General features: G+C 40.5%; 3 protein-coding genes, 2 long non-coding RNA genes, 1 other non-coding gene and 1 pseudogene across 12 annotated transcripts; 4 read left to right on the forward strand and 3 right to left on the reverse strand.

Annotated features, from left to right (window-relative positions):
• Nucleotides 1-3,332: 3,332 nt before the first annotated feature.
• On the reverse strand, nucleotides 3,333-41,881 carry ZNF326 (zinc finger protein 326). 3 transcript variants are annotated; one of them, XM_003808403.7, is made up of 12 exons: nucleotides 41,709-41,881; nucleotides 38,826-38,870; nucleotides 31,919-31,954; nucleotides 31,713-31,824; nucleotides 29,211-29,616; nucleotides 26,674-26,872; nucleotides 23,727-23,838; nucleotides 19,503-19,650; nucleotides 18,186-18,285; nucleotides 16,049-16,179; nucleotides 14,634-14,729; nucleotides 3,333-9,594 (listed from the first exon to the last, which is right to left on the reverse strand). In XM_003808403.7, the coding sequence occupies exons 1-12, from the start codon at nucleotides 41,722-41,724 to the stop codon at nucleotides 9,247-9,249; spliced, it is 1,749 nt and encodes a 582-aa protein (XP_003808451.1). In that variant the 5' UTR covers nucleotides 41,725-41,881; the 3' UTR covers nucleotides 3,333-9,246. The 3 variants fall into 3 exon arrangements, with proteins under 3 accessions (XP_003808451.1, XP_063463092.1, XP_063463093.1); XM_063607022.1 differs by lacking the exons at nucleotides 29,211-29,616; nucleotides 31,713-31,824; nucleotides 41,709-41,881 and having other exon boundaries at nucleotides 31,865-31,954; nucleotides 38,826-38,844; XM_063607023.1 differs by lacking the exons at nucleotides 29,211-29,616; nucleotides 31,919-31,954; nucleotides 38,826-38,870; nucleotides 41,709-41,881.
• A 561-nt stretch (nucleotides 41,882-42,442) lies between these two features.
• Nucleotides 42,443-43,527, forward strand: LOC100970941 (gem-associated protein 8-like; annotated as a pseudogene).
• Nucleotides 43,528-101,146: 57,619 nt separating this feature from the next.
• LRRC8D (leucine rich repeat containing 8 VRAC subunit D) lies at nucleotides 101,147-216,317 on the reverse strand. Of its 5 annotated transcripts, XM_057302968.2 has the most exons (4): nucleotides 215,740-215,879; nucleotides 193,718-193,862; nucleotides 107,283-107,353; nucleotides 101,147-104,079 (listed from the first exon to the last, which is right to left on the reverse strand). In XM_057302968.2, exon 4 carries the CDS (start codon nucleotides 104,075-104,077, stop codon nucleotides 101,501-101,503), a length of 2,577 nt encoding a protein of 858 aa, XP_057158951.1. In that variant the 5' UTR covers nucleotides 104,078-104,079; nucleotides 107,283-107,353; nucleotides 193,718-193,862; nucleotides 215,740-215,879; the 3' UTR covers nucleotides 101,147-101,500. The 5 variants fall into 5 exon arrangements, with proteins under 5 accessions (XP_057158951.1, XP_034786625.1, XP_054972257.1 ...); XM_034930734.3 differs by lacking the exons at nucleotides 107,283-107,353; nucleotides 215,740-215,879 and adding an exon at nucleotides 216,181-216,317; XM_055116282.2 differs by lacking the exon at nucleotides 107,283-107,353.
• Nucleotides 207,817-216,421, forward strand: LOC134730658 (transcription initiation factor TFIID subunit 4-like). Its single transcript, XM_063605592.1, has 4 exons — nucleotides 207,817-207,862; nucleotides 211,287-211,434; nucleotides 211,942-212,108; nucleotides 215,496-216,421. The coding sequence occupies exons 1-4, from the start codon at nucleotides 207,817-207,819 to the stop codon at nucleotides 216,419-216,421; spliced, it is 1,287 nt and encodes a 428-aa protein (XP_063461662.1).
• Nucleotides 216,422-266,485: 50,064 nt separating this feature from the next.
• LOC112438699 (small nucleolar RNA U13) lies at nucleotides 266,486-266,592 on the forward strand. Its single transcript, XR_003027076.1, has one exon. It is a non-coding gene; the product is annotated as a small nucleolar RNA U13 (small nucleolar RNA).
• A 4,407-nt stretch (nucleotides 266,593-270,999) lies between these two features.
• Nucleotides 271,000-278,815, forward strand: LOC129398596 (uncharacterized). Its single transcript, XR_008626342.2, has 4 exons — nucleotides 271,000-272,172; nucleotides 272,739-272,874; nucleotides 273,832-274,114; nucleotides 275,330-278,815. It is a non-coding gene; the product is annotated as an uncharacterized LOC129398596 (long non-coding RNA).
• LOC117974636 (uncharacterized) lies at nucleotides 272,164-286,324 on the reverse strand. Its single transcript, XR_004664713.3, has 4 exons — nucleotides 286,178-286,324; nucleotides 277,524-285,078; nucleotides 275,882-275,965; nucleotides 272,164-272,818 (listed from the first exon to the last, which is right to left on the reverse strand). It is a non-coding gene; the product is annotated as an uncharacterized LOC117974636 (long non-coding RNA).
• Nucleotides 286,325-288,358: the final 2,034 nt, after the last annotated feature.

Raw genomic sequence — 288,358 nt, forward strand, 5'->3', positions numbered from 1 at the left:
TTCCTACATTTTGTTTTCGTACTTGGGTAGTTGTGTTTTTTGTTTTTGTTTTTCTTTTTTTAATCATTCATAGGCTCCTTTTCTTTTACCCATGATTTTTTTTTCTTTTTTCCTTTTTTAAGACAGGTTCTCACTCTGTCGCCCAGGCTGGAGTGTAGTGGTGCGATCTCAGCTCACTGCAACCTCCGCCTCCTGAGTTCAAGCGATTCTCCTGCCTCAGCCTCCCAAGTAGCTGGGATTACAGGCTCGCACCACCACCCCCGGCTAATTTTTGTATCTTTAGTAAAGAGGGAGTTTCACCATGTTGGCCAGGCTGGTCTCAAACTCTTGACCTCAAGTGATCTGCCTGCCTTGGCCTCCTAAAGTGCTAGGATTACAGGCGTGAGCCACTGTGCCTGGGCTTTTACCCATGATTTTAACATATAACTATGTATCTACATATTACTTGAGTTTGTTTCTTTAATGTTTCACTGATGTATTTATCTTTGATATACTTATTGTAGTTTTGTTGTATGTTTGTAGTAAGAAATGTAAGTCAAATGTTCCTCATGTAAAACAAATTTCTTGGTTATTTACTTTGCATATGAGTTTCTGAATAAACAAGTGGTATATACTTCTAGTAATACACTAATATATGCTAACATCCATTCTCCCCTTTTTCTCTAATAGAAGCCCTGCTTTTTTGCCTAGGAACATGGCCATATAGAATAAACACAATTCCCATCCTGGAAGCTAGTTGTATTCACGTGGCTGCTTTAAGCAATGAGATTCATGTAGAAAAGTAGGTACAATTTCTGGGAACAGTCCTTTTCTCCCTCTCCATTGGCTGGAATATACACAGGACGACCGAACATAAGGTTGGTTTGTTTGCTTGTTTGTTTTGAGATGGTGTCTCCCTCTATCGCCCAGTCTGGAGTGCAGTGGCATGATCTCGGCTCACTGCAAGCTCTGCCTCCCGGGTTCACACCATTCTACCTCAGCCTCCCGAGTAGCTGGGACTACAGGCGCCCGCCACCACGCCCAGCTAATTTTTTGTATTTTTAGTAGAGACGGGGTTTCACCGTGTTAGCCAGAATGGTCTCGATGTCCTGATCGCATGATCCGCCCGCCTTGGCCTCCCAAAGTGCTGGGATTACAGGCATGAGCCACCACGCCTGGCCAAAGATAAGGTTTTAAAGACAGCAAAGTAACAAGATAGAGGGAGCCTCAGTCTCTGACACCTTGAAGGGTGACACCAGCCCTGCCTTGTCTATCTGAACTTATATATATGAGAAAGACACTTCAATATTTCTGAAGCTGGTATTTTTAACTTTCTCTCGCCACCACTACTAACTCTAAGTAACAACTGGAATGGTAATTTATGAATTATCTGAAGATAACTGGCATATAGACAATATTTTTCAGACAGGAACACAGTGTTTATTCAGGCATTTTATTTCCTCCATTAAAATGTATCATTTTCCTCATAAGGATTTTGCATTTTTCCCATTGTTTATTCTTAGACAGTATACAGTTCCAAGTTTTGCTGCAAATGGGATTTTCAAATTACATTTCCAATTGGCCAATGCTATATTCTATATACAGATTTTCTATATAATACAGATTTTCATGGTGAACTATTAAACAAAACTACCTTTTGTCATTTCTAATAGTTTTTCAACTGTTTCTCTTGGATGTTTGTCTCTACAATCACACTGCTCAAAATAAGGACTATGTTTTCTCTTCCTAATACTTCTATTTCTTAGGGTTAAATGATTGTTGCATAGGCAACAGTCATTATTGTCTTAATCCTGACTTGAATGCAGATGTTTGATGAAGCTTTCTGGAAGACCTTCCTAGTCCTTAGCCAAGTTACAAAGGCTTTATTCTATTCTCAGCCTGAAAAATTTAAATCTGGAACGTGTTCAATCTTAGGAAATGTTTTTCCAGCATCTATCAAGCTTATAGTGGTTTTTTTTTTAAGTTAAAGTAATAAATTTCCTAAAGGATTGAGTTACATAATCGTCATGTTGCAGTTTTCAGATAAACCCTACTCTACCATGACACATTATTTTGGGATATTTAATTGGTCATGTTTTTTCAACATGACCAGTTTCAACAAATTACATTTGTTCATAAGTGAGACTGGTCTATAGTTATCTTTGATGAACAATTTTCTGGAATAAGGATTATGCTAGCCTCAGAGACCAAATTGAGATGTTTCAACATTTTGTATAATCTAGAACTGCTTAAAGATTCTCTTTCATAAGTTTTTATTTCCTTTTAAATGCAAGCATTACACGGACAGTGTTTTCTTTTGTCTGATTTTTAAAAATTGATTTATTGCTATCCACTTGCTAATTTCTAGTTTCATTGCATTGTGATGACAGGATGGACCCTGAATTCCTACCTATCAACAAACAAAAAAATATTGTGGTTTTTGCTTCATGGTCATCTTTTCATGGCATTTGAAAAGAAATATTCTATAGCTATTAAAATTTGTGCACTATATAATTCAAAATGTTTCCTCTATTTTGAACTCTTTATCTGACAATTTCTAAGAGCTGTGTTCAAATATGTAGCTATGATTATAAATTTGACAATTTCTTGTTTACCAAGTTTTTCTTTACATAATTTGATATCATGCCGTGCAGATTGTGTTTTATGAGTTAATTTCTGAAATCCTTGCATGTTCTAAAATTGCTAGAATGTCCTTACTGTGCCCTTACTCTTGACAGTTTCACTCAAGATAGAAGTCTAAATTCAAAACAGTTCTCCCTCAGAACTTCAAAAATAGCAGTATGTTGTAGCACTCCAACGTACAGATGACAAGTCTGAGACCAATGTGATTCTTTTCCCCTTATAGGTACACTGTTTCTCTTTAGACATTTTGAGATTTTTCTAAGCTTGGGATTACACATATTTTGTCAGTATTCATCCTGTATGACTTTTTCATTGTTTTTGCTCAGCACTGGAGACTTCTAATATGAATCTTTCATCAGAAGATTTTTTTTTTCCTATTCTTCACTTCTTTTTTCACTTTCTGGAACTCCTCTATATATTTATACTGTAACATACATACATACATTCAAAAATATTTATTGCATAGTATTTACCTGGCACTGTGATATATACAGGGTACTCAATGGTGAATTCTCTATACATATGGCTCTTAATCTCATGAAGTTTAATTTTTAAACAGATGGTATTCTGGGTTTTCTATGTCTTTAAGAGATACATCTATGTCTTTTACTGTAACTTCCATCTTTTTTATCTTTTCTTGTAAGCTCTGGAAGTATCTTCAGCTCAAAATTCTAGCTCAGTAATTTGATTCTCAGCCATGTTTATTCAACTAATCAGCCTAAAACAGAGTTTATTTTCACAACTGTTTATTTCCAAGATACTTCTTTATACCAACTCGCATTTTTAAAATTAGTACAATAACCTCTAAAATATTTGAGGATTATAATGACATATAATATGATGAGGATTACATATGAAACTATTATAAGTAGTACTAATTATTATTCCATATAATACTAATTATACTTGGTCATTTTTCCCCCGAATTGTTTCCCCAAGAATTCTTTCTGCTTGTTAAGTTTGCTGTGTATTTTTCATGTTGCTCTTTTCCTTAAATATTTGCTGTTTCTCATTTGTCTACTTGCAAATGAGAGCCTAGGAGTCAACAAACTTTTTATATAAAGGGTAGGCTTTGAGGCCCAAACACAGTATCTGTCATATATTGTTTTGGTGTTCTACAACCCTTTAAAAACGTAAAATCTACTAAGAAATAGGTAGTGGGAGGCCTGCAGATAGCAGTTTTCCAACCAATAAATTTCTCAGTATCATTATCTGGAGTTTATTTTCTGGGCTTGAGTGAAAAATTCCCTGAAGATTGCGATTACAGGAAACCTAGCATTTTAATTGTGTGAGGAAGGAGAAAGGAACAGTCAGAAGGAAAATTGGGAAATAGACAGCTGGCAGATTTTTCTTTGTTTGCTTGTTTTCTAAGTATGAGGAATAAAGCTCCTTGTGGTAATCACAATATACCTAGGGCACTGCCACACTTCGATGGCCCCTATTTGTATGCTCTGCATTATATGCTCTGCACATATACTCTGTGAGTCTCACCTTATTTGGCAAACATCAAATTGTGTTACAGCTATAGCTTAGAGGAATTCTGTGGACCAGCAGCTCTGAGTCAGAGACCAGAATAACTATCTAGTCCTTCAAAAATCTGGCTTAGCACACTACAGACACCCCATCTCAGAGCTGTCTCTACAATTGGAGGTAATTCTTTAATTTCTGTATGTGGCTGTCAGTTCCTTGGCTCTCTTGGTTTCACCAAGATCTAATTCCTTGCTTTGTATCTTCTAGAAATATTTCACAGCACCCTTCTTGTCTTCCTAGTGTGATTATAAATCTAACCTTATTGCTGAAATTTGTATTATTGTATCTCCTCTACAATTTTAATAGAACTTTAGAATTTAATGACTTGAATCAAGCATGCCATTTTAATCTAACTCTCTTAAATCTATACTTTATACTGATCTAATAAATAAGCTACCCATAGTACCCTTCCACACTCCATGCTATTTCATACCTCCCTGTCACCAAGGGGGCCATCTGTCACCATCAACATCACCCCACCCTGACCCCTAATATAATATTTTTCAACTTTGTTTTAAAACAAAAACTGGGAAATTTTATCATTGTGGGATTCTCCGTAATATTTTCTGAAAGCATTAGAATTCACAACAGACCTCTGGGAATTAGAGGTCTGGGAAAGAAGAAGGGAAAGTCAAGAAGAGATTAGACTAGTATGGCTGTCTCCAAGGAGGCCTCAAATGGTGGCAGGACCTACTGAATTTACCATTGCCAAGAATCTGCCCTTCAGCCTTGCAGATTCCCTGGATTTGTTCGAATACCAAATAGAGATACAGCACTGAGGGTAGGGACCATAACTACCAAAAAAAGTCAAATTGTTTATTTATAAAATGAACTGTAACTGTCACGCAGACTAGAACATTCCTGCCTGTACGGTTACTCCATTTTCTGTCCATCAACAGGTGTCAAACTGTAATCAAAAGTTTGTATGCCAGGCGCAGTGGCTCATGCCTATAATCCCAGCACTTTGGGAGGCCAAGGCAGGCGGATCACTTGAGGTCAGGAGTTCAAGACCAACCTAACCAATATAATGAAACCCCATCTCTATTAAAAATACAAAAAAATTAGCTGGGCATGGTGGTGTGTGCCTGTAATCCCAGTTACTCGGGAGGGCTGAGGCACAAGAATCACTTGAACCCAGGAAGCAGAGATTGCAGTGAGCTGAGATAGTGCCACTGAACTCCAGCCTGGGTGACAGAGTGAGGCTATGTCTCAAAAAAAAAAAAAAAGTTTGCTTGTAATTAATGCCACTAAATGGTACATTAAAAAATGATTAGAATGCTAATTTTATGCTATGTATACTTTACCACAATAAAAAAGTTTGCTTATATTCAAAGTAAGGACAATTTGGTAAATAAATCAAATGTTAAATAACATCTAAAATAATCTGATAATATCCACTTCTACAATAAGAACAATCTTGCCAACAAAAACAGAGTTCTTAAATACATTTCAACATGCACCAACATTTACCTTTGTAGTTCTTTTCTCTGTTTCTACATGTACAAGAGTGGGCTTATTATATGGGAAAATTACTACACCTACTAACTTACCAATATAGTTGTAAGTATTAAATGAGGGGGGGAAAGTCCCCATTTTCTGACTCCCACAGGTCTGTTATAGATTCCAGTGCTTTCAGAAAGTATTATGAAGAATCCCCCAAACCTATGTTTATATTCAAAAGGGCAGAAACTCCTGCCTTGATAGGGGAAGAGTTACAGGCACCAGAAATTTGTATGAGGGCCCTATGAATGTTCTCAAAGTGCAATCACTGACCACTACCTTCAAAATCATGTGAGATATTTGTTAAAAATATATCACCTCCAGGATAGGCGTGGTGGCTCTTGACTGTAATCCTAGCACTTTGGGAAGCTGAGGTGGGAGGACTGCTTGTGTCCAGGAGTTCAAGACTAGCCTGGGCAACAAAGCAAGACCCCATCTCTACAAAAAAAATATTAGCTGAGTGTGATGGTGCACGTCTGTGGTCCCAGCTACTTGGGAGGCTAAGGCGGGACGACCGCTTGAGCCCAGGAGGTCAAGGCTGCAGTAAGCCATGATCGTGCCACTGAATTCCAGCCTGCATGACAAAGACAGACCCTAAAGAAAAAAAAAAAAGTAGAAAAAAAGAACACCTCCAAAGAATATGCTCTGGTAAAATCTAGGTTGGTACCCCCAAATCCTCGTTTCTACAAACATTTTAGAACTACTCCCCTTTTCTAACATTTAAGGTGACCTGAAGGATGAAGAATCAGCCAAGGAAAGCTGATGGGTATACGCTATAGAATAAGAAAATGCAAAGGTCTTTGTAGGAAAGAACTCATCAAAAAAGTAACAAAAGGCCATTATGGCTGGTAAGAATGGTATATGATATAAAGTTGGAAAGCTAGGCCAGTCTGATCAACATGATAAGGAGTTCTAACTGTATAGGTACAAAAAAAAAAAAAAAGCATGAGATTAACATCATCTGAATTACATTTTTAAAAGCTTATACTTGTGTAGAAAACTGAATCTATCATGGTAAGGGTGGAATCAAGATTAGTTAACAAGAAATTATCATGACTTGAACTGGGTTGGTTGCAGTGGAGGTAGAAGAGTCGGCAGATAAATTTTGGAAGTAGAACAGACAGACTTTTTGATAGACTGCAGGTAGGAAGTGATAAAAAGGGAATAATACAGGATAGTCCCTAGGCATGTAGCTGAAACAACTGTGTAGGTTATAAATAAATTTCTTTGGTTATTTAGAACTATGTATCTCACTTTGTAATAGAGAAAACAAGTGATACTTGGAAAACAGAAGTTGAAAGGTGTTTAAGATCTTATATAAATCCTTATTACAAAAGCAATGCAAATATAAACACTAAGGATCACAAAAACTAACCTGACTATAAAGTAAACTGCCCGTCTACAAATTATCCAATAGGAAATACATGAATTTGAATTTCTGAATTAAGCACAGTAACAAAATACACTTTTATCATTACCTTGCAAATTAGCTAGGCTGTATAAAGGCTCAGGCGTCCCACAAAAAAGTACTACTTAGATGTTCTTTCCTATCTCTCATTCTAAAACATTTACCCAGTTATTACATAGGATCCTTGTTACATAATGGTTTTCTTTCCAAAAGTTTCATATCTCAATCAGACTACCAGAGACATTGTTTTAAAAAAAATCACTCAGCTTAGTATCAGAAGAACCAAATACTAATAACCTAGAGGAATTTATTATTCTTTTACCTTAGCCCTTCCACAAACATTTTTAAATAAAGGAGAAATAAGAGGGTAACAAGTTCTATTATCCTTAAAATTTGAACTCCTAAGCAAAAAGGCTTTCAAAAGCCTGCTAAGTAAATACAGACTCCTAGATAGTATCCAAATTTATCTAGTCTTCAACTACCCTTCTCTCATTTGGCACCAAATCCCTAAAATTAGATGCAAGTATCTATTAGATATTGCCAGCTTAAAGCTAGGCAAACCTAGTTCACCTCAAAAAAAAAAAAAAAAAAAAAAAAACAACTGTATTGGTTCAGAAAGTCTAGTTTTAAAAGCCTTATTTTACACAAAAAGATAAATTATCTGTGGGATTCTACAAATGTCCATACATTCACCCACTTAATACCTTACAATTTGATATATTCATCCATTTATCCATTCGATGCCTCAAAACTTTTCTAATTTCACTGAAATATAGCCCCCTATGCCAGGCATGGTGGCTCACACCTGCAATCCCAGCACTGTGGGAGGCCAAGACAGACAGGTCACTTGACCCCAGGAGTTCGAAACCAGCCTGGACAACATGGTAAAACCCCGTCTCTACAAAAACTACAAAAATTAGCTGGGCATGGTGGCTCACACTTAACAGTCCCAGCTACTTGGGAGGCTAAGTTGGAGGATCGCTTGAGCCCAGGAGGTTGAGGCTACACTGCACTCCAGCCTGGGTGACAGAGTGAAACGCTGTCCCAAAAAAGAAAAAAAAAAAATACGGACCCTACTCTCAAAAGAGGCCACAGTAAAGATTGAAAAAAATAAGAGCACTACTTTTTAGTGACATAGATGGTTGTTTGAAAATAAATTATTTAAGAATAGATCCTCTATCAAGCTCATGTTCTCTTTTTAAATATGTAGGTATATAAGCCATAAAAAGTAATTTTTTAAAAAGGATAGAAATATTTGAAAGAGAAATAATTCTTTTAAAAGAAAAGTCTGCTTCTTGGTTCTTCAGCCAAAAACAGACATGACAAAAGAACTAACACAACTACAGAAAACTTTGTATCAAATGTATTTTCAGCAAGACTTCAAGATTTGACACAGGCAGAGGGAAAAGGAACAAACTTAAAAAGAGTATAAATAAGGTCAGTTCAAACTCACCTCTATTTGAAATATGCTTTAAAAACAATTTTAGTCTTATATTTTAAAAATATGATTGAGAATTTTTTTTTCTTTAATTCAAGTCTTCTCAATCATCTTAAAATACCTGTGAGCTGAACTGATACATTAAGGCAAATTTTTATTTTAAATACTCATTTCATTGATGAACTCTGTTTCATTTAAACTGCTAATCCAGGGAGAAAGTTTTCGTAAAAAACATTTTATTGCTACAAAGGGAAACATGGTCACAAAGAGCCTTTAAGCGTATCTTAACGCAAATTACTATTCAATGTCTAATGCAGTAAAAAAATACACAGTCAGAGCACAAAATACTTGCCCAGTTTATATCTTCTAGGGTAAGTATTCAAAAAATTGATGCACACTTGAATATTCACTCCCAAGAGCAGCATTTAAGATAAAATGATTAGAATAGATATACTAACAATACACATTTGTTATCCTTAACACCAATAAAGTAATAAAAATTAAGCTTAAAAATTATACAAACAATTTATCGGATCTAAGTTTGGTAGCTATAAAAACTAAACTAAAATAGTTTTACCTTCATTTTATTAAACAAATGTTAAACATTTAGAAATTATATAAAACAAATTTTAATATGTGGAATGCATGCAACATGGGTGTTAATTCATATTTTAAGCTATTAAATTTCTTACCCTTTTTTACATTAGAACCGAAATGTAAAGCTCCTTTTAAATCTAATACCTTATATTTAATTTTCTTCAGGTTGCTCAACAGGGAAGTCAGCAGGTTCTTCCTTTGCTGTTTCTTCCTCTACTTCCTCTACTTCCTCTACTTCCCCCACTCCCTCTACTTCTCCCACTACCCCTACGTCCCCTCCTTCCCCTACTCCCTGTATATTTCCCTCGCCCTCTATTCCTCCTTCTCTCACTTCCTCTACTTCTTCCACTTCCTCTACTTCCCCCACTTCCTCTGCTTCTTCTTCCTCATCTTCATCCTCCTCTTCTTCAATAGGTTCATCAATCTTCTCTTCATCCTCCTCATCTCCTTCTATTTGCTGATCCTGAGAATGGTCTTGAATTTCAAAAGGATTCTCACCCTAAAAACATAAGAAATGGCTTTCAAAATCAGCACATTCATTATTACATTATCTGGCAAGTGAAATTTTTACTTGTCATATCATGAGGAAGAAATGCCATTTTGCAACTTTTCATAGTAAATTATAACAAATTCATTAAGTATTTGTTGACTGTCCATTTCATACCAATGTGAGCATATAATTTACTGAAGCCATTACTTTATCCTCCATAACTGAAATGCTTAAAGGTCATATTTTCCCCTTAACTGTATTTCTAAATAATCATACACACACACACACACACACACACACACACACATATACACATGACAAAGGCAAGTGTGGTTTTTGGTAGAAACAAAGGGATGATGCAAAGATTTACATTTTGCTTAATTATATGAGTATTAATGTTACAGAATCTCTTTAAAACTCAAATGAAAATCAGGTACCTCGCTTAATCTACTAGATACCATGCCTTACTTCTACTTTTAAAAAGTAGACAAACCTCTCAGTAAACATTCACAGGTACAACTTTATTTTAATATTTTATTTTAATACTTCAATTATATATCTGGATCAAATCTCATATAGATTTGACCATATCAGAAGGCTATATTAATGTAGTAAGAAATGAAGTAACAGTGAAGGTTATTAAGCAGGAAAATACTAAGACTGGCACTACCCTTTAAGATGAATGACACAGGAATGTGTAGGATGAAGCAGAGAACCAAAAGAAGGAATACTAGTGAGGAGGCTACTCTAATATCCCAGACCAGGGAAATGTAAAAGATGTGGTGACATTATTCACAGAACAGGTAAATTACAATCACTATTCTAATGGAAAGGAAAAGGGGAGGAAGTGTATATATGCTATTAATATATATAATTGTAACTTCAGATATCTAGATGTCTAACAGGCAGCTATAAATTTGCAACTCAAAAGAGAGGAGAGTTCAAAATAAGATATTTACATTTATGAATTGCCTGCTTGCAGAGAGTGCATTGGTGAAGCCAGGGTCTTAAATGGGAAGGCCCTGGGATGGGACTGGTGGATTAAGTAGAAAAAAGGGCTGCAATAAAAACCCTATGAAGATGCCTACACTATACATGGGGGCAGCAGAAGTTAGAAGTGAAGGAACACAGCTGGGTGTGGTGGCTCACACCTGTAAGGCTGAGGCGGGTGGATCACAAGGTCAGGAGATTGAGACCATCCTGGCTAACACGGTGAAACCCTGACTCCACTAAACATACAAAAAATTAGCCGGGCCTGGTAGCAGGCACCTGTAGTCCCAGCTACTCAGGAAACTGAGACAGGAGAATGGCGTGAACCCAGGAGGTGGAGCTTGCAGTGAGCCAAGATCGCGCCACTGCATGGCCTGGGCGACACAGCGAGACTCTGTCTCGAAAAAAAAAAAAAAAAAGTGAAGGAACACTTGGTGCAGGAGGAAACCCAGGACAGTAAAAAGACTACCTGATAAAAGAGAGTTTCAAGAATAAGTGATAGATCAACAGTGTCAAATGATACATATAAAAAAGCAGAAAGCAATTGAAAAAGGTCACTAGAGTTAATCATCAATACAGAATGGGGGTTCTTGAGGATTTATTGTACTATCCCCTTATTTCCATACATTTAATATGTTATAATTTTTTAAAGACCACTAGATTTGATAATGACAACATTAGTAATCTTAGGAAGAGCAGTTTCAAAAGTATGATGTGACAGTTAGACAGCAGCAGTTGTCCAAGAATGTATCTTTAAAATTTCCTATGAAGCTGTCAAAAACCACAGGCCCTGATTCCAGCACCCTGAGATTTTCATTTAGTCTGTACTGGAGCTCTTGCTGAAAACACAAATTCCTGGATCAATCTCAGACTGCCTGAATCAAAATTTCCAGGGGAGATGCTCAGTAACTTGCATATTTAAGAAGCATTTCAGGGCAAAAATTAGCTGGGTGTGGCAGCGTGTGCCCGTAGACCTAGCTACTCAGGAGGCTGAGCCAGGATAATCGTTTGAACCCAGGAGGTCGAGTATGTAGTAAGCCCAGATCACACCACTGCACTCCAGCCTGGGCAACAGAGTGAGACTCTGTCTCAAAATAAGAGAAGCATTTTTGGAGATATTTATCAGTGAAGTTTGGGAAACCCTAATTCAGAAAGCCTAAAAAAGGGCTTAGGCAGCTTTTTGTTTATCTTAGCCTCACGGGTGATTGAACACATTCCTCCGGTTGAGAACTACTAGTTTAAAGAGTGAATAATAGAGAGGAAGCAAAGAGCACACGCAAAGTAAACTACCATTTCAAGTATGCTGGGAAGAGACAAGATGATAAAATAGGGTGGGCCAAAGTCTAGGAAAAGTTAAGTCATTTTTAGTTTAGGGACTCATAAGCATGTCTATTTGAGGAAGATTAGAAAAAAAAAAAACAGGAAAAAAATCAGATGCAAGTAAGGGAAGAAATAATGATGGAATTAGAACAAAGATGAAAGGCAAAGATTTTTCCTCACAGATAATAAAGGTGAAGGAAAGATATATCTAAGGCAGAAATGAGAACACTTACTGAATTTACATCTAATGGTCTCAATCTCCCTAATGCAGGAGAAGAAATAAGCATATGGGAAGTAGCTGAGTGTGGTGGTATGTGCCTGTAATCCCAGCTACTAGAGAGGCCGAGGTGGGAGAATGGCTTTAAACCCAGGAGTTCAAGGCTGCAGTGAGCTATTATCGCACCACTGCACTCTGGCCTGGGCAACACAAAAAGATTCAGTCTTAAAATATATATATATAAGAAAAAGAATATGGGAAGCAAAGAGAGCAAGAATGAAATCTGAGACATGAGGTTATTAAAGGTTGGAAGAGTCACTACAGGAAACACATTACACTGGTAGTTAATAAGTAAAATTATTGTGAATTGAGTGAAAATCTGGGAAACACAGGACTGGCACGCACGATTCCACATTTTTTAGCAAGACAAACATTAAAGCTAACCATAGAGCTAGAACTAATAAGGAATTTGAGAGCGGCACCATTCCCTACTGAAAGGGGTGATTATCAATGCCCAGAGCAGGGAGTGAAGGCAGAACAAGATGATACAGTTGGAGAATTAGGAGAAATTGATGAACTGTTTATCTCAATGAGGACAAAGTTGTTTTGTTTTGTTTTTTTTCTGTCTTCTCTGCTGTGTCTCTAAGGGACAAAGATTTAAAAGGGCATTTTATCAGACTGAGAGCACTTGACGGTGGAGGGACAGTGGAGGAGTTTTAAGCCATGACCAGAGCTGACCATGAGCAGAAGATGTTCTGGGGAATGACAACAGGGAACAGAGCAGACAGGCATGCTGAATAAAGGGCCATCATTGAGTAATGTGACCCCAGTGCTTCTTGAATTTTCACATGCATATAAATCAACAGGAATCTTGTTAAAATGAAGATTCTTATTCAGTAGGCCTGGGTATGACCTGAAATTCTGCATTTCTAATGAGCTCCCAAGTGATGCCAATACTGCTGATCCACAGATCACATTCTGAGTAACAAAGTTCTAGAGGAGTTCTCAGTTCAGGTGTGTTCTCTACAACATGTGCATGAGCAGGATACTCCCACCAGTGACATCTCTCATTTCATGAAGTGACTCGATTGTGTAACTTGAAAACACTATATAGAAATTCTAATTTTGCATTCTTCCCTCATTAAAAATTATCTTCATACATCAATAGAAACCACTGACTTCTCAGAAGTTTGTGACAATGCAAGAATAAAAATCTAATTTTTCCTTCTTTAGCTATGATGCTTCTTTTTGATGCCATACCTCTCATAAAATTGGATTTCAATTGAGGGCTGCATTCATTTCTTTAAAGTAGTGTCAAGAATGTAGTAAATGGTGACAAATATTAACGAATATTAGATTAACAAATTAGAAAATAGGCCCCTAAGGAACGAGCTGCAAGAACTAATATTATTTAGCTTGGAAAGGACTGGTAGAGGGACAATTTAATGGTCATTAAATATGTATCAGGTTTTCTTCACAGAGTAGCTGTTAAGAGTCACAATAGACAAAATAAACAAAACTTCTTTAATCTATACATACTAATGTAAATAACACACTGTTGTAAATCCTCAACACAACAGCTCTCTTCAGTGTAGAATAATGATTTTAAGGTAGGTATTATTTTGTAAAGACTGAAAAATAACTTCTATCAGACCAGTCTGGGTATTATAAGAGAAGTAAAAACACAACAAAACCAAAAGACTAACCTCTAAAATTTATTCCCGAATCACAGTAAGCTCTTATTTGTATATAAGTGTTTATCATAAATTTTATGTAAAGATGGATTCAAGCCATAACATATGGCAAAAACCCTGAGGAGTAAAGAGTATATATCCAATTGTTCACATATGAATTTCCTAATATTAGAAGCAAACCTCTCTTCTCCCACCCCCCAAATTCCATGAGATTCCTTCTTCTGGAGCAACATATCTGACCTTCCTGCTACCCTCCAACTTTTATGCAAGGAAAAGGAATGATTTATGCAATCAGTATGCTTGGAAGAAAAAACTAGGTGGATACAACACAGTCCGTTGTGGGTCCCCTCTTTTGGGTCTTCCTAGTGACAGAAAAGGTATATCCTAGTCTGCTCTATGCCATGTGGTAAACTAGGAGAAGCCTGTTGCTGTCCATCTGGGCTGGTAACAGAAATTGGGAGGATCTAAGTCTACCTAATTCAGAAGTGAAATATTAAAAGTCCACAGCAACTACATAGCTAAGATATATTCTCCAAGTCAATCTTTTCTTAAATCAAGAATAAAGCTGACATTTTGATTTTCTATCTAATTCTTGTGTATTTCTCATTGATTCAGAGCTACAAAGGTGATAAGAGAGGAATCACTGCTCCCATCTTGACCAACCCAACAGTTAGGAAAAAAGATGTTTTACCTATATGCAAGATACTGAGTAAAATTCTTCTTAATATGTTATACTATATTCAAGTATCACAAAAGGTTACTATGTCACCAGTTAATTATTGCAATACTACAATATTATTGAAAAGGTTTTTGCCCTAAAATCTTACCTTAACAAAACGTTCATATCGCGCCTTCACTATTGGATTATTTAAAATGCTTGTAGCAGTCAAGACACTCTCTCTTTTTATTTGTTCCTTATAAGCCTATAAAAAACAGAACACACTGAGGGTTCTTGAAAACCATGCCATGAAAAATATTTCCATAATTAAAACAGCATTTCATGCTCAAACCCTTAGATTTAAATGACTTATCTTCTTACAAACTATAGAGCAATAGCAACTACATAACCACAGTCTAAATCTATGAACTCAAACAATGAAGATTCAAGCCAATCAGCTTCAAAAGAAAACACTCAGTCCCACGAATCTACAAGTCTAGATTCTACTAGATAGCTGCCTTCCCTTCTTTCCACTCCACATCTGCCTCCCCAGCCCCCAACTATTAATTTTCACGCTGTCAAAAAATAAAGAATAATTTTTCATACTACAAGAGTATCTAGTCTTCCTCTAGGCTGTAGTTATTTCAAGACTATTATACAGAGGAAGAAAGTTACCAGTATAGAAAATTGCCAAAATGGTGTCAAGGGAATATCAAGAGAAGAAAAAGACATAGATTAAGAAAAGATTGTATGTGTTCAAAAATGCTTGAAGAAATCTGAATTAAATGAGGTTCACTTCAATACAAAATAAAAGTTTAACACTTGGGTATGTTCTATTTAAAACTTGAGGCTTTAATATCTGAATCTTTAAATATGCTTTTCAAACAAACTGATTTCCCACAATATAAACATTTGTATTGTCTGAAGTAAATCTGACTAAATAAAACCAGCCAAGCCAATAGAGAAGCAGAAATATACTGACCAAAAAGAAGACAGTAAATTTTTCAGGGATATTCTACTAAAAAATGTAACAATAGATGCTAGCTGATAATGCTGTTTTTAAATGTATTTTTCCCAACCATCAGAAAAATGTATCAGTAATAATCAAATCTTTACTTTCTTTTTTATTCTAAAACACAGACACACACAACACACACACTCTCTCACAAAACTGTTTTGTACTGACTTTTTAAAAAGTTAACAGTTCAACAAAAGCTACGATTTCCTGAATGCTTACCATTACCAGGCACTATTTTAATTGCCTTATACGTTTTAATTAATTTAATTCTTAAAAAAATCAGATAAGAGTAGAATGATCATCTACCCTCATTTTACAGATAAGGAAACTTAGACAAAGGTTAACTTGCTTGCTTAACACATGTTATAGATTGAACAACTCAGGGAGTCTTACTTTAGAGCTCAATCTTAACCACTATATACTGCCTCTCTGAGTATACTTACAGTTATTTCCATATGAGATTGATAAATTGATAAAATTGCAGATAGGTGTGAAGCTATGGCCAAAGAACAACAGAAGATTGATGGATAATCTGGCAACTTTATTAAGACAGATGAAAATTTTACCTGCTTCCCTTTGATATGATCAGGAGATTTTAAGTGCTGCTGAACTGAACTATGTAAAGCAGGGATATACACACTGCAAGCGCTGCAATGAACTGTCTCTACCTTCATCATGTGATCATCTACAGTAACACCTACAAAAGACATTCAATTATTAAAGAAATAATTCATATATTATTTCTGACCAATGAAGTTTTTACTACTTAATTTCCATGATTATTTATACCCCTTCTTCCAAAATAAAGATCAGAGTGCATAGGTTTATGTTGAGTATTTCTACCACATCTCATAAATCTACATATGTAGATTTAATATGTTGCTAACTAAAATTATTAAGGTACAATTACATTATAGTTCCTAATCATGTTAAACAACCATGCTCTGAGGCCTGTACATTCATCCTCCCAAAACTATAATATAAAGGAAAACAAATATTGATTTTGTAGTAAAATAAGAATTTCCATGATTAAGAATGTGGATGAGTAAGAAAAGGGGAAAGGATGTCAAAACTGGATTCATAAGGAACAAAGGTATTCTGGATCTTGCAAATGTGACCAGGGTTTATTACAGGTGAACATATAAACATATGCAAGGGAAGGGTGTAAGAGAATGGTACTTTCTGCAAGTTAGTACGACTGGAACAGAGAAGAAGAGACTAAAGATGAAAATAGAAAAAAAGAAGGGCCTAAATAATAAAGAGCTGTATGTACCACGCCTAGGAATTTGAACTTGATCCTGGAGAGGATGAGGAGCCACTGAAAGTTCCTGAAATAATGAGATCATGTAATAAAATCGTAAGATAAGAAAAACTGGAAGTAATGAAACTACTTTGGAAATACTACAATTGTCAAGACAACAGAAAAGGATTTGAACAAATACAGTATTTAAAGGAGAGGTAAAGAAACAGATTTGATAAATGTTTAAAAGAGAATTGATGTTATCAACTGATCAGTACTATAGATACAGTAAGGAAAAAGTACCTAGTATATAACTCTCTACTTCTGGCTTTGGTAGATGGTGCAGGCCCTTCTCAAGATATGTGAAGGAAAAAACTGTGAGGTTTTGTTTTGCTTTCTTTGTAAGGTAGGATATGCTCAAGGAGACGATAAATTTTTTGGATATGTTGATTTTGTGTGACTGCTGTAAAGAGATGTCAGTAGGCAGTTAGATGTGTAAGACTAGAGTTCAGAAGAAAGATCTGTGCTAGAAACATAGATGTATAAGCAATGAACATCTAGATACTAACTTAAGCTCTGTAAGTGAATTTATTAGGAAGGAATATAAAAAGAGATGGTAATGGGGCTAATGACAAGGTACTGAGAAACATCAAATTCTAAAAGAGTGGCAGAGAAACCATAAAGACTTAAAAAATGACAAAAGGATAAAGAAAACATTAGGCCAGTGAAGTGCCACAGAAACAAAGGAAGAAAAATGATTCATGAATAATATAGTTAGTAAAAAATGTTACGGAAGATAATGATTCAAAAGAACCTAGAGAAGTTGGTGTTGGTAACTTCTGTCACAGCAGTTTCAGTAGACTAACAGTAGTAGAAAGTTGTTTAATGTGCTTAATGTAATATATGTGAGATGAAGAAGCAGAGAATAGTGTGGGTTATGCTTAAAGAAGCATGGTTATTTAAAAAGAAAAAGAAGACAGGTTATTTAGGAGAACTAGTGTCTGTTTTTCTTTCCTTTTCTTTTATTCCTTTTGTTGGCTGTTTTTTGTTTGGTTAGTTCTTGTTTTTGTTCTTGTTTTGTTTTGTTTTTTTTAAGTAAAAGCATATTTACAGACTCCAGAGATGGAATCAAAAGAGAAGGAAAGACTAAAAAACAGAAGAGTTCATAACTTGAATTTTGGGAGAAGGAATAACAGAAACAGAGAACAGAGAGAAGTATCTTTCATCTAGAGGAAAAGGTAACTTTTCCTCTCAAACTGAAGTGAAGAAAGTAATGGCAGGTAATGATAAATTTGTAAGCATTAGAACAGGAAGACAAAGAAGTTCATTTCTGGTAACTCACTCAGAGCTACTGTATATATGACTGTACTATATCACTCTAGTGGCTATCATTTACATTTAAACAGGCTATGATATATAAAAATACATGTAGAATTTTAAAATAATTTGTTTTAAATACTTACCTTCCATAACATCTTTTTCAATTATTTTAACTACTTCTGTTTGATTATTTGTCTGTTGCTTACGAATAGATGTTTTCTTGAATTTATTCACCATACACTCCTAGAAAACAAAATAGAAAGAATCTAAATAGCTTTCAATGAGCACTCAAGTATAATGCTTAGCACTATGTTCATTCTATGGAAGATACAGTATCTGCTATATAAGAATTAACATCTTTTCTCGAGGAGTTTATAATTTAATTGAAAAGATAATCATAAAATATTAGGAACCTACAAAAATTATTCATTTTTCAAAGTATATTTTAAGCATATAGAGAAAGGGATCAAAGGGAGCTAGAATATTTAAGAGGTCTTCCAGAGTAGGTGGGTATTTAAGTTATAAAGGACACACAGAAATCCATTAAGGAAATAAATTACAGAAGATTGTTAATTAAGGGTCACAGTTCTATGAGAATTACAGTGGTCTGAAAGGTCACTTTTTTTTTTTTTTGAGATGGAGTCTCGCTCTGTCACCCAGGCTGGAGTCCAGTGGTGCGATCTGTGCTCACCGCAACCTCTGCCTCCCGGGTTTAAGCAATTCTCCTGCCTCAGCCTCCCAAGTAGCTGGGATTACAGGCATGCACCACCACGCCTGGCTAATTTTTATATTTTTAGTAAAGACGGGGTTTCACCATGTTGCTCAGGCTGGTCTTGAACCCCTGACCTCGTGATCCACCCGCTTCAGCCTCCCAAAGTGCTGTGATTACAGGCGTGAGCCACTGCGCCCGGCCTGATCATTGTATTTTTAACTTTCTAATAATTCCATCTCTTCTGTCCAAATTAATTGTATGTACAGTCAACAGTCCAGCTCAAGCCCCTTCTTTAAGCATTCCTTAACATTCCCAACTGTCTTTCCCTTTGCTAAACTCCTACATTATTTCTGAATTCCTGGCATTGCCACTTAACAGTCATTTAACTGCTCTGAGCATAATCTTTCATGATAAAAATGAATTGTTACAGGGCTCAACTGAAATAACGAATGAATGTAACCAGCACAACTCCAGTTAATGGATGATAGCTGACTCCACATCAATAAAGTTGTTAAAGGACACCTCCCGCAGAAACTGTGAAAAATGTAATAATTTCTGAAATAACAAATACAAATTCTATTATAGAGGAATTCACAAGTAATTCTGGGTTAATTTTAAAACAACTCTTTCTTTAAATAGTAAATTAAAATTTTAGAAACATAAATGCGAGAGATGGGGAGAGTGAAAAATGAAATCATAAGAAATTCATATCAATAAAATGCTTCTCACTTCAAAAACATCTACTCACATGCAAAAACTCCATAACTACTTTATCAAATTTAGTTTGTTTCTGTATATGATCTAATGTTTCCTGATGTGAAGAACTTTCCAGATGCAGTTCAATATCTTTTTCTTCAAATGTTCGAAATTTACAAAATGAACATGTAAATGCCATTCTGTAAGAGAAAAAATTTTCCTTTAAATATTACTTTATTCAACTATAAAGAGTTCATAAGAATATAACATTGAAACTAATTTTACCAACATAAATGATTTTCTTTCTTCCTCTTTATGACTGAATTAAACTTAGCTTAAATCCAAAAAAAACAGTATTTAAGTACATATTTGGACAGCACCCATATACCACTTTGCATTTCTAGCCCACCTTGGAGCTTCCAGGTAGGAAAAATTGAATCAGGGGGTCTATAAGTTATCCACTTCAAGCCTGGACCAATTAAAAAGGCAAAGCAAACCTCAAGAAGTATCAAGTTCGAAAGTTCTGCAACTTATTTTACATGTTGTTCCATCCTCAAGCTTCTAAACCAATGGTAGTATCAATAAAGCAAGGTGGCACACCACCAGACAATCATAATTCACTCCTGTGGAATTCTTGGGTGATAAAAGTCTTGCCTTCTAAAGACTACTTCACTTAGGGATAACTAATAGGCCTGGACTGGACAAATGCATACATCTGTAAGCTCAAGAGCCACTCCATAATGAACAGTCCCACCTAATTGTTTCTTTTTTTCTTTTTCTTTTTTTTTTTTTTTTTTGAGATGGAGCCTCGCTCTGTTGCCCAGGCTGGAGTGCAGTGGTGCGATCTCAGCTCACTGCAACCTCCACCTCCCCAGTTCAAGCAATTCTCCCACATCAGCCTCCCAAGTACCTGGGACTACAGGCATGCGCCACCACACCTGGCTAATTTTTGTATTTTTAGTAGAGACAGGGTTTTTGTCACCTTGGCCAGGCTGGTCTTGAACTCCTGACCTCAGGTGATCTGCCTGCCTCGGCCTCCCAAAGTGCTGGGATTACAAGTGTGAGCCACCGTGCCCAGAATAACTGTTTCTATTTTACATTATTTTCTTTTCCTTGAATTATGCCAGCAGTCACATAACTGGTTTCTGTCTCCAGTCTCCATTTTCCAATTAATTCTTTGCAATGTTATTAGATTTATTTTCCTGGTTGAGAGTATGAGCTCTGGAGCCAACTGCTGAGTTCATATCCTAATTCCATTTTGTGATCTTGGGCAAGTTACTTGACTTGGTTTTCTGGGCCTTGGTTTTCTTACATTGAGATGAGAACGCTCACAGACGTGTCTGAGGATTTTTAAAAATTAATGCAGACAAAGCCCTTAGAACATTTCCTAAAACACAATAACTATTCAATTAATTATTGCTACTTCCTATAGGAGGTAAGAGCACATTACTGCTCAAAGGGCTTCATTAGCTCCATAAGCTCCAAAAACGAAGACAAAAATGTTTTCAGCTGCCATCCAGGAAATTTCCTAATCTCTTCTTTTTGGCTTTACTCACCAATACCTTTAACATTATCTGGCACAGCATGTCTTCATTAAATGTTTAAATTAGATTATACCTTTCACCCATTAGAGTCACTTCAATCTACACTGCTTTCAATTTTCTAAATAACAATAACACATTCCTGTTTGCTTTGATGGCAAGCCATGGCCTCTACCTGGGCTGCCTCTCACAACTCCTCCTGTAACCCTACCATTCCCAGATCAATTCAAATACTACTTCCATCATTGCAGCCTCCCCTGATTTCCATGCACCCTTATTTATTTATTTTTTGAGACAGAGTCTTGCTCTGTTGCCCAGGCTATGGAGTGCAGTGGCGCAATCTCAACTCACTGCAACCTCCACCTCCCAAGCTCAAGCTATCCTCCTACCTCAGCCTCCCAAGTGGCTGGGACCACAGGCACGTGCCACCACACCTGGCTAATTTTTGTATTTTTTGTAGAAATGAGGTTTCACCATGTTGCCCAAGCTGGTCTTGAACTCCTAGGCTCAAGCAATCCGCCTGCCTTGGCCTCCCAAGGTACTGGAATTACAGGCATGAGCTACCATGCTTGGTCTCCTATACCCTTATTTAGAAGTTATATCTCATGAGACTACATTGTACTCCTGGTATCCTTCACCATACACTATTATTTATGTACATCTCTCACACATCCATCTCTTTTTCCCCAGGTTCCCTTAAGGGTAGATATAAACCTTTCCATGTGCTTTATTATGTGGAAAGCATTCAAATATCCAAGGGAAGGAACCTATCACAAGAATAGTGATTTACTCAATCTCGAATCCTCATAACTCAAAGTAAAACTGCTCTGATAAATGAAAATAACTTAGACTACTTTAAAGAAATTATATCCTAAAATGATAATTTATGAGTTAACATTCTTTTGGTTATATCATCAGATTTATATTTAGAGTTACAGAGAAAATAGCTAAATGAAAGTTCAATTCTTTCATTTTCTCTATATCACAATTTTATATATTAACATGAACATAATCCATATCTAAAATTTTTCATAAGAAAAGTACTCATAGGGCAATTAAATTTAAAAAATTGCATCTTATAATGTAAAATGATTTTTACACTCCAAGATGCTGATAATTTAAAGTCATTTCTACACCAAAATATTAACTATGCCTGTTACTTCTACCAAAAGAAGGAATCACAAGAGATAATGAATGGGACAGAGAACTCACAAGGACTAAAAATAGCAGTAGTTCTTGAAACTAGAACTACTCTTCTTTTTATGGATTGTTTTGTTTTGTTTAGAGATGAGGTCTTGCCACGTTGCCCAGGCTGGCCTCAAAATTCTGGGCTCAAGGCTTTAAGAAAAATTTAGACATTTTTAAAAAACTGCTAAATTGCTCTCTAATAGTTATAATATACTGTCACCAACAAATTTTAAGCGTCCTTTGACCATTCCTTACTTAGCAAATCAAATTTCTCCTTAGAAATAAAATGGCATACTATTATTTAAATTTTTAGTTTAATGAAATTACTGTTAAGTTTAAACAATTTCCTTAAAATTATTACTAGCTGTTTTTTGTTTCCTCATCATATTAAACATCTTAGTTTTCTTACTTTTTAAAATAATTTGGGTGATGTTTTAATCTAACTTGGACATTAATCATTTCTCATGTTTAAATTTTCCAAGTCTGTTTGCACTCCTTTCAAATTTTAAGTTTTTATTTAGCCAAATCTGCTCATAATTTCCTTTGTAATTTATTCTATAACTTTTAAGCCTGGGAAAAATATCTCCTTGCAGAACATTTTGTTTTTCTGTAATTTCATTTTTTTTTTACTACATTCATTCCAGGTGTCATATGAGGAGGCTCTAAACTGATTTTTGTTGTTATTTCATTGTTCAACCAATTCCCCTCTTTTTTTTTTTTGAGAGAGTCTCGCTCTGTTGCCCAGGCTGGAGTGCAGTGGCTCGATCTCATCTCACTGCAAGCTCCGACTCCTGGGTTCACGCCATCGTCCCACCTCAGCCTCCCGAGTAGCTGGGACTACAGGCACCCACCACCACACCTGGCTAATTTTTTTTTGTATTTTTTTAGTAGAGACGGGGTTTCACCGTGTTAGCCAGGATGGTCTTGATCTCCTGACCTCGTGATCCGCCCGCCTCGGCCTCCCAAAGTGCTGGGATTACAGGCATGAGCCACTGCACCCAGCCCAATTCCCCTCTTATTTCTAATATCCTCTTTATTAAATATTACATTCTTCCTTACAGTCTGTTCACAGGCTAATCTGGTATAATAATTAGCTTTGTGTATTGCCACATATTTTTAACTATTATAGCTTTTTAATGATTGATTATCTATAAAAGCCAGTACCTACTCATTTACTCTTCTTCAGAATTTCCTTTGGGATCTGGATTGGAAAGAACTTACATATTTGTAATATTTAGTTCCTGCCCATGAAAATCACTGTGACTCCATACAGTCAAATCTCAATGACAAGTGTTTCTTTTTAAGAATACTGTTATTTCTGAATATTTGATATCTTTTGGATTGCCAATATGAATAGAATGCCTTTTTTCTTATGTTTTCTAAGTAGTGATTACATATAAATATCAAAAACCAAAAGCATTCCTCTATATCTTTGAACAAGTCTTTCATTTGAATCTTAAGAACTTTTTAATATTACAATTGATGTGTTGGCCTTTTCTAGGAAATCATTTTTTAATGAACCTAATTTTCTGACTCTAAGTACAAACCTGTATCCATCTCCGTATTTCTCACTGTTTTTTTCTCTTCTGCGCCTTTGTTTCTCTCGCCGAGCCTCAATTCGCCGCTTTTCTTCCTCTTCATTTTTAGGATCAGTTTTTGCTAGGATATTACACAAAAAAGTAAAAGCTAAAATTCATTTTTCCATTCTCTCTTTCCAATCATCAGTTCATAAAGTACATACTTATGAGGTATACTTAGTGATTGTAATCTAAAATTGAACTCACCAAAAAAATCGGAGTTTGAGACTATCTAGTATTTCTGAAACTTCACTAAATGAACTTCATTCATTTGAATACCATCATCATGAATTCTGTCATATCTGCTTGTCATCTATGTGATTATTTGCTACATATTTTTCTTTAAATGTGCTCATTTGTCCTATCCTTATTCTAAGCAATAATATCCTTATCACCTAAAATCATCTTGGGCATCACATACTTTGGGAAAAACACTAAAGTAACCTGACCGAGCATGAAAATGGAAGTCCAGTAAACACTGCAGAGCCCTGGATGCAAGAACTCATGTTCATATTGTAGGAGCTCTCAAAAAGTTTCTTAAAATTTGTAACCTCCAAAATAAAAGCAAATTTGTTCTCTTTTTTAAAAAATATTCTCTATTGTGATAAAATACACAAAACATAAGATTTACTAGTTTAACCATTTTAAAATGTGCAATTCAATGGCATTAAGTACATTCACAAAGTTACGCAACCATCTCCACTATCTAGTTACAGAACTGTTCATCATCCCATAAAGCAGTCACTCCCCATTTCAACCCTACCCTAAGGCCCTGGTAACCACTAATCTGCTTTCTGATCTACGGATTTGCCTATTCTAAGTATTTCATATACCTAGAATCATCCTGTCTGTTGCCTTTTTGGTCTGACTTTTATTTAGCATGTTTTCACAGTTCACCCATGTTGTACCATGTATTAGTAAGTACTTCCTTTTTTACGGTTTAATAATATTCCATTGTATGAATACCCCACATTTTTTAAACCATTCTTCTGTTGATGTATATTTCAATTGTTTCTACCTTTTGGCAATTATGAATAATGCTACTATAAACATTCATATATAAATTTTTGTTTGGACCAGGCACAGTGGCTCATGCCTGTATGTAATCTTAGCACTTTGGAAGGCTGAGGCGGATGGATCACTTGAGGCCAGGGGTTCGAGACAGCCTGGCCAACATGGCGAAACCATCTCTACTCAAGATACAACAATTAGCTGGGCGTGGTGGTGTACATCTGTAGTCCCAGCTACTCAGGAGGCTGAGGAACGAGAATCGCTTGAACCCAGGGGCAGAGGTTGCAGTGAGCCAAGACTGCACCACTGCACTCCAGCCTGGGCAACAGAGTAAGATCCTGTCTCAAAAATAAAAATAAATAAATAAATAAATTTTTGTTGGAATACTACTTTAAATTCTTTGGAGTAGAAGAATACCTAGAAGTGGAATTGCTGGATCATATGGACAGTCTATGTTTAATTGTTTCAGGAAGCACCAATCTGCTTCCCACAGTGGCTTCACTGCTTTACATTCCCATCAGTAATGTGTGAGGGTTCCAATTTCTCCATATCCTTGTCAATATTTGTTATTTTCCTTTTTTTATTATGACCATCCAAGTGGATATGGAGTGGTAACTCACTGTGAGCAGGTTCTTTCTTATAATACATTTAACTTTATACTTAAAAAAAAAAAAAAAGTAACTATTTGCCCTTAAATTTTTCCTTTTATGCACTGCTTATCCTTTTGGATGGCCTTTGAAAAATCTACTTATTTATATATTACCTCAAATAAGTAATTTAATCTTCCTTTCATATGCTAAAACTATGACATGTTGTACTTCTAGCCAAGTGACAGAATAGGGTTCCTTTCCTACTAATTTTCTATAAAGTCACATAGTCTATACTATAGCATAGCAAGACCTTGTATTGAGGAAAATTCAGCAATCATCTTTTTAAATGCCCATTTTACACCTGACAGAGAAGGCATAATTTAAAGAATTTTAGTTTCATTCTTAGCTACACAACACTTTTCTCAAGTTTTGTTATATAAAAAGGGGGTATGGGGGAGGGATACATATATATCTGCTTTAAGGGCAAATCAGTTTCTTTATCAAACTTTTGCAATATTTAACCATACGTGCAAAATATATCTTTGAAATAGGTCCCAAGAGAATCAACTGAATTTTCTATTATAGTAATGTCTAATAAAATGTCAAATTTGATACATAACAGTCTATCAATTGACACACTGTTAAAGGTATCCCCACAACACATACTCTGCTTAGTATCAGGTTTCCAGAATTCCAGAAATTCCAGAATATTGTTTCTTATTAAACAATAAGGCCTGATGAGAAAGTAATTTAAGTACACCCTTTAAACCTTTTTCAAATTTTATATTATAGAAAATATATTTTGAGGAAAGAATCTAACATTGCAATTTCAGTTTTTCCAAATATTACATATTAAAATGTCTATAATGTCATAATTAGGGAAAAAGTTATTTTAAAATAAAAGGGAAAAATGAATACAAAGCAAATTTCTGTTACAATCATATGGAGGTTTAAGAACAGGACTTCTAGAGCATGACTTGCTCTGGAATAAATACTGGCATTACCATTCACTGGTTGTTTGACTTAGGCAGCAAATTATTTATCTATTCTGTGCCTGTTTTCTCAGCTGTAGAGGGTTTGATACACAACCACAAGGATTCAGGAAAAAGGAATGGACCAGGGTATGTACATTTTAAAAGTATCTTTGGGTATTCATGACCAATTATTAACTGCAATAGGGGATTTACAGATCTAACTTCTACAATCATAATTGTTATGTAGTTTCTGTATATAAACATGAAAAAATTACCAAAAAGTATGGAATTTTAAAAAATAAAAAGTATCCTGAATCATAGCAATTATGTTTTCTTACTTACTGGGTGATTTGCTGAGGCTTATCTTCTCCATAGGTTTTGCTAGTTTGGGTTTCTTGATAAAGGTTCCACTGGGCTTATTAAATGGCTGCATCATTTTTCTCTTTATTCCTCTTGCAGCAGCAACTGTCACATTGGTGGATTTGTTTTGATAGTCAACAACAATTCCGGGTCTATGAATGCTTCCAAAATCACCCATATGCTGTAAATTTGTGAAATCAATAAATATTAGCATATTGTCCAAGAAAAAATATGAATTCATATAAAATTTTCATGTTAACTATCTACTAATTTTCACCTGAAAATTCCCTGGAATGTAACTAAATTTTACATGTCCATTCTGAAAAAACACATTGAAAAACTCTGTAAATTATTACATAAACTCAAATCCATTGAATTAGTATTTTTATTTCCAGTAGAACAAATAATGAATATTTGCTAACTATGTTTTTACTTTTACATTTCAAAATTACTTGAGATTATAGACAACATATGTGCCTGTCCAAATGTTACCACTTGTACAACTCTCTGACAACTCCTCTTCAGAGTTCCTAATTGATGTTTTCCCATGAAAAGACCCTAAAAGAAATCTTTATTTTACTAAAACTAAGATACACAAAGAAGACCATATTTGTAGTTTGAAGTAAAAAAGATCCAGAAATCATTTAGTATTCTCCCTGTTGAAAAAGGGAATGAGAAGGCGAGATGGAACATTAGTATGAAATAGGAGAGTTAAAGCATAACCATGCATCAACTTCCAAGACACACTTCAGATAAAGAATTGCATCTGACGTTCCATTCACATTCTTACCTAGAGAAACATTTTCTGACCCAGAAGCCCAAGAAACAAAAGTTTACAGATGAAGAGTCATGCAACCAAACGACTCTTTGTGTCCCTTCCTCTTCTCTTGTCATTATCCAAATCTACTACACCAAGAGGCCACATGTCCACAGAAATTTATTCTGCTAATCTTACTTTTAGAAGATAAAGATGGAGGAGTAATCTGAAGAGAAGGACCCAAGGGGAATTGTACAAGTGAAGATTTAAAATGTAGGTCCTATTGGCTCATCTACTTCACTAACAGGAGGAAAGAAAGAAAAGTCCATTCAGACTAGAATGGTAAATACAAAGTACAGGAATACTTGTTTATTATGAAAATGAAATTTACTTTTGAAGCCTCATTAAGAAAACACACTTTGCCTAAAATAATATACAGCATGGAAAATATTAAGTGTTTTCCAAATTTTCAAACTAGAATGGATTTTCAATTCAAAACCCAAAGCCTATCATCCCAACTATTTTCAATTAACCTATGATCGTGAAGTATAGTGGAACTGTAATGTATCAGTTGCTTACATTTGTATACTATGCTCAGGAATGCCTATCTAACCTAGTTGTGTTTCCAGGTAATTTAAAAAGTCACAACAGGAAAATCTTCCTTAATTACGCATTAAAGGTGCAATGCATTTTTACATAAGTAAAGAGTAACTGTTAAAAATGCAAAATTTCTACACAAGTATAACAAGCTACACTGACATATCAAAAGTTAATAACCAGTCGAAAACGTGTACCCTACTACATTTTTTACTAGAAATACTTTCCTCTGCAAAGAAAATATTAAGAGCAGCTGACTTAAAAGGATTCTTACATTATAACAAAAATACAATACTCTTTAAATGATCAAACTATATAATAACCCCACAATCTGCATACACTTACTAGGTAAAATTTCATGTCAATCAAGTGACCTAAGAACATAAAGCATAATGTTTACACTATGTACCCTAAAGTTAAACAATTGTGGACTAGTATATTTACTCATTTAAGCAATAATTTACAAAATATTACTTCCTAAGAAGAAACCATAAACATATCTGTACAGGTGGAAATTACTTCTCAAGAGTAAAACTAGTAACACGAGGGAAAATAAAACAACCAGCAACTGGACATATTGTAAGAGTGAGTTAGCAAAATTACACTGACCACAAATCATTGTACAATCTATTATACACATCAACTTCTTCACCACATAAACATGGCTAAGCTATCCTGATCTATCATCAACTTTTAGTCTCCTGTGTTTAATGTGAAACATGGAGCTTTGAAGAAATTCTACTTGCTAGAGTTTAGCCACAAAGTATAAACATTTTATCATACATTGCACCTTTAACCTACTCAAAAACTCAAAAAGGGTTCAGTGACCTTTCACAATAATCCACAAACTATTCCACCAGCAAAACTGCTAGTGTTTACAAGGAAAATGCAACTCCTTTTAACCCCTTTTAGACCAAACCTAATAGCCTCACCTTTTTAATAAAGGGAGATTTGGCACAACTTTATGATCATCTCAAACTGCCACTTATTTTCTGAGGTGCTAGAAAAACTTTTACAGTCAACCTAAAAATTATGTTTATGACTCAGCTTTTGCTTCAAAATACACCGGGATGAACAGTGTTTATTCTAGTTGAAAACGATGGTCTTGAAAGGGTTTAAAAGAGTGACTAGTGAAAAGAATCTGAAAAGATTCTGTTGTACTTACTCCTCGGCCTCGGCCTCTGCCTGTTGATGGTCCTCCAAAAGCATCATAGTTTCTGCTTCCAAACGTACTTTCAGGATAAGCAGGCGTTCCTCTCCCCCGAGAGCCTACAGGTGCAGGCTTCATATGGGGTGAAGAAAAACTGCTGTAGGAAGAGTAATTCTCTCTTCCTCTGTCCTCCATAAACCCAGGCCTCAATTTTGAACGGGAGTAAGGTGCTTCCCAGCTAGACCCGCCCTGGTTTCTACCTCCGAAAGAGTCAAGGCTATTCCGGTAGGAGCTCTCAAATCGACCACCATAACTACCTCCGAAGCGGCTTTGTTCGGGTTCATTAAAACCATAGCCAGATCTGTACAGATCTCGCCCACCCAGAGAAGACCTGGAGTCGTAAGACTCATAAGGTCCAAACCTGGAAAAGTTGCACAGTGAGGGAAAAAACAAAAGTAAGCTTACTAATGTTAGACAATTCAAAAGACAAATTATCAGATGACATTTATCAACTAAAATTCATTTATACCATACTGGTTTGCACAGTTCTACTTTTGTTCACATTTGATTAGGGCTGGGCAGTTCAACGTGAGACCAGATAGAAAGCTATCTGAGTCAGATTATAAATATGAATTGAGTTTAGTAAAACTTAGCTTTAAAATCTGCTTCTTAGAAGCTTTTCTATTTTATGAAGAAGAAAAGATTTGTCTGTCATTATTTAAGCCCAGCCCTAGTCTTGGAAAAGGTCATTTGCTAAAGTTCACAAACTATTCAAACTTTTTTGAATCTATCCCTAATATTAAAAATTACAAAACATTTACAATATTTTGGCTTTCAATAGGGACACAAATTGAAGTCTACTTAGATGTAGGTTATTTGTGACACAGAGAGATCCTTTTGCACTCCCAATAATCTATATCACAAACTGCTTCATTGTGTCTGTAGGAGTCAAAATTTGGGGAATTATCTCTGGTTATAAAAATTTAACAATCTGCCAAACTTCAGCCAAGGTCAATTAATCAATCCTCAATCACTTTTTACTTGTAGACTAGAAAATCTAACAAATCTAGAAGGATAAACAGATAAAACATAAAAGATCACCAACATATACCCTCTGCATATGAATTTTCAAGGCAGATGAGAAAGAATACATCTTATAATATATTCAATTATTTGCAAAATTATTTCCTTCAGGAAATTATCACATAAAACTACCCTAAAAAAGGGAGCACACAGTCTCCTCGAGGTTTTAAGAGAGTTAACAGAAGAAATAAATCATCTTCCTTCTCACAAACCCAAAGCATGGATTACAAAAGTTGCTTGATATCTTACAACACAATTTTATAAAGGCCCACAATTACACATGAGATAAAACAATAACATCTACGGATATAGCTTATGCACATTACATTCACAATATAAAAGGGCAATAACTGACATATTAAAACATTAAGTGTTACATTACTTCAATTATTTACAGATCACTAAATAGATTTACTTCTGAATCCTAGTAACCATATAAAAATTATTCCTATTTCCAACTACATTTTTCAAAACATCTATCACATAAGCAAAATAGTTGCAACTGTTCACTTTCTTAATTTTTCTTTACTATAAACCATAGTGGTACACTGGAAGCAGAAAGAAGGAAAGTAAGCATCATTCAGTCCATCATTAAGGAATCCGGATCCTTCAATTTATGCAGAAGGATGACTGTTTCACATGTCTACTAACTAGTTTTACTTATATTCAGCAGGAACCTTTGTGCCTCAAAAAGTAGACACCCCTTCTCCTGAAATATGGTCAACCTTAAAGCTTGTAGTTGTTTAAGTAGGTTTAAGCTTTATACAGTAGTAACAGTAAAATATAAATACAATCTCGACTAGTCAAAGGTATAGTATTCATGGCTTTAATACAATGCTTCTAGCCTAGAGCACAAGTGCTTTGGTGTAAGTAGTACCTGTCAATAAATAACCTGAACATAATTTTAAAAATATTTTTATTATTGCAATATGCTCTTCCTTTAAAATTAGAATTAAAGGAATATGTCCTGAATGTTTCTTGGAAAGTAAATGTTAGACTGGTTCAGTAAAATCCATTCTAGTTAGACTGCTTTGCTAATTTACATAGCACCCCACATTAGAAAAGATTTTTTTTAATTATTAAGAAAAAGCTTCATAAATAATATTTTCAATAACATTTTTATATCATTTTTCAGGATACTTTGACAAGAAGTTAAAAGTATAAGAATTTTTTAAAAGTTCACTGCTAAAAAGAGTATCTTACTCTATTATATTGAGATGATATAGTTATCTGGTGTTTTCCTAAAATAACGTCTGCCAGTAATACTGATTTAAATTTTATACCCATTAATTAACACCTTTAAATATTTAAGGTGATGATTCAATAGCAAACAGTGAAGTTCAAGTATCATAACATGCCTAAAGAGTACTTAAAATAATATATCCAAAATCTTATAGTTGTCTAATTATTTGGCCAAATGATTAAGCAATTTACCTGCTACCCCCACCACCACCACTGTGATTGTCCATGCCATATGACTGGTTTAGGTAGGAATCCATGGATCTCTGACCCCCATAGGATCCATGGCCATAGTCACGATCCATCCCTATAAGAGTTTAAAAAGAAAAAAGTTATATGATGCTCACCTTTACTGGCACTCAAAAGAAGAATTTTTAGATAAATATCCTTGAATGTCAGACCTCCATAAGATCCAGGGCCATAATCACGATCCATTCCTAAAAGAGAGTCAATAAGAAATCGTCAGTAAAATACACCATTCTCTTCAGGGATCTTTGCACAAAACACAAGATATTCCTATCTATCACCTGAGATAATTTACCATTAACATTTAAACTAAATTCACACTAAATGCTGAAGGGAAAAACACAAAGATGATGAGAAGCTACTAAATCAAATTTGCTAAAAAAAAAAAAAAAAAAAAAAAAAAAAAAAAGCCCTGATATTTCAAAGAAAAACATATTTTCAACTAAAAAGTTCTATATTAGAATTATTTTTTTTATTTTCTTTTGAGACTGGGTTATGAGACTGGCTAATTTTTGTATTTTTGATAGAGATGGGCTTTCACCGTGTTGCCCAGGCTGGTCTCGAACTCCTGGGCTCAAGCAATCCACCTGCCTTGGCCTCCCAAAGTGCTGGGATTACAGGCATGAGTCACTGCACCTGGCCACAGAATTATTTTCAATTTAACCAATATTTGTTGGACTAGGGGACTACTATAAGGCCTTGTATTAAGTACTATAGCATATATAATTAATGATACATAATTCCTATTCTTAAAAGAAGTCAGCATTTAATAAAGTCAAAGGGGAAATTTTTGTCCTATATGACAGCAGTAGACTATACTTGTTTTCTGCATCTAACTGCTCTTTAAATGTCTGAAAACTCAGAAGCAGCCACATTTCCAATTAGCCTTGTTCACAGTAATTGAAACAGATATTTTTAAAAAGTAAAATCACAGATTGAGACCAATCTATGGCACTGTGCCTATAAATTATGACTCAACAAATGAATGCAAATTCTAGCAATGTGAACACTAAAAAAAAAAAACTAATACAATAAGCATATTAAGTCTATTTTATTACACTGCAATTCTGCCTATATACCAACCTCTGATATGAAAAATAAAACAAAAGAGGTAACAAAATCAATTTAGGATGACTACAAAAATCAGAAAGTAAAACAAACATTTAGAATTTGTTTTCTATAAAGTCCTTTAAAAATCCCTCATTACTCTCCTCCCCAAATGTCATACACAAATAAATACAATAGTATACACAGAGTAAATATCTTAATTTTATATTTTTTAAAACATTAAATTTTATATAATCATTTAAATATCTCTAGTCCCAACAATAATGACAACAATAACAACTTTATAAAAATAGTACTCAAAGTCATCCAACTTTAAACCTGGTAGCAACCTGAATGTTCAAAATCAATCCTCTCATTTTATAGATCTGGTGAACTGAAGTCCAAAGAGATAAAATGATTTTCCCAAAATTCTATACATATCCTCTTGTCTAGTCTCATGCTATTGCTTCTACATGAAACATTTTCCTCTGCTACCCTAAATATCAGCTTATTGAAACTTTCTAATCTTTTAAAGTCCATTTCAAATATGAATGCATTCAAGAAAACTTTTACTGATACTCTCTCAGCTGAGTGTCATCCTTCTTCTGAATATTTACAAAAGCCTGTAACTCTCACGTGGTGCTTGTGATACTCTGCCTTACTCTGCCATTTGTGGCCTCATCTTAAATTTACTAGTCCTGTGGTAAGGGTCCAAATTTTATCTTAGAACAGCAGTTGCTGGGCGCGGTGGCTCACGCCTGTAATCCCAGCACTTTGGGAGGTCGAGGCGGGTAGATCACGAGGTCAGGAGATCAAGACCATCCTGGCTAACACAGTGAAACCCCGTCTCTACTAAAAATACAAAAAAAAAAAATTAGCTGGGTGTGGTGGCAGGTGTCTGTAGTCCCAGCTACTCGGCAGGCTGAGGCAGGAGAATGGCATGAACCCAGGAGGTGGAGCTTGTAGTGAGCCAAGATCATGCCACTGCACTCCAGCCTGGGCGACAGAGTGAGACTCGTCTCAAAGAAAAAAAAAAAAAAAAGAACTAAGTGAAACCATTGTTTTAACGAAAACGACTGACATTATTTGTTGTCAATAATAAAATTCATGCTTTCAAGTGAACATTAGAATTTTTTAAAAGTTGTATCTACCATCTTGAGCTTGACACCTTCCCAATACTTAAAGGCTTTCTGAAAGGTTGGTGGTGGTATCACTGAATATGATTTTTTAAATATTGTGCCATAAAACTGATCAATATTTGGAAAATCTGCATTTTATATAAAAACTAGTATTTTCCAAATAATGCCGATATTACAAAATAATATATGGTAAAAAAGATCCATTCAAAGTGCAAGACATACTAATGGGTTTTAATATAACAGTACAAAAAGTTTATCAATATACAAAACATATGGAGATATTTTACTGCTTTTTTCATGTGAAGACTTCAAATCTGGTGTGTAATTTACACTTACAGAGCACTTCAATTCAAACTATCCATGTTTTAAGTGCTCAACAGTAACATGTAGCTAGTAGCTACCAAACTGGACAACACAGTCCCAGATTAATAAAATAGTTAATTTTTTGTGATACAGTTGGTAAGTATATAGTAAAATTTATGCTCATATCTCTCAGAGGATAATTCTGAGATTAAAATAAAGTTTTCAAAATGAAAAGTTTTCCTCTAAGGCCTCATATTAAAAAATAAGATTATGTTTAGTCAGGTACACAGAGAAAAAAATCTTATGTTTTATTTCTGCTAGTTTCTATTTTGAGTTAGCACTGGCTGCCTTTGAATACTAAAACCTTTAGTTTTTTGTTCTGTTTATTTCACTATAATCATAAAATTATTAACATTTATTGTACACTAACCATGTATGTGTTAGGCACTGTGAAATGTACAAAAATTAATAAAGCTACTTTTATATAGCAATGATTCTGTTTGATTGTTCATAGTAATGTTACTACTCATTTAAACAAGAGGAAAAGTCTTTATATTGTATACAATCAGTGTAGTTACAGGGCTACAGATAATGTAAGATGACAGCTTTTTTATAAATTTTTCTTCCAGGTCACCAAAATGAATTTTAAAATCACTTTTAAAAATAAAACCATGAGAACATAGTAGTATATCTTAAATGATAGTAATTTACCCAGAAAAATAAAACTGACCTAATAATTTAAATCAAATATATTCTATCACTTGGATCACTCTATCATACAAATAATACGCTCAAAAATGCTAAAACTCATTTTTAATTAAAATACAAAGCAGCAGCTGTGACATACTGGGGGAAAAAAAACTGACCTATGGGCTGGGCAAGGTGGCTTACACCTGTAATCCCAATCCTTTGGGAGGCCAAGGCGGGTGGATCACCTGAGGTCAGGAGTTCAAGACCAGCCTGACCAACATGGTAAAACTCCGTCTCTACTAAAAAACACACAAAAAATTAGCCAGGCATGGTGGTGGGTGCCTGTAATCCCAGCTACTCAGGAGGCTGAGGCAAAAGAATTGCTTGAACCCAGGAGGCGGAAGCTGCAGTGAGCGGAGATCACACCATTGCACTCTAGCCTGGGCGACAAGAGAGAAACTCCACCTCAAAAAAAAAATAATTAAAAACTGACCTATGACCAAAATAACTAACTATGTGACATTAAGTCTTGAGTGGGACTACTTTTTAGCAACTCTACACTACCAGCACCCTACTACAAGATACCAACATCTACCACCTAGGTTATTGCAAAAGTCTCCTAACTGGTTTTCCTGCTCCACTTTTGCTCCTTTGCTGTTTTTTCTGAAGACAACAGCCATAATAATTCTGACAAAATGTTAAGTTCAATCATGTTCAATGCTCAGTAACCTCCAATGGGTTCCTCTTATTCCAAGTAAAAGCCAAAGCTTAAAATAACATCTAAGAACCTATACCAGTGGTTCTTAACTAGGGGAGATTTTGCACCCCCTGGGGACATTGGCAATGTCTGAAACATTTTTGGTTGTCACAACTAGTGGGCAGATGCTACTGACATCTGGCATATTATAGAAGCCAAGGAGGCTGCTAAATGTTCCACAATGCACAGGACATCCCCCTACAACACAAAATTACCCAGTCCAAAATGTAAGAAATTTGAGAAACCCTGCCCTACATGATATGCCCCATCACCTCTTAACTTCATTATCAATTACATACACCCCTGTTCACTCCACTACTACAACACCAGGCCCCTTGATGTCTCTAGAACACAAGGTGTATACCCATTTTAGCAGCTGCTGTTCCCTCTGCCTGGAATGCTCATTCCCCTGAACCTGCACTGTTTACTCCCTCAACTTTTTCAGGTCTTCACTTGTATTGCTTCTGATATATAAGCAAATTATCTTTGATTTTCAATGCTTTCTGGCTACACCTCACCACTCTAACCTTGTCTTAAGATTGCTCAGCAAAAAATCATCTGTTCTAGTCAAGCCAGTGTTAAGGTCTTGCTCTGTCACCCATGCTAGACTGCAGTGGCACAATCATAGCTCACTGCAGCCTCCACCTCCTGGGCTCAATCAATCCTCCCATCTCAGCCTCTGGAGTAACTGGAACTATAGGGGGGCACCACCATGCCTCGCTAATGTTTTTAAAATTTTTTTTTGTAGAGACAGGGTCTCACTATGTTGCCCAAGCTAGTTTCAATCACCTGGCCTCAAGCAGTGCTCCTACCTCAGGCTCCCAAAGCACTAGGATTATAGGCATGAGTTACCACACCCTTTTCTCTCCCCTTTTCTATATGCTATTTATGTAAAAGGTATTATGAAGCAAGAAGGAAAACATGGAGACACTGGAAATACATTTTCCTTCCAAGAAATAGTGTGGGGAAAATCTGTATCTTGCCATGTTTTCCAATGCCTTCTACTTCATTTCACTTCCTAGAAAATACAGTGCTAACAATAAAATATATTTTTGGCTTTTTGGTACCTACACACTGTTTATTTCTTAAAGCCCGTAAGTCTTCTTCTAAATGGCTTCATGGCTTGCATACTCACTCATCTTAAATCTATGCTCAAATGTCATCTTTTTGGTGAGTCTTTCCCCAGAGACTCTAAAATTGCAACACATACAAGCACACACACACATTTATCCTCCTTCTCTATGTTACTCTCCCTCGCAATGATCATCATCTAACATACAATAAATATTACTCCCTTTTTCCCCTGTGGACTAAATTATGACATATATATTATTTCTTATCTTGTTTACTATTTCATCCCACTAGACGGAAAGCCTCACAAAGGCAGGAATATTTGTCCATTTTGTTCACTGCTATATTCCCACCTCCTAGAACGATATCTGATGCCCAGCAGGCACTAAATAAATATTTGCTGAACAAAGTCAAATTGAATCCCTGAAATTAAGTTCCTCATTTGTAAAATATAGATAATCTAGACCTAGAAGTACTGTCAAGCATTGGCCTTTAATCAGAGGTGCCTTCCAAAATCATTCAGAGTAGTTTTGCACAACATACACAGCCAAAGACCACTTGCCCTGAAATTAAGATTCAAGAGGTATAGGCTATGTGTGAAAAGAGAGACTTTGAAAAAGCTCCCCAGGAGATTCCAACAATTACCCTCAGATGAGAACCAGTTATAACTAAAATTAAAAGAAAAAATAAAAGTCATAATATTAGATCTTTTTGCAACACTGTATACTAATTAATAAATAAACATCTGGCCCTGCATGAGTCTGCATTTCAAGTCCTATGTTTAGACATTAAATCCAACTATCCAGTAAATCCTAGATGGCCTTTTATCATTACAAACTCTCTCCCTCTCCCCCTCCCTCTTCCCCTCCCCCTCTCCCTTGTAAAAGCACTAGTCATACATTCCAGTTTAAAATCCTGGATTCATTTTTATTCAACCCTCTCAATTTTCTACCCATTACTAGTCAGCCTGCAAGTTCTGCTAATTTGCTCTTTATTTTTAAGATTACTACTATCACCTCCCAAGTTCAAGGCCTTAAAATCTTTATATCAAAACTTATGAAATGGCTTTCTCGTTGATTTTCCAGTTTTCAATATACCTTACATGTGGATGCAAATTAAACTTCCTTTGGTAATTTTCAATTTCCAGCTCACAAATACATTCTTCAGTACTAACTCCCTATATGTTAAGCCTTTTTAGCCCACATGAAATCCAAAGTTTATCTTAATCTTTAAAGATAATGAAATAAAAATTAACTGTTCAGTAATTATTCCCATAAATGGCATAGTCTTTAGTATACATTTGCTTCAGTTTTACTTTGTGAATATATTCTATTCTGTACGAAAGTTGGATTTTACATTTCTCTGGCAATCAGGATATTTAATGCCTCAAGTCCTTCATATGTTTTTTAACCTGCATTAATTGTTCTGTGTTCTTTTTTTGTATTATTATCTTGTGTGGCAGGGCCCTAACTCTAATAACTATCAAAATGACATCCAATTGTATTCTACATACCTCTCATGATTCTATCTAGTTCTATAGTCACAAGTCTAATGTCATGCTCATGTCAATAAACAATCAAGCTTCTTCATGTGCTCCTCTAGACAGCTCTTTATATACTAACACATTTGGACACACTGAAGAAAATGACCTCAAAAACAAGGTCAAAATGCATTACAATACAAGCTATATAGAACCAAGCCAATAATCCACTTAGTCTACATTACTCAATACCAAAGCCTCTAATTCAACCAAAATAACTCAGCCAGTGTCTTGTGATTCATCACTCAGAATGTAGTTAGGCCCTTTGGAACACATTAAAACAATCATAATTCAAACAAAATGGACCAAAAAAAAAAATCAAACTAATGTGAATAACCCCTAACATTTTCTGATAGCACATTCCCCAATTCAAATATTATATATAGTAAGACAATATTAACACATAAATGATATATCAAGAACCAAAACAAGGACTGAAATAGGTAGAACTGGCCTTTTACATTGATACTATATTTTTATGCGCATGAAGAGAAAAGCTGAAAGAGGATACTTACCATTAAAGCCCTGATAAGTATTCCTGCAGGCAGAGTGTGTGTAATCTATGAAGACACATTTAACAAAAAGGAATTAGTGTGATATTAGCAATAATTCAAAATTATATGCCGATCCAGTAAAAAACAAGCACAATTTTTAAAATGACATTAACCCAATTATCTGCAAAACTGAGAATAATTAAAACAAATAATTACCAATACTCCATTCCAGAAAATGTATCTCTTTTTTCTTCACTATCTCCCCAAATGGTAGGTTTATTATCCAAATTATGGTAAACATTAGTTTACAACACCTGATACATAATAACAGCCAAAAGAGGGGATTCAGCACTGATTTGTACCAAGTAACACAAAGGCAGATAGATTAAATTATGTATCAAATAATGCAAAAGCAAAGACATCTGAGAATTGTACGTAACATGAAATTTTTGCTAAGTTAATTTCTTTTACCATTTAATTTGCTCTTTAAAGATTTCAAGATCTTGGCCGGGCACGGTGGCTCACGCCTGTAATCCCAGCACTTTGGGAAGGTGAGGTGGGCGGGTCACGAGGTCAGGAGTTCGAGACCAGCCCGTCCAATATGGTGAAACCCTTTCTCTACTGGAAATATAAAAATTAGCCGGGCCTAGTGGTGCGTGCCTGTAGTCCCAGCTACTAGGGAGGCTGAGGCAGAAGAATCACTTGAATCCAGGAGGCAGAGGCTGCAGTGAGCCAAGATTGCACCACTGCACTCCAGCCTGGGCGACAGAAAGAGACTCTGTCTCAAAAAAAAAAAGATTTCAAGATCTTATCTGAGACATGCATATGCATATACATATATGACTGTGTTCTATATTCATCCAGAATGTGTCATCACTGAAAACCATATTGCCAATTTCCTCATCAAAACTAATTTAACAACTGTTAAATTCTTTAGTTAATTTTACAAATATATACTGAAAGAACAGAATTTAACATAGTGGTCATCTGGATACAACAGAATCCTGCTACACTATACAGGAATAGATTCATATATGGTGTTAGTCAAACTCCATCTTCCAAATACAGCAGTGGTATATTTGGGCAGTGAGACAGGGCGTATTTCATCACTAATATTGTTTAGAATTTCTATCACTGACACTGTTTAGAATTCTGGCATATGTCAATAATAGAAAGCAGACATACTACATTTTATTATTGTTTTTCAATTCTCCATAGAAATGGATTCCCTTATTGCCTTGGGTGGGGAGTAGAAAGAACTGTTTCTACTGCCCCACCTCCACTTTGTTAGCCTCTGCTATACCTTGGGTGTTGGCATTATCATCAAACTACAGCATGAAAATACAATAATATATTTTTTATTTTCACTCCCAACTCTGGCCACTTCAAATATTCATAGTTTTTTGTTTTGTTGTTGGTTTTTTGTTTTTTGGGTTTTTTTTCAGACGAAGTTTGGCTCTTGTTGCCCAGGCTAGAGTGCAATGGCACGATCTCGGCTCACTGCAACCTTCGCCTCCCGGGTTCAAGAGATTCTTCTGCCTCCGCCTCCCAAAGTGCTGAGATTACAGGTGTGAGCCATCGTGCCCAGCACAAATATTCATAGTTTAAAGGTATCTACATCAAAATGAGTTAAAGTCCAACCAAAACAAACAAAACCACGAGAGTGTGCTACTCTTAAGAGCTGAACTATTTCAAAGTAACTGAAAAGTATCTACAAGAGGGCTATTCCAGTCCCCTTTCACAAATCTGTACCTAGATATGAAAGCTTTAATTCTTTGTTGCATGAAATGTTACGAAAAATCAAAAGCTCATCGAGTAAGACATATGCTGAGATCACACCTCATTTAAAGATCATTTTTTTGGTGGGGTTAAAGGTTTACAGCCTACTTAGTGAACTGGTTTTACTTAAGCATGCCTGGTTACTCAGGATTAAATCCAGTTTAATCACGTAAGTCCTTTCCCATGTCTCCCTAATGTTGTCACTACATACCACTTTATCCTGACACCAATTCCAAGCAAGGTTTAAAAACAAAAGTGAAGACCAAATTAATATCACTTTGTGACCCTGTAAAAGTGGTTTAAAGAATTAGTATCTGAGACAACTGAAAAGTATTGCTAAAATACAGTTTATTTAATCCGTAAGTCAAACACTTACAAGGCTGTGTACAGGTCTAAATGTGAAGGACATTTGATGCTTGCTGTGCCAAAATTCTGATTAACTTAAATCCTATCTACACACGATCCAAAGAAAAGTGCTTTGGTTCACATAAATATTTCAAGTTAGGGATTAATAAGCAGGTAATTTTTGGTGATAAACACCCCAGTTTACTAACCAGGAAACATCTTGCTTTCCATTTTGCATAGATATTTATCTATACATATCACTTAAAGACACCCTTTCAACTCATCTTAAACCGGGACAAACAGAAACATCACTGTGAACAAGCCTCTGAAAATTCTATCTGGCAAGAAGTAACCCGAGGCTGAGGATTAACTAAACGGACGGTCTGGGTCGCTGCCCTGTGGGGCGAATGCGAGACTAGGTGGGTGAGGCCGCACTCGCCCGTTTGCCCGAGACCGGGAAGTTGGAGACGTCGGGGTAATTTCCACTACCAGGGGCCAAGGCGAGTCTGGGGCTCCAGCCCGGAGGCTCTCGCGCTCTAGGCGCGTCCTACCGGACACCGAGTTCTCTTGTCTCCGCCGGCAGCGGGCGCCGAGCGGGCCGAATCGGGGCGCGTGGGTCCCCAAAGAGGCCGACTCCGGGCGCTGGGCCCGGGGCGGGCGGGCGGCCTCCGGGCCCGCAGAACAAAGCCCACACGGCCATCTTGAGACGGTAAACAGACCCCCTGCGTAGGCCACCCCGCCTCCTGCCAGCTGCGCCGACCAGCCAGAGGCAGCGCTTACCGTCCTCGAAGTCCATGGCAGAGGCTGGGGGCCGTCGGCCTTGGCGGCGCTAGGCTGAGCTATGGCCGGCGGCGAGCGTCCGCTATCCGCGATTCCACACGATCAGTCCGCGCGACCGAGAGCGGCGCGCTACCAGCCCGGGAGCCGCAGGCCACAGCGAGGCTGGGGAGGCGGGGCCGACCGGCGCTACCAGCCCCATCGGCGCGGCCTGCCATTGGCTGACGTGGGCTGGTGGGCGGGCCCTCGCGTGGGGGGCGGGAAGCAGGTCCGCTGTCACGCTCGGAGGTGCTGACCCTCTGGAGCCGCTGAGGGGGAAGGAAGGTAAAAAAGGAGCGCTAAAGATTGGCGGGGGTTGTGGGAAAGCAAGCCGAGTGTACGGGAAGGGCCGGCTGCGGCCCGCCATGTTTGAACCTGGCAAGAGCGAAAGAAGCCGGTTGGAATGCCTTCTTCCTGCCCAAACTAATAAAACCGCATGCCTACCTTTTGCTTAGTATTGGCTAGGGATGACTAATCATAACATTTGTAAGTACTTACGGGGTTTCCTCCATGGAGACACAGAAGTCTGGGACGTTTCTAGAAGCCTGTGGCAAATTTGAAAAGCAAGATACAAAATTGCGTATGGAGTCTGATTATCGCTATGTCAATAAATTTTCTTAAAAGAAAAAGCACTGAAATAAAATGGAAATAATAATTCTTTTAAAAATGTTTTAAATTATTTTTATAGAGATGGGGGTTTTGCCATGTTGCCCAAGCAGGTCCCCAACTCCTGGACTCAAGCGATCCCCCCACCCCCAGCCCCGTCTCCGCCTCCCAAAGTGTTAGGATCACAGGCGTGAGCCAACGCGACCCGCCTGGAAAGAATTCTAAAACATGGCCTGCTTGGCCACCGCCCAGGATCTGCAAGCTGCGCGCCCACAATTTTCGGCACCCATTTGGACTTTCACAATCGGAGATGGCAGTGGTGAAGGCATCAACATCAAAAGCTACCAGGCCTTGGTATTCTCATCCAGTATATGCAAGATACTGGCAACATTATCATCAAGCAATGGCTTGGATGCAAAGCCACCACAATGCCTACAGGAAGGCGGCAGAATCCTGTTTCAGTCTTCCATGGTTCTTCCTTCCTGCGCTTCTTCCCCAAAGCTCTTACGATAACCAGGTTGTGTATCCTCAGTCCTTCTATGACCATCATGTGGCCTAGCAGGACTCCCCCTGCAGTTCTTCACATTTCAGAGGGTCTGGGCAACATCCACATGGCAGCAGTAGGATCCAGGCATCCACAAGAGAAGACCAAGCTTTATCCAAGGAGGAAGAGATGGAGACCGAGTCAGATGCAGAGGTAGCATGTGACCTGAGCAATATGGCAATCACCGAAGAGCTCCGCCAGTACTTTGCAGAGACAGAGAGGCACAGAGAAGAACTACTGCGGCGGCAACAGCTGGATGCGGAGCGCCTGGACAGCTACGTGAACGCTGACCACGACCTGTACTGCAACACCCGCCGGTCGGTAGAGGCCCCAGCTGAGAGGCCTGTTGAGCGGCGCCAGGCCGAAATGAAGCGTTTGTACTGGGACAGCGCCGCCAAGATCCAGGCCATGGAGGCTACCGTGCAGCTGAGCTTTGACAAGCACTGTGATCCAAAGCAGCCTAATTACTGGCCGGTCATCCCCCTGAAGTTCTGAGCTCAGGGCACAGGGCACCCAGCCTCTTCCTCTTCCTTTTGGATACGCGCTCTTCATCTCTCCTTCTGTACATTTCTCAGGGAAAGGGGACTTTGTACTGAGGTACAGGCATGTTCACCACAGTCCCAATGGGCCTGTCACGGGGTGGATGTACTGTGCCAGCCATTTGGAGGTCGGCAGGACATATTCTGTTGCCAACATGAGAAATTTTATCCTGACATAAAATGATAATTTTGTATATATTATACTGGTTTTTTATGTTGTCGGTAACAGTTCAATTCATTAAAGTTCTTGCCTAGAGAAAAAAAAGAATTCTAAAACATGAACGATGATTCTTTTTGTGATGACTTTTTATATATACACATGATTATGTATTCTTCTATATCTCCAAATTCTTGAGCACTTTCATAATGTAAAATATATATTTGGCCTAAAACAAGATTTATTATTTATTAATGATTAGTGTTTATTAAAAGTTCTCTTTAGCCAAATATTATGTTTCATTTTCTTTGAAGATATACTTAGTGATGCGGAGGTAGGGGGCTCTCTTGGCCATTTAAGTCAGTGGTTCTTGATTGTGACTCTACTCTGGAATCCTCCAGGGCACTTTTAGTAAGTGCCAATACTCAGGTTTCACTTCAGGGGTTCTGATTTGATAATGAACCAAAACTGTCACCAATGTTTATTTTCAAGACATTTAAAAGAGATGTTATGGGACTAATTTCTCTTCTGTTTCAGTAACCTGTACTCCTTGAGAAAATGTCAAGTCTAGAAAAAATAACTTTACAGACAGGCTACGATCCAGTTCTGAATTTTAAGGTGCAAATAAAAGAGCTGTAACAGTTCACAGAGGGGTAAGATTTGTGGCAGAAGAGTCATCCAGAGCTTGAAGGATGACCTATAGAAACACACACACACATACTGGATTGTATTATTGCCACTTTGGAAACAGTGTTTGAGACATGGAGAAAGTTATTCAAACATTCAGGGATCTGGAAAAAGACAAACTGACATTGGAGCAGTTTGAACCACAGATTAAAAAACTTTTTTTTTTTTTCATAGAGCAAACGGTGGCAACAATGAGTTGATCACCAGATAGGAAACCATGAATCAAATTATTTACCTTTTTTCAGGGTCCACCCAGTTGCTGGAACCAAGTTTCAAGGAGGCAACCTCTGGAAATACAACTACAAGAAAAGCTCACAGATACACTATGTGTATTACTGTTGCCCCAGAAATGGGCAGGGCATTTTTTCCTCCTCCATCCTGATTGATTCACCCTGTTCTCCACCCTTTTCTTGTTTCCTCCTTTTTTCCCTTCTATGCAGATACTTCTCCACTTACTTGAGGTTACATCCCAATAAGCCCTTCATAAATTGAAAATATCACAAGTCAAAAATACATTTAATATGCCTAACCTATTGAAGATCATAGCTTCACCTAACCTACCTTAAATGTGCTTAGAACATTTACATTAGCCTACAGTTGGGCAAAGTCATCTGGCAGCACAGTACATTGTAGAATATCAGTTGTTAACCCTTGTGATTATATCGCTGACTGGGAGACGCTGCCCAGCCTTGGAAAAGAGTATCCTACTTCATGTCACTAGCCTGCAAAAAGATCAAAATTCAAAATTGGATTATAGTTTCTACTAAATGCACGTCACTTTCACACAGCTATAAAGTCAAACCATAGTAAGTCAGAGACCATCTATACATGTTTTATATTCACCTAAGCTGAACATTTTGAAAACTGAACTCATAATTTCAAACCTGTTCGTCCTCCTGTATCCTTTCATCTCTGTTAGTGGCATCATGAACAGCCACACACTAATCCCAGCTTACGAGTCATCTAGTCAAAACTCAGCCCTCCCTCATCCTCCCACCTCCAATCCATTCTGAAGTCTTTCATCTGTTTATTAGCGCCTAAAATATCTTAAACCTGCCCCCTCCTCTTCATCCCCACTGCCACAACCTAAGTTTAGACTCTCATTATCTCTCTCCAAAACTATTGCCTCAGCTTCCTAATTAATCTCTCTGTCTTTCAGCCTCCTCAGGGTTGCAGTGATCTAAATGCAAATCCGAACATGTCATCATGCGTCTCTATCAAGGATTAGGTGTAGTCAAATCTCCTTACCCTAGAACACATGCAGCAGGATCTGGCCACTGCCTGAACTGCATCATCTCTCTGCATTTCCCTTGCCTCCTCTCTCCCACACTCTCTCTTTTGATTAGCAATTTTAGGTGACAGGTTCCCAAAACACCCCTGTGCTTTTTCATACCACTGAACTTTTGCTTATGTTGTTTCCTCTGCTTGGAACACCACCTGGTTAACCGTACTCATCTTCAAAACACAGCTCAGGATTTATTTCCTGTAAGAATCAGTCCCAGATCCCAACCCCACCCCCTGGGTCAGTACTTCTCAAATATTAGCATGCAAATGATTCACCTAGGGACTTGTTAAGACAAAATCACATTCAGTCAGTCTTGGGTGGAACTGGACAGTCTGTATTTCTAACAAACTTCCAGGAGATGCTGCCGCTGGTGGAGCCACACCTGGAATAGGAAGGCCTTGGGTTCTGTGACTGCCCTATCTCCCATGCATTAAATACCCTGGCTTTATGTCTTCCCACATTAAAAGCTCTTTGGGATTAGAATCAAGACTTCTTTGCATCTTAAGTGCCAAATATATATGTTTACCAAGAAAACTGAGTTCTCACTGAATGTTTTTAGCTTTTTTTCTTATCATTTTCCCCCAGTTTACCTCTGGCAAAGAAATGATTTTGTAGCCTGAGGTCTTTAGGTGTTGGCATGACTAGAAGGGAATAAATATTGGGTCATTGTATTTGTGTGTCATGTGTGTATGTGTGCGCACACACATACACACACACACACACGCCCCTCTTCCCTAAAAGAGAAGACTGCCAGACAAGGAATTCCTAACTTAGAAACAAACCTGACCTTGGCACAAATGCATGGAAAGCCACAATACACATATATTTTCTCCCTTTCCTTCCTGTTTCCCTCCTCTTTCCCAAATAGGAGGTGCTGTTCCAGAGGCAGATGGCCATACCGCAGAGATATCTCACAATACATGAGACTATCCAGCTGTCTCCTAATTCATTTATTAAACGAATATTGACTGAACACCAACTATGTACCAAGCATCATTTTCTTACTTCACAGTTATCTCTCTCCCACCCCCCACCCCCCACAGTCTAGCTAGGCTGCCTGTCCTGTTCTTACTTTGTTAGGCGCAGATTTTTATCTTAAAGGGCCAATGCTTTGTACAAAGTCTCATGCCATTTCATCTTCCATATATTTTACAACAGGTGGCAGGTAAATAATGCCAGACCAGCAAAGTCCGAAGTAAAATAAAAAAGAATAGGGCTTTTTATGTGAAGATGTAAAAGGATATAGGGCTGAAGTCAAGAGAAGACTTCTGGGAGAAGGAGGAAATGTGAGGTTACACCTAGGACCTGATCCTGAGGGAGTTGTCAGAGAAGCCCCACCCTGGAACCTGAGAAGAACTAAGTGAGTGGACTCCCTGAGGAGCCAGGGACCTTTGTTCCTCATCTCCTAACCACCTGCCTACATTCCTTCTGCTCTAACAACACAGGCCCATCTGCTGTTCCCCGAACAAGCTGTGTATTTTCACATTTCCCGGACTTTGCTCATGTTGAACTCTCTCTGCCTCTATCATGTTTCCTCTCTTCCTTTGCCATTCTTCAGGCTCAATATAAGTGTTGCCTCTTTGTAAACCTCTCCCGAAGTTCTTAATCAGAATCCCCTTCACTCTCTGTAACCTTATAAGTGGTTATCACAGTTGGATTTTTGCTATAATTAGTGAGTGAATTAGTTATATCCTTGCCTTGCTCCTTGTTCACACTCTTTGAGTGTGGAGACCCTTCTTTGCAACCCTTTGTACGGCCTGTACATAGCACATTGTCACTATGTATGTTGAAGGGGAGGAGCATCAACCAAATGATGAAAAAACTTAGACTGAAATGAGGTCTCAGAGCTTCTTCTGCAGAAAATCACTGTTGTACAATTACTTTGGAGAGAAAGTGACAATAGCGTTGCAAAGGAGAGTCTTGATTACACGATGCTTTCCTAATTTGCCGCCAAATAATTCTTCCTCCGTGTTCTTTTTTGTTGTTGTTGTTTTGTTTTGTCTGTTTGTTTGTTTTTCTCTGCAGCCCAAGCTGGAGTGCGTGGCGCGCTCTCCGCTCACTGCAAGCTCAGCCTCCCGGGTTCACGCCAGTCTCCTGCCTCAGCCCCCTCCCCGATTAGCTGGGACTACAGGCGCCCGCCGCCACGCCCGGCTAATTTTTTGTATTATTCGTAGGGACGAGGTTTCACTGTGTTAGCCAGGATGGTCTCGATCTTCTGACCTCATGATCCTCCCGCCTCGGCCTCCCAAAGTGCTGAGATTACAGGCTTGAGCCACCGCGCCCGGCCATCTTCCTCCATGTTCTTTAGGGAATCCATAGAGGCTTAGAGAAGGAAGTCAAGAGCTAACAATTACAATTACTATGGTACAGCCAAGCAGCCAAACTTAAAGTAATTTCTACTGAGGATCTGAGGTCATATCAAAGAAGAGCTAGTTACAGGGCCACAATAGTGGAAAACTGCTGAAAACAGCTGGTATGACAGCATTGAATGAAATGTTATTTTATACACGGGAAGATGTCTCTCCCTGGTTTTAATATAGAACTACAAAAAGATGCAAGTGTCTCTAAAAGCTGAAAGGAATAGCAATATAAATTACAATTAACCTTTATTAAGCCCTATATGTTCATAAATGTTCCGAAGCACTTTACAGGTGTTAACTCATTTTATCTGCTCAACAATGCTATGATTGTAGGTATTATAATCATCCTTAATTTATCAATGAGGAAACTGACCCAGAAAGGTAAAGATTTGTTCAAAGTCACAAAGCTAATGAAGTGTAGCACGAAGATTCAAACCCAGTCAGCCTGGCTCCAGGGCTTAAGCTTGCATCTCTGTCATTTTGACGTACCTACTGTGCTCTACTGAGGAATTCTGATGGATACTTTACAAGCCCATTTCTTTACAATAAGGTAGGTTATACCCTTTCCCAAACAAGGAAAACTGAAGAGAAGTTAAGTAACTCACTCAAGACCATACAACCAGCAATTGCTGGCTTCATATTTATGATAAATATTGTTTAGTCATGCTTAGGTCTATTGGTGTATGGAGCCAACCTTGTAGAGCCAATACCATCATCAGAGTCCTCAAGTTTGAAAAAAAAAGACTTTGCTAATCTATAGAGGATTTTTATATAATTGTGCATAATGCGGTCAAACAGAACTATTAATACATATAAGGTAACTATGTAAGTGATCAAATGCTTTGTCCTATGCTCCAGGTCTTCCTCAGATTAAAAAAAAAAAAAAACTGGTTCATTTTATATGAATTTCTTTTCCCAGAAAGCAAGGTAAAGTTCCAAATACAAAGTGCTTTCAAAATGTAATTGATACCTTCCTTCATTGGTTACATATTATATAAAGTACACTTTTCTGGAAAATGAAGTATATTCCCTTATAGGAACTCAATTACAACTCTGAATTATTGCCATTCATTTTATCTTACTTTTGTGTTACACTCCATCATAAATTTTAATTTACCAAGTATATTGACAGCAAGCTGGCTGTGACATGTCAACCCCACTGATTGCCAGAATTGATTTGCTGGATCTGCCCTGTTAAGATGGTGTCCCACTTCTTCCTGGCTCTGCCACATGTGTTTTTCCAAAATCTGGACACTTTACTGGAGAGGATGATTTCTCTAGATGGAGAAAGACCATGGTCTACAGAGAATCAAGTTCTTCTGCTGGAATACTCAAGGCATGTTGAGTAGGTTCCCCTGCCTGACTGTATCCCAGTAGTTAAGATAATGAGCCACTTGAAGGTGGAGATTTCATCTTTGTGTCTCCAGCCTCCTAGCACCATACCTGGCATGTGGTAGATTTTTAAAAATGTTTCTTGAATGAAAAAAAGGAAACAGACACACAGCCGGCTCCTGTATTCATATAGCTTCAATTCTACATGAAGGCAACACCTATAAATAAAAATACAGACACAGAACATTCAAACATGCATGGACACAATCTAAACCCCCTTCTTTAGAGTCCTTACACAGTTTACAAACGGAAAAGGCACCATCCTAGAACAGCCAGTAGAGGGCATCACACACCAAATGTAGTCAGAATGTGGCTACAGAAATTGAGTTCAAGTTCTAGTTCCTGCTGATCTGAAGGATTCTAAATGGACACCAAAGCAGAGAATATTGTTGGCCTGTGCTCTGCAAGTACCTGTATTTCTATTTTGGTGTAATCACGGATAGAAATGTTCCTGTTTGCCTCATTTCATTTTCAGAGATGACTTTTAAAGCATGAAACAGTGAAAAATGCTTATTATAATGGCAAATTTGAAAAGCAAGATACAAAACTGCTTAGGTCTATTGGTGTATGGAGCCAATATGAAATCTGATAACTGCTATGTCAATAAATTTTCTTAAAAGACAAAGCAAGCCTGGCATGATGGTGTGTGCCCAGCTATCCTACTTGGGAAGCTAAGGCGGGAGGATCGCTTGAGTCTGTGAGCTCGAGGTTGTAGTGAACTGTGAATGCGCAGCTGCACTCCAGCCTGGATAACAGAGTGAGACCCTGTCTCAAAAAAAAAAAAGAAAAGAAAAGAAAAAGAAAAGACAAAGCATTGAAATAAAATGGAAAGAAGAAACATGAACAGTGATTCTCTTTGTGATGACTTTTTAGATATACATGCATTTTTATTTTTCTGTATCCTCCAAATTTCTTGAGCACTTTGATAATGTAAAATACATATTTTGCACAAGATTTAATATTTATTAATGGGTAGGGTTTATGAAAAGTTCTCTATAGCCACATATTGTGTTTCATTCTTTTTGGAGATATAGTTATTGATGGTGGGTGTGGGGAACCTCTATTGGCCATTTAAGTCCGTGGTTCTTGATAGTGGCTCTTTGCTGGAATCACCCAGGGCACATCTCCATCGCCAAACTCAGGCCTCACTTCAGGGATTCTGATTTGATGATGAACCTAAAACTATCAACAATGTTTATTTTCAAGACACTTAGGAGAGGTGCTATTAGAATAAGTGCTCTTCTGTTTCAGTAACTTGTACCTCTTGAGAAGAAAATGTCAAGTCTAGAAAAAGAACTTCAGAGATTGAATAACCACACACTAACTGATTGATCTATGTGTGGGAAATGGTGTAACAACTACACCCTGAATCAGGGCTGCCACAGTTGTATGTGTGTATACAACTTACAGCTCTAAAAACTGGCTTGATTCCAACATTTCCTCTAACTACCCTGCAGCCCTTGGGAGATAATTAGCTAATGACAGTAAAGGGCTTTTAAACTTGAAACATGTTATATAAATGCTAAACACAGGAAACACACAGAGGATTTCCACTGATTGCCAATACTTTGCAACTAGAGACAATTGGACACATCTTTCAACCAATTTCTTTCTTCTTTTTTTTTTTTTTTTTGCAACTGAAATCTTCCTAATCTTTAATCCCAGGGAAACAAAGGAAGTTCTTTTTTTAATGCCTTTCCTACAAATCAAAGACCTAAGAGGGTTGCTCCTTTGACTATCTCACAAGTGAGGTTCCAACAAAACACCACGTTGTAATGTGGTTTGTATGGATGAAGGTTTTGCAGTTAGCTGGTTTGCTTGTATAACCGAAGCTGGGTGCTACCCAAAAAAAGGGTCATACCAGGTTGTCCAGTAGGAGTCCTGGTACTACCCTACACATCATCTTTTGTTTAAAGCAAATAATTTGTGCATGTGGTAATCAATCACATTGTATAAAATAATTTCCATTGAAAAGCAACAGCCTTTCCTCCCTCCCCTTCTTGCTCAGCTCCAGTTCTTCTGCAGAGAAAAACTTCCTTGTTTCATCTGGTATGAGATCACTTGGTGTTTACTTCCATTGCACTCTATATTGCTCTTCTTGGTTTACCAACTTTAATCAATAGCAGTTAATTTCACAGTATAAAAATGAGCACGTCTCTCATATTACCCTCCTCTTCCCAATGTTTAAAACAGTAATCATATATTTTATTTCCTCTTTTGGAACTAAACTTTTATATTTTTAAATAAGTACTCAAATTTCTATTGATTTTTAATAGCATAACTCTGGCTTTCTGTTCTATAAAATGTAGTGGCTCCCCTTCCCATTCCTGCACTTTTCTTCTCTCTTCCATTTTTGTCAGCTATACTTTACAACTAACAAAATGGTTAATATTTGTATTGTGTACTGCCATCATAAAAAACTATTTTCTACTTTTTTTTATAGGTTGACTTTAGAAGTTAAAAATCTACATAATTCCTTCCAAAAAGTGAGAGGTGACAGCGTGCGGGCAGTCCTCACAGCCATCGCTCGCTCTCGGCGCCTCCTCTGCCTGGGCTCCCACTTTGGCGGCACTTGAGGAGCCCTTCAGCCCGCCGCTGCACTATGGGAGCCCCTTTCTGGGCTGGCCAAGGCCGGAGCCGGCTCCCTCAGCTTGCAAGGAGGTGTGGAGGGAGAGGCGCGGGCGGGAACCAGGGCTGCGCGTGGTGCTTGCGGGCCAGCACGAGTTCCGGGTGGGCGTGGGCTAGGCGGACCCCACACTGGGAGCCGCCAGCCGGACCCACCGGCCTGGGCAGTGAGGGGCTTAGCACTTGGGGCTTAGCACTTGGGCCAGCAGCTGCTGTGCTCAATTTCTCGCAGGGACTTAGCTGCTTTCCCGCCGGGCAGGGTTTGGGACCTGCAGCCCGCCATGCCTGAGCCTCCCCAAGCTCCGTGGGCTCCTGTGCGGACCGAGCCTCCCCGACAGGCGCAGCCCCCTGCTCTACAGCGCCCAGTCCCATCAACCACCCAAGGGCTGAAGAGTGCGGGCGCACGGCGCGGGACTGGCAGGCAGCTCCACCTGCAGCACCCCCTGCAGGATCCACTGGGTGAAGCCAGCTAGGCTCCTGACTCTGGTGGGGACTTGGAGAACCTTTATGTCTAGCTAAGGGATTGTAAATACACCAATCAGCACTCTGTATCTAGCTCAAGGTTTGTAAACACACCAATCAGCACCCTGTGTCTAGCTCAGGGTTTGTGAATGCACCAATCCACACTATATCTAGCTACTCTGGTGGGGACTTGGAGAACCTTTGTGTCCACACTCTGTATCTAGCTAATCTAGTGGGGACGTGGAGAACCTTTGTGTCTAGCTCAGGGATTGTAAACGCACCAATCAACACCCTGTCAAAACAGACCACTCGGCTCTCTGTAAAATGGACCAATCAGCAGGATGTGGGTGGGGCCAGATAAGAGAATAAAAGGCCGCCGAGCCAGCAGTGGCAACCCGCTGGGGTCCCCTTCCACACTGTGGATGCTTTGTTCTTTTGCTCTTTGCAATAAATCCAGCTGCTGCTCCCTCTTTGGGTCCACACTGCCTTTATGAGCTGTAACACTCACCGCAAAGGTCTGCAGCTTCACTCCTGAGCCAGCGAGACCACGAACCCACCAGAAGGAAGAAACTCCGAACACATCCGAACATCAGAAGGAACAAACTCCAGACGCACCACCTCAAGAGCTGTAACACTCACCGCGAGGGTCCACAGCTTGATTCTTGAAGTCAGTGAGACCAAGAACCCACCAATTCCGGACACAAAAGTATAGTAAGGAAAGGGGGAGAGGACAAGTAATCATACATTGGAGAAACGTGGTAAACTCTAGCTCAATCAGGTGATTGAAGTCAGGGTCAACAGTCATACTGATAGTATGTACTATCTGTACATAGTATGAATGTGCTCTTGACTTCATGTGATAAAAATGGCACCTTACCTTTGCGGTCCTCCTCACAAAACCAATCACCCCAGTCTAATAATAAGAAAAAAAAAAAAATCCCAAGTGAGAGACAGTCTACAAAACCGTAATCAGTACTCCTCAAAATTCAAAATCATCAAAAACAAGAAAAGCCTGAGAAACTGCTATAGCCTAGAGGAGCCTAAGAAGACGTGACAACGAAATGAAATGTGATAACCTGGATGCGATGGGATTCTAGAAGAAAGACATGAGGGAGAAAATAAAAAAATCTGCATAAGTTATGAACTGTAGCTATTAATAACAACAGTACTCATTCATTAATTGTAACAAATGGACTATACTAATGTAAGATGTTAATAATAGGGGAAACTGACTGCAGGGTATATAGCAACTCTGTACTATTTTGCAATTTTTCTGTAAATTTAAAACAGTCCTAAAAAATAAAGTTATTTAAAATGTTTTTTAAAAAATAGAAGCAGGCTGGGCACGGTGGCTCACTCCTGTAATCCTAGCACTTTGGGAGGCTGAGGTGGGCAACTGCCTGTGCTCAGGAGTTTGAGATCAGCCTGGGCAACATGGTGAAACCCTGCCTCTACTAAAAATACAAAAAATTAGCTGCGCATGGTGCTGTGTGCTTGTAGTCCCAGCTACTTGGAAGGCTGAGGCAAGAGAATCCTTGAACCTGGGAGGTGGAGATTGCCATGAGCCAAGATTGTGCCACTGCACTCCAACCTGGGTGACAGAGAGAGACTCTGTCTCCAAAAGAAAAAGAAAAAAAGAATCCAATATACTGCACATACTCAATTATGATTAATATAAACATTGTTCAATGTTAATGTGCTAGGATATTTTCTTTTCCATGGACTTAATGTTATAACCCCTGGGTCTCTCAAATGAGGCTATTTCTAGCATGAAGGTCAAATGAATTGCCTTTTCGTACACTCCGTTAACTGCTTATTTTCCTGCCCAGTTGTAGTTTGCTTCATGTGTGGTCTGTGACTTTATTGTTCAGAATTTTGTTTCTCTCAAGTTTCCAATTGTCATTTTATCTTGTGTATTCTAGCCCGTGGCATTTTCTACCCATTTTAACCATTAACCCTCCCCTTTCACTTTATTTTAGGATTTGTTGAAATTTCCAGTTTATTGCTTTCTACCTCTCCCTACTACATGTTTTTTTTTTGTTTTTTTTTTTTTTTTTTTTTTCCTGTGCTTATTTACTTTTATTTCAGTGAGGTCATGGGGGAAGGTGAGTGCATATAGGTTCACTCTCCTGTCTCAAAAGAGAAACTTACTTCACCTTTCATACAATTTCATCAATACTTACTAGAGTATACTAGCTGAGATCTGACTCAAAGAAAGGAAAAGTGTATGCAGTGTTATACTGGGCTAGTTCTAGTACTCAAGGAAAAAGAAATAGTACTTTCCATCAATTAGTGACCTTCCTGCCCCAGATATTTCTAGAAGCAAGTTATTCTGATCAATACAATTCCCTTACTTGTTTTTAAAGAAGCACATGATGGTAGGAAAATGAGTTATTTTAACAGAAAGGTTGAAGGTACTTGTCCAAGGTCATTCAGCTAATAAAATAAGTGAAAGCATTACCGCTAGAAAACAAACAAGGGTAGGCAGGCACGGTGGCTCACGCCTATAATCCCAGCACTTTGGGAGGCCGAGGCAGGTGGGTCACCAGCCTGGCCAAGATGGTGAGACCCCGTCTCTACCAAAAATACAAAAAAAATTAGCCGGGCATGGTGGCACGTGCCTGTAATCTCAGCTACTCTGGAGGCGGAGGCAGAGAATTGCTTAAAACCTGGAGGGGGGAGGTTTCAGTGAGCCGAGATCGCGCCACTGCACTCCAGCCTGGGCGACAGAGCGAGATTTGGTCTCAAAAAAAAAAAAAAAAAAAAAAAACAAGGGTGGCCAGAGGAGTTTTCTGACACACACCCCATCCTGAACCTGGAATTGCTGTTTCCCACTTGTTTCTCTCCAGTCGTCTCCTCTCTTACCATATCCTTTTCAGAAATTCTAAAAAGAGGCCTAGAGAGAGGGCGGGGTACGGTGGGAGGCCAAGAGGACTCGCCGGGAAAGTGTCTCCTGCTTTTTCCAGGGATCTCTTTGCTGTGGCTGAGATAAGAGAACTCTGGGGACTTGCCTTCCCTCTTCACTCCCTCCCTTATCCCAAGCCTGCCTGGGTGGGGCTGATACAGACAGCAGGCCTGGCTTTACTTGTTTTGACAAAATATATGCCCGGGCTTTAGAATTAAATATCTCCCATCGGGTGGATAGCAGATGTTCATATTTACATAATAAATCTTTCTCCTCAAAGTTTTCTTATTCCTAAATATTCATGCTGATATGAATTACTGAAAAAAGGAAGGTCATAAGTGTATGATGTTTAGTTCAGTAAATTAGTATTAGGCAAAAGGGGCCAGGTGCGGTGGCTCACGCCTGTAATCCTATCACTTTGGGAGGCCGAGGCGGATGGATTGCCTGAGCTCAGGAATTTGAGACCAGCCTGGGCAACATGGTGAGTAAAATACAAAAAAATTAGCCAGGCGTGGCGCCTGTAGTCCAGCTACTCGGGAGGCTGAGGCAGGAGAATTGCTTGAACCTGGGAGGCGGAGGTTGCAGTGAGCTGAGATTGCGCCACTGCACTCCAGCCCAGGGGGACAGAGTGAGACTCCGTCAAAAAAAAAAAAAGAAGAAGAAACACCATATATATTAAGCAAAATGAATTTTTTCCCGTACTTTTTAATTCTTTGTTGTTTTTTGCTTCCAGAAACTGGAGAAGAGAAAGAAAAATGCTAACAGTACACTTGACTGTTTATTTAATTTTTGAAGCATAAAGTAATGAGGGAGAGGTCCTTCCTCCTCCATATCCTACAATTGCCTTCTGTAACTCTACTCAGATATTATTCCCCCAGGGCAACAGTGATTGTATCCTCTAGAGGATGTAACTGGAGAGTCGAATAACAAAGCCGTATTCAACCTTCAAAAACCAAGGCACTAATGTGCTATAAACCATTTCTTTGGATCCCGTGTTGAAAATACACCCCTTCCTAGGAGGCAACCCTGTGCTGCACTGAGAGCTTCCATTGATTCTTATTAATTTATCTGAAAACGAAGGACAGCTGTGACTTAGCAAAATTTCTTATTTATGAGGGACACACCTCGTCTCCCTTAGCAGCTTCTCTCCATCCTCCCAGATTTTTGTCTTGGGAGCTGTACATTGCCAGTGAATTAAATGGTTCAATACTAGAATCTTCTAATTTTTTACTTGAGAATATTGGCAAATATGAATTTAAAACTCCAGTCTCTACATTGAGAAAATTCTTATTGAGGCTAAAATAAAATATTTTAAAAATCTCAAAATAGTTTGCCCTCAAAATCAATGAATGCCTAGATAAGGATAATGAGACATCCACATAAAAACTATTTAAAAATAAAAAATGTGGTTAAGATGGACTATCTGGTTATTATACATCTATTAATAGCATAAAACATTGGCATTAAAAAAATATTGGAGGCTGGGTGTAATCTTAGCACGTTGAGAGGCTAATATTGGAGGTTCACGCCTGTAATCCCAGCACTTTGGGAGGCCAAGGTGGGCGGATCATGAGGTCAGGAGTTCAAGACCAGCCTGGCCAACATAGTGAAACCCCATCTCTACTAAAAATACAAAAAAATTAGTCGGGCATGGTGGCAGGCACCTGTAATCCCAGCTACTTGGGAGGCTGAGGCAAGGAGAAATGCTTGAACCTGGGAGGCGGAGGTTGCTCTGAGCCAAGATAGCACCACTGCACTCCAGCCCAGGCAATAGTGTGAGACTCCATCTTAAAACAAACAAAAAAAGGTTTAAGATAGCATTTAAATTTCAGAGTCACTACATGAGGACACATAAATACACCAAATTATGTTATCAAAGGCAATAAGAAAAAGGGATGTTTTGATTGATCCAACACTTTAATTAATACATAGTTGACAATTTTCAAGGAATTGAAATTTTGTATGAGTTCAGTATTAAAACTAGACTGACCACTATTTAACCTATCATGCTGTCTCTCTTTTTTTTTAGATGTTTCCAAAAATAATTCATGGACCTTATTAAAATTAAAAACGTTGCTCTTTGAAAAACATTGTTAAGAAAATTAAGAGGCAAGCCACAGATTGAGAAAAACATTTGCAATGCACTCATTTGACAAGGTACTTGTATCTAGATTATATAAAGACCTCTTTCCACCTGGAGAAAAACTATAAACGAAAATCATATGGGCCGGGCGCAGTAGCTCACACCTGTAATCCTAGCAGTTTGGGAGGCCAAGGCTGGTGGATCACCTGAGGTCAGGAGTTCGAGACCAGCCTGGCCAACATGGTGAAACCCTGTCTCTGCTAAAAATACAAAAATTAACCAGGCGTGGTGGTGTGCACCTATAATCCCAGCTACTTAGGGGGCTGAGGCAGGAGAATCGCTTGAACCCAGGGGCAGAGGTTGCCGTGAGCCGAAATCATGCCACTTCACTCCAGCCTGGGCGAAAGAGTGAAACTCCGTCTCAAAAATAAATAAATAAATAAAATAAAGAAAATCATACTAATAAAAGTCAAATATTAAAAGAAAATATAAAAGAAAAAAAAGAACCCTTACTACTCAGTAATAAGATGACAACAACCTACTGTTTTTAAATGGCAACATATTTGAACAGATACATCATAAAATAAGACATACCAATTGTCAAAAGCTCTTGAAGAGACACTCAACATCATTAGTCATCATTGATATGCAAACTAAAGCCACAATGATATATTACCATCCATCCAATAGAATGACTAAAACTAGAAATATATAATAGCTGGAACTCTAACACACTGCTGATAGGAATGTAAATGGTACGACCACATTGGAAAACAATTTGTCAGTTTCTTATAAAGTTCATAGGGAAGACAAATTAACACATATGTCTACATAAAGACTTCCGCACAAATGTTCATAGCAACTTTATATGTTACCAAAATGGAAACAATATACATATCCATCAATTAGTGAATGGATAAATAAATAGTGATTCATCTGTACAAGATAATACTATGCAGCATTAAAAAGAAATGAACCGGAACTACACGGTGGTTCACACTGGTAATCCCAGCAGTTTGGTAGGTTAAGGCAGGCCAATTGCTTGATCTCAAGAGTTGGTGACCAGCCCAGGCAACATAGTAAAACCCAGTCTCTACAAAAGATACAAAAAACAAAAAAATTAGCTGGGCCTAATGGGCGAGCTTATAGTCCCAACTACCCAGGAGGCTGAGGTGAGATGATTGCTTGAGTTCAGGAGGTTGAGCCACTGCACTACAGCCTGGGTGACAAAGTGAGACCTTGTCAAAAAAAAAAAAAACAAAAACTATTGATAAAAGCAACTGCATGGACAAATCTGAAAAACATTAAGCTAAGTGAGAGAAGCCAAACTCAAAAAAGCACATACTATATAATTTTTCTTACATGACATTCTCGAAAATGTAAACTAGCCTATAGTAACACAAAGTGGAGCAACAGTTACCTGGGGCTGAGGATGAGTGTGATGTTGACTGTAAAGGGGAATGAGGGAACTTTTTAAGGTGATGGAAATTTTCTATAGTTTGACTGCAGTAGAGGTTAAATGAGTGCATACATTTGTCAAAACTCATCAAACTACAGCTGTTCATGGTTTCAGTTTATTGTACATAAGCTATATTTCAACAAAGTTAACTTTATAAAAAGCAATAATAGTTATCTTTTTTTTTTGGTGGGGGGCGGGGGTGGAGTTTTGCTCTTGTTACCCAGGCTGGAGTGCAATGGCACGATCTCAGCTCACCGTAACCACCGCCTCCCGGGTTCAAGCGATTCTCCTGCCTCAGCCTCCCGAGTAGCTGGGATTACAGGCATGCGCCACCACGCCCAACTAATTTTGTATTTTTAGTAGAGACGGGATTTCTTCATGTGGGTCAGGCTGGTCTCGAACTCCCGACCTCAGGTAATCCACTCACCTCAGCCTCCCAAAGTGCTGGGATGACAGGCATGAGCCACCACACCAGGCCAATAGTTAGCTTTAAAAAAAAAAAAATCAGAGAACTGTGAAGCAATAATAGTTATCTTTTTAAAAAGAATCAGAGGGCCGGGCGCAGTGGCTCCCACCTGTAATCCCAGCACTTCGGGAGGCCGAGGCAGGCAGATCACGGGGTCAGGAATTCCAGACCAGCCTGGCCAACATGGTGAAACCCCGTCTCTACTAAAAATACAAAATATTAGCTGGGCGTGGTGGCGTGAGCCTGTAATCCCACCTACTCAGGAGGCTGAGGCAGGAGAATCACTTGAACCCAGGAGGTGGAGGTTGCCATGAGCCGAGATCACGCCATTGCACTCCAGCTTGGGCAACAAGAGTGAAACTCCATCTCAAAAAAAAAAAAAAAACACAACAACAACAAATACAACAAAAAAAGAATCACAGAACTGCGATGTCATTGAAGAATTGATTACAGTAGCAAAAATGGAAAGCAAATGAAATATTCATTATCAGATGCTTAGTAAAATCAACTGTGAAGAATCTATACTAGGCAGAGAGTGGATCACACCTGTAATCCCAGCACTTTGGGAAGCCATGGTGAGAGGATCACTTGAGGTCAAGAGTTCAAGACCAGCCTGGACAACATAGCAAGACCCCGTCTCTACAAAAAATAAATTAGCAGGCATGGTGGCATGTGCCTGTAGTCCCAGCTACTCAGGAAGCTGAGGCAGGAGAATCACTTGAGCCCAGGAGGTTGAGGCTGCAGTGAGCCATAATCATGCCACTGCACTCCAGCCTGGGTGACAGAGTGAGACCCTGTCTCAAAAAAAAAAAAAAAAGTGTAACCACTGAAAAGGTTGAGGTATATGTTTGAAATGTGTGTTAATACATATAAAGTGAAAAGGCAGCTTACTCACAGGATGTGTATGATCTCATTTGCATATAGTCTACATTATATATACATGTGTGTATTTATGTGCATGAAAATTTCCAAGGGGTCTAGTCTATAGAGTGGTTAACTGGAAGGTCAGCTATGAGGTGAAACGTTTGCAAAGGGATTTTTCACCACCCCAGTTTTCAATGTTGAATTTTTATAGTAAGCTAGTTTTATATCCATCATCAGCACAAACAAAAGTGATAATTCCATTTGGAGAAAATAAAAGGTAATTGGAGATGGTCTGGCACATTCCAGGCATCCTTATAAATACCAATCATTTTGTCTTCTCCTAGTTAATTGGATACCAATAAGCAAGGATTTACTATGTGTTGGAAAGGAAAACATTCTGCGCCATACTTCTACTAACCAACTGGAAAAAGCATACAATTGAATTGCGGGAGAGGAAATGTGATGACCAAACTTGGCAAGGTAAAGAGATTTCCCTGCCTGATCATTTTTCCTACCTCTCCAAAGGAATCAGCGGGTGTCTTTTAGTCTGGGCAAGAAACTCTGAGAGCATCCATCCCTACCTTTACAATGACAGACTCTGAGGGTAAAGCTGATAAACATCAGAGTACTGCAGCCCTGCTTTTTCTGCAGATCCTTGGTATCTTCTGGAGGAAATGGGAACTTTGAAAACCCTAAATGCTCAGAGAAAACACCAAAGAGTCCCCTTACATAAGAGGCAATGTCAGAGCACCTGTGAAACACAGCTCCGTGTGGCATTGTTCTAAGGAAAGACTTACACAATCCTGTCATCTTCATGTGTCTTCTCAGCTCTGCAATTAAATATTCTCTTACTGCCTCCTGTAGTTCCCCTAGTCTAGACATTATAATTATCATGACAATTCTTCCAATGTCCTAATTAACAGACAATGAAAAACCCTGGAAAAAGAAAGTCAGGACCCCGGAACTTGGAAGTCATATCTGCCAATGCCAATGAGGAAATTAGCCAAATATAGAGGAGAATGATTCATCGACTTCTTCACTTCCCTATCTCCTCTTGCTTGACCTTCCTATACTCTTCTCAAAGGAACATATCAAAAGTTTGCTTCTACTTTTCTTCCTCCCTATTTAATCTTCTCACACCACATGGCTCTGCAGAGGCCTATCTAGGCCATCGGAATTTAATAGCTAGTCTGTGCTGCACCAAAACATTCCAGTTTGCAGTGTGTTTTTGAAAATGTGTTTTTATGAATAAATTATAAATTTCTGGAGCACACAGATCATTTTTACATGACAGCCTAGATATGAGCAACTTGAGCCTACTCAAACAGGACCTAGGTTTCAGATTTGGGACAGGGATCTTATTAAAGAAGTATCTCTCCAACCTCTTTTCCATCTTTCCCCTCGTGCAATGAGGGACTTGGTAAACTTAATTACAAAGCCACTGTACTCCGTCCAGTGCTCCACCCTCATTTAGCTACTTCAGCAGTGAGTCAGGGGGTCCAGGGGTGCTCAGATGCAGCTCTGCCCAAGGTCAGGGCCACATTTCATACAAAGGGGTTGCCATTTACTGGCAGCTGCAGGATGTTTAGTTGTGAGCCAAAATTCCCCAGCAATTCAGTTCTGTGAGCTGAACTGCCCAGCCCTTCTAGGGAACTCACACCCAGTATCTTATTACTTCTGCCTAGTCACCATCACCTCTCTCTTTTCAACTTTCATTTTCTTACTTCTCGTCTCCTTTTCTCTTTAAAGAAATTTGGAGGGGTTATCAATGAAAAGGGATGTGTCACTAGAGGCAAGGAGAAGAGGGGTCCTCTATTCCCCCTCATTTTATACATATACACATCAAGAACCCAGAGCCTTGTGATGCCCTGAGGCCCAGGACTCCCGGCTAGCTGTCCTTGGACATCCCTTAACAGAGGGTAACAAGAGATTCCTGGCCTCTTGACACTCCCCACTTGTTCCCTGCCATGTTCCTTTTTAAGATGAATGACTAGCCTGAGAACCCAAAGGGGTCAAAATGGCTTAAGAGGTTATCTCTTTTTGATAATAATATCATTCGTATAACATTTAATAGTTTACAAAGCCCTTTCACTAATATATTACCCTGTTGGAGCCTCACTACAACTTTGTGAAGTTGGTTTCATTATTATCCCCTATTTACAGAGGAAGAAATCTGAGCGCTGACTGGTCAAACAAATTAGGCATGTGATCGCATTGGGACTCAGACTAAATGCAGATCCCAGGCACTGTCATTCAACAGTTGCTTTTAGTATAAACTGCCACATCCATAATCCCCAGGATCAGGAAGTTACCTTAGGCTGGTGTCTATGCACAAGGGACCCTAAGTGGACCAGAGGTAGACACCTGGCCTGAGGCAGCCTTTCCATCAGTTGGTTAATGACTCATGAAGATGCCTTGGGCAAAGAGCTCTACCCAAAGGGCAGCCTCACGGAACAAAGGCAACTGGACTTGCTCTCTCAGGCATTTGGATTGAGGGATTGGCCTCTTTTTTTTTTCCTTTTTTTTTGTTGTTGTTGAGACGAAGTCTCACTCTGTCGCCAGGCTGGAGTGCAGTGGCACATTCTCAGCTCACTGCAACCTCTGCCTCCCGGGTTCAAGCGATTCTCCTGCTTCAGCCTCCTGAGTAGCTGGGACTACAGGTGTGCACCCCCACACCCGGCTAATTTTTGTATTTTTTTTTAGTAGAGATGGGGTTTCACCATGTTGTTCAGGATGGTCTCCATCTCTTGACCTCATGATCCACCCGCCTCGGCCTCCCAAAGTGCTGAGATTACAGGCCACCGCGCCTGGCCGGGATTGGCCTCTTGATAAAGAGGGAAAACAGAGCAGACACTTCATAGGAAAAAAGCAGAAAGATAACAAGAGGGAGATGATCCTGGCTATGAGAAAGATAAAGGAAACAGCCAGTCCCTAGAGCTCCCTCAATCCCCGAACAGTTTTCTGGTTCCAGTTTGTGTATCTATGATAAACACTCACTTTCCTGGAGTGCCTCAGTGTTTCTCTCCTCCTTAAAACCAAAGGAGGCTTTCCATTCTCTACCTGGTAGTGATCTTTGCTGACTTATTCCAAAGCAGTGGCCCCTGTCAGCTATCCAACAGGAAGAGATATGGGGCAAGGGAGTCTCTCACATCTCACTAGGGGAGGTGGCTGATCTTATCTCCAGATTTTCTGCTGCTCTCATTTCCTCTCTGCCCACAAAGAAAGGCTCTGGCCAAACCAGGAAATTCAGCTCATTGTGGTCTCTCCAATTCAACTGGTGAGGCAGGCAACACACAGGACACACTACTCAATCCAGGTGGTTAATCTGGCTCTTCAAATATCAACTTTACAAAAATCAAAATTTTTGAATCAAATAATTTATTATATGATAAGGTAAACATGTAGTTTTGATTGACAAACTCTGATACTGTGTTCCAAGGGGAAAGATTCTTACGAATAAAAAGGTAGGTTTGTTTCAGTAAGAGAATAATTTTGGCTGGGCATGGTGTCATACATTTGCAATCCCACCACATTAGGAGGCTGAGGCAGGAAGATGGCTTGTGCCCAGGAGTTGGAGACTAGCCTGAGGAACACAGCAAGATCCTCCTCTCTATAAAAAATTTAAAAACTAGCCAGGTGTGGCGGCATGTGCCTGTAGTCCTAGCTGCTCAGGAGGCTAAGGCAGGAGGATCGTTTGAGCAGGAGGTTGAAACTACACTGAGCCATGACCATGGCACTGTCTGGGTGACAGAGTGAGACCTTGTCTCAAAAAATAAAAATTAAAAAGGAAAAAAAGAGACACTATTTTTTAAATTATACTGCAGAACAATGTGATGGCCTTACAAAATCTGTTTTCTAAACACCTCTCTGTGACTAAAAGATACAATAGTGCGAAGAAAGGAGTAATTTGAAGGAATTTTCTATCTCAAGCAAAGACTTTATCCAGGAGGATGTATTTTCCACTCACCTAGATATTATAAAAGGAAGTATAATCTGACTCACCACCTAGAACTAGCTTTCATACCTTTGCCTTTTTTTCCTCTCTTCATTTTTCCCTTTTCCATTTTTCCTTTAGCTATACTTTTTTCTTTTTGGAGACAGGGTCTCACTCTTTCATCCAGGCTGGAGTGCAGTGGCGTGATCTCAGCTCACTGCAGCCTCAACCTCCTGGACTCAATAGATCCTCCCACCGCAGCCTGCCCCGGGGTAGCTGTGACTACAGGTGTGCACTACCATGCCTGGCTAATCTTTGTATTCTTTGTAGAGATGATGTTTCGCTATGTTGCGCAGGCTGGTCTCAAACTCCTGGTGATCAGCCTGCCTCGGCCTTTCAAAGTGCTGGGATTACAAATGTGAGCCACCATGCTTGGCTATCTATACTTTTTAAAAGATAATCTGCATCATTTTTTATTGTGTTCAAACTTTTGGGAGGGGCCATATTCCCAAATACTTTTACCTGTTTTAACAAGAAGCATTAAATATGAGGGCCCCAGGTATCTAAATCAAAGCACTTCAAAAGGCAGCTGGCTCTGCAATCCTGAATATAATAGTCTAAACAAATATGATTCAGCTTGAATTTGTAATGCCAAGAGCTTTCCAACCAGGAATATCCTGACATGAAACAGAATTAAGAAAGTATCTGGATTCTTTCAAAGCTTAGGTATAGTGTGGTTCAAGCCTCTGTTTTTGTTTTTGTTTCTTGTTTTTTGTGTTTTTTTTGTTACCAGAGAGGTAGGACAATGAATGAATCAATTGGGGGCATATTTTGCAAATAAAAACAAAAGGGAAAAACAAACAAAAACACCTAAGACTGACAGACTTAGTAGCCTCTCACAACATTTAAGTCAGGAGATAAATATTCTGGCTTTCTGGCTTCTATAGTAGAGGGCAATAAGGAAAAAGGTTTTGGATAAGCCAACCCCCAGCGTCTGCCACAAACAGAATAGTAAGGGAGAGGAAGCAATCTAAAGTCACCCTCTGAGATGGGAAGCTCTCAGGCTTATGCCCTAAAAGGTAAAGTCCCATTCTAGACAAGACAGTACTGAAATAGCTCTCTGGTTAGTGTTCAGTATTCTAGCTGAGTAACATGTTTATGGGCAGGCAGAGCAAAGATGCCTTCAGAGAAAATGTACAGGGAGGAAAGCACTGTCTAAACAGGAGATGACCTCACTGAAGAAGGCTTCCAACACCTCTGTCAGGCTCACGGCTACCTGATTCTTCAGGTCACAGTATGCACAGTGATTCTTCCAGGAGGCCTACCTGGACTTCTTATGCTAAATTATATGCCTTTGCCAAATGCTCACACATAATCTTGAAGTTAAGCCTTGTAACATCTCTCTTTCATTTGTACGCCTTGTTTGATGTCTTCTTTTCCTTTTAGACATGGAAGTTCTATGAGGGAAGAGTCCATATCTGTCATGTTCCCTGATATTTCTCAAACACTTAGCACAATGTTTGGCGTATAATAGGTGCTCACTAAATTTGTTTTGGGTGGAGCTAAGCTGATTTGGCTCTCCTACTAAAATGTTATGCTCCTTCATAAGTTATCACATTCACAGATATTTATTATAATTACATAATTACTTATTTAAAATCTGTTTTTCTTACTAATCCTTTAGCTCTATGAGGGCAGGGCAAAGTCAGTTTGATGTGACTCCAGCATCTCTCATAGTGCCTGGTATATAAATATCGTATAGATGTTCAATAAATACTTGTTGAATAAATGATTGCTTTAGACAAGATATATAACCTCCCTGACACTCGGATTCCCAATCTGCAATCAATCATAACCACCACCATAAGTACCATGATGATTAAATGCCATGCATGTTCCCCATGGTGAACCCACAGACTGAAGTTCTGGGGTTTGCCATGGAATGAAAAAGCAGAACAGAGAATTCAGAGAACTAATCTGGAATCTGGTCCCAGAAGCTTTAATCTACAAAAGATATGTGACAAAAATAAGGGACCATTTTCATTTTCTAGGGCTGTCATAACCAAGTACCACAGACTGGGTAGCTTAAACAACAGAAATCTATTTTCTCACCATTCTGGAGGCAAGAAGCCCTGGATCAAGGTATTAGCAGCGTTCATTTCTTCTGGGGCCTCTCTTCTTGGCTTATAGATGGCCATCTTCTCTCTGTCTTTACATGGTCTTCCCTCTGTGTGTGTCTGCGTCCTAATCTCTTTTGATAAGGACACAAGACATTTTGGATTAGGGTCCACCCCAATGACCTCCTTTAGCCTTGTCTCTTTAAAGACTCTATCTTCAAATAATTCCTAAGGTACTGGGGGTTGGGGCTTCAACATATAAATTTGGGGGTGTCACAATGTAGCCCATAACAGGGGGCATTGGAAAATATACTCCTATTCTCTCTTCAATTCAAAAAATATCTCATACATAATCTTCTGGTGGAGGGTAATAAGTTTGAAAATACCTACAGCCTGCTAAGAGGGTGGTCTATTAGCAACTCACACCTCAGTATGAATTGCTTCATTGAGTGGAATGCTTTCCTATAAGCCATAAGAAACCAGCGGCCCAGGTGAGAGAGGAGGTCAAGGAATGAGAAATGAATCATTTTGATTCATGAGTTACTACTGGGAAGGGTAGAGCTGGGTAGGCCTGGGAAGAATGATAAATAAAATATTTTAGACATCTACTGTGTGTTGTGCAAAGAATTAGTGACATTAGTCCATTGTATTCTTTACATTAACTCAGTGAGACAGATGCATTATTATCATCCTCGTTTTACAGTAAGAGAAGCTTAGACACAGAATAATTAAGTCAGAGCAGGGATTGGAATCTGTCTCAAAAAATAATAATAAAAATAAAATAAAGCCTACCTACTCATATAATTTCAGGAAAAAACCCAGCACTATCTAGAGTGACCAACAATCCTGGTTTTCCTTGGACTAAGGGATTTTTCTGGGACAGAGATTTTCAGCACTAAGCCTTAACCATAATAAATTTAAAAAAAGAACAATAAAAGGAGAATAATTAAAAATAAATTATCATGTATTAGAAGACTTTGCTTGGGCCAGGTTACATGAGAAGACACATTGAAGTAGTCAGTTGCTTATACTTTTTTTTTTTTTTTTAGACAGAGTCTTGCTCTGTCACCCAGGCTGGAGTGCAATGGCGTGATGTCGGCTCACTGCAACTTCTGCCTCCCGGGTTCAAGTGATTCTCCTGCCTCAGCCTCCTGAGTAGCTGGGATTACAGGTGCATGCCACCACACTCGGCTAATTTATATATTTTTAGTAGAGATGGGGTTTCACCATGTTAGTCAGGCTGGTCTTGAACTCCTGACCTCAGGAGATCCGCCCGCCTCAGCCTCCCAAAGTGCTGGGATTATGGGTGTGAGCCACCGCGCCCAGCCTGCTTACACTTTCTTATAATGAATGTTAGGATATAAATAAGCATATCTATATAAGAAATAAGAAAATGAAAGAACAAGGATGTGGGCTACACTAGAATAAAATATAGTTTAGAGAAATTTAAATTTATTCATGTGAGAATGGAAAAAGTGTCAATTTAATTGGAATAGGGATAACATGCAAAACAAATTACAATGTCAAAGTTGAAAACATGAGGACTCTGATATCCACAGTTGAGTTGTGTCTTGTCATAAACATAGGGTCTCTCTATATGTACAGATATATGCTACTTCATGGGACAGAGTAGTGTCTCTTTTCTTGAAATCCCTCTGTGCTTTGTGGCATCAAGTTAGGCACCAGTACTTAAAATGACCTTGGGGACCATGCTCTTGGATGGACAACAGGAACTTGATAATAAACTGTGTAAAGAAATAGTGGCCAGTCACGGTGGCTCACGCCTGTAATCACAGCACTTTGGGAGGCCAAAGCAGGCAGATCACCTGAGGTCGGGAGTTCGAGACCAGCCTGACCAACATGGAGAAGCCCTGTCTCTACTAAAAATACAAAATCAGCCAGGCATGGTGGCACATGCCTGTAATCCCAGCTACTCAGGAGGCGGAGGCAGGAGAATCACTTAAACCTGGGAGGTGGAGGTTGCGATGAGCCGAGATCGTGCCATTGCACTCCAGCCTGGGCAACAAGAGCAAAGCTCCATCTCAAAAAAAAAAAAAAAAAAGAAAAGAAAAGAAATTAGGAGTTACATGGAGGTTATGCGGCACAGGTCTGGGGGCAGCATCCAAATAACACAAAAATAAATAAACATCCTTCCATCTCATTATTTTCATATTATGGATTTCTTATCAAACTGCTAAATTCGTTCAAATATAGGGAGTAATAATATGAAATATTTTTAAAACGATCTTTAGTCATAAAATTCAGTGAGATCAATTCTAAGTCTATTGAAAGATGTGTCAAAGCTTCTACGCTACGTATTTGCACCTGACAGCTACAATTGCAGACTGATACACGTGTGGCATTATAGTGAGTCAAATACCATGAGCAGTATTGCAATAGGTGATATATTTTCTGAAGTGGTGATCATTTCTTGAAAAGTCCAAACAAAACACAGTACAATCTTCCCTTTGTTTAGCTGGTGATTGCATTCCTAAATGGTTCATATTTGTATATAAAATGAAATTAGACCTTAGGCTTGGAAATATAAACATGTACAAGAACCTTTATCTGTTGGGACATTAGAAGATCCCATATGATGACAGAAAATTCTTTGTTGTATGGGCTGTCTCACTATGGCAGCGTGTCTCTCCTCCCTGGTCTCAGTTCATTAAATGCTAGTAGAGCCCGCTCAAGAATGTCCAAATGCCATAGTTTAGATCCATTTCTTTGAGTGCCATCATAGAGGTGAGGGAATTCCAAGTGTTAATGGAATTGAAGGCAGGGCCAGGCATGGATGCAGTGGCTCACACCTGTAATCCCAGCATTTCGGGAAGCTGAAGCAGGAGAATTATTTGATGCCAGGAGTTCGAGACCAGCCTGGGCAAAAAAGCAAGGCCCCATCTCTACAAAAAGTAAAAAATTAAAATAATTAGCTGGGACCTGTAGTCCTAGCTACTCTGGAAACTGAGGTGGGAGCATAGTTTAAGCCCAGAAATTCAAGGCTGCAGTGAACTGTGAACACATCACTGCACTCCAGCCTGGGCAACAGAGTGAGACCCTGTCTCCCACCCCCAACCAAAAAAAAAAAAAAAAAAAAAGAATTGAGACACAGCAAATATTACTGTGGGAAGAGGAACTGTAAAGGGGAAGGAGTTTGGATTCAGGTGGATACAGGCTTGAACTTCACCCAACCTTAGACAATTTTTTTTTTTAGACGGAGTTTTGCTCTTGTTGCCCAGGCTGGAGTGCAATGGCACCATCTCGGCTCACCACAACCTCCACCTTCCGAGTTCAAGCGATTCTCCTGCCTCAGCCTCCCAAGTAGCTGGGATTTTACAGGCATGCACCACCACGCCCAGCTGATTTTATATTTTTAGTAGAGATGGGGTTTCTCCATGTTGGTTAGGCTGGTCTCAAACTCCCGACCTCAGGCGATCTGCCCGCCTCGACCTCCTAAACTGTTGGGATTACAGGTGTGAGCCACCACGCCCGGCCTCTGCCTTAGACAATTTATATAACCTGCCACGGCTTCAGTTTCTCAGTTTTTTCTTCTTTCAGTTTCCCCACTTTTAAAATAGATCTATAATACTTCTGTTATGAGTTTGTATAAAGACTAAACAAGATTGCAATGTATATAAAATGCTTAACATTACCTTTCAGGGGCCACATTCCAAGTATTTTTTTCCTTGCCATTAAGTGAGAGAATCGCAGTTATCTCAAAGTAAGGGAATATGATGAGGGTAAGCGTCCCACAGCTCAGTTCTTGGAGAAAATAGAAAAGAAGAGAGACAAGAGGAGCATATAAAAGTGACTAATTCAGGAGGAGGTGACATCTGAGTTATCAAGTAGGATAAAATTACCTTGGTTCATAATCAGTAATAGGAGGTCTCAGTACAGCATAGTGACTCTGCTTAGGTTTTATACTCGGAAAACCTGGCTTCCTGTCTTTGCTCTGCTGCTTGCCAATGAGCTGGGGCAAGTCACTTCGCTTCTCAGGTTTTTTATAGGTAAAATGAGTTCAATAATACCTGCGTTTCCATTTTATTGTGGAATTGAACTGAGATGTAGGATGGAAGGCACCTGGCTCGTAGCCAGACTCTTACACACAGTAGCTCTTCCTCATCAGTTCAGAGCTGTGTAGCAGCCAAAGGAAAACTTCCCTTTTGCCCCCTAAAGGTTTGCTGAAAATCAGCTGACGAAAGGCAGATTAATAGGAGGAAAGCATATAAATTTATTAAAGTGCATAGAGGAAAATCCCAGATATTATCCCCTCTTTCTCCATGAATTGGGGTCTAGATGTTTTTATGCCTTTCTTCTTAGAAGAAAGGGAGATGGGGAAGTATGGGTGATGTAAGGGGGTTAGTAAATGATTTTTAGGGGAATTTAATGGGCTCCAAGAACATATAATGGCCTGAGACAAAGCCTGTTGGGCTCACAAAGCAGACAATGTTTTGGGACAAAAGGCTGTCCAGGTTTGTTGACAGACTTGTCCTTTTTTTTTTTTTTTTTTTTTTTTTTTGAGACTGGGTCTCACTCTGTCACCCAGGCTGGAGAGTGCAGTGGCGTGATCTCGGCTCACTGCAACCTCCACCTCACGGGTTCAAGCAATTCTCTGCCACAGCCTCCTGAGTAGCCAGGATTACAAGCGCCCACCACCACGCCCAGCTAACATTTTGCATTTTTAGTTTAGTAGAGACAGGGTTTCACTATCTTGGCCAGGCTGGTCTTGAACTCCTGACCTCATCATCCACCTGCCTCGGCCTCCCAAAGTGCTGGAATTACAGGCGTGAGCCACCGCGCCTGGCCAACAGACTTGTCTTTCTTCCTGTGATATGAGTTTAGTTAATTAAAACTCAGGGAAGGGATGAGAGGGATTTGTTTTTTCCCTTGGCAGATCTGGACTGTAGGCAGATACAGGAACTTTAGGTAACAACTTCATCCTGTGCTTTGGGAGAGATGGAGGATTAAGAGACGGGGTGCAGGGAGGTCAGAGAGAATTTTGAGGCTGCTTCCTCCATTCAGCATGTCAAAGCACCATATTTTGGGGTAGCCTTTTCTGAGCCCCAACAGCTGCTAATCCAGCATCTGAAGAAACAGGACTGTTGAACATGAACTTCTGTTATTTATCAGTATTTCAGCCAGGCTAGGCTGGGCTACACTGCAGTTACAAGTAAATTCAAAATTTCCATGACTTAAATTTGAACATATAGTTCTTATTCATTATACTCTCTATCATTGTCTGCTAGAAGCTTTATTCCACACCATTGTCATCCTTACTCCAGACCTGGGGCTGACAGAACGACCACTATAGGAATATTGCTGGTTGCCATGACAACAAAAAGATAAGATGGTGAAGCATCTTGACTTTTACAGCTTCCACATACATTTCATTGGCCAAGTCACATGGCAGTGCCTCCAAGTATGGGGGAAATTACAATCCACCATATGTCAGGAAGGAAAGAGAACAAGAATGCTTGTGAACAGCCCTAATGACCACTGTAGTTAGGGAGCAAAGATTTCAGAAAGATTTAATTATCTCTTTTCCCAGAGAAAGACTTGACGTGAGTTAGCTTGTTGAGAATTGGCAGGTTACCAAGGATATGTTTTTCTTTTCTTGATGAAAATAAATTATTGGCAAATAGTCGTGCTGAGTTGTTGTACTTTTTGCAATGTTTTCTGTTGCCATGGCCCACTGCTGAATTTAACCACCCTAGGTTAATTTCAGTATCTTTCTTTATTAGAGTTGGGAGTTGGGAAGATTGCCTTTTCCTCACCTGTGGGTCTCTTCCTCTCTCCAATGTAATAAAAGCGTACCACTTTTTTTTTTTTTTGAGACTGAGTCTCACTCTGTCGCCCAGGTTGGAGTGCAGTGGTGCCATCTCGGCTCACTGCAAGCTCTGCCTCCTGGGTTCACACCATTCTCCTGCCTCAGCCTCCCGAGTAGCTGGGACTACAGGCGCCTGCCACCATTATACTTTTCCTACTCACATTTTAAAGCCCCAAATTTCTGATGGCACCAAAAACATAGAACTCTTGATTAGAAATGATGGGTTTGGAATGTCCAAGGTCTTTATGTATATTTTCCACTGAGTTGATTCTCTTTTCTTGAAACTCATAAGTGCTGGAAAATGTTGCTTCCTTTTCCATTTTTAATATTGAGGTGCTTCTCAGATGGTTCTTCTGTAGGGAACCGTCCTAAAACTCATGGGGTATGTCAATTATCTACTGCCACATAACAAATTACCCTAAATCTCAGTAGTGTAAAAGAATGATGGACAGCTGGGCGTGGTGGCTCACGGTTGTAATCCCAACACTTTGGGAGGCCAAGGCGGGCGGATCACTTGAGGTCAGGAGTTCGAGACCAGTCTGGCCAACATGGTAAAACCCTGTCTCTACTAAAAATACATAAATTAGCTGGGTGTGGTGGTGTGTGCCTGTAATCCCAGCTACTCAGGAGGCCGAGACAGGAGAATCACTTGAAACGGGAGGCAGAGGCTACAGTGAGCTGAGATCTCACCACTGCACTCCAGCCTGGGTGACAGAGCGAGACTCTGTCTCAAAAAAAAAAAAAGAAAAAGAAAAGAAAGAAAAAGAATGATGGACATTACTATTTCTCACAGTCGCTGAGGTTCAGGAATTTGGAACAACCTAGCTGATAGTTTTCGCTTGGAGTCTCTCGTGAGGCTGCAGTCAAGATGTTAGCTAGGGCTGCGGTCATCTGAAGGCTTGACAGAGGCTGGAGGACAACTCATGCACATGCTGGAGAGTGCTGACTGCTAACAGGAGATCCCAGTTCCTCCCAGCTTGTGGCCTCTGTAGGGCTGTTTGAGGGTCCTTTTCCCCAAGGAAGTGATGCAAGAACGGCAAAGACAGCTGCAGTGCTTTTTCAGACTAAAACTCAAAGTCACATACTGTCACTTCTACAGTATTCTGTTGCTTATCCAGAACGCATGGGCAGCATGGGAGGGCATTATACAGGGATGTGGTCATCAGGAAGGATCCAGGCAAGGATCACTGGAGGCCATCTTAGATGCTGGCTATCACAAAAGTAGGGCAAGAATTCTCTCAATTCCCTTGAAGTCTACCCCAAATATAAACATAAGAATTACAAGGTAAGTTCTATGAAGGCAAGGATTTTTTTTTTTTTTTTTGAGACAGTCTTACACTATTGCCCAGGCTGGAGTGCAGTGGCGTGATCTCAGCTCACTGCAACCTCCGCCTCCCAGGTTCAGGCGATTCTCCTTGCCTCAGCCTCCCAAGTAGCTGGGATTACAGGTGCCCACCACCATGCCTGGCTAATTTCTTTGTAGTTTTTTTAGTAGAGATGGGGTTTCACTATGTTGACCAGGTTGGTCTCGAGCTCCTGACCTCGTGATCCACCCACCTCGGTCTCCCAAAATGCTGGGATTACAGTCGTGAGCCACCGTGCCTGGCCAAGGATTTTTTTTTTAATCTTTGTTCACTGCTTAGTACTTTGGACATTGCCTAGCACATAATAGCTTCTCAATAAATGCTTTTGCAATGAATAGGTAAGAAAAATGAAGAAAACTTTAAAAAAATCTCAGTTAAACATTACAAATACTGTTTTTCAGCTTCAAATAAGGTATATAAATGTCTTAGAAATGTGGTAGTGTCTTATCACACTGTAGATAGCCAACAAACATTGAGAAAATAGTAAGACTTGCCAAGTCCCCTCCAAATTGGTGTTTAGAAGTGTGATTTTATTAGGGAGGCAATGTAGCACAGTGAATAGATGCAAAAAAACTGAGATTTTTGTCTAGGTTCTGCCACCAGTTAGCTTCGTGAATTTAAGCAAGACAGCCTCATTCTTCCTACTTACAAAACCAGAGACTTGTATTGAATGATATTAAAGGCACTTCTAGCATGAACATTCGGATATTGTTTATTTGATCTCAACTTGAATTTTGCCATACACTTAAAACTAGGCCTATAAGAAAATTTCTGATGTAATCTATTTATTGGATAGTTCTTTCATGTGCATCAGCCTTCAGTCTAAAATGTGTGCATAGGTTTGGGTTTATTTCAAGACTGTGGGGTGAGTTACTAAGTGTATGTGTATAAAGATTCTAGAAGTCCCTTGGGAAATAATTTACTCTAATGGAAGTGACAATTTGGTTCAAAAACAGTGTCTCAAGAATTGGAAGGGAAAGGCAATTTTTAAAATAGCTCCATGTCTACCTATCAAATTATCTGATTTCATAGCCCCAATTTGCTCATGTTTGAGCACCCAAGAGATGGGGCTGGAAGTAAAATGGATGCATTAAAATCTACAGTAATTTGACACAGATAACTTTTTCATGTGTTATTTATAGCTGAACACAGTACTCTAAGAGTGGTCTAACCACAGGAAAAGAATGCAAACACTTTTCTATTTGGAACAGTATAAAGTTAGAATTTTATTTTGGAGGCAGTGCATCGTCCGAACTCTTGATTCACAGTCAATAATCAAAGCTTCAAATAGTGTAGTAACCACATCTTCATCTATACTTTTCATTAAATACCCTCTTGTCAGATTCATCCTGTTGTTCTCAGTCCAGGTCCTTTGGATCCTGCTTTATGTCACTTATGCACTGGCAGTGTTTTGGTTAGTGTTCCAACAGGAAACTGACCGGAGTGCCGAGAAACCACAAGGGGTTGTCCAGGGCTAGTAACTTCAGAGAAGCTGACAAGAAGAGTGAGGATCAAGGCAAAGCAGCCTTCTTGTCTCTCATAATGAGGGAGTCATAGGCTGGACTGCAGGGAGGGGATGTCCTCCATTGCGTCTCCTGCTGGAACTCCCTGTGGCCAGACCCAGCTGTAAGCCACAGGAGCCTATTGGCGTGGTTTGTATAAGCCAGCCTCCCTACAGAGAGCAGGGTAGAGAGTGGATCTGGGGCAGCAATGGACTTCTCTGGGACATTAATTAAAAGGTAGAACGTCCAAGACCATTAATGGAAATCTTTGGCATACCCACTAGACATTTTTTCATTTCATGTTGATTCATTAATCTGAAACATACTGACCATATGATATATCTTAACCAGGAAAATTACTCTACATTCTTTTTTTTTTAAATTATACTTTAAGTTTTAGGGTACATGTGCACAATGTGCAGGTTAGTTACATATGTATACATGTGCCGTGCTGGTGTGCTGCACCCATTAACTCATCATTTAGCATTAGGTATATCTCCTAATGCTATCCCTCCCTCCTCCCCCGACCCCACAACAGTCCCCAGAGTGTGATGTTCCCCTTCCTGTGTCCATGTGTTCTCATTGTTCAATTCCCACCTATGAGTGAGAACATGCGGTGTTTGGTTTTTTGTCCTTGCGATAGATTACTGAGAATGATGATTTCCAATTTCATCCATGTCCCTACAAAGGACATGAACTCATCATTTTTTATGGCTGCATAGTATTCCATGGTGTATATGTGCCACATTTTCTTAATCCAGTCTATCATTGTTGGACATTTGGCTTGGTTCCAAGTCTTTGCTATTGTGAATAGTGCCACAATAAACATACGTGTGCATGTGTCTTTATAGCAGCATGATTTATAGTCCTTTAGGTATATACCCAGTAATGGGATGGCTGGGTCAAATGGTATTTCTAGTTCTAGATCCCTGAGGAATCACCACACTGACTTCCACAATGGTTGAACTAGTTTACAGTCCCACCAACAGTGTAAAAGTGTTCCTATTTCTCCACATCCTCTCCAGCACCTGTTGTTTCCTGACTTTTTAATGATTGCCATTCTAACTGGTGTGAGATGGTATCTCATTGTGGTTTTGATTTGCATTTCTCTGATGGCCAGTGATTGTGAGCATTTTTTCATGTGTTTTTTGGCTGCATAAATGTCTTCTTTTGAGAAGTGTCTGTTCATGTCCTTCGCCCACTTTTTGATGGGGTTGTTTGTTTTTTTTCTTGTAAATTTGTTTGAGTTCATTGTAGATTCTGGATATTAGCCCTTTGTCAGATGAGTAGGTTGCGAAAATTTTCTCCCATTTTGTAGGTTGCCTGTTCACTCTGATGGTAGTTTCTTTTGCTGTGCAGAAGCTCTTTAGTTTAATCAGATCCGATTTGTCAGTTTTGGCTTTTGTTGCCATTGCTTTTGGTGTTTTAGACATGAAGTCCTTGCCCATGCCTATGTCCTGAATGGTAATGCCAGCAGCACATCAAAAAGCTTATCCACCATGATCAAGTGGGCTTCATCCCTGGGACGCAAGGCTGGTTCAATATACGTAAATCAATAAATGTAATCCAGCATATAAACAGAACCAAAGACAAAAACGACATGATTATCTCAATAGATCCAGAAAAGGCCTTTGACAAAATTCAACAACCCTTCATGCTAAAAACTCTCAATAAATTAGGTATTGATGGGACGTATCTCAAAATAACAAGAGCTATCTACATTCTTAACATACTGATGTCTCCTTCTTCTAGTGCAAAAAAAAAAAAAGAAAACTAGCTTTATTGAGGTATTGAGATATAGTTCACCCATTACAGTGTACAAATCACTGTATTTGTATACTCTATCCTGTAATTGTATTAAAATAAAGTTTACCCATTTACAATGTACAAATCAATAGATTTTAGTGTATTCACAGTTATGCAACCATTGCAACAATCAATTTTAGAATATTTTCATTACCCTAAGAGACTCCATACTCATTATTATATTTTATAATATTTTCATTACTCTGCAAAGAAACTCCATACTCATTCTTATTTGCTCCTCATTCCTCTTCAATGCCGCCAGTCCCTGGCAGCCACTAGTCTACTTTCTGTCTCTATATATTTGTCTACTCTGGACATTTCATATAATTACACAAAAGGTGGTCTTTTGTGTTTGGTTTCTATAATATTGTAATACAGTAAGAAACATATATTTGGTCTCTGTCCTTGGTTCCTGGCACTACAGCTCCTGAAACCCTGGGAGTCTCTGGAGAGAAGAGAGTAGCTTTTGTATGCTAATGAGATGACTAGTGGTTGGAATCTCCTAGATAGCCTCAGGATTGTCGGGGTGAGTGGGGCTAGTTGCCAAGGAAACCAACCCAACCATATCATTAGAAGGTGTGAGCTTTCAAACCCCCAACCTCTCAGGAAGGGAGAGGGGCTGAAGGTTAAGTTGATCACAAATGGCCAGTGATGTAATCGATCATGCCTACATAATAAGGCCTCCATAAAAGTCCCCAAAAACTGGATTGCTGAACATGTGGAGGTACCTGGGGGGTGGCACATCCAGAGAGGGTATGGAAGATCTGCATTCCCTCCCCCATACCTTGCCCTATGTATCTCTTCCATCTTTCTGTCAATCTGTATCTTTTGTAATATCCTTTTAATAAATGGGTAAATGTTTCAGGTGTTTCCCTGAGTTCTGTGAACCAGTCTAGCAAATTAAACCCAAGAAGGAGATCATGGGAACCCTAATTTATAGCCAATTGCAGTCAGAAATTGCAATTGGTATCAGAAGTGGGGGGCAGTCTTGTGGGAATGAGCCCTCGACCTGTGGGATCTGATGCTAAGTCCAGGTAAGTAGTGTCAGGGTGGAGTTAAATTGTAGGACACCCAGTTAGTATCTGCAAAAGAACTGTGTGGTGTGTGGAGAACCCCCCTACATATCTGGTGTCAGAAGTTCCTGTCGAGTGGTGTGTGAAAGTAGGAAAAACACTTTGTTTTTTCCTGTCTCTATCAGCTTCTTTCACTAAGTATAAAGTGTTTGAGGTTCACCCACGTTGCAGCACATATCAGTGCTTCATTTATTTTTACCGCCAAAAGATATTTCACTGTATGGCTATCCCACAATTTGTTGATCTGTTCATCAGTCGATGAACATTTGGGTTGTTTCTTCTTTTTGGCTGTTATGTATAATGCAGCTATGAAATTCATGTACAATGTTTGTGTGAACATATGCTTTCCTTTCTCTTAGGTATATACATAGAAGTGGAATTTCTGGGTCATATGGTAAATTTATTTTAAACAGGAACTGCCAGACTGTTTTTGGCTGCACCATTTTACATTCCTATCAGCAGAGTGTAAAGGTTCCAATTTCTTCTCCACATCCTTACCAACACTTTTTTTTTTTTTTTTTTAAGACAGAATCTCACTCTGTCACCAGGCTGGAGTGCAGTGGTGCGATCTCGGCTCACTGCAACCTCCGCCTCCCGGGTTCAAGCAATTCTCCTGTCTCAGCTTCCTGAGTAGCTGGGATTACAGGCGCGTGCCACCACACCCAGCTAATTTTTGTATTTTCAGTAGAGATGGGGTTTCACCATGTTGGCCAGGCTGGTCTCGATCTCTTGACCTCGTGATCCACCCACCTCGGCCTCCCAAAGTGCTGAGATTACAGGCATGAGCCATCGCGCCCGGCACCAACACCTTTTATTATTTGTTGCTTTGATCATAGTTATCCTAGTGTGTGTGAAGATTTTGATTTGCATTTCTGTGGTGACTAAAGATGTTGAGCATCTTTTCATGTGTTTATTGGTCATTTATATATCTTCTTTAGAGAAATGTTTGTTCAGGTCCTTTGCCTACTTTAAAATTGGGTTATGTGTATGAATCATAAGAGTTCTTTTTTTTCTTTTCTGTTTTTTTGTTTTGTTTTGTTTTGTTTTTTATTGTTGTTGTTTTGGGACAGGGTCTCTCTCTGTTACTCAAGCTGGAATGCTGCAGCCTTGACCTCCCAGGCTCAATAAATCCTCCCACCTCATCTTCCTGAGTAGCTGGAATTACTGGTGCACATTACCATGCCTGGCTAATTTTTGTAATTTTTATAGAGATGGGGTCACACCACGTGAATACAATACAATACAATACAATCACAGGATAGAGTATACACATACAGGCTGTTCTCAAAGTCCTGGGCTCAAGCAATCCCCCTGCCTCAGCCTCCCAAAGTGCCGGGATTACCGGTGTGAGCCACTGTGCCGGGCCAGAGTTCTTTATATGTTTTAGATACAAGCCTCCTGTTAGATATAATGATTTGCACAATTTTTCTCTCATTTTGTGGGTTGTCTTTTCACTTTCTTAATGATATCCTTTGAAGCACAAAGATTTTAATTTTGAAGATATCCAATTTAGCTATTTTTTCTCTTTAGTTGCTTATGCTTTTGGAATTTTATTCCAGTGTTGTTTTGAAAGCTATTTTTTTTTTTCCCAGCTTCTCGTTCAGGGTTAGAAAAATTGTCTGATTTCTCTTTCCTGCCCAAAATTACTTAGAATAGTATAAGCTAATATTTACCAACCACTTACTATGTCCCAGGCTCTTGTTAGAGTTCAGACAGCTTGGGTAATCAGTGCGGGATCTCAAGGCTAAGGATGAATTCAGCTAATCTCACTCTGGAGCCCATACTCTTCAATCGCTTCACTGTGCTACTGATCAGGTCTTCCTCATCTTGACTGTTTCATTTTTGCAGGAGGAAAATGGTGTATTTGCTGTTAGTGTTGGACAAGTTATTCTGCCTACTTTTTGTTCTCTTCCCTTTTCTGAGGTAAGTCCCCTGCCCCACCCTTTCTAGAATTGCCAGAATCTACAAACTGTCCAAAACACACATGTACTCATCCAAAAAGGCAAAACAACACCCTCATTCATGACACAGAATTCTCAAAGCCCTGGTGTCACAGCTGCAGTCTCTCCCTGACCCTTGCCTCACCCTAACTGTGCTGAGTCTTCTCTTTGGTTGTGATAGCCTAGGGTGTGACATCCAGGGACAGCTTTGACACCCTCGGATGTAAGTGCCATGCTGTGGCTTGCCTTGGAACCCACAAGAAGGGCCCAGGTTCAAAATCCTTTAACTGTCAGTTGAATCAAACATGATCATGTGGAGCAGTAGACAACAAAAGCAAGTCAGACTGCCTTCTCAGCTGTTTCCTTTCACTTTGGCAATATCGATGTTTAAACTTCAAGTTTATTATTATTATTTTAAATAAGTGAGGTCAGAATTACCCAACAGGAGCCCAAGAACTTCTTACCCCGCACTGCACCCCCCCATTCTGCAGTATCCAATTACCTATGAAATCCATTTGCATCTACTTCAGAAATATCTCTCAGCCTCCCTCTCCCATTGAATCTTTCCTGCCACTGCATCAGTTCAGATCTCTATCATCTCTTAGGTGGACTAATTCATCTCATTTCTGTCTTTTTTTTTTTTTTTTTCTTTAGACAGGTCTCACTCTGTCACCCAGGCTGGAGTACAGTGGCCTGATCATGCTGATTGCAGCCTCAACCTCCTGGGCCCAAGCAATCCTCCTGCCTCAGTCTCCTGAGTAGCTGGGACTACAGATGCATGCCACCATAGCTGGCTAAATTTTTTGTAGAGACAGGGTCTCACTATGTTGCTGAGGCTGGTCTCAAACTCCTGGGCTCAAGCAATCCTCCTGCCTCAGCTTACCAAATAGCTGGGGCTACAGGTGCATACTGTTGTGCCTGGCTCATTTTTTTTTTTTAGTTTTTGTAGAGACGGGGTCTCACTATGTTGACCAGTCTTTGTTTCTCAGTCTTTTCTTCAATCCAATTGAATTAAATTGAATTATCTCTTCATGGTTGTCTTCCTCAGTAGATTATGAGATCTTTAAGGTCAGAGACCAAAAACAATTAATTTGCGTAGAACTTGACATACAGTCTGCCACCTACCGGCCTGACCAGTGTGGTGAAACCCCGTCTCTACCAAAAATACAAAAATTAGCCGGGCACGGTGGCACCTGCCTGTAATCCCAGCTACTCAGGAGGCTGAGGCAGGAGAATCACTTGAACCCGGGAGGCAGAGTTTGCAGTGAGCAGAGATCTTGCCACTGTACCACAGCCTGGGTGACAGAGTGAGACTCTGTCTCAAGAAGAAAAAAAAAAAGAAAAGAGTCTGCCACCTAAAGGCATTTAATTAGCATTTGTGAAAGAAATAGTAGTCCAGTTGGTAATTTCCCCACTGCTTGCAAGACCTCACAAAAGGCCTTGTAATAAAAACAATTAAATCTCATGTGACCCAGGTGTGTCAGGAATGCCTTCCTATTCTGCTATGTGGACGAGTTTTGCTAGTTTTCAAGGTTTAGTCAAGGCAAAGGAGATAGCTTGTCTCCTACGATTAGCGAGTCATCTGCTAGCCTGTGGAGGGACAAACAGGTACGATACTCCTTCATCACTCATCACAATGGTCATGGCAGACACTTCTATAACAAAAGACAAGTTAGCAAGAGAAAAGCATGACAAATTTATTTAACAAAGTTTTAAATGACATGGGAGACTTCAGAAATGAAGAACCAAAGACCCAGGAAAAGCTGGGTATTCTTATGCTTAGGTTTGCTGACAAATGGACAGTCACGTAGAAATGAGATTGGACAACAAGGGTATGCTGCAATAATGGTAATCAACTGAGGGGAATGCAGCAAGGCCTGTCTGTTCTGCTTCTTCTTGGCCCCCTATGTAGCTCTGGGTATAGCACAAGACACTTGTCACATGAAGGTCTTCAGGGAAGAGGGGAGAATGTCAGAGAGTGACATTTCTAGGTTTTATGGCCTGCTTCAGGGGAGAGGAGTTAGAATTTCTATGACCCATCTTGAGGAAGACTTATTCTGGTTTTATGAGTTGCTTCAGGGGAGAAAGAGAGTCTGGAGATAGGAGGGTGGGAGAAGGTCGGAAATATGTTGCTTCTGAGGCCCTTGCAATCTCCTTCAGTTCAAAGTACTCAGCATGCCAAAGCACCACACTTTAGGGCACTGTGTTTTGAGCCCCAACACCAGTAAACTTCTCCTTATCTTAGTTATGGGGGGGAGTCTGGCCTGTAACCCTCTCGGACCCATCTCTGCTAGGGACCACCAAGTGATCAGGATATTTGTTTCTCAAACACATATGCATCCATTTCCGCAAGCTCAAACACCCTCTGGACACTAATCTTTTCCAAAAAAATGTAGATAAGCATTGCAAAATCATTCGGAAGAGGACGACCAACAGTTATAACCCTCTCTGAGTAACCTGCTCCCTACTACCATATGAGGAAAGGAGGTGAGCAGATGGGACAAGGACTCACAATTTAGACCTTTACAAGATATCCCAAATGGCTGTTACCTTGCTCTCTGTCTCCTCAGGTTTCTGCTGTCCTCCTCTTCGATCTTCCCTCTGAGATTCCTTTTCTAATGATCCCATCCCTTTGCCTCAGAAATCTGTCCCATTCTCAAAAAGAGAAAGTGGTCCCAGTTACTGCTGTCTCTTCTTATTAAGTGCAAAGATGAATGCCTTGGGCTTCTGCTGAGTGTTAAAGGCAGATTCCCTTGGCTTATACTTCTGCTGACTCTAAAGTGGGAGGAATGTGGCTACCCCTGTAGTGGAACTTCTTGAAATGCTTTTCCCCCTTGGGCAGTGAGGGCTGATGGCTGAGGCCAATTTCCTCCTGAAATACCTAAGGACAAATATTTCCCCATAATCAGTATTGCTCATCTTTCAAAGACAATGGGGGTCAGTAACACAGGAGCAAAGTATTTTTCAGGCTTTTTAAATTTTTGGAGCTGAAATATCACTATGTTGCCCAGATCGGCCTCCAACTCCTGGGCTCAAGTGATTCTCCTGCCTCAGCCTCCTGAGTAGCTGGGATGACAGGCATGTACTCTAGCCCCATGCCTGGGTTGTTTTTTTTTTTCCCCAGCATATTAATATGTTCTTCACTTCACCCTATTATATTATTGTGGTAAAGGAGTTTCTGTTGTCTTCCTGGCCCTTTTCAGTTCAAAAGTCTGTCAGTTGAGAATGTTTGTTTACTTCCTACCACAGAGTTTTTTTTATCCTAAAAGCTCTCCCTAGATGGAGTGGGGGTGGGGAGGATCTCCCTTATCCTGCCAAGCAAACTAAATAGAAACTTGAAAGTTTACATATAACTGGAGTGGGGTGGCTCAGATGCCTGTAAACCCAGCACTTTGGGAGGCTGAGATGAGAGGATTGCTTGAAGCCAGGAGTTCAAAACCAGCCTATGCAACATAGCGAGACCCTGTTTTTTCCAAAAAAGACGGAAAGAAAGAAATTAGCTAGGTGTGGTGGCACACACCTGTAGTCCCAGCTCCTCAGGAGGCTAAGGCAGGTGGATCGCTTGAGTCCAGGAGTTCAAGGTTACAGTGAGCTATGATCATGCCACTGTACTCCAGCTTGGGTGACAGAACAAGATCCTGTCTTTCTCTAAAATAAAAATAAAATAAAGTAAAATAAAAACAATAAATAATTTTTAAAAAATTTTAAAGAAGTTTGCATACAGAATTAGCGAGATAATTATAAAGTCTATGTTTATGGATTTGTAATTGCCTAACAGGTTCTTACCCACTGCACAGGTAAATGCAATTCACTGAGACAGTATTATTGCAGTAAAGAGTTTAATTAACACAAGGCCAGCCAAGCAGAACTGAAGTTATTACTCAAATCAGTCTCCCCAGCAACTCAGAGGCCAGGGTTTTTATGGATAATTTGGTGGGTAGGGAGCAAGGGAAGGGGTGCTGCTCATAGGTTAGGAATGAAATCACAGGGGTGTGGAAAACAATTATGTGCACTGAGTCAGCCTCTGGGTGGGGCCACAGGACTGGCTGAAGCCTGAGTCTCAGGTCTGGGTGAGGTCAATCAGTTGCCAGAATGTAAAGATCTGAAAAGTATCTCAAAAGACCAATTTTAGGTTCTACATTAGTGATGTTATCTACATGAGCAACTGGGGAAGTCACAAATCTTGTGACCACATGACTCTGACCACATGACTCCTGAGCAGTAAGGATTATATAAAATATGCCTGTAGTTTAGCAAAATTCAGGCCCCTCCCATAATCTTAATCTTGTGGTCTCTCAGTCTTACAAAGGTGGTTTCAGTCTGTTAATAAAGAGATTACTTTTAGAAAAGGACTATTATCATCTTGCTTTAAAGTTAAACTATAGGCTGGGAGTGATGGCTCATGCCTGTAATCTCAAGCACTTTGGGAGGCCGAGATGGGAGTATGGCTTGAGACCAGCAGTTTGAGACCAGCCTGGTCAACATAGCAAGACCTCATCCCTATTTAATTAAAAAAAAAAAAAAGGTAAACTATGACTATATGACTAAATTCCTCCCATGGTTAGCTTGGTCTATGCCCAGCAATGAGGAAAGACAGCCAGGCTGTGAGGCTAGAAGCAAGATGGAGTCAGCCATGCTAGACTTGTCTCGCTATCATAATCTCTGCAAAGGTGGTTTCAGATTCAGGGCCTTGCTCTACAAAATGTCCTTAAAAATATGATGTCTTCAATTTCAGAGGAAATAGTGAGATTTCTAAACAACATGTGACTTTTTGCCTAGGAGCTAAAAGCTTTCAACTCCTCTTCTTCCATCACACTATCTGCAAGATGAAAGGAACCAATCTACGATTTCTAGCAGATTCTTGGAATTTGTAATTCAACTAATGCCTACTAAATATCTGCCATGTGCAGTACTGGGTGGTGAAAATGCAATTTTGTATCATTTAGGCATAATTCTCACGGTATCTACAACCTTGCTTTGAGCAATAACATACTAGGACAAAGGTTAACACAAATAATATTATTTCTTTTGCCATGTCAACCTAACAGCAAAAGAAGAAAACATTTCTCCAAAATGACTTATCCGAAAGACCCTAAGCCTTACTGGAGATTCTCAAGGAATAAGTCACTGTGGTTCAGAAGTTAATGGAAAAGCATTCCAAATTCCTTCTGTTCTTTCCTTCCATAGTGACTTCACTTAACCTTGATAGTGACAAAGAGGTTTCATCAAGGAAAAACAACTGTGAAAGGAAAAAGGAATTTGAAGAGTAATTCAATCTTAACCATCCTTTCAACTGGAAATTTGAGCTTATAAACAGTGCCAGAAAAATGTGGTAGAGACATAGCTGGAAAAAAAATGTAACTTTTTCTTAAACTCCTGCAAATGACAGAATTAGTCATAGGAATCAAAAAGGGAACAATCTCTGAGGGAGAAACACTGCTATTTTACTAGTGGGTCTTCAGAAATACCCTAACTTTCCACTCATCCCTGTTCTAAGAAATCATCTACCTCCACTGGAAAATTCCAGGCATAGGCAAAATAGTCTATTTAACTTGCATTATAATGTAAAACATCATTTGCCAGAGTAGTTACATCGCTTATCCAGATATTCTTTTCTTACCTAACACATTATTACCAAAAATATTCTAAAGTCTTAGATGCATTTGCCCTTCTCTCTTCATTTTAACGTCAGATTCTAAATGAAATTTGCATCAGCATACATACAAATGAATGTTTTAGAAGTTAAGTTATTCTTCATAATTTTCCATTTGTCTGAAATACAAGTTGTTATTTTTGTTGTTGCTGTTTTACCTCTCAGGAAATGGTGTCACCTGGTATGTGTTGATCAAAACATAAATCTAGTTGACATTCTTGATTTCTCTTTCTCACCTTCACTTGAACCTCCCAGGTTCCAGCGATTCTCCTGCCTCAGGCTCCCAAGTAGCTGGGACTACAGGCGCCTGCCATCACGCCCGGCTAATTTTTTTTGTATTTTTAGTAGAGATGGGGGGGGGGTCTCACCATGTTGGCCAGGCTGGTCTCGAACTCCCAACCTTGTGATCCGCCCGCCTCAGCCTCCCAAAGTGCTGGGATTACAGGTGTGAGCCACCCTGCCTGGCCATATTTGCATTTTAAAAGAACATTGTATAATATACAGATAAGTGGTAAAATGTATGCTAATAATTAAAATTTTTTTTTAATTTAGAATGCTATTTGGTAACCAATTAAAAACACTGTGACAAGAGAAAGAATGAGAGAGAAAGGATAAAACTTTTTATTTTAGAAAATGGCTTATTTGGCTTGGTGCGGTAACACACACCTATAATCCCAGAGCTTTGGGAGGCAGAGGCAGAAGGATCGCTTGAGGCCAGGAGTTTGAGACCAGTCTGAGCAACATAGCAAGGCCCCGTCTCTACAAAAAAAAAAAAAAAAAAAAATTAGCCCCTCGATATGCTGTTGCCTGCCTATAGTTCTAGATATTGGGGAAGCTGAGGTGGGAGGATCCTTTGAGGGTAGGAGTTTGAGGCAGCAATGAGCTATGATTGCACACTGCACTCCAGCCTGGGTAACACAGCAAGACCCTGTCTCTTAAAAAAAAAATTTTTTTTAAAGAAAGAAACTGACTTCTCTAACCTCTAACTTGCTTCTAGCTATAGTCTGCAAGCTGTCCCAAGGGGCTTTCTTTAAAGGGACCAAAGCTTCTAACCACCTCCAAAATTATCAAAGTACATTCGGAATGTACTGTGTTGAGTATTTTCTCCAGTCTGGTATCACTTTTCTTTAATATTAAGATTGACTTGTTAACCAAACCTTCTCAAGGTAGAATAGCAGCACAAAGTTTGAGAGGAGATTGTTCTCTGCTTGCTCCAGGCTGAGAACAAGGATTATCCAGACCAGAACAACTTGGTAACCACAGGTTAGATATGCAAATTTAAAGTTTAACTTTATGCAAACAGTGCAACGCAATCCAGGGACAAGGTCCATAAAGAAAGGTCCTGACACCTTTGCCTTTTTGTGTCTTGATGACTCTGGATCATTGAGACCTTTAGGTTTTGACCTCCATGAAGAGATATCAGAAAAATAAAAAATGCTTTCTTTTCCTCTTGGCCCCATGGCACAAAGTTAGCCAGCCAACAAAAACGATTAACAGAGCTTCCTAAGCACAAAGCCCTGAGGAGGGAAATAGAATGGAGTGAGAAGGCATTTCACCTGGGGCTGCATGATGGCTGGTAGAAATCCTGGGATGTGAAGTCACAAGCTCACTTCATATCAGCTGTGTGACCTTAAGCAAATTCCCCTGTCTAGGCTTCAGTTTTTTCATTTATAAAGTGGGATCAACGATATTTGCCCTGCCTGCCTAGTAAGATTGTTGTAAAAATTAAGACAAGATCTTTTATGGGAAAGTGCTTTTTAACAGTAAAAACATGCAGAAAGGTATAAGATCTAGAATGATGCATTCTGGAAAGCATTTTCAAATTAATGCATTCAGTTATTTAACAGATGTTTATTAAGCACCTACAACAGGCCAGGTTCTATTCTAGGTGTTGGAGATAAATCTGGGAACAAAAATAAATAAATATCTCTCTTTTTATAGAGTTTGTAGTTAGCCAAGGAAAAAAATTATGGGAAAAAAGTAAGAGTGAGGTTGCAATTTTAAATAGGATGGTGTGGCAGATTGTTACAATAGCGGTCCCTCATAAATCATGACTTCTTATGTCCGCACACCCTCAAAAATGGGCTCTGTTGTTCCTAACTTGCCAGTCAGGAGCCAAGGCCCTGAGAGATCTTGAAGCTTCCACTTTTTTTTTTAAGGTACAGGGTCAGCTGGGCACAGTGACTTATGCCTGTAATCCCAGCACTTTGGGAGGCCAAGGAGAGTGGATCACTTGAGGCCAGGAGTTCAAGACCAGCCTGGCCAATATGGTGAAACCCCGTCTCTACTAAAAAATACAAAAATTAGCCGGGTGTGCTGGTGCATGCCTGTAGTCCCAGCTACTCGGGAGCCTGAGGCAGGAGAATCACTTGAACTCAGGAGGCAGAGGTTGCAGTAAGCCGAGATCACGCCACTGTACTGCAGCCTGGGAGAAAGAGCAGGACTCCATCTCCAAAAAAAAAAAAAAAAAAAAAGATATAGGGTCTCTCTCTGTTGCCCAGGAGTGCAATGGCATGATAAAAACTCACTGCAGCCTCAAACTCCTGGGCTCAAGAAATCCTCCTGCCTCAGCCTCTCAAGTGGCTAGGACCACAGGCATGCACCACCACGATTGGCTGATTTTTATTTTTTGTAGAGACTGGGTCTGGCTATGTTGGCCAGTCTGGTCATAAACTGAAGCTTCCACTTTTGAAAATTGTTGCTGTTGTGTAAGGAATCCCAGACTAGACTATAGAAGAATGGGATACCCATGAAAAGAAAGGCCCTGTCAACATCAGCACCAAGACTGCAGCCATGCAAGTGAGGTAATCTTATACCCTAGGGTCCCAATCCAGCTGTCAGATGACCGCAGCCTCCCTAGATGACCCCAGGAACCCAGCTGGCCCACAGAATTGTTAGAAATAATAAATCAGTGTTTTTAAGAAAGGCCAGAGAAAGCCTCTTTGGGAAGGTGATACTTAAGCAACAACTTGAAGAAGGAAGCTGTTGTGGATTTAATGTGTTCTCCCCAAATTTTTATTTTGAAGCCCTAATACCCTGTGTGGCTATATTTGGAGGTGGAGCCTATAAGGAAATAATAAAGATTAAATGAGGTCATAAGGACGGGCTGTTATCTGATAGGGTTAGTGTTCTTATGAGAAGAGACACTACAGAGCTCTCCCAAGTCCCTGGTCTTCCCAATGCACTCATGGAAAAAAGGCCATGTTGGGGATATAGCAAGTAGGCAGCTGGTTGCAAGCCAGGAAGGGAGACTTCACCAGAAACCAAATTGATCAGAACCTTGATCTTGGACTTCCAGCCTCTACAACTGTGAGAAAATAAATTTCTGTTGTTTAAGCCATCCAGTCTATGGTATTTTGTAATGGCACCCAGGGCCTACTAATACAGAAACTGTGCCGAAGTTTACCTGAAGTTGCAAAGGCCAGCTGGAAGGCTGCGATACTGGAGCACAGTAAATAACAACAGAATTGGAGGACATGGGGTCAGAGAAGTAAGGGGGGGTGCAAATCGACAGGCCATCTGCCTTTTACTCTTTGAGTTAAAAGTCAATGAGGAGTTTTGAGGGGTGGAGTGACATATTTTCAAAGGACATGCATTTCTGCAATACATTACTTTTGTTTAACAATGAACATGTGTTACTTTTGTAATCAGGAGAAATCAGGACACTTAGAAGGCTACCTAAGAATGGCAACTTTAGGCCGGGCGCGGTGGCTCATGCGTGTAATCCCAGCATTGGGAGGCTGAGGCGGGCGGATCACAAGGTCAGGACATTGAGACCATCCTGGCTAAAACGGTGAAACCCCGTCTCTACTAAAAAATACGAAAAAATTAGCCAGGCATGGTGGCGGGCGCCTGTAGTGCCAGCTACTGAGGAGGCTGAGGCAGGAGAATGGCGTGAACCCGGGAGGCGGAGCTTGCAGTGAGCCGAGATTGCCGCCACTGCACTCCAGCCTGGGCCACAGAGCAAGCACCCGTCTCAAAAAAAAAAAAAAAATTTAATGTTAACTTGTGGGATACAAAGGAAAGGGAGAAGAGGGAGAAAAAAATAAAAGGGTGGGAAGAAGAGATTGTAGCTGACTAGAAGTACAAGTCCCCAAAGGCCACCATCTTTGAATTAGTTGAGAACCTAGATACTTGTTGTATTCTTTGCAATGCACTCCCACTTTTTTTTTTTCTTTTTCTTTTTTCTTTTTTTTTTTGAGACAGGGTCTCATTCTGTCACCCGAGCTAGAGAGCAGTGGTGCAATCTCAGCTCACTGCAACCTCCTCTCCTGGGCTCATGCTATTCTCCTGCCTTGGACTCCCAATTAGCTGGGATTACAGGTGCACGCCACCACGCCTGGCTAATTTTTATATTTTTAGTAGAGACGAGGTTTCACCATGTTAGCCAGGCTAACTCCCACTCTTAATTGCACCTCTGCAGAATGGCACCTGACAACAGATGCGGGAAGGGAGTAAGGGGTAGGGGCAAGAACAGAAAACAAAGCATGGATTGAATCATTTCTTGGTAGGGATCAAATACATCTGATTTACCCCAGAACCTAGCATGTTGCCTGGCTTATACGAAGTAAGAGCTCGATTAATATTTCTTGAAGAAATGACTGGCTTGACCATTCCCCTTATTCTGCTTTCCCAGTTTCCCCATTTCCAGCCCCACCCCCCACCACCTTTTTTTTTTTTTTTTTGATACAACTGAATTCTAAAGGGCTTTTTTTAAAACAAAGAGTTAGTGGAGTGGAGGGTTGATATTTAATATAATAAAACAGCAAAAGTCTGCTCTATTTAAGTCCTGCATACCTCATGGTCTGTTTCTAGGTTTAAAAATGCAACAGATTGAACTGAATCTTCAAGTAAAGTTGAGATCTCACAGTTTCCCAGATAATCCTTTATATGTCATCATTGTTTATATCTAACTGTGGATTGTAACTGGCAGTGTTAACATTGCAATGGGAAGGTTATATGAGTTGTGTTATCTTGTAACTTTATATGTGTTTACTCATTTAATCTACACAGCTGTGCTACAAGGAAAGTACGTACCATCATTAACCCCATTTCACAGATGAGGAAGCAGAAGCTAAGGCTCATGTTAGGTAACATGCCTTTGAGGAGGCAGTTCCAGCAGCCACTATATTCTGCAGCTTCTCAGTTCCAATGACAAAGAGCTGGTGATTAAGCACTTTCTTTCATCCTTCCTTAGTAGACAAAGAGAGGGAGGAATGGTTAAAGATGCTCAATGCAAGCCTGGATGGATTGTTTCTTTTTGGTTTTTTGTTTGTTTTTAAATGTACTTACCACTTTATATCTCTGACCCCAAGTCCTTCAATTCTGTCCTCATTTACTGTGCTCCAGTATCACAGCATTCCAGCTTGCCTTTGCAACTTCAGATAAACTTCAGTATGTCTTCTGTATTAGTAGGCCCAGGCTGCCATCAGAAAATGCCATAGACTTACTTATAGTGTCTCTCTTTGTTACCCAGGCTAGAATGCAGTGGTGCAATCTTGGCTCATTGCAGCCTCAACCTCCTGGGCTCAAGTAACCCTCCAACCTCAGCCTCCTGAGTAGCTGGGACAACAGGCGCACACCACTGCGCTCAGCTAGTGTTTCTTAAATTATTTTTTGTAGAGATGGGGTTTCACCATGTTGCCCAGATTGGTCTCAAACTCCTGGGCTCAAATGACTCATCTGCCTCGGCCTCCCAAAGCATTAGGATTACAGGCGTGAGTCACTACACCTGGCTGTACAGTACTTTTAAAATGAGCATTCTGTCTAAAGTGCTCATTCTGAAAGTGCTGCAAGTATGCTTTGCTGTAACCAATGGTTTCATTTCCTAAACATTGTATATAACCATTTTTTTCCTAAGTTCTAGAGGAGCTAACCCTGATGAATAGAAGAAAAGATTATTTTCGTTTTGAAAATCATACCCTTAGTCATCTGTTCTGTAAACTTGGGCTTTTATGGATCATATATTTTAAAACTATGAATATAAATATATTTCAAATGAATTCTTTGAAGAAAGCAAATGACCAACTATTAATATCTGTGGTCACAGATATGAATTTTCATCTTTTTTAATAGACTAAAAAGGTAGAACACTTTTAGTCCCAATGACCAGTCTAAGTTTCAAGTTAACAAAAAAGAGATACAAAATATTGGTCAGCCCAGAAGCAAATTCCTTATTCCGTGCCCAACGAAAACAGTCAACATTCCTTATTGAGGACTGCTGTGGTTTGAATGTGTACCCCAAAGTTTATGTATTGGAAACTCAATCCCCAATGCAACATTGTTGAGAGGTGGAAACTTTAAGATGTGATTGGGTCATGGGAGCTCTGCCCTCATGAACAGTTGAATGCTGTTGTTGCAGGAGTGGGCTCCTGATAAAAGGATGAGGTTAGCCCTCTTTCTCTTGCCCTGGCTCTCCTGCTGTCTTGCGCTTCTGTCTCCTGCCATGGGATGATGCAGCACGAAGGTCCTCGCTGCAGGCACTTTGATATTGGACTTCCCAGCCTCCAGAACTGTGAAAAGTAAATTTCTTCATAAATTACCCAGTCTTTGGTGTTCTGTTATAGCAACACCAAGAAGGCTAAGACAAAGACTCAATAAATTACCCCAAGTCAGAGTTCCTTGCAGCTATTCTTTGAAAATCTGTCTTCAGGTCTTTCGCCAGTAGGTCACTGGGTCTGACCCAAGTTCAGAGAACTTACAAAGAATCATAAGCAACCCAAGAGGGTTCTTGGTATTACAATGTCTGAATCCCCTGATTTGCTAAGCAAAATACACAAAGTAATACATGTATGAAAAGATGTCTGTGAGATATTAAATCACCAGTGACTTGTCTTTGCTGTCTTTTGAGAGAAAGGCAAAATTAGTTCTTACTTGGGCAGTGTCCATTTCCTTATCTCTTGTATAATCTTGCATTTGAATAGCTTTATTTTCCAGGCTTAAATGATGGATACATCTCTCAAATATTATAGAAATATTATTAATGAAAACCACTTAAATGTATTAAACATTCAACATGCCAGGCATTGTCCTAAGCAATTCATGTGTTAACTCATTTAATCTACACAGCTATGCTGCAAGGTAAATATTATCATTAACCCCTTTTCACAGATGAGAAAGCAAAAACACACCCCTGTTAAGTAACTTGCCTTTAAGGAGGCAGTTCCAGTAGCTTAAACTCTAACCACCATATTCTGCAGCTTCCCAGTTCTAACGACAGAGTAGGTGGTCACGCTGCTGGCAGGAGGCTTTTTATACAGAGGGAGTTAAGTCTTAGGCTAAGAAAATTAACTTAGTTTCATATAATGAGGAGGATTTTAGCAACTAAAAACTCAGTGTGAGTAAAACCAACTTAGAACCTCTTGTAATCTTCTCAAAAGCAACTCCTGCAATAGGTCTCAATTCATTGCAATTGAGCACATGTGTTATTTGCTATGGCTTTAGCTCTGGCTGGCAGAAGAACTGAGGCCATACTTAGAATATGTCATTGGGCTAATTTTATTCTGTAAATAATAGAATAACTGTTTACAATATTTTAAAACATCTTTCCTGGCCTCCTCTGAGCTCCTTATTGCTCCGTCAGCAGACTTTTCTTGGTCACTACTGACTGTAATTTTAGTCCTGGTGAATGGCACGATTCTCCTGCTTATATTGATTGTATATAAACTGTATTATCCTGTAAAAGCTCTGCTCACTTTTACAAGGGGTCAAAGATATAAAACACACACAAATGCTTTTCATCTGACAATTCATGTTTTGTTTAAAATTCACTCTGCCAAACTGAGCTCATTTGGGGTGAGGAATTAGAATAGATTACAATGGAAAGGGAAGAAGGTAGGCCAAAAAAAAAAAAAAAATGGAAACCTCCTGGAGGTTTTGAAATGCAAATCTGGAAAGGGTACACATGTACCAGCAGGGGTGGGAATGTTACTTTCCTCAACTTTCTTCATTCTTCCTCTATTCTAAGCAGTTTCTTCCATGTGAAGCTGGGTCCTTTCTCCCCGTGGACCACAAATATTTGATTTCTTGTCCCAGCCCAGATGGTGGAGTACAGTGACCATCAACCGAAAAAGGAAAAGATCCAGTAAAAATAAAGGTCAGGGCGATGCAGGCGCCTGCTGCCGCATGGGTTGGGAACAGCCGAAGAATCCGTGTTTGAAATGCCATGCTGGAAAGAAAAGTCACATCTGCCCAGAGGGCCTAGCAAATGTTACAGTGTTTTCCTGCACCCACCTTTCTGGATCTGTTGAATGTCACTCTCTACCACACTGACTCTGCATCAAGCAGCTGAGACAGAGCTTTCTCATTTCTGAGTAAATGACCATGAGTAAAGATGGTCATGCTTTTAACATTTAGTGAGGGCAAATAATTACATTACCTTCGGTGGATTGCCCTTTCATGACTGTCAACAGCCTAACAGAGGAAATAAGTTGTAATGCTAAGGACAGATGCTGAGATACATCAAAACTTCTCTCTAAGGCTAAAGAATGAAGAAAAATCCTGGCTTGGGGCATATTTATGTAACCGGATGTCAATACAGATTTCAAAACATCTTTTTGAATTGCTGACAGAGCACCAGTCATCTGCTGGGTATTTGAGTGGAAGAGCATAAGCAACACCTCTCTGGTTGTAGGGGTGCCTGCGTCAGAGACTAGTAACTGCTATTTACAATGTGAGAACAGAGACAGGTCAAATTCTCTAGGTTTGTTCATCTCTTAGATGAGGACAATGCCTTTCTGTTAGTGGTCTTGTGAGGATTCAATGAGACAAGATATGCACATTGCCTGATTTAGCAGTGCCCCTGTCTCCTGATGGCTGGGTGACCTTGGACAGATTGTGTAACTTCACAGTTTATGTATAAAATGGAAGTAACTCACACTTCCCTGTTTGTCTGTGATACAAGTCAAATGCCCATCTGGCATACAGTCGGAGCCATTACGATTGTTACTTATATTGTCCAATTCACTTTTTTTTTTTTTTTTTTTTTGAGATGTAGTCTTGCTCAGTCACCCAGGCTGGAGTGCAGTGGTGTGATCTTGGCTCACTGCAACCTCTGCCACTTGGGTTCAGGCAATTCTCCTGCCTCAGGCTCCTGAGTAGCTGGGACTACAGGCGTGCACCACAATGCCCGGCTAAATTTTGGACTTTTAATAGAGATGGGGTTTTGCCATGTTGGCCAGGCTGGTCAAACTCCTGACCCCAGGTGATCTGCCTGTCTTGGCCTCCCAAAGTGCTGGGATTACAGGTCTGAGCTACTGTACCCAGCCCAATTCACTTCTAATACCATCTTCTATCTTCAGAAATGGAAACTTGAAAACATATAATCAATCCCCTAAAGAACAGCAGTTACTTAGGATTGATACGTGGAAGGTGTAGACTTGAATTCATGTGTCGGCTACTTCTAAGGCAAAGATGAAAATGTTCTCTTTACTGAATTTCCTACCATGATGATAAATTAATAGCAAACTATTGATTATGCACATTTATCTCCAGGGAGCGCTAGGCACCATGCTGACATAATCTTCACAACATTCTGGGAAGTGGAGATGATGAGTGATTTAAACACCATCTTCAGGAAGATGAAGGGTTATCATCAGGAGAGTAACCAGATGTTTCCATCATAACCAAAGCCCGATAGGTAACAGGCCTAAGCTGCAGGAAATACTTGGGTTAAACCCTTGGAGATACATCTTGAAGTTTTCATTCAGGCAGAACTTCATTTCATTTTTTTTTATGTATGTATGTATTTTTTAACCAGAGTCTGGCTCTGTCGCCCAGGCTGGAGTGCAATGGTGCAATCTTGGCTCACTGTAACCTCTGCCTCCTGGGTTCGAGTGATTTTCCTGCCTCAGCCTCCTGAGTAGCTGGGATTACAGGCATGCACCACCATGCCTGGCTAATTTTTGTATTTTTAGTAGAGATGGGTTTCACCATGTTGGCCAGGCTGGTCTCGAACTCCTGAGCTCAAGTGATCCACCGGCCTCGGCCTCCCAAAGTGGAGAACCTCATTTTAAAGTACTGAAACATGTGGCTATTACTTACAGTTTTTCAATGGCAAATTGAAAAAATGTATTTCTTTACATTATCTATGCAGCTTGGCGTAACACCTGTGTGATTCCTTCGAGTAGGTCTTCCCCTAAAACTACTCTAGCTAATTTTCATGCTGGGCTATTTGGCAGTTTTCCAGAAGCATTCTGAAAAGGCTCAGAATGCGCAGGTTATCCCATGGTTGACTGAACTTTAAGCAACTAAGCCAGACTCAGCCTGAAGATTAACAGAATGGGACAGTTTAGCTACCTGGGCAAGTGAAGGGTGTCAATGAATGAAGGGCTTAGCACAAGTGCATATGCCATTGGGGCAGTCATAGACCTTCAAAACCTCACACTACTGGGAGGATGACCTATATTGCCACCACCTCTTCAAGCAGCCCACAATGACTGTCACTTTTTTCCCCCCGCTCTGTAGTTGCTATGGTGACATGAAAAGCATGGCTGCTAGCAGGAGCAAATGGGGATGTGGAAGTTGGTCTAAGCCACAAGCACCAACAAAATCCCCAATTCCTGCCTCTCCCACTAGAACCCAGCAGAAGGCTGATGGGAGAGGCATAACCCAGTGGGGGAAGAAACACCATTCTGATGACTGATTTGTTTTTCGTAGGTGTGTTATTTAGGACAATGCTTCTCAGACTTTAATTTGCCTATACATCACCTGAACACCATCCTGTTACAACACGGATTTTGATTCAATCAATCAGTCTGGAAAGGAATCTGAGATTCTGCATTTCTAACAAGCCCCCAGTGCTGCTATGGCTGTCCAGCCACAGGTTTGAGTAGCAAGGTCTTTAGGATTTGTTCCATCTATCAGAGCCCCCAAATTGTGGCTTAAACAGAACAGAGATTTATTTCTCCTTTATATGACCCTGTTTCTTGAAGTCACCAGGGGCCCAGACTTTTACTGTGCTTCTGTGCCACATCTGATTTGTTGCCCTGATCTGCACAATCTAAATTGGGCTTATTTCTATATGTGCAATTTAAGCAGCAGGAATGGGGAAGGATATGCCCTTCCTGTAAGGTCCTAATCCAGAAATCCCACATTCCACTTCCATTCCCACTCATTTGGCTAGAATTTAACTAAATTCTAGCCCCATGGCACATCTAGCCCCAAGGAAGGCTGGAAAATAGTTTTCATTTTGTTTTTTTTAGACAAGGTCTTGCTCTGTCACCCAGGCTGGAGTGCAGTGGCCCCATCTCTGCTCACTGAAACCTCCACCTCCTGGGCTCAAGTGATCCTCCTGCCTCAGCCTCCTGAGTAGCTGGGACTACAGGCATGCACCACTGTGCCAGCTAATTTTTGTTATTTTTGGTAGAGACAGGGTTTTGCCATGTTGGCTAGGCTGGTCTCGAATTCCCGGCCTCAAGCGATCCACTCGCCTTGGCCCATGAAGTGCTGGGATTACAGGTGTGAGCTACCATGCCTGGCCCGTTTTGTTTTCTAAAAAGAATCAGGGTCTTGCTGTGTTGCCCAAGCTGGACTGGAACACCTGGGCTCAAGTGATCTTCCTGCTTCAGTCTTCACAGTTGCTGGGACTACAGGCATGCACCACTGCCTGGCTTTTAAAAATACACATTTTATTGTGTTCCAGGTGTCCACTGAAAATTCCATTACCAAGGAAGGAGAGAATGCATATTAGGGAAGGCCAACAGTCTCTGGGGATAAAAGTAACAATAGTATTATTGCGTACTTACTATCTGCCAGGCACAGTGCCTCAAATGAATCGCCTCATTCAATTGTCACACACAATAAAACCCATTTGGTAGGCATTATGACTATTCCCATTTACAGTAAAAAAAAAACTGAGGCTTAGGTAAGTAGCTTCCGCACAGTCACACAGCTGGGGCCAAGGCAGGATGCAAATCCAGGCACTGTCACTCCAGAGCCTGGAATCTTAGGAGTGAAGGAAGGACAGCTTACAGTGGCAGTAGGTGGGGCTGGGGAAGTTTCTACCATCAGGGGTCTCACAGCAGTAGAAGGGGATGGATGAGACTATGGGATGAAACTTTTCAGGATTAACTCTCAGCAAATAATCCCATGAATTTCCACAAGAAAGGTGATGCTTACCTGGAACAGTTTATACATTTTATGTCCAGAGACACAAGGATGAAGAATGGACATCTGCTATTGGCTTTCTGAGTGAAGGGACTTATTTCCATGATTTCAGCTGTGACTGTCACCCCAGGATAGGCTAGGCCAGGCTTGAGAGGCAGATGGTTCCTGGCCTGCTGCCCTTCTGCCCCCTTGGCTTCAGCCTTCCCTGTGCCCCAGTGGATACCGCCTTGACTACCCGGAGCCTTTAAGAGAGCCGCAGCTGGCCAGGATCAGAGGGGGCCACTTCTTCATGTTGCAGTCACAAGTTAGAGGACTTTTGAAAACTGGTTTCCAGGGGCTTGCTCTTTTTTCCCCCCTTCTTTTTTTCATGAAAGGAGCTTTTTGTTAGTACAGCCTTTGTTTGGGGATTCAGTTGATAAAGGGACCATTTTATTGGAATGAATTACTGACGCAAGTGCTGCCAGAAATCTTAGCGAGAGGACAGCACTCTGGCTTTTATTCAACAAGGTGAATGGAAATAACTATTGGGCGTTGGCCTCAAGGGCACTTTGGAGTTTGCTGCCATCAGCAACTTACAGAGTTTTGGTTACTGGTTGAAGTAGAGACCAGGGGAGACAGAGAAAGTATTATGGATTAAGAAAGAATATGCTTTCTTTCTTTATATTAAAAAAATGTCAAACAGTCAGGACTTTGCTGGCCATGAATTATAGAATGAACTCTTCCTGCCTACTATTAAATTACTAAATCTGTACTACTAAGAATGAGGTCCCTGTGACAATTTTGGCTCATCTTTCTGAACCCTTGAAAAAGCCAATCCTGTCACGCCAACTGACTGCTAGTGAGAAAAAATTAAACAGCCACAAGGAAACCAAGTTCTTTCAGACTTTGTGAGACTCACCCAGACGTGGCATATTTAAAAACAGACTTTAAATACTCTTCTTCAGATTGGTGCTCAACGGACTTCGTGGAAAGATATGAAAATATTAAGCCAAAGCTTATACATACTAACTTGTTTTTCTCCCATGTCTGGTCCATGCGATGCCAACATAAATTCAAGAGGACACTTAGGTTGACAGTCTATTTGGGCCCACAACTCTTTTTCTGTTGTTGAGGTGTCAAAACCCAGTATATTTAAAGTCTGTTAAATGAGTCAACATTTCTCAGGAACTCTCTTTTAGAGTATTCCTATTTGCAAACAGTGGTATGGAATGTGACATTTAAATCAACCGACCGTGAACTTTTCAGAGTTCAAGGAAATTAGTAAGGGCTGATAGTCAACAGAAATTTGGGTAAAAGAGGTACCCCTTGATACTGTTTGAAGGCATCTAACACCAACCAGTTCTAAGTGACTGAACCCCAAGTAGTGTTTAGGAAACAGGAGCCTATGGGCAGGGCTGCCAGTGGCCAAACTTAGCGATTATCTCATAGATTGTGGTTCCTACAGAATGGCTCTTCTCTGAAAAGCAAAGTGAACTGTGGCATCCTGCCACCCCTGCCCTTCAAAAACAACATACACTTGTTTTAAGAAAGGCAGCTCATTGAGATGTAGTTTGCTACCATATTTAAGGTACATATGTAAAGGCCTTACAGATGTAGGGCCTTCTATATGCCAATTATACTTCAATAAGGTGTTTTGTTTTGTTTAAAAAAGGGAAGACAAGTTTTCCAGTCCTAAAAGCAAAGATCCTAAGATCTGGACTCCTTATCTCACAACTAAGATGGAGTGGCATCCTTCTACAAATACTGTGCTAATTTCAGGTGGTGGCATTACCAAGCAGGGAGAACAGTGCCCTACATGGCTGGTGGAAGGGAAATGTTCAGGACCGTTTACAACTACAAAACTTCCCTGAAGCTCTTCTTTAAGTTCACTCCACCCCTGCCATTATTCATTTACACAGATTTTGTACACTTTTTGTTTGAGGCAAGGTCTTGCTCTGTCACCAGGTTGGAGTACAATGGCACGATCATAACTCACTGCAGCCTCAAACTCCTGAGCCCAAGTGATCCTCCCACCTCAGCCTCCCAAGTAGCTGGGACTACAAGTGCATGCTAACATGCCCAGCTAATTTTTAAAATTTTTTGTAGAGATGGGGTCTTGCTATGTTGCCCAGGCTGGTCTCAATCAAACTCCCAGGCTCAAGCCATCCTCCTGCCTCAGCCTCTCAAAGTGCTGGGATTATAGGTGTGAGCCACTGCACCTGACCTACACCATCTATAATTGTAATTAAACACTTCTATTATTTACATAATTAATATTTCTCTACTTTGCTATATAAACCTCCATGTAGCCAGAACTTATTTCAACACTGAATCCCTACTTCCTTGTATTAAACAGGCACCAGGGTACATCATTAACACTAATGAATACATTAATGAATGCTGAGACAACTGGAAGATGCATAGAAAAGAATTTGCTGTACTGAAAATATGCCACTGCTTTTTGTCTGATTATTCAAACTTAAGCTTAAAAAATGTTTAATAAGCTAGTCCCCTACCTCAAGCCTTTTGAGGAGGAGAAGGAATGGCCAGGGTGCCAGAGCCAGCGTCAATTCCTGACTCAGCTACAGGGAATACAGCCTTTTCTATTTGTGATAATACTTCTCAGAGCATTCACAGGCTCTATGGCAGGCAAAGATTCACCTCCACTGGCCACAGACCAGGACTCCCAGAGTTCAGTTCTGGGGAGGAAAGCAAAGATATGAGTCCATCTTTGCCCATTACCTGCAAAATCCTTCAAGCTGTGCTTAGAAGTGACAAAAGTCCAGTGTTTAAGTGAGTCCAGTTTTGTAGCGAGAGGACACTACTTTGTCAGAGTGCCAAACTGTTCTATTCTCTTGAAGAGTCCTGTAGAAGGCCTATGAAACATCTGCCAACTAATACCTAAACAGGTGGCAGGGAATTTTTTGGATTTTTCTGAGATTGATTAGACACTGGTCAGTTAGATAAAGAAGGAAATCATTATCTAAAAAGTGTATTCTCCTAGCATTTGTCTGGCTATGACGCCTAGCTGCATAAAAACACAGAAAATACAGCTTGTCATTAAGATACGGAAAGGTAAGAGTTTCCCTACCCAATGAACTACATTTCCTATTATTTTCCCACCAACACCAGAACAACACTGAAAAGGGCAAGAAATTAAATGATACTTGTGATTCTGTGTTATCTTCCAAATGGTGGTGATACTGGAGGCTGTGTTAATAAGTCATTAAAATTTTTATTTTGTTGTAATAAAATTTATTTTTAGAAAACATTTTCTATTTATTGGCAACCCTATATTACTGGTAGAAAAATGTACCATATAATCAGAACTCCAAACTATGTCAAAAAAGCTATTATTAAGAAATGTGTTATTTCTTGTTACTTATTCTTAAAAAACAAAACCCCTAACAATCCACATACCTCTACTGCATTCCAAGTCTGTAAGAGTATAAAATCTATGACATGAGGTGCTCAGAAGCAGCAGTACCAGTCAACTATTGTGAGAGGTGCTTACTTGAGGCACTTTAAATTAAAACAGGAAATAAATCAGTATTTCAGCAAATCTAAATTTACAAGTTTGGACTTGATGTGTCTGTCTTTAGTGAACTGAGTTAAAGCAATATTGCACCAATTAAGCAAAGTAAATTAAGACCCCTCAAAGAAGGTGATATAGTAAGAAAATGTCAATTTAATCATTTACTTTAGCAGGCAAGCAATTTGTAAACATTCAGTAGCGGCAGCATCCAAGTTACAAACAATTTAAAAAGAACCAAGATTAGTGATTATAATTTTTCCTTCCCTTTCCCCAAAAGAAAAAAAAAAAAGATTTGGAAATGAATGACTTAAAACCCTACAAACATTGAACATTCAGTTATGTCTTCTATCAGCCTTCTATGCATCCTCTGTTTTATTTTAAAAGATGTATCTACTCCTAAAATGCATTATCTTGTAATAACTTGTACGTGAGCACTTGCAATCTAGGAAGTTGTTCCTGCACATCACTGTGCATATATTATCTTAGTTTAAATCCCATTTGCAAAGGGAATATTTATGTCTTGATTCAATGCCTCTTTGACTTCGAGTGGCAGGGTGTCAAAAAGGTGATCTTCCACAACAAGCCCGCTTTTCTTGAGCATCCGACACAAGCCCAGCTGGGCTGGCAGGCGGTCCAAGCAGTTCCCCTTCAGCTCCAGCTGAGTGAGCTGGGAGAGCTGACCAACTTTCTCTGGGAGTGAGGTGATGCAGTTCTGTCCCAGATTCAAAGTCCTCAACTTTATGCATTTAAACAATTGTTTTGGCAGAATGTCCACTTTGTTCCCAGTGATATGCAAATGCTGCAGGTTCTGAAGCAATCCTATTTCTATTGGAATCATTGAAATGTTGTTGTAGCTCACATCTAAGCATCTGAGTTTCTGTAAACTAAATACTGCCACTGGTAAGGATTCGAGCTTGTTGTTAGAGAAATAAAGTGACTCCAAGTTTTTGACATGGGTAATAGAGGGAGGAATAGTAACAATTTTGTTATGCCATAATTTTAAACAAGTCAGTCGTTTTAAATGCTGGAAACTGATGATTTCCTCAATTGTGCGAATGTTATTTGACTTTAAATCCAGTTCCTGTAAATTAGAGAGGCTGAAAATAGCATGTGGGATTCTCTCTAGCTCACAGTTCTGGAGTTCCAGCTCAGCGACATTCATCATTTTCTTAAGGCTGTTCAGTACCAAGAGTTTAGTGCCGTCATTATGAATGACTAACTTTGTAAGATGTGGAGCCACATCTGTAATGTTGGAGGGAACTTTGGTCAAATTGCTCTTCACGTGGAGAATCTTAAGGTGCCGCAACTCTCGGAGAGATTCAAGTCCTATCATCTTATTGTTTTCAGAGTTCAAATTGCCTATTAAGTACAACTCTCGAAGGTTTTTGAGCAAATACACCCAGGCAGGAATTTCAGCCACATCGGTGAACTTCACGTGAAGGCATCTCAAGTGATCGCGAAGAAAGCTAAAAGCAGTCTGTTCAACTTTTGCAGGGCAGTGGCAGAGGTGGAGCTCTTGGAGGTTAGTCATTTGAGAAATCTTAGCAGGAATTTTAGCTTCTGGAATTAGTTCAAGCTTTAGCACATCCAGGTCTGTGAGGTCAAAGACAGCATCGGGCACCCCCGACAGCATGAACAGATGCAACTCCTGCTTGTCCTGGGCGTTGCGTGAAACGTGCTGCCTGAGTTTTTCAAATGTCCACTCGTGGTTCAAACTAATTTCCCTAAGTTTATTTTCACTAACTTCTGACAAGAACACACCAAAACGCTTGGAATATAGCTGGTCATACTGGTCTACCATGTGAAGAAGGAACGCAAAATCGTTTTTGACATCTGGAATGTCACTAAAACTGCTCTCTTCTCTGACTTTTTCGAAAGAATATTCCTTCAAAGGTATCCTGAATAACCAGAAGAGAGTGTAGAGGCAGATAAAGCCATAAACACAAATAATGGATATGTAACTGATGAGAAGCTTTTTCAACATGTAAGCCATATTGTGGGTGCACTCAAATACCTCATAACCAGTCAGATGCTCAACTTTGGGCTTGCAGACATGTTCAAAGCTGATTGCATTGACAAAGTTCGCTGTATAGCAGAGAATAAAAATGAACTTGGCTGTTTTGATAACTGTTTGGACCACATAGAGTTTATAGATCAAGTCACTATCTTCCACATGGGCACGGAACTTCCTCACTTTCTCAAACAGGGCTTTGGCCTGCTCTCCATCCTTTTTATCCAGGATTGTCATGCTGGGAACTTCAATCACAGGCTTCTCAGCTGAAAATTTAAAGCCAGTTTTATTGATCATTGGTGTACTGGCACTGGGGCTCCCTTCATCACTGCTGGTAGAAACATGCTTTGGTAGAGTCTGGGCACCTGTTATTCTCTGCTTGTTTTCCTCTGAGTCTTCGCATGCTGTCTCAGACAACGCTTTTGTCGTCCAAGGGGATTCAAAGCACTTTCCTAATATTGAAACAAAATGTTCTACTTTTGAGCATGTTTTGGGATATTTGAACCAAAAGTTGCTACTGACCATGAGAATAATAGTATGTATAAGAGCTAGGTATGGAAAGTACTTAGAATACCACGGAAGGGCCAGATGGTAACACATTTGATTAATAAATACATATTGCTGAAAATCCAAGTTTGTTTTTCGACCTGTTGGATCTTTCTTCTCTTTCTTTGCCTCCTGATTTGGAAGTGCGAAATCTGTGCGAGGATATGCGGCTCTGAGAGGTATGTCAGGTGTCACAGCAGATGTCCCAAAGGAAATGTCGTTTGTTGTCCGCCCATCTTGGTCTTGGTTGGTGGCTGCTTCCATCTTCGGGATGTTGGTGGTGACCTCGGCATTTCCTGGTGGTGTATGTGCCTTTGAATTTACAGGAGATGGCAATACTGGCAAACAGACCACCTGATCTTTGGTAAGTTGCATGGTTCCTGCAAAGATGGCTACCATTAACATAACAACAGCTAGGTAATCCATAAACACATCCCACCATGGTTTCAGGATTCGGTAAGTTGGCTGAATGTCATTAAGTGATGCAACTTCCGCAAGGGTAAACATTCCTAGAAAACAAGAAGACAAAAGACATTATTCTAGAGATGCAAGTGAAAAGAGTAAATGAGAAAAACCCTATGCCTGCTCCTAACTAAAGTTTTCTCATTCAGGTCCTATCTTTTTATCCAATATAAATGTAGTAGAAAATAAACTAAAAGGGGAATATACAGCTTTTCTCTCCTAGTGCAAGGGAAGAGGGAAAGAATGAGTAAGAATTGCATTCTAGGTAAGAAATTATGACAGACTGCACCAAGTCCATAGTGGTTACTTAGTGGACCTTGAAGGAGGGTATGACAGCAGGATGGCATTTGTTGTGGACTCATTAAAGGTTAAGACTGAAATTTGGAGGTCAAGGAGTGGGATGACTCTTATTTTGTATAAGCCAAAATTGAAGGGTCTGTGTATACCATTAGATATCATTAAACTTTGGATAGTCTTATGTTCCAGACTTAGTTCTAACACTTACTAATGGTTGATTCCTTAAGCCTTGTGTATTTCCCATCTGTATAATAGGGGTGAAAACTTCTAAGGGTTGTTGGAAAGGTTAAATTAAGTAATGATTGTAACGCTCTTAGCACACCCTCTGGCCACAAGTGTTTGTTAGCTGTTTACGTTAGCTCCAATCACTCTGGTGGAAGTGTCCATGAACAGTTGAAATTAAGGGTCTAGCGTTTAGGAGTCGTCTTACTATACACACTCGGGATTTATCAATATATATAGCTGAAACTCTGGCCTTTGATGCAGTCCTATGGAAAGCATGTGGATTGAGAAGACAGCTCAAGACTCAGGTGGCCATGAAATAATCAATGATGGTGATGCTGAATAAGTCAGCACCAGGAAGACATATGATCTCTACCAAAGCAGGTGACCCGAGCAGCCATGAATGAAGCCCCGGTGCCAGGAAACTTGAAAATGTGGTTATTATTCACTATCAGCTGACAGCTTTATAGCACTGGAACTAGTTTATACAAATAATAAAGGACAAGGACAATCATCCTGGAAGTAACCAAGAAAAACAGTGTTTATAGTGGCAAGTAATAGGAATGGGCTTCTCTAATTATGTGCATGAACTGAATGTTTCAACTTCTTGAAAAACCACATGACCATATTTTCATTTCTTGGGAGGTTCTTGGGTTTCCATATTCATATTGCTTTGTCTTTTTTAAAGAAATAAATCATGTTATTTCTTTAAAAACTAGCAAAAGACCAAGCAATAAAAACCAAGGCAAGTACCCAAGAGTTTTGGGAATGCATGTATTTTTTTAAATTAAGGATGGAAGATGAATTTTTAATGTTTTATTTTTATTTATTTATTTATTTTTGAGACAGAGCCTCACTCTGTCACCCAGGCTAGAGTGCAGTGGCGCGATCTCAGCTCACTGCAACCTCTGCCTCCTTGGTTCAAGCGATTCTCCTGCCTCAGCCTCCCGAGTAGCTGGGACTACAGGCATCCACCACCACACCCACCTAATTTTTGTATTTTTAGTAGAGACAGGGTTTCACCATATTGGCCAGGCTGGTCTCGAACTCCTGACCTTGTGATCTGCCCACCTTGGCCTCCCAAAGTGCTGGGATTACAGGTGTGAGCCACCACACCCAACCAGGAAGATGAATTATCTATTCATGGGTTGTCTGGAATGCTGTGTTGAGGAGGATTCTGAGGCTGATTCTGGTTTCAGTAGGAAACAGTGCTGTGACTGATTACTTGTGTCTTCCTTGGATGACACAATGAAGAAAGGTGGCATTAGTACTTTGATTCTGCTCTGTTTTAAATTAAGTTTCTGAAGGCAGGGACCAGGTCTTTTTTTTTTTTTTTTTTTTTCCGAAACCCTTCCACATACCTAGTACTGCATAGAGTAGGTTCATAATATTTCTTAATAAAATACAATGAATACTATAGCAATGATCACATCTGTAGTTAGTTTTGTAAGCAAAATTATCTCTTACGTAAGCAGGTAAACACAAGCCTAAGAACTCCAAACATAAAATTGTTAGAAATCACATTCCCAGACTTCAGGGCTTAAGTATGAAATGCCTGGTATCCAGTCTTTGTAAAAAAAAAAAAAAAAAAAAAAAAAAAAAAATTACCAAGGAAGTGAAAAAAAGAAAAATAACTTTGTACCTTAGTAGGGGAAGTGGGAGATAACACGCCCACTTGAACCCCTTTTATTCTGAGCTCCTGTATCTTGTGTGGGTTTTGCTTTCATGAATGGCTTGGATAAGCAGGAAGAAAGGCTACTGGAATCATAGCAAGCTAACCTAAATGAGAAACAGCTCAACCTCATGTCATTTTGAGCTCTTCAGTTCCTATCTAGAATGCACAAAACACAGCATCAAGCACAGAATGACTCTTACTTCACGTACAGAGACTAGAGAGTACACCTTGCACAGGTTTATTTCTGGCAAGGAACGTAACAGTCATACCTGGGGACCATGGCTTTAAAGGGCCATCTGCATGAGTAATAGGAACAATAGATTTTTTTGCATGTAATAGTTCTTTCAAATAGGACTTTTCTTTACTTTTTAAAAAGAGTCATGAACTGCATAATGGTGTTTTGGTCAACAATGGACTGCATATATGATGGTGGTCCCATAAGATACGAGATGGTGGCTCATGCCTATAATCCCAGCACTTTGGGAGGCCGAGGTGGGTGGATCATTTGAGGCCAGGAGTTTGAGACCAGCCTGGCGAATATGGTGAAACCCCATCTCTACTAAAAATACAAAAATTAGCCAGGCATAGTGGTTCACGCTTTAATCCCAGCTACTTGGGAGGCTGAGGCAGAAGAATTGCTTGAACCCGGGAGGAGGAGGTTGCAGTGAGCCAAGATCACACCACTGCACTCCAGCCTGGGTGACAGAGTGAGACTCCATTTTATAATGAAGTACATAGAAACCTGATACAGAGCACTAATCACTGGCATTACAGATCAAGTAGGGCAGCGGTCCTCAACCTTTTTGGCACCACAGACAAGTTTTGTAGAAGACAATTTTTCCAGAAATGGGGGTTGGGGGGAGAGATGGTTTTGGGATGAAACTGTTTCATCTTGGTTGGATCATCAGGCATTAGATTCTCACAAGGTGTGCACAACCTAGATCCCTCACATGCGCAGTTCATGATAGGATTCATGCTACTATGAGAATCTAATGCTGCTGCTGATCTGACACAAAACAGAGCTCAGGCAGTAATGTTCACTCTCCCGCCGCTCACCTACTGCCGTGAAGCCCAGTTCCTAACAGCTCGCGACAGGTACCAGTCTGCAGCCTGGGGCCCGGGGACTCCTGAAGTAGGGGAAAGGACTGATATTCAGTAATGATGTTGGGAATTTGGTTTTCCATATGAATACATACATACATGCATATACACACACACACCATCTAGCTTTGTGTAAGTACACTCTGATATTTACACAACAATGAAATTGCCTAACAATACATTTCTCAGAAGGTATCCCCATGAAGAGACATGTGACTGTAATTGTATCTGGTTCTAGGGAGGCCAGGATGTCTGGCTTGGCAGATTGAGAGATAAGTGAATTTTGAAAGTCAGTGTACTGAGGACATTGGTTATTTGTCTTTTACACCATGATTATTACAACTGGTCTTTCTGCTGCCAGTCTTTACCTCCTTTAATCCCTTTTCCATCTTGCCATGGGTCCCTTGGTAAAAACTCTTCAGGCTCTCTCTGTTCCAGGCCAGTAACTTCTGCCAGTTTCTCTAACAAGCCATTCTCTCCCTTGTGTTCAGCCTCTCCAACACTTTGTTTCCTCTGCCTTGATTACTTCCTCCCTACTCCTCTTCACTAGGCTATCAGGTTTCTGCAGCCTTTTCCAGAAAGCCTTCCCTGATCTCCTAGTATGGGTGAGGTGCTTCTTCCATGTGTTCCCACAGAACTCTGTGCCTCCGCCCATCACAGCCCTTATCACACTGTATTTACTTGTCTGATCTCCCATTGGATTACCAATTCAATGAAGATATGCACTATGCCCACTTCCTTCTTTGTCCTATGTATCCAATGCCTGACACATAGTAGGTACTTAATCAATGAAATGATTTTGAGATCTTGATCATCATCTTCAGCATCCTAAAAATTCCTTGAGAACATTTATTAACACCTACAGATGGTATTGGGCAGAGGAGCATTTTATTAACCTGAATTGCTACCACAAAGCAACCTGGATCTATGCAAGAATGAACACTCTAAGCCAGGTCCCAGCATAAAAATAAATAGTTAAAGGACCACACAGCAGAGACATTGTTGGATTCTTGCAACCAGTGTTATTTTGCAGCTGTTGAAGTGTCAATGGTAGTTTTCAAGCACCTTGTACTCAGGACAGGCTTTGATCCCAGGAAATAGAAGAGGCTGTCCACCTTCCCAGTGGGAAAAGAAAAGTTCAAAGGTAGTGGCAGTGGGCATAGCAACAGAGTACAGAGTACTGTAACTTCACACACAGTCACCAGCTCCGGCCCCAGACTCCCCGCAAGAATGGGAACACTGAATAACAGATAGCACATGACCACTCCAACCTCAGATGAGCTCCTCTCTTCCAGCACGTTGTCTACTCTGCCACCCCCCACCAGAAGTTTTGTGCCCTTGCTGTTTTCTCCAGGCCATTTTTCTTTTTTGTTTCTATTGAACTTTTCCTTATTAAGTCCCAGCTCAAGCACTACCTTTTCCTTCAAATTGCTATCATGTTGTCTAATAATAATCTGTTTGTAGGCCGGGCATGGTGGCTCACGTCTGTAATCCCAGCACTTTGGGAGGCCGAGGTGGGCAGATCACCTGAGGTCAGCAGTTTGAGAACAGCCTGGCCAACATGGTGAAACCCCGTCTCTACCAAAAATACAAAAATTAGCGGGGCTTGGTGCCAGGTGCCTGTAATCCCAGCTACTCAGGAGGCTGAGGCAGGAAGAATTGCTTGAAAACGGGTGGCGGAGGTTGCAGTGAGGCGAGATCATGCCACGGCACTCCAGCCTGGGCAACAGAGCAAAACTCCCATCTCAAAAACAAAAACAAAATCTGTTTCTAATCTTGGTCTCTTCCACTAGATCTTGAGCTCCTTGTAGGCAGAGAATATGTCTTATTCACCTTTGTAATCCACCATGCCCTACTCTCACCCTTGAAGAACACAGATGGCATTTAGTGATGATGATAATGGTGACAGTAATAGTGGCTATCACTTGTCATTTTCCTTCCACGTGGCAAGCACTGTACTAGGGGCTTTACATCTGATACAACTTCCCAGTTTTATAGAGAGCACATTCCTGAAAATGAATGTACAAAAGTTTAGTTTAAGCTTTTGGGGGCTAAGAGAATGGCTCTATTTCCAAATGTATGAAATTATAAAATCCACCAGAATTCCTAAAATTAAAATGACAGATAATACTAAGTGCCGGTAGGGATGCTGGAGCAACTGGAATGCAAATACTTCTGGTGAGTGTGTCAATGTTGGGAAATTCTGGGAAATGTTTTAGTATTATCTACTAAAATTGAGCATAAGCACACTTTATGACCCTGCAATTCCACTGCTAGGTATACACCTGTAAGAAACACGGGTATATATTCATCCAAAAACATGTATGAGAATGCTCATAGCAGCACCATTTGTATTAGCTCTAAATTGTAAGCTATCCAAATGCCTATCAACTGTAGAATAAAAGATGTGGTATATTTACAAAATAGAATACTAGGCAGCAACAAGAATGAATGATCTGGTTACATGGGTGTGTTGAATTTATAAAATGTGATCTGTACACTCAGGCTTCCACTTCAATAAAAAGTTTCAAAGGAAATGGTAAAAGAAGCTGCCGCAGAAACAGCTGTCCTAGGAATGTGCAGTGACATGACATTGAGGCTGCGCCTCCGCCCTGTCCCAGGGCACATCCCGGCTGGCTGGGATTACATGCCAGGGAAGCCTGTCTCTTCCTCTGGTGGTCTCCCCTCACTATTTATTTCCCCGGCCTGAGAGTAGGTGCCTGCTTTCTCTGGAGTACAAAGGACTGATTCTGCCACAGAAAAGAAGGTGCAGAGGTAGGAACATACAATATCTGAAAGCTCTGGGTGGAAAAAGCTGAACACAGGTGGAACACAGTGGAACATTGCCTGAATCCTATTTAACCTTCACAACATTACTCTAAGCAGCCAAAGTGTTGTTATTTACCCTTGAGAGGGGAAGAAATAGACTCACAGAAGTTGTGGACGTTAAATAATTAGTAGCAGAGTCTGGATTTAAAATCCCACCTCAGGCCAAAGCACATGTTCTTCCTACCAGATTACCTTTTCTTCTTTATTTCTCATGTTTGCAGTGCTTTTCGGTTTGCAAGCTACTTTCCTATACAAGATCTCTATTTATTTTCATAATAACCCAGTGGTCTAGGCATTACCACTGCCCAACAGTATGAGGAAACCTGAGGCTCAAAAAGCTTAAATGACCTCTCTGAGCTAATTAAGTGAGAGTGCTAACAGAATCTTTCATCTCTAAATCTTTTTCTCTACCACACATCATCCAATGCCTGTGTTATTGGCTAAGGGTTGGCTATTGAAGGAGGCAACTCCTCACTGTTGTCCTTGGCTTGGAGATGACAAAGCAATGACATTATGTAATCACCACCATCCCTTCCTGACATTCACTAGGAATTCAAGAAAACCACCAGCCCCGTGCCAAGCACCATGGAGGGGAATGCAGAGATGATCTAATATAGATCCTTGCCCTCAAGGAGATCCCAGTCTAATGCAGGATGATAAGCAGTAAGTGTACAATTACAACATATTAGGTTGGTGTGAAAGTGATTGCAGTTTTTGCCACTACTTTTAATGGCAAAAGTTGCACCAACCTAATAGTAAGGGCATTGCTCTCACCTTAATACAAAGTAATATGAAGTTAATACAAAGTATAGCAGATGCACAGAACGGGGCAAGCCCAAGTCTGCATGTAGTAACTGGGAGAACTTCACAGAGGTGTGGTTTTGAGCTGAGAGATGAAGGAAGGGTAAGACATGAGGTGGTAGGGAGAGGGAAAACAATTTTGACTGAAGAAATAGCAAGGGCAAAGGCATAGCATGAGATAAATGATGCGTTAGAGAAACTACAAATAACTTTAATGCTATCCCAGTTAGTGGTCTGGTATACCCCTGTACAGATATCACATCTCACGGGTAAGCCAAAGTATGGAAACCAAAGCATGGATGTTAAGTATAGGCTTAAGAAAGTGCCCAGGCCATAAGGCAGAAAGCCAGTACTTTCCAGCAATGTCAGCCACAGGACTTGAATTAATGCATCTGTTATACCATTTTACCCACCAAAAATGGGGATAATGACATATGCCCTTCCTACCAGGGGGGTATTTCAACCATCAACTGAGTTAAAGATGCACAAGCACTTTGAAAACAAAAGTAGCTTTTCATATATTCTGAGTGTGTATGTGTATAAAGCATATTTAACACATATTTATATAATATAGTATATTAAGTACACTATGATCCTCCAGTGACTTATTTTAGGTTCAGGGCATACATGTGCAGGTTTGTAACATGGGTAAACTAGTTGCTAAGGCTTGATGTAAGAATGATCCCATCACCAAGGTCAGCAGTCCCCAACCTTTTTGGCACCAAGGACTGGTTTCATGGAAGACAATTTTTCCATGGACGGGGGAGGGGGATGGTTTCAGGCTAACTCAAGTGCATCATATTTGTTATGCACTTTATTTCTGTTATTATTACACTGTAATATATAATGAAATAATTATACAACTCACCATAATGTAGAATCAGTGTGATCCCTGAGCTTTTCCTGCAACTAGACGGTCCCATCTGGGAGTGATGGAAGACAGTGACAAATCATCGGACATTAGATTCTCACAAGGATAGCAGAACCTAGATCCCTTGAATTCACAGTTCACAATAGGGTTCACACTCCTACGAGAATCTAATGCTGCTGCTGATCTGACAGGAGGCAGAGCTCAGGCAGTAATGTCAGCAATGGGGAGTGGCTGTAAATACAGATGAAGCTTCGCTCACTCTCCCACTGCTCACCTGGTGCTGTGCGGCCCGGTTCCTAACAGGCCATGAATCAGCAGCAGTCCGTGGCCCAGGGGTTGGGGACCCCCAATCAAGGTAATGAGCATAGTATCTAATAGGGAGCCTTCCAACCCAACTCCCCTCCTTTCTCTCCCCCATTAAGCAGGCCCCTGTGTCTATTGTTCCCTTCTTTGTATCCATCTGTATTCAGTGTTTAGCTCCCACTTATAAGTGAGAACATGTGGTATTTGGTTTTATGTTCCTGTATTACTATGCCTAGGATAATGGCCTGCAGCTGCATCCATGTTGCTGCAAAAAACATGATATATTCTTTTTTATGGTTGCATAGTATTCCATGGTGTATATGTACCATATTAAAAAAAAAAAATCCAGTCCACTGTCAACGGGCATCTTGGTTGATTACATGTCTTTGCTATTGTGAATAGTGCTGCAATGAACATACAAGTACACATCTTTTTTGTAGAATGATTTGTTTTCCTTTGGGTATATACACAATAGAGATTGCTGGGTTGAATTATAGTTCTGTTTTAACTTTTTTGAGAAGTCTACATACTGCTTTCCACAGTGGCTGAACTAATTTACATCCCCACTAGCAGTGCATAAGTGTTTTCTTTTCTCTGCAACCTTGCCAGCATCTGGTGTTTTTTGACTTTTTAATAATAGCCATTCTGGTGTGAGAGGGTATCTCACTGACTTTTTGATTTGCATTTCTCTAATGATTAGTGATGCTGAGCATTTTTTCATATATTTGTTGGCTGCATGTATGTCTTCTTTTGAGAAGTGTTTGTTCATGTCCTTTGCCCATTTCTTAATGGGATTGTTTTTTGCTTGCTGATTTAAGTTCCTTATAGATTCTAGATATTAGACCTTTGTCAGATGCATAGTTTGCAAATGTTTTCTCCCATTCTGTATGCTGTTTACTGTTGATACTTTAATTTGCTGTGCAGAAGCTCTTTAGTTTAATTAGGTCCCACTTGTCAATTTTCACTTTTGTTGCAATTGCCTTTGGGGACTTAGTCATAAATTCTTTGCCAAGGCCAACATCCAGAATAGTATTTTTTAGGTTTTCTTCAGAGTTTTTATTGTTTTAGGTCTTACCTTTAAGTCCTTTAATCCATCTTGAGTTAGTTTTTGTATATGGTGAAAGGAAGAGGTCCAGTTTCAATCTTCTGCATAAGGCTAGCCAGTTATTCCAGCACCATTTATTGAATAGGGAGTCCATTCCCCATTGTTTGTTACTGTCGACTTTGTCACAAAGATCAGGTGGTTGTATGTGTATAATTTTGTGGACTCTCTGTCCTATTCCAGTGGTCTGTGTGTCTGCTTTTGTATCAGTACCATGCTGTTTTGGTTACTGTAGTCTTGTAGTATAGTTTGAAGTCACATAATGTGATATCTCCAGCTTTGTTCTTTTTGTTTAGGATTGCTTTGGTGATTTGGCTTTTTTTGGGTTCCATATGAATTTTAGAATCGTTTTTTCTAATTCTGTGAAAAATGACACGGTAGTTTGATAGGAATAGCACTGTATCTACATATTGCTTTGGGAAGTATGGCCATCATAACAATATGATTCTTTCTAATGTGAAGTTAAGCCAATGAGAGAAGAGATCAGCACCTGGTTTCTCTGCATCCTACCCATATCTTGAGGTTTGATCTCCTTAGTGAATCAGGACTCAGAATGGCTATAAATGGGATTATCAAGGGATTTTTGTTTTTTAACTTGAAAAACGTATATTTAGTAAGTATTAATTGCATATATTCTTTGATTTCTCTTTTATAGTACATCTATTGCAAAAGACTTAAATAATTACATTATGCGGAAGTGGATTTCACATTCCAAAGCTTCTCCTTGTCAATGGCACACATGAAAATCAGCTTAACATTCCTGTAAGCAAACATTTCTCATGGAAGTCAAGGAAGCTTTTTGTACTAGAACTGAAAAGGGAAAGTTATTGGACTTTGGTTGAACAAAACTAAATCTGAAAACAACAGGGTTGAATCTAAATCCTTTTAGAATTATGGTCCTGTTTTCTTATTCAAATGTATGGTTAGTAGTAATGAAAAAAAATCAGTAACAGTTCAAAAATCAGAAGACATGGTTGTTGGACAATTCTGTAATTACACTAAAAAACACTGAATTATATACTTCAAATGAGTAAATTGTACGGTATGTAAATTTTATCTCCATAAAGCTGTTAAAATAAAGAAACCAGATCTCAACCTTTGTTTATTTTACTGCCTAAACTGCCTTTCAACAGAAATAGGATAGTGAAGGTAGATATGACTGTAGCCTATTGTAACTATTCATGCTAGACTACATTCTAAGTTCAAGTATGTTTTTAAATGATTGCTTATATTATTACCTCTCTAACATTCATGCCTCATTGGTAAAATCTTAATAATAAAAACCACCTCACAGTGTAACGTATTAGGAACACCTGGTTTAGGGTCTGGCACAAAGTAAGCCCCCAAAGATGTTTGCTGAATCTGAATTTAAAAAAGAAAAAAAGAATCATTGAGGAGAAAAGTCTGTCTTAGTCTTTACTGAAGACGACTAGACCAATTCGTTGAATTTTGAACTAGCATGTAGCACCATGCACATAGAGTAATCCTGGAATAAATGACTAATGATAAATATTTGGCATTTAATTTTATTTATTGTTTTAGATGTATTTAAATCAAAATTATTGGCCAGACGCAGTGGCTCATGTCTGTAATCCCAGCACTTTGGGAGGCCAAGGCAGGTGGATCACCTGAGGTCAGGAGCTCGAGACCAGCCTGGCCAACATGATGAAACCCGGTCTCTACTAAAAATACAAAAAATTAGCCAGGTGTGGTGGCGAGCACCTGTAATCCCAGCTACTTGGGAGGCTGAAGCACGAGCATAGCTTGAATCTGAGAGGCAGAGGTTTCAGCGAGCCAAGATTGCCCCACTGCACCCCGGCCTGGGTAACAAGAACAAAACTCCATCTCCCCCTCCAAAAAAAAATTATATGAAGAGGTGGCAAATGATACTAGAAAGAGCACAACTCCGATGCCCAAGAGACCTGGATTCAAATCTTGCTCTTTGTTCCCATTTGTTAGCCAGAGTAAATGTGGGTAGCTTGGTGACTGCTGGAAAACATATATTCATGAGATTGTTATGAGCAATAAAGGAAACCCTAGCATTAAAACAGAAAAATATAATCACCTAAATTAAAACTTTAAAAGCTGGCCGGGTGCAGTGGCTCACGCTTGTAATCCCAGCACTTTGGGAGGCTGAGGAGGACAGATCACCTGAGGTCAGGAGTTCGAGACCAGCCTGACCAACATGTGAAACCATGACTCTACTAAAAATTTAAAAATTAGCCGGGCTTGGTGGCAGGTGCCTGGAATCCCAGCTGCTCGGGAGGCTGAGGAAGAAGAATCGCTTGAACCTGGGAGGCGGAGGTTGCAGTGAGCTGAGATTGTGCCATTGCACTCCAACCTGGGCAACAGAGCAAGACTCTCTCTCTCAAAAACAAAACAAACAAAACAAAACAAACAAAAAAAGCCTTTAAAAGTTTATCTGTACTAGGAGGTCTTAGTACCCCTATTAAAAGAAGGAAGCCAAATGGCTTTGAAATATGATTTAAATAAGAATTTAATGTATAAAGAAGCAAATGGCTTGATTAATGTAATCAATATAACACTCAATTATACTTAGTTTTTCTTTTTTGTTGTTTTTTTTGAAATAGGGTCTCACTCCAGTTGTCCAGGCTAGAGTGCAGTGGCGTGATCTTGGCTCACTGCAGCCTTGACCTCCTGGGCTCAGGTGATTCTCCCACCTCAGCCTCCCGAGTAGCCCAGCTAATTTTTTGTATTTTTTGTAGGGACAGGGTTTCACCATGTTGCCTAGGCTGGTCTTGAACTCCTGGACTCAAGTGATTCATCCGCCTTGGCCTCCCAAAGTGTTGGGATTACAGGCATGAGCCACCACATCTGGCCTGTAATTTTTCATGTAGGCATGAATTAACTACCCAATCAAATATCAACTTTCACTTTCTTTCTGCAGGGAAAAAAGCCTTCTTGGTCAACCTGGGCAAATGGGAGAACATGCAAGAGACTTACGAGGATCAAATTCTCAAATCTTTCATTGAAATAAGTCAAATGAGAACAAACCAAAGTTTATAATGAGCTACACCATCTCTACAACAAGCCTTCCCTAACACTCAACAGACACGTAAGCACATATGTGTATGTACACACAGATACTCACACAGCACACCCAAATCAGTTATCAAAAATTTATACAGTTAAAGAAAATAACAAATGCTTCAGAAGCAATAGGGGAAAAAGGAATGATTTAGTTTTTTTTTTTTTTTCCCAATAGGCCTCTGTATTACTGTATTATTTAAGTGTTAATAGTTATGGGTATTACAAGTATACAATATACTCTATAGCTGATATAATTCTATATAGAAATGAAAATGTAAGTCACTGGTGTCACTCCCTCTTAAAAGATTATGATAAGAAATTAAACTTTTAAAATAGTTCCTTTCTAATGCTATTTTGGTTTAGATATCTCAAAAATAACTGAAACAATTTTTTTACAGAAAAAATCTCAAGATTTTAAAAAACACTCCTTATATAAAACTTATCAATCTCAGATTTCGCATTGGGCAAAAATCACCCATTTTGCTAACCACCAAAAGCTTTTTATAAATCCATTTAACACTTAAAAGGACTATAGAAAATTCATAACTTGTGAAATATAAAAAGAACTTTACACAAATTACATGTCAGTGTCTCTTTTAGGATTTCTTCCTAGTGTAGTGCTATTCACAGAGCAAATTTGCCTCAGAACTAAGGAACATAACTCTAAATATGTTAATAGGTCTAAAGCAAAATATCTTAGGAATTAACAAAAATGTGTTAGTACACTGCTGTGAATTTGTTTTTACTTCTAGCTCTCAATTCTAAAAGTCAAGGCCCACATTTGAGGGCTTACAAAATGAGATTTTATTCATAGAACAATAAAAAAGAGGCTCTAAAATCAACGGCTTCCACATTTTATTCCATACAATCTCAGTTTCTTCTACAAGCTATCACCAGCATTCCCTTAAATCATGAATTCAGGCCAGCAGAATTTCACAAGAGCTTCAGTATCTATAGACCCCACTTAGTGTACCCTCTACTAGAAACTTTAACAAATAATTATGGAGTTTTTGCTATAGGGTTCTGGGGATTAAAAAGGGAAATAATTTTTTAAAAAATTAAAAGCTGTCCTTACTGAGAAAGCAACTTAGAGGAAACATAAAAAGAGCAAGGGATAATGACAATAGTTTCATTAGTCCCTAAAACAGTCTGGCAGCTAAGAGACCTTAATAAAGGCTCCAGAGAAAGTCATCCCAAACTGAGTGAAGAATTTGGTTCAACTTTATCGCCTAACTTCATCCAGTTTATGAGACAGTTAGTAGGATTTGTAATGGGAGCTTTGCTTGCATTTTTAAATTCCCTGCTTCTTTCCATCTGCAAAATGGACATCTTAGATTAAACTTGACCATTTTCCTTTTAAGTTTACTGACATTTAATAGTATTTCTTCTAGCATATACCTGGCATAGCATATCCCTGACACCCAAGCAGCTTTCCATGGTCCCAGGAAGTTGCCACATTCTTTTCCAGTTACTTTTTGGGACCAAAAGACCCTCTGATCATAAACCCATAAATATCTGCTCTGGTGACAGACAGCTGGGAGCCTGTCAGTCCTTATTCCTGGTTTGGTACAGATAGCTGGAAAAGTACCTGAGTATCTTGCTCTGGTGCTTACCTCACTAACCCTGAAAAAGTTCTCAAAGTTAGTATGAGAGAAAAATACTCAGATACAAATTCTAATCCTTGGATAGGTAGCTTATTCAGTTAAAAGGATTACTTGGTAGTTTATTAGGAGATTCTAGCCAGTAGGACCAGAAATGAATGCAAAGTCAGACAATGGCTGCTCATGACACTTGCAGAACTGTCAGTTCTGTCTCCCTGTCTTCCTCCACTTGGGTTTCAATGCCTCCACCTAATGGGAGGACAGTTTCTTTTATCTGCGTATCCTCAGGGCACAGCACAGATTAGGCACTTAATAAAGATTTGTTAACAGAATGAATCACTCACAACTGTACAGCATTCCAGAAGGGTGCTCAGAAGGTACCCAACCTGAACCAAATACTGGCAGTGAGAAAAGGTCACTATTAATTATACCAAAGTCAAAATGATCAACTCTAACAGGCATTTTTCAATGTCCAGCTGGGCAACATATTAGAACTCTTTTTAACAGGTCATTCGGATGCTAACTCATTAGGATAGACCACATGAATGTAGTTTGACTCATAATTAAGCACTCTACAGGAAAACAAAGACAAAGGTAAGCTTGGGCATACCCTCATTAGGAGATAATACCAAGAACTAAGCAGAGGGCAGGTGATAAGCCAGCATCATCTCTGGGGCAGTGACAAACAAACACCATTTTAGCACATAACAGGTGATATAAAATGGCAGAGAGGAAGGAGCTCCAGAGAGGGAGGACCCTTGAGACAGTGAAGGTGCCAGCACCTCAGGCCTCCTTTTCCTTGTCCTGCATGGGGTTTTCTGCCCTTCTGCATTGCATGGACAATGGAGGCAGAAATTCTGACTGAGAGTAACCCTGCAGTTAGTGGTGAATGCCATATGTGTTAAAGCAGAATACCATGTACAAGTGTTGAGCAAGTGCCCAGCACATGGTAAGCACTGAGTAACAGCTGCTGGTTATTATTCATTGTGTGGAATAAGGTGCTTTATATAAATAAACCTATCAACATTCATCTTTACCACCTGGTACTGAGAAGTTTGTCTTTCATGATGAAATGGTATGAGCCATGGAACCCAGATGTTCTCCACTTGGCTTTGGGTTCCAAAAAATTAGGACAATTTTATACGGGCATTATAAGCATTAACTCTAAGTCTTCTTTTAACTATTCATTTGCTCATTTATTCCTTTACCCAAGAAATATATACTGTATACTCAAGTGTTAACACTATGCAAATTCCTGGAGAAAGCTTGGGGAGTAAATTCAGACATATTTCCTCTCTCACACAGTGCATAGTGTAGGGGAAAGAAATATTCACCTAGTTGTGTATATAAATTAAATTGTCAATGTGAAGAGCTACCAACAAGAGGTACAGGCTGAGGTAGATTTGCCATGTAGTGAAAGGTTAAGGGTCAGGACCCTATCCTCGCACTGACCACTTCCAAGGCCCTATACTCATATTTGTATCTCTAATTTTATTTTTCTTAAAGACAGCCCCTCAAATTACAAAAATTTCAGATCCCAGGAAGCTTGGACCTTCCCCTGGTTGCATGGTACTATGAAAGTGCATAATGGGGTGTTTCCTCCAGTTGGCAAGATCAGGGAGGAATTTTCTGAGGAAATCGTGATGGAAGGGAGGTGTGAAGAAGAGTATAGGGGTATGGTGGCCCAGAATGTGCAAAGGCCCTGTGGAGAGAGGGAAACAAAGAATGACCAGAGAACTGAAAGAAGGCTAGTGCCCAAAGCTTGAAGAGTCACAGGAACATGCAGTGTGAGATGATGCTTAGAAGCATAGTTTGATGTCATCAAACTAAGGGCAGTTTTAAGTCACTGGTGTGTTTTCAGCTGCAGATTGGAGGTTGATGAAAATTAAATTTGTGCCTTTTAAAGATTACTCTGGGCTTAGCATACAGGTTAGTGAGGGAAGATACAAGATCAGGAAAGCAGCTATTGCATGACTCCAGGCAAAGGACATATGTAGGTAGTTAAAACTAGGCTGTGAGTGGTAGAAAAGGTATTGAATAAAATGGATAGATTAATGGGCTAATTAGGGCAAATAGTTTACACCTGTATAAAGATATCTAACAGATGGAATAATTTAAACACAAATAGCCTAGAATCTCTATTATAGAGCTAATTTAAACTAGATATTCGGTTCTTAAGTTGGTAGTATACTGGATAAGAATGTGGCTTAAGGAGTCAGCTTGCTTGAGTTTTCACCCCTATTTCCGCCTTTTACCTGTAAAATAGGAACACAGATAATGTTTCACATCACTGTGTAAACTTGGGCCTTCATTTTCCTTATCAATGAAATGGAAATAAAACCCCACTGTGACAAGGTACATACACCACCCAGTGTAATGTTGAACACATGGTAGGCCTGCTCATTGAATGTTCCTACCCTAAAAATTCCACAAAATTGGATTTAAATGTCCAGAAAAATTTGGGGAAGGTGGCGGCCCCTGAGGAAAACCCAGGATTTGAAATGTGGTGGTGATAGGGGAAAAATAAAGATCATGAAGGCTTTGAGAAGAAAAAAAAATCAACGAAGAAAAGAGAGAAAAGAAAAGCAAGAAAATCAAAAGATGAGGAGACACAGAGTTAAACTATACATAAGTCAACTATTACAGAGATCTTAATCTCAATCTCATTAAAGCGTAATGAAGACTTAAAAATCATTAATGACCTTTGACAATATAATCGCTATTGCAGTGGAATTCATTATTGACATTAAAAAACATTTTAGAGCTAAATAAAAATTCCCCTAAAGGGTTGGCCTTTCGAAATAATACAAACAAGTCCTTATTTTCGATTTAGTGATAAATTGGTAAACTTGGCTAAATATAACTTTTGTTCTATTTCAAAGGATTTGATAAAACAAACAAATGTTTTATTCATATTTGATTTATTTAATTCTGTTTCTAAGTACTTAGCATCTATTTGTGCAGCTCTTATGAAAATAACAAATGATCTTTAGAAAAGCAGATCTGATAGGACATTTAACTGGAAGCCCTTCACAAATTAAGGTGTGCTTGGAATTAATGGTTTCTTCCCTTTCCCCAAATTATCTTAACTGGAAGAATTTTAGTAGAGAGCCACTGTTATGATGCTATAATTTCTAATATTTCCCCCTGCAATAAAGCATTAGTAGAGATGTAGGACTGAATCGCAATTGAGCAGCCTGCAGTTCATAAACACGCTTAAACCTTCCTGTGGTGGGAAGATCCAAAATATAAACAAACATACTATCTTTCTCTCTTTTTTTGTGAGACTTTTTTGTGAACTTCATGTGAGAACATGCTTTCTAATTCAGTATGTTGTTACTTATTTTAGATGAATTGCTTCTTTGAAGATTATGGTCTTTGACTTTGATAATCTTGGATATTTACTTTCTGATAAAGCACATCTATTTAACTCTCAAAAAATGGCCCAAGATAACATTTTTGAAAAATTATTTTGCATACTCAAATGTCAAGGGTGCCAATGCATTTATTTAAGCACCTGCTATTTTGGTTGTAGAGGTCAGTAACAGTGTTTCCCAATCTGTTTCACTTTATGGCCCACAGAGGAAAGGACATTTATATATGCCCTGGGGTAAACTGAAGAGGGCGAATACAATCAGGCAAAGGGCCTCCGGCCCTGCCCAAAGGAGTGAATATTTCAGCCATCCGGTAGCCATTCCTGGCACATCCACTGGGAATTCCAGCCTAAAATATCATACATTGGTTATAAATTAAGGTCTAAATCTTACAAGTGATAGAATTTATCTATCTACGATGTGATCATTATTGGAGTAATTAAATGCCATCTTTTTTCCTCATAAAATCAAAAAACTGTAAACATGGATCATTATACCCAAGAAACAGTTGCTTGTTTGTGTGACTTTATATACAACATGTTACAACTGTAATTGTAGGATTGTCTAATGTGTTGATGGACCACAATATCTTTAGATAGAGACTGCAAATGCTAAGAAATATATAAGACTGAGGTGACCAATCATTAATCTACTCATTCCTAAACGCTACACACTGTTAGGTATTTAGGATTTGTAGTTGGCAACAAAGTATCTTGCCCATCATAGACTTTACCAAACCTGTGTTGTCATGAAGCCATCAAGCTCATCATCATTTACATTTTCAAATGTTTAGCTTAGGTAATGTGCTAGGTGCTGAACACACCACACACATACACACCACACACACACACACACACACACACACACAGTAGAGCAAGATAGAGTCCTTGCCCTCCAAGAGCTTAAAGATCCACCCATACTTATCTTAAGTAGTTTGGAAAAGTTGGAGCATGGACCACTACCACCATTCTGCCCAGAATTACTTAGGGTAAGCAGTGCTAATATCTAAAATGACACGGCCCCGTGCAGTGACTCATGCCTGTAATCCTAGCACTTTGGGAGGATTGCTTGAGCCCAGGAGTTCAAGACTAGCCTGGGAACATAGTAAGACCCCATCTTCACTATATGTAAAAAATTTTTAAAAAGACAATAAAGTGTATAAATGCAAAAAAAAAAAACTGTGATAACTGAGACCAGCAACAAGCAATAATAGTAAACAAAAACCAGGGACTTTTCCAGGAAAACCAAGTGTTACTGTCACCCTAATTATAGGCCACATGGGCTAGAAAGGTCTGATGCCATTATGTATGGCTGACATATAAACATAAGTATAGATATTTTTAGGCAAATAATCTGTAGTCACATTGAGAGGTGACAGCGTGCTGGCAGTCCTCAAAGCCCTCGCTTGCTCTCAGCACCTCCTCTGCCTGGGCTCCCACTTTGGTGGCACTTGAGGAGCACTTCAGCCCACCACTGCACTGTGGGAGCCCCTTTCTGGGCTGGCCAAGGCTGGAGCCCACTCCCTCAGCTTGCAGGGAGGTGTGGAGGCAGAGGCGCGAGCGGGAACCAAGGCTGCGTGCTGCGCTTGTGGGCCAGCTGGAGTTCCGGGTGGGCGTGGGCTTGGTGGGCCCCGCACTCAGAGCAGTTGGCCAGCCCTTCATTCTTGAAGTCAGTAAGACCAAGAACCCACCAATTCCGGACACAACATCATCTTAGATATTTTACAGTTACAGTCCATCCAAAGTGGATAACATAGCAAGATAATTTTTACTTCTTTACCAAGGGGACTGACCTTTTACCATGGTAGGATGTTACATATTACAATTATTTTCTAGTAAAAAATTTGGAGTACAAAGAGATGAAATTGGCATAAACCATTAAAACAGCATTTCCCACACTTTTCCGTATCAGAATATATGTACAACATGACAGTATCCGTACTGCATAAAGCAGGAAACAGCTGAAGCTGCTCATGGTTAGAGGCTGCCCTGTACCATGGCCTGAGAGGATCTGCATGTCGGCAAGCATGTATTCATTCCATTACTAGCATGCCAGGGGACATCAGCCAGGAAATTGACCCAAATTATGTAAGACATTTGAGAGTGAGGAATACAAGAGAGCAGGAAAGGAATAATTCTTCCACTTAGAAAATATATCATCTTTCAGAAAATATTTCGAAGATGGTGATAAACTGATACCACAAGTTGTACTGAATCTGAAAATATAAGTAATGAGACAAAAAAGTGTAGAGAGAATTCCATGTTGCAAGCATTTGTTTGTAATATGCACATGTATCCTATGCCACCCATTTTCACCACAAATGCACTGGTTGAGAGTAAGAGCTACAAACTGTCTTTTAAATTTACATACTCTTAACTCTGCATGGCATACTTTTCTAGAAGGAAAAAAGAAAGAAGTATTGAGTCCTGTTACTTACATATGGCAAGTACTGAAGCTTATAGGGTAGGCCCAGATGTTTTTTATTTTGATCACTCATTTCCTCCCAAGTTGACTTTTTAATCAAAATAGTCTTCCATTTCTATGATAACTACTAAGTGTGCCCCCAAAACCATTATTTAGTAACATACACCTGCCACCATCACCACCCAGTTTAGCTAGGTGCAAAGGTGCCCATCTAGAGATAACATTTCCCAGCCTCATTTGCAGCCAGATGTGGCCACCTAATGAGGAGGGACCAACAGGATGTAAGAAGCAGTTCAACTAATTTCCTGGTAACCTTCATAAAGACAAGGCTACAAGACAAGGCTACTTGACTTGGCCTTCCTTTTCCTTTTTTCCTGCGGGCTAGAAATGGGGACAGCAGGACAACCTCAGAAATCATGTGTGTAGCACAGGAGTGCTATCCTGCCAGTTGCTGGCTGCTCATATCTGGACTGTTCTGTAAGGAGGAAATAAACATCTATCTTATTTAAGTCATTCTATTTGGGTGTCTCAGCAGTTTAGTTGGTAACATAATTAATAAAACCTCCAACTACTAAAAAACACCTCTTAAAAGCATCTAGAAATAGATTTGGACAGACTTATTTTATAATTCATCCTTGTTTATAAATACAAGTATTTTATAAACACTAAGGACTTAAAGTGGAAGTATAAACATAAAATAGTATTTTATACTAACAATTTATGAACAATATATTGTAATTTATTATAAATAATACAATGTAGAGATTATATTATAAACAAACATAACATGATAGAATGATAACTGTAATAAATTAACAGGGTAAGACTTGTGAGAGCCAAAATGCACCAGACAATTAAGGAGGTGATTTTCTTCAAGCTATTGGAATAAAACACTAATGAGGGCTGTCTCAAAGAAAAGGAAGGGGTCTGGAGTTTTACAGAGGCAGGTAAACAAGGAAGTCATCTGGGAGTCAGGAAGGGCAGAGATGGGTCTAATCTCAGAATACTGGAGAACAAGATAGTCCTTTGTGGTTTCCCAGAACACCAAAGGGTGGGGGTGGGGGGTGAGGGCTGGAAAATTGAAGGATGGGGAGATTTTCCAGGGTACAACTCAGGGAAAGTTCAATATTGTAAGATCCTAATTAGAAAGGGACAGTAAGGAACCCCTGAAGGGTTTTAACAAGTGAGGCAATGAGGTCACCATTCCGTTTTAAAAAGAATTCTACCAGGAATGTAGAAGCAAGATTGAAGGGAGGAAAGACTGGAGGCAGGGAGATGAAGGAGAAAACTACTCTATAGTCAACATGATTTCCATTCAATTCAATTTTTCAGTTGGAATAGCTGGTAGTGGTATAATAAATTTAAGTCAAGGTATCTAGTAGTTGGTTGTCCTGAATCCTAAGAGAAAGATCTGGGATTTACAGATTTGTGACTAATCCACATATGCAGGATGAGATAATCCAAGGAGAGCATACACAGAGAAAAAACGCCAATGGCAGAATCCAGGGGATCACTAGCATTTAGGGAACTGGGAGAAGAAAAGCATTCAGCAGAGGAGAGGAAGAAGGGTGGGTCAGAGGACAAGAACTATGAAGAGAATGTTGGCCTAGAAGCCAAAAGAGGCAACCCCTTCAGGAAGAGAGTGGTAAGCAGCATTGCAGGTGTCAAAAGCAAGTCACACACGTTAAGGGGCAAAAGTGACTGCTGGATCTGGCAGCTGAGAGTCACCTGACACTTTGGCCTGAGCACTTTCGGTGAAAAAGTCTGGCTCACAGTGTGCAAGGGTATGTGGGAAAGTGAATATTCACCTCTCAAATCTCAGCTGGGGACGAAACAAAAGGCTGGTACAACAGCAAGGGGAGAGGCAGGTATGATGGGAGGGTGTATTTTTCAGGATAGGAAAGGAGTAGAGAGGTAAAAGTTGGAAATAGTAGGGTGAGAGAGTACCAAGATGTTTTTCTTATGGCTACTTGTTTCTTATTTTGAACATAAAGTCAAATTATACAAACACATTTCGACAAGGAGCTATAACTCAAGTATGCGGCATGTTGCTATGACTTCATAAAACTACAGAGATTAAGGAATTCAGAATACCATGGAAATTCTTAAACAGAGTTTGGACATATGTTGTTTGATTTTCCCTTCAGCAAACTGGTAAACATTAACCTTGCTAACCGCCATATTGCTTATCCCGTCATAAAATTTTAAAAGGTTCTTTTTTGAAAAGTCTAAAGGGAAAAAGGTAACTTGCAAAATAATTCCACAAACTATATAACTAAAAAAAAAAAAAAAAAACCCCAAAAATGCATGGACATATGAGTGAGTAGCTCTGTATATATTCAAGTAATCCAAGCAGTGTCAGGCTTTCTCACCCGCTGAAACTCCCTGGGAAGGTCAAGCATTCAGAGAACTCAGGTCAGATTACACTGAAAAGAAGGTGGGAAAAGAAATATTTAGTATTTCTAAGGAGAGTGTCAGTGACCTACAGCGGCTAGTTTACTTCTCATTTCCTTGACCATGGTATACAGGGACAAAGATGAGGTAGAGAGGGGAGGAGCTGTGCACTGCTGGCATCTTTACAGGAAAATCTTGGGCTGTATCTTGCCATTCAACACTGAGGCTACTGCTAATAGGCAGGGGAAGACAGGAAGAAAATTACCCCTCCTGAATAACCAAGCACTTACATACTTGAGCTTATTAAATTGTCCTATCCATCCTGAGCAGTGGTATTACTGTTCCAGTTTTACTGAGAGAAAACAGGTTTTGAAAGTTTGAGTAATTTGACCGAGATCACACAGCTAATACAAGGTGGACCAGGATTCAAACCCAGATCTGACTGACACTATGAAGCCCATACCTGCCCCCTCAGCTTATTTTAAACTAGAGATTAACTCAAATTAAATTAAATTTGCTTCTACAAATTAAAAAAAATCATTAGAAGGAACCCTTAAAGTGAAGGTGACAAAATGCTGGTAGTCAAAGGCTGCCTAAGGGCACAAGGAGTAAAGTCTTAAAAAATGAAACAACAACCCAACTGTCATTTAATAACAATATTACCTAAGGTCTTTATCATAATCTCACTTTTTAAAAGACAATTCCATGGATTCCAACTAATCTGATCCTCACAAACTACTATGAGACAAACAAATAATATCAACTTTATTTTATAGCCAAGAAACTTGTTACAAGGAAATGGCAGAATGGAGATGAGAATTCCAGACTTTTACAACATCCAGTGTGCTGGAACAGTCCTCCAGTAAGTGTCATAGTCTCAAAGTTTTTAAATCTTACCTTCAAAAAGTTGTTAACAAAGTCAGACCAAATATTCGGTATAATCTCTTCACTAAATTTAGGCTGTGAAGATTTATTTTTTATTCTGAATTCATTAAAGTGTAACCATAATTCTTAAAAGAATAAACAACTCACTTAGGCCTACTGGTTCATAAGTACAAAATATGTACTGATCACCCACTATAAGAAGAATAGTAACTTAGCTATGATTTTAAGAACATGAAAGGAGGGGCTAAGGGACTTAAATTAGAGCCAAGATTCTTACTCAGTGAGGGGATTTGGTATATTTACTAAATTCTTTTTTTTTTTTTTTTTTTTTGAGACGGAGTCTTGCTCTGTTGCCCAGACTGAAGTGCAGTGGCGTGATCTCGGCTCACTGCAAGCTCCGCCTCCTGGGTTCACGCCATTCTCTTGCCTCAGCCTCCTAAGTAGCTGGGACTACCACCACCCACCGCCCACCACCACGCTCGGCTAAGTTTTTGTATTTTTAGTAGAGATGGGGTTTCACCGTGTTAGCCAGGATGGTCTCGATCTCCTGACCTCGTGATCCGCCCGCCTCGGCCTCCCAAAGTGCTGGGATTACAGGCGTGAGCCACCGTGCCTGGCCCTACTAAATTCTTATAATTCTATTTTGCCAGATAAATTTCCTATGCTGCTCCTGAACGATGTACCATTGGAACCCCATATACATCCTCTGTCTTTTAAATTAGGAAATGAAAAAAAAAATGGCACTGGTAAAATATATTTCTACCTATTGGTTTTAGTTATGGAGTCAGGGGCTACATAATCAAACTCCAAAAATGGCATCCTAATCATCTATACCAAACAGCTACTGTCTGTAAACAATGATATGTGAGAAGGCAGTGTGTTTCCTAAATGACTCAGGACTTTATTACTAATGACACAATCACAAGCAGAAGAAAAACCAGACCTGAATTGCACAAGCATACTCGGAGAGATAGTAATACCACAGATATAAATTACAGGCCTCCTCTAAATCAGATACTGTCATCAATCTCACATAGAGCTTCCTGCCCAGTGAAATCTGCCTTAATTGGTTTTCATTCTGTTGTTATTGTTGTTGAAAAACTGAAAGAAAGAGAGCGAGCCATCTCAGGCAGCATCATGGGAATTTCAGACACACACACAGACACACACACACACGCAAACACACCCACACACACACATGCAAACACACCCACTCCTTTAAAGCTCAAATGAGTGCATCTAGATTTCAAGGAAATACTAACAAGGAACACGTTGAGGGTATTTTCCACTGGTTTAAAAATAAAGCATTCTACCCTTTAAAAAAATAAATCCCCAAATTATAGAAACAGGAAGCAGCAGCTGGATTTATCATCCTTCATTTCCTCTGAGAGTCACAGTAAGGAACTCCCCATTGAGACAGAAGCCATGGAGAGGTTAGCCCCTCCTGCCTGGACCCACATATTCACATGTTGCTGCTGCCGGTCCAACATGGTCAATGGTCGGCCACTTCAAAATCAAACTTGCTTTGTCTTATAAAGCATTCTGTGTCTAAGCCCTGCGTTTTGATAAAACGAAAAACCTGACTAGCATTTCAACACACATACATAACTGGTCTTACAAGGGCCTCACTCTCATTTCTCATGAAGTTGTCTCTTTCCTGGGCTCACCCCGGAGGGCTTTAGGGACCTGAGGATCTAAACACACAACAGAAGATGCAACAGATTCAACAGATGATGATGATAACAACACCCCTGAGGGACTCTGCAGCCTTGATCTGGTGGCTGTACTGGAAGAAAGCAAGAGGGCTGGCTGGGTTCTAGTCTTCTTTCATCCATTTGTGATTATGGTTGAAATACTTAGTCTCGCTCAGCCTCAGTTCTTGTGTCTATGAAATGACAATGAGACCACCTATTTCACAGAGGTGTAATGAGAAGTGAGATGATGAATATGAAATACTTTGTAAATTACACAGAAATAATAACAGACTAGAGTAATAGCAATCTATATACCTGCATAAGGTGGCTTTGCCAGTTTCAAAGCTTTCACAAATATTATTTAGGTTGATCCTTAAAATGATACAGTTGGGTGGGTGGTGATGACATCATCATTATCATCATCATCACTATTATGAATGTTTTATAAATGAGCTAGTGTAGAGGAACATAATGGGAAAGTTGTGTCCTAACTCATTTGCATGAATTCACATCATTTAAAAACATTTCTGGCAACATACGAGTGATAAGTACATGGCTGGGAGTCATGAAAGCCACTCACATTTCAGGGCTGCTACTCTAGGCATCCCTTAACCTCTCCAGGCAACATGATTCATCTATCTGTCACTGGGTTGGTGGGAGACAAACATAAATTAGACCTGGTTCAATCTCTTGAAGAAATCAGTTGGCGCAAGGGGGCTGGTGGTGATGGTGGAAAGAAGTGACATATAAACACATTAATTACAAAACAGTGTTTACTTAAAATATGGAGTATGAACAAAATGCTATGGGGTCACAAAGCAGGAAATGACTAATTTTGGGGGACTCATGAAATAATTCCTCTAAGTTCTTTGTAAACTGAGAAAAGAAGGAAATCAGACTACAAATTGATCAATGTCCCTTTTGAGGCTAAAACTCTGAGAAAATGAGGCTTAGAAAGGTTGTCAGTAATCTCAATACACAGTGTGATTCCTCTTCCTCATCTGCTCATAGGCAATACATGATTTAAAACAACTGAGTGGCCGGGCATGGTGGCTCGCACTTGTAATCCCAGCACTTTGTGAGGTTAGGTGGGTGGATCACCTGAGGTCAGGAGTTCAAGACCAGCCTGGCCAACATGGCAAAACCCCGTCTCTACTAAATATACAAAAATTAGCCAGGTGTGGTGGTCTGTGCCTGTAATCCCAGCTACTCAGGAGGCTAGGCAGGAGAATCGCCTGAACCCAGGAGGCGGAGGTTGCAGTGAGCCAAGATCACACCACTGCACTCCAGCCTGGGCAACTGAGTGAGACTCAGTCTCAAAAAAAAAAAAAAAAAAAAAGACACAGTGGAAGACAGGAAGCCCAGCACCTGAAAGATAGATGGGAAGCCCTTTGGGACCCTTTGTGTTCTGAACGTGATACATGAAAATAGCCTTCCTGCATGAGTAAATGCTGACAGATTTGTTTGGAGGAGTTGAGTTACCCGTTCTTCTGTTTCTTACAGACTAACACTTGAATTAAGATGAGCTAGGGTACATGATACAAATTCAGATTCTTGGCCTCCACCCAGATCTATTCCTTTTCTACATGAGCCCCCACAGACCTTCAGAAAATAGCCGTTGACAGGTTGGAATGCAACGAACAGGAAAAGCAAACTATATGCAGCCTGGGAGGCCTTGCTAGCAAGGCTGAGCTGAGATGACTCAGCAGGTTAGAGCTGTGACCGTTCACTTCTGTAGTCATTACTCCAGTTCTTATCCAGTGCCTACTACAAATGCATGCACACAGGCTGGTCGTACTCCAGAGCCCATCTAAGAATAACATGGAGTGGCTAACACAACTTGGCACAACACACAGGCAGGTTTTTCCAAAGAATGCCAGCCTTGGGTCCTGGGTGACAACTGGCTCCCAAAAGTTTGGCTGAGAAAGCCAACACACAGGACAAGCATTGTGAGCAAGCAGCAACCTGGCCGGTCACAGTCTACTTTAAATTCCACAAAACCTTGTTCTTTAGAAAGGGAACAGAAGTTGGGGAAAATAGAAAAGGCAGAGTCAGGGGTGGGATTTTGGGGTTGTGTCAGTTAAGCACTATAAACCAGTTTCCAAAGCTATGAAATTACTAACAGGGATAATGATGAATTCCCTTCAGTGATGATAGCGGCTCTACAGCGATACTCGAGCTTCTGTTTGAGCTGACTGTTGCCATACAGCATACTCTGCTTATATTGAGGGTAAAATTCACCTTTGGGCTACAGTGTGTACAGTACCAGATGTCTTGTTCTGTTTAGCATTTTATAAAGAGGAATCGTTCCGCTCATTTTCTTTAGTCAAATAGGGATTTTTTTAAGCCTAAAAGTGATGCTTGAAAGAAGATTCAGATGTGAGAAGTAAACAGCAGTTGGGGGGCAGTTAAAACACCAGGGAACAATGCGGCTGCCCCATAAAAATGTGCTCCCACTTGCATTTACAGCCTTAGCTAAAGCTGCGAAGAAGGACAACTGTTCAAATACAATTGTAGAGAGGTCTTCTCTTCCTTCCCCATTCAATGTCCCTGGTAAGCAGGGGTCAGGTCTCAGCTACCTTTGAAGACCCTACTGCAGGGTTGAGGTAAGAGGACACTTACTCACTCTCTTCATGTTACATCGCCAAGAGAGAATTCCTTACAATAATACACCGGGCCTTCCTTGCTGCCCCCTCACTAATTCCTCCTCTTCGTTCTCTTTGAGATTTGCCTGTCTGCAAAGGTCACGAATTCTGGACTCCTCTCTTGCTGGGGGAAGGCAGCTTTCCCCTGCAGGGTACCAGCTTCCATTATTCTGGCATGCCAAGAAAAGGTGGGTAGTTTTATCTAATTCAGGGATAAAATTTCTGAAGGCCTACTTGGCTGCAGACCCAAAGCCATATTCTCCAAAATGCATCATCAGTAATAAAGATGATATTTTGCTATCTACCAGCCTGACTCCTTTATCTTTCTAACTGGTGTGGAAAGAGGGGTTATTCACTTGGCTCCCTCAAACTTCAATAGTGGGTAGTCTTCCTTGCTTTGTATAGCTCACAGCTTTCAGTGAATATTTATTAAAGATATATGTGCAAAAATGTGGTGAGAAGGAAACAAATCTGTTTGGTTTTATTTGTTCATGAATGAGTATTTGACCATATTCCATCCCATAAAAGTCTTGGGAGGCAGTCCAAAATATGATATCCAATTTCTGTGTGAATTCTTAGAGGGAAACAATTAACATATATTCAAAAGAGAAACAGCCCTATTAAAAATATTATTGATGTCTTAGCACATGGAAATAGGTTTTTGACCCTTGTAGAGCATTAACCCCATGAAAAGTTTCTTCAAACTATTTTCTAAGCCAAATGACACAGGTGAAAACTTAACTCTTAAGAGGCTTCTTTTATGTGTGCTGAAATAAATCTGAAGGACAGCATGACATTTCTTTCCAAGTTCCTTTTCATTTTTACGACCAACTATTTTAAACTATCAATCCTTTATAAAAGGGTTATTTAAAACCTCCAAAATCAAGTACTTCCATGTAAAAATTCGTTTGCCTGCAACTAAAAAATCAGCTGTGCATAGAACTATAACAGCAAGGATACTGGATGGCTTACAAAATGACTTCAACATGGTCAACATTTTAATTCATCCTCACAACCATTCAACAATCCTGTAAAGTAAATGTTATTACCAACTTCAAGTTAGGGGAAAAACTGTTCAAAAAGTTCAACTCCAAGATTGCCCAATATTACCCAGCTAATTAATAGTAGTGGCACTGGGACTCAAACTTAGGTCTCATAATAAAACTGACGTGTTTTCTACTAAGTCATGACTCTGGATGCTAAGGTGTTTACATCCCTCCCTGCAGCTTTACAGAGTCTGGTCCTAATACCTGTGCAGTGCAGGAGTGGCCAATAGAGCTCCAGGTAAAGTATGTCAGCAAGAACCAAAGGAAATAACCTGGAGCAGACAGAAGAACAAGTTAATTCACTGAGTTCAGATGCCCCTGTCCTTCTCCTGTATTCCTGCAGTCCTTTTAAGGAAGAAAAGTGAATGAACTCATTTCATTTTACTTCCTTCCTCCCTTTCCCCTGGGCTGAACCGAAAAGGCACAGCCCAGGAACCAGACCAGCAGGCAGCTGATATCTCTAAAAACAGTTTCACATCTGTTCAACTACAGGATGCTCCATTAACTCCAAAAAGAGCCTGAAGGTCCAACTTTCTTGAATTCACCAGTGGTCAGATGGTCACTTACAGCTGCAATGAAAACTGCAACTGGGCCTGGGGATTCCCGAAGGAGCCAAACTAAGGGGGAAATGTTTTTAACTTTGACAGAAGTATTGGGAGAGGGTGAGGACGATCCTTCCAGATAGCTCAGAAAGCTCTCTCTACTATTAGTGTTTTCATCCTGCCCCACCCACTTTAATTCTTTAGGCCCTCTCTGGTTTGTCCTTGGACAGAACTGGCTTGAATCCTGAGTAGGGGGAAGTTAGGTGGTCTCAGGCTAAACTGGGGATTCCAGGATGGTAATTATTCTCAAAGGTGAAAACAATGACTTTTAGCAGCCTTCCAAGCCTCTAGAATCATTAAATAAAATGATGTGTGAATATCAGATACCAGAGGTATTAAGAGGATCTCAAAAATACATTTATGTTTTGGGAGAAATAAATTCAGAGCCAGCTATAAAGTTTCTGGGCTCAACTCAAGACACCAGATTGAAATGTTCATAAAAATAAGAGATTCCTTTTTATGAATCACAGTTATTGCTAGTTATGAACATCAGCAAACACCCCAAAAGTAGGTGTGGTAAAGCAGCAGATGTAATAATGCTTAACCTTCTGGAGGAAACTCTCATCCTTAAAATAAACCAACCCAGTCCACCAGAATCCTGAAAAGACATATTCCAATATGTGTAACCATGTTTGCTTGTAGATTAAGGGAGATAAAATATCTAATACCACCCTTTCTGCTAATCCTGCCATTTCTCTCAGCAGTGAGAACAGTGTCACCTGAGTGGAAATTACATGTGGCAATGTGATACTGTGTACCTCATTGAAAAGGCAGCCACAGCAGACAACTTTAATTTTGATCACATACTAGGCAAACAAAAACAGTGATGAAGAGAATTGAAAAGATGCCATTCAGAGAAGAGATATAACCTAATATATTAAAGGTGAAGCATTTTGTAAAATTTCCTCTTATTAACAATTCAAACAACTTTCACTGTGAAAGAAAGAAACTCAAAATCAGTTCAATAACTCAAATGGAGAGTGCTACTACTTTCCCCATGCTGCCTCCAGCACACCCACAACTCTACCCTCTCTGCCTTTGCACTCAGCGAACATACAGTGCAATGATTAAGAGAAGAGACACAGGAGTCACACTGCCAGAGCGAAGAATCCTGGCTCTGCCATTTATTAGCTGTGTGATGTCAGGTGTGTTACCTAACATCTCTGTTTCCCTCTTTCTCAATAAGTGGGAAACAACAGCACTCACCTCAGAGGTTGTGGTGGGGATTTAGTAAGCCCATACATGTCCACACTTAGCACAGTGCCCAGTGCACATTAAGCAATCAATTTATTTAACTTCAAAGGCAATGACATGGGATTAACCAGACTATGAAAATAAAGAAATGGGGATTATTAGTCTATGCAAAAGCCAAATGTTCCCCCTAGGCAACCAGACTGAACCCATTAGAAAACATCCTTTTATTGGCTGGGCACGGTGGCTCACGCCTGTAATCCCAGCACTTTGGGAGGCTGAGGCGGGTGGATCACGAGGTCAGGAGATCAAGACCATCCTGGCTAACACGGTGAAACCCCATCTCTACTAAAAATACAAAAAATTAGCCGGGCCCTGTAGTCCCAGCTACTCGGGAGGCTGAGGCAGGAGAATGGCGTGGACCTAGGAGGCGGAGCTTGCAGTGAGCCAAGATGGTGTCACCGCACTCCAGCCAGGGCGACAGAGCGAGACTCAGTCTCAAAAAAAAAGAAAAAAAGAAAAAGAAAACATCCTTTTATTATTCTGTGGGCTCAGGGACTCAACTTGGTCATTCTTCTCAGTGGCTACGGCAGCTTATCAGAGAGGGCAGGCTCAAAGGACAAAAGTCAGTTCAGAAGAGATATGAAGACACAGAGAGAATGCCTGAGTCTGGGAGAAACTGGTTTGGGGCAGCTCTGAAAATGGGAAACAGCCAACAGTCCACAATCATGGGATTTAGGGCTTAGAAATAAAGTAGCAGGCTATTCAGATATGCACACTTTGTTAATACGGTTAAACTTTCCTCCATCTTCTCTTCAAGGTCCCTGCTGCAGGAGCATCTTCCAGAGACTGCTCTGCACGCCTTCAAATACGTATGGCCATTTCTGGCATTTAATTGTTGTGGAGAAAACATATGTTTCAATTATAAACTCTGGAGGAGGAAGAGTGTGTCTCACACCTTGTGCCTCTCTCCCTGGCCTACTTCTGCCCCAGGGCCTAGCCCCCAGCATGGAGATGCTCACCTAGAAAGTGCTATAGAGAAATGTGTTACTATACTAAAAGCAGCACACATGAGGCCAGTACAGAGAAAAGGGTAGAGCAAAGCAGCATCTCCCTACCTCTGTGAAGCTTCAGTGGAAAGGCTGAGTTCAACAAGTTTAGGAGGAGGAAGAAGATGAAGCCTTCAGAGGCACGAAGTACTGCAAAGATTATAGCGTTCCTCCAAACAGAAATCAAATTTAAATAATAAACCATAAAATAAGTATAAGAAAGTCCAGCTAAGGTCTGCTTTTTCTCATGATCATGGCTTTATTTCTTTAAGCAGCAAATATCAAATTATTTTTTTTAAAAAATATTTGAGCACGGTGTCTGCTTTTCTGGTGCCCCAAACACATGTTTAGTCTGCGTATCTGGTAATCTAACCCTGCTTGGGCACCAAAGGATTCCCTCCAGATACAGAGAGGCAGGCATGAAAGAATGGAGTTGGCAGGGACAGGTCAGGTGGAAAGGGAAGTATGAAGGAGACAGTGGCAATGAAAGGGTGGGGCAGAGGTGAGGACAGCTGCGGATTGGGCAATGGCGCAGTTAAGAGTAAGGTTATCAATTTCAACTCCTGCCAGGTTAAATATAGAGAGAACTTCAGAAACAATCTAAACCCAATCTTTTCCTTTTACAGGAGAGAAACTACTGCCCATTGATGATTTACCCAAGGCAAGGCTGCCAGTTAGAGGCAGAGATGGACCTGAAATCTGGCTTCCTGGCTGCCTGTTTAGAGCTCTTTCCACTCAGCACATCTCCTTTACGCTTACAGGGCATAGGAATCAGAGCTCAGACAAACAGGTGAGAACTCAAGCAGCCGTGAAAGGCCTGCAGGCTCTCCTGCCCCAATGCTGCCTGTTAACAGAGTCAGCAGAAGAGGCAAAGAGAAGAGGTTGTCACTCTGTTTTTGATGAAGCCATTTGGTCTTCTGACAGGATTTGCTGGACTAGAAATGCATGGTCACAGTCTGTTTCCCAGGGCAGAGGCTGTTATCAGGATGCTGTAGAGTACACTTGATAACATATGGCAGGAAAGCCTACAGCATAAGAATTATGCACCCCTTACATTCCCTGACCCCTCTGGCCTCCACTCGCCATGGCAAAGAACTGAAATCACCATTGGATACCTGGCTTTGTGATTCCTGATTCCTAAGATGGTACAGTTGTGAAGGAAACAGGGTAAGGATAAGACACATAAACCAATGGAGACAGCTGCATTAACAACAGTCTTGATGAGATGCTGCTGTGGTTTTGCTACCTAAAAATTGGGACAGACAAAAATTACTGTGAGGCTCAACAAGCTTATCTTCAGTGCTCTGTGGACCAACTCTTAGCTTTCAGACTTCCTGAGCTCCAAAGACTTTCTTTATAAAATCAGCCTCCTTTCTCTGAGAGATACTTCCAGTAAGTGCCACTATGCTTCAATGTTCACCTCAAGTGGTAAACATATACTACATCTGGCCTGAACTAAGATTTATTTTTAGTCACAGTTTTTTTTTATGATGGACATAAATCACTCAACTGCACTCTGCTTCATTTTGTGTAGGTATATTCCAAATACCTACACAAAATCAGGCAAACTAAGAAAACAGACGATGACTTTTAACCTACATCTCTCACCACCTTTACCTTTTGAATCTTCCCTGATGTACTGTACCCAAAAGTCACTTCTCCCAGGGGAAAGCAAGAATTGAATAAAACACCATCAGCATTTGTAACACATCGTCCCTCTACCAGGTTCTCATCCACAGGCTTTTGCCCATTGCATTTCCTCTGCCTAAAGTATCCAGTTTTCTCCAATTTACCTTGTTAATTACCTGTCTTTGCCTGCCATCAGTGCCTATGGTAAGCCTTCCTGGAAATCTCTATACCAATAACCCAGTCCTTTTAATCCTCCCTTGATGCTACCAGAGTATCCTGTGCATTTCTGCCCCTCTACACTCTCGTACAATTATCTGGTTTTGAGTCTATCTCCTTCACTAAAGCTGTAAGTTTCTCCAGGGCAGGGATCATAATTCATTCACGTTTGTTTCCCCAGGGACTAGTATACTACCCAGCACATGGAAGGGGTGCAATAAATACGTAGTTGTAAGACATTATCACACATATTCTTTAGCTGAATTCTTAGAGCGATACTGCAAGGCAGGAATTGTTGGTCACATTTTACAGACAAAGAAACAAGCTCAGAAAGGTTTCAAAGGATCCCCAGGACCATCAGTTCTGACACCCTCTAGCTCCCAGACTAGATTTTCACTTGACTACATTATAATCATTTAACCATACAAGTTCCACATAGAAGACAAATCTGAAAGCATTGATCCTTTGATGTGGGCCTATACATTGTGACCTGCACAACTGAAGAACAGATGCACAAAATTTTCAAATGTGAGTGTAATTGTTCAAATTGTTCTAAAAGCAGGAATGATGATCAGCTAAGGTGATGCAGTTTACATTAATTCTTTCCTCAAGGTCCTCTCCATCCTAAAGCTCTGCAAAAATGTCTGGTGGACATGAATTACATACAAAGTTGATCTGGTTATTAAGTCACAAAACTGTCTCTGGTTAACTGCCAACACTGTCAGACATCTTCAAAGAGCCAGACATGGCACAGCAGCAATGGCTGGCGAACTAGAAGTAACTTGGATGTGGCTGATTTGACCAGGCAGAAAAGACAGGTCACCGGCAGAATGGGATTGGTTTGTAACTTTGACCCTCCATGACCCTCTGGCACACTTGAGCCTCTCCTCAGCCAAAGAAAGTGGTTTTCAGCACAGCTGCACCCTAGAATAATGCGGGGTGGCCTCAGAAACTAATGTAATGCTAGGCCACACCCCCGGAGGTACCAACTTAGTGGACCTAGGGTAGGCCCTTGAATCTACATCTGAATTGTTGAAAAGTTCCTCTGCAACTGTAATGTGCAGCCAGAATGAAAGGCCTGGGTGTTTCCGAAGCTGAAGAGCTCATCTCGTTGATCTAAATTTAAGATGAAAAGCACAACTGGAACACCTTTTGGAACTTTCCTTTCCTTTACATCCAACGACATTTAAAACACTTAAGTAAACAGCCACTCAGCACATCACAGTATGGACACTGCTTTTGAGTTACTCAACACTGGCTTTCATAGAGATGGAAACACAACATTCCTCTACTCTATCTGGGAGATTTTCCAGCCCTTTCTGCACAAACATTTCTAATGACAGGAAATGTACTACCTTAAAAGGTACTTTGTAGTTGTATGCTTAGAACAGGTGAATATTACAGTATGTAAATTAAATCTTAGTAAAGCTGTTTGTGTATGTATATCTGTGTTTAAGGTACTTTGCTTGATTTCGGGAACAGCACTTATTACAAGAAAGTTCTTTTGGATCATTCTATGAAATTAATCGATCTCTCCTTTACACTCACTGATCCTAGCCTTGCTGCTGGGGCCACTCAGATTTAAGTCTATTTCCTCTTCCACTTGACTCTGAATTCAGGCATATCTGGGTGTGTATCCATTTACTAGCTATGTGATCCACAGCAAATGAGCTCTTTCTGAGCTTCAATGTCCTGATCCACAGGAAGTGAGAGTATTTCCTTCGTAGAATTTGCGAGGATTGGCAAGCATCTAATATCTGGAACACTGTGAGATGCTCAATGAATAATGCTTTCCTTCCCTTCCCCATAGAGGTGGAGTACAAGGTTAAACATCCACACGTAGATATTTCATGATTCCTCATCAGGTTGCGGTTTTCCATTTTTCACCATCCTCCCATGAATTGCTTTTAGATTTGATAAATGTGGTGGCCTCACTTCTACAGCATCAGTTAACTCTGGTACAATAACTGTAGTATACCAATGACTGCTTACTGGCTCGTATTCAATGTTTTAAAAGTTTTAGGAACCCAAGGTTTTTCCTCTCAGTATCGGCTGCCTGTGAGCACTAAACCACATACAGAGGTTCAGCCACATATCAGAGACATCTTTATTCAGCTGCTTAGGAGCGAGTATGGCGGTTAGGTGGGAATTCCTTCTGTTATCTGCTGTGCTAGGAGAGGTGGCCTCCAATTATTACACCATGACCATGCTGCTCCTTCCCTGTACCAGGCACTCACCGGGATGCACCTTGTCCCAGCCTCTACCTCCACTGCACCTCGGCTGCCCACCACTTTTATCTGTGATTCTGGGAGGGCAACATAGCACTGCAGAAATCAAATGAGATTTGGCTAAGGCAGACCAGTTCAAATCATGGTGTCCTCTCTCAGAGCAAACTACTGACTTTCAGCAAATCAGTTTTTTTTTTTCAGGTTATTAAAAATAACCTTTTTAAAAAAAAGTTAATATATGCCTGATAGGAAACTGAAAAACACAAGAAGCAAAGAACAAAGTTATCCACAATCACAAGCAGTTTACAGTTTGACGTGTCCTCCTAGGTCCTGCGTATGTATAGACACAGCATCCAATTTAATGGGATTAAGATTGTGCAATATGTATCATGCTTTTAAACACCACATGAATATTTACCAATTCAAAATCTCAAATCTATGTAAGTATTTTGATAACCAAGAATATACTACACCAACTCAATCTGCTAGGAAAAAACATAATCCCGCCTTTCTTGTGACAAAAATTTCACAGAAGACAAAAATGGCAACAGGCCTGTAGATAAAAGCACTGGCAGAGTCCCGATTAAAATACTGTGTTCCCTTAATACTCAACCTAAAATGAAACCATAAAGCAACGGAATACACCAAGTATAATGTTTCTAAGATAATTCATTAACCGATCTATACTATTAAAATACTAGCAAGAAGGTATATTGCCACTGAATTACTTAAGGTATTCCTATAGCATAGCCAAGAGAGATGTACATACATCAACAGTTATCATCAAAATGTGTATCTGAACACATCTGCATACTTCTCTCTTCCTTTGGATTTCCTTCTGCCCCTCTGGTCCCAAAGTAATGAATAGGTTCTAATACACTCTGCTGACTTCAAGTAAATTATTTAACTCTCTGAATATCAATCAGCACCCCCATCTGCAAAAACTGAACCACCACACCTTTCCAAAGGGATTATTATGACAATTAAATGATTATGCTGCAATAAAGTGTCTAGCCTAATGTCTAATGCACAATAGGCATCCAACAAGTAGTAATTTTTTTTGAGAATATGTGAATATGTTTATTTCGCACTATATAGATTTAGCTTGTTTATTAACAACTATGATTCACAAGAAAAGAGAGGAGACAGAGAGAGAGAAAGGGAGAAAGACAGAAAGGGAGAAAGAAAGAGTAATTATTATCATCACTAGTGTGGTATGGCGATTTCCCGCTCTTAGACTGGACTCTGTCCTGAATGCTAATCTATTTGACTACAGTCCTGACCTCTGTGCTGGGTTCTCACTACCTTTGTCCTCCAGGGGTGGTAAACCCTGATCTTCACACAGGAGCTTGCCCTACCCTCGGCCTGAACACCCCTCACCTGTGTTAAGTCTTCACAGCCTCTCTCTCCCTGCCAAGCCACTGTGTGTATTTCTCAGCTACTCTTAGCAAACTTCCAGTGTGTAAAGTGTGCTGGGAGTCAGAAATCTGCATTCTAGGTCCTGCTTGGCCACTAGCTACGTGACCACGAGCCAGGCACATAAACATTTTTATCTTGCTTCCCCTTCTGTGCAATGATGATGTCAGACGACACGATCTCTAAGGGCTCCTCCAGAACCAAAGTTTACGACCCCTTCCTTCCCCACCTCCTGGCCTCTTCCCATCTATCCTTTACCACCTTCATCCACCCCTCTACCCTCCCACTCACCCACAAGGGAGTCTTCAAGGCTGATCCTCTCCCCACATTCTTACCTCTGCTCCAAGTCCCGGCAATATGCCGTTATTGGCCATGTATTTATACAAAGCCACTTAAGCCATAGATTTTGGGTTGTTAGTCTGGAAACCTAAAACTCATGTATCATTTCTTGTCTATTAGAGAATGTATTTGTGGACATTACATTATATTAAGATGACAATGTCTAATAAAGGTTCTAACGCTTGCCTGTTAGGAGGAGACATATATTATGTAATATGTTTAATAAACGTGCTGTGATACCTTTCCTTTTCTGATGTTTCCTATGGAAAATTTTCCCTGTAGAGCTGAGTATGCTACTCTGGAGTATCAGACTCAGAGACATTCTATCCTGGGCCTCACAAATTATACATAGATGTAAACTGCTTTAAGAAACATGATAAAGAGATTACTAAAATCATGAAAAAATTGGTATGATTATTCATCTTCTTAGAGTTCTTTCAAGACATCTAAAAATAATTTAGCTTACGGAAGTTCAACATCTCATCAACTTTTCAGAAGTTCAATTGTTGCCTAAAATGAAATATTATATATGAATAGAAACTTGAAGATATTTTGATTTTTAAAAGTACATGTCAAATTTGTTCACATAGAAAATTAAAAGTAAAAAAACAAACAGGTACATCTTTAAAAGCAACATTATGCTACTTAGAAGATACATGTGGTACGTAGAAAAAAAATTATTACACATATATTAACACACAGTGTTTTGAGTTTGCACAGGGCTAACTCAAGTTGCCTCTGAAATTAAGCAGATATTTGAGATAAAATTACCTAGCTGGGAATTTTTCTGAGCCATTTGCTTGTTTTTGATAGCTTGAAGAAAACATACCAAGTCTGCCAAATCTGTAAATACATAGGGATTTAAAACTCTTGTCAAATAAGAAAAATGAACAAATTTAAGGTCATCTAACAGACTTCATAATATATTATATGAATATAGTAGGCTTATCTTTTCTTGCGTAGTAATACAAAAGTCCTGCATGTGTTCCCAGTACCTTGATTTATTTTTAGGATAATGTAATAATTTTGTTTCCAAAAAATGTTAATTATCTAGCACACCTATCTGTCCTCAGACAAGCAAGTACAGGAGTCAGTTAACACTGCTCACTGTAGGCACTGAGACATCAGCCTGCTTGCTTACTGAGTGATCAGTGGGTGGGGTGGGGGTGGGAGACCTTCACCTACAGACACACTTGGGTCATGGAATCTGACAATGAAAGAATATGAGCACTATTTGATAGTGTTGAAAGCACTCAGAACTTTCAACACTATGGCTGTCTCCGAACTTGACAGAATTTTCCGTATCACATCAGCCAATATTGTACTCACCCGTAAGATATGGAACACTTGTATCTTAAGGAAAGGAAAGAAACAACTATTTGAGTGGTGACTTATATTCCCTTTATGAAATTTACTTATGTCACTCACATTCCAATAATAGTAAGCATACATTATTTTTCTATATTTCAGCTTACTCAGTATTGTGCTGATGATGTACATGAACACTATCTTCTTGGTTTACTCTGTTCTTCATTCATTTTAGCCAATTAATGTCAGCAACCTTTCTTATACTACCTCTAAACCCAATGGGCTATGACTCTGTCCAATTTCCTAAAAGATTTAAGTTCAGCTTGCCTCCCTAAATTGCTATCTAAAAGAATGTTTAAGGGAGCATCTCAATTTCCTATGTTCTGAAAGTTAACACTCAGAGATAAACAGGAATCACATTTCTACTATACATTCCAGTCATCTTCAAGCATTTCCCGTCATACCCTTGTGCTACTGATGCCAAGAATGCTATGTGCTCGGCTCACTCTAAGATGGAGAGTGAGTAATATGGGGCTGTCTTAGTCTGAACTGCTATTACAGATTACACAGGCTGGGTGCCTTAAATGACAAACATTTATTCCTCACAGTTCTGGAATCTGGAAATCTAAGATCAGGGTACCAACACAGCCGAGTTTGGTGAGGGCCTTCTTCCAGATTGCAGACAGCTGACTTCCCTGTCTATCCTCACATGGTGAGAAAAGGGCAGGAGAACTCTCTGGGGTCCCTTTTATAACAGCATGAATCCCATCCATGAGGGCAGAGCCCTCATGCCCTAATTACTTTCCAAAGGCCCTACCTCCTAATACCATTACACTGGGGTTAGGATTTCAACATTTTGTGGGGGACATAAACACTTAGTCCATAACAAGAGCCCTCTGCTTCCAGCATATATTGCTCTAATGAGAGTTATCAGGTAAGGGTTTAGCACATTTTAATCTCAAGTCAGTCAAAAACTCACATCACCAATTATCTGCAAATACAGAACAATTAAAATGGTAATTAAATTACTCCAGATATTCATCTAAAAAACTCTTTAGTTTCCACTATGCTCTACTGAAAAAAGAGTAAGTCTGCAATCATCAAGAGGTCTTAAGTCTAAAAACCAACTGCATGTCTCAAGGCATTTTACACTACTATCCAGTATAAAAGACATTCTAAAATACTAGATATTAAAGCATCCAGAACAATAACGTATGTCCCATTACAATATAGATGGGTTCCACTGTATCTACTTCAGGGAAAAAATGTATGCTTGGGAAAACAAGAGCATTCTTATCAATCTTGAAAATGCATAATTTCCAGTATTTTCTGTTGTTTTGTTTTCAGAATACTTTGTTCCTGGGGAAATATGCTAATTCCCTTGCAATTCTGGTCTACCTTTTTCTTCCTAGTTAAATGAGCAAATAAAGTCAGATTTTAAGCATGAAGTTAGATGCTTTCTAGGAAAAAAGTGATAACGAATATTTTTCAAGTAACTGAAAGCTATAACCATGTTTTCGCCCACTGGCTGCCCTTCAGTTCTTTGAATATGCCAAGCTCACCTGTATCTCAGGACCTCTGCACGTGCTCATCCCTCTGCAGGACTGTTCATTCCCCAGATCTTCTCATTGTTCCCTTCTTCTCAACACTCCTGCCCTAGCTCAGCTGGCACCTCTTCATTGAGGCCTTTCCTGATTAGTCCCCATCTCATTTCATTTCTTCATAGCTTTTACAGCTATTTTATATTATCTTGTTTATGTTTTTGGTTGCTTATGGATCCACAAGCTGAGATCTTGTCTATTTTGTTCACACTCTATTCTCAGCACCTAAGACAGTACCTGTCATATAGATGTTTATAGATTATCTGTTTAATAAATAAATAAATGAATGAATGAACAAATTAACCACATGTCAACTGAAAGCTGAGGACATGTAATTTCAAATAAACTTTGTCTGATTGAATTTTACTTGATTTCAAGAAAGTTTTAACAAAGTTACATATAATAACCTTGTGAATTTGACAGAAATATCAATCTACGGCCAGGCACAGTGGCTCACGCCTGTAATCCCAGCACTTTGGAAGGCTGAGGTGGGTGGATCATGAGGTCAGGAGATCGAGACCATCCTGGCTAACATAGTGAAACTCCGACTCTACTAAAAAATACAAAAAAATTAGCTGGGCGTGTTGGCGGGCGCCTATAGCCCCAGCTACTCAGGAGGCTGAGGCAGGAGAATGGTGTGAACCCAGGAGGCGGAGCTTGCAGTGAGCCGAAATGGTGCCACTGCACTCCAGCCTGGGCGACAGAGCGAGACTGCCTCAAAAGAAAAAAAAAAAGGAAATATCAATCTAGTGACGGTTCTGTAGATTCCTTACAGGTCAAATCACTGCACCTAGAGTGCTAAATAATGCCAAGCAGGGAACTTGGTCCTACCTTATCCCACACTGTTATCAATCATTTGGAAGATGAAAAATTTTCAATCACACAATGCTGAAAAGGATAGCAAATGGGCTGGGGAACAGAATCAGGTATCAAAAAGATCTCCATAGGTTGAAAAGGCAGGCTAAAACAAACAAGATGATATTTAACAGGGATCAGCCTAAAGCCTTGTACATAATTTAAAAACTCAAACATGGAGAGAGGGTGTTCAGGACACCCGGCTTAACAGCAGCAGCACTGTGAAATATCCAGCATTTTATCATTGTGAGCTTCATATGGGGCAAACATATGGCTTGACCACTAAAGAACAATTATCAGAATGTGAAACGGAACAATGTAGCATGCTCAGGTAGGATGAACTGGGGTTACACAGGCTCAAAACAAATTATTTCATTCAAGAACAGTTTCTGAGCACTTATGATGTGATGGACATTATACATGGAACCGGAGATACAGAGATAAGAGACCAAAGTCTAGTATGGAGTGAGAGAACCCAGAGTTGTTAATACAGAGGGCAGGGGGATGATGACAGAGGGGCAAATGAAAGTTACAGGAACAAAGGGAAAGGAAAGGCTGGAGAGGGTGCTCCAGGAAATACAACTCTTGCAGACAGATGAGCTAATTAAGAAGGTGTTATAAAAGTGAAACCAAGAACTCAGCACTGTGCCAGGCACAAAGCAAGTCATAATAACAATGTTGGGTACCATTATAATTATAATCAACATTATTGTGGTTATCATTATTACTAAAAATGAATGCACCTTGACAGCTCTTTCTTAAAGCAGAATTCCAAATAATATATGTAGAGGAAATGATGGAAAGACAAAAATCACTGTTAGGCAAACATTACAGCAATAACTGTTGCAGGCACAAGACACTGATAAACACTAAAAGTAGTGAGCAAAAGTATGAGAAACAGGATATCTGCATAGTCTCAAAGTATCTCTCCACAAGATATTTATTACAAAAGAGAAAACAATAATTCTATAATGGAGTGGCAGACATCATCCTTACTAACAGATCACAGTTATCACCACCAGTAATAAAACATATCAGCATCACGTGCATCTTGATACGACGAACTTGGAAGAACACATAACTTATGTGGTACTCTTGCCAAAAATGCATAACCCCAATCTAATCATGAGAAAATACCAGAAAACCCAAATGGATAGACAAGGTACAAAGTAACTGGCCAGTATGCTTCCGAAGTGTTGATGTTATGAAAGACAAAAACTGAGGCCAGGCGCGGTGGCTCACGCCTGTAATCCCAGCCCTTTGGGAGGCTGAGGCAGGGGGATCACAAGGTCACGAGATCGAGACCATCCTGGCTAACACGGTGAAACCCCGTCTATACTAAAAATACAAAAATTAGCTGGGCATGGTGGTGGGCGCCTGCAGTCCCAGCTACTCAGGAAGCTGAGGCAGCAGAATGGTGTGAACCCGGGAGGCGGAGCTTGCAGTGTGCCGAAATTGCCCCACTGCACTCCAGAGTGATGACACAGCAAGACTCCGTCTCTAAAAAAAATAAAAAACAAAAAAAGAATGAGGAACTATCATCATGGCTTGGAGGAGACTAAGTACTATGTGGGATTCTGAATTGGATCCTGGACTAGAAAAAGGACATTAGTAGGAAAACTGGCAAAACTTGAATAAGGTTTCTAGATTGGTTAACAGTATTGTATAAATGCTAATTTCCTGGTTTCTAGAATTGTTCTACGGTATGTAAGGCATTAACATAAGGGAAGGTGAGTGAAGGGTACTGGAGAACTCTGTATTATTTTTGTGACTTCTTAAGTCAAAAGATAATTCCAAAACCAAAAATCAAAAATCAAAAACATGGATGTGCCTGAGCCAGGAACCAGAGATTCTGCCAGGAGATAAAGGGGATACGGAGAGGCTGACTCAGACATGAATTCTACATATTGAGACTCCTAGGTTAAACCATGTCAGGAAAAAGACTGAATGAATGATATAGCATACAAAGCCTGGGGCTATAAATACCAAAAAGTTGGCTGTAACCAGGAAAATGTAGTGAGAACATCCCTGAATTAGTGGTTCTCAGGACAAAGTTGAACCTGTTCTTGATGACTCAGCTCCATTATCAAGCGCATCAATCAACACTTTTGTAACACGGAGGCCCCCAGGCTACTAGGGTGTGGTATGCTGCCCTCTCCTACAATGTTTTTGGAATCCTCAAGGCTTTTATTTTATTTTATTTATTTATTTATTGAGACAGAGTCTTGCTCTGTCGCCCAGGCTGGAGAGCAGTGGTTGGCTCACTGCCAAGCTCCGCCTCCCGGTTTCAGTAGCTGGGACTACAGGCGCCCACCAACACGCTCAACTAATTTTTTGTATTTTTATTAGAGATGGAGTTTCACTGTGTTAGCCAGGATGGTCTCGATCTCCTGATCTTGTGATCCACCCACCTCGGCCTCCCAAAGTGCTGGGATTACAGGCGTGAGCCACCGCATCCGGCCTATTTTATTTTATGTTTTTTTTTCAGACAGGGTCTCACTCTATTACCCAGGCTGAAGTGCAGGAGCACAATCTCGGCTCACTGCAGCCTCGACTACCCAGGCTCAAGCGATCCTCCTACCTCAGCCTCCCAAGTAGCTGGGACCACAGGCACTCACCAAAAGAGCTGGCTAAATTTTTGTATTTTTAGTAGAGATGGGGTTTCACCATGTTCGCCAGGCTGGTCTCGAACCCCTGACTTCAAGTGATCCGCCAGCCTCGGCCTCCCAAAGTGCTGGGATTACAGGAATGAGCCAGTGCATCCAGGCTGCCTTTTTTTTTTTTAAACAAACATTTAAACAATATAGTTTTAGATTTAGAGGAAATTTAAGTTACTGCCAGGAGTTACAATATACTCCACCCATTAATAATATCATACATTAGTCACAATTCACAGACCAATAAAAATATATTATCCACTAAAGCCCACACTTTTTGCAGATTTCCTTGGTCTTTACCTAATGTTCTTTTTCTGTTCCAGGATCCCATCCAGGATACCATATTACATTTATTACTCATATCTCCTTAGGTTCCTTTTGGTTGAGACAGTTCCTCAGATTTTCCTTGTTTTTGATAACCTTGACAGTTTTGAGGAGTACTGGTCAGGTATTTTATAGAATGACCACCAACTGGAATTAGTCTCATGCTTTTCTCATGATTACCCTGAAATTATAGGTTTCTGGGAGTAAGACCCCAGAAGTAAAGTGCCATTCTCATCACATCATATCAAGCATAAACACTAGCCTGACTTACCACCATTGATGTTAACCTTGCTCACCAGACTAGAGCAGTATTTGTCAGGTTTCTCTGCCTTCCCACATTGCTCTTTGGAGGGAAGTCACCATGCACAGCCCACACTTAAGGAAATGACAAGTATTATAACCCACTTCTTTGAGAGTGGAATACCTACATAAATCACTTGGAATTTTTCTGCACAGATTTGTCTATTTCCCTCATTTATTTATTGATTCAATCATTTATTTATATCAGGATGGGTACATATTTCATAGTTTGGGTTACCGTTCATTACTACTTTATTTTGTTGCTCAAATTATTTCATCTTTGGCCACTGTGAGCTATTTCAGTAACTCCTGTGTCCCTCTGATAAACCTTCGTCATTGTGGGTTTGTTAAGCTCTTCCTTACTTTCCAGCACTACAAGATGCTCCAAGTTCATCTTGCACATTCCCTGCCCCCGCTCTAGAATCTGGAATCTGTCATTCGGCCAGGAGACCTGGTGGCTTTCACAGGATAATGGTATTAGAAACCAAGATCTGGATGCCAGATATGCTTGTTGCTGCTGGGACATTGCTGCTTTTAGGCTCTCTCAGGTGACACAGCGAAGAAATTGTGTGCGTACTAACTTGTGTATATACACATATCTATAAATATTTCTTTGTATTTTGTATCTATATCAAGCTAAACATGAATTCATACCGGTATCTCCAATTCAAATCCATTACCACATGGATCATTTCCCTCCTTGCTTATCTATAACTTTCCATTCCAAAGTGAGAAACCAAGGCCCTCATCATCCACTATCCATTTACTTATTATTCAATTCCAGTGTACATATATAATAGTTTCAGAATCATTAACTTATATCCTCATGGGAAACAACTTTATCGAATAGAGTATAGTGCTTGCATATAGTTCCTAAGTTACTTAGGTCGGTACCCTTTTTCATTCACTTTCTTCAGTGAGTTTATTCTGTACTTTGTAATACAGTTGGATTCTTTTGTCATAGTCTGAATTTCATCCTGGGATCCTCCAACCTCCTAAATGGCTTTTAAAAATCTGGATACATTAATGTTCAATATATGTGCTGTAAAGTTTTTTGGGTTTTGACAAACGCACAGTGTCACGTCTCCCTTGGTGCCTTTTTACATCTTTTCTGTTTTCTCCTGTGGCATCAGATAATAAACTCAGGATATGATCAGTCCACCCCTCTTCTAAGAAACCTCCCTCCCTGTGGCTCCCTAATCTGTCATTAGCCAACAAACTAAATAACTGAGGTGGTAACATTATAAAGAAAATAAGAAGAAGAATGCCATGCCATAGGGCTCTCCTCCTATCCCATATTTTAAATTCATGATACTGCTGCAGAAATTTTGATTGCATAAGGCTTAAGAGGATACTATACAGGATAGAAAGAGTTAGCAATGAAAACACCTTAACAGGCTGAAAGGTGGGCCAAACCAAAAAAAAAGGTTAGATTACCAGGGAAGTTAATAATTTGATTAAAAAATTCAAGAGTACACATCAGGGAAAGAGAACCAGTTTAGTTACTCCATCTATGAGATACTTCAGTGTTTTCATAGGTTGAAAGCTTGGTATGAGGCAACAAAGGGACTTGCTCATCAAAAAACCATTACCAGGACAATGACCAGGACAGGGGAGGAGACAGTCAGTCTGCGCTTGTTAGATCATGTGTGTCATTCTGTGTTCAGTTCAGTTCCAGGCATCAAAGTCCAAATGTGACACAACTACTAAATGAACCAGAGTTGTGAAAAGTCTAGAAAAATTCACTCAACAAGCATTTAGTGAATGCTACCACTCGTATAAGGTATTATAATATGTGCTAGTGTCCAAGGGTGATAATGACGAAAATAAAAACAATAAAAAAGAGCATATCATATCCAAGCACTGCTCAAAGGACTTCATACGTATTAATTAACTTAATCAGATAAATCGGCTCTTTGTGACCCTTCAAGATATCTGAGGTTTCCAGATTTATGCCCATGTAAACGACTAGTATATTCAACAAGTCACATTTAATCATTTATTCTCCCACATTTTACACTTTTCTCCAATTTTTTTCTTCTAAGAAATAAAATTTAAATAACAAATCACCAAATCAGCACACACCCATCATTTGGCATCACTTTTTAAAAATGTCTTTTTAAAACATTTTTAAAAACATTAAAATGCCCCATTTTAAAAATGTCTTTTTAAAAAGTGACTTTTTGATTATAAAGTTAATGACATTCAATAAGGAAAATTTGGAAAATATAAATACATACAAGTAAAAGAATAAAAAATCAGGTAAGTTTCTGACCACTGTTAATATTTATGGCATTCCCCTCCACTCTTTGCTATGAATAAATTTGCAGTTTTCTTTGAGGTTATCATTCTACATATGCATATTTGTATTTGACCTGATTAACCTCACATGCATATTTCCGTTTTATTAAATAGGCTGCTGTTACTGCCAACTTATGGGCTGCGAATACACCATATGTTTTGAGATAAAAACTGAGGAAAATGTTTCTTCCTTCTCACCTTATTTAAATTGCTTATTATTAAGTGCTTTAAGGTTTCTAAAAAGATGTTCTTGTCTTTACAATAAATGAACGCCAACAGAAAGAGAGAAGCAGCCTCTTAATTGCTACTATGATTTTACAAGTACTTACCTTATTGGATAAGGAAAAATTTTACTGACTAAGCTACAGTATAAGAGCTACTAGATCCTTCTTCCACTACTTAAACTTCTAAGAAGAAACTTGGAGGTAAACGAAAATCCTAAATGTAACTTCCACCCCTTAAGAAGTTACAAATGACCTCCCCCGTCTGGGGCTCTTGAGAAGAGCACCTCCCTGTCTTGAGACTTGAGAAGAGTCTCTCACTCTTCAGAGAGTAAATGAATTGGCAAAGGATAAATCTTAGGATATTTAAGTTTCCACTAACTGCCATGGATGAGGCACTACACTCTTAAAAATGGGAGGAAAAATTTCGAAGGCAATGAGATTCATCATGGATGAGGTATAATACGGAACAGATTCTCCCATTACTATTCCTCTCCCCACTCTCACCGCTTAACTTTTCTTTAAGGAGTAAAGGAATAGAAGGAAAAATGCAAGTAAGTGAGGTAAAGCATCTCAACAAACCAGAATAATTTTACATTGTGAAGACCAAGCAAAATAGCATTTGTCTATAGGTCCAAGACACATCAGGTTACATCTTATGAAAACTGATGTAAAGGAAACCACGGAGTGAACTTAAAATGACTCCTTGCCCATTCTGCCTCCACAGCCTGCAGCCTGAAGCCATGGTTTGAGGAACTGAGGATCTTGTAAGAGAAAGACAGCAGGGCACTCTCTGCACACCAGGTCTTCACTGATGCCCAAGCACAACGTGTTTATTCTCTCAAAGAAAACAATGTTAAGGAAGACAGTAAACACCAGCAACAGTAGAATAAGGGTTCTCTGATGGGTCCAGACAGATATTTCTTAGTGCACATATATAGGAAACTTACTATTGCCTTTTTGCCCTTTCCAAACACCCTAACTTAAAAATCTCTTTCTTCAGGCTGTTAAATGAGCTGGTACTATCCTTACTAGGATGTATTCACACCATTATTAAGTTAATGCATTCTAACACTGTCAGGATATTAATTGTCAAGGCAGAAATGAAATGGAAAGCAGAGGAATGTGTCTAGATATGAATTTCCTCATCATTCTTTAAAAGGAAAATGTGTTTCTGGGCCCTCATGTTTCTTTTATGACTCATAATACATGCATCCATGCATCCATACTTTATAAACAATGCTATATGCAGCATTTTAGGCAGGAAGATCACCATGAACAAAGGCACTGAGGAGAACTGAGTTCATTCTATGTCTAAGGTTAAGATCCCTGGATGAAGCCAAAAATTTGTACTGAGTAGTCATAAGAAATAAAGTCAAAGGGTAAGATTTTGCCAGATTTCAGAGGATATCAAAATTTAAAGGGAGTGTAGTTTTATTTAATAGGCAGCGGACAGATGGTACAGATTCACAATAACATAAAATAGGTTTAGAATGTATAGTCATACCATGGTATATGAGATCTGTGGTGTGGTTGTGGGGAGATGGGAGGATGAGAGATACTAGCAATTGTCTGGGAGGTTGCTGTCATAACTTAGCTGGAGGCAACATCAAGCATGGTATCAGTGGGACTGAGGTAGAAAGTGCAAACACAGCATCTTAAAAGGAGAAATGTAGGTGGGAACTGTAATAGTTTGGGTATAAGGGCACAAAGGCAAGGAAAGGTTCCTGATGCCAAGATCCAACAGTACACCATTTAAGTAATTGTTATTACCAGTTACTGTGCCGTTCTCTGGTTCCAAGCGTATCTGAGTTTTATAAACCTAATTTCTTTCCATTGTCACATCAAGTCTGAGAGGAATTATAATTCTAGTTTACAATGAGAAAGCTGGGATCTTTGAGACATTAAACAGCTTGCTAAAGGTCACCCTGCTTCTAGAGTTGGGGTTTGAACCCATGTTTGTCTAACTCCATGATTCTTATCCACTCTATCGCTTCCCCAATGTCAACGCCTGAAAAAACAGAAGGAACCTGCTCTTCGCCATAAATCCTTACCTAAATAAATGCATGCCCCTAAATATTCAATACTTATCTTTGCTTTCATTAGTTAGAGTGTAACATCGCATATATGACTTCTGATATCTGGATGTGAATATATATGGCAAGTGGGAGCTCCAAAGTGCTGAACAGATGTTAGGTATTATTTTTATTATTATGTGGGCGTTTTCCTTCGGTGACTAATGTCAGGAAATAGAAAGGGCTCCATTACACACAAAGTCTACCTCATCTACAGCCCACCCTAAGGCTTACTGTGAGATCGTTTTCTTTTATAACCAGATATAAAGAACAAATGAAGAATCTCTGTTCACGCATTAAGGATTCTTGCAGAAAGGCCCATCTGCAATTTTAGGTGCAGGCTGTAGCATGACTAGATGCTGTTCAAACGACGTGCCCTACTTTCTTCAGCAATGAGAAAGGAAAAAAAGGTTAACATGAAACACGCTCTAACCTAGCTGGTTTGCTTTCCTATAAACTTTACCTACAAAGAATCAGTAATAATGAATAAGAACTAAATGGATCAAAGTACCCACACTGACAGGATCGGATGCCCTTCCTGAGTTGGATGCTGGCAGTGGGTGTTTGTTTGGGTTTTCAGAAAGCACCCAGCTTTTCTAAAGTCCCTATCTTTCTCCACTGACAGATTCACAGGCTGCTAGTGCTGAACAGAATCTGAAGGGTTGTTTTACAAAGGAGGTAATTAGGGTCCTAAGAGACGAACGTTCACCACTCTGCATTTTCTGTCTGATCATCAATATGTCAATTATACCACTTGAACAACATGTTAGATGTTCTGGAGCATGCAAGGGGTCTATCATTAGCCCCTCCTGTTTTTTCTTTCTGGTTTCCCCACCTAGCTGAAACCCCACAGTTAGTGATTTTAACAGCAGCCTTAAAGGCCCAGAATCCACAGCCTAGGCCGGCTCCTCCAGGGCATCTCTCTTCAGCAGGTACTTTACTGAGAGGTTCCAATACCAGTGCTGACCAGGCCCCCAATGAGACGTGCTGTTCATCTCCTCCTCCCTTACCATCTGGTCGTGATCCTGCACTCAGAAAACCCAGGGGTTCCTTCCCTTTACCCTCTGGTCATGCTTGGATATCCCGCATTCTCAAAAATAAAATCCTATTTTAATCCAACGAAGATCAGATTGGATCTTAGTTGATCCAACTGGATCTAACTGCTCCAATCTGCCCACTACATTGCTATCAAAAGTAGTTTCTCAAAGTACCCTCTGAAATAAGTTTCTGAAAATACTGCCCCTTAACACACACACACACACACACACACACAGACACATGCATACACACGTATTTTAAGGGATGGGGGTCTCACTAAGCTGCCCAGGTGAAAGTGCAGTGGCTATTCACAGGCGTGATCATGCACTATACCCTCAAACTCCTGGCCTCAAGGGATCCTCCCGTCTCAGCCTCCTCAAGTAGCCAGGACTACAAGCAGGCATCACCATGCCCAGCTCTGGAATTCCTCTTTAAAAACTCCACTACCTGCTAAATAAAGTCTAAACTCCCTTGACTGGCAGTTGAAGCCCCATCCACTATCTGCCCTCGTCCTCCCTCCTAATCTCTCCACATTTCTCCATATGCCCTCGGCTCATTACCAGCCAGAACCCCAGGTGGTTTCCTGGGCCTAACAAGTGGCTATTTCTGGTGTTTGGCATGCCTCTTCTTTTCTCATATGGAACGGCCATCTAGTTTCCTAGGCCTGGCTCAAATGTCACTCTTTCTAAAAGAACTACTCTCTATTATAGCAACATGTCAATTTCTGTCTTGCAATACACAGTTATTTATCCATTAATTCAATCAACATTTATTAGCACTTTGGCACCAGAACTCTGCTGGGAATACAAAAACACTTGGAGTTTGACATACAAATAATGAAACAGTGAAAAATTTAAATAGCAGGATATGCTTCTGGAGGTACTGTGGTTTTCTTCTCCTAGATGGACTATAACCTCCCTGAGGGCAGGGGATGAGCCCTTTTCTGCATTCATTATCTCCCACAGCATTTACTATCTGTGGACTCACAGCGCCTGCAGTGTATCTCACAGAGTAAATATAAAGGTATTATAATTTATCTGCTTACCCTTGGGTAGACTCATATTAATTTTTAAAATTCCAATAGCCAGTCCAGTGCATGGCACGTAGTACTTAAACAGCAAAGCTAATGAAACGAATGGTAGGAAGCAAGAAATAAATTACCATGACAGCAGGGATATCTCTACCTTATTCACCTTTGTGTTCCTGGGGCCCAGCACAGCGCTTAGCACATAAGGGGACCTAACAAACATATGCTAAATAGCCATAGCTACTGTTCTACAGGAACTTGTTTCTCAAACAACTGCCAAAGTTTCTAGTCTCCCATCCCAGAGTGCATCCAAAAGCTCCGTAGGCAGCATACAACCAGAAACATAGGTCCTGGTCCTAACTCTGATGGCAGTGAGGCCTTATCTTCCTCTCTCTGGCAGCTGCTCTGCTGAGCAGGGCCTCAGGAGTCCCAGCCCCTCCCAGTGCACTACTCCATCACCAAGGCAGTGGATATGGATAAACTGCTTCCAGATGAAGACTCATGAACAGCTCGCAGAGTTAAAGTTAACAGGGCCAACTCCATCTCTTACTTCATAGCCAGGGGCACCCTCAGCATGGCCTTGCAGTTCTGGGCCAAGGGTCATCAGGCCAATGACCACTCAACTATGAATTTGGAAATGAAAAACAGAAGCTAAAAATGAAGTTCAGTGAGGCTGTTCCAGGTTAATGGATGGAAATCACAATTCATGCCTAAGAAAAGGTGTGATCATGCCTTTTCAGGCCATTCATGTCTTGAGCCCCCTTAGGTTCTCCCTTCCACTTGCCTTATTACTATAAACACTTCCTTCCTTCCTTACACCATAGCTCCCCTTGCTTCTTCTTTTCTCCATCTTACTCATCTGACAAACCACAGTTTTGTTAAGTCCAAATCTCCACCTACTCTGCAACTGTACCTGGGCTGCTGAACATGTTTGGAGAAAATCAGTCACCATGCTGACTGACAAGTACTGTTTTAAACTTATGACCACTAATCTCAGGGGGGTCCTTAGTTTAGCCTAGCAATCCTAGCATATTTCCCAAGTCCATCATTCTTTCCTTTTTTAGATGACTATTTCATACATTCTCCTTTCTTTAGAAATCTCCTCCCCACCCTCAGCTGGAAAACCTTGCACTTTGTATTTTCCAAAGAATATGCAATCGAAGGAGAATTTCCACATACTCCCACTTTTACCAGCCTTTCTGTTGGCTGAATAGATGACTGGATGAAAAATGTCCAAAGATGTAAAGAACCATAAAGGAGAAATCATTGGACTGGGAGGATTAGGGATAGAAATGGAGCTGGAAATGAGATAGGCCAGTAAAAAGAAGAGATTAATAATGGAATAGTTAAGAGCCCATAGGTAAGAACTTGCTTTTCATTCTGTAGGAAATGGAGTGCCATCAAAAATTTCACTTTCCAGAGTCATTTCTAGGATCATCTGAGGCAAAGTGTTTAATGCAAAATACATTGGCATTAGAGTGATGAGCTTTAGATTCCAGTGCTAGTGACATGTATTATGTAATAAATATATTATGTATTACATATATTATGTAATATGTACACTGTATTATGTAATACAGTGACATACATATGTTAGCAATAACATGTTGTGCTTGAAAAAATTAATCTAACATTCTGTATTTGGAATAGAATGAATAGATCAGTTCAAAGACTAGCACAACAGTCCATGCAAGAAGAAATAAGGTGTTGAATTCAAAAGGTTGAAGAGTGATACAAAGGAAATATATATAAGGGTATCTAGCTGGTTGGGCAAGAGTTGCTGCTTTAAATTCTATTTTCTGATTTAGATCCACTAATATTTATTACATCCTTCCTATATACATATAAGGCACCAAGCATGGAACTTTCACATACTCATGGGGAAATTTTATTACTCATGTTATGGATAATGAACCTAAATCTCTGCAGAATGTAGAACACTCAGCAAGTAAATGGTAGGCCAAAAAAAAAAAAAAAAATCAAACCTAGGTCTCTTCTTTCTGATTTATGACAAATGTCCAACCTAATGAGATTTCACATTATTACAGTCTAGCACTGGAATCTAAAGCTCATCACTCCAATGCCAATGTATTTTGCATTAAACACTTTGCCTCAGATGATCCTGGAAATGAATCTGGAAAGTCAAATTTTTCTTTTGGATTACATAATTTGATTCTAGTCTACATTTCTCATCTCTTATGCAGTTGCCTGTCCCCACAAATTCTATAGTCAGCTACACGAGACTACTCAACATTCCCTGCTTACACATCTTTATCAAATTTCCTCCTTGCCCCAACCAATTTCCAATCAGTAATATGAGGGTAACAGTACCAAACGTCGTAGAGACATGCAAAGCACATAGATAAATGTCTCACACATACTAAATACCAAATAAATGTTAATAATTATTATCCTTGCCTCTTTCAACCTTACTTCTTTTGAAGTTCAGTCCACACTATCTCTCTAGATTGCTCCAGGAAGAATTAAATGGCTTCTACTTACCTTTTTGTAATTCAATTTTAATACATTTCATAGTTTCATTTATATTCTAGCTAACCTACATGTCTCTTTTTCCAATTAGAATGCAAAAGCAGCACCATATTTATGTTTTTATCCCTCATGAAGCTAGCACACTGTGATGGGTACAGCAGGTCCCAAACAAATAACTACTGAATACAGCCAAGTATACTATAATTAGTAAATTGTTAATTAATTTTAAAATAAATTTGTAGGGAAGAAATGATTATACAACATGCATCATTAGAACAACGGTGTCTACTAGTGTGCCACATTTGATAGTCTCATTCACCTATGATTTAAGAAAAAAGAAATTGTTTCTTATACACAATATCATACATAAGGTAACACAACAGATTTACCAGGAAAGTATTTTTGTTATAATATCTTTGAAGTATACAATATCCCAACATAAAAAACCATCTCACCAGCTTCCTATCCATTTCAACATCCCTACCAGAATCATCTGAGCTTTTCCAAGGTCTTTCAGTAGCAAACTACTGGAAGGCTCTAGTTCTCAACAATTGTTTCCTTACAGTGAGCTGATGTCGGTCTGCTCAAAAGCTCTCCTCATTAATTCTAGCTCTGCAATTTATATTAATAAGGTTTATACCCCCAGGAAATTGATAATTGGAACCACCTTCTAAATTGCAAGCTGCATCCCCAAACAAAAGGAGAACACACATTGAATTTATAGCAGGATAAACTCTTTCATTGCTTACTCTTTTTCAGCTGAAGAGATACAAATGGGTGTCAAAGGCTGTAGATAAGAGTGCTAGAAAAGCATAGATAAAGTCTAGCGGACAAATGCAGCAGGGAGATACAGAGCAGGGGGGTGCACAGATGTGCACAGAAAAATAGGGCCTGCAGCCAAGCAGCTGTGCTTACTGGGCAATCCAGTCCTTCATGGGCCACATCTCATTAGAGACTTTTTTTTTTTTTTTTTTTTTTTGGAGACGGATTTTCGCTCTTGTTGCCCAGGCTAGAGTGCAGTGGCGCGACCTCAGCTCACTGCAATCTCTGCCTCCTGGGTTCAAGTGATTCTCCTGCCTCAGCCTCCCAAGTAGCTGGGATTACAGGTGCCCACTACCATGCCTGGCTAAATTTTTGTATTTTTAGTAGAGACAGGGTTTCACCATGTTGGCCAGGCTGGTCTCGAACTCCTAACCTCAGGTGATCCACCCGCCTCAGCCTCCCAAAGTGCTGGGATTACAGGCATGAGACACTGCACATGGCCCTCATCAGAGACTTCTATACTTCCATATCCTCCTTCCCTAAGATGACTAAAGTTTCAGACTGTAGATAGTTTCAAGCTAGAGGATATTAATAGTTGACCATGTTCTCATTCCTTCTGCTCTAAGTACAATGAGTCCATGGAAACTCTAAGCAAGTTCAATGCATCTCAGATACATTCAAACACAATCCAGAATTAGAAAAGACAACCAACAGAACAATATGGCCCAGAGAATGGGACTACTTGCATAAGAAAACACCTCTTGCCATCTAGCCAAGGGCTTTCTTCTTATATTATGTGCTGATCAATGGGTGTTGGCAACGCCATCTTACAGGTCAAAAAGGCAGCTTGATGAGCAACTGTTGAGCAAATAATACCTGCTGAACACTCTGCTGTTCGAGCCTTGGATAACAGATCTAGGCACTATAAAGTATTTTCACATCTTTGCTGTCTCAGAAAACTTAAAAGCAGATTTTCAAGAAGCTGCACTCACTGGCTTCTGGGAGGTTTTTAAGTGATATTGTTTATCCACTGCAAGTCTATGGAACTAATTAGTAAAAAATACTGACGATGAAAGAGTTAAGAAATAGCCACTGGATTTTAAAAACCCATAGTGACATGATTCTGAATTTTCTCTCATTTTTCAATTTCTATCACTGCTATCATTTACACAAACAAAGGGAACTCGCACCTCTCAAACAGTTCCTGCCAGTCCTGCTCAGCTTCTATAAAAGGGAAGGCACCAAGCATACTCATGTTAGGAGATTCTGACACGTCTCAAGATAAAATAGAAACATACTTCCTTTCAAATATTACTATGGTTCCTGCTTAGGAACAAGAACTAACACTAAGAAACAGTCTGCTTCTAAATAAAAATGCCTAGTTTATTTTTGAAGAGTTTCAGTTATCTATAAAAGTTTACAGTGACCATCAATAAAACCTAGACAATACCATACCATGTATGTCACGTGCTGGACCCAACCATGTTAACTGTAACAAACCTGCGTGGAAGGAGATGAACCACCGCTGGTCCCTAAATTAGGAACAGAACAGGCTGCATTAGCCACGTTTTAGGAACAGGCTGCATTAGCCAGGTTAATATACAAATTACTCTGAAATTCAGAATCCACTTTCTTTAAAACAGAACAGGGGGAGTGGGGCAAATATGTAAGGATTATTTTCTTAGATTAGGCCACAAAAAATCATGAAATAATAATAACAATAATTAAGAACAGCAAACACTCACAAAGCTTTTACTATGTGCAAGGTATTTTTAAAGCACATATAAAAATTTTTAAAGGTACTGTTATTATCCTTGTTTTGCCAATGAGGAAATTGAGGCAGAGAGAAGCTAAGTAACTTGACCAAGGTCAAAAAGCTGTAAGTGGCAGAACTGGATCCCCACAAGTAACTCTTAATAAACACAAATTAAAAAAAAAAAAAAAAAAAAAAGAGAGAGAGAAAGAACTGTTTGAAGTTTCTTCTAAAATATATCCTATCTAGATGTTCCTTTCCTTAGACTCCCTCTTTCCAGAGGCCTAAAGCAGACCCTTGTCATATTTGACATTTTACAGCCAATCCCAATCTGAAAGCTTCACTTTAGTTCTGCATTATCCAACATGGCAGCCATCAGCCAAATGTGGCTATTGAGGTTTAAATTAATTTTTAAAATTGATTAAAACCAAATAATATGAAACTTTCAGTTACCTGGTCACATTTTCCACACTTCATGTGCTCACTATCCAAACTTCAAGGGCCAGTGGCTACCAAATTGGAGAGCAGATAGAAACTTTTCAATCTTCATGTAGTTATTTGGTAAGCTATCCAACAAACTTTGTCTATAAAGGACCGAATGCTAAATATTTTAGGCTTTGGAGGCAGTATAGTCTTTGTAACAACTACTCTATCAGTGTAGTGCAAAGCATCCACAGACAATGCATAAACCAATGAATGTGGCTATGTTCCAAAGAAACTTTATTGCAGAAACAGGCAGCTGTCCTGTAGACCACGGTTAACTAACCCTTATTCTAAATGACTCTGGAGTTTTCACATGGATTTTCCCTTAATATCTGATCTCCCACTACCCTGCCACCTCTCTGCTCTAACCAGGCAGGGAAAGAATTCCATCAGAATTACAGAACCTCTCTGCACTCTCTGTGGAGAGAAACCTGTCTTATATAACTCTCTTTTCTTCATCTCTTTCCCCTCACACGGGAAGTGCACATCCTCTAACCCAGTAGTTTTTAAGAAGCTTAAAATAGAGATTTTTGGGCCCCATCTGCAAAGCCTGATTTAGTGGGTCTGAGGTGGAGCCCAGGAATCTGTATGGTAAATGAGCCCCACGGTGGTTTTAATCCTGGGGGTCCATGGACCACAGTATAAAAACACTACTTGCCATTTAAATAGTAGGTAGGAGAATGGATGAAGAGGATACATTCTTTTCTAGTAGCTGTAATTCCTCAACCACAGAGAAAAAGCTATCACTTAACCTCAGCCCCAGGAAAGTCCAGGTGTCAGTAGAGCAGATGAAGCTTCCAACGGGTCCAGCAGGAAAGAGCTCTGAGTGGATGGAAGCCTGCAGAAGAGTGGTATCTGCCTGGCCTGGGAGGTAGAGGTATTAGGAGCTTTTCAAAAGGACCTCAGGGGCTGACATGCTCCCTACCCAACATGATCCCAAAATATGGAGTCCCACCCTATCTGGTGTTCCTGAAAGCAAGAGGTGGCACTAAGAACCTTTAAGAATCTTTATTTTTTAAATTCCTTTACAAACTGATTCATTCATTATTAGCTGTGACCTTGCGGAAGTTCCTCAACATCCTGGTGCCTCAGTTTCCTCATAAAATGAAACAGTATACAAAGCATTCTTGTGAAAATCAAATAAAATAATATTTGCAAGGCACTTAGAACACTGCTTGACATAGAGTAAGTCCTCTATAAGTGTTTGTTAAATAAATAAAAATTTCATTTAAACATTTAATAAGCACCTTCTATGTGTTGGGTACAGTGTCAGATGACAACATATAGAAATAAAGAAGACCTTAAAAGAGATGGAAGTTACACTGTTGTATATGAAAGGCTTTCTCTGACCATGTAACACCCCCTTCTCTCATTGCCCTATCTCTTTATCTTGCTTAATTTTGTTATTAGCACTTATTAAAGGATATCTAATAGATATCCATGAAACACATGCTTATCAGACTCATCTACTATATGGTCTTCATAAGGATAAGGATTTTGTTATATTCACAACTGTATAATCTAGCTTCTAAAACACTGCTTGGCATTCAGCAAATGATCAAAAACTATAAAATAAATGAATGAGTGAATGAAGAACATTTAATGGACACCTATTATGATATTTTGTAAAGACCAGATAGTTAAATGTTTCAGAGCTTCTAACTTTCAATCCCATGCATATTTTAAAATTTGAAATCTAGTAAACTTCTCTCATGTTAAAAAAAATCCAACAGCAATGCCTGTCAAAAAGGCATTTGTATTTTCAATCAATTCCAAAAGATTCTACCGGGCTACTTAACCTGTACAAAATAATATTGGTTTGTAGCTTTATACAGGTTTTTTTATCCTCATATTATTCTTGAGAAGTAAGGATGGGATAGATATTCCCCCCACTAAATAATGAGACAACAGGTAAGAGAAGTTGCCTCGTCCAGATACAACCAGATCAGCAACACTGAATGATTCAAATTCCCATTATAGGAACATATTCCCACTGTATAGGAACTACTGCAATGACAATCATGGTAAAGTCTCAGTAGAACTAAGAATTTAATGAATTTATGAATAAACATTCTCACTCATCAATTCAGCCAGCCTCTTCTTCCACCAACTTCTTAACATTTTTGGATTACTGCTTAAGTCATTATTCTTACTTTTATCTATGAACAGCAATTATACTCCTTAAACGCCACCTTTTGGCTATGAGTCAATTCAACATCTACAATTCAGATTATTGCAATACTTCATCATTGCTAGATAATAATGACATCCTTTGTCAATACATACTGAGTGGAGAGGAAGGCAGAATCCATAGATAAATGGCAACACGTGGACCCTATCCTTACTAAGCATGGATTTTTGTTCTTTTTTTAGGTGATAAAGTCACTGAAGGGTAATAGTAAACTTCATTACTCCTGACATAATGAATCCAAATATTATGCCCCACTTACCACACACACATACACACACACACACACACACACAAATAGTTTCTTACTTCTCAAGGAATAATAAAGGAAAACAGATTCACACTTCGAGGTCATAGAATCCAACTCCATCTCATTATAGATGAGAAAACTGAGTTCCAAAGAAGTTAGAGGACTAGTTCAAAGCTACACAGCTAGCTTCTGGCAGCACCACAGCTAAAACTCTAGTCCTCTGCCTCCCAATTTAGGGGTCTACAATTATGAGCTTGATAAGCCACATAAACTGGCAACTCTTCCTCCTAGTTTTTCCCTTTATGATGTTTTCAGCTTTGTGTAGGAGAAATTTATTCATTAAACAAAGTACCTACAAACCCTTTAATCGTTAAGTGCCCCACAAATATTTGAGTGAAGTGAACCAAATTTGGGTATGACTTACTGCCATAGGAAGCAGAATGCTTAACACTTAGACTATCCCATTGGTGATTTTTGGTTTCCATAGTGATAAATAACATTTACTGCTACATGTGGTCTGGCTTAGATCTATGAACAAGCATTTCCTGATGAATGGCAACTCCCACAAGATACAATTTCCCAAATACTTTAGGCAGCTGATGAGGAAAAAAAACACTGCCCATAGAAAAGATTAATGACCTACTAGGTCGTTCATTATCAAACGGCACTCTAAATTTACTATGATATGGCTGATTCTTTGACTTTATAAATTTGTTTCAGGAATGTAAGGGAAAACATTTGGGCTTTGCCAACCAACTTAACAGACAGGATTATAAAATTTAGGTTTACAAGAAACATGCCATAAATTTGATTCAATAAAATATGATAGTTTTCAATCCTACATGACAAAGATATATTTCATATTTTAACTCTTCAGTTGTTAGTTTTTGATGATAACACCCCTCTTCTAATGTGTCCATTGTTTATCTGGAACCTATCAATATAGTCAGTCCATCTGGACATAAACATGGAGCTGTGTACAAAGAAGAGGCCACTGAAAGGAAGTCATGAGCTTCAACATCCACCTAGTCATTTGCTGCCTCCAGCTGGCTTTTGTGTTTGGTAGTTCTGTTTAAGAACTAAACTTATCAAAATGTTCTAGTATTAGGTCATTAAAAATACAAGGAGAACCTAAAAAGTGTATATATGCAATTATACATTTAGAAATATTTTTTCTCCCAGCATTCTCTTCCCAGAAGGCTGTAACACAGAAATTAATACAGAAGTCTTTGTTATTTTGCAACTTTGCATCGACAGCTTTGAGGGGTTCTTGAGTTACAGGGGAGGGGGTCAAATTTTTCAAAGAGGACAGGTTGAATTAGTATCTTGATGTTCCCTGGATCTCTATGATCTCTCCCCTGTACAATTACAGAAGCCTGTACACACTGTTTCTAAGAACACTTCACCAAAATTGCCTTTGGTGAGAACAAAACAACTGTTCACAGTCTGGACAGAATAAGTAAATTTTCTGGATTAAAAGCCTGCTTGTAATATCAATTTTTATTCATTTTGGGTCACAAATGATTCCTATCTAAAATTCCCAAGATGCTATCTTAATTTCAACTCTACGTTAATCCTATCCTAAACTTGTGGAAATTAAGCAAAATATTAAGAGTTCAACTTCTTAAAAGCATTCATGAAAGCTTTGCACACACATTACTAATCATGTACTGTCTACCTGACACAGTGTAGGAGACACAGTGGTGCAGGTTCTCTAGTGATGCACCTTCATCTAAGAGGGGAGGGGCAAAGTTGGGGAGAGACTGCAAAAACCCACAGCATTCATCTCAGGGAAATGCAGTCATATTAAGTAAGCAGAGAGAACCCAGAACAAAGTTAAATAGCTAAATACAGACATTTCATTATCAATTACACATATTTCTAATAAGATGGTTATCCTTAAGAAAATTCTCTTGGACGTGTGAAATGAAGAAACCAAAGCTGGGGAAAGCAGAATGGACCATAGATGTGTTTGGTACAGAATATGACTGGGTTGGTTCATGTCTTGCCTGTTCTATAACAAATAACAGAATGAAGTCCTGGTCACTGCCATTGAAAGATCCTCATAGAGAGTAAAGAAAGCATCAACAGCTAACCAACTGCCTTTGCTTTCCACCCCACTGGGCAGTTTTCGACCTTATGCCTTGGCAATGAGTGGTCTGCCCTGGAAGGGATATGCGACATTTCTGAAAACAGATAGCAGAACGCTATGTTCCACATCCAGATAACACAGCTGGCCATCATGCACACAGGGCAACTCAATGAGCACTTACTGAGAAAGCACTGCATAGTTTGCACAACACTTGCTACTGTCAATGAATAATTTACATTTAAACTATGGCACTTGTCCCAAAAGAACTTGCATTTACGTTGCAGACGGAATACACTCTCAGGAAAGTGATATCCCAATTTATAAAATTTAAGTGTGAAATTTTGCCAGAGATTGCCAGGTAATGAGGAAGAGATCATCCAAGGAACTGAACAATACTAGGTCAATAGAAACATAATGGCCCCAATGCCAAATGAAGGTAAAAGCTGTAAGTGCCCAAAAGTAAAAGTGGACAAATATGAGGTAGTATTTAGGAGTAAGCAAGCAAAACAAAACAAACAAACAAACAGGCAAAAGTACAAAAAAGGCCTCATAAGATTTTCAATGGACTTTTTCAGAAAACAGCCACTGAAGGTATTGAAATAAATCCATTCACCATATGTTCCAAACCGTAGGTACCAGGTACTACGGGTTGCCAATATTTTAAAATTGTAAATCACCGAACAGTTTTATAATGAAGTTTATTAACATTTATCATTAACTTTTGAGATGATAGTTAAGGTATTGTTAGTATTCCTGTAAACAGTAGAAAGAAACAAGAGTATTAATGAAAAAAAATGGACATCTATTACCATCAGAGACCTAAGAGTAATTATACCATATGTAAATGCAAATAGTTTAAGAATCATAAACTTCATATTCTGTTCAAATATACTTTAAGTCTAACACAATATAAAATAAATGTATATTTTTAGGAGAGGGAAGGGGGTATCTGCTAAATATCTGAACCCCAAAAGACCGCTATGCGCAGGCGGTTACCAAAAAAGTGCTTGTGTGTGTTTTCAATTAATCATTAATGAGTCTCCAAATACCGATTCAACCGCAAGTAATCACCTACTAGCTTTCTTTAACAAAGCACAAAATACAAACTTTGTTACATTACCCATGAGACTGTGACATTTAACCCTAGATAGACATAAGATAATTTGACTCTATAAACAAGACAGCTGCAAGAAAAGACCAAAGATAGTCATCATACTAAATGCAGGGAGTCTGTACCTTCTAGCAGTGGCAAATGAACTCTTCCTCACTAGTATTTTGCTGTAAACAACTTACATAACTTTGCAACCTGAGACATGAATGAAACACCACCACAGGAAGTAACTTCACCATCTACCACTTCAATACTGTATTACTAAGTACCTCATCCCAGGCAACGACTTAAAGTAGAATTATTTAAAGTTGAATTCTATGTCTAGGTAGAAGGTATTTCAGTGTCCTACAGAAATTACCCAAATTTAAATCCAAGAATAAAATGCCCACAATGCTATTAGTTAGCTTAAAAACTACCAAATTGAACAAATGTTCACAAAGCTAAATTGGAAAGGGTACCTATTTCCAAGTACCCCTGGTCACTGCCTCCTACATGTGTTTTCCTTAAAGTTCTATCTTGAAGCATCTTATAGACAATGTTGGGACTAGATGGCTGTGAAAGCCTCTGCATTATCAGGTTGAATTCTGAGGGGAAGGTGGGGAGGGGGTGTCAAATGTCTCTCATCTCTTCAGTGACAAAATATTTATTGAGTTTCCCTTCTAAATGCACCAACTTAAGAGAAAATTTTGCAAAAATATAGGAAATCTGTAGTAAAAGTACACAAAATTTAACTAGACTCTCTTCTTGACTTAGAAAACTGAGGCCAGGAGACACCTTTAGTTTCTATCTTCTTCTTCTTTTTTTTTTGATACAGAGTCTCGCTTTGTCGCCCAGGCTAGAGTGCAGTGACACGATCTTGGCTCACTGCAACCTCTGCCTCCCGGGTTCAAGCGATTCTCCTGCCTCAGCCTCCCGTGTAGCTGGGACTACAGGCACGTGCCACCACGCCTAGCTAATTTTTTGTATTTTTAGTAGAGACAGGGTTTCACCACATTAGCCAGGATGGTCTCTATCTCCTGACCTCGTGATCCACCCGCCTCAGCCTCCCAAAGTGCTGGGATTACAGGTGTGAGCCACCACACCTGGCATCTCTATCAGTTTTTTAGAAAAACTAAAAGGCAGCTTACTTTGGCTGGATATGAAATTCGGGGTTGAAAATTCTTTTTCTTTTTTTTGAGACGGAGTCTTGCTCTGTCACCCAGGCTGGAGTGCAGTGGTGCAATCTTTGCTCACTGCAACCTCTGCCTCCTGGGTTCAAGCAATTCTCCTGCCTCAGCCTCCTGAGTAGCTGGGACTGCAGGTGTGCACCATCATGGCCAGCTGATTTTTCTATTTTTAGTAGAGACAGGGTTTCACCACACTGGTCAGGCTGGTCTCAAACTCCTGACCTTGTGATCCGCCTGCCTCAGCCTCCCAAAGTGCTGGGATTACAGTATTGTGCCACCACGCCCTGTGAAAATTCTTTTCTTTAAGAATGTTGAATATTGGTCCCCACTCTCTTCTGGCTTGTAGGGTTTCTGCCGAGAAATCTGCTGAGTCTGATGGGCTTCCCTTTGTGGGTAACCCGACCTTTCTCTCTGGTTGCCCTTAACATTTTTTCCTTCATTTCCGCCTTGGTGAATCTGATGATTATGTGTCTTGTGGTTGCTCTTCTTGAGGAGTATCTTTGTGGTGTTCTCTGTATTTCCTGAATTTGAATGTCGGCATGTCTTGCTAGGTTGGGGAAGTTCTCCTGGATAATATCCTGAAGTGTATCTTCCAACTTGGTTCCATTCTCCCCATCACTTTCATGTACACCAATCAAACATAGATTTGGTCTTTTCACATAGTCCCATATTTCTTGGAGGCTTTGTTTGCTCCTTTTTATTCTTTCTTCTCTAATCTTGTCTTCTCGCTTTATTTCATTAAGTTGATCCTGATCGATTCAGCTATTGATACTTGCGTATGCTTCACGAAGTTCTCATGCTGTGTTTTTCAGCTCCATCAGGTCATTTACGTTCTTCTCTAAACTGGTTATTCTAGTTAGCACAGGCCAAGGTAGCAATCACAAAATCTCAGTCAAAATAACGCAGTGTTGGCTGGGTGCAGTGGCTCACACCTGTAATCTCAGCACTTTGGGAGGTCGAGGTAGGCGGATCACCTGAGGTCAGGAGCTCGAGACCAGCTTGGCCAACATAGCGAAACCCCATCTCTGCTAAAAGTACAAAAATTAGCCGGGCATGGTGGCATGCGTGTGTACTCCCAGCTACTTGGGAGGCTGACGCAGCAGAATCACTTGAACCTAGAAGGCAGAGGTTGCAATGAGCAAAGATCATACCACTGCACTCCACCCTGGGCGAAAGAGTGAGATTCTGTCTGAAAAACAAAACAAAACAAAACAAAAAAACAACAACAAAAAATACAGTGTCAATACTTAAAAAGTTATTCTATATCCTCCCAATTACTGCAGCAGACTAAAAGGAATAAGAAAGACATTTTTGTGTTCAGTGGTTAAGAGCACTGACCAGAAGCCTAGAATCCTCCGGTAGCCTCTTTAGAGCTGGTATGATACTGGGCAAATTACTTGGTCTTGCTGAACCTAAATTTCCTTTTCTGTAATACAGGAATAAGAGTAGGATCAACTTCATCGAGTTGCTATGTCAATTAAATGACACAATGTACACTGCTTAGCACGTGCCTGGCATATAGTTAGAACTCAACAATTAGCTCTTTATTATTGTAAAAAATTAAATGTGCCTTATTTGGTGGGGGGTGGGGGAATATGCTGAGGTATATTTACATAAATAAACCTCATTCGTGTCATGGAATTCACATATACCTTTCATGCATGTGTTGAGGGAATCATGGGAGAGATCAGATGTAGTTTTGAAGAAATTTGCATAACCTGAAGGAGCCCAGTAGCTTTAAGAATTTAACCCAGGGATGGTTTGCGCAGCCTGTTTTTACTTATTATAATGTTTCCTGTGGGAATCATTAGCTTCTAATCCTTACATTTTATGATTCAAAATCTTGGTGTGTCAGCTGCATTCAAGGTTCTATCTTCTTCAAAACCCAGAATAAATATTTTGTGCCAGACACCAAACAAGGTACTAGAAAATGTATAGATGGCTTATGTATTTTCTCATCATTTGAAGGCCATTCTTTGGCTTGATTGTGCTAGTAATTGAGCATCTTGAAAGGGAATGGCTTACACTGGCCCATCTGCCTCTTTTTCTCTTTCCTCCTTTGCTTATCATAGATAACCCAGTTCAGGACTCCATTTAGTATGTTCCTGAAAATGAGACTGCTAAACCATTTCTACTTAAAACCTAACCTGCCAACAGTCAGTCCTTACAATGAGGGCAGCCATTTACTCTTTGTCTTTCAATCCTCATAATTTGGGTTACAATTAGTATCCTTGAAGAATTCTAAAACGATGTTTCCTTTCTAAGTTATAACCCTGAGAATCTAGTAAAACATTATTTTAAGGAAAAAATTTTAATTAAATGTCTTCACATGAAAAGATGTTCTACATCCTTAGTTATTAGAAAAATGCAAATCAAAAACGACATTGCTGGTGGGAATGCAAAATGTTGCAGCCACTTCGGAAAACAGCTTGGCAGTTCCTCACAATGTTAAAGAATAACCAGATGACTAGCCCTTCAATTCCACTCCTAGGCAGAATACACGCAAGAAAAATGAAAAAATATCTCCACCTAAAAACGTGCATACAAATGTTCACAGCAGTATTATACACAACTGCCCAAATGTGGAAAACAACCCAATCTATGAGAATGGGTAAATAAAATGTGGTGTATATAGTTTCAGTTTTGTAAGATGAAAAAGTCCCAGAGATCTGTTTCAAAACAATGTGAATATACTTAACATTACAGAATGGTACACTTTAAAATCTGGCATATTTATACAATGGGATATGATCTGGCAATAAAAAGAAATGAAATACTGACACATGCTGCAATGTAGCTGAACCTTAAAAATATGAGAGAAGCCAGTCAAAAAGTGACTGGTGATTTATGAAAAAGTATATATTGTATTACTTCATTTATTCTAAATGTCCTTAATAGGCAAATCTACAGATTAATGTTGGTCAGGGGCTGGTGAGACTGAAAAGGATGGAGAATGATGTTAACTGGGGACAGAGTTTCTTTTCGGGTGATAAAATGCTCTAAAATTGATGTGGTAATGGTCACATGATTCTAAATGTACTATAAACACTTGGATTATACACTCTAAGTGGGCCAATTGTATGGTATATGAATTATATCTCAATAAAACAGTTTAAAAAATACACAAATACTAAGTGACTTGCTACCCTGATGTTGTTTGGCTTAATAAAATACCTTCGACTTTGGGGTCGACATCACACCGATTTTTCCTTTTAATGTTAAGTGTAAGTATCTATCTGATTGATACACTTGAAATCCTCATGCCGCCCTTAACTCTCCTTGCTGCCCTGCTCTCTCTATTCCCTCCTCAACAGGTGTGTATTCTCCATGCTCCTGAGGGGATGGGCTGCAGGGTTACCTCGGTAACCAGGAATAGCCAGAGAGAGACCCCAACAGAGAGCCTATCGGGCCTTCCTGAGACCAGAAAACAAAGCTTGACATTCCTCTCACCAAGAAGGGGTTTTCTAAGATGTAGGGATAGGCTCAAAGGCTAAAGAAAAGTAGAGAACTAAAGGAATGGCCTACAAAAGCCAGAACACTTCCAGAAACACAATAATCTGGCTGTATTTTTGTACACAGTCTATGAATGCTATAAGCAAGTGTTCTCAAACAGGGGTCTAAGGATCTCTAAAAAACTACCGACACATTCAAGAGTCTATGACTTCTCCAGAATAATCTTTCAATCTGTGTTTTCATCTTAATGTTAATCTAAAGAAAACTGATATAAATGCACACTGGACCATCTGAATGACCCCTTTAGCAATACCATGCCCAAATGTGTATTTATAATTGCCACATCACCGAGCATTCCTCATCAGTGATCAGTACTCCTGGGGTGCTGATAAGCACACACGGCAATGATAAAATGTAATTTAAGACTGTCATTGAGCAAGACTTTGATTTCATGGCACCATAAAATGACAAACAGTGAAGGAATGTACTATAGTAACTGCTTCAGGCTGATGAGGAAAGGACAGATGCAGACTTGATACATAATCCACAGAAACACACCAAGGGAAGGTCAAATGACATGAAGGTATGTGCTACACATGCAGGTATTGTAGAGCAAAGGTTTTGTTTCAGCAGTTCAAAAATTATAAAGAGGAGGCAATGATAACAAAGAGTTCTGTTCAAGTTGTTTTCAAAATAATCTGAATGAGTCATTTCTATAATCTATTGACTTCCTTCAACAGTCTGACACTTGGCTGCATGCTGAAAACCTTAAAAATTTTCCATATCTCTAAGAACTAAAATTTACAAACATATTCCTGTTCCTGATTCTGCCAATAGTTGAATTAGATATATATTTGGAGTTGATGTCAGTAATTCTGAAATGGTAACATCATCTTTGAATGAACAGGACATTTACAGCTCTAACAAAAAAGTTGTAAGTCATTAAAATCATTAAAATTGTAACTAAAGAACTATTCACTGGCAGATTTATGGTCTGATAAGTTCTGATAGTCCTGAGCTAGCAAGCAAGGCTTTCGAGTTCATAATGTGCTTCTGAATAACTTATTTATGCAAATAAGTATTCTCTACATTACTACTATCAGTCAAAAGACTCATATGCCTTAAGTACATATTTGGACCCAATGGAACAACTTCATATTTTAAAAAATCAACATAAGTGATTTAGCGTTGGCAAAAAAGCATTCATCTTATTAATTTAAAATTCAAAGGTTTTAATATATTATTTGTATTTGCGATTTTAAAATGTTTTAATAGTTTTATAAAAACTGTAAGCACAGAAAGCATATATATATATATAATTTCATGTTTATACATATTTAGTACAATTAAGCAAAGTAATCAACAAGAATGGTTTTTGAAAACTCCCTTTAAAGGAATGAAATTCATTCACAGGTTGTGTGCTAAGCACTACTACAAGTAATAATAAGGGAATGATCTGGACCACATGCATTCAAAAACACGGGAGATCCTACTGTGTGCTGGGTATTGGGATACAGTGGGAAACAAGATAGACATATTTATGCCCTTATGGGGCTTGAAATCTATTAGAAAAGGCAAATCAATGTAATAAGTGAAATGTTGGAGATGTAAAATGTTCTATGGAAACAGCAAGGGGACCTAATCCAGTTTAGGGGTTAGACAGCTTCTGGAAGGACATTAAAACCAAAAGAAGACACAGGAGTTAGCCAAACAAAAGTGAAGGAGCAGAAGGGGAAAAAGTGTGCTAGACATCAGACATACCCTGTAGTCAAAGCTTATTGTCATGAAAACTTAGTCAATAAGAAGTACAGGAAGAAGTTTTTTGTGTCTGGAAGATGGTGAGGGGTCGGGGGTAGGTAAAGCTAGTACTCTAGACTAGAGATGGAGGCTGAGGTTTCCTGGGGCAAGGTCTTGATGTCTTAAGGACTCTGGCTTTTAACTCCTTATTAAGGAGTTCCAAGGATAATGAGAATTCACTGGAGGGTGTTAAGGAGGTCACTGACATAAGGTTCCAATGTATAGAGAGCACTGGAGTTCAGAGGCAGCTGCAGCAGTCCAGGCAAAACATGATGGAGGCCGCAACTGGAGCTGTGGACTGCAGCAGCCCACAGCACAGTCAAGAGATACCAGATAAAATTTAAGATAGAATTGAGAGGGCTTGGCACTTCATTGCATCTGGGAGTTAAATGAGAAGGATACATTATGGAAAGTGTTCAAATGGTAACTGGTGGATAGTGGTGTCTTTCATCAGATGAAGGAAGAATTACAAATCCTTGTAAACTGAGGACCACCTGCAATCAAAGATGGCTTTGTACAAGTTTGAAAAAGTGTTTTTGTTTTTCTTGCAATTTCTTACCTCTGCATCTATGTTGAACAGTTTTTTCAAAACAAAAAAACAAAAATGCTACTGACTTGCATAATCACTCACACCCAGAGGCAGCAATATTCAAAACAAGTCTATGTTCTTTTTGGAAAGTCTTGGTTCAAAGACAAAAAACAGAACAGACCAATCTTTTGATCCTCACTATTGACATGGTGCCTCAATGCAAACCCAAGTACTGCTTGAGACCTTTCTTTGATAGGACAATGGGGCAAGAGCTCAACATAGCAGGCATTTAGTTTTAAGAGGTTCCAGCTCTGCACTTTATGCCATAACAACACGGATTTAAATATCAAAAGAACCAGACTCAAGTTCAAGTGACCAATGCACCTGGCAGAATTTAACCCAGCATAAAACCTCTCCATGCAAATTCACAATTTTCTAAGAACAAACAACCCTGGGAAATTTTTCCCATGACCCACTCCCTCATGAACATTTTTAATATTTCAAAAGTACTTAAAAACCGGAACAAAGCAATTTTAAAATCTCAAAGGGTCAGAGCAACTGGAATTAGTTTAAGAATGCATGATACATGAAAGACCAAGGCTTTATAAACAGGGCATCTTCTTTCTTCACACCAAAGCACAAGAAAACAAAGGAAGAACTAAACTAACACAGACCACAGAAAATATCACATGAAAGGAAATTCATGTCTGGCCTACCCTGCAACAGAAAAATCTCAAATAAACAGGCTTGGTTTCCATGGGCTCTCTGAAAGCTAGGAGGAAAAAAAAAGAAGCATAATCATTTTCAGCATCTTGAAAGTGAGGGACATAAGTTTATTAATATTCCAGGTTATTAGGATCACTAAGGAGGCAAAAAGAAACTGAGGTTCCCAGGCCGCCTCTTCCTGTCTCTGCTTCAACACACAGCTCAGCCCATTACCCACTTGTGTACTGCGTGATCTACATTTTGGGTCTGCCTCTGCCTCTTCCTCCAGGGGCCACAGACCAGAAGACTATCTACATGGGCAGCCCTTTATTTTATCCAACCAACGCTTGTGCTGCACTTGCTGTGTGCCAGTCACTGTTCTAAATGCTTCACAAATAACAGCCCATGTAATCCTCATAACAACTATATAAGGCAGGCACTATTATTATTCTTGTTTTACATACAGGGAACTGAGGCATGAAAAGGCTATAAAACTTGCCCAAAGTCAAATGGCTAGTGAGGGGATACAGCTATCTGAATCCACTCTTCATCATCTGACTAGGGAACTACAAAGGTCATTTTTAATTCTCCTTATTTCCTATATTTTCTTTACATGGGAATTTATTACTTTTATAATAACAAAGAACTAAAAGCCTTTTTATTTTGAAACAGCAAACCAAAAAATAAATAAAAACAAGGCCTTGAATATCTCATCCATGAAATCACGGGAGAAAACACCCTTCCTGCTGGAAGCCAAGGGGTCAGGCCAGATGATCTTCCTTGGATCATTTGTTACAGTAAAATCTTCAGTTCCACATCCTGTTCCCCCAATACTCAGGTAGTAAGGGAAGCAGGAAATGTAAAAAAAAGACAGCAATTATGAACATGTGCTCTGGAAAACTCACCTGGGATCCAGTTCCAGTTTATAAGCTGTATAACCTGGAACAAGTTGTTTAAGCATTTCAAGCCTCTTTTTATCATCTGACAAAAATGGATACAGTTATACCCATCTCCTAGAGTTAACTCACAGAAAGACTGAAAAACATAAATACATCCAGCACAGAGAAGAAATACAAAAAGTGCTAAACACAGGAGAACTAAACTGTCCAAAGACTGGCCTACTTCAATTATTCCTAACATAGAACAACCAAATAAACCAAAAATTTCATAACATCATTTAACATGGACAAAAGACAGATCTCTTACGAAGAACAAGAACTTTTTCATTAACAACTTAGTAAGCAGTATGGGCTAACAGGGTATATATAGCCTTCTTTGAGCTACAATGAAATGACTCCCAGGTCCAGAGGCTGGAGTCAGGGTGGTACACTAGATGTAAGAAAATAACAACAAAATTAGGGCCCACATCTCCCTGACTTGCCTTTTTTAGTATTAAGAGTTATGTTTCAAGGAAAAAGTCACTTCACTCTTCTGATCTCCATTTTATTATTAATAGAAGAAAATCGCTGCATAGTGACCTGAAAGCCTCCTTCTAGCTTTAACAATCTAACGGTATAACCAGCTCTTTTAGTCATGAAGTGTGTACGAATGAGATTCTACCACTTTTCTAAATGATATCACTCTGCCAAGCAAGTGGGTCTTCATACACTTTGTAATCAATAAATGTTTTATGTTGCCCCTTTAGTATCTATAGCTATTCCCCAAAGTTATGTTACATGTTCCCCTTAAAGAGGATGAATCATTCTGGCCCTTCAGGATCTGATATTCTTCTTCTCTGTCAAATACAATTATTTGTAATTAGAAGCCTGGCTCCAAAAACAGAAACTTAGATGAAGAAAAAATAAATGTTACCAGCATAGATTTCTACATCCATAAGTCCCTGTACAAAACCTTTTTCTCCATCTATATCCAACTGCTATCTGATGCTTTCAGGGAGCAGAACGTGTTATAGTACACAACACAGGAAAGCTAAAGTAGCAATGAATCTTGGCTTTGTAAAAGTCTTCAGGGATGCCCATATGCCAAGTCCAAAGGATACAGAGGACCAATACCTCTTCGCTGACTTGTCCAGATATGTGACATGGACAGTGATGCTACCAAAGGAGCTCAGGGAATCCCTGGCACCACTAGTAGGCCCTAAGGCACAGGTATTAATAAAGAAGAGGACAATACAAGGTGAAAAAACCATTAATGGCTCTACAATGAATGAACTGGAGAGCAAGAAAAGAAGAAAGAAAGAAAGGAAAAAAGGCACAGAATGAAAAACTATAGAATCACAAAGTCAGTGGGAAGGAATAACTAAACCAAGTGCCTTATGTATGTTAAAGTCACATGATAATCCTCTTATCATTTTGACCTCATTTTAAAGAGGGGGAAACTGAGGCTTAGTGAATTTAGCTTACCTTCCTAGGGTCACACAGTTAGCAGGGGACAGAGGTGGTATTTAAGCATGGGCTTTTCTAGCACAAAGCTTGTGACTGAATGGTATGTACACACTGTGTAACCTTAGAGAGCATCTCTGCCCCACCCTCCCATGAAGTTTCAAATCTCTCTACTCCCTTGGCCAAGGATGGACAGACTCTCAAAAGTGCCCTTGATGCTAAGGCCCTGGACAGCACCCAGCAATTCAGCCCAGCTCTGCATGGCTTTGAAGTTGATTTGTTCCTTGCATTAACCTAAAGTATGTCTCCCTGCAACTTCTACCTATCTTTATCCCAGAAGATAATCAGATCTGCAGCAAATGAGGTTTCCTATAACAGCCCTTCTAAGTAACTTTAAAAGGGGGAATGGAGAACGTTAAAAAGAATTTCAAGGAAAATCTTAAAAATATGTACAAAATGCGTCTGTGTGTATATATATATATACTATATAGTATATATAGTATATATATACTATATATAGTATATATATACTATATATACTATATATAGTATATATATACTATATATACTATATAGTATATATATACTATATATACTATATATAGTATATATATACTATATATACTATATATAGTATATATATACTATATATATACTATATATAGTATATATATACTATATATAGTATATATAGTATATATATACTATATATAGTATATATATACTATATATACTATATATAGTATATATATACTATATATACTATATAGTATATATATACTATATATACTATATATAGTATATATATACTATATATACTATATATAGTATATATATACTATATATACTATATATAGTATATATATACTACATATATATATACTATATATATATATATATTTTTTTTTTTTTTTTTGAGATAGAGTCTTGCTCTGTTGCCAGGCTGGAGTGCAGTGGCGTGATCTCGGCTCACTGCAACCTCCACCTCCCAGGTTCAAGTGATTCTCCTGCCTCAGACTCCCAAGTAGCTTTGGTTACAGCCGCGCACCACCACGCTCAGCTAATTTTTTTATTTTTAGTAGAGACAGGGTTTCACCATGTTGGCCAGGATGGTCTCGATCTCTTGACCTCATGATCTGCCCGCCCTGGCCTCACAAAGTGCTAGGATTACAGGCGTGAGCCACTGTGCCCGGCCACGTGTACATTTTAAAATTGGACGTGTAAGAGTAAAGAGCCCTGGGATCAATAAACTTCCTAAGGAGAAAGATGAAGGTGGGCCTGTCTTTGGTTGGTTACTTCATGGAGGATGATGTAAAACCATTTCTGTTAAGAAAGGAATTGGAGTTGCCTTAATTAACTTTTCGCATAAAAGATTTAGTTTAAAATGCTATTGATCTGAGAGAGATCAGAAAGTGTTGAGGTTTTCCTTTCTTCCAGAAAAGCTTAAATTGTACATTTTCTTTATCTTGGAATGGTTCGGATATAAGCCTGCCTTAGGTAGGAGATTTGTAAGCGTTCTTGCTCAGCACCGGTGAAAACCTACGTAGTAATAAGAGGCTCATTAACCAGTGACCTTCAAGTCAAACAAACTATCTGGCTTTTAGGCCCCATCCATAAAGTGGAAATAATACTTGGCAAATAGATATTCTGACACTGCTGTAAAAACGTTGCTTTTTGGTCTTACTATTACTGCCCCCCAAAATATACTGATTCTTCATCTAGAGTTAAGTTCTAAAACAGGCAGAGAAATTTACTTCAAAGTAATTTTTGTCATTTAACAATTTTCACTTTCCTATTTACAACCACCTCTTGGAAGCACAAAATGGAAGGTAGCCTCTCTGTCAATGCACTGCTCTAATACCTAGATTGTGTACTGGCTTCCGTGCAGGACTGATCACAAGCTCTCACTTTTTTCAAAGAGCAAATGATTAGGAAACATAGAGGAATTATCACGAAATAAATGGATGAAAAGGCAAGTAGAAAATAGGGCCTATCAATCCTTTCCCAAGAGTAGTTATTATGGTTCACATTTATAAAAGCAAAGATCACCTATTATACTTTATGTCCTTTTGGGGTAAAAGCTCAGGGTTACAAATAATCCTCTTTCCCTGTATTGAAAATAATGAGAGGATTATTTCTTCCTCCCATTCACAATCCTTAACCCCGAACCATTTCTATTTTCACAGCTATACCCGAGGAACAGAGGCAGATAAATGTTATAACAACAATTTCGACAAGTTAAAAACAGACGAAAGGGTCCAATGTCAGCAGTCAAAGGCACCAAGGCAACATAGGTAAATGCTTAGATAAATGTGTTAAGATAGTAACAACTCCTAAAATTTTTATCATTGTTCGACACTACTATCTCCGTGTATGGAGTCTCTCATTTGAAAATGAGCTTAAAAAAAAAAAAAAGTCAAATTACCTAGCTTTGCTATTACCTACCATTACTCCCTACATTTACCGAATAGCCTACTATTATGACTTGTAATGCGAATTTAAAAATTCAGTTACATTTCAAGCTTATCTTAATAAGATTATCAAATAAGAAATTTGATTTCTGACCCAATTCTTATAAGATATCTCACCAAAAATTTTGTAAAGAAAATTTATTAAATTTACTTATAATCCCTTAAATAACAATTGTTTATATTTTGTGTTCAATTGTAGACTTTAACATAGCTGTAATAATCAGTGTATTGTGAATGAATTCTTTTTACATTTATTTTGTAAAGTTTTCTAATGGTTTTATTTATGTCAAAATGTTTAATTCTATTAGTTTTAAACAGAATGTAACTATGACTTCAATTCTTGTCTTAAATGAAATTTCCTTGTTCTAACAATAAGCTATATTAAAATGGAGGCCTACAATTTTTGACCTGGAAGTACAGAAAAAGGCATCTGCTTTTATAAACTTCCTTCTCTCAGAAGACTCAAAAAAATTTCACTTGTCATTTGTTCACTTTGATGCAGCAAGTAAGGAAGGAAAAAAAAAAGTCCAAAATTAAAATTATATTTACAAAATTTTATTTACTAAAATTATACTTACAAAATTTATAACTTTCTTGAAAACACCTGCAAGATCCATTAGTATTAAGACAACTTTTAAAGAAATCAACATTTCATCTGTTTGCACTAAGTCATGCCACTTTCTTAAACCTTAATTTGGGTTTGGTTTATATGTAAACCTCTAAAACTTCAGAAGATATAATTAACATCATGAGAACAGTAATGGTAATTTTCTCTAATATTTCACAAGGTGGGGAGGTGAGTTCCCTGAAATCCAGATGGACCAACAGCCTCACATTAGCTATCATCTCTTCACCTATTACCACAGATACTACCTGACATCCCCTCTCCACCCCACCCAAAAGGAGATATTTCATAACAGCAAACAAAAAAAGTATTACAAAGTTGTCATGAAAAGCTATACTTTTTTTGAGATGGAGTTTCACTCTTGTCGCTCAGGCTGGAGTGCAGTAGCGTGACATCTCTGCTCATGGCAATCTCTGCCTCCCAGGTCCAAGTGATTCTCCTGCCTCAGCCTCCTGACTAGCTGGGACTACAGGTGCCTGCCACCACGCCCGGCTAATTTTTGTATTTTTAGTAGAGACAGGGTTTCACCATGTTGGCCAGGCTGGTCTCGAACTCCTGACCTCAGGTGATCCACCCACCTCGGCCTCCCAAAGTGCTGTGATTACAGGCGTGTGCCACCTTGCCTGGCAAAGGCTATATCTTAAAGTGGTTTTCAAGTGCTCTAATCCTACTCATTATTTTTTGAAAGATAGTGAAGAGCAAAAAGACATTCTACTTAGAGGAGAACCTCAATAATGCAGAAATAGTGGGGCCTGGTTAACTTTACATATGTAGAAAACTTTATGTCAAACCACAGGGTAGTCTGATTCCAAGTCATACTGAGGATTCAATTTTCATTGTGTAGGCACAGAAGGTATAGGACAGGGGCTGACAACCTTTCCAACGCAAGCTTAAAAGCAGTAAACCCCTTTCCTTTTTCCCACTAGTGGAGTGCAGGTAATTATGGGATAATGTGCTTATCTCAAGGTGGAAGCAGAGAGAGGGTATACATTTTAGAATCATAGATTTTCAGCTTATTTTGCTGTGATTTACCTCTTTCTTTCTCACCAAAATGGAAAAAGCTTTGTTTCTGATTATAAAATACCTGCTTGTTATTTTTTTAAAAAATCAGATATTACAGAAAATTATAAAAAGTCAAAATCACCTATAATCTCCACTCAGAGATAATTACTTTTTTTTTTTTGTTTTTTTTTTTTTGAGATGGAGTTTCGCTCTTGTTGCCCAGGCTGGAATGCAATGGTGTGATCTCAGCTCACCGCAACCTCCATCTCCCAGGTTCAAGCAATACTCCTGCCTCAGCCTCTGAGTAACTGGGATTACAGGCATGCGCCACCACACCCAGCTAATTTTCTATTTTTTAGTAGAGACGGGGTTTCTCCATGTTGGTCAGGCTGGTCTTGAACTCCCAACCTCAGGTGATCCACCTGCCTCACCTCCCAAAATGCTGAGATTACAGGCATGAGCCACCGTGCCTGACCCCGATAATTACTCTTAATGTCTTGTTGAAAAGCCTTAAAATTTTTTTCTATGCATACACATACATATGTTTTGGGGTATTTTTTTGTTTTAAGAAACTAAAATCAATTATAAACTCTAGGGTAATCACTAAAACCTTTTTAAAAAGAAAGTATAATTGACATTCTAAAAGAGGAGATAAAATGGAATTATATGAAATGTTAACTTAAAACCACAGTAGGCAGTAAATGTGGGGGGAGAAACAGAGCATATGCAATGAATAGAAAACAGTTACAAGCATGGTGGATATTAATCCAACTGTATCAATAACCACTTTACATGTAAATTACCTAAACACACCAATTAAAAGACACAGATTGTCAGAGTAGATAAAGAAAACAAGACCCAAATATATACTGTCTACAAGAGACCCATTTTAAATATAAAGACTTAGGTTTAAAATACCTAAGGGATTTGAAAAGGAAGCTGAGATCATAGCAGTAAACTGCTTGGAGATCTGATTTTCTATCTTTCTGTGAAAGACAAAATGTTTACCTATTTTACAACATTTGAGGAATACATAATCACATTATTTGACACAAATTAATGACAGATGAATACTGCAGGCATATACTGCTCCCTCATCTTGCTTGTATCCCACAGATAAAAATCTGCCAATCATAAGAGCATTTACTTACTTTCTTTAAAATAACCTCTCATATCTTATTTCTGGAAATAGAGAAATATTAATAAATGCTGTTATCCTTACCTGAGAGTGTGTGTGTGTGTGTGAGAGAGAGAGATTACTGTAGCAGATGCCTTTTTCAATATGGTTCAGTGTTCAACATGAGCTGCTAAACTTTTGCTACTAGCATAGCTATGCAATTATTTACTGATCTAGCAAGTTTCATTTTAATTTTAGATGCTAAACAGATACAAAAAGTCAGCTGGTTTTCTACATTCTTCCTAAATTTAATGCCCAAGAAGGCTATTTTCCATTGCTGCATATGTAGTATGTTCATACTCATCAAATATATCTTGAAAATAGGCTCTTTCAGACACACTAGATAGTCACATTAGGCTAAGACAATTTCAAATATGCCAAAGGTACATTCTGAATTATACATACATATCTTGATGCCACAGGCAACAAAACAAACCCCCAGAACTAGCATTAGACTAATTTTTGTGGTTAGAAAAATGACTAAAAATTTCCCATTGTGTGATGATGCGTGAATCTTTGATCTCTATTGGTCTGACTTCATACTCAGGCTACTTAGTTTGAGAAAGCAATCTTTCCTGTTGTTTCTCAGGAAATGGAAGAACATATTTATGAACAATGTTTTAACTTTCAGTTTAAGTGGTTTTAATTTTTTAACTATTTTCACTTTGAAGAGTATATAATTATGTCGAGAAATTAAGACTCTCAAAAAGAAACTAGAGCAAAGGGGTGGAGAGGCAATTGTATACTCAGACTTCAGCTAAAAGGGTGCATTTTTAAAAGATGCCTCACAAAAACTGTTACACCCTGTTTCTTCCTGTGAAGAATTTTCCAAGCATTAAGTTGTGTAATAGCTTAATGGGGGAAAAGGAAATTCCCAGGTTTCTCTCAAATCGGCATGAGCATAAAGAAAGATTAGAGGCTTAATTTACAAAGGAGTGTCCTATCACCTGCTTAGGCTTGTTAAATTATTACAATAATCTCTGGAGCCACTCATCTGACTGGATTCACCTTTTAATGCTAACCACACCTTGAGGGCTTTAAGATGTTATCCCTGTTCTTAAAAGGGGGCTCAGACAGTTAAATGGCTTTGAAGAATAAGTACACCTTCCAGAGGAAGAATACAGCCAACTCAGAAGAGTGATGAAATCCTTCAAAATCTACAGGCAAAGACATTCAAGGTGCAGTGATGGAAACGGAAAGGAGAAAGGACTCTTAAGGTAAGATCCTCTGAATACTTAGCCTTCTCCAACTGTTCGATTCTCTTCTACAATACTACACTTTTAACAAAGAGTGAGAAATGAGCCTAGAAAAAAGAAAATGCAACCAGAGAGAGAGAGAGAGAAACAACATAGAGATGAATGCAAAGAGCATCACCTTCTCTTATGAAACGACTAAATTATCTGCTACCAGTGATTCCTCAGGAAACTGTGGCACTCAGCAGGAGGGGCAAAGGGTAAATCCAAACTGTCTACCCCACGCGCAAATCCCATCACAGATTCATGCTCCTGTCCTTCCCCTTTTCTGACTTGCTACCCCTCTCCCATTGCCATGTACAGACACAACTGCAGACACCTGGGTACGGTTATCTAACAGCTGTCCTGCTGTTCATGCTGTCAACTTCCCAAAGGCTCTGGGATTAGCGCTGCCATCAGAAGAACCCATAAATGATAAGTGATAGGACTCTAGCTGCTCTTACTCTCTTCTCCACTCATTTTTGTCTAATGATGTGCAAATCTCACAGAAGTTCTGAGAGCTACAGAAGACCTGAGAGGACATTAAATGCAACTTCCTCCATTGAAAGATGAGGAGGAAGAACTCCCCGTCTTCCATTAAATGGAAGAACTAGGACTAGAACTCAAGTTCCCTAATGTTAAGTCTGCTGCTCCTTCTCTCCTCCTGTCCAATCTTTAAATCACCATCCAAACTTAATGTTTCAGGCAGGGCCTGTGCGTTCTATTTTAAAAGGTCATTCATGCTATTCATATTACAGTACTCTATCAAACAGAAAAAAAAAAAAATCCTCCGTCAGCACCTAACCACCACTGACAAAACTACAACTGGGCCTTCAATGATACACAGCTATCACTCATCCTAAAGCACTGGGCTCCTTTTACAAAGGTAACTGTTACTAACTTCCAGCTGTCTCCTCAAGGCCCCACACTCTCAGCAGATTTCATCTCCTCCTTTACTGAAAATATCCAAGCCATCAGGAACAAACTTTCTCAACTTCTTTCCCATCCACTTGCATATTCACCTACAGCCACACATATCTCTTCCTCATCTTCTCCTGTCCCAATGGAATAAACGTCCCAATTCCCTTTTATAACAACCCCTTTGAGTATGCTTGTGCTCTAGAACTTGGCCCCCCTATCTTTTCTGGAACTTTACTCCATTAATGATTTCCTCTTCTACTTGTAGTCACTTCCTCACCACTATTCTCAACCAAACTATAAGCTCTAATCACTATCACACACATACACACAACTCCTCGCAAACGTGTACACACCCGCGTGCATCTGCTCGCTCTCCTGCCTGTGCTCTCTCGCTCTCTCTCCATTTGATGCCCCCACTTCTTAACTCCTCCTCTTTCCTCACTGGTGACAATCCAGTGTTAGGCTTTAGAGGTCTTCTGACTACCCACTGAATACCTAACTGTCAGATCCAATCTCCTACATTCAATCTTCACTCTACCGGACCCTTCTGTGCCCTGATAGGACCTGACAGCTTTTCCCTATTTACTCTCTGGGCAGCGTGGCAAGTTGCTCACCTGAGGTTTAGACACCCTGTCTGTAAAAGACAATAACATAATTATTTCACAGGAGATTGTTGTAAGAATTGTATAATATATAAAAACAAACAAACAAAAAGCACCTGGTACTCAATGTTGTCACTTTTGTTTTCAGATTTTCCTCTTCTTTTGTCTGCTCAGTCTTTGATCCTTTGGCCATCCCTGTGGAGTTTCAACGACATTCATGGCTACCACGATCAATTCTAGTCACTCTTCAATAATTGTCTCCAGCCCTCACTTCTCTCCTGGGGCTCAGGCCTCTTAAGATCAAAAGAATGCCCCACAGACACCCCAACTCCACTTCAACTTGAACTCACAATTGTCCCTAAACTTCTTATGTTTTCCATCCTTACTAATGACACCTTCAGATGTAAGTCATCAAAACCAGAAGAATCAAGAATCATCTTTTTCCTTCCTCTTACTCCCTTCCTACTTTCCATCTAATCAATAACTAATTATTTCTCCTAATCATTTCTTCAATCCAGTCTCGCCTTTCCTTTCTCACCTTCATCACCTTAGTTTGGGTCCTCATGATGTCTGCCTGGATTATGATGGTAGCCACTAAACTGCTCCCTGCTTTCTTTTCACATATCTGAAAACAGTGATTGCAACACTTAATTTTACCTTTAATGACTCCACAATGCTGTCAGGATAAAGTTCACACTTTCAGAAATGAAATGCATGGCCCTAGACATGGGTTTGACCAAGAACCCAAGCCAGTAGGCACCTCCAGCCTCTTCTCCCCTCTGTACCACCATCGCTTGGCTCCATTCACTCCTAGTCCATGTTCCACATTCACTGAGCCCTTTGGGGCTCTGAACCTGGGCTGTTTCCTCAGTCTGTCCTTTCTCCACCTCGGCCTGGTAAATGATCTCAGCCTCTCAAAATTCAGCACCAAAATCCCCTCCTTCAGGAATTCCTTCCTCACAAACAAGAAAGAACAAAACACTCCCTTCTATGTGCCCTACTCTCTATCATTATCATCACAATATATTGCTATAAAGTGCCTTAAGTTATAAAAAAGTTAAGTTCCAGTTAGTGGTTTATGAGTCTATCTTCAGAGGTTAGGCACCATTTCATACTCACATTGCATCCTCAGAACTTAACAAAATGACCAGTACACAGGAGGTGGGGATGATGGGGAGGGGCGGGGACTAAGATTTAATAATTTGGAGCTCAGCAAATGTCTCCTGTTGAATGGATGAAGTAGTTTGGCTGCCAATTATATTACAATAATTGAATAAGAGGGAAGGCTGGTAGGACAGCTGCTAAGGGGAGCACAGAGGAATCTGAATGAGAAATGGAGAACTTCCATACTGATAAAGTCCTCTAATGAGCATGTAAGTTTAGTCAGGTCACTAGCTAGGGCTGTTATAATCAAACTCAAGAGAATAGCTAATAAATCCCATTTAAAGCACAATACGAGAACAATTCCAACAACCCACAGATATCAGTCTTATCCGTCTCAGCAGGTTTCGGACCCTAGAACATTCTATATTATGATTTTATCAGACTTTGTGCAAGCTTGGTAAATCTCAGCAGTTAACTAAAAAGACTGCAACTCTCTCCTGTGTCCATAAAGCACCTGAAGAACTACAGACACTAGAAAAAAAAAATACAGCTATTATCTACGTAATCCTATAACTATTGGCCAAGGTTAACATCTTTGTCTTAGCCTAACCTTGTCACACAATATCTATTTTGAGACCTAAATTTGTCCCCATCATGATTTCAAATTTACTTATAATAATAAGCCATGCTATGTACACAACATGGTTTCATCACATTTTAAAAACCAAGGTGGTGCCGGTCGCAGTGGCTCATGCCTGTAATCCTAGAACTTTGGGAGGCCGAGGCAGGTGGATTGCCTGAGCTCAGGAGTTTGAGACCAGCCTGGGCAACATGGTGAAACCCCATCTCTACTAAAATACAAAAAATTAGCCAGATGTGGCAATGTGCACTTGTAATCCCAGCCACTCAGGAGGCTGAGACAGGAGAATCACTTGAACCCAGGAGGCAGAGGCTGCAGTGAGCCGAGATTGTGCCACTGCACTCCAGCCTGGGCAACACAGCAAGACTCTCGTCTCAAAAAAAAAAAAAAAGAAAGAAAAAGAAAGACAAGGGGAAAATACATTGTACTCTGCAGAGGCACACAAACACCCACTTACCAAATAAAGTGACCTGGCATTCAGTGTGACATAAATTGCAGACAGGGGGAAGAATAAGACCCACTAAACTGAGAAGACTGGAGCAAAGTAAACTTGGAGAAAATCAAGCTGAAACTGACAAAGTTGTCCCAATAATAAAGAGACATCTGTAATTAAGAGACTTTCAAGAGTATTCACCCATGCAGTCAGTAAGCATCACACCTCATAAAACATTCATTCAAAAGCCGTACCAGGAATGTACATCATAGCTCTACAAGCACATACAGAGCAACAGAGGAGGACAAGCCTTTGCAGTGACACACCACTGCCCTACACAGATGACCAAGTATGAAAGGGAGCCATAACTGCTAACAAAAGAAGAAAAGAAAAGACAAAAAAAAAAAACACACAAAAAACAGAAGAAAATGTAACGTCAGCAATATTAAAATTATGTTACCAAGTAAGGAAATTAAACAATATTCCTAGATAGGTCGACACATTTCTAGAAAAATGTGTCTTTTAGAAATGTGTTTTTAGAAAATGTGTAGCTGCAAAAAGTTAACACATACAAATAAGGGCAAGGAATCTGCCTCAAAATAATCTTAAAGTCTTGAACTTTAAAATTTATATTAATGTATCAATCATAACAATAAGGTCAAGTTATATAAATGTACATGTAACAAGAAGTCATGCTAATAAAATCATGTTATATAAAGGTACATGCAACAATTAAAACAGTGTATCCAATAGTAAAGAAATGGAGTCAACCTAAATGTCCATCAATGACAGGCTGGAAAAAGGAAATGGGGTACATATACACCAAGGAGTAGTATTCCTTGATAAAAAAGAACATAAAAATTCATAAAAAAGAACAAGATCATGTGCTCTGCAGGGACTTGGATGGAGTGGGAGGCCATTATCCTTTGCAAACTAACACAGGAACAGAAAACCGAATACCACATGTTCTCACTTACAAGTGGGAGCTAAATGATGAGAACACATGGACACATAGAGGAAAATAACACACAGTGGGGCCTTTTGGAAAGTGGAGAAGGAAGAGGATCAGGAAAAATAACTAATGGGTACTAGGCTTAATACCTGGGTGATAAAATAATCTGTATAACAAACCCCCATGACACGAGTTTACCTTTGTAGTAAACCTACACTTGTACCCCTAAACTTAAAATAAAAGTTGAAAAATAAATAAATAAAACAGTGTATCAAAGGCCCAAGAACATACAATTAAGTCAACTGGAACCAAATAGAGATCTCAGAAAGAGACATCTACATATATGCACTGACATCCTAGGGGTAGCACCAAAACTCTGTGGAGAAAGAATGTACTAGTTGGCAAATAGTGCTGGGAAAACTGGCTCACAATATGACCAGATTTTTAAAAATAAAAATTGGGTTAATACTTCGTATCTCAAATTACAAAGAGTTTAAAAACCCAAATAATAAGAGTAACCTTTGAAGTTAATAAAAGAAAATGAGGAGAGACAACATTGTGAGCCCAGAATAGGGGAGGATTTCTTAAATGACTCAAAAGGCACAGACCATAATAATATAAAGTGATGAGACAACTACATTAAAACTAAAGATTTTATTGTTGCTATTACTGAAAGGCATCATAGACAAAGTTATTAGGAAAGTGACACACTAGAAGAAAGTTACAATGTCTAAAGACAAAGAGGAATTAATTTCTAGAATACACAAGAAACATTACAAAAATTCTCTCAAGAAGTTCTTGCAAGAAAAAGGCAAGAGACCCAACAGAAAATAAAGGGCAGGCTAAAGACATAAAAAGACAATTCATGGAAAAGGGAAATTAAATTAAGTAAATGAAGACATGTTCAGCCTCACTAGCAATCAGAAAAAGGCAAAATTAAACCATTAGGTATAATCAACATTTATCAGGTTGGCAGCAATCAGGAAATTTGTTAACAACAACAACAAAAAAGGCATTATGCAGTACTGGTGGAGATGTAAAGTTGGCAACTATCTGTGCAGTTCCCAGTAAAATTATGCAGTTCCTAGTATGCATATATCCTATGATCCAGCAATATTGTTTGTGGTCAATTTCGCCTCAAGAAATTCTCACGAAGGCCAATAAATTCCATATGCCTAGGTTGCTTAGAAAAAAATTAATACATACTACATGAAAGCCAAAAATATTCATTAAAATGTTGACCCTTTCATGTCCCTATTTGTACTGTCTCCATACTGTCTACAGTTTTAACTTAACCTTTGCTGAAAGGGTAGGTAAGACTAAACAAACCATGATAATTTCTTTACATAGTCTAGTTCAAGAACAAGGAAAGCAGGATGTACAGTGAGGGAAATGTTTTAGTGTTGGAGACTGCACAAATCTGGATCCGAGTCCAGGCCTTAGCTTGTCTGTGTGACTTGGAGTCTCTGCCTGCCTCAGTTTCTTCACATAAAACAGGGTTATTGGCCGGGTACGGTGGCTCACGCGTGTAATCCCAGCACTTTGGGAGGCAGAGCGGGCAGATCAAGAAGTCAGGAGATCGAGATCATCCTGGCTAACACGGTGAAACCCCGTCTCTACTAAAAATACAAAAAATTAGCCAGCGTGGTGGTGGGCGCCTGTAGTCCCAGCTACTCGGGAGGCTGAGGCAGGAGAATGGCATGAACCTGGGAGGCAGAGCTTGCAGTGAGCCGAGATCGCGCCACTGCACTCCAGCCTGGGTGACAAGGTGAGACTCAGTCTCAAAAAAAAAAACCCAAAAAACCAAAAAAACAAACAGGGTTATTACCCACTCTGCAAAACACCAGGAGGATTAGAGATAATCAATGTCTATTTGTCAATGCCTGAAAAATATGGTGTTCAATAGATAGGAAGTAATTTCTTTTAACAAATAAAGGAACTTCATGAAATAACCCTATTAGATTTCCATGCCCTGCTCAACCTATCTCAAGCAGAATGACTTACATTCATGTCAATACAACACACACAGAAATCAGAGAGACTAATTCAATATGAACTCACACATCAGTTTTTCCCACTGCAGAACAGGGATAAATCCTATCTCCCTTTCCTTAAACTTACCACAAATTGTAAAGGTTAAGATTGGGAAGCCTCTTTTAGCTTCTGGGAAATGAATATAGGGCTGGTGGTGGTGGTGGTAGTGGCTATGACCATCATGATTCTGAAACTGGCCTCAGAGTCCTGACTCTACAAAAACAGGGAAGGCATATTCGCAGAAGTATTGTAGGGAAAATGCTCTTAAGAGAAATCCAGTTATCCATGACTAACTGCAAAGATCTCAAAGCTGACCATGAAAAACGATTAGCCCGGAAACATGACCAGATCCAAAATCAGGGCTTAACACATCATCCTTTTAATGTACAACAAAGAGGAAAAATTCCACCTGGGAATCTTTATAATCTGATGGCTAACATATTATGCATTTTTCATCACCATTTCAGCATTTTCAGTCTGGAGCAGTTGTTTTGCTTTGGCTTCAATTCCCAACCTGTAGACTTCAGGGTACTGCAAGAGGTCTGTAGGCTGAATCCCTACCTCATATATACATGCAGTGCTATTTTACAAATACAGGAAGATGCTGAAGTCATTATTTGCAATATATACTCGGCTGATATAAATTAACTCTCATGAAACATCTGCAATTATAAGAGATACGAAGTAAAACAGTGAACCAGTTAAGATCGTTGAAATCTTTTAATATTAAATAAAAGCTTCCTGATTTTGGTGTCAGGAGCCACTGCATTACAGTTTACAATTTGACTAAGAAGGCATTTTTTACTTTATAATATACATGAAGGGAAAAAAAGTTTTGAAAAAATGAAATCTTAACTTGCATTTATCTCCACTCGTAGTCCCCTCTTGGCCATTAACTTTTCCTTGGCATTTAACATCAAAGCTAGTTACCCTTTCATTTTTAGCCTTTCTGTTGGAAGAGATACACGGCTGGTTCACAAGCCACTGGAACTCACCGACAGACAGAAAAGGCAGTGCACTGCGTATTAAGGAATCATACGTGTATCATTTCATTCCTCCCTTACAAAACAATGAGCTCTCATTTCCTCTCTTTTGCTCCTCCTTTACCTTCTCCTCTCCCTGAGGGTTTTGACCACAGTTTTACAGAGGGGAAGTTATAGGCCACTACAAATATTCCAATTATTGAAGAGAAAACAAATATTTTATCCAACACTTATGAAAAATGTACTCCAAATTTTAATTTGCAGTACAACAAATTAAACCATAATTTTACAGTTTAGTTAATGGTGCAACATTAAAACTGTAACTAAAGAGAGCCTCAACTTTAAGCGCTACAAAGGAAATAAACTTACTTGCATCTAAGGAATGTTACAAAAATATTTAATCTATAATTTAAAGTTACATGGGTTTGCTCACATTGTCTGTAATGTGAGCCTCTCAGTGGATTACTGTGAGCTGGAATGAAAGAGTAGGGGATGTGCACAGTGGCAGCAGTAGTGGGGAGTGGAGAGTCATATATATAATTTACTAATTAATTAATTTTCTGGGATATAAACTGCCCTAGGAGTAAGCCAGAAGAGGTTTTTTAATTCTAAAAAATTAAAATATGGTAATCTGATCCCTTGGAAAGATATCTGCTCACTAAAACCTGACAAAAGGTATCTGTAAATTAAAATATACTACTAGAATTTTGGCAGAATACAAATCACACTGGTGCAAACACAGCTAAATCTAGTCACAGACACACAGGAAGTGTAAATTTCAAATATGAAAAAAAAACTGCTTTAAAAATGAAAACAAACCTTGAGTTCTGGGCAGAGCCTGAGTGAAGAGGTATAACGAAAAACCTGGAGATTTGGTAAGGCAATCCAGCTTTCTTTTGGAATGGCAAAGGACCACCTGAATCAGCACTGCCACCTCTTCCTTAGGCAGTGGCTTTCCAGACTACAAAAGAACCACAGATTACATCAGAAGACCTTGTTCAGGTCCCAACAACTCCATTTACTAATACGACCACTGGCAAGTTACATCTCATCAGCCTGTTTCCTCTCTCCATAAACTGGAGAAAATGAATCCTACTTCACTACATCATTGAAAGGAGCAAGAAGAGTTTAGCTCTGTTGAAAGGAGTAAAAAAAAAAAAAATACATCATATACACTGTGTAAACAGAAAATGACAATCTAAAGGCCAGTTATGATTTCTGAGTTTAAATATCACTAGAATAGAAGGAGACTCTGTTCTTAAATGGGACAGAGATTTGGAGGCTCACAAAAGCTGTTCTACTGTATCTTAGAGCAGAGTGACAGATGCTAAAGAAAGTCCCCAAATAAATTAATAAACTGAGGGGCAAGGAACACACATAGGTATAAAAGTAGAGGCAGTGGCTGGGTGCAGTGGCTCACTCCTGTAATCCCAGCACTTTGGGAGGCCGAGGCGGGTGGATCATGGGGTGAGGAGTTCTAGACCAGTCTGACCAACATGGATAAACCCCATCAATACTAAAAATACAAAATTAGCTGGGCGAGGTGGTGCGTGCCTGTAATCCCAGCTACTCGGGAGGCTGTAGCAGAAGAATCGCTTGAACCCGGGAGATGGAGGTTGTGGTAAGCCAAGATCGCACCATTGCACTCCAGCCAGGGCAACAAGAGCAAAACTCCTCCGTCTCAAAAAAAAAAAAAAAAAGTAGCTGCAAAACACTATGGTTGTACAGGTCTTTCAAGAATCTCTCTTGACTGGCTGAGTGTGGTGGCCTCCCAGTATTTTGGGAGGCTGAGGTGGGCAGATCACTTGAGGTTAGGAGTTCGAGACCAGCCTGGCCAACATGGTGAAACCCTGTCTCTACTAAAAATACAAAAATTAGCTGGGCGTGGTGGCGTGCACCTGTAATCTCAGCTACTCAGGAGGCTGAGGCAGGAGAATCACTTGAACCCAGGCGGCAGAGATTGCAGTGAGCTGAGATCACGTCACTGCACTCCAGCCTGGGTGACAGAATGAAAAACCGTCTCAAAATAAAAAGAATCTCTCTTGATTACTTTCTCACTTTTCATGACGTATTTGGCAAGAAGAGGCATAAACACAGCCATCTCACAATTAAATTCAAACTTAAGAAGTCCATGTCTATCTAGGAAGGATAAGTTTAATTGTTCAGTTTTCATAGTGCATTTTGGCTACATAATGCCATGTACTTATTGAGTACATGTTTTGTACTCAAGCTGGTAAATTTGTACCACCCTGGTAAATTTTCCTTTCAAAGCAAACTTAATTATGTAGTAAATATGTTTTATGATAAAATTTTCAGCATCAGAATGCTATAGTCAGCATCCTACGTCATGAATGTAAATTCTACACCTAACCCTGACTCCTTAGATGGCTTGGCTACCCGATAAAGTGAAAGCGCGCAGTGTATGTGATACTGTGCTACACAGATTCACTTTTCCTCTGTGCTACAGGGAGAGATCTTCTTTGGCAGAGTCTCACTTTCCTCCCCTCTAGTCATATGCTCACATCCCTTCCTCGGAAATAAAAATTAAGAAGATGCTACTGGCTTTAACAGGGCTCAAACATTTAATTTGAGGCCATATAATGATCCCATCAAACTGATTATTCTCAGCCATCCCACTCCCCTTAGTGTCCTCCCCAAGACTAGAGTTTCACCAGGTAGATAAACAGGCGGTAAAACAAGGCTAGGCTTTCACTGGGGGGAGAAGTCAATCTGAGTTATTCTGGAGAAAGAGGACCTGCCAGGGAAATAAAGATGCAAAACGTCTGTAGCATAAAACCAACCCTAGTGTTTTATTCTCCTTCTATGAACATTTGAGATGGAACACGATGTGGAAGTGAAATTATAATCTACCTGGTGAATTTGAGAAAAGTCACTCTCAATTTTACTTTGATGACAAACGGAATTAATAAAGACGCCTGGCTCATATGTTAAAGTACCTTCTGTCTCAGCGAGGAGGCCTGGCTCAGAAACCACAGTGGAGTTAACAAGCCAGACACCAGACTAAACATCTCAGAACTCGCTGCTGTGCCTCATTCCTGGTCCCTACCTTTCCGGTGTGTGCCTGCATCATTAATTCCCTCCGTTTGGCATGGCCTGGCTTTCCCAAAACAGAAACCAAGGAACCGGGGTCCTCTGTTTCAGCAGCTGAAGAGCTGATTTCTGAGCATGGACACTAAGATTCTTTTCTCCTGTCCACCTTACACTTCACCCACAACTCATCTTCTTCCTCTTCCCTACGTCCCAACCCCTTACCCTCCCACCACCCTGCCTCCCAGGACATTTATGTGTATGACCCCAGACCAGGAAGGGAGGAACAAAGAGCTGCTGCTTCAGGCAGCAGCAGCTGGAGGAGAGGGTGGAGAGGGCAGCTGGGGACTCCAGGAAGACTCCCCGGGCACTGGCAGCCCCAGCGCAGCCCGGGGCAGTCCAGCCTGGAAAGCGCCCTAATAGAGTCCTCGCAGGCGGCTCCGCAGCGCACGCCCAGGGCCTTCCGCCGGCCCGAACCCGGGGCGGCAGCAGCCAGAGTTTGGCAGAGACCCCGGGTGAGAAGCCAGTGGTGGGGGGCGGGCAAGTGAAGCTGCAGCACAGAGCTGGAAATGCAGATCCGACACTAGCAGTGCTCCGTGCCGCGGACTTCCCGACCCGCGCCCTGGACCCAGACCCGACCCCGCGCACCTGGACCAAGCGGCCACCCTGTTCTCTCAGGGCGCTCTCTGGGGACGCGGCTTGGGCGAGCTCTGGAGGCTGGAACCACGGCGACAGGAGACTTCACTCCTCCATCCTGAGACCCGGCAGCACGTTATAGACAGCCGTGCACTTCCTGTTTGAAAACACAGGGGAGAGAAAGAGCTAGAGAGATCCAAGTGTCGGCAGCGGGGAGGAAAGAGTGCAGGGCGGCGGGGAGGCAAGACCAGGGGGTCACTGCTTGCATAACTGCCATGGTGGGCACCCAGCGCTCCCCTGGCCGTGGCGACCCCGCCGCACCGGCTGCCCGCGTGGTGCCGAGGTGGCGCGGCCTCGGCCCGGGCCCCCCCTGCTGGTGGCCTCGCTGCCAGCCGCCCGCCCGCCCGCTCGCTCACAGCCCTTCCGTTTGCAGCTGCTGCTCGGGTTCTCCCCTCCCAACAAGTACCTAGATCAATGGACTCCACGCTTCCTCCGCCGGTGCCCAGAGTGGTCGGCCTTCTTTTTCTTCCTTTCTTCACCCTCCCAACCCCCACCCCTACCCCCCAGAAAATAATTACCTCGGGGAAGGTGTAAAGACAAGACTGAGCCTTTGCAGGGGAGTGGGGGCTGGATTTATGCAAATTTTTAAAGTTCACAGCCACATCCCAGTATAGCCACTACAGCTCAGCAGCTGTGAGAGATTCAGGATGGGAAATTACTTGTCTTGTGCCTCGCTGGCTCAAAAGAGAAAGCGTGCACACAGCTGCCAACACAGAGCAGCCAGGAACTGCAAAACAGTAACAACAACAAAACTACATAGTATCCTCGGTTCCTCCTAGGGTCTCTACTCAGATCAACCTGTCAACCTCATCCTCACAGTCTACCAACATTTATATATACCAATTCCACATGGAGCATAATCGCATGGTGCATTCTTCCAGAAAATGATTCCGTAGTTCTCTGTGCTATGTAATCACAGAGAAGTTCCATAGTCCTGGGATTACATTCATTCATTTTGTTGAACTCTGACTTAAGTGGACTTCAGTACAGTGTTAAAAAGAGTACACAGATGGCTTAAGAATCTGCTGTATGTAGAGTGTGCTGGCTATGGGGATTCGCATTTGTAACCTGCCTGCCCTTACATGCACAGTCTACCAGGTTACAAAGCGCTTACAGGACTGTCTCTTGACAAACGGCTCCTTTTATTATCAAGCTGCTGGCATTCATGGTTCCATACTCAAAATGGAGAATGGAATACAAACAATAATTATTCTACATATAAAGCTCAGTTTTGACTGAAGCAGAAAGGAACGGATAGATATTAAGCTCCTACTCAGTGCTAGACAACATCTCATTTTAAATCCCTCTTGGCCTTAATATTTTCCAGCAGATGTGCAAAAGTCATATTCCCAAGTGAGGAAACAGGGTCAGAGAAATTAAGAAACTGTTCCCATGGCTCTGCCAGAAAGTGGTCAAATGGAGAGCTGAATACAGGTCTTTCCTGATTATAAAATCTGTACCATTTCCCCTACACTGCGAATTCCTACAATGATCACGAATTCTTTTTTTTTTTTTTTTTTTTTTTTTTTCTGAGACAGAGTCTCGCTCTGTCGCCCAGGCTGGAGTGCAGTGGCGTGATCTCGGCTCACTGCAACCTCCGCCTCTCGGGTTCAAACAATTCTCCTGCCTCAGCCTCCCGAGAAGCTTAAACTACAGGCACACGCCACCATGCCCAGCTAATTTTTTTGTATTTTTAGTACAGATGAGGTTTCACAATGTTGGCCAGGATGATCTCGATCTCCTGACCTCATGATCCACCCGCCTCAGCCTCCCAAAGTGCTGGGATTACAGGCGTAAACCACCACTCCTGGCCAATGATCATGAATTCTAGGGAGAAAGTCCAGCACAGCAACCATCCTGTGATCCATCCCTTCATCTCTGAATGATCCTGCTACTTACCAGCTATTGCTGTTGTGCTAGGCAGTTTCTTTAACCACCTGAATAATACATACCTTAATTTCTCGGGCAGAGGATACTGGCTTTTTCCATTATCTACTGCTGGCTGTCAGCCTTTCCAGAATTATTTGGTGGCAAAAGTTCAAAAGGTTCTAGAATGGCTACTCATATGCCAAGGTACAAAGTCTGTCCAGTTCAGAACCTAACAAGCTGACTAAAATTCGATTCCTGCATTATTTTTTCTCTAACTGGGGCTCTTTAAGAAAGTGGCAAATGATGTTCACAAAAACACACACGGCTTCAAGTTGACATTCTCTCATTTTCTGTTTCCTTCTGCTATAACACTTAGTTCACAATCACCTGTCAGTAGCATGCTGCTATGAGGCTCCTGACGCAACCAAATGAAAAGGTGATTAAGAGTCTTGTGCACTCACAAAAAAAAAAGGGGGGGGGGGTGGTCTTGACAATACTGAGGCCTCCAGACGATGAACTACACCTCACCCACCCTTTTCTCCTCACCTCACAGACTTGAATTGTAGTGCACCCAGATGACCATGGCCTTCAAGTACAAAGGCAGGGGCTGGGAAGAAGACTGCAAGGACCAGTGAGATGCATTCCTGTCCACCAGGCACTCGCAGTCTAATGAGGGCTTCTTACTAAAAGACTTCTCAAGGGATCTTAGCATCCTTTTAGGGTCTAGCTCTGTTCACCTTTTTCCTTCTCTCAATCCTTTGCTTACTGTGGTCCTGGCAACTCTTCATGTCTTTTCACAAACTTAATACTTCTTCCCAAACAGCTACCACACATTTTCCAAAGTACTCAGTGTGGGGAGTGGGGATGTGAAGCAGGGCATTTAACTAGAAACTTCTCTCATTTTAAAAACCCTGTCAATTATTACCATGTTTTTAAGGACACAATTATGTTTTGAAATATCTTTTGGTATCCCTCCTTCATTTTTGTTACTCATTATCTAAGAGCCCAAGGAAAACCTCTGAAGAAAAATATTTAAATTCGTAAGAAAAGGCAAAGGAAAACTTAAACCTGCAGAGCCTTTGTTTTTTATATTTGGGACTCATGAGATTAGACTATCTAACTTCTTAAAATCTCTCTTAGGAAAAATTCAAAGTCATTAATCTAAAAACAGTCAACAGTAGACTATTCCTATTTTGTCCAAGGACTGTACTGAGTGATAATTTAATGATATATAGGAGAGTTTGTATGGTTTAATAGGTAACAAAATACAGAAGAGCATTTGGTGGGAGACTAACAACGGTATTCACCTATGCTGCTATGTCCACACCCAAATGTCTAATACTCTCCCCTCCAGAGCAGTGGCCAGCTGTGGGGGAAGGGCAGCCACATTTCTCTTTCTTAGGCTCCCTATAAACCCAAACCCTCCTCCTTATCAAAAATATTTATTAACATTCACTCTGTACGACTCCCAAAGCTTACAGTTTGGAGAATACAACACAGCCCCTGACATTTCCTAATCCTAACTACCATGAGGCCTGAACACCATCTCATACTTTCCCCTGGTCAGCTATTCGCCCGCTCCTTCTGTGTTTCATGCAGAAGTGTTTCTTTCTCATAGCCGCTGTTATGCTTTTGTGTGTGTGTGCATGCGCACGTGTGTGTGTGCACGTGTATGTATATATATTAAAATCACAACCTCATAAAAAGAAAAAATGCGCTCTCAGGTAGGCACAAATTATGCCACAAAAGATTTTGGAAAAATGTGGAAGGTTCACTTTGAAAGTCTCCACTCCCTAAGTACCATAATCCCCAGATGAAGAGACCAACACTGTGAAAGCCATTTTAGAAGCTCCAAATTCAGTTTCAAGAAATAGCTTTTCTGAGGACTAATGGGTGTGGAGGAGGAGATGATAAACTCATCTCTAAAAAACAATGCTGCTTATCTTTCTTCATCTTAAGAAAGATCTTAGTTTGGCGGTTAAAAATGTTTGCCACAAGCAATTCTCTGTGTGAATATCAGGAGTCCTGGTGATTATCACACATGGATTTTACAAACAAGAAAATAAAAAATGACAAGCTGTCTGGTTACCAAAGAGATGACCTCTCTGCACTATCAGCCTTCACAGCAGTGTCCCTACCTTGTCTTCACCTCCGGGGTAGCACATGCAACAGGATTTTCTGGGAAGGAGGTCTCTGGCACTCACATTCACTTCCTGGCCTCTGCAAAACCTGAACCATGGCTTTCAAAGAAGCCTTTCGCAGAGCCAACTGGCTGGCCTGATTGGCATTTACCCATAGAGGATTATTAGCCATCTTTAAGGAACCAGAGTAAGTGTCATTTCACATGACAAAATGCAGCAAGGGGTTGCAAATCATCTTTAAAAAAAATATGCCTGTAAGATAGTTTCCTGATTTTGAGCAAGCAATAAGGAAAGCACTACTTAAAGCACCCCACAGCATGACTTAGAAGATCCAGCCACAAGGCAGGTAGGGCCAGGGTGGCTACAGGCCTGAGCTGGTATCTCTCTAAGCTCAGTGCTCCAATTTCCTCAGCTTCCAAACACACACAATGAACCCACACACCTTGCACAAAATTACTAACATTACATAGGACAAACCCTCACAGGCCCTGCCTCAATGAATTCTCAGAACTACCTTCGCAGGGAGGTGTCATTATTAATGTGTTACAGAAGCAGCAGCAGGGCTCACAGATGTTAAGTGATATTCTCAAAGCCTTAGGTAATGGAACGAAAACTCACCCTGGGTCTGTTCTTCCTTCTTTTAATTGAATAGAAATGAGTGGGTGCATTTTGGCTGTGGATATATCATTCTGCACTACATATCTTTTGCTCAGAAAAAAAATCCCACTTTAAAAACATAACTTGTAATGCTCTCTCTCAAGTGCATCATACACCCTCATCACCTCGCCAGATTTTGGTAAAGTGTAAAGGATAAACATGTATTTTGTAATAGGCCAACTGACTTTAAGCCATAGGAATATAAGTAGATATAAATTAGGTAAAATATGCACTTGAGCTGCAGCTGGATATTATTTTATAAAATAATAAGACTGATCCACTGATCAAACTGTGATAAACAAAATCTTAATACATTTTTTCGAAGCTTCCTCTCTCATTCTTCAATTAGTATGCAAAAAAATGCATGTAAAGTAGGACATGATGGTTGATGTACTGGGATTTACTAAGCATAATACTGTGAAAGAAGGGTAAGATACCCCAAAATTCTGACTAAATGCAAATACCTGTATAAAAGACTGTTCAAAATGTTCCCAGCACAGACTGCTAGGAATGAATAGCCTTGGATTATTTAATGACTGTTGATTTTGATGTGTATTACATAGATGAAATACTGTCCTATAATTCATTCTTCTTTGGAAAGCATGTTTTGTCTGTTAATCTTCTGTGATAGTATCTGCTTCCTTATTTGAAACATTGTTTTAATTCTCTTTGGGCAATCTTATTTATCTTATTTTTATTTTTGAGACAGAGTCTCACTCTGTTTCCCGGGCTGGAGTGCAGTGGCACAGTCTCAGCTCACTGTAGCCTTGTTCTCTCAGGCTCAACCAATCCTACCACCTTAGCCTCCCCAGTAGCTGGGACTACAGGAGCTCGCCACATCCAGCTAATTTTTCTTCCCCCACCTCCCCTTTTTTTTTTTTTTTTTAAGGGACAGGGGTTTCGCCATGTTGCCCAGGCTGGTCTCAAACTCCTGGACTCAAATGATCCACCCACCTCGGTCTCCCAAAGTGCTGGGATTACAGGCGTGAGCCACCACACCTGGCCTGGGCAATCTTGTTTTTTAAATAACATATTAAAAAGCCCAACAATGTAAAAGGGTTGGATCCTAAAAAGTCAAATAAATATAATGTTCATTATTAAGAAGTGCTCTTAAAAATGACTTTCAGAGTTCATAAGGAATAAGTCACACACATCATATCTTGAATACAATTCTCCATTATACATTATAATGGAGTCTACACAAGAAAAACAATTCATGAATAATTTAAGGTTACAAAATTAGATACTTTAAATTTCATCTCCTTTCCTTTGCCTGTAGTGGAATAGCCAAGGCAAATAGCACGAAAGAGAACCGGAGTACCTGAAAACTCCAGAAACTTTATTATGAACTTTTAATAGCTTATTCATCAATTTTTTAACTAACCCTAGTTTAATAAATGCCAAGCACTTTACATGTATTAACACTTCAATGATTCCTGACAACAACCCTATGAGGTAGGAGTTATTATCTTCATATTACAGATGAGAAAACAGACATGGACATGGAGACGTTAAGTAATTTGCCCAAAGTCACACTGCTAGTAAATACTAAAACTTCGATAGCCTGGCTGACCAGAATCTACTTTAACCAACACATTTTCTTACCCATAAGACCCAATTGGATTGAGTTTGCTTTCCCTAGCGTGAAAGTTCATGAGGTACAGTGCCATAAATACAGCAGAAGAAAAGAAGTGGGGAGGAGTGGGGTGAGGGGCTCAGAGACTTTCCAGTTTGTAGCAAGAATGTAACCACTTGTCTAGGGGCACTAGGCTGAAAGCTTTAGGAAGTCAGGGATGCAGAGCCTGGGCCACATTGCTGAATAAATAAATATTAAGAAGGAAAGAAAAGGTATTTGCAGAATGAAAAAGCCAGGAGGAAGGGCTGCTTCCTCACCTTGACCAGAATCCTGGATTTCAAGCCTCCAGGATTGCCTGGCTACAGCACAACTGAATTAGCAACTGAAAGGAATGCAGTGAACCCATGTACTTTGATCTTGGTAAAGCAGTTGATACAGTATCCTGTGAAATCAGGATCCTAAATCAACCAAAACTTATGTTGTTCCAAGAACCACACAAGTTAAGCAGGCTAGAAAGAAAAACACTGGCTACATCTACTAGTATGATGAAGAAAAAGCCACAAGGAATGGAATTCAATCCGTATTCAAAAGTAACTTGGAAATTACTCACGCTGTTTTAATCAAATTTGCACATAACATTAATTTGGGAGGTGTGAAGAGGGCAAATGAGGGCGAGCCAATTGACTTAGTTAAATTAGCAGAGAGGTGAAGAAAAACAGAAGTTCAGTTTCATTTTTGTGTCCCCTTTAATTTGCAGGGAGTGGCTATGGATGTCCAATGGGTAGTAACCACCTCTAAACCTAAAATGCCAAGACTGAACTAAGTAAGCAATAGCAAATAGATACATGTTTAAAATGTTAAGACTTCCGGTCTGAACTTCACAGAGCATGATCGTATTATTCCATACACTATCAGTAAAGTTCCATGGGAAATAATATTCCTTTCAACAAGACTTCGTTAGGAAAACCCAAAGAAAAGAAGGGGCTCAAAGGCTGAGTTTAGGAGGTCAGATGAAAAAGTCAGTGGCGTATGTATAATCTGGCCCCACTACAAATATGCCGCACAGGCAGAAGGTCATGAGAATGGTTTGCAAACACATGGCAGGACAAAGAACAGCAGAGAAGGGAGAGAGAAGCAAGCTAAAACTTGAACTAACATTATTTTTTTAAGCATAAATTATAATTTCTAATTTCTTTAATGTTGAGAAATAGCTTATCCCTTGGTAGAACTATCTGTCCTCCCAGCAAAAATTGTATTTTAAATGTTAGCAGTTGATTTAGAACTAACAAATGAGAGTAAGAGAACTCTGAAACATTTGAAAAAAAAATGACCTATATTCAGGCTGGGTCCTAGGAAATGTAAAAGTGAGCATCATTTCATGTAGCTCCTAAGAGACTGAAGAACTGCACTATTAGCTCTGTAGCCAATATGCAGGAAGAGATTCTTGACCAGATATGGGTTTTAAGTATGTCCTAGCAGGCTTGTTCATGGGAGGAAAGCATTATGTTTCTAGAAAATAAAAGGCTCTGAAAGGAAAGAGGGTCACTGAATAATTAAAACTTTCTAATATGTCACCCTTACTACTCTCAATCATAATTTGTACAGTTATTTTTTAAGGTGAAGCCCTCAATATGTGAGCAATGCAGGCAAGGAATACCTTTGGGTATCTGCAGAATTAATGACAATAATAACAGCAACAGCAGCTAACACGTGAGTGTTAACTATGTGCCAGGAACTGTTCTAAGCATTTTATATAAACCATCCTCACAACTAACCCTAGGAGGTAAATATTATTATATCTTCATTTTATAGTAAGTTAAGTAACTTTCCCACGTTCCCATGGCTAGAAAGGCAGAGTAAAAACCCAGGCAGTAAACTACAGAGCTCATGCTCTCCAAGAGATTGTCATTGAAGACAGGTACAGCCCACAATAAAATCCCATATATTCCTCTGCCTTCTAAAAGAAACAGCAACAAAAAAGGAGAAATCTAGCACAGGGGCATAAGGATTAGAGCCATCCCACATTCTAGATTTGAACAGGAAATACATGTGAAAAACTTCAGCCAAATGACAATGCTCTGAGAGATTACTGTTTAATACTTACAGAGGACAAAAAGCAAACCATAGAACCTACACAGACAGAACTTCCACAAAGTTTGATGACTGGCCCCCTCCCAAGGTTTAAAAAATCATCCATACAGTGACAAACTCAAAATTAGCTTCATCTCAGACCTTTCTCTAGAATGTCCCAATGCCCTCTAGAACCCTTCCCTCACCAGGCTGCCCTCAGAACCACCTGCAGAGCCTTCAAAACACACTTTCCCAGGCCCTACCCAAGATGTGAACCATTGAAATCATGGGGGTGGAGGGGTGCTCCTGGAATCTGCACATTTAGGAAACTCCCAAGTGATCCTTAGATGCAGCCTAGTTGGCGAAAGCCCATGCTACCACCAGAATTGCTGAAGGCAGAGATCAAGGCAAAATTATTTCCCTTCTCAAGAACCTTCAATGGAATAACCTTTATTCAAAGGCAACCAAGTGAAGTCTAAATTCCTCAGCAGGACACTCTAGGCCCTCTGTAATCTGTCCCAAACTACTTCTCTGGCTTCCTTTCCTCCTCCATCCCTCACTCCATCCCAGCAGCATTTCCCAAACACATTCTATACTTCTACAACTCCATGCTTTGCTGCTCCAACGTTCCCTCAGCTCTCCCATCAATTCTCTACCTGTCACCATCTTTGTCATCCTTCAAGGCCCTATTCAAGGTATTTTTCCTTGTGAGACCTCCCCTGATCTTTCTAGTCAAAATCAGTCTCTCCTTCTGAGCAAATGTCCAAAAAATGTAGCTCTCACAAGAATTACAACATATACTGCAAACTGTGCTGAATTATACTAAACTGTTTACATGCAGGTCTTATCTTCAAAGCAGGGGCATATCTTACTCATCTTTCATATTGTGGATAAGAAAGAGACCTAGGTCGAAGTTTAGCTCTCCCTGCTAGTTACTAGCACTGTATCCTTGAGTGGGTTATTTAAACACACTGAGCCTCAGTTTTGTAATCTTTGAAATGGAACACCAATGACACCAACCTTCATGGCTGATATAAGAATAAAACAGAAAAGTGGCCCACTGTGGACCACCTGAAATGCACTAACATGATAGCCGTTGTTAATATTTAGTGCTAACTTTCGTTTCCCACCCCACTAGAGTGCACTGCAGACAAAGTAAATGCTCAAAAAGCATTTGCTTTTACTCAAAAAAGGCATTTGCTTTCAAAGTAATGATAAATGTTAAGTGATTTCTTAAAGTCCTTTCTCCTGACCCAATTTTGTTCTGTTACAAAGAAAATTTCATAATATTTCTATTCCTATTCTATTTCTACTCCCCTTTCTTTCCTTCAAAAATTAATGTTCAAAATTCTAATGAACAAGCCCTGTCAGTGTCCCTCCTACTCTAGCTTGGCTGTTTGCTTTGAACTACAGTAACTGCCTGCAGCCACAGTGTCGCTGCCCAGAGAATTGCCTGCTTCACCCTTGCAACAAATAGCACTTTGTAGGCAAACTGGAAGAGAGCCCAAAGTAGGAGGGGGGGAAAACCAAGGAAAAGGAATTTGGGCCAAAAACTGAGTTGACACCCACACTATCATTCACACTGGAATACAGGTAAGGAGAGAACAGGAAAGAAAAGGGGTTCAGATCAACACAAACCTTCCCCAACCACCTACCTCACCACCCACCCATGGAAAATGCATTCCACGACTCACAAAGGACTTGCTGGTCAGCTCACTGCCTGACACACATGGCTATTGTGAATAAAATACTGTCATATATAATAGCTTCTTATCCTCACCAAAACAATCCTAGTGCCGTTACTGTCCCCTCCCCCATTTACAGGAGATGAAACCCAAGGTCACACGAGTCCACAAAAGAGAGTGCTGGGATTAGAACTCAAGTCTTTTAAGCTCCAAATCCTAGGTCCTTCCCACTGCCTCCAAATAGGTTGCAAAAAGCAATTTAAAAAGTGCTCTCAGAAGCTCACCAAATCTACCAGTTGTAAAGGTAAAGGTAAAACAAGATGGGTTTTGTGCTGTTAAAAACAAGTCTGGTGCCAAGGATGCGGGTTGTCACAGCAACAAGGCTCCAACTACAGCCTTTGTAATGATCAGTCCAGCGTTTTAGTACGGTGTTCCAGGAAGATCCTTTAGTCAGGTTTCTGTTCCTAGATGGAAACTGTCTTCCATGATTTCATTTGTTCATTTGGTTTGGGGAGGCGGTATCAGGGAAGGAATATAATTTTATTTCTTTTTTCAACCAAACTCTGATGCTGACTTTAAGACTGAGGTAATGTGGAAGGCAAAAGAAGTTTCTAAAGCAAATTTATGTTCGTCATTGTTGTGAGAGAGTTCAAGGGGCAATGAAGGAGTCCTAAAAAGCACAGATCCTGAAGCCATGGCAGCTTGGGTTCAAATCACAGTTCTGCCACTTCCTGTAATGACCTTGGCTGCTCATGGTGACTGGGAGGAGCAGCCAGACTAGAGAACCCAGCCTTGGTTTCCCCTGCTACAAAATGGGGCTGTTGTCAGAAGTAAATGAGCTAATATATGTAAAGTGCTGCAAACAGTGCCTGGCACGTGGTGAAGTGTTTCCTAGTCTTATTTCCAGATTCGTCACTAGGACTGGATTCTTTTTTAAGTGTATTTTATAAGAAGGTTAAAGAAGACTTCTTGTACAACTTGTTAATGCATAATGCCCCAAACAAGCACAAACATTATTTACAAGTTTCACTTCCTGATAGGATCTTCCAGGATTTCCATCTGTAGAGTCCCTAGAAGGCCGAGCAGTGGAATTTGAAGAATTTTTCTTCTTCCCAACAGTGCAAGAAAACCTGAACCCATTCTCTCAATACTACAAATGGTTTCCATAAGGGGGAAAAGAAATCCATAAAGATCCTTACTGCACTAAAGTAACAAATAGAAGGGGACATTTTAAAATGAATTTATTCTAAAAAGCAACCAAAGTATTAGAAATTTAAAGTTATTCCAGTCTAGAAAGACATAGTTCAGATCACACAGGGATCACAGCCCCAGGACTGGAATAAAACCTGCAGATGATGAAAAGACGTTGTTCCCCGCCCCACAGAAAATGCTGAAATTCCAGGAACAAGGTACTATATACTTGGGATGATTAAGAGCAAAATGCTCTTAAAAATCCTCTCAGACTAGGATTCTGCTAGTAGCAGAAATCTGTTCAAATTATTACTCTCTTCTCTTTCAAAGAGGGTGTATGTACAACAAATTACACAAAACGATGTTAGATTTTCCCCAGAAAAGCAAATAAAACTAAAGACAGGAGCAACATTGGGGTCACAGTAAAGGTCTGAGGTCCTGTCCTGCACCAGGATACCCAGATGGTGGAGAGGGGCTAAAACCAGTAGACAATATCCTCCTGGCAGTGTGCCCTGACAGGGCAGACGCAGCCCTGCTGACACTGCTTCACACAAAGGGACCCTGGAGGCTGGCCCTTCAAAAGCAAAACAAGCTGGTGTTCCAAACCATCTTTTTCCTAGGGACTGCTGTGTATATCCCCTCAATGTCGTAGTTTGGGTGGGGGAAAAAAATGATGCTTTGTACTCTAACATAGCCAACTTTCCCCTATGCAAACATTTTCCAGCATTCTTGGTTTACTTTTTGCTATCAGCTGTTCTCTGGACCCCTCTTCTTTATCTCACTCCCTAGTCTTCTTTCTGACATAAACTCTTTTCCTTCCTTTTCATTCCAATTCCCCTTTTGGAGAAGCCACCGTACACATTAACATGATACACTAGGAACTGCAAAATAATAGCACTCTTTGCCCCCTGCCAACATAGATTCTGCACTATTTCTAAACATTGACATTTTTTCTTTCTTTCTCTTTCTTCCTCATTTACCCCAAATCAATTTTAAGATATGAACAAATCTTCCCGTATCTCCTGGGGTAGATGATCTCTTTACTCAACTCCAAGTGGCTCTTACCCTTCCTTCTCTCTCTGTGTGTGTCCCACTGGTCCTCTCCCCTTTTATATTCATACTCTACCTATTTCTCCCTAAACCTATTCCTCCTCAGGCCAGACAACCTGTTCAAATGCAACCACTCCAGATGTAATACACCACATTTAAAGGTCAGAAATTGTTATCATTAAAAGTACGGGGCTTGCGGTTTGCTTTGCTCTGCCTTGTGTCTGGGGTTGGGAGAGAAAAGGATGAAATCAAGTTTCAATTCATGTCAATTTAAATTAATGTTTAAAAGTGTATTGTGGGCCAGGCATGGTGGCTCATGCCTGTAATCCCAGCACTTTGGGAGGCTGAGGCAGGCAGATTACACGAGGTTAGGAGTTCGAGACCAGCCTGGCCAACATGGCAAAACCCCTCTCTCCTAAAAATACAAAAATTAGCTGGGTGTGGTGGTGCGTACCTGTAATCCCAGCTACTCAGGAGGCTGAGGTAGGAGAATCGCTTGAACCCGGGAGGCGGAGGTTGCAGTGAGCCAAGATCACAGCACTGCACTCCAGCCTGGGCCACAGAGTGAGACTCCATCTCAAAAAAAAAAAAAAGTGTATTGTGCTTTTTATTCAAACCCTATGCTTCCATTTATCTGGCCACTAAAGGGCTATCTCTAAGGGCCTAAAGAGGCGGTTTCCAGCCCACAAAGCTATTTTGTTTGGTTTACAGGAAGTTCTAAAATGTTGAATTAGCCAACCTTTAAAATCAGATTTTACACAATAATCCAGATTTCTGGCTTACAGTGAAAAATCAGAAGATCTGGCAACACCGGCCCACATTCCTACGCGGCAACAATGCACTGCTCAACAGGCCCACTTCTGATGGGTCTCCCACTCCTGATGACCCCACCCTGAGGGCGAGTGCCTGCTGCCACAAATCATCTCTGAGGCACACTGTTTGCTCAAGACCCCCAGGCTACTGCTAGTATCCAACTCTGATTAGCACAGAAATTACAGATCTAATTTCTGCTTGGTACAGAACTTAGCAGGTATAAATAAGTTATAAGGAAAAGAATTTAGAACAGGTGAAAGAGAAACTATTTTGGAATTGAAAAATATCTTAAGAGAGCTAAGTTAAAGAACAAGTGCATCTCTCTCTGTCTCTGAGTGTGTGTGTTTGTAGGAAGGGGGTGTTTTGTGCAAGATGTATAAAACTGCAGCCCAGTTCCCAATTTGTACTTTATTACTGGCTAAATGTTAAGATAAATAATTCAATAGTTAAAGTAAAACTTGAACAGAATAAATTCACTCCAGCAAAGAGATTATACTTGAGTATAATGAAGTATAATTTTCTTGTATTTAAAAAATAAAGGCACGAATGAAACAGCCTATGAATATGACGTAGATACATGGATATTTATTTATTCATTCATTTACTTTGAGGATATAGTTTTTTTATATTGAATATATTTATGGCATTTATTCAGCAAACATTTGTTACAGCAGTTTTTTCAGCTAAGACATAACACCTTAGCAAATATTAGGTATATCTTTACATGATTTGTTTATGTACAGTAGTTATTCTGGCTGAGATCTAACTAGGAGGAGGGTGCTTAAGATGTACTTTACAAGTGGCATTCTATCATCAATATGGGTGACAAAAGAGAACAGGGCTAGAGAAAACACCAGAATAATTAAGTGATTTAAAGTTACCCTCTCAATTCCAGGATAAATTTTCATTCAAGTAGTTTTACCAACAGGCTCATACTTCTAAGACCAACTTGGGGCGACAAGAGCATTGGCCTGGAAGCCTAAATGCCGGGATGCCGCTATGGCTCTACTCTTCAACACGCAGCACGAACCAGAGGAGTTATCAGGTACCTTTACACCTCAAAACCTGATTCTCTTTTTCATGTAACAGAAATACTACTAGGTATTATAAAATAAATACAAAGAAATGTGCAGAAATGAGAAAGGGTACAGTAGGTAAGAGAATAGGTATATATTATAAAATATTAAAAAGTCTGGTTTAAAATACAAAAGTCTGGTATAAAATGAGTCTGGTTTCAAATTCCACCTCCGCCACTTCTATGTGACGTTGTTGCAAATTACATAACCTCTCCAGCCTTATGACCTCATCCGTAGAGTGGGAATAAGTCTATCTTTCACCCAGAATTGTTTTGAGGATTATATGAGAATGCATGTAAATTCCAGGGCATAGGTTTGGACAATCATTAAGTGCCTAATAGCTGTTATTATTAACTTTAGGTGTTCCATACATTGTCCAAGTACTTCTTAACCAGCTAAGTTAAATACAAAAACAAAAAAGCAGCCATATCTGAGAATACACTGATTTTAAAAGCCTACTCAGTAGAGTGCCATTGCAAGCATCATGGGGACCATTTTTCCAAGCATTTTAATTTTCTAATATTTCTTAAAATTGGGTTGTAAGCAATCAGTGAAGAGAATTTTGACTGACGGCATCTAATACCCAATCTGAAGAGTTCTGTCCTATCTCTATAGCATGAGAGATTTTGAGACACAGCTTTCTGGCGGCCAATAACTATCAGAGAAAAAGATGTCTTCTTGTACATCCTTTCTTCTCCTTGTTCTGTAGAACTCGTTGCAGTGCTGGCTCTCTGTCGATGCTAAGATGTAGCAATGGGATTTATGCATTGTTGGGGAAGTGAAGCTTTCTCTGGCAATGTTCCTAACTATTACCAGCAAGCATAAGAGGAAAGAAAAAAATGTTTTAACAAAAAAAAATGCTTGTAATGGAACCTAACACCATATTTATGAGCGTTCCCCAATAGGAGGTGTCAAGGGGTAGACACAGACATCTTGAAAACCTCAGAGGAGTGGTAGTTCCCAGACTTTTGATTTCACAGGCCAGTAAAATGTCAAAAGAAAGACTATCACAAAATTGCCAGCTTAAAACTGGACCTAGAAATGACACCAAAAAACCATCATCATCCTTTCATAAAATGAAAAACAAGCCAACCCTCCAGTAGGAAGGACAACCCAAGATTAAACAAAACAAAAAACCAGACTCTTATAATTGAATAAACTTAGCACTCAAGTTGAAACAGAAAAGCTTGTTGCACTGTCTTCACTCTTCTCATTTTTTCATGGGCTGGTGAAACTGTCATCAGGGACCCACTCTGGAAATGACTGCTCAAGGATGGACTGGGAGTTGGTCCCATCATCCATCCAGCCCAGGATGCACTATCTCATGGAGGCACCAAAGGCCATGGTGGACCATGTGCTGTTTGGGTCACTATACCTTCCAAGAAGACTGACATATCCTTAAAGCTTCTCTTTTGTCTTAATAACCAATGATGGGCTTGCTGGCCACAAATGTTTCAAACCCATTTGAAGGTGTCTTCAGTCAGTACCCAACCTTCGTGCACAACTACTAAGATGGTGGTTCTGAGCTGAGCTGCATATTAGAATTACCTGGAGGCAGGGAGGGCTGTTTTCAAAACTAAACTCCATATCCAGAGATTCTGATTCAATAGGCATGGGGAAGGGTCTGAATATATGTATTTAAAAAATATTCCCCAGACTGATTCTGATGCCAGCCAGGGTTGAGAAAAACCATATTTCTTGGCATTCATCCTGAATTTATATCTTGTAAAGCTTTAAGGTATACCTCTTCATTCATTCCTCTGGGTGACAAATACTAATAGTGCCATGTGCAAGGCACTAGAAAATCAGTAGAGAACAACAGAGATAAATCCCTACCCTCACCACACTGACAGAGTACTGGAGCAGGAAGACAAGGAGGCAATTAAAATAGCACGCTTGGGCTTATTAGAATAAAGTGAACTATCAAGGCTGCCTATGGCCCTATCTTTGTGGTTTCATAGGCCTCCATGCCATCTCCTCTCAGATGACTCTTTCCAGGTGCTAGAAATCTTAATATTTTTATCAAAGAAACAGATAAGCAAGGACCCTGTCCTCATGAAGCTTACATTCTAGCAGCAATGTCCAAACATTCTAGGTATCATTACAATGGTCATTCCAGCTCTAGTGTCTTTCTGAAGGTTAGGTGCCCACGAATTTGGGGGAAAAAACACAGTGAAAACTCAATTAAGGCCATATTTTGTTTTTTTTTCCCCAAAATCTTTTTTTTTTTTTTTTTTTTGAGACAGAGTCTCTGTTGCCCAGGCTGGAGTGCAATGGCGTGATCTCAGCTCACTGCAAACTCCACCTCTTGAGTTCAAGTGATTCTCCTGCCTCAACTTCCCGAGTAGCTGGGATTACAGGCACCACCACATCTGGCTAATTTTTTTATTTTTAGTAGAGACGGGGTTTCACCAGGTTGGCCAGGCTGGTCTCGAATTCCTGACCTTAGGTGATCCGCCCACCTCGGCCTCCCAAACTGCTGGGATTACAGGCCTGAGTCACCATGCCCAGCCCCAAAATCTTTTTGATGAAGCCTAGCATTTCATGGTTTTTGTTTTTCTGCAACAGCAAGTCAGGACAACAACATGAAGGTATTTTCAGAGCCCTTCCCTGAGTTTATCCAACAAAACACCATCCTATGAAAATTCTGTAATTTCCCCTTAATACCCAACCACCTATTTGCCCACAAGAAACTCACCTGCAAATCTTCTGATGACTAATACATCCTAGTATGGTTTCCCTGGAGCAAATCCCCAGTGGTTAGACATTTCATAATCCAGAAAAGCTGTCATCTGCAAACCTAGAAATTCCACTGTGTGTTCCTTCTTTTAGATCAATTATGTAAATAAGACCCGAGGGACCCTACTGTTTACACACCTCTAAGCAGAGAAGAAATCCTGATCCTTAGCCTTTATTGTGGTCTTTAAGGCAGATAGATTCTAATGCCTACTCTGTCACTACATGTGTAAACTTACGCTAAGCACATCACCTCCCTGTGCCTGGATACGCTCAACTATAAAATTTAAGGGTAGCCAAGCGCGGTGGCTCACGCCTGTAATCCCAGCACTTCGGGAGGCCGAGGCGGGCGGATCATGAGGTCAGGAGATCGAGACCACGGTGAAACCCCATCTCTACTAAAAATACAAAAAATTAGCTGCGTGCAGTGGCGGGTGCCTGTAGTCCCAGCTACTCCAGAGGCTGAGGCAGGAGAATGGTGTGAACCCGGGAGGTGGAGCTTGCAGTGAGCTGAGATCACACCACTGCACTCCAGCCTGGGCGACAGAGCGAGACTCCGTCTAAAAAAATAAAATAAAATAAAATTTAAGGGTTGATCCCTTCCAGCTATAATATTCTTTCTATTCAAAGTGACATAACTGCATCCTTAATTCTAAGACTCCAACTTCGACACAGCCTTTGAAAATATAAAAGGACAGCAACACTTTTCCCCTCAAGAAATTTCAAATATTCGAAAGGCATCCCTTCTTTTCATTGGAATATCCTTCATCTCCAGAGGATATAAAGAGGTTTCCCACGTGGACTGGTAAAGAAGGGAAACCAAGTAGACTGCACCATCTGGACAGCCAACACACTAACAAAGGATTGGAGCACAGTGGACACTCATCACAAAGAGGTCACACACATTTGGCCATGAGATTTGAAATTTTCCTCTAGCTCTCCTTCAACACTGTGAGACAGCTACCACCCAAATCAAGTAATTTATTAAATCTAGTTCATTGGATAGATCTAGAGTATTCAGAGAACTTGGCACTAAGGTACCTGGGATTTCCTACCTGCCAGCTTCAGAAGACATCTGGGAATGGTAATTTCCTAATGTCTTTGCAGTGAAGACTGTAAAATTCAAGTTAAGTATGAACTTACATCAACGGCAAGTTAAAGCCAAGCTCTGAGAAAAAGGTTTGCTTCTAAACCTCAATCCTCTCTCCTTCTCTAAATATAAGGCTGTCACTAAATATTTGAGGCATATTAGCAAAAAAGAAAACAAAGCTTAGCCTGAGTGGGAAACAAGTCCATAGTTGATTTTTGCCAGTTATCCTACCTTCTCACAAATTTCAAAAGCAACTCTAACCCTGCAAGCTTCAGATTTGCACAAAACATTAGAAACTCTCTTCCAGATACATAAACAGAACTACAAAGACCCAGAGGAAGGAATTCAGATTTCAGAAGCTTGCAACAGACTCGAACAATTTCAAAATGGTACCCCAGGTGCAAACATTTCAAGAGCTAAATGCCATTTGGCTTGGCATTTAGATTTCTAAGAAGCCCCCAAAATAAGGGCTAATTAGCCCTAGAACTCACCTCCATCACTCAGTGATCTCAGCTCTCATATAGGACCAACAGAGCCCCCAAACTACTGAGTTTTACATAGTACTAACTGACTACAGTTTTCAACAAAGTCATCCTCCATTCCTCTCTGATATAATTAGAAGGCATAAATTCAAAAATGTCAAAGGCTAGAAGACTGGATCAAAATAAATAGGATAACATTGAGAAGGAACAACAACAACAAAAAAAACTTCTCCAAAAAAATCTGCCCAAGAAATACAGGATGCAGCAGCTCAGAGAGCAAATATCTGGGGGTTTTGACTATCCAAAACATGATTATCTAATAAAGAAGTTTGTCCTCGGCACTGCCTAAGAAAATCATAGGCAGTTGTAAGCTTAAGGTGCAGTAAGCAGACATTTATGCTTAGGTCTCAGCAAACAGCTGTCTTACTGTACTCTCTGTTGGCCAGATCACATCTCAATTACATATTCAATTCCAGATTCTCCATGTGAGATGCCGATAAACTGAGAAGACATCGAGAAACCACATCCCAATAAAAGACTGTGAAAAGAATTGGGACTAGTTTGCATTAGCAAAGTCAACTGGGGGTAAGGGGACATCATATTGTCTTGGTGCATTCAAAGAGAGTAGGCAGCTCTAAAAGAAGAAAATCATTGGAAAAAAAAATTCAAGGAGACAGTCTTCAGCTCAAGTAATAATACAACAAACAGTCCAAAGGTGTAATAACCTGTCTTCAGGAGCAGTTCACGGTTCCTGGGGTTTAACAAAAGTTACCTAGAAAGGGTAAGAATTTACTAAAATAAATAAATTGGATAGGGCCCCTCTAAAATGCCAATTCTGATTTCTATGATTCCCAACTTACTCCACTATCATACTGTGCTCATCTGCTATGATCTCCCTCCAAACTGCCCCTTTCTTTCAATAAGGATTTGCCCAGACCCTAATCACATCAGACCTGAGCACAAAAGTCTCCTACATCAGCTTCCTAAGCTCAATGTTATTACTCCTCCCATGTCAAGAACCACCTCCCTTCAAGACCTATTCTGAGATCTAAGGGCAGGCACTATCGCCATTTTGGACAGGATCATTCTTTGTTTAGGAGGAAGGGGGTTGATGTCCTGTGCACAGTAGTATGCTTATGTATCATCCCTGTCCTCTAGCCACTAGATGACAGCAGCACCTGCCACCTCGCTAATGATAACCATAAATGTCTCCAACATTCCTCAATGTCTGCTGAGAAGCAAAATTGCCTACTTCTGAGAGCCACTGGTCTTGAGGCAAATGATTAACACCACTGACTTGTGGTTAAGTTTTTCACTAACTAGGTTCCCTCTACCCTCCTTTATTAGTCGTATATTCTGTTCCACATCCCTGACCACTGTCAAAAGTCAATTCAGATTTCCACTCCTCCCTCAGCATACTTCATACACTTTTATCTGGTTCCACACACCCTGGATTCTTAGACAACTGTAACTGTCTGCTTCTGCTGGCATCCTCATGTGTGCCTGTCTTATCTGCTCTCTGTGATTACTACGAGAATCCTCTCCTGCCTTGTTAAGATCCCACAGCACCCACTCCAGTTCTCTGCTTCCTGCTGGCACTCAACAAATATTAGCTGGTGTTTCTTAGAATGTCAAACACCAGCTCCAATTAAAAATAACTGAAATCTCTTACAAGCTACCACTTCAACAACATAATAATCATGATTACAAAGTTTTGACAAACTTTTGACTTTAATAGCTATTTTGTCTACAGTACTGAGAACAGAATCGAGTCTAATTTCCAAACTATAGCTACCAAAACAATTTAACTATTTGGACATGACAAACACATCAGAATTTTCTAAAATTAATTTTTAAAAATGCTGCATAATATAAAAATTAAGGGAAAAGGGGCCTAGTTTTTTTCTTTTTTCTTTCCATTAAACTTTAGCGATTTTGAGAAAAAAAGGGCCAAGTTTTGACCACGTTTTTTAAATGCTGGAAAACACAGCAGGGAGAAAATGATATGAATATGGCTCAATACTTTAACTGTTGCATCATATGCTACTCCACATGGTAATGGAAGGCTGGGTCATCTAAGGACAGTTTCCTCTCCAACCTTCTAATCTGTTAGGTTTTAATCAACACGCACACATACACCCTCAATAAAAAAGAGACAAATCTAACGTAGTGTTCAAATATAGAAATAAACTGTGCCAATTCAAGATTTTGGAATTTTTCGCTGGCTCCATAGATTACCTAATCATTTTATGGGGGGCTCCATAAGTAACCCACAGAGACCCAACACCCCAAATCAACTTTTCGTGACCCCTGTTTTAACCACCTAATTTTCATCTCAGATTCGTCCCCATGTTGCACTTGGATTTTAACAGGGATTTAGTTAGTTGGTGTCAAGACAGATGAAGCAAGAACCCCAACTCTCGCCTAGCTGACAGTAGGTGTTTGGTCACTATTTTTGGACTGCAAAAATAAATGCTGCCTGAAGACCCCATTTACAGGATATGGTGCAGGGTTCTTCCCACAGGTCTGTAAGAAGCAGAGGTCCCAGATGCTATGGCGAGGAAGGTCTGATCACTCTCATTCTTGGCACTGGGAGGGGCCCCTTATTTGTTTATAAGGTAGACAGCCCTCATCATTACTGCAAACGGGGATTCCCTGCCTGTCCAGACTCTTCCAAAGTCCGGTACAAACCACGTAATAGGTGCTCAATAAACGCTGCCTGTACGGAATTTTACTATCAAAGCTGCCAAGGAAAGTTTCCAGAAATCAGCTCTTCCAAAATATGTCCTCAGAGTTTTCTTTGTCCAACAAAAAAATATTTTTCAAGATCCAAGAGCAGGAAATCTGCGAGGCAACGAGGAGCCAAATATAAGCCAAGCGGCTCCAGCTGGGCCCCACATTCCGCTAGGACTCCCCAGTACCTATTCCCCATCTCTCCGCCTACATCCTGAGTGCGCCCTCCCTCTCATTTCGGCTGTTTCTTTCCCACAACCCTACCTCCATACTTTCGGCCACACACCCCCCAACTGCGTGCTCCTGGAACCTCACAGCCCACCTCTCCCTCTCCAGCAAGAACCTACCTCTCTTCCCCTCGACCTGCAGCAGTTCTTCTTCACTGCAGCTGGCTTTTTAAGAAATCAAAAAATCTCATTTATCTGCAAGGGATACCCCCTAGTAAAGGGGGACGGAAAGGAGAAGGCCCCTATCAACCCTCCAGTAACTGGAGGGGCTGGTCCTCCCGGCAACCACCCCCAATTCTCCTCCTTTTCAAGCCCCTGGACAGGATTTGAGCAGAAGTCCCGCTCCCAAGAGCCCACGCCTCCAAACAAGCTAGAAGCGGATTATACCGGTACCCAACCCGGAGATGGCCCGCGGACGGCTGGGTGCACCTGCGGGCCCCCAGCTCCCTCCCACAGGCGCGGGGGGCGGGGCGCGGGCCTTCACCTCCCCGCCCCCGCCCGCCGGGCTCCCAGCGCAGCCCACCCTGCACAGGAAGGAAGCGGAGGGGAGGCGATTCTGGAGAAGTTAAAGGGCTCACCTTTTGGACGCCGGGCCAGCAATGCCAGACACCAAACACCCACCTCCGGGAGGAACCAGCAGAGCCGAAACCGGCTCTCCCCGCCTTTCCGATAGGGCGGAGGGAGGCGAGAGAAGGGAGCGCGCGCGAGGGGTCCAGGAGCCAGGCAGCCGCACTCCCCTCTCGCAGGGCCGGCCGGCCGCCCGGGGCCAAAGCGGCCGACGCTCAGACTGCAGAAAGCGGAACAATCTCTCAGGCCCTGGCGGCAGCAAACGGGAGCCCACTCCGCTCGCCGCCACCTCCTCCCGACCCCCGGACGTCCCCGAATGAGTTCCCGGCCGCAACCGCAGCTCGGGCCGCGGCGCCTGCGCCAGGGTTGCGCGCTCCGGCTCGGCGCGGCTCCACCTGCGCGTCGCCTTCCCTCGCAGCCCCCGGCCCCTGCCGGGAGAGGTGCGCACCAACCTTGGGGTGCAGCTCGGCCGCCAAGCCACGGCTTATGCTGAGGCCGGAGGTGGCGGCATCACCCGCGGCGGGCGGCGGCTGCACCAGGACGCGCCGGGGCGGCGAAGGCGCGCTGCGCCCTGGACCCTGCTCCCGCGGCCCCGCCCGCGGCTGCCACCTCGAAGCGCGGCGGAGGAGCCGGGGCACCACGGGCGGCGGCAGCGGCAGCGGCAGCAGCGGCGACGGGAGCAGCAGCACATGACTCTGTAACGAGGGGAATTAGACAAAGCGTAACATGGACTCCGGGCCCGTGCAGGCGCTGCAGCTCTGGGACCAACCGCAGCCGGCGAGCGCCGCGACTGGCCCGGCCGCAGCCAATGGGGCGGGCCCGGGCCTCCATGTGATTGCGAGCGCTTTCTCCGGTGGCCCTGCAGCGCCTGACCGGACGGGGTCTGTGTGGCGAGGGAGGGGACCCGGGGTTGGAGACTGGCGGCGAGCGACTGCTAGATGCGGAGCAGGTGCTTGGGAGGGGAAGAACGGCAGCCTACATAACCATCGCCGTAATGCTCTCGCAAGCGTCCACCTGGGCAGGGCTCGGTGCCGGGCAGGCGCAGCTGCCAGTTAGCTGCGAGGCATGGTCAGGAGCCTTCACCCGTCCTGGGCGAAGGAGGCTGTCCCGTCGACTAAACTCTGATATTAAGACTTGGCGCTGGGGGTGGGGAGTTGAATTACGTTAAAAAGTCACTTAAGCGCCTTCCAACTCTAAGGAGAAGTACTTACCTGAGCTTTGGGGCACACACAACTACTACTTGGCATGGACAGTTTCTCAGCTTCATGTGTTCCGTCTGCTATTGAAGCTGTATTGGAAAGTCGGTTCTTGTTTTTATCTGAGCCCGCCGTTTTCATCCCATTCTTTTCGTCAAAAATATGTTACATCTGAAAGAGGCAGATGAAAAGATTATTCTATGCTAAGAGGGTTTTGCAGCCCGATAATTTCACCGTTTTTTGTTGTTGTTGTTGTTGTTGTAGGATCGGGGTTCATTTGCAGTCTTTTTTGTGGGTGAGCAGAGGCAGGGGCCAATAAATAAATTAAGGCGGGATATTTGGAGTTATTTGGTTGTAATAAAATATGTGGTTCAACCCAGTGCTTTCATATCTTCTTTTATCTGAATCCATGTGTTTCTGTAAACCATCGGAAGTCTAATCTGTCTTCTACCAATATCTCTCCATGTCAGCAAATGTTCAATCAACGTTTACCCAGCATCTAAATATTCTTAATAAGCATGCTGCACAAATGTTACAGGTACTCAGGAAGGTGTCGGTTCAGAGACAGTGAGACATTAAAGAGAATGATTGTCCAGGGTTTCAGAAAAGGATTCAGAGAGGAGCTGATAGAATTGACCCTTGGATGGTGAGCACTTGGCCCTCAGGCACTGGACGTGAAGAAGAGCAGCCCAAACAGGAACACGAACAGAGAGGTCCAGAATACACTCAAGGGACTGCCCGAGACCCTTACAAGATGACACCAGATTCTGAGCCCTCGGCCCTTTTGCTCTCACTTTCCTTCCCCGACCCTCCTTGCCAGCAGCCACTCCTGTTCCACACACTGCCAAGAAGGAGGTGTATGGGCAGGGAGTGTGTGTAAGTGATCTAATCAGTGTCAGATTTGCTGATCTAAGAGATGAGAGGTCTTTTAAAACTTAACAACTAGTGGTGTGATATTTTTATTGAAAACAGCCCACTATTATAATGAATATGGAATGTTTTGCTGTTTGTAAAAAAAAAAAAAAATTATAGGCCGGGTGCAGTGGCTCACGCCTGTAGTCCCGTACCTTGGGAGGCCGAGGCAAGAGGATCACGAGGTCAGGAGTTAGAGACCAGCCTGACCAACATGGTGAAAACCCGTCTCTGCTAAAGACACAAAAATTAGCTGGGCATGTTGGCACGCAGCTGTAATCCGAGCTACTCAGGAGCCTGAGGCAGGAGAATCGCTTGAACCCGGGAGGCGGAGGTTGCAGTGAGCTGAGATGGTGCCACCACACTCCAGCCTGGGCGACAGAGTGAGACTCCGTCTCAAAACCAAAAAACCAAAAAAACCAATCTTCTGTACTTTGTTCTTTTGATCTTCCCTGGGTTTTAAATTGTGATTCTAGACTTGAAAAACATGATTTTAAGATTGGTATAAATCGAGAAAAGAAAAAAGTGATATTCAGAAAACAGTCAAATGTGGAGAAATAGACACTCTCACACACTGTAAAAGTAAGAGGAAATTGGACAAACCCCTTTGGAGGACAATTTGGAAATTTTTGATAAATAGGTGTGTTCCCTTTGAATAGGTAAGTCCATGTCTAAGAGTTTGTGCTTTAAGCATATTTGTGCAAAAATTATGTCAGAAATATTTACACATGTACAAAAAATACATATATACGTGTCTTATTGCAACATTGTTTGTAATAGTGGGAACATGTAATGGTGTAAAAATCAAATAATAAAGGCCCAGTAGGAAACTGTTTAAGCAAATTTTGCTAGATCTGTAGAAGGAAACCATAAGCAGCCATTAACAAAAATAAGCTAGATCTATTTGTACCTACATGGAAGGATGTCCAAAATCTATAAGTGAAAAAAAAGGAGGCTGCAGAACAATATGAATAGTATGATTCCATTTTTTTGTACTTTTTTGCATTAAGATATACATGTTATTAAATGTATGCTTCAGAAGAAGTCTGGAAGCATATATAACAAGCTGTTAATGGTGATTATCTCTGGGTGTGGGATTACTAGGGCCTTTCATCAAGTTCTGTATGTTTGAATTGTTTTTATATTGAGCACATATTACTCTGATAATCAGAATAATAATTTTAAAAATTTAAAGGATTGTTTTAGAGTATATTCATGCTATTATAACAAAATACCATAAGCTGGGTGGCTTATAAGCAACAGAAATTGGCTGGGCATGGTGGCTTATGCCTGTAATCCCAGCACTTTGGGAGACCTAGGCTGGAGGATCACCTGAGGTCAGGAGTTCGAGACCAGCCTGGCGAACATGGTGGAACCCTGTCTCTACTAAAAATAAAAAAATTAGCTATGAGTGGTGGCAGGCACCTGTAATCCCAGCTACTCAGGAGGCTGAGGCAGGAGAATCACTTGAACCCAGGGGGTGGAGGTTGCAATCAGCCAAGATCATGCCAGTGCACTCCAGCCTGGGTGACAGAGTGAGGCTCTGTCTCAAAAAAAAAAAAAAAATTATTTCCTATAGTCTGGGGGCTAGGAAGTTCAAGGCAACAGCAGATTCCACGTCTGTGTGTGTGTGTCTTCTTTCTAGTTCAGAGAGGGTGACTTCTTGCTGTGTCTTCATATAGTGGAAGGAGTGAGGGTCTCTCTCAGGCCTCCTTTTTAAGGCCACTAATCCCATTCATGAAGGCTCTGCCATCATGACCTAATCGCCTCCCAAAGGAACGACCTCCTAATACCATCAGTTTAGGGGATAGGATTTCAACATATAAAATGGAGGGGCGGGGGACAAAATATTCAGACTATAGCATGGATCAAACTAGTAAGAAGTCTACCAATGATAAGTAATGAAAAATAACTCTGATTATCTATGATGTAAAAACAGAAACAAAAAAATCAGCCCATCAGTTTCCCCTTTTCCACAAAAAAACAGAACGGAGGCAGCAAAGGACAATAACTGATTTGATGTTGGGCTCAGAATGAAGAAATATGATGGAAAAGGAATCTGAGGCTACTCTAGACATATCTACAGAGAAACACACGGCTTCTAGGAAGTTCTATTCAACAAAAACTTAATAGAGCACTTACTATCCTTTGCTACTTGTTATGAGAATTGGCAACTGTTTCAGCACATGGTAAATCTGTATCAACAATAACAACTAATACTTACGTAGGTCCTCTTCCAGATACTTTACACATACCTTAAGTCTTCACAGCAGCCCTATGAGATACTATCCTCATCTAATAGATGGGAAACAGAAGGCTTTAAAGAGGCTCTGTGACTAGCTCAATACCACATAGCCTTTAACTGACAGAGCTACCTTTTTAAGTCAGGTGGCCTGGCTCTAGAGGTCCAAGCACTTAATCACAGTACTGCCTAAAAGGACCATGTAAGATAAAGGGCATTATTTGTGCATCTCCTCTTACCAAGTATGATGATTCTAACTTGATTTGTTCTTACCTAAACTATAGCATGCTCCAAGACACTCAATAATACTTTTGAATGAGGGAATGAATAATTGACTTTCCTACAAAAGAAGAATCTGAGCTCCTTGGAGGAGTGATTTTGCATTCTTCCATTTTATCACCTAGCAGAGTGCCTAACATATGGTAGGCAATATGGGTTTCAATAATCTGTAAACATGTTTTTGAAAAATTGTGCAGCAATCAAACTTTATAAATTGATCTCAAATGCACTGAGGTGGCTTATGAGTAATGTCATGATGAATTCGTTGGAAAATGAAAAATAGCCCTGGTGGGAGGGGCTAAATATGGATATACCTGCATAGTCATACACAAATAAATGTACAGTATATTTGCTTGAAAGTGGTAGTAATGCTGAAGAGTTTCAAATTATTTGAACCTCTCTCTCACCTCTCTCAGTTTCCTCATCTCTGAAATGGGAATACTAATACATACCTCAGCTGATTATGAGGGAAAGAGTTAAATGACATAATATGTGGAAAGGGCTTAGCCAAGTGCTTAATAGGCATTGCTCAGTAAATGTTACCTAAGTACAACCACATATTATAAGTGTGATCAAATTTCTTAATCTAGTGTGTCTCTTAATAACATAACTAACATAATATGCGATATCTAGAGCACTTTATTTTTAAAAGACAGGAACTCAATACGTATGATGCTTTAAAATTACATGGTAGGAGTTCAGCCTAAGTAAATGGTAAAACAAATGTTTTCTCATTTTCTTTCCTCCCCTGCGCTACCTACTACTTTAATGTTCTTTCTATTCTTTATATGGGTTAGACCCATTTCAAACTTTCTTTATATGGGTTAAACCCATTTCACTTCTCAGACTTATTTAAACTCTTGCGGGTTGTTTTTTGTTTGTTTGTTTGTTTGTTGTTTGTTTGTTTTCCGAGACAGGTTCTTGCCCTGTCACCCAGCCTGGAGTGCAGTGGCGCCATCACCACTCTCTGTAACCTAAACCTCTTGGCTCAAGCAATCCTCCCACCTCAGCCTCCCAAGAGCTAGGACCACAGCATGCACCATCATGCCCAGCTATTTTAAAACAAAAAATTTTGTAGAGACAGGGCCTCACTATGTTGCCCAGGCTTAAACTCTTAGCCTTATAGGTAGCTAAAGAGGCAAACAGTCTCCATTCCTCACAGCTAAGGAAATTGAAATGACTAGACTAGCAATGAGCAGGTTGAAAGGGGAGAAGCACTGTGGAGGAAATGGAGCTGGACGGGATGTGGGGGATAACCCTCCGCGAGTATGACACAACATCAAGTCCAAAGAGGAAGGGAAATTGCCAGACTGCTATAGTTAGAAATAATATGGCGAAATTGAAACTAGAAAAACTAAGCGTACATGTCTTAACCACAAAAAGAAGAAAGAAGTGGATCTACGCCTTCTAAAATGGATTCATAGGGCTGGGTGTGGTGGCTCACTCCTGTAATCCCAGCATTTTGAGAGGCTGAGATGGGAGGATAGCTTGAGGCTAGGAGTTTGAGATCAGACTGGTCAACATAGCAAGACCCCCTTCCCTATTTAAATAAAAATAAAAAATGTATTCGGAGAGAGTGGTAAAATTAGGGTTATCTATCTAAGTGAGTGGGTGCATCTTAATAGGTAACCATGAAATAAGTGTTCCCTTCAATAAACTGTAAAAAAAGAAAATATACCAAATTCAACTGCCTATGAATTCGTACCCATATACTCCACCTTCCTGCCTGCTTCTACTATGAATGGATCTCAAAATAATTGTCTCTACTCATTGTCTCCAATTCATCCCCCACCCCCATCTTAAACTTAATTGAATCAGGGTTTTACTCCCAAAGCATCAGTAAAACTGATCTTGCCAAGGAAAACAATGACTTCCACACTGCTAAATACAGTCAACAATTCTTGGTCCTTACTTGACCTCTCAGCAGCACTGGACACCATTGAACACTACTGCCTCTTCAAGTGGACTTCTCTTGCCTTTCAGGACACCAAACTCACTCCCTTCAATCAGTTCATCCAGTTATATAGCTTTGAATTCCCCTTCTATGCCAACAACTTTGCATTTATGTCTCTTACTCAGTCCTCTTTCCTGAGCTCCAGCTTGTGTTTCTGACTGCCTAGTTGGGTTTCCTACTTTCACGTCTAATAGACACCTCAAACTCCACATGTTCAAAACTGAACTCCTGATTTCTCCCCAAAACTTGTGCATCCCACACAGCTTTACCCCCTTACTAAATGGCAATTCCATTCTTCCAGTTGCCTGGACTAAAAGCCCCAAGTTATCCTTGACTCTTTATCTCATGCAACTCATATTGAAATAGGAAATTCTGTTGGCTCTACTTTCTAACTATGCACTTCCACGGCTACCACCTTGGTCCCATCCACCATCATCTCTCTCCTTGATTAACTCATTAGTCATCTAATTAGTCTATGTAGTTCTGCTTCTATCCTGTTCCTCCCCACAGTCTATTCTCAGCAGCAGCCAGAGTGATCATTTTAACATATGTTTGATTGTCTCACTCCTTTGCCCAAACCCTGTGATCACTCCCCATTTTACTCAGAGTAAAGCCAAAGTCCTTACGGTGACTTGTGAGGTTCTTACATGATCTATGTACCACATACCCAAACGTCACTCAGAGAAGCATACCCAGACAACCATATCTAAAATTGGAATCCACTCCCTGCCTGCTTCCGTTCCCATCACCCTGCTTCATTACTTTCCCTTGGGCACTTATCACTGGCTTATTATATTTTTTGTTTATTATCTATCTCTTCCTGCTAGAATATAAGCTTTTTGCGGATAGGAAATTTTATCTATTTTGCCCACATGTATTTAGAATAGTGTCTGGCACATAGTACACACTGAATAATTATTTTATAATGAATTAATGAATTTATTTCAGATTTCTAATCAATAGTAAATGCAGGAGAAAATTTTTCCCAAGAAGAGATTTTTCCACATCATGCTGTTCTCTGAGTTTTGTTAATTGAAAAAAGGCATTCATATTCAGAGTTTCCAAATCATACATACCTATTACTAAAACAACACCTAGTAGTTTACATGGCAGGAGATGAAACTTAGTGGAAAACATTACCATTTTTGCTAATCTCTTTTTTTTTTTTTTTTTTTTGAGACGGAGTTTCGCTCTCATTGCCCAGGCTGGAATGCAATAGCGCAATCTCAGCTCACTGCAACCTTTGCCTCCCCGGGTTCAAGAGATTCTCCTGCCTCCACCTCCCGAGTAGCTGGGATTACAGGCATGTGCCACCATGCCCAGCTAATTTTGTATTTTTGGTAGAGATGGGGTTTCTCCATGTCGGTCATGCTGGTCTCGAACTCCTGACCTCAGGTGATCCACCCCCCTCGGCCTCCCAAAGTGCTGGGATTACAGGCGTGAGCCACCACGCCCAGTCAATTTTTGCTAATCTCTTATAAGGAAAAACAATCTGATCTGACTTAACAAGTTAACAAAATTGCTAAATAGTAATTCCAAAGTCCTAAATTATATTCTAATTAAGGAAAACATTTAAACAAAGTAACACAATAGTGAAAAGAATAAGAGCAGATTAAACATTCATTTTCCTGTAACATTTATTTTAAAACTGTCATGTGAGGTAAGGCTGCTGTGTATTCTAATTGGCTAAAATAAAAGGTTTAAGTGAGAATAAAAGAACACAGATGTGAAATAAAATAGCAAGTGGGAATCTAAGTTTTTCTAATAGAAAGTTGAAATGGCAAAAAAAAAAAAAAAAAAAAAAAAATCCTCAAGAAAATCACCATAAGAAAAGAATTGAGCAATTCTTAAAAAATTAAAAAGCTCCCAAAGCAAACTGATTTGTATGGTCACTTGAAAAGAGGAAGAGTAATTGCTGTTTCTAAATGGTGAGTTGAATGTTTAGAAATCCACGTGGAAATTACTTTGTTAGTATGTCTCCTCATAGCTCTTGTCTGTGGGAAGAGAAGATGAGCACAGCCAGAAACCTTAAATGTCAAGATGAGGCTGAGCAGTGCCTGCGCTGGAGAGAGGAATGTAGGAACAGGAAGAGAGAAGCCAGCTTGTGGGGTTTTCTTACTCATGAGTGAAATTCTAGCATTCTGGCTTTAAAAGATTAATATATCTGAGCATTGTTTGAAATTTCACCTGACAGCTTCTCAAAGCAGCAAAACCTGGAGATGATTTGAAAATAAAGTTCGGACTGAGAGGTTGTAGCCATGGAACTAAAAGTCAGTGTTATCCTAATGTGAGTGGCTCCTTGGGCAACACAGATGCACAGAAGAAGGCAGCAGTCCTGTCTCCTGTTGCTGATCATTCTCGAAGTTGGTGCCCTTGCTCAGCTCAGGCAGGGAACCTAAGCCAAAGGGGAGTGTGATGCTTACATTTAAGTGTCAATTTGATTAGGTTAAGAGATACCCAGATTGCTGGTAAGGCATTATTTCTGGGTATGTCTGAGGGTGTTTCCAGAAGACACCGGCATTTGAATCAGTGGACTGAGTAAGGAAGATCCATCTTCACCCAATGAAAGCCAGCACCATCCAATCAGTTGAGAGTCCAGATAGAACAAAAAGGCAAAGGAAATGCAAATTCAAATTCCTTCCTGGAGCTGGGACAGCCATCTTCTCCTGTCCTTGGACATCAGAACTCCAGGCTCTCAGGCCTTCAGACTCCCGGCCTTGCACTAATGGCCCCCCTAGGATGTCAGGCCTGCAGCCTCAGACTGAGAATTATGCCATTGGCTCCCCCGGTTCTCAGTTCTCTGGCCTCAGACTGAATTACACTGCTGGTTTGCCCAGTTCTCCAGTTTGCAGATCGTGGGACTGCTTAGCCTCCATAATCACATGAGCCAATTCCCATCATAAATCCTCTTTTACATATCTCTCTATATAAATACGCTTTTAGATCCATTTCTTGAGAAAATCCTTACTCATACAGGGAGCTGAGACTATGAGTCTAAATCATCCATTCTTGAGACTAGTTGACCAGCTACCTCCCATTCCTGAGCCTCTATTATATCCCCTGGAAGTTTATCTCCAGCATATCAACAGATAGTTCTCCTGACACTTTCCTCAGTAACATTTACCTATCTCCTAAAATCTGATCTTTCTTCTCTTTAAATGGAATAAGAGTTTTATGAGTTAACTATGTTAGTCTTTCTTCTCTTCTTGTGTGACACCTGGCTGACAAGCTGTAGACCCAAAGCCTACAAATGTGTTTTCACTACACAGTGTTCTAAGATTTTTAAAATTAGTTGCTGATATTTAGTAATCAGGAGATTTCACATAAATGCCTAGATTTCCAGCACCTTTTACCATCCAGAACAAAGTGCAAAGTAGGGTGAGGAACAACCCAGAAAAGGATTCTGACAGCTGTTTGAGTGGTAAACATTGGATTGGGGTAATCCTCTTGGAGAGGGGTAGAACTCAAAGCTCTGACACCTACCCTCACTACTCTGAACCATTAACTGTAAGATGCAATCACATATTGCTTTTTGTGTTCCCTGCTATTTCATGTAGGTTTCATTTAACTCTCCCAACTAGGACCTAGACTCTGTCTTAAGTTTCTTCAGTCTCCCCCACTGCTTTGCACAGTGATGAATCAGTGATTATTAATTTATGAAATAATGCCTATGTTGGATTCTTTTTGTTATTTGTTCTCCTTGTCATTGCCATATATGCATGCCTTCAAAAAGCATTTATTTATATACATGATCAATAATAACCTTTATTGAGTACTTGCTTACTGTGAGCCAACCATTGTGCTCGAAATGCACATATCAATAAAGCATATTCTTGCATCTTTATGAGCCCACAGTCTGTGAGGCGAGACAGAAATTCAGATAGAAAGATTATACTTCGCCTTGGGTGCATCAAGGGAACCTTCAGAGAGGAGATGGTGTTTTTTGCTGGGTCCCAAAAGATGAACAGAAGTTCACCTAGCGGATAAAACAGGGAAGGTTCTACCAACAGAGGGAACAGTATGAGCACAGGCACAGAGCTTGTCTTCATCTCCATTCTATCAGGTAGCATGGGACAAGCAAGGAGGCCCATTCTAAACCTAAATTCAATGAGCCATTGAATAAGGATTATACAATTTCTGTTTACACTGTGCATAAAACAAAAGCCTTGGCTGCTTTTGCCTCACTAGCAAACATGCAAGTAAAGAACTCAGAAAATTGCTTTTTTTGATGGAGGTTTGTTGACTTTTTAACCTCTCATCAAGAGTCTAAACATGAAACTCTTTGCCTTTTTCATTACGAGCACTAGACTTGAGTGGCAACTCAAAAGAATTGCTCTTCTTATCCTGTTTCCTTTTGATTAATTAATCAAAGTTGTATACATCATGAATAAATACTTCACACTCATTTTGATCACAAGTAATTTGTTATGGTAATAAACTTAAAAATTATTCCTGTCATGTACAAATTTCTCCTTTATTTCTTAGCATCTTAAAAATCTTTTCTTTTAGCCAACACAGCCAGACAGTACTTTGTCCTGCTTTGAGCAAGCACTTTTATCTTCTGAGTTATCATGGAATGCTTGAAATAATATGGATTCTAAAGAAAAATTCTAAAGAATGGTACATTATAACACTAACACTGTTCAGAGAGAATGGGCTAATTATCCAGAGAGGAAGGTCTTCCTCTGCTGAAGTCTAACTTCCTCCCTCTCTGGTCCCCAGACCTTAGACACACCAGTAGCACTTAAATAAGGCTGTGTTTGCATGCCTCACACTGCGTTCACAAACCCCAGGTCAGAGACGGTTTATTGTAACCCCATTAGGTAAAGGCATGGCTGAGCCCCAATTTAGAAGGTCATGGTGATAATAGGGAAAGTAATCAGGCGACTTTGGAACAACCAGCGCGGTTGGGTACGAGCACTATTAAGAATAGGGCTTTACTTTCATGCCTGGAAAGACTTCCATGATACTTCAGCTAAAATCCAGAGGGCAAATGGTCATGTCCTAACTGCTATGACACGAATGGGGGCAGTCCTGTAATTTGTGACTTGGACCTCTTGCCTTGCAGGACAGCTGAGAATCTTTCTTTAGAATCAACTTTGACCCAAAGGGACTCTTGAGTTTGGATGGAGGAATGATGAAAATGTTTATTGCCACAGTGCTTTATTCTTTGTAAGAGCTCAAGCTCTTTTTTGTTTGGCTAGTTGCTGGTTTTCGTGGTGGTGGTGGTGGTGTATGCGTGTCTATGTGTGTGTTAGTTTTACATGATAATGAACAAAAATCTGAAATCTTGCTTATTTTCTCCCACTTGCTTCATATCATTCATACTCCTGGCTGATTCAAAGCAAAGATAAAGAATCTGGAGGTGCAACATGCTGGAAGCAGCTTTGGGCAGCCAGGACTTCTCATTGCCCAGGAACTCGTCCCTCCTTCCCACACCCTGCCCTCTGCAACCCTGAGTTCCTCCTCTAAACCTCTCACATAAATCTTCACTTTCTTTTAAGTTCATTATAAACCCCAGTGTTGTGTGTTCATGATGTTGTGTGGAGGCTGCTGTCCAAAAATAAACTATTGTATTGCACAGGGAGAAGGCAGGTTTTCAGAGGCGTGCCAGCTAACCATGGTGTTCGGTCGCACTTATTGGTTAATGTCTGCAAATTTTCTTTTTCTACAAAAAGTTAAGTAGGGCTCATTAAGCTCCTCTGGTGTAATTTTTTAAAAGAAAGGAAAAGTTAAAAATAGTCTAAGCACAAGTATTAGAGGCTTAGAGTTGTTAGGAAGAACTGATGAAGAGGTCTGGAGAGATGTTTTCACAATTGAATTTCATAGCCCTGCGGGAGTGGCAGAACTCCAGCAGGAAGGGAAAGCTGAAGGGCTAGGACAGAGAAAGCTTCAGGGGCAGAGCAGTGGCTCCAAGGATGGACTCACATTCAGGTCCTGTTCAATATGGATTTTATCAAGCACCTACTAACATATAATCTATTAAAGGGCAATAACGAAGTTCCTGACCCATGTCTGCTTAGGAAATCAGGATCTTGGTACAATTTCATGAAAGAGTTGGGACCGAAAAATCTAAAGGACCATCTCATTTTGAGACTCCAGCCCTTTGAAGAAGATAGCTGTCCTTACTCATCAAAGGATGATAAGGCCTTGCCTGCTGTGTGTTGTCAGAAAAGAGAAGACAAGACAAACAGGTAACCAGCATGTGAATACAGCATTACCCCTCACTAATGACCCCCTGTGCTGAAAGCTAAAGTAGGAAGCTTCAAGCTGCATTACCTTGTATCAGTGAAAGGAAAGTCAAGGAGAGCCTTGGAGATGAAATGTAGTCATCAACGAGCACTCTGTAGCCAAGAGCTTTACCAAGGGTTTAGATGCCAGCTGCGGGGGTGTTGCTTGTGGACTGAGCATATGCAAGTTTGTGCATCTCTGACATCTGAGCCAGCTCTCCTCTGACAACCGCCTCCCAGGTCTCCGTGGTGATGCCGACCACACCGGTTCCCAATGACTTAGGGGCCCTTTCGTTTGCATCAGTGTTAATTTGGATTTCCAAATATGTGAAACTTTTCACTGCCTCCTGGAAGGACAATGAGAAAAGTGGGTTGGGAAGGAATGACTCATTCTATAGGAGGGAGGGAAAATCTCCAGCCTCTCCCTAGGTTAAGTCCCTGCTATTCCTCCTCCAAGCAGGCCATGTGGAACACATGGGGTTGACTTAGAAGATCTTGAAAGTGTCATCCAGGGATGACTTCTGGGACTTGGGCTCTATCCCCCGCCTTCCCTGCCTGAGAACCGTACTGAGAGGCCATCAGATGAGAGATTAAAGCAGTAGCTGTCACTTGGCAGAGATGTGGTAGGGGTATGCAGGCACCAGATTGTGGACCTGGGTGACCTGTGAGGCCTTTGTAACCCTATGATGTTAGGGTTCCACAGATCTTGGTGATAGCTCCTGAGTCCAAGGAAGCTCAGTGCAGGAGGAGTTGCACAAGCACTGGTGGTGGCTGAGGTGTCTCTTTTCTTGTGTCTGGCTCATGCCACAGGCTCTGGAGCCTAGCCCTCCTTGCTCTCTTGCTGAGCCATCCTCCTAGTAACTCACCCTAACTAACAGCAATAATTCTGTGGGCCTGACTTCTGGAGTGCAATATGAATATTATAAACCATTTATTAAGGGATTATTATTTGCCAGCACCATGCAGGAATTTTACCTACACTATCTAATTTATTAATCAGCCAGGTTCAGGTTCAAATACTGACTGTACTATTTGATATCTGGGTCACTTTAGGCAAATTACTTAACCTCTCTGAGCTGTATTAGTCAACTCGGGCTGCCATAACAGAATACCATAAACAGGGTGGTTTAAACAACAGAAATTTATTTTCTCATAGTTCTGAAGACTGGAAGTCTAAGACCAAGATGTCAGCAGGGTTGGTGTCTGGGTGTCTAGTGAGCGGTCTGTCTTTAAGTTGCACCTGGCTGCCTTCCCACTGTGTCTTCATGAGGCCTTTCTTTGGTGCAAAAACCTCACATTTTCTTTCTTGGAGGGGAGGGGTTGAAGAGAGAGAGTTTTCCCTGGGTCTCTTTTATTGTTTTTGAGACAGGGTCTTGCCCTGTCTCCCAGATTGGAGTGCAGTGGCACAATCATGACTCTGCAATCTCTTCTCCCAGGCTCAAGCAATCCTCCCACCCCAGCCTCTCGAGTAGGTGGGACTACAGTTGCACCATCACACCCAACTAATTTTTAAATTTTTTGTAGAGATGAGGTCTCACTATAGTGTCCAGGCTGGTCTCAAACTCCTGGGCTCAGGTGATCCTCCCACCTCAGCCTCCCAAAGTGCTGGGATTATAGGTGTGTGCCACTGTGCCTGGCCTTCTGGTATCTCTTCTAATAAGGACACTAAACCTATTTGTTCAGGGCCCCACTCTTATGACCTCATTTAACCTTAAATATGTCCTTTGAGGTCCCATCTGCAAATACAGCCACAGCAGGGGTTAGAGCTTCAACATACGAATTTTGGGGGTTCACAAACCTTCAGTCTATGACAGCCAGTTTCCTCAGTAATAAAATGTGAATAAAAGTGGCACTTACATAGCTGAGAGGATTAAATATGATAATGCATGGAAAGTGCTTAGCAGAGTGCCTGGCACAGTGCTAAATCATGCTTACCACTGCTAATATGTGCCAGAAGTGGTGTTATTATTATTAGACCTACGTTACACAGGCAGCCCAGGCTGCTGGTAGCATAACTAGTAAGAGGAGGGAGCTACAGTATTAAACATGGGTTTGTGGGTCTTTAAAGCCTGGCTTTTTTTTCTCCGTTGTGCTTCATTGCTTCTTAAGACTCACCTTATATCATGTAGCAATTATAAGACCCAGAATCATTTGAACTGTCCTCAGAGCAGAATAGTGTCATCTCTTGTTTCCTATTAATAGTTAAACACACTGGCATATAGATCACAAAATGGTTTCACTTTAAATTATCATACCCTCAAGTTCAGAGACTGTGTCTTAATACATTTTTGACTCCCCAGTGTCCAGCGTAGTGGCTTTCACATCAAAGAATCCCAGTAAATATGTATTAAGTCAAGCTGTATTAGATTCACAGGAAAAATGAAGTTAGTGAAGTAAACAGGGCTCCTCAGCTCCCCTTGGCCATCCCTGGGTGCCCCATTCTGACCCCAAAGGCATTGTCCCCACACTTCACATGCCCTTTATGAAATAAGGTAATTTTTAAAGTGTTTCTTCTCCTGTATTTCTCTCTTTTTAATCATTCTTCTCAGTTTGTTCATTCACTTATCTGTAAACAATCATTAAGGGCTTATCCAATATCAGGCTCTGTTCCTAGAGTTGGGATAAGATAATGTCTAGGAACTCTGTTCCTAGAGTTGGGATAAGAAAACCAAAGGTCCTGTCCTCACAAAGAGGGTACAGCAAGTATCTAGTGGGTGAGGTTGGAATAAAGTTTCTAAGGGAAGGCAAAGACGTGTGCATCGTGTGTCATGCCCTGGTGGGAGAGGTGGAGGGTGCCTTGGGAACATGTAGCAGCAGTGCATTCCTGGACTTGAGCAATAAGATCACTTGGAGCCATCCAGACTGAGCCATGAAGTGGGGTGGGAGCTACACAGGTAAAGGGCATGGGGAGAGAGTTATGGTGTAGGTGAAGAGAAGTGCCTGGGAACTGCCAACACAATGGGGATCTGATGGCTATGAAAGGGAGGAATAGGAAAGAACAGAAAATGAGGTCTCTGCCCTCTAAGAGCTTCCACCCTTCAGAAACAAAATGTATAGAAGTGTGGCAGCTTGAGAAAATGTTTCAAGTAGTAGTAACAAATGGCAAATCATATCATTAGAAGAATGCAACAAGTATTTTGCCAAGATGAGGTTCACAGACTACCTATGTCAGAATCAGCCAAGATGCTTGTTAAATATGCAAGGATACTATCCTAGACTTTGAGAATCATAATTTCTTAGGGTAAGTTCTGAATATCTCCAAGTTTGACAAGCACCCTTGGTGATTCTGATGCCTATTAAGGTTTGAGAACCATTGTCAGCCAGTATTTATCTGGCACCTACTATGGTTCAAGAAGTCCCTAGAGTCAGGATCAGAGAGGAGAGGTGTAAGGGCCACAGGAGGTGTCAATGCAGACCCCATGGCATGAAGGTTAGGTGGTCTCAGAGGAGGAGGAAGAAAAGAGGATGTTTCTAGTAAGTGAGGTTGGAATAAAATCACTTAAGAGAATCCACAATGAAATATTTATGGACAAAAAAAAAAATTACTGTGCTGGCTAAGATGGAAGGACAAGGTTGTGGAATAACAGTTTATTTATTTATTTATTTATTTTGGAATAACAGTTTTAACTAAAGAAATTCTAAGGAATTCTGCAATTGAAAGGCATTTTATTAGACAATAGGATGTTATTACATATTCTTCAGTAATCAAAGCCTTATTGCTTTGAAAATGCTATTGGTAGGAGTTAATAGTACACTACTTTTGCATTTATGACCCTGGGCACATCACTTAATTTCACTGAACCTTGATTTCTTAACCTATAAAGTGGAGATTAATAATACCTACTTTTCAAGGTTGTGAGGATTTAATGGTATCCACATGAAAATCCTATTCTGGACTAAGGCTATATTAAAACAAAAACAAAACCAAAACCAAAATACAGAGACACACACAGACACAGCCATTTTCATTGCCCATCCTGTGGCTTGTGACATCGGATCCATGGATACTACTGTATCTTTTTACTGTTTATTTCTTCTCTTCTTGGCTTCCCTTTTGGGTCTCCAGCTGCTCCAGACGGCTTCCTGTTTGTGTAGCCAGCCTTCTCACGGAGCGCCCTCTAGTGTCAGATACTGTAATGACTCATTCTGTCTCTGCACAGTTCAAGTTTCTAACGCAAGGCACACTGTCCTTTGAACGCTCTTGTAGCCTACATAAAAAATCTTTAATGGCAAGTTACACATCAACACCGACGAAAAATTGCTTTATGACTTTACAGGCATAATATTAATGACTGATGAACAAATTTATTCTTGAAACAAAATCTTTTGGCAAATACTGTGCAGGTTGAGGATAGAACTCAGGAACCAACGATGCTTCATCCTGAAGCTTCCTCTTTCATGCTTCCAAAGCAACTGGCAAAATATTTCCCTCAAATGCTTTTTAATGATGATGATTTTGCTTACGAATTTCTTCTTCTTCTTCTTCTTCTTTTTGAAAGAGTGGCAAATATTGAGAGTCTGATTTCTGGGGCCAGTTCTGTTACTGGATAATTGGGTGACCTTGGTTAAGGAATGCCCCCATTCTGGATCTTAGTTTCTGAAAATTAAAAATGAGATCTGTAGACTCCATGATCACTCAGGTCTCTTCCAGCACATGGTTCTTTGCTTATATGCAGAGGTGGTGAGAGGAACGGATCTCACACTGGGACAGGAGTCAGGAGACCTACATTTTTATTGGTGTTCCAATATTTACTAGTTCTGGAAACTTGGTCAATCATTTAACCTGTCTGGGCCTTAGTTTCTTCATCTGCAAAATGGGAAAAAGGCCTTTTCGGCCTTATTCACAGAATTATTAAGAGATTCGAAAAAAGATACTGTTCACAAAATACTTTGAAAATTACAAAGTGCTATAGAAAATGCAAGGTTCAAAAATAAAGACCTTGGCCGACTGCAGTGGCTCATGCCTGTGATAATCCCAGCACTCTGGGATGCTGAGGCGGGCAGATCAGCTGAGGTCAGTAGTTCAAGACCATCCTGGCCAACATGGTGAAACCCTGTCTCTACTAAATATACAAAAATTAGTTGGGCATGGTGGCACATGCCTGTAGTTCCAGCTGCTGAGGAGGCTGAGGCAGGAGAATTGCTTGAACTGGGAGGCAGAGGTTGCAGTGAGCCGAGATCACACCATTGTACTCCAGCCTGGGTGACAGAGCGAGACTCTTGTCTCAAAATAAAATAAAATAAAGACCCCTTCCAGTCATCTTTTAACAAATGATGCACGGAAATTAAGGGCTTTAAACACAGACTTATGTCAGTTTTATTCCTAGTCCCACCAGTTAGTGGCTTCTGTAAATTTAGGTAAATCTAAGCCATATTTCCATTAACAGGAAGAGAAGTCGACATTGTTGTGGCGATTAAATAAGAAATATATGAAAGGGCTTAACACAGGGCGTGGCATATAGTAAGAGATCAATATATGGGTGCTATTATTTTTCTCTAATCAATTTTATTCTAGCTCTTAATGGGTAAAGTAGCTAAGGAAAAAAGTTAAATGATTTTTCATTTAATCAAAACCTCATTCCTAGAACCTTTTGTGGAATTTTATTTATTTATTTAGGAACAAGGTCTTGCTCCAGCACCGACGCTGGAGTGCAGTAGCACATTCATAGCTCACTGTAGCCTCTAGTTCCTGGGTTCAAGCTATCCTCTTGCTTCCGCCTCCTGAGTATCTGGGACTACAGGTATGCATCTGTTTAGCAGGGTGATTTTTAAAATTTTTTGTAGATATGGGGTCTTGCTATGTTTCCCAGGCTGGTCTCAAACTCTTGGCCTCAAGCCATCCTCCTGCCTTGGCCTCCCAGATCTCTGGGATTACAGGCATGAGTCACTGTGCCCGGCCTGGAATTCTTTTTAGACCTGCTGTTTATCTCACGTCCTTAATTCTAGGAATGTGTTATGTTAATGGGAAAATCATCAGAAGGCCTCATACTGTGTAAGAATGGCAGGTTAAGGTACATGCTTTGTTTAGAGGTTTTTCTGGTAATGTACTTAAATAGCCAACTCAGAAATTCAATATCCTAATTGATTTAAGAGGCCAGTGCTACAAAAACAGGGTGGTTATACAAAAAGCTCCCAATATCTAGATTCTCTGGATTTGGAATTCTGTCTGCTGGACCACGGTGCTCACAGATCTGGCACCGGCTTACCCAGCATACGCCCCTGTGCTCTGCCAAGTAAAGACTAAACATTAGGACCGGTGGCAGGACAGCCTCTCCTTGTCACTGGGTCCTCAACTCTGGTTGAGGGCATCACATCATATAATTTAAAAATAAAAACAAAACACAGCTGGAAGCCCAGTGAGATGCTCTGAGCCCATTGCTAGCGCTGTGGGCTCTGGTAGGTGCTGCTGGGACTGAGTAATGAAGATTTAAATAGGCTTGTTCACTTTGATTTCACAGCCATCCCTTCCATCTCTGTTAGACTTGTGTAAGCAACTGAGGCAAATGCCCCATGGGAGCTAGCTGGCACTTTATCTCAAAAGCATTTAGAGGGCTGATGGGAGAGGTACTTCCATATCAACAGAGGTACTTCCATATCAGTAGTCCAGTGCTATTTCCCCTGGCTTTTGAAAAACAACTCTCATGTTCAAGCTGTGTAACAGAAAGGGATAGCTCAGATTGCCAAACAATACAGACAAAAGAAGCTCTGGGCCTCCCTCCACTTCTTTCCTAGCCTGGTCTCCCTGACTACACAGGAGTCCCTCGAGGAGGACAATGAGAATCACATGGAAGAACAGGTGCAGAGAGTTGGAAAGTGATGGAACAAGCCGGCTCATTCCTCCCACATTTCTCTTGTTTTTAAAATTAAGACTCCTGCAAACAATATGTTTAGTGTGATGTGCATTCAATTAGAAGCAGAGTGACCAGACAGTGGTGTTTTACAGCCATGCAGCTGCCAAGCCGCCACTCCACCAGGTGAGGAAGCAGAAAAGTCATGTCCAAGCTTTCCTAAGTGCTCCCTCTCCACAAAGGGCATCAGGGCCTCTTTGCACATTGTCCCAAACAAGCTCATCGAAATGGGCCTCTCTGCTTTCTGAGGTGCTTCTTGCTTTGTGATATCCCATGAGATGGGTCAGAGAGGACCAGAAAGGAGATTGTCACTGAAAGGGCCTCTTTCTGCATTTTAAATCCTCTTGCTTATGTAATTAGGAAACCAAACACTTTATAACAGGTCAAGGCCCACCAAACTCTAGTATCTATGCCATAAATAATAAGCCCCTTCATAAACAAACCTGCCTTTTCTGCAGAAATCCGCTGAAGTTAGAGAATCTAGATTCAAATCCCAGCTCAGCCACTGATCAGCTCTGTGATTTAGGGTAAATCCTCCAGGACTGTAAATAGAGAAAGTATCTTCTACCTTCAAAAGGTGGTTATGAGAATAAAAATTAAAATGTGAGCTGGTTTATGCAAAGGCTGTGGAAATTGAAGGGGATGTTTAAGAGTGCCTGCCTGGCCCTTGGTGCACATCCAGTAAATACCTATGGAGTTGGCTACAGCAGTGGGAGATGTGGGATGTCAGGCCTAAAGCAAGCAAGCTGATGGGGAGATACATGGGGGCTTTATCTTTGCCTACTCCCTCCAATCATTTACTCTGTTCATATGTGAAACTGACTTCAATTCCACTCAGCTACAGTATCCCCACCAAACAGCATCCACAGACTGGGCCATAGATCAGTCTCTAAAAACCATCACAGCAGGGCTGGGCATGGTGGCACATGCCTGTAATCTCAGCACCTTGGGAGGCTGAGATGGGCAGATCACCTGAGGTCAGGAGTTCAAGACCAGCCTGGCCAACATGGTGAAATCCTGTCTCTTACTAAAAATACAAAAATCAGCCAGGCATGGTGGTAGGCACCTGTAATCCCAGTTACTTGGGAGGCTGAGGTGGGAGAACCGCTTGAACCCAGGAGGCGGAGGTTGCAGTGAGCTGAGATCATGCCACTGCCCTCAAGCCTGGGTGACAGAGCGAGATTTCGTCTCAAAAACAAAACAAAACAAAACAAAACCCAAAACCGAAACCATCACAGCAGCCTGTTAAGTGGCTATGTGCCAAATGGCTTATTTGTAATGCCTCCTAAAATCAATTTTCCTATAGATGTTGCACCAGGAGGCCAGGAAACAGCCTCCTATGGACTAAAAAATAAGGAATATCCAGCTACAAATGGTAACCTCACAGTGTTCCTCCCAGGATTGTTTGTCAAACTCTAGCGCAGAACTACTTAGGTGGCTTGTCATATGCGGAATCGGATCCCATTTGTCCACAGTGGGGCCTGACATCAAGTTCTCAGGTGATGTTGATGCTGCTGGTCCTCAGACCACCCTTTGAGAAGCAAGGCTGTAGAATACCATCAGGGACTCAATCATCTCTCCTCACATTCCTATATTCATTGGTTGACCTACAGCTGTAACCCCCACTTCATGATCTAACCCCATCAAAACGTGGTGCTCCCTCTCCTCCTCCTAGTTTCCCACTCACTTCCTCTTTCCCAAACCCTTCCACTGAGCCATCTGAATCTCCTGTCTTCCCAACTTTTGGTCATGTCTGTGAAGCCCTGTTCCTTTGTGGTTCATGCAGACTTTCCGATCTGCTCCTCCCTGCTCATTGATGACTACAGTCATAGCCCTCCTGTCTGTCTCCAGCCCTGCCATCATCTTGGCTAGAGTTCACATCTCATGAGTGGCCCCCACCCCCGGCCTCTTTAGTTCTCCCTCTCCAGTTCACCTTCTTCTCACTTTCACCCACATACCACTTTGTATGACCATGGCCTCTACCTGAAAGTCACCCCAAACCATTCCATCTCCCATAGGGCAATTCAGAAAGCCCATCCTGAACTCAATTCCTACCCCTCCTCCTTATTTGCTCTTCACACCCCCTTTGCTGCTGCTGCTGCAATCCTTCAAGATTCCCCACTACCCAAGGCCCTGTCTGTGTTCCCCTCACCTCCTCCTTTCAGGTCAAACCCTCTGTCATATGCACTTACAGCACCATTTGCCTCCCTTTCATGGTGTAATTGAAAGTGTAGAATTTGAAGAGCCCAGTCATAAAACAAATTTATTTTTTCCCATGATTACCCCTGTAAACCACCCTGAGGGGACAGTTTCCTCTAGCAGCCACCATAGATTATCTGGTCATGAAAAGTGCTCTGTCACTTTAGCTCTTGGTAGTTAATTGTGTCCAGTCTGGAGGAATAATAAAAACTGGCTAGCCATATGCAGAAAACTGAAACTGCACCCCTTCCTTACACATTATACAAAAATTAACTCAAGATGGATTAAAGACTTAAATGTAAGACCTAAAACCATAAAAACCCTAGAAGAAAATCTAGACAATACCATTCAGGACATAGGCATGGGCAAAGACTTCATGTCTAAAACACCATAAGCAATGGCAACAAAAGCCAAAATTGACAAATGGGATCTAATTAAACTAAAGAGCTTCTGCACAGCAAAAGAAACTACCATCAGAGTGAACAGGCAACCTACAGAATGGGAGAAAATTTTCGCAATCTACCCATCTGACAAAAGGCTAATATCCAGAATCTACAAAGAACTTAAACAAATTTGCAAGAAAAAATCAAACAACCCAATCAAAAAGTGGGCAAAGGATACGAACAGACACTACTCAAAAGAAGACATTTATGCAGCCAACAGACACATGAAAAAATGCTCATCATCACTGGTCATCAGAGAAATGCAAATCAAAACCACAATGAGATACCATCTCATACCAGTTAGAACGGTGATCATTAAAAAGTCAGGAAACAACAGGTGCTGGAGAGGATGTGGAGAAATAGGAATACTTTTACACTGTTGGTGGGAGTGTAAACTAGTTCAACCATTGTAGAAGACAGTGTGGCGATTCCTCAAGGATCTAGAACTAGAAATACCATTTGACCCAGTGATCCCATTACTGGGTATGTACCCAGAGGATTATAAATCATGCTGCTATAAAGACACATGCACACGTATGTTTACTGCGGCACTATTCACAATAGCAAAGACTTGGAACCAACCCAAACGTCCATCAATGATAGACTGGATTAAGAAAATGTGGCACATATACACCATGGAATACTATGCAGGCATAAACAAGGATGAGTTCATGTCCTTTGTAGGGAGATGGACGAAGCTGGAAACCATCATTCTGAGCAAACTATCACAAGGACAGAAAACCAAACACTGCATGTTCTCACTCATAGGTGGGAATTGAACAATGAGAACACTTGGACATAGGGCAGGGAACATCACACACCAGGGCCTGTCGTGGGGTGGGGGTATGGGGGAGGGATAGCATTAGGAGAAATACCTAATGTAAATGATGAGTTAATGGGTGCAGCAAACCAACGTGGCACATGTATACATATGTAGCAAACCTGCACATTGTGCACATGTACCCTAGAACTTAAAGTATAATAATAATAATAAAAGAAAACATGTCAGTCTGAGTTCTTCTGCAGCTATTTGACATAGCAGAGAGTGATACTCCTTGTCATCCAGTTTCCCAGTGAGCCCACCATCCTGACCTCCCCTGCCCCAGCTGTACTCAAAAGCCCTCTCCAGCAGGTGAAGGGAAAGGACAGGTGGAATCTTGCCTCCACCTGCCAACTTGCGGTGGGGTGTGGGGAGAAGCTGAGGGAGCCCTGGGGGTGTGGGAAGCAGCGCTGACAGTTAGACTGTAAGAGCCCAGGGTAGGAACTGGGCCTTTCGCTCAGTACCTTGGGCCAGGTCTGGCACATAGCAGACACTTATGGAATATCTAGAGGATGAATGACTGGTCACTGGGATGCTAGCGGCCAGGTCAGCCCATTTCTCTTTGATGATGTTCCTTCCTGGGTCCTGGACTTTTCAGAACATTAAAATATGGGCTGGGCGTGGTGGCTCACACCTGTAATCCCAGCACTTTGGGAGGCTGAGGTGGGCAGATCACAAGATGAGGAGATCCAGACCATCCTAGCCAACATGGTGAAACCCTGTCTCTACTAAAAATACAAAAAATTAGCCAGGCGTGGTGGCGCGCACTTGTAGTCCCAGCTACTTGGGAAGCTGAGGCAGAATTGTTTGAATCTGGGAGGCGGAGGTTGCAGTAAGCTGAGACAGCACCACTGCACTCCAGCCTGGCAACAGAGTGAGACTCCATCCCCACCCCCCACCCCCCAAAATAGGGTCTGATTTGGGGGTTCGAAATCATGGTAACTGTTTCAGGAAGGGGTGTGTTCAGCTCAAGTGCTCTTTGAGCCCCAAGTGAAAGTGCTACTCCATCCCCCTGAAAAAGCAACGTGGCAGCGCCTTCCCTGAGACCTTGCCAGGAAAGCCTGGGCCTCACACTGCAGGAGGAATTCCTTGTGCATTCCGGAGTTACTCTTTACAGGACTCAGTGACTGGCTGGATTTTGACTGAGGGAGAGGGAGGAGTCCATGACTTCTACCATGATTTCTAGAAACTATACCAGGTACTAGTCACGTGCATTGAACAGCTGTTTAAATGATTAATGAAAGAATTGGCTTCTACACTTACAACTTAATTTCACCTAAATATCAGAAAAAATTAAAATGTAAATCAATTGTATAACTTGATGCCAACTTGTCTCTTTTGTCTGGATTCTGGGGTAATACATGGTGAGATTACCTATCCCCACCCTTATCCACAAAAATAACATACAAAAAATTCATTAAGAAGAGATATGTTTATAGGTATTATTACCTCTAATCCTATAGAAAATTAGGGAGCATAAACTAAATTTTCTACGGAACTAACCCATTCACCAGGTGAGGTAGGTCAACATTTCTAGCATGTAACATTTCTAGTAGGCTCTGTATCAGGTCACCTGCCAAACACATTCAATAAGTGTATGAGGTATCTCTTGCTGTATAATGAATTAACCCAAAGTTTAGTGGCTTAAAAAAACAAACATTTATTATAGCACAGTTTCTGTAGGTCAGGAATTGGGAGTGACTTAGCTAGGTTTTTACCCCCATCTTTACAAATTGTATAATTGACAAAAATTGTATATGTTCAAGGTATACAACATGGTGATTTGCTATATGTATACATTGTACAATGATTACCACTGTCAAATTAATGAACACATCTATCACCACACTTAGTTACCATTTTGTGTGTGTGTGCGTGTGTGCGCATGTGTGTGTGTGTGTGGTAAAGACACTTAAGGTCCACTCAATTAGCAAATTTCAAGTGAATAATACAGTATTATTAACTATAATAACCATGCTGTAAATTAGAAACCCAGAACTTATTCATCTTATGTCTAAAAATTTGTACTCTTTAATCAACATCTCCCCACCTGCCCCTGCCCAGCCCCTGGTAGCTACCATTCTATTCCCTGCCTCTATGAGTTCACATTTTTTAGATTCCACATATAAATGAGATCATAGAGTATTTGTATATCTGTGTCTGTTTTATTTCAGTTAGCATAATGTCCTTCAATTTCATCCATGTTGTTGCAAATGGTAGGATTCACATCTTTTATTATAGCTGACTAATAGTCCTATATATATTTTTTTTTCTTTTTCTTTTTTTTGAGATGGAGTCTCTCTCTGTCACCCAGGCTGGAGTGCAGTGGTGTGATCTTGGCTCACTGCAACTTCCGCCTCCTGGGTTCAAGTGATTCTCCTGCCTCAGCCTCCTGAGTAACTGGGATTACAGGCACCCACCACCACACTCCGCCAATTTTTTTGTTTTTGCAGTAGAGATGGGGTCTTAACATGTTGCCCAGGTTGGTTTTGAACTCCTGATTTTAAGTGATCCACCCTTCCTGGCCTCGGCCTCCCAAAGTGCTGGGACAATAGGCATGAGCCACGGCACCTGGCATATATTCTACACTTTCCTTATTCATTCATCCATTAGTGGACACTTAGGTTGTTTCCATATTTTGGCTATTGTGAATAATGCTGCAATGAACATGAGGGTGCAGGTATCTCTTTGATACTGATTTCATTTCCTTTGGAGATATACTCAAAAGTGGGATTGTTAGATTGTATGTAATAGGATTTGGGTCTGTGTCCCTGCCCAAATCTCATGTGAAATTGTAATCCCCAATGTCGGAGGTGGGGCCTTGTGGAGGGTGATTGGATCATGGTGGTGGATCTCCCCTTTGGTGCTGTTCTGGTGACAGTGAGTGAGTTATTGTGAGGTCTGGTTGTTTAAAAGTGTGTAAGCACCTTCCACCTTGCTTTCTTCCTCCTGCTCCAGCCATATAAGATGTACCAGCTTCCCCTTCTGCCATGATTGTAAGTTTCCCTAGGCCTCCCCAGCTACGCTTCCTGTACAGCCTGCAGAACCATGACCAAATTAAACCTCTTTTCTTTATAAATTACCCAGTCTCATGTAGTTCTTTATAGCAGTGTGAGAATGGACTAATACAGTATGAACTTCTGTTTCATTTTTTTGAGGAACCTCCATATTTTTTCTATAACGGCTATACCAATTTACATTCCCTGGCTAGGTGGTTCTGTCTCAGGCTCTCCTATGAGGTAAACTGGATGTCTCCTGGGGCTGCAGTTATCTGAAGATTTCGTTGAAGCTTGAGGATCTACTTCCATGCTCATCTCAGTTTCTTGTTTGCTATTGACTGGAGGCCTCAAGATTTTGGCCATGTGGGCCTCTTTATAGGGCTGCCTGAGTGTCCTCATGGCATGGCACTTGGATTCCCTCAGAAAAAGTGATCTACCTGAGAAAATCCTGGCAGAAGCAACACTGCTGTTATAATCTAGCCTCAGCAGTCACACATTATCACTTCTGTCATATTCTGTTGGTCACACAGACCAACTCTGATAGAGCATGGGAGGATACCACACCATGGTAAATACCAGGGGCCTCTATAGTCTGAGATTAATTTTCTTCTATGATCACCAAGATCAAACGTAATGCAATTAATTAGAAATACAAATGAAACACTGTCCTTATTTTCAGAAGCACATTTTGCTATTGCTCTTATCCTCTCACCTTGTAACCTTTTATGTGAGTATATTATGTTATTTTGGTTAGGTTTGACTAAAGTTCTGCCACAAAGGAACTTGCAAATATGGTAGCTAAGATGAAATAGAAGTTTCTTTCTCTTTCACATACCAGTCCAGAAGGGGTTGCAGCAGTGCAAGGTGGTCCTGTTCATTGAGGGCACCCAGGGGGTCAGATTCTTTCTATTTATTGCATTTGCCTCCAGGATTCTGACTTAATCTGCACAGTCAAAACTGTTTCAGCAGTGCAGAATTTGGGGGGAGGAGGGCTAGGATGTGGCGTTGTAATCGCTTCTTTTACAAGGATGTGACCTAGAAATTGGACTCATCAATTCCACTTACATTCACGGGCCATAGTCAGTCACATGGCCATGCCAGCCTGCAAGAGGAGCTGGGAAATGTAGTCTCCATCTGGTGACCCACGTGCCCGGCTGAAACTTGTGGGGCTGAAGAGGAAGAGAATAAATCATGGGGGCCAGTTAGTGTTCTCTGTCACATAACTGAATAGACAGCAGATAGGCAGAAACTACATGACACAGTGAGGCTCTGGGTTAGGAGTTGGAGCTGCTAGCTCTACCACTAGTTATAAGACCAGATGTAAGTTATTTACTGATTTTCATCATCAGTAAAATGAGCTTATTGAACTAGTCAGCAATTTCCAATTTATAGGCTTTAGACTCGGAGGGAACTTAGGTGTGCCTGCAAGGAATTTTAGGAATGTTTGTGAATCAAGCATTTTGTCAATGGAATGAATAATACGTCTTATACATGTGTATACTACTAATTTTCAATGTAGGTAATGTCATAATTATTAAAATATAATATTTAAACTTTTATTAAGTTTGTAGTTGATTTTACTTTATTAAATAATTTTCTGAATGTCCAGAATTACAATGCTATCATATGATGGTCTGTGACCTTTTTTAATATTAAAAAAAGATTTTTGTACTTGCATTCCCTGCACATAACGGGCATTCAGTAAACATTTGTTGAGTGGATTAAATAAAACGTAAGGCACCAGTGAATAAGATGATCACTTTGGTCTCTGCCAACTCTAAATTATTATAAATCCTTTACTCTAACTCTGAGGCAGTTTTCCAGGTTGAGTTTTTACTGTAATCAGTCATTTCTACATAATTAAAACCAGCTCTGGTCTACTGCACCAGTTACCAAAGACTGGGAGACGTTTCTGTTTCACATGCATATAATAGCACTGCTCACTTAGTATTCAGGTCCTCAAAATCTTTTCCTGGAAAGAATCTTTCCTTGTTGTAAAAATGAGGTCTGTGGAACTTACATGCCACCCTTTGAAGGTTTCGTATTATAAATTCATTCAGAAACATGGATTACGTCTGCTTGTAAGGGAAGAATTAGGAGACAGTGTGGCACATCTGCAGTGGGAAGGACATTTCAAAGGCTCGTCACAAAAACCCAATTATTTATTTTGCCATACAGTGGCTATTAAGTTCTGAGATAGTGACATAAGAATATAAAATAAAATATGTTGGCCTGTAGGTTGAGAAAGTTCATGGTGCTCCCCTCACCCACCTCTGAGACTATCCCAGGAGGAAGGATGTTACCGTGGATCAGCCATGTTCAGGGACAGTCTTGGGTCATACTTTTTAAGGCATGGAGCATTAGAAGTGGAGCTTGAAAAAGCTTGACTTAGGGGCCTATACCACTTCTGGCTCTTGAGATGGTTTTCCTCTGGAGGGGAAAGGAAGAAGGAGAAGACTTGGCTTCTTCATTTCATTCTCTCTTGCTTCTTCACTCTCGCCTTTTCCCATCTTCCTGGGTAAGTCAGAAGGGCTGTGCTGAGTTCACCTGAGGGCTAGGGCTGGCTGCCCAGAGAAGCTCTGACCTGTGCATTGGTACGCACACAGGCTCTCTCTGTCGCCTCTTCTTGGGCCCACATTTCTGATTTTCACTGGATTGGTCTTGCCTGACCACTGAGTGCTGGAATGATGGGGGCTGAGACTCAGGTGGCACTTAGAGACGAGGTCATGTAGGCTATTACCCATTTTATTTCTAGGTGCGAGGCCACATAACCTGGGTTAGCCTTGCCTGCCTGTGGAGTATAGTAGTGCTGGAGGCCAATGCCCAAGTTCTATCAAAATGTCCCTTGGCTCCACACTGTCTTCCACACACACGTGGCCCTCTGAAACTTCTCACAGGCTTAGGGATACATGGAGAATAGGATTGAAGACATCTGATCTTCTGTCTAGGTCATCTATTTCTGTTGGCAACAATATATCGTAAGCTATTTAACAGGAGGATTTTAGGTAGAGATTATAGGAAATGCACACTAAGTTTCATTTTATAATAGAGAAAATTGTTTTGAAATGTAACAACCCACAAATTCAAAGTTAGAAGGGTTTGGCACAGTGGCTCATATCTGTAATCTCAACACTTTGTGAGGCTCAGGTGGGAGCATCACTTGAGGCCAGGAGTTTGAGGCCAACCTGGGCAACATAGTAAGACCTCATTTCTACAAAAAATAAAAAATAAAAAAAGCCAGGTGTGGTGGTGCACACTTGTAATCCCACCTACTCAGGAGGCTGAGGTGGAAGGGTCACTTGAGCCTGGGAGGTCGAGGCTGCAGTGAGCTGTGATTATACCACTGCACTCCAGCCTGGGTGACAGAGCCAGACCCTGTCTTTTAAAAAAAAGTTAGAAGGCTGTGGTTTAAATCCCACCAACTATGTGATATTGGCTAAAATATTTAGCCTCTTCTTTTCCTGGAAGAGTGTGTGTGTGTGTGTATGTGACATATCTTATAGGAGTTAGGAGTAAATGAGCTTCCAGAGATAACAATTGTCTGCTATATGCCAGTTCTTTTTTGATGTTGTTTGTTGTTTGTTTTTGTTCTTTATGAGACAGGGTCTTGCTCTGTCACCCAGGCTGGAGTGCAGTGAGATGATCACAGCTCACTGTATCCTTCACTTCCCGAGCTCAAGCGATCCTCCCACTTCAGTCTCCCAGGTAGCTGGGACCACAGGCATGAGCCACCATGCCTGGCTAATTTTTAAATATTTTTGTAGACATGGGGGTCTCCCTATGTTGCCTAGGATGTTCTCAAACTCTTGGGCTCAAGCAATCCTCCTGCTTTGGCTTCTCAAAGTGTTGGAATGACAGGTGTGAGCCACTGCACCTGGTTCTATATGCCAGTCTAAGAAAATAAATGAAATAAATGTTTCTTAGGAGAGGTCCATTTGTTCCATTTTTAAAAAGGATCCAATGTCATAACTCAAACTAGAGGGCACTGGCTCATTCCTGTGCCTCATAATGCCCCAGGGAGGCCCAACAACTTTGCAGCTCAGACACATTTTCCCTCAGCTCTATCTTCTCGCCTCGGGTTTGAAAATGGAGGGATTTGTAAGGGAGGATCCACGTTCATGGCAAAACTTCATTCTGCACTCCTGTGTCCCCTTCAGCCAAGGTCAAATGGTCCAGTTGGCCTCTCAATTATAGGTCCTGATCCTTAACAAAATGAACATTTATTCAGACATACCATGAATAATGTTAAGTACCCTACATAATCTATTTAATCTTCAAAACACACCTAAGGAGAGGCTCTGTTTATTTTTATCCTATTTTTACATATGAGAAAATTGACCCTTAGACAGATTCAGTGATTTGCCCAGGGAACACAGTTAATAAGTAGGAAGCTAGTGGCTGAATTTGGCAGCCTGACCTTAAAGCCTCAACTCTGACCCACCTGTCGCTAGGTTCCTTTATTGATGTCTCACCTGCGGTTATACCATGCATCCTAATTGACCTCAACAGTCCTGGCTTCCACTGTTCTGTCCCTTTTGTCCATGAAGATACTCTAACTTGTCAAATTCTGGGTCTCAATTTCTGGTAATGTTTTAACCGTAGGTGACAATCATGTGTTCATTTAACAGACACTTACATAGTGCTTACTATTCTAGCTGTTCTACTGAAGTTAATTTATTAAATTAATATTGGGTTAATCTAATTTAATCTTTACAACAACTGCATAAAGTACAGACAACCCTTCATATCTGTGGGTTCTGCATCTGTAAATTCAACTAACCTCAGATCAAAAATATTTGGGGGAAAAAAATTGCACAAAGTTCCATAGAGCACAACTTGAATTTACCATGCACTGAGTACTACATTGAATCTACATGAATAAAATGATGTGTAAGCATTGGATCAAGTATTGTAAGTAATCTAGAGATGCTTTAAAGAATATGAGAGGATGTGAGTAGGTTATATGCAAATACTATGCCATTTTATATAAGAGACTTGAACATTCACAGATTTTGGTGTGAGGGGTGTCCTGGGACCAATCCCCAGGATGCCAAGGGTTGCCTATATGTATTAACACATTATTTCCATTGTACAGATGGGGAAATTGAAGAACAGAGAGGTTAAGTAACTTGGTCAAGTTGACGGGACTAATAAATAGTAAGTGGCTGAGTTGGGATTCAAACACAGGCTACTAAGTAGTAACCATGATGCCATGTTGCCTGTATGTATTTGTGGTATTAGTCAGTGGAACATTTACCGTATGCTCAGCACTCTATTATGGGGGATATAGACATGGACTTTTGCTGCCCACAAATTGCAATACAGTATTTTCTGTATCAGCAGTTTTCTTTCCATGGTTTCAGTTACCCATGATCAGCCATGGTCTGAAAATATTAAATTAAACATTTCAGAAATAATCCATAAGTTTTAAATTACATACCATTTTGAGCAGCATGAAGAAATTTCACATCGTCCGACTCTGTCCTGTGGGGATATGAATCACTCCTTTGTCCAGTGTGTCCACACTGTATGTGCCACCTACCTGTGAGTTATTGACATTGTCTGCTCCTGACATCCAGCCATGGACACATCACAAGAAGAAGGGTGAGTATGGTATAATAGGATATTTTGAGAGAGAGAGACCTCATTTGCATAACCTTTCTTACAGTATATTGTTATCATTGTTCTATTTTGTTATTAGTTATAATTGTCAATCTCTTATTGTGCCTAATTTATAGATTAAACTTTATTATAGGTATGTATATATAGGAAAAAAACAGTATTTATAGGGCTTGATACTATCCTTGGTTTTGAGCATCCACTGGAGGTCTTGGAAAGTATCCCCTGAGGATAAGGCGGGAAGACTGTAAATAGTTGCTCAAAGGAGGGTAAAGTTCCAATGGACTGGAATAGACTGAAGGAGTGGTAGGCACCGCTGGTTGTTTACCTCATCTTCTACCATTTCCTCTTCCTTTCTAATAGCATGCCGGTTTTGTTTAGGAGAGCCATGTGCCCAGTAAGCGTGGCCACCCAATCAGGTTCTGGCCAGCAAGATGACAGAGGAAGTCCAGTAAGTGGGGCTTCCAGGAAAGCGATTATTTTCTTGGTACAAAGGCACAGACTCAGTTGGCATGCACCTTGGACCCTTTGCTCCTGCCCCTTCTCTTTGCCTGGGACTCAGACACAACACCTAGAGTAGAGCAGCCATCTTACCACCATGAGGACTGAAGCCAGTCGCTGGGGTTGTCAGATAAGGATGTTAGAAGCAGCCTGGTCCTTGGTGATTTCCCTGAGCAGCTGTAAGAGTCCTGGGCTGTCTGCTTCTGGACTTCTTGGTGTGTGAGAAAACAAACCCCTATTTGGTTAAAATAATGTAGTTGAGCTTCTGTTACAAACAATTGAACAAAGTGTTACGTGTAAGCCTTCGCGGTGGAGAGAGTCTCTATTTAGGGTTTGAAGGTGAGGAATATTCAGCTAGGCTGGGAGAAAGGAGAAGCTATTCCAGGTATACAGTATGTCCTACCCAGTGGCAGGGAAGCAGAACCAGCACATGCATTCAGGGCAATGTCGAGAGCCAGCCACCCTGGGCAGAGTACAGTTAACTTAATTTTGTAATGCCTAAGGGAGAACAAGAAGGGTAAAGGAGCTGATGTATGAAACAGCATAGAAAGGCCGGAGACTTGGTGGGAAGGTGAGAAACAAGCCTTGGGCCACATCACAGATTTTATTTTCATGTATTTATTTACTTTTTTTTTTTTTTGAGACAGAGTCTTGCTCTGTTGCCAGGTTGGAGTGCAGTGGCGCGATCTCAGCTCACCACAATCTCTGCCTCCCGGGTTCAAGCGATTCTCCTGCCTCAGCCTCCAGAGTAGCTGGGACTACAGATGTGAACCACCATGCCCAGCTAATTTTTGTATTTTTAGTAGAGACGAGGTTTCACCATATTGACCAGGATTGTCTCAATCTCTTGACCTCATGATCTGCCCGCCTCAGCCTCCCAAAGTGCTGGGATTACAGGCGTGAACTACCGCCCTTGGCTTATTTATTTACTTTTATAGACAGCATCTCACTTTGTCACCCAGCCTGGAATATTGTGGTGCATTCTCAGCTCACTGTAACCTGGGCTCAGGCGATCTTCCTGCCTCAGTGTCCTGAGCAGCTAGGACTATAGGTGCATGCCACCATGCCTGGCTCACATTTTGGATTTTGGACTAAAGAGTTTGGTCCTTGCCCCAAGTAGAAACACATGCAGACATTTTATACATGTAACTAGATCTTCACACAGTCCGTGTACAAGTATTTCCAAACATTCCAGCCTGTGTCAGACATGGTTCTAGGCCCAGAGTGAAAGGTCAAGATTCTGTAAAATAATGTTAAGCTCAATTTTGGATCCCTAAACAACTATTTTATAGAAAGGGTTCCGTTATCATTTTAAAATGATAAAACAGAGTGTTTTTGGGGGCACTGGCTGGGTTCAAATCCTGGCTTTGTCACTGGTTCACTGAGTGGCCTTGGACGGGTTTCTTTACATCTTTGTGCCTCAATCTCCTCGACTGTATTATGAAGTAAATAAAAGTACTTTCCTCAGTTTAATCTTAAGGATTAAATGAGGCAGTACTGATTCAGTGTTTTTTGTCTAATTAACAGCAGGTCTAGTTTTCCATTGTTCAGTCCCTAAATCATGGAGTATCCTTGAGACCTTTTTTCTCATCAGCAAATCCTGCTGAATCTAATTTCAAAATAGATCCAACATCCAATTGCTTTGTGCTACAGTGATTACCATATTGGTCATTCCTCCCAGGTATCCTCTTCAGAGCTGAGGTCCCTGTCCTCCACCTGCTGGGAATGTTGGCTGTCAAAGGCATACAGGTGTGTCCCTCATGGGGATTGCCTTGGCTGAGAACTGCCTTGCTCTCCCAAGGGGCAGCCCCCCACCAAAGCCTGGCCAATGTATGGATACGAACACCTGGCCACCTTGCCTGTGGTAGACAGAATGATAGCTTAATCCCCAGACCTGTGAATGTGTTAGGTTACATGGCAAGGGGAAGTAAGGTTGCTAACCAGTTGACGTTCTGATGTAGAGATTGTCCTGGATCATTTGGGTGGGCCCAATGTAATCACAAGCCTCCATATAAATGAAAGAGGGAGGCAGGAGTCAGAGTCAGAGGAGGAGATGTGATGATGTGATGGCAATTGCTGGGATTCAGGTGGCCTCTAAAAGGTGCAATGCAGGCAGCTTCTAAGCTTCTAACAGCAGGAAAAGGCAGGGAAACAGATTCTCCCTCTCAAGTCTCTAGCAGAATGCAGCTCTGCTGACACCTTACTAGTCCCATGAGACTCATTTCGGGCTCTTACAATTCTGTTATTTAGAATTGTAAAATAATACACTTGTGTTGTTTTAAGCCACCAAGCTTGTGGTAATTTGTTATAGCAGCCACGGAAAACTAACCTAATTTCGGACAACTCTGAAGGGCCATCCCAGCTCCAGGGATCCCCATAGGATAGGCTGAGGCGTCAGATGCCACCATCTTTCAGGTCAGCTTCTCCCTCTGACCTATTATGCTTTCCTCAAGTCCTGACACAAGTATCAGCCAAGAGCACCCTCTATAACCCTGTGGATGTAATTGCTCATCTCAGAGTTAGTTTCCAAGGATCCAGATCTAAGACAATATCTTACCTGGATTGTTATAATAGCCCCCTAAATGGTCTCCTTGTTTATATCCTTAACTCTGCAGTCTCTGCTCAACACGGGAGCTGCAAAGACTCTGTTAGAACATAAATTAGTTCAAGACACTCCATAGCTTTCCTTTCCACTCAAAGTAAATGTCAAATTCCTTTTGTTTTTTTTTTTTTTTTAAGACAAGGTCTGGCTCTATCACCCTGGCTGGAGTGCCATGGTGCAATTTCAGCTTACTCCAACCTCCACTTCCCAGGCTCAAGCCATCCTTCCTCTGCCTCCTGAGTAGCTGGGACTATAAGTGCGTGCCACCATGCCTGGCTAATTTTTTGTATTTTTGGTAGAGACAGGGTTTTGCCATGTTGCCCAGGCTGATTTCAAACTCGTGAGCTCAAGTGATCCACCTGCTTCAGCCTCCCAAAGTGCTGAAATTACAGGTGTGAGCCACCACGCCTGGTCGAGGTCAGATTCCTTACAATGACATAAAAGACTTCATAATCTGCCCAACCACCCTGCCCTTACTTCTTCAGCCTCACCTCCTGTGACTCTGTCCCTTGTTCACTCCACTTCAGCTACACTGCATCCTTTTTGACCATGCCAGTAAAGCTCCTGCTCCAGGCCTTTTGCATTGACTCTTTGCTCATATGCCATCTTTTCCCTGAGGTTCCTGATCACTCTATTTGAATGGCAATTGTCCCTCATCCTACACCAGCACACCCTATCCCTGTTACCTGCATCGTTTTCTGTATGGGCCTGTAAAGGGGCAGCTTAACTTCAAAATGCATTTTAAAACTTTTTTTCCTTTCTCTTGGGTTTCAAGACGTAACCTTGAAGCAAACTGCAGAAGCCTTTTCCCTTAGCCTTAAAATAGACTCCCCATCCCTCCCTTTCTCACCGTATACACGCCCTTCACATTTATCTAACTATATGTTAGTATCTAACTATGTGCCTACTTAGAAGTTCCAGGGACAAATCCTGAGAGAGACAGATCAAGCCTGGAGACCCAGCTGCAGAATTCCAGAGATTACCTCAAGGTGGCTAATCAACAACCTGGCCATTGTTGAGATGAATGCCAGCCCACACTCCAGGTGGACTGGGACCCAAGATAGCCACTGGAATAAAACTCAGTGCAATTCCTGCATCCCTTCCATATCAGGTCTTCCCTTTTTAAACGCTTGCCTTTCCACCTCAAAATTCAAAGTGGTTGCTTTGGATAGGAATCCAGCCACATCCCCTTAGCCAACTTTGGAAATAAAGTCAATTTTCCCCTACCATACCTCGCTCTTGTTAATTGGACTCTGCAAGCAGTGACTGAAACTGTGTTCAGTTACAGGCTTATAACTTTCCAATATACTATATAGTTTATTTACTTTGTTTATTATTTTTCTTCTCTCATTAGACTATACGCTCTGTGAAGGCATGTATTTTTATTTACTTACTGCTCTAGCCCCAGTGTTTAGGACTGTGCCTGGCAAAGAGTGGCACTCACTAAAAACGTGCTGAATGACTAAGGGCAGTGCACTATTCTAAAGTATTTAGAACAGTGTCTGACACATAGTGAATGCTCAATAAGGGCTAGCTATTAATATTATTTTTGCCAGTGGAGAGGGGGTCATGAGATTCCTGGCATTGCAGAAGCTACTCATATATAGCATTTGATCCCGTGATCCTGCAAGAAGTGGAAGACAAATAATATGCACATGTTAATTAGGAGCTTAGTTTCCTTGTTTTTATGTGTGTGAACCAACCCCTGGGATGAGTTGAATTCCCTTTAGAACAGATGTAAAACCATAGATCTGAGTCTCTCACATGTACCTAGGAGGTGATGAAGGGCAGAGAGGAGACTGTGGGCTGGAGCTGTTTGGAACCACAATTTGGGCCCAGAGAATCCAAGCTCAGGGAAGTCTGATCTGGCCCCAGGTAAGGCCTGATTGATTTTAGGATCACTTTGGGAAATGAGGAAAGTCCAGCAGTTATACTGCAACAGAAAGGCTGATGGTAGTTTATGCTGATTCTGAACTTTTCTTTATTGGAAGAGCTGCCTTTTTAAAATGAGATAAGTATAAAGAAAGAACCCAGAGAAATATGTATTTGTTTCTGGTTCCTGGCATAGAGCTCCTAAAGCTCTAGTAATTCTCTGAGTGATAAGACCATCTTTGTTCTAATGAGGCAACTCTTGCTGGGCTCCTTTATAACTTCGGGATTGAGGTTGGTTGCCAGGAAGACCAAGTCTTGATGAGAAACTTGGAATGTTCAGTCCCATCCTCCAAGGGAGAGAAGCTAGGGCTTCAGTTAATAATCAATCATGCTGACATGATGAAACCTCCATAAAACCCCCTAAATGCTTGGTGACCACATCAAGGTGCTGGGAGGGTGCCAGAGGAAACTCCACGCACCACCCCCACACCTCGACTTGTGCGTCTTTTCCATTTGGCTGTTTCTGAGTTTGGCTGTTTCTGAGTTTATAATAAACTGGTAATAATATGTAAAGTGTTTTCCTAAGTTCTGTGAGCTGTTCTAGGAGGGGGTTGTGGGAACCCCTGATCTGTAGCTGGTGGGTCAGAAGCCCAGATGTCCTGGACTTGTGATTGGCATCTGAAGTCTGATGTGGAGACAGTTTTGTGGAACTGAGCCCTTTCACTTGTAGCATCTGACACCAACTCTGGCAGTTAGTGTCAGAATTGAATTGAAGTGTACAACAGCCAGTTGTTGTCTGGAGAGTTGGAGAATTGGTTGGTGGGAGGAAAAATCTCATTTGGTGTCAGATGTGTTGTGAGAAAAGAAAAAAAAAAAAACAGCTCATGAGCTCTGTCTTTTCTTGAACTGACTATGTTGTTACCATGCAGTAATAGTTGAAGGTGAGATCCTTTCTTTTGGTATGTTTTAGGGAAAAAAGCCCAGAAACATACTTTAAAATTGGAAAGAGCAAGAGTATATGGATGTGTATGTGTAAGAAATTCTGATTCCTAGGGGGATACGCAACCATCTTTATTATTATTATACATTTTTAGAGTCGAGGTCTTGCCATATTGCCCAGGCTGGCCTCAAACACCTGGACTCATGTGATTCTCCCACCTTAGCCTCCTGAATAGCTAGAACTATAGGCATGCACCACTGCACTCGGCCACAACAATTTTAAGAAAAAAATCTGGCCTGGCAAGGTGGCTCATGCCTATAATTCCAGCATTCTGGGAAGTCAAAATGAAAGGATTACTTAGGCTAGGAGTTAAAGACAAGCCTGGGCAGCATAGTGAGACCCCATCTCTACAAAAAAATTAAAAAAAAATAGCTGGGTGTGGTGGCATGTGCTCAGGAGGCTGAGGTGGGAGGATTGCTTGAGCCCAGGAGGTCAAATCTGCAGTGAGGCATGATGGCGCCACTGCACTCCAGCCTAAGTGACAGAGTGAGATCTTGTCTAAAAAAAAAAAAAAAAAAAAACAACTATCCTGCTTGATATAGATCTAGATTTGTAGTCATCATAGAATAACAACATGGCCAATTCTGCCATCTGTTGGTTGTATGAGCACTATGAATAATCAACTCTGTGAGACACTTGAAATCATTGAATGCTGGAATAAAAAATCATATAATGCATAAGCTGTCAGGGACAGGCGGGGTCAGTCCTGTTTCTCATGATCTTTTTGAAATAGATAGACACTCTATAACCTTTACTGCTTGTTCAATTCAAAAACAGACAACACATTGGAATGTCTTAGTGGCACTGAAGCTCGGTTCTTTTTTGATCCCTGTTGTTGAGGTTAGCACCTATTCAGATCCCTTTATAATGACACTAGAAATTACATATGTGAAGATATGTATACAGTTATTCCTGTAATTTTTTGTTAAAAAAGGTTAATTTCCAATTTTTAAATAATTCACTTTAAAGATATGGGATGGGGGCTCTTTCCTGAAATTTAGATAGTATTCAAATCATAGCATAGTGCCTGAGGACTTCCACATCTATTGCATACTGCTTGCTTAATGAAAGTTGAATTTCTAATGCCTTTAAAAATTAATGCTTTGGCTGGGCGCGGTGGCTCACGCCTGTAATCCAGAACTTTGGGAGGCTGAGGTGGCTGGATCACGAGGTCAAGAGATCACGACCATCCTGGCCACCATAGGGAAACCCTGTCTGTACTAAAAATACAAAAATTAGCTGGGCATGGTGGCGCATGCCTGTAGTTCCAGCTACTTGGGAGGCTGAGGCAGGAGAATTGCTTGAACCCAGGAGGCGGAGGTTGCAGTGAGCTGAGATTGCGCCATTGCACTCTAGCCTGGTGAGAGAGTGAGACTCTGTCTCAAAAAAAAAAAAAAGAAAAGAAAAATTAATGCTTCTTAAAGAAGAAAATATCTTTCTACTCAGTGAGGAAAACATGATATATATGCTTATAGAGTATAACTTTTGGCTCTTGAATACTATACATTTTTCTTTGTCATACTTTTGTTAACTTATTACAGTATCTTGAAAACTTTTGAAATAGCATACGTTGCTCAAGTATGTTTTTCCATTTGGAAAGTCTTAGTGCTTTTTCTACTGCACTTTTACTTAGTGATTCATTTTCCATCTTGTCTCAGGACCCAAGAAGAATTGAACCAAACATGCAACCGCCCGCCCCCATCTTTACTGTTTTTCATCCTATTTTTGGTGGGCCATTTTATAAATTTAATTTTGAATATTAGTCTAATCTTCTAAGGTGTGATAATCTTGTCCAGAATTGCCTGATCTTCCCACTCACTCTTGCAGCCCAGGGGCTAATCATCTCCCTACTCCATTGACCTAGAGTGATGATTGATATTTCTAGCCACCTCGGTCTCCACCTATATGATTTTTAAAAATCTAATTTGCTTCAGATAGCCTGTGTGACAGGGATCATTTCCACAACTTCAATTCTTTACTGAGGGAATAGTCAGTGAACAGACTGAAGCCCAATGCTATCACTTTGTGCCTTCCCAATTTCACTTCTGAGTCTGCGTCAAAACAACATACACTTGAACTTGTATTTTTTTAAAAAATCTGCTTTTGTGCTCATAATCCTTTTCAATCTCTTTTCCTGGTATCTAAAATATCTTAGCAACAACTCTCATCTTTGAGCAACCATCAGGGTATAGTTTCAAATACTACAGCAATCAAAGCATCCTACTTCATTACTTGCTGATTTTTTCCAGGCAATCTATATTTATTTTGTGAATATAACATCAATATAGAAGCACATGATTTACTACCCTTCTCTCTAGTCCTCAAGAAAACTCTTTCTGCGACAAGCAAATTTCCAAGACTCTGTGACTTCTTCTTTTTTTTTTTGAGACAGAGTTTTGCTCTTGTGGCCCAGGCTGGAGTGCAATGGCGCGATCTCGGCTCACTGCAACTTCCACCTCCCGGGTTCAAGCAATTCTCCAGCCTCAGCCTCCTGAGTAGCTGGGATTACAGGTGTCTGCCACCATGCCTGGCTAACTTTTTATTTTTAGTAGAGACAGGGTTTCACCACGTTGGCCAGGCTGATCTTGAACTCCTGACCTCAGGTGATCCACCAGGCTCAGCCTCCCAAAGTGCTGGGATTACAGGTGTAAGCCACCATGCCCGGCCGAATCTGTGACTGTTAAAGAGCCTGTGTTTGCTGCTGATTGATTAAACTCAGTTATCATTTGAAAAGTTCCCAAAGAAGCCAGACTATATTCTGATGAGAAAAATCACTATGATGATATACTAACATGAACTCTGTGAACCTCACCATTAGCCAGAGATTAAAAAATATTTTAAATTGAGGTATAATATATAAACAGCAAAGTGTACAAATCCTGTGTAAACTTGATGAATTTACACACACACACACACACACACCCCCATGTAGCCACTGCCTAGATCAAGATATATTTCCAACAGCTCAGAAGGCTTCTTTGTCTCTCTTATGTCTCTTCTCAACATCCCACTTCATGTAACCACAGACCTGACTTCTATAACCATAGATTTGTGTTGCCTGCTCTCTAACTTAATACTAAAAGGAAACATAATATATGTACAGTTTTGTGTCTGGCCTCCTTTCTTATCAGTATGTCAATGAGATTCATCCATGTTTGTACTTAACGTAGGGCTGCATTCTTTTTTATTACTGCCTTGTTCCACTGTTTCAATATTCCACAGTTTATTCATCTATTCTATTACCGGTGAACATTTGGGTTGTTTACAATTTTGGGCTATTGTAAATAAAACTATTTAGTCTGAGATTTTCACATATAAAAGAGCTATACACAAATTCTGCTGTTTGGACAATCCTTTATGTGGTGTTAGACACAGAGTAGGAAATTAAATCAAGGCTGGGCGCAGTGGCTCATGCCTGTAATCCCAGAACTTTGGGAGGCCAAGGCAGACAGATCACGAGGTCAGGAGATTGAGACCATCCTGGCCAACAACCGTGTCTCTACTAAAAATACAAAAATTAGCTGGGTGTGGTGGCGTGTGCCTGTAATCCCAGCTACTTGGGAGGCTGAGGCAGAAGCATCACTTGAACCCGGGAGGTGGAGGTTGCAGTGAGCCGAGATTGCACCACTGCACCCCAGCCTGGTGACAGGGCGAGACTCAGTCTCAAAAAAAAAAAAAAAAAAGTATTCTGTGAATCAAAGGATACAACTTTTCTTGTGTGTATCAAAGGATACTTTAAAAGCAAAAATACAACCTACTAGGTGGCGGGAAATATTTGCAAAGCACATATCTGATAAAGTATTAATATCTGGAATATATGAAGAACACCTAAAACTCAAAAATATAACTAAAAACACATGAAAAAATGCTCACCATCACTGGTCATCAGAGAAATGCAAATCAAAACCACAATGAGATACCATCTCACACCAGTTAGAATGGCAATCATTAAAAAGTCAGGAAACAACAAGTGCTGGAGAGGATGTGGAGAAATAGGAACACTTTTACACTGTTGGTGGGACTGTAAACTAGTTCAACAATTGTGGAAGTCAGTGTGGTGATTCCTCAAGGATCTAGAACTAGAAATACCATTTGACCCAGCCATCCCATTACTGGGTATATACCCAAAGGACTATAAATCATGCTGCTATAAAGACACATGCACACGTACGTTTATTGTGGCACTATTCACAATAGCAAAGACTTGGAACCAACCCAAATGTCCAACAATGATAGACTGGGTTAAGAAAATGTGGCACATATACACCATGGAATACTATGCAGCCATAAAAAATGATGAGTTCGTGTCCTTTGTAGGGACATGGAGGAAATTGGAAATCATCATTCTCAGTAAACTATCGCAAGAACAAAAAACCAAACACCACATATTCTCACTCATAGGTGGGAATTGAACAATGAGAACACATGGACACAGGAAGGGGAACATCACACTCCGGGGACTGTTGTGGGTTGGGGGGAGGGGGGAGGGATAGCATTAGGAGAGATACCTAATGCTAAATGACGAGTTAATGGGTGCAGCACACCAGCATGGCACATATATACGTATGTAACTAACCTGCACATTGTGCACATGTACCCTAAAACTTAAAGTATAATAAAATAAAATAAAATAAAATAAATGGGCAAAAGACTTGAATAGAAATTTCTCCAAAGAAGATATACAAATGGTCCATAAACCCATAAAAAGATGTTTAGTATCATGAGTCATTAGGGAAATGCAAATCAAAATCACAATGAGTACCACCTTACACCAGCTAGCATGGCTATAATTAAAAGACAAAACAAGATGGAAAATAACAAGTGTTGGTGAGCATGTGTAGAAATTGGAATCTTGCACATTACTGGTGAGAATGTAAAGTGGTACAGACACTGTGGGAAACAATTTCACAATTTCTTAGAAGGTTAAACATAAAACTACCATAAGACCCAGTCGTTCTACTTCAGGTATATACCCAAAAGAATCAAAAGCAGAAATCTCTCTACAGAAATCTATCATCTATCTATCTATCTATCTATCTATCTATCTATCTATCTATCTATCATCTATCTATCTATCTATATCTATCTGAAACTTCAACAGAAATTTATCTATCAGAAATTTCAACAGAAATTTATTATCTATCTATCATCTATCTATCTATCTATCTATCTATCTATCATCTATCTATCTATCTATCTTTTTAAATTTAGAGCTTGGAGAGGTAAAGAACAGATGTTTGCACACCAAATTTTATAGCAGCATTACTCACAAATGCCAAAAGGTATAAACAACCCAAGTGTCCATTAACAGATGAATGGATAAACAAAATGTGGTTTGTGTACACACACACACACACACACACACACTAGTATTATTCAGCCATAAGAAGGAATACAATTTTGATATATGCTACAACATGGGTGAAACTTGAAAGTGTGTTTGGGAAACAAGTCAGACACAGAAGAACGTATATTGTATGATTTCACGTATATGAAGTACCTAGAACAGGCAAATTCATAGAGACAGGAAGTGGAATAGTGGTTACCAGGGGTTGGGGGTAGGAGGATGGAGGAGTTATTATTTAATGTGTAGTTTTTGCGGGGCTGATGAAAAACTTTTAAGTTTAGATAGTGGTGATGGTTATACAACACTGTGGATGTATCTATTGCCACTTAACTGCACACTTAAGAGTGGCTAAAATGATAAATACTATGCATATTTTTCCACAACAAAAGACCAACTATAGGTATAAAACAGTAGTTTTTCAGTATTCATTCATTCAACACATGCTTATTGGATGCTAGCTGAAAACAAGACCCTGTGTTAGGCACTGATGGAAAGAAAGATAAATCAGACATACTGTTTTTGTTTCCTATTGCTGCTGTAAAAAAGTACCAGAATCTTATGGGCTTAATACAACACAAATTTATTATCTTACAGTTCTATGGGTGAGAAGTTCAAAATGGGTCTCACTGGGCTAAAATAAAGATATGGCAGGGCTAGATTCCTTCTAGGGGCTCTGTGGGAGCATCTGTTTCCAGGCCTTTTCCAGCTTTGGGGGGCTGCCCCTGTTCCTTGGCTCATGGTCCCCCACCATCCTCATGGAGCAACAATTGCATCATTTCAACCCTGCTTCCATGATTGCATCTCCTCTGGCTCAGATTGTCCTGCCTTCTTTCACTTATAAGGACCCTTGTAATTACCTTGGGCCCTCCTAGATGATCTAGGATAATCTCTCCATCTCTACAGAAGATTAGCAACTTTCCTTTTATCTGCAGCTTTAATTCCTCCTTTCCACGTAACCTAACATATTCACAGATTCCAAGGATTAGGACATTGTTGTCTTTGGGGGCCATTACCCTGCTTACCACACAGATCTTTCTGATTTTGAAGATCAGTAGGAGAGATACGACAAAAGGTCATGAGTGGTGCTGCTGCTGTGCTCTGAGATTTCAGGGTGAGAAATATTATTCCAGCTGAGAGAATCAAGAAACTTTTCTCAGAGACTATATAGACTATATAGAAACCAGTCAAGAAATATATACAAGGGTACCCACTACATCAAGGACTTTCTGAATGTTTTGTGGCATATGTGAGCTACATGTCACATTCAGTGGCAGGCAGGATCATTAGAAAGCAGCAGATTAGCCAGGCATGGTGGCTCACGCCTGTAATCCTAGCACTTTGGGAGGTCAAGGCAGGCAGATCGCCTGACCTCAGGAGTTTGAGACCACCCTGGGCAACATGGTAAAACCCTGTCTCTACTAAAATACAAAAAATCAGCCGGGTGTGGTGGCACACACCTGTAGTCCCAGCTACTTGGGAGGCTGAGGCATGGAGAATCACTTGAGCCAAGGAGGCGGAGGTTGCAGTGAGCAGAGATCATGCCACTGCACTCCAGCTTGGGCTACAGAGTGATTGATACTTCATCTAAAAAAAAAGAAAGAAAGAAAGAAAGAAAGAAAGCAGCAGCAGATTAGTCAATGCCAGAGAGTGATCTACAGTGGCTGCACAGTGGCATAATTCCATGGGTCGGTTTAGGGATAGGACAGCCATGCTGTTGTTGCTTGACAGGCAAGGGTGCCAGGACCACTATTTCCTGGTATCATACACAGGAGAACCTTACATACATGGTACCTGCTGGCAAACCAGAAATCCAGAGAAATGTGAATTCTGGCACTAGCATTGAAAGTGTAATCTACCTACAAATGGCAGCCTGGCCTTGTGCTTCTCTTACACATGAAGTGGTTACAATTCAGATTGCTTACCAGTGCTTGCATTTGTACTGCATTATCCAGCAGTGACCTCACCAGCATTTTCATGTAGACGGCTGCTGATAAACAGCAGTAAGATGTATCTTCCAATGTAAGTTTTTTGTATGACGCCTTGATACCCTGAATAGCACCAGAAAGCACTTTCACCCCACAGAAGATGGACTGGGAAATACTGCACTCCAGGTGCAGGAGCAGTGCATCTGCACCTCTAATCCATGGCATCAGGAAACAGCTCCACTAAGCATCCAAGACATCCAGCAGTGGCCACTACCATTTCCCTCCCCAACTGGCATGATTTGGTTTTGTCATCCATGTTAGTAATTGAATAAGTATGTGCTTAATAAATGTTTAATAAATGCATAAAATAGGAATAAACCAATAACTTCAAATATCTAAAATTCTTAACCTATGCCAACATTGTGGTTCTGAGGGATCATACCTACCTGATTATATGCATTTCTTTGCAATAATGGCCTCATAATCTGCACACTTCTTTGCTTAGCCAATTACATACGTTTGCTCTCAGCCTATGTCAACTCTAACTAGAAAAACACACTTATGGATGTTAGAAAAAATCTTTTTAAGGGTGATTTTATATGAACAAGAAATATATTTCATTAGAATGTGGGCCTTGGTTAAAGGAAAACATTGCAGACCCATACAAACCCTGCTTGTCTCTTATCTCTATGGATGTATCTAAGTCACAGGTGGAGCTGGTTTCCTAGAGCCCAGGAGTATTTCTTTCTCTCCTTCTCTACTCACTGACATCAAGAACTAATAAAACCTTTTTCAGTTGTGTGACTCCAGGTCCACAAGGCCCAAACTATTTCACTTAGTATTTTCCCTGAGAGAATGTCCAGGAAAATTTCTAGTAGACTTCTGGACATTGGTCAAAGATGTCACCCCAGACCCACGATTCCCTTATAAATGGTACACATTCAAGAATATGTAAAAGTCCTTAAGAAATTAGGTTACCCTATTTTTGGTAAGCCTTGCATAACATTTTCTGACTCTCTCTCTTCCTTCCTTCTTTCCATATATTTATTAATTCAACAAATACCATTGAGCATCTATGATATGCAAGTTGCTGATGAGGAACTGAGGATTCAGCTGAGAATATTAAGAAGGTCTTTGCCTCCATGGGGTTTACATTCCAGTGAGAAGGTCAGGTAATGAACAAGTAGACAAATTAATTACTTCAGCCTATAAGCACCAAGAAGATACTACACAGAGTGCTGTGATAGAGAATAACATAGGGAAAGCATGTTATTTTCATGCACTGAAATACATATACCTGGACAACTATCTGCAGGTGTGTGAATAACACTGAGCTAGTCTTTTGGGGGCAGCCCCAGAAGGAGAAAGCTTGGGTCAGTCTTCCTGGTGAAGGAGGAAAAAGAAAACTGAAAATGCCAGGGCAGTTTATCCTGTGAAGAATTCAGAGAGAAATGAGAATCTTTTAGGTTCTCTAAGGTCCATGAGGGCACGGACATCCGTCTTGCTCATCATGGTATGTCCAGTGCATAGCGCTGTGCTGGCACACAGAAAAAGTTCCCAAAGCAGTAACAGATGAAAAACCCAACAGATCCTGAAAAGCACACATTAATGGAATTGCTTCTTTCTTTTGTCTTAGGTAGAAGAAAATCCCACAGTATTCTGAGTGATAAGTCTTGATGCCCAGAACCCTTTCCAAACATAGCAGACTGTGATGGCTCTGGGCATGCCCTTAGTAAGGCCCTTAGTAAGGAGTGGCAACAGGCTCAGGGATGCAAGCACAATCTTCCTCACAGCGTCTTCCAGGAGGCCAAACCACCGGAGTATGCTCTTTAGAAATATCAAGACACTGGTGCTGGCTGATTGCTGATTGGGTGTTTGAGAAAGGATTATCTCTTGGGTTCAGATTGCTGTTTACCAGAAGAAAATGAATACTCTTGATCCATTCCACAAAGGGTTCATTAGGAAAATACATTACCCTATTATAGCATTTACTGTCTTGTAATTTATTTGTGCACACGTCAGTCTCTTACTCCAACAGACCATAAACTTCTTTTGTGGCAGCTTTAAAATATGATGGGCAGAAGAGATTAAGTCTTGTCTTGAAGCTGCATTTTCATAATAAGCATATGTCTTGAAATTATAGGTCTTAGATCAATAAAGACAACTTTTTTTTTTTTTTTAAGACAGGGTCTTGCTCTGTCACCCAGGCTGGAATGCAGTGGTGCAATCTTGGCTCACTACAGCCTCTGCCTCCCAGGTTCAAGCCATCCTCCCACCTCAGCTTCCAAAGTAGCTGGGACTTCAGGCGTGCACCAGCACACTAGGCTAGTTTTTATTTTTTTATAGAGGTGAAGTCTTACTATACTGTGCAGGCTGGTCTCCAACTCCTGAGCTCAAGTGATCTTCCCACCTCGGCCTCCCAAAGTGCTGGAATTACAGGTGTGAGCCACCATGCCAGGCAGCATTTTAATTTTTTCATAAGATTTCTCACTTTTTGTTTGTTATTCTCATCCTCATCATGTTACCTGGGTGGCTTTGGGGTAACTGCTGAAGATTATGGTCAGGCTACCCGCCTCTCCAGATTACTCCCCCAAGGCGAATCTCCCCCTCTCCAACCCCTTTCTTGTTGATCTTTTAAATCCCCAATGTTTAGCACTGTAGCTTAGTGATTGTTGCATTGAGTATAAACACTAATAATAAAGAAATAATTTAAAAGGCACAGAATATAGGTGTTAATCTTATCTTCTCATACTTGTATTTTGAATGTACAACAAGCTGCAACAGGATAATCACGCTTAATTCAAAAATTCAATTTTTTTTTTTTTTTTTGAGACGGAGTCTCGCTCTTGTCGCCCAGGCTGGAGTGTAGTGGCGTGATCTCAGGTCACTGCAACCTCTGCCTCCAGGGTACAAGCGATTCTCGTGCCTCAGCCTCCTGAGCAGCTGGGACTACAGGCACATACCACCATGGCCGGCTAATTTTTGTATTTTTAGTAGAGACGGAGTTTCACCATGTTGGCCAGGCTTGTCTCAAACTCCTGACCTCAAGTGATCCACACGCCTCAGCCTCCCAAAGTGCTGGAATTACAGGCGTGAGCCACCGTGCCTGGCCAAAAATTCATTTTATTTTATTTTTTTTTTTGCCATGGAAAAACACTCTTGTTTATTTGATTAAACAAAAATAAAATAAGCTGCATAGGAACAATCTTCTCTCCCAAACGGGGTCTATGGCAGCTGCAGGGGAGACACTAGGGAGGCATACTGTCCTAGAATAGCGCATTTAAAATCCACTTCATTTGTGTGAACTGGAAAGATCTCTTAAAAGTGGGCTGCAGTCAGACATTTATAACTGCTGTTCCTGTCCTCCTTCTCCCAACCAAACTGCTTTGACCCCAAAGCCTCCAAAACCTTCTGTCGAGACAAGTGCAAGAGGTGGAGACTAAAGAGCCCCTGGAGATAAATAAACTGTCATTTCACCAGGACCACTCATGAAATCCCCATAAGCTTTCCTTCCCCAGGATACAGCATTAGAGAAAGGAACTGGGCTTAAATGGTTATCGCTGGGCTGCTGCCAAGAGAGGAAATCATATTCCTGGCTTAATAAAAAAAAATAAAATGTAAGTTGAATCTAAATGAAATATAATTCAATTCCCTTTTTATGCAAGTGATTTAGATGGGCAAAGGATAGGGGCTCTGCTAAGAGCAAATTAAATGAATCCTCTGACACATCACAGTGGCTTTTAGGGCAGCACTGGGCGTGGGCTCTTGAACGGGGAGGTAAGGGCAGTCCCCCGCCCCTAAGGCACATATCAGAACACACAATGAGAGAGGGAGCTGAGGTGAGGTAAAGCCTTACCCTATTGCTATTCCTGTCTGTTGTAAACAGTGAGGAGTCACAGAAGGTTCTTGAGTAGGGGTCTTGGACATGACCAAAGTAGAACTTAGGAAGCTAACCTCATCACATCTCAATAAATACTTGTTGGGTTAATGAATGAATGATTCAGAGTAATATCAAGACAAAGACATGAATCTGGCCACTTAGGAATATGGATTTCACTAACGCCCAGTGAAAAACGATCAGAAAGTGATATCAGATCAATATCATTATTAAAGTTTTAAGTTATTTATGGCTTTCTAATAGGTTCTTCTTAATGTAACAAAAGTGTTGAACAAATGTGACACGTGGAATGTGATAAAAACACAACTTGATTTTTGTTCTTATTGATCCTATAAAGTTTATTTTGTATGGTAATCTTTTCCTGCCTTGGATGAATACAGTTCACCCCAAGGTAATTTACAGTCTGTCCTGTGGTCATTTTAAGTCACAAACACAGCCCAATACACACATTAGAATACTGAGCCCTGGAAAAATCTAAAACCTTGAATTTTATTTAATGTTGAATTGTATCCCATTCTTGGGCAGCCCCAGTATGAGCTGGCTGCCTGCAGTGAGAGAGGAAGGCTTGATCCTTCATTTCTCCTTTCCTGCTCCTCTTCCTCATTAGGCTTGCCCCTAGGTTTGGGACATAAAGAGAGGAATCAAAAATAGTAGAAGGGAATTTTCTTACTCAGCTCTATCTGCCATAATTTGGCTTTGTGCTGAGTGTGGCTGACGTTTAAAGCTGATATTCTCTTGAGCACTCTTTTGGGGGGTACCCCCTCTGTGGGATCTCTGGAGCTGTGTTGATGCCCCTTCTGCTGACAGCTCCCCACATTAGAGGATCCACCCCCACACACTATGAAGTCCCATTGCCCCTTCTAGGAGGTCCTCTCTGATAGAGCCTAACACAGCCTCAGGATTGCTGGTCCTCTATCCTGTCCTGCACTGGGGTAACATGCCGTGTCCTTCCACGGCAGGGGCTTGGGGTTGTGGGAATTTCCCAGGTGTAGCAGCTACTTGCTTTGGCTTCATCATCCTCAACACAACTGGCCAGCTTCTCTCTTACTCTGCACATTTTCTGGGGCAGAAATCAGCCCTCAGCTCACTGTCTTTCAAACTTCAGGTGACACATATTAGACTCTCAGAACGGCCGTGTTGAAGGCCCTTAAAACCTGAGGGAGGTTCAGGTGTCCCCTCACCCCTTATTTCCTCTTGAGATACAGGACTTCAGGCTTACAGCAAAAACTTTTCCAAAAAATCCTTCTCACTAGAATCTTTCTTCTTTATTCTTACTCTCCAAAAAATCTTTTCTATTCTTGAAGAGAGAAAGAAGCCCTTGGATAAATGACCTTAAAATTTGCAACCAAACCCAAACATCAGGGTTTGTTTTGTTTTAGATTACTCTTATGGTGTTCTGTCCCATGCGCACATTGGTACCTGAGAGCCACAATGTCAGTCCCTCTGGACTGACGCTTCTGAGGTGAGAAGCGTTCTATTTTAACACTAGGTTATGTTCACTTAACAAACCATGTAGGGCATTCAATAAAGTAGCTTCAATTCTTCTCAGTTAATATTCTTGCCCTCTTAAAGCCTGACGTTGAAAGTACTTCCAAAATAACCAAACTGGTAAATATCATTTGGAACCTTCACTGATTGTGACTGTTGCCTGATCACCAGGGGTAGTTATGCGTTGTGTAGGAGCTTACACAATTTGGCAGAGGCTTTCTTTAAGAAAAAGAACGCAAAGTTAGGAATAAAAAATTGGTTGTAGAAAATAGAAAAAATAAATAGAAAAAATTAAAACAAAAACAAAGATAAAAAATTGGGTATGTAAACAACTATTTACTTGGAATGAGAAAAATCCACAAATTACAAATTTTAAAATGCTGATCCTTTTGTAGTTCATAAATGTGATGATTGGGTTCTCATATGTGAGGTGTGTGAGACGTGCTTCCTTCAAACCCTGTTACAACATCCGCACATACCCTGTCTGTCATGAAAGAAAAAAAATTAAAAAAGAATAAAATGTTGACAAATATACCACAAACATCAAAAGTCCAGGACAAATTATGCAATTCTTTTATTAATGAATTACCTTATATATACCTTTATAATTCTTTTGAATTTTAATATAATCAATAATTCTGAATAAATACACAAAGCTACATGAAATTAAGGTATATAGAAGAGTAAGTAAAATAGATTTTAAACATCATTGCATTAAGCTACTTACTTGTCATTATTCTTATACTATGTACATGGACTTATTTTATAAATATGTGTGGTGATTTTATCATTGGAATGTTTCTTTAGGTTGTTGTGATTCATTGATGAATACTTTTTCATTCTCTTTTGTCTAAAGCTGCTCTTTGTCTTTAGGATGCGATGTGATCCAACATGTTGGGATGCATAAAATACATGACTAAACAAACAGGCACAGTCATTGTGAACCTGGCACTGGTCTGTGTCCTACAATCACAGGATTTCTGATAAATTCTATTTTGTGTGATTTACCTCAAAAAATAAAAAATATTGGGTTTATAATTGCATACACTGCTTATCATGTATATTCTCAACAGGACAGAACTTCCATTTTGATCAGGTGTCTTTGAGAATTAAATCCTCTGCTCAGACTTTTACATAACTGAAGATTGGCAGAATTTTCCACAGGCTAGCTTCTGGGTTCGTACTTTTGAAAACTTTGTCTACGTGATTACCTACAGACTTCCAATGCCAAGTGCAATAGGTTACATTCAAATCACAATATGACCTCTAGCATTGCACCTGTCTGTCAGATATTGGCTGAGCAGCAAAGGAGCATTGGAAATATTGCTGGAAGCCATTCCTGCACCATGATAGCTAACAATAACTTAGATATGGAAGTGAACCACATAAAAATAATCTTCTTAACCCAAACTCTATGCCTTTTCAAGTCAGCTTCCCCTTAGCTGAATCCAATCACCCCTTGCCTCTTTAAGATCACCCTTGGCCAGGCGCAGTGGCTCATGCCTGTAATCCCAACACTTTGGAGGGCCAAGGCAGGCGGATCACCTGAGGTCAGGAGTTTGAGAACAGCATGGCCAACATGGGGAAACCCCATTTCTACTAAAAATATAGCAACAAAAAAAATTAACTGGGTGTGGTGGTGCATGCCTGTAATTCCAGCTACTTGGGAGGCTGAAGCAGGAGAATCACTTGAACCCTGGAGGCGGAGGTTGCCGTGAGCTGAGATCATGCCACTGCATGCCAGCTTGGGTGACAGAGCGAGACTCCGTCTCCAAAACAAACAAACAAAAAGACCACCCTACAGAAGAGCAAGTGTAACAGAGGGTAAGCTGGAGAGGAAAGAGACAGAGGTCTTAACCGATTGTAGTTAACATAGCTCACAAGTTTTACAAAAGCTTATGACTATGGGAACACATTGCTCGGGCCCCAAGCATGAAAAGGGCTCATGAAAGGGAGGGGTCCTAGAACTTCATTAACATCATAGTAATTTGCCTTGCCAACCAGGAATGAGCCCTGCTTGGATGGACCACCTGTTCACAGTGTATTTACATTTACAGAATTGGCACACTGGTGTGCTTGTGGGCAAATGCAGGTTAATATGTGTTACTGTCAGAGTTTAGCAGTTGGTCAACCTCCAACAGGAGTCAGCAACTGTGTAGAATTTCCCTGAGTTTTAAATGTATGTCTTAGCCCTAAAGGCCTTTGAAAAGTTATTGGTCTTATTAGTGAGTTCATATGCCATTGAAAGATACTTGACTAGAAAATGACATTTTAGTAAACGGGTAAGGAAGAGACTTACAAAAAAAGGACCATGAAGACACTGGGAAAATTAAAGAGAGCCCAGTAAGATGTCTTATCAGTTTATGATTCTCTTCTGTACACTAGTAATTTATAAGGGAACAGTCACAGTTAGGAATGATTTCAGCTACAAGTAACATAATAGTTAACTAATGGTGGCTTAAATAATAAAGATAATTAACTCTTAGAACAAAAAGTCTGAAGGTAGGTGACTGATAACTCTGCTATTTTAGGACTCTGTGTCACTATCTTTATGATTCTTAAGGTAAAAATATGATTGTCACAGCTCTGGGAATCATTTGTTCAAAGGCAGAAAACAGGAAGCAGCTAGATAGTGTGTGTCTATCTCTTTTCAGTAAAGAGGAGAAATCTTTCCTAAGCAATTTCCTATCAGAATTGCTCTTTAAATCTCATTGGCCAAAACTGGGCACATGGGCACCCCTAGCTGCAAGGAGGAGTTGGGAAAGTGAATATCTGGCAAAAGGGTATGAGAGTTTGTTGATTGGCTTAGACTTGTCATGCTTTATCTTTCAGGACTGGGCACATAGCTGTCCTGAAAAAGAATATGGATTTTATTAGTAAGGAATAAAAGGGATATGGCTATTGGGTGGCAACGAATGGCACATGCAACCAGAACCTTTGGCTTGAGTAAAACTATCTTTTTACTTAGCAATTATCAAACTAACATGAATTAAGAACACACGTGAATACAAACAATAATTTCGTTAGCAAATATTCTGTGCTAGGAACTTGGAACTAGATGTTAGATATATATTATCTGCAATTTTCCCAGCAGTCCTGCAAGATGAATGTTCTCCCTGTTTTCAGAAAGATTAGGTTATATCCCAATTAGAGAAATAAGTAGCTCTATTCTGACTTCTATCATTGAAGTCTTGCCTTTCTTGAACTTCAAATCAATTAAATCATATAGGAGGTACTTTTTGGTTTCCAACTTCTCTTCCTCAATATTAGATTCTGGACTCATTCATGTTGTTAATGAATACTATGAATAACTTATTTTTTAGTGCTGTGTACTTATTGTTTGAAAAAAATCAAAATTTATTCATTTTACTGTAGATTGACATTTGGGTTGTTCCTAGTTTAGTGAAATGATTAAAGTAATTAAGATTATTATATGTGATATGATTAGATCATAAATTATATGATTATATAGCTATATGATTAGGTGACTAATATATAAGTATATATCTTATTATATATTATATAACATATTATATTTACAGAACCGACCAAATACATCTGACAAAAAGTACTCCTTTTTGTTGGATTTGCAATTTGTTGGATTTGCAATTTGTTGGATTTATATACAAGAGTAAAATTAGGTATTTTTAGCTTTAGTAGATACTCTCTAAAAGATTTCCAGAGTAGTTGTACCAAGTTACACTCCCATCAGCAAATTATGAGAGATTTATTTGCCAATGGTTGGCTTTGTTATATATATTATTTTAGAAGGTAGTAAGGAATATGGTATGTGCTATGGAAAAGGAGAAGTTGGGCAAGATAAAGGGGATTGGAAGTACTGGGGGAAAGTAGAGCAGTTTGAAATTTTAAATATGTGGTCAGGATTGGCTTTTATTTATTTGTTTTTTTGACAGGGTCTTGCTCTGTTGCCCAGGCTGGAGTGCAGTGGCATGATCATGGCTCACACTGCAGCCTCATCCTCCCAGGCTCAAGCAGTCCTCCTGCCTCCCAAGTAGCTAGGACTACAGGTGTGTGCCACCGTCCTCTACAAAAAATATATTTTGTATTTTTTGTAGAGATGGAGTTTTGCCGTGTTGCCCAGGCTGGTCTGGAACTCCTGGGCCCAAGCTGTCTGCTGCCTTCACCTCTCAAAGTGCTGAGATTACAGGTATGAGCTGCCATGCCTGGCTGGCTTTTTTTTTTTTTTTTTTTAAGGTGACAACTGAGTAAAGTCATGAAAAAGTAAGCGAAAGAGCTATGCAGGTATGTGAGGAAAATATTCTAGGTAGAGGGAAAAGCCAACACAAAGGCTATTAATAAATTGCTGGTGCTTTCCAGCAAAAGCAATTGGTCATTGTGGAAGAAACAGAGTGAACAAGGGAGAAAGGTATGGGAAATAACATGAGGGGGGAAAAGAGCCAGATCATGTAGGGCCTCCAGGACATGGTGAGTGCTTTGGCTTTTACACCGAGTGAAATAGGGATCTACAATAGGGGTTTGAGCAGATGAGTGACATAATCTGATTTACACTTAAAAAAAATTCTGGTGGCTAGATTAAAAATAACTGTGGGCGGGAGCAGGGAGATGAATTAGTCTATTGCAGGAGGTGACAGTGGCTTTGACCAAAGTGGTGATAGTGGACGCTCCAGGCAAATAGGGTGTCAAAAGCCGAGGTGCAGAGATGGAAAGTTCAGCTCAAGGACGGTATCAGAACTGTGAGCAAACCAGTTGTCTTTCTAACGGGGGAGGGAAAATGACAGCTGCCATTTATTGAACATTCACTATGTGGCAAGCATTGTGCTAAATTTGATACTCAGGCGACCTCTTTTAGTCTCCATAACAACCCTGTAAAGACATTTAGAATTTAGAACCTTTCATACAGTTCCATGACTAAAACGTAGCACACCTGGCATTCCAACCCTTCATTTCATTCTACTCCAGCACTAAAGCTAGAAGGGAAACTTGAGGCCCCATTGTGGAGTGCCAAGAGGTTTGAACTTTTGCCTGGTTTGAACTTTTACCTTCTTAATCTTTTCCCCGCGTCCCCACATTTGAGGACAGGACACCTCCAGGAACTGCAGCTCAGCAACAGGGGTTCAGCGTGAGCGCGGCCTAGGGAGGGTCATCGCCTCTTTGGGGAGTGTGGGGAGAAACGCGGCTCGCCTTGTCGTGGCTGGCGATAAGCCTCTGCAGGAAGGGTGTGTCTCCCCGCTTGAGGATCCTCCCTATAGATAAAGAGGAGACTCAGCAGAGCCTTAATTAGAGATCACAGAGGATCGACAACGAGCGTCCGGAAGACGAATTGGCAGCGAGGTGCATGGATTCGATACAGAAGCTGGAGATAGAGTCCAGCTAACAGACCACTGCAGTTCGACGGAGCCAGAGTGGGGCAACGAGGAGAGATGTCGGGGAAGGAAAGGGGATGGGACTTGGGGACTGGAGCGGCTCGAGAGCGACGGAGAGGGGGGCGTTAGGCTCTAAGGATTCTCTTACTGTGCCTCCTCCCCGTGTCCTCGGGTGGCGGCGGCGCAGCCCTCGAGCCCTCAGAGCTGCCCTGCAGCACCTTGGCCACTAGGAGGCAGGCCCGCCTCATCTGGAGCCCCGGCTGCCGCTCACTCCAGGGAGGTCTGCGCTGCTGCTTAAATTCCAAGTCAGGCCAGCCCCTGGAACGCTTCATGGGAGCTTAGATTTAGAACAGTTGATTTTCATTGAGACGGAAATTTGGACAGTCTCCCACTTGATTGAAAACGGCTAGAAACAAGGCTTACGGTAGAGCAATGAATGCCAGAGTGCAGGCGCCGGTGCCCAGGCGGCCCGGGAAACAGGAGGGCCGGAGGAGGAAACAGCTGCCTGCAAAACACCAGCAGCGCCCTTAACACCAGTGCTGGCCAGGGGGATTGTGCTTCCGGAAATTCCCAACGTCCTTTCCCTGCTTGCCCAGGGCCATTCCATTATACAGTTTCTTACGTTTTTCCCAGTCCCAGGTCTGAAATGGAAAGAGATGTTACCCTAGATGCCCGGAGACAGCGGGGCCGCAGAGACCTCGCACAGCCGAATAGCAGTGGAGCAGGTGTGTGTGTGTGCATGTGCATGTGTGCACGCTGTGAGGGTGTGGTGTGTGTAACATGCTCCCATGTGTCCGTGTGCCTGCTCTGCAGGGGGAATGTTAATGTTTGATTGTTGTTTGGCTTCAGCCCAAAAGAGAAACAAATAATGAGGTGAACGGAAATGAGCTGGAGTCTCTGCTTTCACCGCTAATTAGCCCCTGTCGATTTTGACGAAGAAGACATACAATAGACACAAGTGAGCAACGAATGAGAAACTCAGGGACCTAGGCTGGGGAAAGGGCGTCGGGTGGGGGGTGTGTGGGCAGGGCTAGGAAGGGAATGTCAGAAGCCGGTGTGCCTGGGTCAGGCCGACAGGTCATTCCCACCCTTAGATGAAAATCTGCGCATTATTCCATCTTGGCTGGCATCTCTTATGGGCTGGCCTTCATCTTACTAAAGGCCATTTCACTTTTTGAAGGGTTGACAGTTACCTTCTTCACCTTCCCCTGGGCAGTTCTTTGTTGTCTTTGTCAGGCTGGCCCCTGTCCATATTTCTCAGAGCCCTGATCACAGCTCTCTTACTCACCAGCTGCTCAGACAAACCCAGACTTGACCTGGCTCTGCACTTCAGCATGTTGCCTGCTGCTCCTTAGACTCTTCTCTTGCTACCTGTGAAAGGTCAGATGCAGAATGGTGAAGGCAGAAACAGACTGTTTGATGACAAGGTGAGGAAGAGCTGCTGCTCAATATGCCTGTGTGTCTATTGATGTGCAAGTGAGCAGGAAAGATGGTGGTAGAAAGTCATGTTAGAGACCTCTGTGGCAGACCCTTCAATTATCAGCAATGCCAAGGGTCCTTGTCTGTGGGGCCCCCACAGGCCCAACTCATATGGGCTCCAGAGACACCAGTTCAGCTCGAGAATGTGTCCCCCAAGTTGCTAAAGTATGTGTCCTGCCCTCAGAGAACCTGGTCTCTCCAGGGCTCTCATAGCCCCTTGTGAATATATGCCTAGGAGTGCATGCTCCTTGAGCATGAATATGAGAATTATAAAAAAAATTCTTCACCCAGAGCAGGTTCTCCTCAGACTTATATTCTCGAATGTGTGTGTGAGAGATGGAACTTCATTTCTTTCACATCCTAATAAATACAGAGAATGGTCACTTCTTAGAAATTGTTGTTCACAACACTTCTGGGTTGTTGCTAGTCTTTATTCCCTTTCTTTTTGCTTGCCCCTTTAGGGCACAATTGTCCCAGTACAGGTTTTCTTTCTAATGCTGCTCTTCTTTTTTGTTTGTTTGTTTGAGATGGACTCTCACTCTGTTGCTCAGGCTGGAGTGCAGTGGTGCGATCTCAGCTCGCTGCAACCTCTGCCTCCTGGGTTCAAGCAATTCTCCTGCCTCAGCTTCCCAAGCAGCTGGGATTACAGGTGCGTACCACCACACCCAGCTAATTTTTGTATTATTAGTAGAGATGGGGTTTCACGATGTTGGCCAGGCTGGTCTCGAACTCCTGATCTCAAGTGATCTACCTGCCTCAGCCTCCTAAAGTGCTGGGATTACAGGCATGAGCCACCATGCCCAGCATGCTCTTCCTTTATAATTTGGTAGATTGGGCCATGGTGGGAGTTCTCAAACTTTAATAATAATTTAAAAAGTCTCTCAAGGAGTTTGTTTTAAATGCAGATTTCTCAGGTCCTGCCCAAATCTATGGAATCAGAATTTCTGGAGCAGTCCATGGGAATCGGCATTTTACCAATCCCTCTGCTACCTCCTCCTCTAAGATCCGAAGTCAGATGGTTCACAGAACACATATCATAAAACGTGGTGCTGACGGAGGCCTTGGGCCCTTGTCTTGCTCGCTCAGGCTGCTATAACAAAACACTGTAAACTGGATGACTTATAAACAACAGCAATTTAATTCTCACAGTTCTGGAGGCTGCAAGTCCAAGATCGGATTTGGTTTCTGGTGAGTGCTCACTTCCTGTTTCCTAGAACAGTCCTTTTCCCCTGTGTCCTCACTAAGTGAAAAGGGCAGATAAGCTCCCTTGGGCTCTTTTATAAGAGCACTGTTCTCACTCATGAGCCCTCCATTTCATGACCTAATCACCTCCCAAAGGTCCCACCTCTTAATACCATCACCTTGGGGTTTAGATCTCAACATATGAGTTTTGGAGAGACACAAACATTCAAACGAAAGCAGTCCTTTTCTTTTCTTAATTTTGAGAGTTATTTATATATTTTAGACTCAAGACCTTTCTAAGACATGTAATTTCTAAATATTTTCTTCCTGTCTGTATTTTGTCTTTTGATCCTTTGTCCAAGGTCTTTCACAGAAGTTTTTAATTTTGATGAGATCCAATTTATAAATTTTTCTTCTTATGGCTCATGCTTTTGGTGTCAAGTCTAAGAACTTTGCTTAGTCCTACACCCCAAAGATTTTTCTCTTATATAGTTGTATGTTTATGTTTTAGTCAATGATCCATTTTGAGTTAATTTTGGTATTGGTTTAGGTCCAATTGCTCCAGCACCATTTATTGAAAAGGCTGTTTCTCCTCTATTGCATTGCTTTTACTTCTTTGTCTAAAATTAATGGGAATTTTGAGTGGGTCTATATCTGTGTTCTCTATTCTGTTCCACTGATTGATTGCTTTGCCTATTCCCTCTACCAGTATTATACTGTTTGGATACTGCAGTTATGTATAGGGCCTTAACATTTGGAAGCGTGATTCTTCCCACTTTATTCTTGTTTTTAAAGTTTTTGTTTGTTCGTTTTTTTGTTTTTTGCAATTCTTGGGTCTTTCCCTTTCCATATAAATTTTAGAGTAAGCTTGTCTATGTCTATGAAAAAAACTTATTTAAATTTTGATAGTAATTGCATTAACATGATCTAGTTACGGAGAAGAAACTGTGTGGAAAAGTTGGGCAGTCGTAGTTGCTATATGATTTGTTAATAAACTTTGATCCTTCTAGAATCCTAGAACCAGAGAGGACTCAACACTTTAAACTGGCTCCAGGGAACATTGTAGGTTCTTGGGGGTTCATAAACTGTCTTTAGGAAAACGGAGCTGTCTTAAGAGAAGTAAGTTGTACGTACTTCTCTGAGAACCGAACTTTCTCTTTTATGGCTGTAAGAACCAAATGTTTACTTAAGTAAAATTGATCTTCATTTCTACTTCAACAGGGAAGGAAGAGCTGAAGGACCCTGGGGATGATTGAACATAGCCTCTCACCAGCACGCTCAGGAATTGTCCTGAGAGCAGCAGGAGGAGTGGTAATCCTGCAAGAGAAGGTGGCTTTGTTGAGAGCCTTTAAATTCAGCTTTATTACTCGCCAGTCTCCTTCCTTCTGTTCTGGCCATATTTCTTATCCATTAGGCAGCCAGCTCTTCACATGAGATCCTCCTGGTTTTGCATTCTTTTCTGCAATGCTGACACTTCCTTCTAGTTACACCCTTTGGCACTCTAATCTGTGGTCTTAGTTTTAGTCGCTGATGAAGATACTTGGCACATTAACTCTTATTTCAGTTAACACCAGATGAAGTGAACTCAATTCCTCTTCTCACACAAAAGTTGGCCCCAAACTAGTTCAAAAATATCTTTGAATTCTTTCTTGGCTAGTGTCAGTTATTTGTGTCCCTTTAGTGATCTGATTAATATTTGCTTTTGTGATGGTTGTCACATCAAGATAGCTGCAAGCATTGTTAAAGAGACATTTGATAAGAGGGACTACTTACCTGGAATTCACCCCCAGACCGCCGAAATCTTAACTACTGATGACAGTTTTGTGTATCCTTTAAGGAGCTCTTGAACTCTGAATTCTATAGAGAAAATAAAAAGATTTGTTGAAAATGACTGACCCCATGTGGGTTGAGAACTATATCCAGTTAACTAAACTGTAAATAGCTAACTGAATCTGTTAACAGTTAAGTATGTTATCTATAAAATAAGCTTCAAGTAGCACTGTGTTGTAACTTCTTGGTGCCTCCAAATTAAGAGTTAAACCCTTAGATCTGGCTAAGGAAATGACTTTATCCTAGCCCAAAGGAGACCTTTTCCTCAACTCTTCCTCCATTATTTTTATTCTCTATTGTTTACTCATCGTCTCATATGTCCCCTGTCATGTTACATTGGAATCATTTCTTTTAGATGCAAACTGCAGCTGATGTGGTCATTGGGTCTATTGCAGCCCCCACCAAGTGTTCACTTCTGGTGAGAGGCATATCCAGGGCCTGAGTGCTGGAACCCAAAGATGACAAGGGTGGAGCATTGATGAGTTAACCTCGCAGCTGGAGGGTCTGTGCTGCATAGTCTTCCCTTGGGCCATGAGAGCACATGCTTGAGAATTACATAAGCCTGTAGCAGGGCAGGGCTCAGGGCTATGGAATTGATAACACCAGTGGGACTAAGGCAACCACCATCTGTTCTTTATTATGTTCATGCCCATCACCAAAGTAAAAATCACAGTCATCCTTCTCTCCACCATTTCTGTCTCAATCTATCACTTCCTCCTAGGCTGGCCAAATTATCTTCTTCAACTTGCCAGAGGAAGAGGGAATGTCTTTTGGTAAGGCACAGAGGAGCCCTTGGTTTTCCAGTTACACTCCTGCTAATTGCAGAGATTTCTCAGTTCGTGGTAATCATGGAGGCTTGCATCTTTAAGCGCTTGCCATCTGCAAAAACTGGCCCTAGTTGCTATCTGGAGATGGCATCTCCCACTGAAATCTGCATGAACTTTGTCCCTGTGGGCTGCAGGGACCTGAGTAGTTTTCAAGTCCCTGGCTTTTGATAGGAAGCAAAAAGCTTCTAGATTGAGTACAGCCTGAAAAAGGAAGAGAAATTGTGGTACTTCCTGTGTTGCAATAACAAACACCCGTCCTAACTGCTGCTAGACAGGGGACTGGCAGTTTAACCTCTTCCTGCTCACTAGGGAGGTGGGGCAGGGCGAGTGGGAGTGGGGAGCTCCCCTTTCTTGCAGGCTCCATCCGCAGAACACTTCCTACAAACCCCTTCCTGCCTTTGTAATCCTAGTGGTGCAAAGCTGCCCTGTCTGCTCTGTGCAGAGCCCTGTCTGTGCTCTGCCTCGCCTGTGCCCTCTCTAATTGCCCTCTTCCTTACAAAATCCAGCTGCCGGTTGAGGCTTCTCTCCCTGAATTTACAGCCGTCTAATCAACTGGTAATTTACTTTCAATCAGTGCCAGATTGTGTTCCTCAGATTCATATCTCCTTTTTCATTTAGTGAGGAAATGATTGCCTTTCCTCTTTACCATTTGTTTTAAATATTAGCTGCCATGTTGTGCCGAGCAATAGTCTCTTAAATACGAAGGTACAACCTGGCAGTTCAAGACAGCATTTGTCCAAAGCTGTCTGAACACTTACAGTGTGCTCGAAGCAAGTCCGCATGCCTAGGACTGGGGTAGCGTCTGTCGTGCTGTCTTATGCCCCAGTGACTTAAGTTCTTCAGTTGTCAGTGTCAAATCTTGATTTCTAGAGGCTCCTTGTTATTTAATTCCAGCCAGGAACTGATTTCCTTGCAGGCTTCTGTGAGGCCATCCTGAATGGCTGCAGTGGGGTGAGGATGGTCTGGGGCTGTGCTATGAGGCTTTGACCCTGAAGTTTCACCTGTTAAGATCTGAAAAACTGCAGGCCAAGAACATTAACAGGTTGTTTTGTGGCTTGTGGGGCAGGTTGAGTAGCACAGAAGAGAAGCTGGGGAGATGGAGAGACAGCAGGCAAGGGGAGAGTCAGAGATGAAATGAGTGGCCAGTGGGTCAGCTGAGGCTCATCCGCCCAGACCCTGCTCTTAGGCATATCTTGAATGTGTCCCTGGACATGCTCTTACATGTGAATGATGTTAGTAAGTCTCATCCTTTCTGCTGAGAAGCACTTTCCTAGTAGGACAGGATCGGGGCTGAGGAACTTTCGACCCCAGCCCACTTTCTAGCTATTTGCTCTTATTAAAAATCTTCCTGCTGGCCAGGCACAGTGACTCAAGCCTGTAATCCCAGCACTTTAGGAGGCTGAGGTGGGCAGATCACTTGAGCCCAGGAGTTTGAGACCAGCCTGGGCAACATGGCAAAACCATATCTCTACAAAAAATAGAAAAATTAGCTGGGTGTGGTAGTGCATGCCTGTGGTCCTAGCTACTCAGGAGGCTGAGGTGGGAGGATCACCTGAGCCCAGGGGGGTTGAGGCTGCAGTGAGCCGTGATCGTGCTACTGCGCTCCAGCCTGGGTGACAGTGTGAGACCCTGTCTAAAAAAAAAAAAAAATCTTCCTCTGAAGAGCCTGAGGATTCCTCCCTTCTCCCAACTTCCCATACTTCTTTTATTTGTTTGGCTCATTTTCAAGAGCATTCTAGAATTTCTCTAAAGGAGGGCCTTAGTGGTGGCCATCTATTTGAAGCGCTAAGGTGGGTAGAACAATGCTAGAGGACATGTTTCAAAGTTGCCTGGCAGAGCAGGTAAGCTCCTTTCCTTCGCAGGAAACGTAGGATAAGGGCACAGCTCCTGCAAGCAGCCTGCCTGAGTTCAAGTGCTAGGTGTCTCACTCAGCTTAGTGATCCCAGACAAGGTTCTTAGCCTCCATGTATCTCAGTCTCTCTTTCTATGGACTTAGGATAGTAATATCAGGATTCTTGCGATGATTAAATAAAACAATGACTGTTAAGTTATCTTCTGATTACTGTGCTTGGTACATGAATATCAATAAATGTTAGTTTTTACTATTAGGTTGCTGGGGATGGGGTGCGGGGAATAACAGAAATCACAGGGAAGGCTACAGCTCCTCCAGAGCACTGCTAGTGGTGCCTTTGCTAAACACTCTTCACTGTTTTCGGTCTCAGTTGAAACAGAAGTTTCTCCACAAGGCATTCCTCTCTACCTCCCAGCCTTCAGACTCTGAGTCAGGCATCTGTCTCTATGCTTCCCAGAACCCTGTGCTCACAGACACTCACCCTTTTCACCTCAGTTTAACTTGACCTCTGTAAAGACCCTGTTTCCAAATAAACTCATATTTGGAGGTACTGGGGGTCCAACATATCTTTTTGAGGGACTACAATGTAACCATAACACTGACCAAGCAGAATAACTGGTTGAGGAGGAATAGAAGTGGAATGGATTGTCATCCGAGAGTTTGAAATGGCTAAGGATATCTGGACTTCTGACATGCCCTCAAAACTCTCACGGAAACATTTGGATATTTCAGTAAAAGAGAAAGAAAAACTCACAGGTATAATCTAAAGACCTGATCTAAAGACTCATTAATGAGAGATAGATGACTTTCAAAAATAAAATTCCGATAACACAAGTGGAAGTGATTCTGAACAAAGGGAGTGTCTGGCTACCAAGAGAGCTCTTTGGTGAGTTCTTAAAGGGTCATGAAGAATTGTAGGAAGGAGGAGTGCATAATCAAGACAGAATATAACCTGCAAAAAGAAGCAGAGTGTGAAATACATTTTATAAAAATTCTAAGGGCAATAAAATGGGCTTTGTTAGACATATATAGAGCAAAGAGAACAACGTGGAGCAGGCACCACATGGGGCAGAAGACTTACGTCAGCAGATGACTATGGGCAGCAGCTGTTGATTTTGTTCTGAATTCTTCAATAGAATAATTTCCAAATTGTAAAGGCAGATCAAAGATGGGCAAAGATGAAAAGAAGTCAAATATTGATGAGGTAATACAAAGAAATCACTAGCTGTCTTAAATGAGCTCAAATATTTATACTAGACTAGGGGTCGGCAATTTTTTTCTATAGAAGTGATATTTTAGGCTTTGCAGGCCATATGGTCTTGGTTGAAACTATTCAACTCTGCTGTTATAGTGTGAAGGCAGCCATCGACAGTTTGGAAATAGGCAAATAGGCATGGCTGTGTTCCAATAAAACTTTATTTACAAAAATAGGCTGCTAGCCAGATTTGCGCTGGACTGCAGTTTGCTGATCCCTGCACTAAAGCAATGACAACCCAGACAACTGAGAGAACTTGCTGTTGCAACACAGAACCACTGTCAGTAATCTCTGAAAAATGCTGCAAGAAAGAGGAAATGCTCAGAATCTGGAGAAGGGCAAAGAACAAAAAGATTCTAAAATCTGTAGTTCACACGGTTTAGCACAGGTTTCTGACACATTTCCAGAACAAATGATTAGATAATCCTATAAAACAAATGTGAACACCTACTTTGCACTATTTTAAGTTCCTAATGGTAAACACAACAGAAGTGGCCTTTGTACTCAAGGAATTTTTAGTGTCAAAAGAAAAAGTGATTTTGTAAGAAGTGATTACAGTGGCACTGAATGCTTTGAAAGGGGTTGGAGCAATGAAGATTTAAGCAAGGGGATCTAACTTAGTTTTGGGGAATCAGAGGAGGCCTCTCTGAAAAAACTGAGATCTAAAGCATGAAATTAGCCTGGAAAAGGGGACAGGGTAGAAAAGCATTCTAAACAGAGGGAAGAGCCTCTGCAAAAGCATCTGAGAGACTCCTCAAGACACAGAAGTAAACCAAAAGGAGTCCATGTGGCTAGAGGACAGAGAATGAGAATGGGACAGGACAAACCTGAGTGGCACGACAAAACTGAGCAGCAGACAAGAAGTTCAGGACTATGAACTTTGTCATCTCTCTAACACACCAGTCTAGCAACACTAGCAAAAATAAAAAGAGGTGACTTTGACAGAACTTTGTTGTAGTGAGCTCACATTGGCTCCAATAACCACAGTTCCCTTTTCAAATGCTCATGAACCAGCCTCTTAGCTCTTCTCCCTGCTCCTAGTCTTAGTTCCCTCCAATCACTCCCTACCCAGATGCATCTTTAAAATGCAAATCTGATCATATCATGCCCATGCTTATAAACCTTTAGTGGATTACCATGGTTCTTGGGACTTCATGTATTTAGATTTTAACAAGGCAGTTAACTAAAATATTTTTTAAATTGATAAATAAAAACTAGGCTGGGCTCAGTGGTTCACGCCTGTAATCCCAGCACTTTGGGAGGCCGAGGCGGGTGGATCATCTGAGGTCAGGAGTTTGAGACCAGCCTGGCCAACATGGTGAAACCCCGTCTCTACTAAAAAAAAAAAAAAAAAAAAAAAAAACAACCTGGGCTTGGTGGCGGGTGCTTGTAATCCCAGCTACTTGGGAGGCTGAGGCAGGAGAATCATCACTTGAACCTGGGAGGCAGAGGTTGCAGTGAGCCGAGATCATGCCATTGCACTCCAGCCTGGGTGACAAGAGCGAAACTCCATCTCAAAAAAAAAAAAAAACCAACCAAACTATATGAAACTATATGTATACATATATATATATATACACACACACATATATACATATACACACACACATACACATATGGTGTATAACACGATGTTTTGATATGTATTCATTGTGGAATGGCTAAATAAAGCTAATTTGACATATTCAACATTTACCTAAATCTTTAATGATGTTTTTGGGTGGAAATGAATTTGTAGCTGATACAAATTTGAATTAATAGAATATAGTCAAATATCTTTAATGTATTGCCACAGGCTCATGTAAGCTCCACCTACAGTTATGTCTAGAACATATGGCGTTCAAGGTCTCTGCATCAGGGGAATAGAGGAATAGAAGAATCAGATTGTCTCTTAAATGCCTTGGCCCAGAAATGACATCACCTTTACTCACCGTCCATTGGCTGGGGGAAGTCACATGGCTCCAACCCAATTGCAACAGCGTTTGGGTAAAGCAAGGGAGTACATGGCATATTTGGCAAGAATTGTCTTTGCCACAGTGTGCTTATTGAATCTATGTATATCATAAAACATGGATGGTTAGTTAATATGTTTGATAGAATTAAAATTCAAAAATATCTCAACTGGGTGGAAAGATATACTAAATTAACAAAGAGATATTTAGGAAGATTAAATATAAAGTCCTACACTTTTGTTAAATTAAAAATGAACTATTTTAGTACAAGGTGGAAAATACCTTCCTTGACACATTTCAAGTAAAAGAAAACCACACAAAACAAATGGTTTTAGTTAACCACATGCTCAGTATGAATCACCAGGGCCTGCCAAAGAAATCTAAAGTAATCATAGCAGCATTAATGGATGTATGAAGTTTACAATAAAATCGATAACAATCCCCTTGTTCTCTTGGTTGGCTAGACCACATCTGCTAGTGGGTTCAACAAAAGGGGCTCCCTTTAAAGAAGAAGACTGAGAAGCTGGAATGAATCCAGAGGAAAGTGAGTAGGATCCTGAGGTTTGTTGAAAGATATGGGGAAAACACTAGACTTCAGATGAAGAGATTCAGGTTTAAGTTTTGAAATTGCCACTTCCAGATGACATTGGGCAAAATCTACTCCCCACCTCTACCCAAAGCTGCATTTCTTCTCTCTAAACCTTATCTTCCTCCCGGAAAAAGAGGGAGATCTGTACTTGAATTTCTGAGGCCCTTTCCAACTTGAAAGTTTGGAAGCTACAAAATTATATCATCTGAGAACAGTTGAAGGAATCAGGAGAGATGTAGCCTAGAGCAGGAAATATTGAACGGGAACATAGGATCTGCTTTAATTATTTGAAAGGTCATCATGAGAAAAAGAAATTTAGATTTGCTCTGCGTGTCACTCAAGAACAGATCTATGGCCAGAGGGAAGAGGGTGTGGAGAATATTCTGATTGTCGGCACTTCCTAATGATGGAATGGGCCACCGTGTGAGACAGGGATCATTTAGCAGAAGCAAGACAGAAGTTCCCTTCTAGATCCTCCAAAAGTACCTGGCACAATTATATAAATCTGTGTGAGAACTATATAAAAAATTTATCATGAGAACCTGCAGAAATCCCTCCAAATGTGCTCACCTCCAATCCACTTAGTCCATATTTGTCACCCATCAGCATCTTGGGTATCTTCTTGTTCTGGCTCTGTATACTTGATAACCTTCTTCCAATTTGATGCTGAGATTGACAAGCTTATTTGGTGTTCTCCTTCTAGGTTGTGACATTTACCCCTCTTTAAGACATAACTTTTTCTATCTGCTATTTGGCCCTTCAGACTGCAACTTTGGGCAATAGATGTCACAGTCGATGGCCTTCCCTAGCCAACAGAACAGTGTGCATTTAAACTGACTCCTCTGATATTTTTATGTGATATGGGAGGGATATAGGACATTAGACTCCCTGTCAGGGCCACATAGAATAATCCTACCTTGGGTGGGAGGATGGACTTGATGACCACTGAAGTCCTCTACCACTCTCAGATTCTATGACTTTAAGATTTATATTTACCACTGTTCACAGAAATAGAAAGTTTCAATGATTCTTTATCAGTGGTGATGCTCTTCCCAGAATGCCACCATTTAATAAGTCTCATATATGTATACATACTTCTGCTCCTGGACTTTGCAACTGACCTACATTTAAAGCTCTTGGAGCAGCTCATGGAGATGAACTAATGCTTCTTAGTTTATTTGTTTCTGGTGTCCTGAATGACCAAAGGGAGCTCACGAAGTACAGCTGGCTAGAGAAGAAGGGAAAGCAGCATCAGTCGTGGAGCAGTGCTGATGATCCGTCTGGTCAAACCATGGCTTTGGACTCTTTGGTTCTTGAGTTACTGAGAATCCAAGGCTGTTTGAAGAATGGCAAGGAGGAAAATCTGGCCATAGCTGTGTTGACTCCTAGAATGGTTAGATTCCAATGGAAAACAACAGAAGGTTAAGACCCTGGTTCCACAGGTATCCTGTACAATGGCTCTTCCTCTTCACAGTGATCTTATTAAAAACCCTGAATCTGATCATCACTCCACTAATACTCTCCAACTGTACTTACAATAATATCCAAACTCCATATCATGGCCTTAATGGTCTGATTCCTGTGTCTCTCTCCAGCCCTATTTCATATACTTATTCTAATATTTACTTCTTGAGGGCAGAAACCTTTTCTTATGTCCTGCTGCACCTGCAATATTGAGACCAGCACTTGGCACAAACCTCAATACCTGTTGGTTAAATAAATGAAACCAGGCTGGGTGCAGTGACTCATGCCTGTAATCCCAGCATTTTGGAAGGCTGAGGCAGGTGGATCACTTGAGGCCAGGAGTTTGAGACCAGCCTGGCCATCGTGGTGAAACCCCATCTCTACTAAAATACAAAAATTTAGCTAGGTGTGGTGGCACGCACCTGTAATCTCAGCTACTCAGGAGGCTGAGGCAGGAGAATCACTTTAACCCAGGAAGCAGAGGTTGCAGTGAGCCAAGATTGCGCCGCTGAACTCTAGCCTGGGTGACAGAGCGAGACTCTATCTCAAAAAAAATAAATAAATAAATAATAATTTAAAAAATGAAACCAGTCTTGACTTCCAAAGGACTTTACTAAGTTCGTATAATGGAACCTCTCATCACTATATTCTTAAGAAGAAACCCTTTTTTGAACTCCCACCCCTATATTTCCATGACGCTTCAGGGATGAAAAGCACTCGTTTGATTACTGAGAGGATAGCCGGAGAAGTGAAGAATAATGTGATGTTCAGCTCAAACTCCTTGGGGGAATTCGGTTGTGAAAATGGAATTACCCAAGTTGGATTCTGCCCAGGATGCCAAGCTTAAGTTATTGGGTAAGTGCACATTAGAAAAATGAATTTTGGCAGCTGCCAAAATATTCTCTTTATGTGAAAGTAAGTGACCTTGGGTTTAGTTTCTGTTAACGGCTGGCTTTTTCTGGCAGAGGCAAGAGATGGATACTTTGAAGGAGCCATGGTTTTGCAATGACAGCAGCAGTACCAGGAAACTTGCGGGTTGTTACAGTGCATCCATTTCTCAGCATCCATTATAGTTAGGAATGTGATGGACCAAATGTGCTTTTTATTTTGCCAGTGTTTGGACTCTTCATTTGGAGACTAACCCATGATTGTAGCTGACTATATTCCAAGATTCATAAGCTTTGGTGCCTGAATCAGATACCTATGGAGGAAAAAGAAGCAATTTATTCATTCCTTTCTTTTTTTCCTCTCCCATTTAACTGTCCCAAATGTCAGTGAATGAGTCAAATGTTCAATATTTTTCCACAGGGGCTGACTTTGGAGAAGCCAGTACAGTCCATCATACTGTTTTCTCAACTAGTTCATCGTGACATTCTGAGATTTTGAAAGGACACCTTTTCCGTGTCAAGCCGTCCCAGGGTGACTAATATGCCTTTGCTCATTTTTGACAAGACAGAGGGAGGACAGGGTGATAACACAGCAGGATAAAAGGGGAGAGAGTGGCTGGATGCTGGCTGTTTATGCGTGGATGTTGAGAGTGGAAAATGCAGATGGAACTGAGGGTAAGATGCCAGGGAGTTGCAAGAGGGCTCCTTCTCTGAATAACCTCATATTCCAGCAAACTCAGAAAATTGGAAAATAGTTTTAAACAGTGGAAGCCTTCTTTGAGGCATTTATATTCCCTGTTAATAAAGTCACAAATAATCACCTTTATTATGAATCCAAATCAAGTATATGATGCTGCTTATGGTAGGATTGGGAGAGAACCACCCCAAAATACCTCCCCAACTAGCCTAGTAAGGTGCCTACAGGTTCTACCCATACTCTTTCTTTGAGTAAAAGCACTAGCTTTCAAATATCCTGAGAAAATGCTGGTATTTTAACTGGGAGAAGAAGATCAATGGACAGGGACAGGGTTGGTTTATTTAGCTGTCTGCTAAGAGTGCAAGAGATTTGCGATGGACTGAATGTTTATGTCTCTCCCAAATTCATGTATTGAAATCCTAATCCCAAGGTGGAGTATTAGGAGGTGGGGCCGGTGCACAACAGCAAGTGCTCTCACAGTGGAGAGCTCTGGGAAGGCAAAAACATCCATGTGTTTGGAGGACCCAGCAAATGAGCCAGCAGATTCATGCCAACATAGACATGTGTGAGCTACTTAATGGCTGTGGCTTCACTACTTCCCTCCAACTTTCACACGATATCTCCTGTGGTCCACACTAATGGGAAACACGCAGCAAAGGGAATTCTGGGAAATGCAGTTCAGCCTCATCAAGTTGACACCCATCAAGCCACCATACCAGGTCAGTTGATTCCAGGATGTGTGGCCTTTCCATGACAACACATTGCCCCTCCTCAAATGGCTCTGTCCATTGCTTGCTCAATCTTTACACCCAAGAAAGGCATTCTTCCTAGGTCAGCTCGGTTTAAGTATTGATACCACAGGCCTGGAACAGGGCAAGGCAGGGTGGAGAAGGATCAGGAGGTGAGCATCATCCTGAGGAGACCCTACAACAATTAAACTGCAGTTGGAAAGAAAAAGAGTCTCATCCTTGGGGTGAGCATAGTAAGGGTGAGGCACTTTGTCTTCCACATATCCCTGGCCCCCAGTACCACTTTCTCCCATAGCCCCAGGTACAGCTGTGCCGTCTCTGTACTGCACTAAAGTGTCCAGCCGAGGGGGAGGGAAGACAGTGGGCTGAATTATAGCCCTGCCTTTCTCCCCAGTCTCAGAGATGTTTCAGCCCAGAGGAATAAAAGCTTTTTTCCCAATCCATGGGCCTGAAGGAGCCACCTTTTTATAATTTGCACAAAGGCATTAGAGGTATAACTGTGCCCCTTGAATCATCTGCCTATAGCTGTCTGACATAATAAAAAATATATATTTGGTCTTTTACCCCAGTTCCTGACACATGGGTCTTAAAACCCTCATCATTTCCTGAATGATAGGAGTAAGAGGAGCACCATTTGTTATATTTGGTCTTATTCTCTGTTCCCTGGCACAAGAGCTTTTAAGAACCTTGGAATCTCCAGAGTGATGAGTGTCTTTTTTATGCTAATGAGATGACTAGTACCTGGGGTCCCTAGCCAGCTTCAGGATGAGGGCTGGTCACCAGAAAGACCAAGCCTTGATGACAGGGTTAGAACTTTCAGCCATATCTCCCTTCCCCATTCCCCACCTCAACTTCCTGGAAGGGGAGAGGGGCTGGAGAGTGAGTCAATCACTAACAGCCAGTGATTGAACCAACCATATCTACACAATGAACCCCCCATAAAAACCCTAAACAACGGGGTTCAGAGAGCTCCTGGGTTGGTGGACACATTCACGTGCTGGGAGGGTGGTGCACCCCAACTCCATGGGGACAGAAGCTCCTGTACTTGGTACCCTTTTGGACCTCCCTCCAGGTACTGCATTGTCTGTGTGCTCATTTGTATTCCTTATACTCTCCTTTGTAATAAACTAGTAATGGTAGAATGTTTCTGAGTTCTGTGAGCCACTGCAGAAAATTATGAAAGCTTAGGGGATTGTGAGAGCCCCTGATCTGTAGGCAAGCCGGAAGTTATGGGTCACCTGGAGACCCACTACTTGCAATTGGCAAATGAAGTGGGGGCAGTCTTGTGGGACTGAGTCCTTAATCTGTGGGGCTTGTGTTAACTGTCAGCACAAGCTAACCAGTGTCATAATTGAAGTAAAGTGGACATCCAGCACCCAGTTGGTGTCCCCAGAGAATTGGAGAATTGCTCAGTATGACCCACACATTTGGCATCAGAAGTGTGAATAGAGAAAAGGGTTTGTTGTTGTTGTTTGTTTGTTTTTCATTTGAGAAAGCCAAGCCAGGACAGTTTGCCCAGACTTCAGAGACTGCCTTCAGGCTAGCTCAGCTGCTGGTCTACCTGGCTCAAGCCTGAGAGGACCTCCATGTGAGGAAAGTAGGAGCAGAGATGAAAAACCAAACAACTAGTTTCACACTGGTCCTCCCAAAGCATCAGGACAATGCCACCTTTGTCAGGGCTTTGAAAAGAAAATAAATAATTGTTAACGGGATCACATACTTGGTATTGTGCTGAGGATGTTATATGAATTATTCATTCAATAAGTGTTTATTGATGACCTACTATATGCCAGAAAATATTCCAGGTGCTGAGGATATAGAAGAAAACAGACAAAAATCCCTGCCCTCATGGAATTTACATTCCAAAGGGAGAGAGGTAAGAGAATTTAAAAAGTAAAATATATGATATGGAAATGATGATAAATGTTATATAGAAAAATAAAACGAAGGGTGCTAGGAAATGCTGGTGAGAGTTGAGGAGGGGAAGGTAGCTCTTTTAAATGTGGTGACCTGGTAAAGATCTCACTTCAAACTGATCTGGGGCCAGGTGCAGCGGCTCACACCTATAATCCCAGCACTTTGAGGGGTGTAGGCTAGAGGATCGCTTGGGTTCAGGAATTTGAGACATAGCGAGAGCCTATCTGTATT

This window comes from Pan paniscus, chromosome 1, assembly GCF_029289425.2.
Source record: "Pan paniscus chromosome 1, NHGRI_mPanPan1-v2.0_pri, whole genome shotgun sequence".
NCBI classification, from domain to species: Eukaryota; Metazoa; Chordata; class Mammalia; order Primates; family Hominidae; genus Pan; species Pan paniscus.

What these genes read in the sequence shown, in the direction of transcription:
- ZNF326 (XM_003808403.7), bottom strand. An exon ending in TAGTTATGGAGTTTTTGCAT is followed by an intron (nt 18,286 to 19,502) that starts GTGAGTAGATGT and finishes TTTGTTTTCTAG; the next exon opens with GAGTGTATGGTGAATAAATT. An exon ending in TGAAAAAGATGTTATGGAAG is followed by an intron (nt 16,180 to 18,185) that starts GTAAGTATTTAA and finishes TGTCTTTTGTAG; the next exon opens with GTGTTACTGTAGATGATCAC.
- LRRC8D (XM_034930734.3), bottom strand. Translation starts at nt 104,077, where the DNA reads ATGTTTACCCTTGCGGAAGTTGCATCACTTAATGACATTCAGCCAACT.
- LOC134730658 (XM_063605592.1), top strand. Translation starts at nt 207,817, where the DNA reads ATGGCTCTACTCTTCAACACGCAGCACGAACCAGAGGAGTTATCAG. An exon ending in CGAACCAGAGGAGTTATCAG is followed by an intron (nt 207,863 to 211,286) that starts GTACCTTTACAC and finishes CTTAATTCTAAG; the next exon opens with ACTCCAACTTCGACACAGCC. An exon ending in GAGGTTTCCCACGTGGACTG is followed by an intron (nt 211,435 to 211,941) that starts GTAAAGAAGGGA and finishes GATTTTTGCCAG; the next exon opens with TTATCCTACCTTCTCACAAA.